The 255,014-nt window shown below is 41.8% G+C and overlaps 3 protein-coding genes and 2 long non-coding RNA genes across 6 annotated transcripts; 3 read left to right on the top strand and 2 right to left on the bottom strand.

Annotated features, from left to right (window-relative positions):
- Positions 1-59,272: 59,272 nt before the first annotated feature.
- On the bottom strand, positions 59,273-69,286 carry dctn6 (dynactin subunit 6). The gene is made up of 7 exons (XM_003224638.4): positions 69,143-69,286; positions 66,881-66,945; positions 65,361-65,466; positions 64,493-64,581; positions 62,254-62,301; positions 60,748-60,890; positions 59,273-59,538 (listed from the first exon to the last, which is right to left on the bottom strand). Exons 1-7 carry the CDS (start codon positions 69,181-69,183, stop codon positions 59,440-59,442), a joined length of 591 nt encoding a protein of 196 aa, XP_003224686.1. The 5' UTR covers positions 69,184-69,286; the 3' UTR covers positions 59,273-59,439.
- Positions 69,287-73,526: 4,240 nt separating this feature from the next.
- On the top strand, positions 73,527-82,151 carry mboat4 (membrane bound O-acyltransferase domain containing 4). Its single transcript, XM_003224654.2, has 3 exons — positions 73,527-73,645; positions 76,860-77,084; positions 80,663-82,151. The coding sequence occupies exons 1-3, from the start codon at positions 73,527-73,529 to the stop codon at positions 81,648-81,650; spliced, it is 1,332 nt and encodes a 443-aa protein (XP_003224702.2). The 3' UTR covers positions 81,651-82,151.
- A 16,882-nt stretch (positions 82,152-99,033) lies between these two features.
- prag1 (PEAK1 related, kinase-activating pseudokinase 1) lies at positions 99,034-174,633 on the bottom strand. The gene is made up of 6 exons (XM_008116634.3): positions 174,449-174,633; positions 152,985-153,420; positions 137,750-139,560; positions 117,409-117,566; positions 105,967-106,697; positions 99,034-100,311 (listed from the first exon to the last, which is right to left on the bottom strand). The coding sequence occupies exons 2-6, from the start codon at positions 153,330-153,332 to the stop codon at positions 99,289-99,291; spliced, it is 4,071 nt and encodes a 1,356-aa protein (XP_008114841.2). The 5' UTR covers positions 153,333-153,420; positions 174,449-174,633; the 3' UTR covers positions 99,034-99,288.
- On the top strand, positions 102,164-119,677 carry LOC103279821 (uncharacterized). Its single transcript, XR_001730667.2, has 3 exons — positions 102,164-102,383; positions 113,196-113,353; positions 113,463-119,677. It is a non-coding gene; the product is annotated as an uncharacterized LOC103279821 (long non-coding RNA).
- Positions 174,634-178,715: 4,082 nt separating the features above from the next.
- On the top strand, positions 178,716-229,873 carry LOC134296535 (uncharacterized). Of its 2 annotated transcripts, none has more exons than XR_010003314.1 (3): positions 178,716-179,436; positions 226,844-226,946; positions 229,304-229,873. It is a non-coding gene; the product is annotated as an uncharacterized LOC134296535 (long non-coding RNA). The 2 variants fall into 2 exon arrangements; XR_010003316.1 differs by lacking the exon at positions 178,716-179,436 and adding an exon at positions 211,017-211,862.
- The last annotated feature ends 25,141 nt before the right edge of the window (positions 229,874-255,014 follow it).

Raw genomic sequence — 255,014 nt, 5'->3', positions numbered from 1 at the left:
TCAGTTTAACATCTGAGTTATCTGTGTGCCATTACATGAATGCTTATGAATATCACTTGTTCAAAGGGTTGACTTCTAACAAGGTCATGCTTTTCTTGACTAGTGGTTTTCAAAAGGTGGTTTCCACATATTCATGGAGATTCACATTTACCAAATGGATATGTGTCAGAACCCTGCTACTAGAGCCTGTATGTGGCTCTGAGTTTCAGGGTCACTGACATTGATAAGACACCTGCGTCTCAGGACTCGGAGAAGAAACGGCTGCTGGACTTGGCGGGGAATTTGCGCGGGGTTTTACTGAGCGGGAAGAGACTTTTCAAATGAGGGGGAGGGTATATAAAGGATGGTTGGCCGGAGTCTCCCATTCTTGGCTTTTCGGATGTTTATGTTTCCTGCAGTAAAGTTTCTGGTGATATCACAGAGAGTCTCGTGTGTTCATTCAGGAGCGGCTGTGGTGAGCTGACACTAAGCCAAGAATATAGACACCATCCCGCCGTAGCGGTGAGGTGTAACCTGCAAGTGGAGGATGAAGAACTCTTGGGCGCAGGAGGAGGAAGGTCGGGAAGGGCCACTCCCGAGCCGGACGCTGAGTTCCACCAGCTGGCGGCCCTGGCGTCATCCACCGCTTATGCCCAGCCAAATGGGGTAACCCAGAGGCGTGGAGTGGTGCGGGGAGACAGCACCGGAGGAGAGGAAGGTTCACCTTCCCCAGGCCCACAAAGGATGGTGTTTCTGGAGGAGAGGATGTCGGCGATGGAGACCACCCTGGCAGTAATGTCGAGGGCGATGGAGCGCCTGGCGTTTTTGGCGGAGCCAGAGAGAGGAAGGGAACTTCGGGCTGGCTCAATGTGGGACGTGAGCGTGGGAAGCAGCCAGGGCTTTGCAGACCTCCCAGCACCGAAGGGAAGGGAAATGCGAAAGGAGCCCGGCGCCCGGCCCAAGACCCAACCAAGCCTGACGCGGGTGGAGGAGAGTGACGACGAAGGGGAAAAGCCTCCGAGAATCCCGGCTACGCTCCCAGCTGAGACCCTGGTGCCCCTGGCGAATGCCGGGCGTGGCACAGGGCCAAGAGAAACGGCAGCGGGGCCCACTGGTCCGCAAGGGGGCTTGCGACGGGCGGAGAATTGGGGATTGCCACCACAGGGACCCCTACCGAGACGAGAGGAACTAAGGATCGAGTTTGGGGGAGAGTCCTCTGAACTGGATTTTTTCCTTACCACGGTGAGGGGCTATATGGAGGACAATGCTCACACTTTTAGAACGGAATCCAGCCGGATACGGGCCATTGGCGCAGTGTTGAAGAGGGGAGCGGCTAGCTGGTACGTTCAGCTACACGCGCGGCGCGACCCATGTCTGGGGTCAGTCCGACGCTTTATGGGGGCTCTGGAGACCCGTTTCCGAGATCCATTGGAGCAGATCCGGGCGAGGGAGAAGTTGAAGACCGTCTCCCAGGGGCAGAGGTCGGTATCTGAGTATGCGGAGGAATTCCAATGCCTCGCCGAAAAGGTGCCGGAATGGTCTGCAGTGACAAAGATGGAACTCTTCAAAGAGGGGCTCAGGCGGGAGATCCTCTCCTGGGCGGTGCATCGTGATGAGCCTGACACACTGCGCGGATGGATTCAGCTGGCGGGGCGCGTCGAGACATCGCTGGCCCAGGCGAGGAGGCACCGAGGAGCGCTACAGCAACGGCCGCAGGTGAAAGAGGGGAGCCGGAAGGAGGGATCAGCCCCAGCCGGGAGGAGAGCGGAGCCGACAGGGAACGTGAGTGCCAGCAGGAGTGGCTGCTTTGTGTGCGGCCGGTTGGGCCACAGAGCTGCCGAGTGCTGGCAGAGAAAAGGGGAAAGCGGAAGCCAGCCCAAACCAAGAGCCGTGGCAGGAAAACGCGCCGAGGAAGAAACACCGATGAGGCACCATTCGGGGGGGTTGGTAAGTCAGGACAAAGCTATGATAGTGGTCCCCATTCAGCTTGAAAATGGCAGCAAACAAGCAACCTGCAAAGCATTTGTGGATTGTGGATGTTCCAGGAACATCATTTCCCCTGAATTAGCCGAGGGATTAGGATGCGAAAGGACGAACCTAGAATCCCCAATAGCATTTTCGCAGTTGGACGGATCCACAGCATCAGGATCGTTAGCTAGGTACAGTGCCGAAGATGTAAAGTGTAAGATAGGGAGTTGGGAAGGAAAGGTGTCATTTGTGATATCACAAATAGCCAGCTATAATGTTATACTAGGCATGCCGTGGCTGGGGCAGGCCAACCCGCAAATCAACTGGGAGGATAAGAGCATGATTTTCGGGATGAGTTTGGAAGAAGGGAGCCAGGAAGTTGAGAGGGAGCCAGGGAAAAGGGGGGAGGAAGACTCTATCAGAATAGCAGAACTGGCAGATAAATTACCCCCAGAGTATCGGGATTTTGTGGACGTGTTTGACGAGAAGGAAGCAGACAATTTCCCACCGAAGCGGAGAGTTGAAGTGAAAATAGAGCTAGTCCCAGGAGCAGAGCTTCCCAAGGCAAAGATATACCCGATGTCGGCTAGGGAAAAGGAGGAACTGAGAAAGTACATTGATAAAAACCTAGCGAGAGGTTTCATAGAACCTTCGAACTCCCCTTTAGGGGCACCTGTGTTGTTTAGGAGGAAAAAGGACCAAACGCTGAGGCTCTGCATTGACTACAGGGGCCTGAATGCAATCAGTACTGTAAATAAATACCCTCTACCCTTAGTGAAGGACTTGATCGCCCAGTTATCGGAGGGACAGATATTCACTAAATTGGATTTAATTGAGGCTTACCATAAATTGCAGATCAAACCAGAGGACAGGTGGAAGACGGCCTTCTCCTGCGCCTTCGGATTATTCAATTATTGTGTGCTCCCATTCGGTTTATGCGGGGGAGGGGCCGCGTTCATGCAATTAATCAATGAAGTGTTGCATCCATTATTGTACAAGGGAGTCTTTATTTTTTTAGATGACATATTGATAATGTCTCGGACCAAGGAGCAACACGTAGAACTAGTCAGGGAAGTCCTACAAAAGTTGAGGGAAGCGAAGCTGTATGCGAAGCTTGCCAAGTGCGAGTTCAATAAAGACCAGATAGACTTTCTGGGGTATAGGATTTCCTCCCAGGGAGTGGCGATGGACCCTGCGAAGGTGGAAGACGTAAGGGGGTGGGAAGCCCCCAGAACACGGAAGCAGCTGCAATCCTTCCTGGGGTTCGCAAACTTCTATAGAACATTTATCAAGGACTTTGCGCGCCTCACTTTGCCATTAACGGATTTGTTAAAGACTAAAGGCAGGGGAGAAACAGCCAAAGTGAAGGCCCCAGGGGCCAAACTGACCTGGACAATAGAATGCCAGGAAGCTTTCGAAGCCCTAAAAAAGCGTTTTACCGAGGAGCCTGTCCTACAGCACCCTGATATGTCTAAGGCCTTTGTACTACATTGCGATGCGTCAGACCGGGCATATGGGGCAGTTCTGCTGCAGAAAGACGAGGGGGGGAACCTGAAGCCATGTGGCTATCTGTCGAAAAAATTTAGCGATACAGAAAAAAACTGGCCGATTTGGGAGAGAGAAGCCTTAGCGATTCTGAAAGCACTAGAGTGCTGGAGACACTTCCTGGAAGGAAGTGGAACACCGTTTGAGGTGTGGACTGATCATAGAAATTTACAGTATCTGAGATCCCCTCGTAAACTATCAGCGAAGCAGATTAGATGGGCCCAATATTTCAGCCGTTTTGATTTCAGACTCAAGTTCTTCCAGGGGAAACACAACATACTCACTGACGCTCTCTCTCGGATGCCTCAGCACGGGGGAGGAATTCAGGAATCTGAGGGGAGCCTTTTCCTAGATAAGCAATGGGGCCTGGCAGTACTGACTCGAGCACAAGCAGCCAAAGAAAACAAACGCACTGCCATTTCCACGGGGGGAGGAGAAATATGGGAGGAAGAGTTGAAGCGGGCATATGGAATGGACAAATGGTTACAAACGAACAAAGAACAGGGAGAACTGTGTGGGGATTTGGTGTTTGTTAATAAGAAATTGTATATTCCTGAATGTTTAAGACAAGAAATGTTAAGGAAATGCCACGATAACAAGGGTGCAGGTCATCTAGGCCCCACCAGGACTATTAAACTGTTGGCCAAACAATGCTGGTGGCCCGGAATGAGGAAAGACGCCAGGGGGTACGTCACGCAGTGTGAATTATGTGCAGAGGGCAAGACACCACCTGGGAAGCCCCAGGGGCTATTGCAGAAGGTGGTGGAGCCCATGAGGCCATGGGAATGCGTGGCAATGGATTTTGTAGGCGAACTACCCCCCAGCAGAGGCCACAGATACATTTGGACAATATTGGACCTATTCTCAAAACAGGCACACTTTGTGGCCCTGCCAAAACTCCCCTCGGCTGAAAAGCTCGCTGATTTGTATGTGAAGCATGTATATCGCCTACATGGGTGCCCCGACAAAATAATTAGCGACCGGGGAGTCCAATTCACTGCAAAATTTTGGGGAAAATTCTTACAGCTGTTAGGAGCGGAAAGGAATCTGAGCTCGGCTTTTCATCCCGCGACCAACGGGGGGGTCGAACGTACCCAACAGACACTGTGCCAATTCTTGAGGATGTACACCAATTATAGACAGGACGATTGGGCGGACCTTCTTCCGTTTGCTGAGATGGCTTTTAACGGGGCCGTACATTCGGCCACAGGTCGTGCCCCATTCGAAATAGTATACGGACAGGAGGTGGCACCTTTCCCCAGGCTACCCGAGTGGAAGGAAGGAGAGGGCCAGACCGACAAGGAATGGCCGGCCAAAATTAAACAAGGGTGGCAGACCGTGGTGGAGGCATTGAGGGAAACACAAAAGAAGTACAAGCTCTTTGCAGATCGTAGGCGCCGAGAGGGGGACAAATTGGGCGAAGGAGATCTGGTTTGGCTGAGCACAAAAAACCTGAAATTGGGGTTCCCATCTAAGAAATTGGCTCCACGCTATATAGGGCCGTTCAGGGTAGCGAAAAGAATAAACGAAGTGACCTATGAGCTGAAGCTACCCAAGGACCTAGGGAAGGTACACCCGGTATTCCATTGCAGCCTGTTAAAAAAGTATAAAGGAACTCTGGACAGCGGAGAACAATAGTTGTGTTTAATCTTTTCCTTCCAGGACGAAGGGGAGGAGGACGCCATGTCAGAACCCTGCTACTAGAGCCTGTATGTGGCTCTGAGTTTCAGGGTCACTGACATTGATAAGACACCTGCGTCTCAGGACTCGGAGAAGAAACGGCTGCTGGACTTGGCGGGGAATTTGCGCGGGGTTTTACTGAGCGGGAAGAGACTTTTCAAATGAGGGGGAGGGTATATAAAGGATGGTTGGCCGGAGTCTCCCATTCTTGGCTTTTCGGATGTTTATGTTTCCTGCAGTAAAGTTTCTGGTGATATCACAGATAGTCTCGTGTGTTCATTCAGGAGCGGCTGTGGTGAGCTGACAGATATGCCTAGCTCTTTCAAACATTCCTCATGTGTTTTGTTTCCCATATCACTTATCATCCTTTCTGCCTTTTTAAAAATTCACTACAACTTGTCTATATTCCTCTTAAAATGAGATGCCCAGAACTGAACACAGAGCTCTAGATGAAGTCTGAGCATTGCATAATATAATGGGACTATGACTTCCTTTGACTTGGAATGTATGCTTCTATTAATGCAGACTAAGATAGATCTTACCTTCTTTGTCGCAGCATCGCACATGCTCACTCATGTACAACTTAAGATCAATAATTGCACTGCTGAGCCAAGTATCCCCCAAACTACATCTGTGCTTTTGATTTCTGTGACCCAAATGTAGAATTTTGCATTTATCTCTACTAAATTTAATTGTATTTATTCCAGCCCTGTTTTTTCATATTTCATCAAGTTCTGTTACTATCTTCCAATGCTTTAGCTGCCCCTCCCAGTTTTGTATCATCTGCAAATTTGTTAAGGATTATGTCAATTCCATAATCTAAACAATTGATAAAAATATTGAAGGGAATCAGTTACGGGACAAAAACTTGCAATGATCCACTTTTTTATTGTGTCAGATTTCATCTAGAGCTCTGTGTTCAGTTCTGGGCATCTCATTTTAAGAAGGATATAGAATTGAGAATATATTGCGAATGGCTTCTGGTGTGAGAGAATTGGCTGTCTACAAAGACGTTGCCCAGGGGCACTTGGATGTGTTACCATCCTGCTGGGAGGCTTCTCTCATGTCCCTGCATGAGAAACTAGGGCTGACAGACAGGAGCTCACTCTGTTTTGCGGATTCAAACTGGCAACCTTCAGGTCAGCAGTTCAGCTGGCACAAGGGTTTAACCCATTGCGCCACCGTAGCCCCTAACACTCCACTTGAACCCTCTTATCTGAAGGACAGACAGTGATGACAACTCTTTGAGCACAGTTTTCCAACCAGCTCTGATTACCTATGATGGTGCTCCATCTATTAAATATTTAGTTAGTTTGAACATCAAAATATAACGGAAGGCCTTATCAAATGCTTTGCTGAAATCCAGATAAATGACATCACACCATCTATTAGACTGTCCCAATTAGAACAAAAAACAGTCAATTTAGCAGGAATTGTTCTTGACAAACCCATGCTGGATCCAACTATTCACTGCCTTGTTCTAAAGATACTATTGGTTCTGTAGGATTAATTCTCACCCTGTTATGTCCAGGAAGGCCTCATGTTCTCTGATGTGTTGAAAAGTCTCAACACGTAGCCGTAGTGCATTGACCTTATCTTCCAAAAGAGCCACTAGTTTGTACTTGCTGCAAGTGTAGTCAGTGATGTTTTCTGGCAAGAAGAGAAACATTGAACACGCATTGCAGCAGACAGCTACAGATCTTTCTTCCTCCATCCCTGAAGTTAGTTCTTTTTCACCATTTTGAGACTGGCAGGCATCCTCAGAGGTTTTGATGTTGCTGTATTGGAAGCTAGGGAAGGGAAGTTTCTATATCTGTAGAAGGTCCAGGGTGGGAGAAAGAGCTTTTGTCTGTTGGATGCAAGTGTGAATGTTGCAATTTAATCACCTTTATTAGCATTGAAAAGCCTTGAAGCTTCAAAGCCTGGCAGAGTCCTGCCTGGTGGAATCCTTTGTTGGGAGGTGTTAGCTGGCCCTGATTGTTTCATGTCTGGAATTTTTCCTGCTTTCAGTGTTGTTCTTTATTTACTGTCCTGATTTTAGAGTTTTTTTAAAATACTGGTAGCCAGATTTTGTTCATTTTCATGATTTTCTCCTTTCTATTGAAACAAATGCTATGTTCAGCAAAGGACAAGAGGGATCCTCTCACCTCTGCAGGAGTCTATGGTATACTATGCACCTGTGAACAAGTCTATATAGGGACCACCAAATGCAGCATTGCCCAAACACGAATCAAGAAATATGAAAGGCACTGCAGAATAATCCAACCAGAGAAGTCAGCTAGAGCAGAGCACTTGATGAACCAACCTGAACACAGCATATTATTTGAGAATACAGAAATGCTGGACCACTTTAACAACCACCATGTCAGATTACACAGAGAAGCCATGGAAATCCACAAGCATGTGGACAATTTCAATAGAAAGGAGGAATCCATTAAAATGTACAAAATCTGGCTACCAGCATAGAAAACTCTAAAATCAGGACAGTAAATAAAGAACAACACTCAGAAGGCAGGGGAGACAAGAAACAATCAGGGCCAGCTAACACCTCCCCACAAAGGATTCCACCAGACAGGACTCTGCCAGGCCTTGAAGCTGCAAGGCTTTTCAGTGCTAATCAAGGTGATTAATGGCAACATTCACATTTGCATCCAACAGACTAGAGTCCTTTCTCCCACCCTGGACCTTCCACAGATATATAAACGTCCCTCGCCTAGTTGATATACAGTACCAACTTCACAACCTCTGAGGATGCCTATTATAGATGTGGGCAAAACATCAGGAGAGAATGATTCTGGAACATGGCCATACAGCCCGTAAAACTCACAGCAACCCAGTTTGTTTACTGTAGATTCATAGATGCGGAGTGTATTCTCCCAAGATAAAATGTTTCAGTCACCACATTATATTATATTAAGCTAAAAATTCCTGTACCATTACCTGCCCAGGGGTTGGGGCAGGGTGCGGTGGCTGCATGAAGGGGCTACTTCAGACAAACCGGTTTCACGTAAATGTACACAGCAAATATGCCATCCATCATGGCATTTGTCAGGCACTCAGTGTTGTGCTGTCTTGGCACAAGGCAAAGCAGCAGAGACCATTCAACACCAAGTGAGTAGACTGACTAGCTGGACCATTTCCTGGATGAAAAACAGTGACCTGGGAGAAGGGAACCTTTTCTGAATAATTATTTATACAGTCTTATCACATCTGTAGTAATTATAATCCTTGGTAATGTTGCCTCAAAGAATGGGTGCATTTTAGTAACTTTCATATAGGACAAATGACAAATGACATCAACTTGAAAGAAAGGGGCGAATTTTTAAAAAAATCAGTTATGGATATTTTTCATAGTATGTACTAAGACAGCCTGTATAACTTCAGAAATAAAAAATAAAATTGTTATTTTCTTTGCCTGGTTTACTGTAGACTCAACAAACACTGACATGCCAGGATTGACTTGCCCACTCCCCTTCAGTTTTGGGATCCTTTAGTCTGGCTCCAGGCCACAGAAACCATGAAACACATTTTAATGTAGTTTCCTATTGTCCAAAGTCTCAAAACCCTCCTAGTGTGTTACAACTCCCTACCGGTCCAATGAAACATGCAGGAGTTGAAAAAAGCGGGAACAGACATTGATTTACAGGCATTCCCCAAGTTACAAATAAAATAAAAACAAGATCAGTTCTGTAGGTTTCTTCTTAAGCTGAATTTCTTTGTAAGTTGGAACAGGTACTTTTGGAAGTGTAACTCCAGCCAAAATATATATCTTTTTTAGATTTGGATAGCATAGGGAAGGGTTAACACCCCTGTGGGGTTTGTTTTGCTGCCTGGCCCCTGTTCAGAAGATTCTAGAGCGTGTGGTGGCTTCCCAGCTCCAGGGCTTCTTGGAAGACACTAATTATCTTGATCCTTCGCAGTCTGGTTTTAGGCCTGGGCACGGAATGGAAACAGCTTTGGTCGCCTTGGTGGATGACCTCCACAGAGAGACAGGGGGAGTGTGTCCCTGCTAATTCTCTTGGATCTCTCGGCAGATTTTGATACCATCAACCACGGTATCCTTCTGGGTTGGCTCTCTGGAATGGGTCTTGGGGGCACTGCTCTGTAGTGGCTCCAGTCCTACCTGGTGGACCGTACCCAGTTGATGATGCTGGGCGACACCTGCTTGGACCCCTGACTATTGACCTGTGGGGTCCCGCAAGGTTCTATTCTTTCTCCCAGGCTTTTTAACACTCACATGAAACCGCTGGATGAGGTCATCCAGAGTTTTGGAGTTTGGTGCATCTCTACACAGATGACACTCAACTCTACTACTCTTTTCCACCACACTCCAAGGAAGTTCCCTGGATCCTGGACCAGTGTCTGACAGCTGTGATGGACTGGATGAAGGCCAACAAACTGAAGCTTAATCCAGACAAGACAGAGGCCCTCCTGGTCAGTCATGAGGCTGATCGGGGTATAGGGTGCTAACCTGTGCTTGACAAGGTCATACACCCCCTTAAGGCACAGGTCCGCAGTCTGGGGATCCTCCTGGACTCAGTGCTGACACTTGATGCTCAGGTATCGGCAGTGGCTGGGAGGGCCTTTGCACATGTAAAACTTGTGTGCCAGCTGCAAACATACCTCTAAAAGCCTGACATGACCACGATGGTCCATGCCTTAGTTACATCTAGAATAGACTACTGCAATGCACTCTGCATGGGGCTGCCTCTGAAGACAGCTTGGAAACCAGTTAGTACAAATGTAGGCGGCAGATTACTAACTGGAGCTGGCTATAGGGAGCATACTATGTCCTGCCTAAAGCAGCTCCATTGGCTGCCAATAATTTCCGGACTCAATTCAAAATGCAGGTTATTACCTATAAAGCCCTTTACGCTTTGGGTCCAACTATCTGCAAGACTGTATGAACTGGCACAGGCTTTAAGATCTACCAGGGAAGCCCTCCTCTTGGTCCCACCTCTGTCTCAAGTTCTGTTGGTGGGGACGAGAGAGAGGGCATTCTCAGTGGTGACCCCCCCCTCCCCCCGGTTTTGGAATGCCCTCCCGAGGGAGATCAGGCTAGCCCCTACCCTCCAAACCTTCAGCATATAATTAAAGACTTGGCTTTTTCGAAAAGCTTTTGATCATGTTTAGACTCTCCAATAATACATATGAGTACCTTTATTAGCACTTTACAATTCTGAGTTGAATACTGCTGTTATATCTACAGCAGTTGCTGCATTTTATTGTTTCTACCAGGGGGAACTGTGAATTTATGGTATTGTGTTGATTGTTTAGTGTCTATGTTTTGTTTTGCACTTGTTGCATTTTGTATGTCACACCTTGACATAACTGTGAGCCACCTCAAGTCCCTCTGGGAGATGGTGGCAGGCAGGATATAAATAAAGTAATATTATTATTATTATTTCACTTTCTGTCCCTATGATAATTAGATTCTGAAAAATTTGGTTTGTTTTGGAAACAAGGATTAGCAATAAGCTTCATCTGAGACACCTTTTCCCCATGACAATTCTTTCAAGAATGAATTTCCCTTCGGAGGGGTAGATTTCTCTCACTTCCTGTTGTCTGGCCTAGATTTGTAACTATGAGTCGTTTGTAAGTCAGATATTTGTACCTCAGGGACTGCCTGTATTCAGCAATGGTCAGAGCAGACACTGGGAGATAGCAACTCCCAAATCCAGCATGTCTTCCAAGTGCAAACATGGGTATTATATAGAGCAGTGGTTCCCAACCTTTGGCCCTCCAGGTGTTTTGGACTTTAGCTTCTACAGTTCCTAACAGCTGGTAAACTGGCTGGTATTTCTTGGAGTCGAAGTCCAAAGCATCTGGAGGCCCAAAGGTTGGGAACCACTGATATAGAGAATAAATACATATTTGAGAATATGAAAATGAAAGTGATTGGTGCAGTTTCAATATCCACAGTTTCATTGGGGCAAGGGGCTCACCTGTTCCTGGCCATTTATAGGATCTCGGCCGCTGATTGGTACAGTAGAGTCTCACTTACCCAACTCTCGCTTATCCAATGTTCTGGATTATCCAATGCATTTTTGTAGTCAATGTTTTCAATACTTATATATTTTGGTGCTAAATTCGTAAATACAGTAATTACTACATAGCATTACTGCATATTGAACTAATTTTTCTGTCAAACTTGTTGTATAACATGATGCTTTTGTGCTTAATTTGAAAAGTCATAACCTAATTTGATATTTAATAGGCTTTTCCTTAATTCATCCTTATTATCCAACATATTCGCTTATCCAACGTTCTGCTGGCCCATTTATGTTGGATAAGTGAGACTCTACTGTAATTACAATATGTAACAAAATTTGAAAGGTTTTCTGTTCCTGGTTTGAAAGTGTTATTTCCTATTTAATTGTGCAGCCGTACTTCTTTTAAAAGTAGTTGTTATATTCCAGAAACTTTGTTTTTGTGGCTGAATTGGTTGAGACTCTATCATTGAATAACTATAGCAAAATGTGCTGCAGAATGGCCCTCAAAAACAAAGTTTTTGCAGTTTAATAAACTTTCCCCATGTTTTTCTGACAGAATCAATCTGGGAATGACATTTATAACCCAGGAACAAAATTCATGTTACATTTTTTTCCGTGTCAGGAGCTACTTGAGAAACTGCAAGTCACTTCTGGTGTGAGAGAATTGGCTGTCTGCAAGGATGTTGCCCAGGGAATGGCCGGATGTTTTCATGTTTTTACCACCCTTCTGGGAGGCATCTCTCATGTCCCTGCATGGGGAGCTGGAGCTGACAGAGGGAGCTTATCCACATTCTCCCTGGATTTGAACCGGCAACCTTCAGGTCAGCAATACAACCTCCAAGTCAGCAGTCTCGCTGACACAAGGGTTTAACCCATTGCGCCACCGGGGGCTGGACTGCTGACCTGAAGATTGGGTTGCTGATCTGAAGGTTGCCAGTTCGAATCCACAAGATGGGGTGAGCTCCCATCTGTCAGCTCTAGCTTGAAGGGTGAAGTTGAAGGTGACCCCCCTCCCCCAACAAAAGATAGGACAAGGACATCAGGCTGGATAATAAAGGTTAAGTCTTGGTCAATTTGCAAAGGCACTAACAACAACAAGAACCCTTCCCATGTTAGATAGTGTGTACATTTAATCAAGGCTTTATGTCCTATATTTCATATATTTATAGCAGAAGGTAACAAATTTATTACTGGAAACCATGTCACAAAAATTATTTGACTTTTTCCATCTGAGCCACATCTGGGCTAAAGAATTAATGACTCTTTTAATTGTTTCCCATCTCAGTCAATGACTCACAAACAAAAGGGACTCCCTTTTGAGCTGAGAAACATTTACATATTTAGGCTAAAGGTTAGCCAAGCAAACATTATGCTTTATAATCTTTCCCTTGCTATTCATTTCCTCCTCCTGCATGAACCCCTTCATACCCCTTGTGCCATCTCCCAGTTCTAGGGGAACCCCAAAAGCCTTTTTGCCTGCTGGGCTGCTGGGGAACTTCTGGGATCCCTTTCTTTGTCCCCCATGGGAAACACAGGGGAGATTGGAGCCCCCTGAAAGCCCCATGGATATACCTGTGTTTGTCTTCCAACACATGGAGATGCTGGATCTCGTGTTTCTCCCCCATTGTGAGTCCCATGTGTGTCTATCAATTTATATATATATATATATATATATATATATATATATATATATATATTATTCTTTATGATATCTTGCCCCTTATAAAAAGAAGCACAGTGACCCTGATGTGAACTTTTGGCCAGCACACCATCCTGACCTAAGTCCCACTAGCCTGCCTCAGGCCATATTCTACCTCAATGGATTATCATGATCATGATCTGGAAATAACACAATGGACTCCTTTTCAAACTTTGGATGGCAAAGCCAGACCACTTAAGAATGGAGCAACCTTTGGACATTCCAATCATTACACATAAATGGCTTATCTCCTCTGCGAGGAGGCAAGGATACGCCACAGTTGTCAAGACAAAGCCATTTCCCTTCCTTGGACTCTGAATCATTTAATCCCGTCAAGACTGCCGATGCTGCTGTCCTTTTGACAATGGAACTGACATCCAGGTGTCAGACTCCTATTCAAGGGACTTGTTATTTCAATCAGTGTATTAATAGACAGGTCCAGCTAGCAGGGCCCTGTGGCTCTCGCTGGACTGCTTGACAATGGACCCAACATAGGGTCAGTCATTAATCCTTTTATCAACATATGATTGCCTTTGTTTCTCCCGCTGCCGCACCTCCATCTCCCCCATTGGTCAGCTAGGAAGAGAGTCACAGGTGGAACCCGCACACTCATTGGCCGAGGCATGTCAAGTTCCCACCTCTCCAGGGAGCCCCTGCCAACCACAGCAAGGCTGGGTAAAGCCAGGGGCGCTGGGGATTTTGAACCTGAAAACTGTATAAAAGTGCATGCTTTGCTATGTTATGTATCTCAGTCTATTTTTGGTGAACTATCGCAGGCTGGCATCACTTTCAGCTGAAATTAAACAAAATACCTCAGTGGCTTCTGCTTCAACTTGGTGAGTTATATTCTGGAAATTATTGGCTTCTGTTCTCACCAGGCTTAACCCACAGCTTGGATCTCACTATCCAATGCTGCTCTAAATTGCTCCTTAACAAGGGACATGAAAGAAGCCTCCCAGCAGAATGGTAACACAGCAGGATGGTAATATGTAATTATGTTACATAGTGTTATCATCATCATTAATATGTGCTGGAGTTTTCTATTTGTTGAGCTGATGTATGTGTCTTTGTATTTAATAATTTGTAGTATAACTTTTGTATCTTGAAAATGTTCAACAAAGTGTTTTTAATCTGCTGTAAGGCACTTTTAAGTTGGGTGATCTCTTCTGACCACCCAACTCTCTGGGCCAAATAGATTCCGTTTGAAGATTTTTTGCCTGTTGGCTTCCAGGGCCCATAGTCCTCATCATCTAATCTGTCATCCTGGGAGTACAAAACAGAAAGGACATGTGACTGACTGAGTTTGCAATGCCAGGCAGCCTGGTGGAAGGAAAGTCATCTAATTCTACCATTGGTGAGGGGAGATATCTGTCAACGCTCACATTATTTTTCTTTTCAGGGACAAGATGTGTCACGCTGGAGCGCATACAGAAATGTTGTGGAGTAGCCCATATAAGGCAGTCAAGAACAAGAAAGAGGCTGAAGATTTTCTGAGCAGCGATAATACGACTTTTCATTGTTCAGTCTTTTCGTTGTGCTTGGATATCCCCAATATTTATACAATTGCCAAACACTTGTCTAATAAGTTATAGTATTTAGTTTACCCTAAAAGAGCTGGGATGCTTCCCAGATTCTGTCAGAACAAATATCCACAAGGTTTACTTTCCGTATCCTTTCCTCATAGCTCCTTGAGTAGGTGCTAGGGCAAACCTGAGTTCTCCCACACTCCCATTGGCAACAGAAGACAAAAAAGAGCAAAGCTCAATGAAACACAAACCTTTATGAATATGAAATTGTGTCTATTGTGCAACCACAAGCACCAATTTTGTTTCTGAATGTGTACATTTTGTTGCCAAATTCTCCTTCCCACACTGCTTCTTCATTCCCAGAATGACACTCGTAATAAATGTGCACATTTATCAGAGTTAGAGGCACAGGACACCCACAAAAGGGGAAAACCACAAATAAAGAAAGTTACGTTTATCATACCAATGGCTTTACAATAATGTGTATTCATTGTATTTTTCACACTTCCAAAGGTAGCAACTTCTTATTTTATGGTGTCACTTTATCCAATTCTTACCCCATAACTATATTAAAAATACTCGTGGTCATTCATCTGAACAAAGCCTCTCTGACCCCTTCTACACTTTCATATAATCCAGCTCAAAGCAGATAATCTGGATTTAATATGGCAGTGTAGATGGGGCTTCGGTTGCTTTCTAAACACCAAGTGCAGCCCAAAAGGACTTGATAGAGCTGCTAGCGAGATTTCTCTTTAAATGTGCAAGGTATGTACATTCAGGTATACTGAATAACGATGAATAGTGGAGGAGGGGAACAGAAAGCTAAAAATACAGCAGCCCTTATTTCTGTTTCCATGCAGCTGATGCTATTCTAGAGATCGGGAGGAAGTACCATTTGTAGGGCAACGGGACTGGTTTTGAGACGTTCTCACTGTGTTCACCCCAAACATATCTTTCTTTTCCACAATCATATTTGACAAAACCAGTTCTGCAGCTTTGTAACCTGGGCTAACAGTGAGCAATGTAGATTGGCTAATACTTGTAAAGTTCCAAAGATAGGCACCAATCCTCAGTGACATTTTGGGGTCAAAAAACTTTGAAGTACAAAGGGAGGGAATATGTGCTGCTATCATTGTGCATTCCCTCATCGTTCCTAAACAAGGAGAATAAAATATATAACCAAATGACTCTACAACTAAAGAGAAAGGCAGTAAGATCCTTGCCACTGTCCTGAAGAAACAAGGGTCTCCTTGATAAGGGTAGCCTCCAGCACTGTAATCCAGTGCTCAAACCACTACATCACACTGGCTCAAAAGTAACTTTGCTACTTCATTTTAAGGCAGCTTAAAAAGAATTTTGGAAGGAAATGTTCATATGTTATGCCAGTCTCTACATGTACTCCTTTTTAAAAGAAATTAACAGAAAGCAAGAACCACAATAAATAATACAGTTAACTGATTTCAATATTGTATTGTCGAATCACTGGGTTGCTGTGGGTTTTCCATGCTGTATGGTCATGTTCAAGAAACATTTTCTCCTGGTGTTTTGCCCATATCTATGGCAGGCATCCTCAGAGGTTGTGAGGTTTGTTGGAAACTAGGCAAGTGGGGTTCAAATATCTGTGGAATGCCCAGCATAGGAGAAAAAACTCTTGTCTGTTTGAGACAAGGGTAAATGTTGCAGTTGATCACCTTGATTAGCATTTAAGGGCCTTGCAGCTTCAAACCCTGCTTGCCTAGTTTCCAACAGACCTCACAACCTCTGATGTGAGCGAAACGTCAGGAGAGAATGCTTCTGGAACATGGCCATACAGCCCAGAAAAATCTCTGCAACCCAGTGATTTCAATATTGTGAAAGTAACATTACAGGTTAGATGTGAAACACAGAGATAAATAATAAAAATACATTCCTTTTAAAAAGTGACTTCAAACTTTGACAACACATTATAATAGTCAGTGTAGACTTTGGTCTGTTTTTGTTATCCGATTTCAGCTTCCACAAGAACTATGGGTTTCGAGCCTGGCATGTCAAGCTTTCGGAAGGCCAGATTGTCACGGTGAAACTAATGGAGTTGTGTATGAAGCAACAGAAAACAACCCTCTTTGCAGCAGAAAGGAGAATACACACACAACTTGTCTTTGTAGTAGATAAGACTTTATACAAGGAATATTTACAGTAGAAGACTGGGACTCTTTTCAAGTTCTTCTTCTAAACACTCCCATGTAGTTGAAACCTTACTTGCAAAAGGCTCTCACTGGTCTTGTTCTCCAATTCTTCTGTATCTTTGCAACTTTCTCTCCAACAGCAACACTTCATCAACACCAACCCTCAACAATAGATACTTTTTTTTTTTTGGTACTTTAGTACCTTTTACAACTGCTCCACCCTGGCTATAAATTACACTGGTGACTTGATTTTTAATGCTTATAGTATGGTTGCGCCTGATCCTTACATTTACTTACACTTAAGAAATGGCATCCTGAATAATTCTGACACAGATGAGACATTAATGGGTAGAAGGCAAAATCAGAGACTTTGTTCTCAATGGCCAAAGAGAATGTCAGCAAAGACAATGCTTCAAAGAGTTGAGGCCCTTTCCTCGCAACTTTATAAAATCCCACAGTATCTGCTTTGAACTGGGTTATATGGCAGCGTGGACTCAGATAAAACAGTTCAAAGCAGATATTGTGAATTGTCTGCCTTGATATTCTGGGTTATGTGGCTGTGTGGAAGGGGCCTAACATCTCATAATTGCAAACATGCAGATTTATTTATAGCATATGACAGCTATTCAAGACTACTGCACTGACTTCTCATTGGTCTAAAATGTCCGGCTAGGATCCACACATTCGTTGGTCTGGGTCTCTGTCCAACATCATTGCTGATTGGTCCCAGCTGTGGTGGGAACCTTTAACAAATTATTATTGGATTAATTTGAAGATTTGTGCCCATTTATTGATCCGCCCAGGAGAGGAGCAAAATCTGAAAGAAATGCTGTGGGGAAAGATATAATGGGCTGAAATGGGTTTTCAACTACGATAACTTGGCTTTAAGGTTGCCATCAGTTGGAAATGACTTGAAAGCACACAACAACTACAGCAAAGATACTTTTATCCTACGACTGTATTTTTAAAATTCTAAGACACAATTTTCTCCCTATATTTGTTGTTTATTCGTTCAGTCACTTTCAACTCTTTGTGATCCCATGGACCAGCCCACGCCAGAGTTCCCTGTCAGCCATTGCCACCCATAGCTCCCTCAAGGTCGAGTCAGTTACTTCAAGGATACTATCCATTCATCTTGCCCTTGGTCGGCCCCTCTTCCTTTCCCCCCAGCATCATTCTCTTCTCCAAGCTTTACAGTCTTCTCATTATATGGCCAAAGCACTTCATCTTTGCCTCTAATATCCTTCCCTCCAGTGAGCAGTCAGGCATTATTTCCTGCAGTATGGACTGTTTGGATCTTCTCGCAGTCCAAGGAATTCTCAGAATTTTCCTCCAACACCACAGTTCAAAAGCGTCTATCTTCCTTTGCTCGGCTTTCCTTATGGTCCAGCTCTCACATCCATAGGTTACTATGGGGAATGCCATTGCTTTAACTATGTGGACCTTCATTGTCAGCGTGATGTCTCTACTCTTTACTATTTTATTGAGGTTGGTCACTACTCTCCTCCCAAGAAGTAAACATCTTCTGATTTTCTGCCTGCAGTCTGCATCTGCAGTAATCTTCGCACCTAGAAATATAAACCTCTCTAAACATGGGGTATATTTTAGAATCACAGGTGTATTTTATGTACTGTAATTTTGTTGGTGATGATGGTACTGCAGTTAGAGTGTGTCCTACTATCAATGGCATCGTACAATTGAAAAAATACATTCAGAATGAGTCTTAATAGCATTTTTGATTCCTCTCAAAGGAACAACTTGCTGATGACTATGGGCTCTTCAACACAGGCCAAATCCCAGGAGGAACTGGGATATTTAACCTCAATTTCTCCCAGGATTCAAGCCACACACTCACCCCAAGGGTTGATTTAGGAAGGCATCAAGCTAGCACCCAGCCCCCAATTTACGCCTAAAACTCACATGAGGGCCCTGGCTGCATGATCAGGCACCTCTGACAAAAGCTCCTGGTGTATCAAAATGACGTGTTGGGAGGTTGGGGGGGGGGGGAGAGAAATTAGTTACCCCCCCAATCTCCTGATGTGTCATTTTGACATGCCAGAAGCTTTTGCTGGGCCCCTCACTTAAGTTTAGGAGGTAAATTAGGGGGGGGGGGGCTTGGTCCATGAAAGGACTGCCTTGGTCCTTTCATTATTGGCTGCTACTTCTCAGCGGATATCAGGCGGCAGAGCCGTCCTGAGGTAATTTTCTTTAGTAGGCAAAGGTACTTCCCCCTCCCCACGGCACGGGGGCGGGGCCACATGGCGCAGGGGCAGGGCCATGCAGGGGGCCGCGCGGCACAGGAGGCAGGGCCAGGCCACGCGGCACGGGAGGCGGGGCCAGGACGCACGGGCCACGGCGGGAAGGCCCAGCCACCCTGGCTGAGCCTTCCCGCCATGGCCTGGCTGGGCCATCACGCCGCGTGGCCTGGTCCCACCCCCAGTGCGGCCCTGCCCCCCGTGCCGAGTGGCCCCGCCCCCATGCCAAGCGGCCCCGCCCCCACATGGCCCCGCCCCCGTGTTGCACGGCCTCGCCCCCCACAGGAAGACCTGGAAAGGAGGAGAAGGGGCGGGGGTGGTGCCATCCTCCTGGGGCCTCGACGGCGCCCTCCGGATGATGGCATCACAGGCAAATGTTTCCCTTGCCTGGCGGTTGGACCGCCTCTGTCAGGCGGTGCAATATCAGCTAAACAGTATAATTCCTCCAGTAGTGTAGGGCGTAGACATCCTATGATAATGCGGCATGTCTCATGAAGAGCCACATTCACTCTTTTAACATGGTCAGATGTGTTCCATACTGGGCATGCGTATTCAGCAGCAAGGGCAGATGTCTTCACTGTGTCTGGATGTGATCCCCAGGTTGTACCAGTCAGCTTTCGTATGATATTATTTCTAGCTTTTTGTTTGATATTCAAGAACAGTCAGATCACTGTTCAGGGTAATTCCCATGTATTTTGATGTGCTGCAATGCTCCATAGGGATTCCTTCCCAGGTAATCCTCAGAACTCAAGATGCTTGTCTGTTCTTAAGGCAAAAAGCACATGTCTGTGTTTTAGATGGATTAGGAAACAGCTGTTTTTCCCTGTAAAACCAGTGCCTTAAATCTAGGAATACTTTTCTCAGATCTACCAAGATACTCACAGAAACATCTCAGCAAGAGAGAGTCCAAAAGTGGCAGGCTAAAACCCAGAACCTCAAGCTATGGCTGCTACCAGATGATGATAACCGAAACCCCGGCTTTTAAATTAATTTAAAAAACGCAGCAGAGAGTTCCACAGGTCACTCACCAAAGGAACGGAGCGGGACCGCAGCAGACTATTCTTAAAAGATCTTTTTTTCTTCATTTTCCCCTTCCCTGAACTATGTAACAAATCCCCCCAATAAAAGTAGCATTTATTTTTAACAATAACACTCTCTATCTGGTTATTTTGTATCTTTCTCTGACTTCTTCCTTTGCATGCAATTTCTCTCTCTCTCCCGTCCCTTTAACTCCGGCTGAGGTTTCTCCGCCATAGATTAATATGGCGGACGATACAAATCGGCTCATATCTCTATCAAAATTTCCCCTAGAACGCTCCTCTTTTAGTCCTAACCCTTTCTAAGGCTCCTGACTCGAAGACAACCAGCGGAACCGGAATCGGTCCAGTTTTCGGCACCTCAACAGCTGATTGTCAAACGGGACCGACCGCTTCCTTCCAGCCTTATCCCGGACTTTCCTCCCCCCGCGACTCGCGGAATGGTTTTAAGAGATCCCTAGCCCCTTTCTGTGAACTGGGGATGGGGGGATCGCTCTCTCGCGGGGGAGACATGGATCTCCAAGTACCCTCACCCTCTCTGCAGCTGCCAGGGGGTGCCCGGACGGGTGCCCTCCACGTTTCATTCATACTTTCATGATTTTATGAAGGAGAAGAACACTCTTCCCCAGACCTACCCCTGGACTTATGAAATCCTATACTTCCAAAGACTGCAACCCACATGTGCCTCTTCCCCATGCCATCTCTAAGAATTCCTCCCATCACAGATGAACTCTTTTTCCTCATGTATCCATGAATTTGCATATTCTATGTACCTGGACACCCTCATGACCCACTGTTGTATGAATTTCTAATCGTTGGGCTAACTTCATGAATTGTGAAATCATGCTGCTTGAACTCCACTCCTATGACTTTCCATATTGGGTTCCCCAGATGTTGTAAACCTCATTCTTATCAAATGTTTTCAATTGTTTATATCATCCATGGTTCCCCTTTGTGCAATGTAACCCCCCCCCCCTCTATGGATTCTCCCTTTCCTCCTTGAAATCTGCCTATCTGCCTATATGTATTTATACTCTTTGGGATCCCCGGAAAATATGTGTTTTTCCCAGCTGGGTTTATGTTCCAACTTTATTTTAAATTTCGTTTTATCCCATATAATTGTCAAATCATGGAATCAAATGGGAAATATTATGACCCCAACGTGAACCCTAGCCCCCATGACCCAGACCTCCCTTCCCAAAAACAAAAGGATAATCTGCCACAGTTTAATCCAATCTCATTCCGATCGCATGGACAATATAGGGTTTGAGTCACCAAATTCCTAAAGGTGATTCGACCCCAAGGCAAACATTGTCATATCCCAGGCCAGGACGCCTCAGGAAGGCACCCTGGGGGGGCCCGTCAATGACGGCTCATCACCACCCTTCTTTACTTCCCGTCTGACACCCCAAGACATATCTAAAAACCTGTGAACGTGACAGGACCCCGGACATCCTTGATGGGTGCCATTAATTCCTTTAGAAATCGGCCGGGCCAGGATTAATCTGGTATTTCCTGTCCGGTCACTTCATTGTTTCAATAGCTCCCGCCTCCTCCTCTCTGATTGGCCCGAGTGGGGACAAAAAGCAGCTCCCCATTGGGCCAGCAGAGCAAAGCGGGAAACGAAAGCCCGCCTCGTTCAACCTCCCAGCCTATCCGCGATCAGATGGGCGGGGGAGCGGGGCGGGAAATTCAAAGGGCTGTCAGACCGAAACATTGTATAAATATGGCTTTATTTGAAACATATGTTACGCTAGTAGATTGAATGATCGCTACTAGTGTCCATTCAGCTGAATCGCTCAATAAAGACTCCTTGGCGGATTTTCCTTCACCCTTGGCGGACCTTCTTCATTTCAGGCTTCAGGTTGTATTGCGGCTTATATTCTCCTTTTGGCTTTGCCAAGGTCCGTTCCCTCAGGACCGGATCGGGTCTCTCCTTAAGGGCCCGATCCCCTAAAAACGCGGTCGACAACAATGAGACACTCCCGCCTGGGCACGCAGAAGACTGGGCGGTTTGGAAGATGCTGAACAGACTGCACTCTGGCACTACAAGATGCAGAGCCCACCTTAAGAAATGGGGCCACAAAGTAGAGTCCATGTCATGCGAGTGTGGGGAAGAGCAAACCATAGATTGCCTATTACAATGCAGTCTGTGCCCTGCCACATGCACAATGGGGGACCTTCTTATAGCAACACCACAGGCACTCCAAGTGGCTAGCTACTGGTCAAAAACATTTATTATAATGCCAAGCTTGTATTGATTTTATTGATTTCATTGAGATATGTTTTAAGTTATGTATGGTTTTAATTTTTGTTGGATCAGGCCTGTCCCCATGTAAGACGCCCCGAGTCTCTTCGGGGAGATGGAGGTGGGATATAAAAATAAAGTTATTATTACATTATTATTTTTAACTTTGTGTTTTTAAATACATTACAACTGTACCCTCGGTTTGCTTTTGACAGGATACATAAATTAATTAATCCTGAGTAAACTGGGAAATCCCAGTTTACTCAGGATTAATTCAGGATGCCTCAGGTAAACCCCTGGCAGGTCCCACATTTTGGGCTTGTTTAGAAGGGCCCTACATAGCTTGACTTCAAAATTCTGCATTTTGCTGCTTTCAGCGCATAATGGTAATGCCAGACCTTTGTGATGGCTCCTATTACTGATTTTATCATAAGTCCCATCTTCATTGCCCTATAATGCAGTTTCAGAATGCAGATTAACTGAATTGAATTGAATATGACAGTGCAGTGGACTCCAGTTCAATGCAGTTCATTCTGCATTATATGAGTCTACGCTGACTATTATAATGCAGTTCAAACTGCATTATATGGCATAGATGGAGCCTTAGATAATTTTTGTCTACATTCACCCAAAGAAAAAGAGCAGGAAGGTCAAGCTCCACAATTTTAAACAGAATATTGTTACCTACTTCAAAGAAAGTAGGTCCTATAGATCTGTAGGATAATAAAAGATTTTACTGAACGTAAATTCATGCAGTAAATTTCAGACCACTGCTAGTCTTGAGAAGTATCAATTACTGCCTAGTAGTAAGTAAGCGTCTAGAAACTGCATGAAACTTCTTTTAAAGAGCATGAACTGGACAGTAAAATACATTATGCTTTTCCCCATTACATAATATTTAAATTAAAGACTGGGAATTTAAAAAATACACTTATTGACAGGATGCCCTGTTCAAAATCCAGCTGGCCCAGCATTCTGTTTTGAGCAGCAACTGGACTTGTGACTTCTATAGCAGAGAAACTGGCCATAGCTGGCAACAAGAAAAAGCTGTTTTTCCCAGCTCAAGACATTTGGAGTTACATGAACCTTGGGCTAATGTGACTCTACAATGCATATTATGGCAGTGTAGAACCGCCCTTAGAAAACCTTGGCTAAAAGTATGCTTGCTTGTGAACAGAAGTTGTCCTACAACAAAAATTTCTCAATAGGTCAAAAATCTCTGTTTATGGGAGTTTTTTTAGAAGAGAAAATGCAAAACACATGGAAAAGGACTCCCCTGAGCTTCACGTTTCATTACTGATGGAACTTGATGTATGATTTTATTTTCAAAAACAAGTCAGTGAATGTTTTCCCTTTTAAACTACTTTTTGGTTCCACTTTTATTTGGCAAAAATATTGATCTACTCACAGTTGCATGTTTTCAAACTGCTAGTTGGCAGAAGCTGGGGCTAACGACGGGAGCTCACCCTGCTCCATGGATTTGAACTGCCGACCTTTTGGTCAGCAAGTTTCGCAGCTCAGCAATTTAACCCGCTGTGCATCGCGGCACCTTAACCCATTTTAAAGCAGAGAATCTGAATGCACAAACTGGATTATATACCAGTGTAGATGGGGCCTAAGAGAGGTTCTTATTTCTGTCGCACCAACTCTCGGGCCCCAACTACACTGCCATATAATCCAGTTTCTGAATCCAGATTATCTGCTTTGAATTAAATTATGTAAGTCTACATTGCCATTTAATCCAACTCAAAGCAGATAATCTGGATGCAGAAACTGAATTATATGACAGTTTAGATGGAGCCTTGGTGGCTACTTCCAGATTCTGGATCTCTGTCCCTAGAAAGACCAGGATCTCCTTGTCCTTGGTCTCATTCCATCAATAAATTAAAATGTTTTTCTGCTATCAGGCTTTGAAAACTAGGGAAGGGTTTAAATGCTGTTCGGTGTTGTTTTTAAAATGTGTGTATTGTCTCTTAATGAATTTTTAACAAATCATTACAACAGATGGATTTAGCATGAGAAGCAACAGTGGTTGAAATTCCCTTTTCTGCTTAACTCTTAAAGATAATAGAGCCTTTGTTCCCCCTTTTCATCTGGCAATCTACAGAGATTTATTTATTTCGTGTCAAAAACTTTGCATAACAAACAAGTCCAAAAGTGATAAAATAAAGGAATCACAAACAGCTAAATAATTTTAGACCAAAAGCAGGCAACAGCGACCGCATTGTCCGTAGCTTTGTTTTTTAAAACATTTTAATGTGTTTTATCTCTCCACAAATGGATGAACACTAAAGGTCTTTATCAAGACCATTGCTAACAATTATGTCTATTAATATAGAAGGTTTGTCACTTGCTAAGGAAGAGCCATTAGCCAAAATATCTACAGAGATACTCACAGGAACACCTCAGCAAGTGAGAGTCCAAAAGTGGCAGGTTAAAACCCAAAACCTCAATCAGTGGCTGAGACTGGATGAGAGACACCCTCCTGGGCACAAAGAAGCAACACCAGAGGCACTTCAGGCAGCCAACTTCTGGTCTAAGGAAATTTAGTATAATGCCAAGTTTTTAACTTTGTATGTGGTTTTTCTATACATTATAACTATTCTCAATTTGGGACTGACACGATAAATAAATAAATCTGGCAATCATAATCTAAAGAGATGAATTTCTCTTTATGGCATCATTTCGGGTTGACTTTTTCTTTATTACACCTTTTAACTAATAGGAAGAAAACATGTCTTTACTTTGTAAGGGAGAAAGTAGAACCCATGGGCTGCATGAAATTCCAAGAGCATGTTTGTACCCTTCATTGCTTTGGATGTCCTACTGATGCCCTTCAATGAATGATTTTTTTTTCTGTGCTGAGAGACCTCCGGGTCATTGATATAGAGAGGAAGCAGGGCTCCCCATGTCCCCCAAAAATAAATATTCAAAAATAATCTGAAAGCGGACATCTGGCTTCTCTTTCTCTCTCTTCCTTTTTTAAAAAATGCAGATTTCCAGGCATTTTCACACTAGACATAGCCTGCAGAGACAGAACATTTGCCAGGTATGCCAAAGCTGCTCATAGAATCATACATTGATAGAGTTGGAAGGAATCCAAAGAGTTATCTAATCCAACCCCATTTTGCCACACAATCAAAGCACTCCTGACAGATGGCCACCCAGTCTGTCTTTTAAAACTTCCTAAGACGAAGACTTCACCAATGTGGCAGAGTCCATTGTTGAACAACTCTTATCATAAATGTCTAGATAGGAAACCGATGTCCTCACCATGGAAGAACACGTGGGTCAAGAATAGGGCTCTATAATCACCTACGTATCTACTGTTAAGACACTACACTGGGAAGGCCATCATATTCTGACAACAAGGATCGCCTAAGTAAGTACCGTACTCAAGTATAAGCCGACCCGAATATAAGCCGAGGCACCTAATTTTACCACAAAAAAACTGGGAAAACATTGACTCCAGTATAAGACGAGGATGATAAATTTCAGAAATAGAAATAGATACAGTAGAGTCTCACTTATCCAACATAAACGGGCCGGCAGAACGTTGGATAAGCAAATATGTTGGATAAAAAGGAGGGATTAAGGAAAAGCCTATTATACACCAAATTAGGTTATGATTTTACAAATTAAGCACCAAAACATCATGTTTAACAACAAATTTGACAGAAAAAGTAGTTCAATATGCAGTAATGCTATGTAGTAATTACTGTATTTACGAATTTAGCTCGAAAATATCACGATGTATCGGAAACATTGACTACAAAAATGCGTTGGATAATCCAGAATGTTGGATAAGCGAGTGTTGGATAAATGAGACTCTACTGTACCAATAAAATTACATTAATTGAGGCATCAGTAGGTTAAATGTTTCTGAATATTTACATAAAGCTCAAATTTAAGATAAGACTGTCCAACTCTGATCAAATCATTATTCTCATCTTCTTCAATGTAAATGTGCTTATGTATCCTTTTAATAATAATAGAGTAAAATAATATGTGTAATAATAATAAAAATAATAATAAATACAGGAAAATAATACAAGTAATAATAAATAGAGTAAAATAATAAATGCAATAACAATAATAAGATCAGAGTGAAATTGTAATTATATTAATAATCATAATAAAAATAGAGTAAAATAAATGTAATAGTAGCAACAATAATAGAGTAAAATAATAAATGTAATAATACTAATAATAATAGAGAAAAATAATAAATGTACCATATATTCTCGAGTATAAGCTGACCCAAATATAAGCCAACTAGGACCCTCACCCGCGTATAAGCCGAGGGTTTTTTTTTCAGTCTTTAAAAAAGGGCTGAAAAACTAGGCTTATACTCTAGTATATACAGTAAGTAAGTAAGTAAGTAAGTAAGGCTCTCTTTGCCTGCAGTTTGAAATCATCTCCATTATAAATTAGTGTAAAACAGATGATGATTGCAGATTTACTTTTTATTCTGCATAGGATCAGCATAGAAGACTTTCAGCAAGGTTAACATGTGAATGCCGTGGAGCTGGGAGAAGTTCCCATTTGCCTGTACACTCAGTGAATGATTGTGTTTACCAATGATCATATTACAAGGCATGAATGGAGGGTAAAAGGGAGAAACGTGCCAAGAGGAAGGTGTGTCAAGCCTGACTGGAATCGCCTTCCAGCTGGAAACAGATGACCTCACTGAAGAAGAATATGCGGGTCAAGAATAGGACTCCACAGTCACCTATGTACCCACCGCCAAGACACTACACTTGGAGGGCCATCATACTCGGACAACAAGGGATCGCCTAAGTAAGTATGAATGAATTGTTTATTGTACTAGCCATAGGCCATGACATCAGTAATATACAACCTTTATAAACACTTTCCAATATAAACATTAAAACTTTTTCAAAAATTAAAACTAGCTCACAACCTCTGAGGATGCCTGCCATAGATGTGGGCGAAACGTCAGGAGAGAATACTTCTGGAACATGGCCATACAGCCTGGAAAGCATACAACAACCCTGTGATCCCGGCCATGAAAGCCTTCGACAACACATAAAACTAGCTCTTTAAAATTATGATAGCAGAAATTTAACAATGACAGTGTCTGATTTATATCATCCCAAACCATCTCCATTTCCATTTCTGACCTCAAGTATGGATTTTGCTACTTTAGCAAAAGTGCACAGTGGCCCCCATCAACACTGCCATATAAAATCCAGATGATCTGCTTTGAATTGGATTGGATGGCAGTGTAGACTCATATGATCCAGTTCAAAGCAGATAATGTGGGATCAGATCTTGGGATATATTGAGCAGTATAGATCCAGCTTCATCTAATCCAGTTCATAGCAGATAATCTGAATTATCCGTTTTGACAATCTGGATTATATGGCTGTGAAGCTCCAACCAGGGATGTCTGTGTATCAATTGGAGTGAGCAGTCTGGATCTACCTGGAGATCGTTGGGCAGTTTTCAGGAGATTGGGTTGCTGTGAGTTTTCTGGGCTGTATGGCCATATTCCAGAAGCATTCTCTCCTGATGTTTTACCCACATCTATGGCAGGTATTGTCAGAGGTTCTGTTTATTATGCCTGATGAAACAGGAGATTGTCAAGGACTCTTGACTTCTGATGGTTTCACAGTGATCTGCTTTCCATCTATACTGCAGAGTGATTGCAGTTTGACTCCAATTTAACTGTCAGTGAACTAGCCTATGTAATCCTGAAGTTTTTTTTAGTTTGTTGGGGCACCAGAGAAGGCTAAATATGTCACAAAACTAGAAACCTCAGCATTCCATAGCATTGAGCCATGGCAGTTTATGTGGGGTCAAACTGCTGCTGTTCTGCAGTGAGGATACAGCCAGACTCCCCAAATCCACTCTCTGTTATAAATCATGTGGCAAAAATTGAGAACATTTGGATTAACCAACAGCAGATTTTTGTGTAGAAAGACGATGACCTTTGTCCAGTTCTCCTAGTCAAAACAAATTATCGCGCCCATACTCTGTTAAGGAGATGGCTTTTGCCTTACTTTTCAGTTGGTAGTTTTGGGGAAATTTAATTTCATAAAACAAGTAAACTAGATTCCAAAAAGCTGCAATCAAACCATGCTTTTTTCCAACGATCACTTGGAAGGCTTGGAGTAAAAGTTGAAACAAGACATGTGTCTCCTGTCTTTCTGTGTCAAGATTTGCATTTTTAAGCCTTACATCACTCTGACATAAAATATTATGTGTGTACTTAAGGGTTTTAATTGTGACTCCCCACACTCTGTTATGTAGATATCAACAAGAACAAAACCCACCCCATTCATTTGCCAAAATAGCCCATTTGGCTGAGAGAACAGCCATTGCCCAACAACATTTCCCCCTTTTGTTATTCCAGCTACTGTAGCCCTGTTCTCTTTCCAGTGGGGAATGGGCCTCTCGCTGGTATGTATAGAAGATAAACAGTTGAGAAATTGAGCAGCTAATCCAAGCAGCTCTGAGGCAGAACAGAGACTTGGGCTGAGAGAGCTTGTGTGTTAGAAGTCCAAGAGCATTGCTGGAAAGAATTGAAAAATGGCATCATTAGCCATCTAAGATTTACTCAAATAGGAAACTGTAGACATGGAAGGGAAAGGGCGAGGCATTGGAGTATTTCACCGAAAACTTCAATAAGAATTTTACCCCCCCTTCGTTTTGCTTTATTCTCATATCCGTGCTCACTTTGCTTGGCTTGCCCCTTTTCTTTGGCTGTCTATATTTTCAATTGTTCGAAGGAAACTTCAATTTACTGCAAAGCTATACACACTTATAGCCTGCCACTTTCTCCAGTTTGGGACTTTATAAAGGTAAAGGTTTTCCCCTGACGTTAAGTCCAGTTGTGTCTAACTCTGGAGGTTGGTGCTCATCTCCATTTCTAAGCCGAAGAGCCGGTGTTGTCCGTAGACACCTCCAAGGTCATGTGGCCAGTATGACTGCATGGAGTGCCGTTACCTTCCCGCCGGAGCGGTACCTATTGATCTACTCACATTTGCATGTTTTCGAATTGCTAGGCTGGCAGAAGCTGGGGCTAATTGTGGGAGCTCACCCCACTCCCCAGACTTGAACCGCCAATCTTTCGATCAGCAAGTTCAGCAGCTCAGCGGTTTAATCTGCTGGGCCGCCGGGGGCTCAGAAGTGTCTTACAACAGATTAAAAACACTTTGCTGAACATTTTTAAGATACAAAAGTTACACTATGAACTATTAAAGACATAGAGACATACCCCAGCTCAACAAAGAGAAAAATCCAGTACATATTAATAATTATGATTACTTTTTTATTATATCAGAAGCGACTTGAGAACATATTGCAAGTTGCTTCTGGTGTGAGAGAATTGGCTGTCTACAGAGATGTTGTCCAGGGGATGCCCAGATATGTTACCATCCTGCTGGGGGGCTTCTCTCATGTCCCCACAAGCTAGAGCTGACAGACAGGAGCTCATCCCATCTTATGGATTTGAACTGGCAACCTTAAGGTCAGCAACCCAACCTTCAGGCCAGCAATTCACCCAGCACAAGGATTTAACCCATTGCACCACTATGGCTCAGATGATGATGATGATGATGATGATGATGATGATGATGATGACAATAATGATAATACTATGTAACATTTCTTCTTCCTGGGTTATAAATGTCATTTTCTAATTGATTCTATCAAAAAACATGGAAAAATGTATTAAACTGCAAAAACTTTGTTTTTGTGGGACATCCTGCAGCACATTTTGCTGTAGTTTTTCAGTTTTTCAGCCAATTCAACTTAGTTTGTGGCAGCCACAAAAACTAAGTTCATGGAGAATAACAACTACTTTCAAAGTAAGTACAGTAGTCTCACTTATCCAACACTCGCTTATCCAACGTTCTGGATTATCCAACGCATTTTTGTAGTCAATGTTTTCAATACATCATGATATTTTGGTGCTAAATTCGTAAATACAGTAATTACTACATAGCATTACTGCGTATTGAACTACTTTTTCTGTCAAATTTGTTATATAACATGATGTTTTGTTGCTTAATTTGTAAAATCATAACCTAATTTGATGTTTAATAGGCTTTTCCTTAATGCCTCCTTATTATCCAACATATTTGCTTATCCAACATTCTTCCAGCCTGTTTATGTTGGATAAGTGAGACTCTACTGTACCACACAGTTAAACAGGAAATAACACTTTCAAACTAGGAACAGGAAAAAAATTCACATTTTGTTACATAGTGTAATAATTGTTACACTATATTACAGCTTTCTGTTATTGGTTGTTGTTGAGTTATGTTTTTATGATATCTTATATGGTTTTATGTCTTAACTCATTGCAATTGAAATGTATTTTGTTGATATATTTTATATCAACCCCAAGCAGTTCCAGATTTAAAGAATAATACAAATAAAAACACAGAAAGGTCAATACTGAAATAGAATTGAACTAACTGCAGTATTAAAATAGTTCAGCTGTAATAAACTGATTGAATGCAATAAAGAGGACAAAAAGCTTTTTAAATAGTTCAGTTAAAACAGTATCTGGTAGCCTGTTCTTTAAAAACTCTCTGTTTTAAAAGTCTTTCCAAATAAAAAGGTTCCAGAGGGCCGCCAGAAAAACAATGAGGCGTAATCTTTTAACTTAATGTTGAACTTTTGTTTAATAAATTATGTTTATATTCCACACTGGTGCTCCTGACAAGACTATATAAGACTGATGGATATGCTTTAATTTAGACACACAGTCTCTATGGTGCCTCAAAAGTAGTGGTGGGCAGTGATGGGTGTAAGTAAATAAAATCTTGCGTAGAAATTCATAACCTATCAGAAATAGTACTTCAAAAAATATCCAGTGCTGACATCTAGAACAGAACTTTCCAAACTGTGTGTCACAAGACATTAGTGTGTTGGCTGTAGCGTGTTGGCAGGTTGGCAAAAATTGAAATAAGCAATAAATCATATATTTTAAAAAATATAAATGAAAGGCTTTCATGCGATATGTCCCCCCCCCCCCCAAAATAATATTTTGCTTTTGTAGGTAGGTAAAGGTATACCTGATGTTAAGTCCAGTCGTGACCGACTCTGGGGGTTGGTGCTCATCTCCATTTCTAAGCCGAAGAGCCGGCGTTGTCCGTAGACTCCTCCAAGGTCATGTGGCCGGCATGACTGCATGGAGTGCCGTTACCTTCCCGCTGGAGCGGTACCTATTAATCTACTCACATTTGCGTGTTTTCAAACTGATAGGTTGGCAGGAGTTGGGGCTAACAGCGGGCACTCATTCCACTCCTGGGATTTGAACCTGGCACCTTTTGGTTCGCAAGTTCAGCAGCTCAGCGCTTTAACGCACTGTGCCACCAGGGGCCCCATTTTGTAGTTTTGTTTTTGTAATGTATGTAAAAAAACTGCTGAGCTATTGAAATTGCTGACCTAAAGATCGGCGGTTCGAATCCAGGGAGTGGGGTGAGCTCCTGTTGTTAGCCCTAGCTTCTGCCAACCTAGCAGTTTGAAAACATGCAAATGTGAGTAGATCAATAGGTACTGCTTTGGCAGGAAGGTAATCTGAGCCATGGTGGTGCAATGGGTTAAATCCTTGTGCTGGGTGAATTGCTGGCCTGAAGGTTGGGTTGCCGACCTTAAGGTTGCCAGTTCAAATCCATAAGATGGGATGAACTCCTGTCTGTCAGCTCTAGCTTGTGGGGACATGAGAGGAGCCCCCCAGCAGGATGGTAACATATCTAGGCATCCCCTGGACAACATCTGTGTAGACGGCCAATTCTCTCACACCAGAAGCAACTTGTAATATGTTCTCAAGTTGCTTCTGATATAATAAAAAAAGTAATCATAATTATTAATACGTGCTGGAGTTTTCTATTTGTTGAGCTGGGGTATGTCTCTATGTGTTTAATAGTTCATAGTGTAACTTTTGTATCTTGAAAATGTTCAGCAAAGTGTTTTTAATCTGTTGTAAGACACTTTTGAGCCCCCAATGGCACAGTGGATTAAACTGCTAAGCTGCTGAACTTGCTGATCGAAAGATTGATGGTTCGAGTCTGGGGAGCGGGGTGAGCTCCTATGATTAGCCCCAGCTTCTGCCAGCGTAGCAGTTTGAAAAAATGCAAATGTGAGTAGATCAATAGGTACCGCTCTGGCGGGAAGCTAACGGCGCTCCATGCAGTCATGACCTTGGAGGTGTCTACGGACAACGCTGGCTCTTCGGTTTAGGAATGGAGATGAGCACCAACCCCCAGAGTCACTTAATGTCAGGGGAAAACCTTTACCTTTACCTATGTAGTAGTAATAATAATAATAATAATAATAATAATAATAATAATAATAATAAACTTTATATTCCACTCTATCTCCCTGAGGGGACTCAGAGCAGATTACAAAATACATACAAGTCAATCATTCAATGCCGTCACAATTAATACCACAGACAGACAATAGATAGACAGAGGCAAGGCCTCCTGCTTTTTCATCTCCGGCATCTGGAGGCTATGTTCGATTCAGCCATGGGGAGTTGCTGCAAAGCCTTCATAACCTCTTCCACAAGAGCTAATACATTCAAGGGAAATTCAAACCAAGAACGGAAATACTATCTGACCAACAGGGAATATATAATGTGATCAGAAAAGAATAAAAAGTCAATAGAAACAGTGTGCTCACGTTTAGAGGTTTGATTTTTGCCAGTTCAGTTATTCACAGATTTGATTAAGACATTCTCTGTAATAATCAATATGCTTCTGGAACATGGCCATACAGCCTGGAAAACTCACAGCAACTCAGTGATTCCGGCCATGAAAGCTTTTGACAACACAATTTCTATGGTCTTCATTAGAACTCACACCGGAAGACTTAGACATTCCTAAAGAAAACACTTCTTTAGGCATTTGTAGATCCTCCAAGGTGATGTTATGGTCAATTTCTAGTGGAGGTTGTGCATAGAATTGCATTGGAGAACTCTGGGATTCCTAGACAGGTATTCCCTCAGATAAATAAAAAGTGGCCTTTTCATTCGCAATGCTTCCACTTTCACAGGGATCCTGTACCCCTAATTCCAGCTAATATGGAGGGCCTACTGTATAGAAAAGAGATGAAATTAGGACAAATTCCTAATGTAGCATATACGAGTTGTCCTTGGGTGAGACAATAGGAAATGAGAGAAATCTCCCCTGGGAAGAGAAATTAAATCCTGGAAGAGTGATCATGGGAAAAGATGTCTCCACTGAAGCTTTCTCGCCAATCCTTGTGTCCACAACAAGCCACATTTTTCAAAATCCAATTATCAGATTGTTGTCGACCGCGTTTTAGGGGATCGGGCCCTTAAGGAGAGACCCGATCCGGTCCTGAGGGAACGGACCTTGGCGAAGCCAAAAGGAGAATATAAGCCGCAATACAACCTGAAGCCTGAAATGAAGAAGGTCCGCCAAGGGTGAAGGAAAATCCGCCAAGGAGTCTTTATTGAGCAATTCAGCTGAAAAGGACGCTAATAGCGATCATTCAATCTACTAGCGTAACATATGTTTCAAATAAAGCCATATTTATACAATGTTTCGGTCTGACAGCCCTTTGAATTTCCCGCCCCGCTCCCCCGCCCATCTGATCGCGGATAGGCTGGGAGGTTGAACGAGGCGGGCTTTCGTTTCCCGCCTTGCTCTGCTGGCCCAATGGGGAGCCACTTTTTGTCCCCACTCGGGCCAATCAGAGAGGAGGAGGCGGGAGCTATTAAAACAATGAAGTGACCGGACAGGAAATATCAGATTAATCCTGGCCCGGCCGATTTCTAAAGGAATTAATGGCACCCATCAAGGATGTCCGGGGTCCTGTCACGTTCACAGATTTTAGATATGTCTTTGGGGTGTCAGACGGGAAGTAAAGAAGGGTGGTGATGAGCCGTCATTGACGGGCTCCACAGGGGTGCCTTCCTGAGGCGTCCTGGCCTGGGATATGACAATGTTTGCCTTGGGGGCGAGTCACCTTTAGGAATTTGGTGACTCAAGCCCTATATTGTCCATGCGATCGGAATGAGATTGGATTAAACTGTGGCAGATTATCCTTTTGTTTTTGGGAAGGGAGGTCTGGATCATTAGGGTTCACGTTGGGGTCATAATATTTCCCATTTGATTTCATGATTTGACAATTATATGGGATAGAATGAAAATTAAAATAAAGTTGGAACATAAACCCAGCTGGGAAAAACACATATTTTCCGGGGATCCCAAAGAGTATAAATACATATAGGCAGATAGGTAGATTTCAAGGAGGAAAGGGAGAATCCATAGAGGGGGGGGTTACATTGCACAAAGGGGAACCATGGATGATATAAACAATTGAAAACATTTGATAAGAATGAGGTTTACAACATCTGGGGAACCCAATATGGAAAGTCATAGGAGTGGAGTTCAAGCAGCATGATTTCACAATTCATGAAGTTAGCCCAACGATTAGAAATTCATACAACAGTGGGTCATGAGGGTGTCCAGGTACATAGAATATGCAAATTCATGGATACATGAGGAAAAAAAGTTCATCTGTGATGGGAGGAATTCGTAGAGATGGCATGGGGAAGAGGCACATGTGGGTTGCAGTCTTTGGAAGTATAGGATTTCATAAGTCCAGGGGTAGGTCTGGGGAAGAGTGTTCTTCTCCTTCATAAAATCATGAAAGTATGAATGAAACGTGGAGGGCACCCGTCCGGGCACCCCCTGGCAGCTGTAGAGAGGGTAAGGGTTCTTGGAGAACTATGTTTCCCCAGCGAGAGAGCGATCCCCCCATCCCCAGTTCACAGAAAGGGGCTAGGGATCTCTTAAAACCATTCCGCGGGCCGCGGGGAGAGGAAAGTCCGGGATAAGGCAGCAGTTTAGCTTGAAAGGAGCCGTCGGTCCCGTTTGACAGTCAGCTGTTGAGGTGCCGAAAACTGGACCGATTCCGGTTCCGCTGGTTGTCTTCGAGTCAGGAGCCTTAGAAAGGGTTAGGACTAAAAGAGGAGCGTTCTAGGGGTAATTTTGATAGAGATATGAGCCGATTTGTATCGTCCGCCATATTAATCTATGGCGGAGAAACCTCAGCCGGAGTTAAAGGGACGGGAGAGAGAGAGAAATTGCATGCAAAGGAAGGAGTCAGAGAAAGATACAAAATAACCAGATAGAGAGTGTTATTGTTAAAAATAAATGCTACTTTTATTGGGGGATTTGTTACATAGTTCAGGGAAGGGGAAAGTGAAATGAGAAAGATCTTTTAATAATAGTCTGCTGCGGTCCCGCTCCGTTCCTTTGGTGAGCGATCTGCGGAACTCTCCGCTGCGTTTTTAAATTAATTTAAAAGCCGGGGTTTCGGTTATCAAGATGGACAGAAAGTGAGGTGAAAACTTCTGAAAGGGACACAGACAGCAAAAGAAACACTACAGGGGTGTTAATCCTTTCATGTGCTATCCAAACCATTTATATATATATATACACACACATGTACACACACATGTATGAAACACATCATATGTTATACCATACTTTATATCAAGACATATCACAGTAAAAATGATTGGAAATCACTTTCAAATCCATTGAGGAGTTCTCTTCCAACACATTCTGCTATAAGAATCAGAATCAGAACCTATAATGAAATGTCAGTACTCAAATAAATGCTTGCCTAGTTGATGCTATCTTGCTTTAGATGTTTGTCTTTGTATTTAACTTGCTTATATGTTCTAACAACAGGTCTGTCATTATATTTATTTACTAGCTCTGCCTGGCCACGCGTTGCTGTGGCGAAGTATGGTGGTATGGGAAATAAAAGTATTGAGGAATTGGTGGTAGTTAAGGTAAAGGGTAAATGTATTACCTTACATTAAGTCCATTATAAATGGGTTATATAGCTGTGTGGAAGGGCCTTAAGTCTACACTGCCATATAATCCAGTTAAAATCAGATAATCTGTACTTTATAGGCAGTGTGGAAGAGGCCTAAGTGAGGCCTAACTCTGCCTGTCCCCTGGGCTGAGTGGCTTGCTAGGAGACCAAGTGGGCAAAGCTTAGACTTTGAACTGGCAGCAATTGGATAAAAACAATTATTCCTCTCCCTCTAATTAGGACTTTATTTTTCTTTTCTTTTTGTTGTATGAACGTAGAGGCATGGATGAGGGGTTGTGCTGCCAAGTTTAGAGTTTCTGGGATGTGTAGTTTTGTTGTTTTGTTCTAGGCCGAAATTTCATTACCCTTTTATATATATATAGATTTACTTACTTACTTCACTTGTATACCGCTTTTCTCACCCTGGATGGGGGACTCAAAGTGGTTTCTAAACATATTATGGCAAAATCCAATGCCTACACAACAATAATAAAATACAACTATCGGTTGAATCATAAAAAAGCACTAACATTAACATTAAAACATAGAGTTAAAAACATATTAATTTAAACATTAAGATCACATAATCCAAAAATCAAAGTCCAGGGCCGTTTCAATATCAATCTCTACTTCACGTAATCTCTGATCATTCCTTTGATTGCTTATTACCCAAAGGCCTGGTCTCATAGCCAAGTTTTTACCTTTCTTCTGAAGTCCAGAAGGTAAGGCATTAATAACCGTTAATCTATATATATAAAAGAGTAATGAAATTTCGGCCTAGAACAAAACAACAAAACTACACATCCCAGAAACACTAAACTTGGCAGCACAACCCCTCATCCATGCCTCTACGTTCATACAACAAAAAGAAAAGAAAAATAAAGTCCTAATTAGAGGGAGAGGAATAATTGTTTTTATCCAATTGCTGCCAGTTCAAAGTCTAAGCTTTGCCCACTTGGTCTCCTAGCAACCCACTCAGCCCAGGGGACAGGCAGAGTTAGGCCTCACTTAGGCCTCTTCCCCACTGCCTATAAAATACAGATTATCAGATTTGAACTGGATTATATGGCAGTGTAGACTCAAGGCCCTTCCACACAGCTATATAACCCATTTATAATCTTATATTATCTGCTTTGAACTGAATTATCTTGACTCCACACTGCCATATAATCCACTTGTGCAGTCGGACACAACTGGACTTAATGTCAGGAGAAAACCTTTACCCTTTACCTTAACTACCACCAATTCCTCAATACTTTATTTCCCATACCACCATATTTCGCCACAGCAATGCGTGGCCGGGCACAGCCAGTACATTAAAAAAAGAGAGAACCAGAACTAAGAAATTGTTTTTTTGGGGGGTGATATGACCTATAATTATCACCAGCGGATCCTGGGGTTGCAAATACCAAATAACTTTTTCTAAGTCCAGGATATGTAGAAACTCCGTTTAGAGAGTGCCCCTAAATACCCCCACGGGAGGGTCAAAAATTCATCTTCATGCTCCGTGGGCTCCCTGAGCCATCAATATGGCTGTTGTGCCACTTGAAAGAGAATGCCAGACTAGACAGGCTTGAGCTTGATCCAGCAAGACTTTTCTCATGTTCTTATTAACCTGTATGAATAATCAGAAACAGTGCTTCAAAATTCTCCAGTGCTAACATAAACAGATAAACAGGTTCCACTGGGGATTGGAGAACAGTCCCTCCATTGTTCCAGGAGTTCTGTGGAGTTACGAAGCTTCTACTGAGCACATTCTTTTCTCTAAACTGCGGTGCCTAAGGATTTTTCAGTCTCAGGCAGAAGAGTCAAGAAAAGCTATATTAATAATCAAGGGCCACCGGTAGCTACATTCTTTTATGGCTCTCGAGGCATTTGTCTTTGAATGGTCCTGGTGTCTCGGCTGTTGTCCTCCCTCTACCTGGCTATAAGCCCAGGTGCCTTCATCCAACTTTCTCAGACTGTTGACTGAAGCATTGTCTGTTAATCGCTTGGTGCCTCCCCTTGGCAGAACATTACTTCCCAAGCTTCCCTAGAAATACATCATTTATATTAGACCAGGTAAAACTGCAGCAACCAGGGTGGAAAAAATTGTGCTGCCCACATGAGGTTATACTGCGATTCCCATCAGGTCTAAGCAGCAGAACAAGTGGCGAAGAAATCTGAGTGTTGCAATTCAAGAGCATATATAAGGATGTACAGTTGGCCTTCTGTGTTCACAGATTATACATGCACAGATCGAACCATCTGTGGCTTGATTTTCGCCATTGTATGTTATGATATAATGATATAATTTTGGCATTGTATATAATGTGGATAAAGGTAAAGGTTTCCCCTGACATTTAAGTCTAGTTGTGTCCGACTCTGGGGGTTGGTGCTTGTAAAGATGTCTTGATGATGATTTTAATTATATTATTATATATTTGATTATCTTCGCTGCCACCAAATGGAGGAGATGTCAGGCAGATGGCACTTATTCTTTTGAAGATTTCTTTATTTATTTTAGATGGTGATGTTGCTTAACTTAGAATAGGAGTGTGACAGAGACTTAGATGGATTAAAAATCAAAACAAGTTTATTTCGTGTAGAGAGCTTAGTGGTTTCTATAACTTCTTAAAGGCACTTAAAAATAACAGTTACAAATAGATGTGAGGTGTTCCAACTTTCAAAATACTTCTTTCTCTTAAAACTAAACTAGAACCTGGTCCTCTTGGATCCACTGGGATTAATTTCCCCTAATCCACAGCCTCTACAAATGACCCTAAACAAGTCACCTAACTTGCTTAGTCTGGCCTATTAGAGGTCTGCCTCCCTGGTTTCCTTAAACTTGGAACCAGTCTGTCCCCTGTGACTAAAAACCACAGACTAAGATCCAAACTTCCCTGGTTTCCTGAAACTTGGAACCAGTCCATTCCCTGTGACTAGAAATCACAGACTGAGATTTAAACTTCCCTCTTTTCCTTTTCAAACGGCGGTTGGCTCCGCCCCCGTTGTCATGACAACCTGTCTCATAATGCTGAGCTGGTTACCTCCTGGTATTATCAGCTCTAATACTCACCATTTTAAATTAACCAAACCTGACTGTTTAAACAAAATCAAATAAACATGTCATCTATAAATCAAAATAAAATCATACACTTTTTTACAGTGCTTGCGAAGAGCTAAGAACAACTAAGGTTCTTTCAGGCAGGGGGAATCTTTTCATCCCACCACTACCACCAATTTGTAAAGATGCAACCACCTCAGGGAGGAGACCTTTTCCTGTGTTTTTTCTTTCTTTCTTCTTATTCACTTTAGATGGTAGCGTAACTTGGTTTAGAATATAGGCGACAGAGGCTTGGATGTTGAAAGAACAATAAGTTTATTCAGGCACAGACTTGGTGGTTACAAAAGATGTTTCACTTAGAGGTATTCTTATTAACAGTTACAATACTAGAATGAGATGAATCAAACTCTCTAAAGCAGGGGTCCTCAAACTTTTAAAGCAGAGGGCCAGTCCACAATCCTTCAGACTGTGGAGGGGCCAAATTGTCATTTGGAAAAAAAAAATGAACAAATTCCTGTGCACACTGCACATGTCTTATTTGTAGTGCAAAACAACAACAACAATGAAAGAATAATACAATATTTAAAAATCAAAACAATTGTAACCAACATAAACCTATCAGGACTTCAATGGGAAGTGTGGGCCTGCTTCTGGCCAATGAGATAGTCAAGTTAATTAGGATTGTTGTTGTTGGTTGTTGTTGTTGTTGTTGTTGTTGTTGTTGTTGTTGTTGTGTGCCTTCAAGTCATTTCAGACTTTGGGCGAGCCTAAGTCTAAAATTATTTATTTATTTATTTACTACATTTATTTATTACATTTATATCCCGCCCTTCTCACCCCGAAGGGCACTCAGAGCAGCTGTATGTACATACAATATATTATATTATTAGCATAGCACAATATTAGCATTATATATTACTATATTGAACTATATCACTATACTGTAATATTATAGGTAATATATATCATATAATTAATATCATTATATGGTATTATTAGTATTACATTGTATAACATTATAATATTATTATCAATATTATATGTATATACAATATATTATATTATTTAAAATGATATAAAATATTATATTATAAAACTGAGGGCAGGGGCCAGGTAAATTACCTTGGAGGGCCGCATCCGGCCCCCGGGCCTTAGTTTGGGGACCCCTGCTCTAAAGTTTTACTTAAAGTAGTTAAAACCTATTCCTCTGCTCCTTTCTTACTGTTACTTCAATGGATCTCTGTGAGTCCAGCTGGGATTGGTTCCCAAAGTCTGAAACTTGGACTATCCAGTGACTTCAAACCACAGTCACCCCTGTGATATACTATCACAGATTCTCTGTGCCTTTCCAGGACACAGACTACATTAAATAAGTCACCAAACTTATTTAAAACCGACTCAAAATGAACAATTGAGTCTCCTTGATCCCATCAATTTAGAATCAATCTTCCCTGTGCCTCATCAGAGCACAGACTGACATTTGAACTTCCCTGGTTTCCCTAAACCTGGAACCAGTCTATTCCCTGTGACTCTCAGATCACAGACTGACTCTTTTTAAAACATTCCCTCCTTTTTCATCCAGCTAGCTCCGCCCCTTTCTTGCTAGCTTCGAAATAGTTACATTTCTACAGAAGTAGCTACGTTTCTATGGCAACCTGCCTCAGAATGCTGAGCTGGCTACCATCCCCCACGCACTGGTAACTCTAATATTTACCCTTTTAAAACATATACACACAATTAAACATAACATCTGTAAACCAAAATTCATACTTCATTACAGTGCTCATTTCCATTTCTAAGCTGAAGAGCTGGCGTTGTCTGTAGACACCTCCTAGGTCATGTGGCCGGCGTGACTGCATGGGTTACATGGGAAGAAATCCCACTGGATCATTGTGGCACAACAAAATACCTAGGAGTCACTTTGGACTGTGATCTGACATACAAGAAGCACTGCTTGACTATCAAGCAAAAAGTGGGTGCTAGAAATAATATCATATGAAAAGCCGACTGGCACAACCTGAGGATCACAACCAGATATAGTGAAGACATCTGCCCTTGCGCTTTGCTATTCTGCTGCTGAATACATATGCCCAGTGTGGAACACATCTCACCATGTTAAAACAGTGGTAGGTAGGTAAGGTTTTCCTCTGACATGAAGTCTAATTGCACCCAACTCTGGGGATTGGTGCTCATCTCCATTTCTAAGTTGAAGAGCTGCCATTGTCTGTAGACACCTCCAAAATCATGTGGCTGGCTTGACTGCATGGAGCGCTGTCATCTTCCCGGAGCGATACCTATTGATCTACCCACATTTGCATGATTTCGAACTGCTAGGTTGGCAGAAGCTGGGACTAACAGCGGGAGCTTACCCTGCTCCCCAGATTCAAACCACTGACCTTTCGGTCAGCAAGTTCAGCAGCTCAGTAGTTTAACCCACTGCACCACCGGTGTCTAAACCCTTTAATAAATGTATAAAATGATATTTCTTGTGTAACTTGCATTGATTGTTTACTATATCAATTCCTAAATGTATAAAACTGTATACAAATATATTATGAAGGCATCTGCTTCTCTCAATTTACATAAGCTTCTGAGAACGGAGATTACTAAACATTTAAGGAAGTCCCTCCAGCAGTCTCCCAGGTCAGATAAAATTAGTTCCTTTGTATACAGATGTGGTAGATAATCCCTTTATTGCCAAGTCTGTGTCCAAACTGTTTATCCATTTAAAAATGACTGGGGGCTCATAGTCACATGGAAGGAAAGGCTAAAGCAAATAGGAATACATTGACCTTTTAAAAGGGGAGCTTCTGGACACCCAGGATTATCACCTTTTGTTCTCCATGCCCTGCACCTTTGTCTTCACAAAACTAGACACTTAATCAAGGAATCAACTGCATATCCACATCATCATTTCCTTTAGTTTCATGCTTTCCACTGGGGTGTCTCTGCAATGAATTGGACCTTTAAACCTACCAAGAATAGATGATTCCTCTCTTTGTGAGCCGGTCAATTTCTCAGCCAATCAGGAGGATGCTCTGGAAGTCTGAATAGCTGTCAGAAGTGTATAAAATGTCATGTATTTTTCTATGGAGTCATGCTTGTACATTTTGAGCATTGGCTGGTACAGTATTTGTATCCTTTTTGGTCAAACTATAATAAACTTCTGTAGTTTGATTTCAGCACAAAGTGCTTGTTTTATGTTCTGGCTGATCTGGTTTAGCAGAAGCTCACCAGGCATGGACCTTCTTATCCGTGGTCCTAGCTGAAATGAAGAGTCAATGCAAGAGTTAATAAGCCTCATGATCGAACAAGAAGAAGCTGAAGTGGCAGAAACCAGGAAGGAAATATTTCCTTAAAAGAGAAGGACAAGGAAGAATGTTGAAAACAAAACAAACTATTATTATCTCTGGAAAGCCTCACAAGCTCTTTGATAGGCTTTCAACAATAGCATTTTTATATTGAAACATTTACCACTTTGATCAGTGGCTCTGAATAGTTTTTTAATCCATACATTTCTCTGAGAGTCTCATAGAGGCTATAAAAAAGGTAAAGGTTTCGCCTGACGTTAAGTCCAGTCATGTCTGACTCTGGGGGTTGGTGCTCATCTCCATTTCTAAGCCGAAGAGCCGGCGTTGTCCGTAGACACCTCCAAGGTCATGTGGCCGGCATGACTGCATGGAGCGCCGTTACCTTCCCGCTGGAGCGGTACCTATTGATCTACTCACATTAGCATTTTTTCGAACTGCTAGGTTGGCAGGAGCTGGGGCTAACAGCGGGCGCTCGAGCCGCTCCCGGGATTTGAACCTGGGACCTTTCGGTCTGCAAGTTCAGCAGCTCAGCGCTTTAACACACTGTGCCACCGGGGCTCCTCATAGAGGCTATGGACATGTACATATAAACACAATTTTCAAAGTAACATAGCGGATCTCTGCTCCTAGTCCACAAACTCCATCAAGCATATGTATGCATCCTAGAGGTTAAGAATAGGTTAAGAACGTTGATCTATATCTTAAGACTGAAAAAGAAGAACATGGATGACTATGGCACGAATGCAACAAGTTGTAACAATGTCCCCTGGATTCTCCATAAAGTTGAAGTTAATGGATTACTAAAATTCCAAACAGAATGGCTAAATATGCAGTTGCAAACAACCCATGTGTAAATGACTACAGTTCCCGGGTAAGGGGGATTTGGGTGAATGACTCAGTTGCTATGTAGAAAATCCAGTCCTGAGGACAGGATAATCATGTCACTACATGTCCGGTGGATCAATAAGGTTTCCAGGTCAGGACTATTCCAGGCACAAATATTTCAGCACCCAAACCTGGGGCTTAGGGATGCCTTCTTGTGATGTTACAGGGTCACGTTGACCTTACAGGGGAAAATCTCTGGTTAGGTTATTCAGCATCAACAATTGTTTCACAGAGAACATAAAAAACATTAAGTTGAATAAATTTATGTATTTACCCTATTTATATCCTGTCTTTCTCTACCCCGAAGGGGACTTAAGGTGGCTTACATATAGCAATTATTCAATGCCTTAAAACACATGCAAAACATTAAACTTAAAAAATAAATTAAATCAAAATTAATACATGTTAAACATTTGAAACACTACATTCAATATTAAAATCACGCCATTCAGAAATCGTAGTCCAAGGCCATTCCATAGTTAATTGCACATAGGTAAAGGTAAAGGTTTCCCCCTGACATTAAGTCCAGTTGTGTCCAACTCTGGGTGTTGGTGCTCATCTCCATTTCTAACCTGAAGAGCCATAGACACCACCAAGGTCATGTGGCTGGCATGACTGCATGGAGCACCGTTACCTCCCCACTGGAATAGTACGTATTGATCTACTCACATTTGCATGTTTTTGAACTGAAGGTGCCCCTGGTGGCACAATGTGTTAAAGCGCTGAGCTGCTGAACTTGTGGACCGAATGGTGCCAGGTTCAAATCCCGGGAGCGGAATGAGCGCCCGCTGTTAGCCCCAGCTCCTGCCAACCTAGCAGTTCAAAAACATGCCAATGTGAGTAGATCAATAGGTACTGATCCGGTGGGAAGATAACGGCACTCCATGCAGTCATGCCGGCCACATGACCTTGGCGGTGTCTATGGACAACGTCGGCCCTTCGGCTTAGAAATGGAGACGAGACCAACCCCCAGAGTCAGACATGACTGGACTTAACGTCAGGGGAAACCATTACCTTTTTAAATGATTGCTGATTGTGACCCCCATGGATGAGAAGGACAGGATATAAATAAATAATAAATATTCCGGTTTAAACTCCCTCTTCCTTCTTTTTCTGGCCAACAGCCTGTTGAAAGAATCACTGACAATGCTCCCGATGTGTGTAGCTTGCCAGCAAAATCCAAAGTGTTCTCCCATTTTGCTTTGTGAAGGAAATAAACCACGTAAACTGCTTGTCTAGATTTCCCAAGGCAAGTCAATTTCAGACTGCTAACCCACCATCCCCCCCCCCCCCCATCAGATGAAAAGCTGCCTTTGCTGGCCGACAAACTGTCAGTGTGATAGGTAACACACCAGAGTTCTGACAGTGGGCTGGCAAAAGTCAAGATTACTAATGGGAGAACTGTGAGTCCTATCAGTAAATAGGCCACTGGAAACAGAGGCGTTGCTTTGAAGGGGAACCAAAATATTTAGGCAGCCTCTTAATCTGAGTACAAGCAAACGCTTTTCAAAGATTTCATGATGGTATGACTGTTCCACCATTGTGGGCACTTATACTTTGTGCCAGAACTGGGTTTTTGGTAGGAAGTTGGTAGGAGTGGAGTTTTGTCTCTCCCTGAGTGATACCTTTTCTTTCAAAAGTAATGCTGAAAGCTATCTGTTGATTGTGGATTGGGGAGAAGACCCCCCGGATCAGATAAATACACAGTGTTAACTCATTTATCGCGGGGGTTGGGTGCCAGGACCACCCGCAATAAGTGAAAATCCGCAAAGTAGGGACGCTATATTTATTTTAATATTTATACATTATTTTAGTAGTTATACACTATTTAAAGTTTTTATCAACCAATCGTATGTTGATAAATTGCCTCCTTCACCTCCCGTTGCCGCTTGGGCTCCTATTCTCTCCCTTTGGCTTCTCCTTCCTCCCTTCCTTAGGATGTAAATTGTAATTTTTTATTTTTTATAATAGTCTTTTAGAGTTTATTGAAAAACTGTGAAACAGCGAATCCGCGAAAAGTGAATCGCGAAGTAGTGAGGGAACACTGTACTTTGCATTTTTCACCATCTCAAGGCAGATTCTGGATCCAAACCATTATATTCACTACCCACTATTTAGACTGTCTTTGAAGATTTCTGTAATCCGCCCCCCCCCCCTAATTCTGCCTTCATAAGGACCACACTGCAGGCCTAACTAAAAGGGAAATCTTCTTATCAGCCAAAGGATTTCAGTTTATGTTCTGTATAGGCTTAAGTTGTAGGTCATTAACTGCACTTCATAAATTTAAATCTAATCTGCAGCCCAAGGTAAAAAGTTCAAACTTTTGCTCATTAAGAGATACAGAAAAACAACAGAGTGTAAGTGCATCAGAGCACCAGAGTGGTGTAGTAGTTTAAGTGTTGGGTTACAACTCTGAATGCGAGTTTGCCGGGCCATGAAAACCCATTGGTGTCATTAGGCAAGTCCAATCTCTCAAATTTAGCAGGAGGCAAAGGCACCGCCCTCTCTGAACAAATCTTGCCAAGAAAAACCCACAATAGTTTTCTTAGGGAATCTTAGGGTTGCCATAAATCGGAAACTATTTGAAGACAAACACAGCAAGTGTACCTCCAAAACGATTTTGCAGTCCTGAACTCAATGTGTTGTTGAAGGCTTTCATGGCTGGAATCACTGGGTTGCTGTGAGTTTTGCGGGCTGTATGGCCAGGTTCCAGAAGCAGTGTCTCCTGACGTTTCGCCCACATCTAGGGCAGGCATCATCAGACATTGTGAGATCTGTTGGAAACTAGGCAAGTTGAGTTTAGATATCTGTGGAAGGTCCAGGGTGGGAGAAATAATTCTTGTCTATTTGCGGCAAGTGTGAATGTTAAAATTGGCCACCTTGATTAGCATTGAATGGCCTTGCAGCTTCAAAGCCTGGCTGCTTCCTACCTGGATGAATGCCTGCCTGCCATAGATTTGGGTGAAATGTCAGGAGAGAATGCTTCTGGAACATAGCCACACAGCCCGGAAAACTCACAGCAACCCAATCCTGAGCTCCATCACACTCCATCCCCCCTCACCAAAAGTGAACTCCTTTCTTCCAGAATTAATCCTAGGTTGCATAGCCCTATTGTGCCGTCCGCCGGACAATAAAAAACTATAAAACTGAAACGTGCTGTCCTTTATCCGGGCGAACTGCAAATCCCTATAAGCTGTCCTATAGATATTGAACGACCGAGTCTGGATAACTTCAAAAAGGATGTTTATTCATACAAGGTTGTAAACCTGGCACAGATCTTAAAGTTGCAGAAAATGAAACAAATTTCTATAGGTTTTAGGTACAGAATTATCCCTGGTTCCAGAAAGCAAAGGTGATTATAAAACCACTATACCCTAATCACGCTGCCTATATTAGAAGGAGAAACTCTTTCCTTCCCTATCTTTACAGCAAAGATTAGTTCTAGAAGCGACAGAATAACCCTGCTCCTCCAACTAGATTTCCTATTCCAGATCAATATAATTCAATACTTATCTAATTTGGATAGGCTTAGATTGGCCTGGTTTTGAGGATGATTTGTCCCAGTTAGCCTTGCACAGCTCCAGCACGTTGGAAGACTATAGCCAGAATGAAACTCCAAAATGGAGACTAGACCCTGGTAAAAAGGGCGGTCCTAAGATGTTGCACTCTTTGACCAATCATTGCAAAGAAAACTGCAGCCAGCTCTTGCAGACTTCAAGCCACCTTTCCTGGGCTTTGCAGCCAGAGGCTGAAACAAAATGCAAAGGAGGGAAAACAAACAAACGACCAATAAGTAAGGCAAACCATCGTCCTGGGGGACGGAACACTCCCCGCTTAAATTCCCAGGATGTGGGAATTTACCACTCAAAAACATACAAACACCTTTGCACATATGACAATACAAACACTAGAACTTTAAACATCTCCAATAAGCAACACGAGGTCACTAATTGGTCTGTCCAAAATGGACACTTTGTCTCTGTTGCAAGTCTTTAATTGAACTTTCCTGACCTTACCATCCGGGCAAGGAAAGGTCTTTAATACAATGCCCATGGGCCATGCATGGCGGGGCAAGTCTTTGTCCTTTAACAACACAACGTTGTTAACCTCAATGTTGTCCTGTGGGCTTTGCCAGATTCTTCTAGCTTGAAGCTGGCTTAAGTACTCAGCTTTCCACCTTTTCCAAAAGTGGTTGGCCAAGGACTGCACCTGTTTCCACAGGGCACGGTGAGTTCCGTCCGGAACTGGCAACATGATGTCCTTCCATCCTGGCACCTTTTGTGTCAAAATAAGTGCAGGAGTCAGTGGTTGTAAGTTCTCAGGGTCACTGGTAAGGGGAACCAGCGGCCGGTTGTTGATAATTGCGGTAACTTCCGCCATAAGTGTCACCAAAACATCATGCGTCAATGACCTATGACTCAAAAGCATGGCATTAAGGATTTTGCGACTAATACCAATCATCCTCTCCCAAACACCATCCATGTGGGAGGCGTGAGGAACATTGAAAGTCCACATAATTTGTTCAGTATTCGTAAAGTTCTGAACCTTTGGGTCTCTCCCAAACCTAGACACACAATTGAGTTCTTTGGTCGCACCTACAAAATTGGTGCCACAGTCCGACCGAATTGACTTAATTGGCCCTCTGAGGGCTATGAACCTTTTCAATGCGTTTATGAATGATGAAGTGTCCATTCCCTCTGCAACCTCTATATAGACAGTTCGTTTTGACAAACAAGTAAACAAAACCGCACATCTTTTGTTATTTACAACACCACCCCTGGTTTTCCTAGTGACAACCTCCCAAGGACCAAACACATCGATTCCCACATGGGAAAAGGGGGGGTCTGTCAAAGTCCTGTCCTGAAGTAACTCAGCCATCAGCTGACTCTGACAGTTACGTCTGAGTCGCCGACATTTGACACACTTAAAAATAACACTGCTGACCAAACTTTTAGCATTTACCACCCACAGGCCTTCATTTCTAAGGGTCGCCTCAGTCAGAGTTCTACCTTGATGATGGATTTTCTCATGGTAGTGACGAACCAACAACAAAGCAATATGGCTATTGGGGGGTACAATGATAGGGTTCTTTATACACACTTTGAGTTTAGCTTTGGCTAACCTTCCTCCAACTCTCAAAATACCCTCCTTGTCTAGAAATGGGTTTAACTCATTTAGAAGACTTTGATTAGGGATGTTGAGCCCTTGCTCTAGCCTAGCTATTTCCTGCTTGAAAGCAGATCTCTGTACTGACTTGAATATGACGCTCTTAGCCTTTATCATATCCTGGACCTGTAAAGGCTCACTATCTTTGCAAGCTAAACGATGTATAAGCCTAGCTACTGCTCTAAGAAGACTGTGCCACTCCGAAAAACGTTCAAAACGGTGTGGTTCCAGGCAAGATCTTTGGCCCATCTTGATTTCTGTGGTCATCTTGCAAACTTTCACCTCTGCACTTCGTGAGACTTGAGCATTCATAATGTCCGAAAACCTTTGCTCATCTTTCGAGAGCGCTGTGGCTTCGTCTCTCTCAGAGACTTTGAAGATGGAGGAATACTCTGGAGTTATTGCTTGGCAGTAGACTGAGATGTGACTTAGGCAACTGCGCACAAGTGTAGGACGTCCACCTTTAAGCACCTGTGCTTGATTGGAGTCCAACGACGATGGTGGGTGCATCTTGTTTATGCACACTGGGCCTGTAACTGTCCAGCCTAGTGGTAGCAGCTGAGCAATGGGCGCCCCTGGAGGTCCCTTAACTTGGTCGTTCACATAGAACAAGTTCGGACAGTCCGCACCAAGCAGAAGGGCAATGTCCACATCTGGACGGAAAGCAGGTATGGCATTCTTTAATCGTCGCAAATGTGGATGAGCCTCCACAACTTCTCTAGTTACAATTTGTTTTTTGTTCCGAGGGATGGAGGAACACTCAATCAGGTCTGGCAACTTGAACTGCCTCTTCTGGTCGCAAGAGGAGACAACAAAGCCAGATGCTATGCGACCCTGCAACTTCTTTTTTCCTGCACACGTAGTCATAGTGTAGTCAACCATCTTGGTTTTAAGGTCAAACATGCGGAAGAACTCTGGAGTAGCCAGGGAGGCGTCGCTCTGTGAATCCAGGGCCACATAGAGTCTCTTTCTAAGCCAAGGGCTCTTGGCTGGATATACATCCGCTAGGCAGATAGGATGACAAACTCTGTACTGGTGCGAGTCAGAACACAGCTCTGTACAGGCGACTGCTGAAACCTCCACCTGCATCTCTGGTACGACTGGCTTGTCGGTGTCTTCGACTGCTGACTTTTCTTTTGGTGAAACGTTCCCTTTGGGGTGGGAGATGACACTGGAGTTGTGCATTGCGGTGCAATGCTTGAGGCTGTTGCATTTCTCACACTTGACGTTTTCTTTGCAGTTGGACGCAAAGTGTGGAGTTGCTCCACAGCATCTAAAGCAGATTCCCTGCTTTTGAACTAGCTGTTGCCTTTCTTTGTATGACTTTCTACTAAACTCCCTGCAGTTGGCCAAGCTGTGAGGCTTTTGGTGGATAGGGCAAAGCAACTCTTTTACCTCCGACCTGGGTTCATCAGTCTTGTGTTGAGTTTCGACTGCCTTTACGCTGACAGGTTTATTGGCCTCTCTAGGTGGTTTCTTGTCCACTTCAGGTGCCTTCTCTGGCTGGGTCCCTTGGTATAAGGTGGGGAGGCCCGTCTGCGGATCATTCCTTTCTCTGGCCGCCCTGGTGATGAACTGGACCAAATGAGAAAATGGAGGGTATGCCTGGGAGTGGGCCTCCTTGTAGTTGAAGACCTCCTGTCCCCAGCGTTCTTGCAAAGTGAAGGGCAGCTTGGTCAAGATCTGCCTCTGGGACAGGTGCTGATCGAGGCACTTCAAACCGGGCAGTTCTGGATTCTCCTTGGCCGACTCTAATTCCGTAAGGAGATCGCTGAGGTCCCACAAGAGTTTGAAGTCTTTGAGTTTCAAAGCTGGGAACCTTTGGAGCTTGTCCATAAGAGATGCTTCAATCTCTGTGCTGGCCCCATACCTCTGCTGCAACCTGGCCCAGGCCTTTTCCAGGGCTTTGTCGGGATCGGCTACGTGGGCTGCGTAGATCTTCTTAACTTGTGAGGATGAGGCTGGGCCCAACCATGCAGCCAGAAGAGTCAGTTCTTCCTCAGGCAATAACTTTAAGTCTCTGATTGCTCTCTGGAAGGTGGCCTTCCAGAGAAGAAATTCCTCAGGCTTGTCCGAAAACTTTTCGACACCCTTGTCCTTAAGATCTCTTCTGGGGCTTCTGATGATGGAGACAAGCTGGGACTCTGGCGTCGAAGGGAACAATTGAGGAGTTTGCTGTTGTGGAGTGGACTCCCACCGTGCACCTTGCGTCAACCTTTGGCCTCTTGGAGGGATGACATCGACCACTGACGAATCGGTGGCTCCCTGTGCAGCTGTCTGTAAGGGCCAACTAGCACTTGGCCTTGAGGCCCTGATTGACTGACCTAGGGATTTAGCAGGAGGCACAGGTAGCTCGGGCAAGGGTGAGCTCCCCGCTATGATGCTCTGCTCTGCAGGAAACTCAAAAGTGACTTTGGGGCCCTGCTCTGGGTAAGGAGAGAAGTCTTCCTGTTCCTCATCCGAAAACTGGCTGTTTAAGCTATTAAGATGCACAAGCACCTTGGAAGAAGGGTCCTGCTTCGGCAACTGACTTACATTTTCTTCTGTGAGTGGCTCAATTAGGGCCTTGGCCAAAGTCTCAGCCCTTACCTTTTTGGCAGTAGCATCCATCCTTATTCTAAGCATTTCTATTTCACCTTGCCTTTGGGCCTGTTCCATTTGCATTTCGCTTTGTCTACGGGCCTGTTCTATTTGCATTTCGCTTTGTCTACGGGCCTGTTCTATTTGCATTTCGCTTTGTCTACGGGCCTGTTCTATTTGCAGTCGTTGCTCTTCTTCTTTAAAGGGAAGGGTGAGATCAGCTGCCTTAGCATCAGCCTCCGCCCCCGCTACCTTGCTCTTTAGCTCCAGACGTGCAGCCTCCTTAATGTGCAAGGCAGCTAGGGAAGAGATGGCACTCCCAGCAGCAGAAGACTTGCTAGAGTGGCTATGTTTAGATGATGCACACTCCCTTAGTTTAGATACCTGGCTAGAGCGGTTGGACTTAAGACTAAGTGCCACAGCAGGTGATTTTAAAAGATTGGTCTCATGGCTGCATAAGGAAGACTGATTTCCTTTTGGCTCAGACCTTAGATTAACAGGTGGAGAACTAAATTCCAAGGCATCTAGAATTGCCCTCACCTTATTTTCTTTCTCATTAGTGTCAGCTAAGACACTCACTATTTCTAACTCTGAATCCTTGGCGTTAATGCGCTCGAGGACCTGGACTGTCTTAGACACCAAACCCCTCCAGAGACCGAAGGTCTCTTCAAGGTCGGTCTGTAATATGGATGGCACCCTTGTAATACCCAAGCTCTCAATTCTGTCCATCAATGTTACAATTCGCTCCCATGCCGAACCTAACCTCACATGGAGGAGCTCCTTTTCACCTATTAGATGGGCTAGCATCTTGGCTGAAGGGTGCTTTATCCTTTGGGGCCTTTCATTCCTACTTTCAGCCTCAGAAGGAGGTATACCATCTGTATCATCTTGAAATTGCATAGACATTATGTATTCTTAATAGCAAGTAAATTTACAACAAAAGCAAATACAACATACCAGCAAGTAAATTTACAATAAAAGCAAATGCAATATATAATACAATGCACAACACTTAACCATAGCAATATATATCACTAAGTAACTATACTTTACAAAGATTGTGACCTTTGGCGCCAGATTTTAGTGGGCAAGCTGCAAAATGCCAACTGACAGCAACTTGCCACTTGATACCTCCCTTGCCCGAGTGACGTAAACTGCCAAAATGGCGACTTCGCCAAATTTTCAAGCACCTCGTGCTCTGCGGCTCGAGGCCTGCCGCCGAAGGAGCACCGAGGCTGGCTTTGGAAAGGAGGAGAGAAAAGACGCCTCCTCCCCGCTGTGAAGGGAGGTCACCACCGCAGGACGATGAAGCAGGTCACCACCGCAGGACGATGAGGCAGGTCACCACTGCAGGACGATGAGGCAGGTCACCACCGCAGGACGATGAGGCAGGTCACCACCGCAGGACGATGATGCAGGTCACCACCGCAGGACGATGAGGCAGGTCACCACCGCAGGACGATGAGGCAGGTCACCACCGCAGGACGATGAGGCAGGTCACCACCGCAGGACGATGAGGCAGGTCACCACCGCAGGACGATGAGGCAGGTCACCACCGCAGGACAATGAGGCAGGTCACCGCCGCAGGTCAATGAGGCAGGTCACCACCGCCGGACCATGAGGCAGGTCAAAGCCGGCCGAGTGCTCCGGCCGAACTCCTGATGAAGAGGCTGTCAAAGCCGGTTGAGTGCTCCGGCCGAACTCGCAGCAGCGTTGCCAGGCCTGTCCAGGTTCTAGCCTGGTTCTGGTGGGCTCCACGCCTCAGAGCCAGCCAAAGAACTGTCGCTGGTGCTCCGCGGCTCGAGGTCTACCGCCGAGGGAGCCCTGGACGTTGCTGGGAACTGCACAGCCTGTGCAAACCCAGAAAGCCACTGGGCCACGTGCGCACACGCGAGCCAAATAGCAAGGAAATAGAGCCCCACTATTTGACTCCTTCGGGTCTGAGAGCGGGCTCCACTGCCTCAGACGCTGGTAGAGTCTTTAGGTATGCAGACTGAGCTCAGGCGGAAAAGCCGCAGCCTATACTAAAACTTCCTAAACTATAAAAAACTATAAAGCCGTGCAAGCTAGCTCAAGCGGAAAAACCGCTGATCTACCTCAAAACTGTGCCGTCCGCCGGACAATAAAAAACTATAAAACTGAAACGTGCTGTCCTTTATCCGGGCGAACTGCAAATCCCTATAAGCTGTCCTATAGATATTGAACGACCGAGTCTGGATAACTTCAAAAAGGATGTTTATTCATACAAGGTTGTAAACCTGGCACAGATCTTAAAGTTGCAGAAAATGAAACAAATTTCTATAGGTTTTAGGTACAGAATTATCCCTGGTTCCAGAAAGCAAAGGTGATTATAAAACCACTATACCCTAATCACGCTGCCTATATTAGAAGGAGAAACTCTTTCCTTCCCTATCTTTACAGCAAAGATTAGTTCTAGAAGCGACAGAATAACCCTGCTCCTCCAACTAGATTTCCTATTCCAGATCAATATAATTCAATACTTATCTAATTTGGATAGGCTTAGATTGGCCTGGTTTTGAGGATGATTTGTCCCAGTTAGCCTTGCACAGCTCCAGCACGTTGGAAGACTATAGCCAGAATGAAACTCCAAAATGGAGACTAGACCCTGGTAAAAAGGGCGGTCCTAAGATGTTGCACTCTTTGACCAATCATTGCAAAGAAAACTGCAGCCAGCTCTTGCAGACTTCAAGCCACCTTTCCTGGGCTTTGCAGCCAGAGGCTGAAACAAAATGCAAAGGAGGGAAAACAAACAAACGACCAATAAGTAAGGCAAACCATCGTCCTGGGGGACGGAACACCTATGTACAGATACATGAGGCAGTAAAGTTTTCAAAACCAAAACTAAACATTCAGCTCCTTCAAATTTGTTGTTGTTTGTTTGTTTGCATTTTTGCCAGTCCATGGGATTTCCCAGAGTTTTTTTGAGTGATATTGACAAATCGGACCCCAATTATGAAATGTATAAAAATATAAAATAGAAGCTGTAGCTCCGCTAGGACCTACTAATTTATTTATTTTGCCCTTCTCACCCTGAAGGGGACTCAGGGCGGTTCACAGAACATGCGTATATGGCAAATATTCAGTGCCATTTTTATACACAGTCAAGGCAGACAATTGTACATAAAAGGTAATGGTTTTCCTCTAAGATTAAGTCTAGTCATGTCCGATTCTGAGGGTTTGTTTGTGATTTTTATGCATTATAACTGTATTCTCACTTTGCTTCTGACACAATAAATAAATAACATAATAATACCCTACAGAAAACTTTGGGACTAAAAAAAATGCCACAAAAGTGTGCAAGTTCTTCATCAGTTTAAACTGGGGGTCCTCAGACTGTTGGGGGGCCAGACTGTAGTTTGAAAAGAACATGAATAAATTCCTATGCACACTGCACAGATCTTATTTGTAGTGCAAAAAAATATATATGAAAGAACAATACAAAAGTTTCCCATAGGGTATTATTATGCTACTATTTGGAGATTTATTTATCTTGTCAGAACAATGCAAAATTTAAAACGAAAATGAATTTTAACCAATCAGTATTTAATGCAAAAGTGCGGGCCTGCTTTTGGATGATGTCAAGTGTAATGAAGTACGAATTATGGTATACAGATGTTATGTTTAATTGTGTGTTTATGTTTTAAAAGGGTAAGTATTACAGTTATTGCATCTCAGCACTCAGAGGCTGGTTGCCATGGATAAGTAGGCGGAGCCAACTGCTGTTTAGTTGAAGGAGTTTAAAAAAGTTTAAAAAGTTTAAAAAAGAAGGTCAGTCTGTGCTCTAATGAGGCACAGGAAAGATTGATTCCAGGTTGATGGGATCAAGGAGACTCAATTGTTCATTTTGAGTTGGTTTTAAATAAGTTGGTGACTTATTTAATGTAGTCTGTGTCCTGGTAAGGCACAGAGAATCTGTGATAGTACATCACAGGGGTGACTGTGGTTTGAAGTCACTGGATAGTCCAAGTTTCGGACTTTGGGAACCAATCCCAGCTGGACTCACAGAGATCCATTGAAGTAATGGTTTAAAAGTATCAGAGGAATAGGTTTTAACCACTTTAAGTAAAAGAAGTGACACTTTAGAGAGTTGATTCATCTCATTCTAGTATTGTAACTGTTAATAAGAATACCTCTAAGTGAGAAACAACATTGTAACCACTAAGCTGTGTGCCTGAATAAACTTGTTATTGTTCTTCCAACATCTAAGCCTCTGTCGCATATATTCTAAACCAAGTTACGCTACCATCTAAAGTGAAATACGAAGAAGAAAGAAAAAACACAGGAAAAGGTCTCCTCTCTGAGTCTTTGGTGGTTGCATCTTTCCAAATTGGTGGCAGTCGTTATTAGCTCTTTACAAATTTGGGGTTTAGTCAATGCAAACAGGTATATGAAAGGGAAAGAGCCATAACAGTAAAATTAAAATATGCCCCCCTCACATACACACTGATGCAGAAAGTCTTCCTCCCTTCCCAGTAAAAATACTACCTCCCAATGCAGCCACACAATAGTATTTGAGCTTCAGCATTCTCTGAGCGGATCAGCACAACACTTTTGTACCACTTTGCAGTGCAGATGCACGTCCTGAATCCAGTGGGCAGAGCCAGGTCAATAGGACAAAGTTCTACAGCCTGGCAGGACTACTCCCTAGCGCTTCAATTTCCTGTGCTTTCCTCAGCATTGTTTAAAATATTTACCCGTTTGTTCTAAGCGCTTGGGCTTTTCAGGAGTTTAGCTATACCGGCTCTCTTATCAGAGCAATTCCACCTCATTAGTGTTTCCTCTAATGACTTTTTGCCATTGGAATGTGGGGAGGGTAGATGTGAGTCAGCACTCGCCTGATATCTCTGAAGCACTCTTGCAAGCTTTAACATATCAGTTGAGAAAAACCCTCGACTAGCGGATGTATGCATTATTGGCAAGATAAGATGATGAGATTGAGGAGAGACTGGCTGCCTGTTGCTGATTTGGGAGGACATACGTGGCCATTATATCCTTAAAGGAAAGTGGCCAGAAGCCAAACATTACAATCGCATGATTTGTTCTGTACATTGGTGGGTCTTGTGGTCTGCATTGCTCCAGCTCCAAACCTCTTGGGGCATGCAATAAGATAATAGGATAATGTGGAATCACCTCAAAGCCTAGGGCTAGACTGAAATGACCTTTAACAACTTACATCAGGGGATATACAAATACCAGTCGAAAGCCATGCTGAATCAGTGCTTAACAGGATACCTCGGTGCCCCTTGCTCCAGAGTGTTATGGGTCCATTGTACCCGTAAGATCATTATAATGCTGGACATTATAATGCTTTTCAGGAGAGTTAGCTTAGCTGTTGACATAAGGTTCCCAAGAATGTGAAAATATTGTGTTTCCCCAAAATTAAGACTGGGTCTTATATTAATTTTTGCTCCAAAAGATGCATTAGGATTTATTTTCAGGACATGCTTTTTTCATGTACAACAATTTACATTTAAAAAGGTAAAGGTTTCCCCCTGACATTAAGTTTAGTCATGTCCAACTCAGGGGGTTGGTGCTCATCTCTATTTCTAAGCCGAAGAGCCGGCGTTGTCCATAGACACCTCCAAGGTCATGTGGCTGGCATGACTGCATGGAGCGCCATTACATTCCTGCTGGAGCATGTTTTCGAACTGCTAGGTTGGCAGAAGCTGGGGCTAACAGCGGGAGCTCACCCCTGCTTCCCAGATTCAAACCTTTCAATCAGCAAATTCAACAGCTCAGCAATAACCCACTATGCCACCGGGCACTCCTAATTTACATTTATTCATGTGCAAAAATCTACATTTATTCAAATGCTGCCATATCATCTTCTCGTGGAACATCATCATAATATTATGTCAATATTATTTACAGCAGAGTCATACTTGTCCAACATTCGCTTATCCAATGTTCTGGATTATCCAACGCAGACTGCCTCCCGCCCAGATCCACAGCTGTTTCTCTAGGCAGCAAGGACTGCACTTTTTACAGATTTAATTTCCAACAAAGTTGTTACTGCAAGTTCATTTTATGCAGTTCTATCTTTATTTGTAGCCAATTTTTTAGTAGCCAAAGTTCTTGTAGTTAATGTTTTCAATACATTGCAATGTTTTGGTGCTAAATTTGTAAATACAGTAAGTACTACATAACACTACCATGTATTGAGCTTTTTCTGTCGACTTGTTGTAAAACATGTTTTGGTGCTTAATTTGGAAAATCATAACATAATTTGATGTTTAATAGGCTTTTCTTTAATTCCTCCTTATCCTACATTTCTGCTTATCCAATGTTCTGCTGGCCCGTTTATGTTAAGTGAGACTCTACTGTATTTGTATTATATATTATTTTATAATTTGTCGGTCCTGTGTTGCAATTTACTACCGATAAGCGAGTCCACCTGGCTGACAATCTTAACTGGGGCTTATTTTTGGGGTAAGGCTTATATTACGAGCATCCTGAAAAATCATGCTTGGCCTTATTTTCTTACTGGTAAACAAGAGGACTTCACGCCCACTAGATGGCAGTCAATCTACATGAGAAACTGCTTCACCTGGAGGAAAGCTGTACATTTGAAGCATTGGCTGTTCAGTTGGTGGCCAGAATTGCTGAAAAAAAAGTATATCATGCAGCTCACAGAAAAGCCCAAATGTATCCTTGTTCAAATAAAGTCAAAGAAGGAGCAAAACAGAAGTAATCAGTTTGTAATTAATGACTCAACACTGTTAACCATGGCCACTTTTTGTGATGATATTGTGGTTAAATCATAAGCTGTTTCCTCCTTAATAGGATGGGAACTCCCATATCCCCATCATTTTACTGATGGCATAGAAGTGGAAGGGGCCCACTGCACTAAGAAATTGGGAGCTATGGGTGGATTTTACTCATCAATAGCTAGGGGTGGAAGAATCACACGGAGGAGGCAGGCTGGCAGCAGGATGCACACATTACAGCGTTTACAGTGTGTTCAGCATTTTGCAGAGCAGATTTCATCCTGGATCTGGAATACAGAGTTCAACTACCATGCATTTTTGCTACACTTGTACTTTTCTGGGATTTTAAAAAAGCTGTAGCACCCTTGATGCACATCATTGTATGCATTGGTGTATGTTTTGTGGCCACTGTGGTCTTCAATCAGCTCCGAACTGCATTATCAGTGTCCAAGGGTTCCAGATTCCTAAATCCCTTTCACATGTACTGTTTTCAAGCTAGGTATTACTCTTCCTGAATTATGAACCATTGAACTTTACAATAAATTATTTACCATGGGCTTTTTGCATTTCTGCAGCACAGTGCAAATGATGTGGAGTCATATTGTCAGTATTAACTGCTGAAAAATCAAGTCTGCCATTCTTGTCAACTATGATTCACAAACCACCTTTGTTCCAGAGATCTACAAGCAGATCTCAATCTTTCTTCTTCACACTTCTCATTTGGTTAAACCACAGGAATGTGAGCATTGTAGTCCAAATGAAGAACATCATCTGGATCCAGCTCCAACACAATTTTGTCGAGGTATTTGTGGTCTTATCATTTTTTCAGTAAAGTGTCTTTAATGATCACCTCCTTTTGATCCTGGATTATGATACAAAAAACATATTCCACCCTCCATGACACATCTTTCCGTAGTTTGCTCGTCATGTTCCTGCTCTGACATGATATTCCAAAACAGACAGTCTTACTGCTATACTTTGCATTATTACAGAATCTTGTGGGCCAGTTGGTTATGTTGCTGGCCTCTAAACCACCAGACTACAACACAACAGGCCTAGAAATTACAAGTGTCAATTCCCCCTGTACTGGACTCCTCTTATTGCAGACAGCAACCTAACAAAAATGTAAAATCCAGAAAAATTCAGAAATACTTAAGTACTACTAAAATCAATAGACCTTATTCAACAAACCAACTTAACCTTATGAACAAACCAATTTAGGGATGTTTTACTTTTCCTCATTTGCATGTCGTGTGCGGTAAGAATGAAAAGATAACAGGTTTATCATGACACTACTATTATGGAAGATGATTAGCACACCAGCTGAGGAAATTTAAGTCAGAAGAAAATCCGACTGTATTCAATGAGGCTTACTACCTAGTATTCTTACGGCTTCAGCCTTTACATAAAAGGTTGACATTAATAGGACATTAACTTGCCTTAATTTGTTTTTCTGACAGTTTAATCTCAATTCTACTGAAGGAGCTTTTTAACACTGAAAGCGCAGCTTGCCTCCAAAAATCTAAAGCAGCTAAAATCAGGGAAGACTAGCTTAACAATTAGTGATTTTATCAACTACAAAAAGCTATCCAGATAAACAATAAGAATACAGATCCAGCAAGGATAGTAGATAAGCCTTTATTTTTCATTGATTAAATAAATAAAATTATGTAGCAGAATGGAATGAGTGAGTTCGCAAAGGAAATGAAGCTAGTTCTTGCAGAAGTAAAGTTCTGAATGGTGACAGAAACATCCCAACAACAAATTCTGTAATCATGAGGGGAGGTCTTCAGCTTTTGACTGGAGTAGAAGTACCTTTCATGGCCTTCTTAAGATGGTGATAGTTTGGCAGGATTTTCATCAGGAAGTCCAGCTGCAGTGTTTGTGGCTAAAAGAAAAAACACAAGTGTCAGAAAAAGAAGACTTATGATAAGAGGAGTCACAGCCTGCACACAGCCTGCATTCTCTATTATAATAGGAACGGTATAAATTGATTTGGTACTTGGTTCAAACAATACAAGTACAATGGAAACCTCAAAGTAAGGAAGGTAAATGGTCTGGCTTTCAGACATTTCCTCTCCTTCCCAGATATCACAAAGTTCAGAGGTTTTTACCAAAAATTTGGAATGTGAATGGCAACAGAGGCGTTAGGAAAAAAAATTCCACGTTTTATTTTTTCATATCCATGCGAAATCCACCCCTAGGGATCTTAAAGAGTTCCTTAGCTTAGATAGCATTGATTGACAAAGCTTGGTCCTTGATTTGAAGTGGGTTTAGATTTGATCCAAATGTAGTTCTGCATTATGCCTGAACTGGCAAAACACAGTTATGGTGGTCAAATCTGAATTCTTTGGTAAATTATTCCACAAAAGACAAGGAATTGAAGAACAAATTGAGAAAAATAAGAGAATCACAAGATGATCCCTTCTTCTAACGCAGCTGGTATTTATGTCTCAACATGCTAGATCATAATCTGTTGTTTATATAGTGTTCCCTCACTACTTCACAGTTCGCTTTTCGTGGACTCGCTGTTTCGCAGTTTTTTAATAAACACTAAAGTAATATTATAAATAATAAAATATTATAAATCCCTCTTTCTACTTCCTTCCTAAGGAGAAGCCTAAGGAAAGAAGGAAGGAGAAGCTGAAGGGAGATAAAAGGAGGCTGAAGCGGCTTTGTTTTTGCCCCACAAGGTAGCAACGGGAGCACGGGGAGGGGACAGAGATGCTACTTGTAAACACAAATATAGCGATCCTACTTTGCGAATTTTCACTTTTTGCGGTTGGTCCTGGAACGTAACCCCCACAATAAGTGAGGGAACACTGTATTGCCAACATTCAAATATTCTTGGTCCTTCTCTTAAGTAGCTTCCGTTGCTAAACAAGTATGATATTACTCATCGGAGGCATACAACTCATATGTACATCCTCCACATTATACACTATTTTCACAGCTCTCTATTCCAACAGATCAGTTGAAGCAAGTTATCTTCAGACCAGATTTTGTTGACAAAAGTCCTACTGTGGTACAGGAAAGACATACCACAGTAGGAGCAACATGTACAATGCTATTGGTACATATCTGGCCATCCACCCACCTGTGGTCGTTCGGTCTGAACTCGACGAAGACAGTCAGCTCCATAGATCACCGTGTTCTCAGGAATAACTTCGTAGGTGTTAACATTACAGCAGGCACCAATGATACAGCCACTTGTCAAGATCACATTTCTACCCACATAAGCTACAGAGGTAAGGTGTTCAAGACTCATATTAATAAAAATAAGACAGCATCAATGAATCCACTTGCCCACCCCAATATTTCATCTCAAATGCCAACAATAACAATGCAATTCCATGACTGCCATCCATTTATTTTAGAGTCTTTGTGATCTTGTTTTATAATTTGTTTTTTTGGTGTCTTAGTTTTTAGGTTGGTTCTTGATGTTATTTGGGGTGCTGATTCAGAAAATTGAATTGGATAAACCACGTCCACTCTAGTTTCATAGATATAGTTATCATGGTATGGCAACTGATGGGTGGAATATGTTCAGTATCTCAAAAACTAGAGCTCATGCAGGAAAACTGAAATTACCAGGTCAAATATATCTAGAAACAAGGCTAACATTTGAAGTACTAAGTTTGTTAGTCAGCGTAATTTAGTTTCGTGATTCGCCTTTGCCAAAGAACAACAACCAGTTTATCTGCAGTCATGTGCACATCAAAAAATTGTGTCTCTCCAATGTCAAGACTGAATTCCAAGTTTAATGGTACTGTTCGTGCAGGTAGATATTCTCCAGGGAGAGACCTCTGGAGTTATTACAACTTGCAGTGTTGGAGAAGGACCCCCAACATTAAGCATTAGATCAGAGTCTTCCAAATTTGCCATTTTGGTGACACGCTTTTTAGACACGCATCTTTTTGCAATGCAGTAATTCAGTTTTATTAGTAACTGTATGTTAAACCAACCTGTTAAAGTGTTTCATTCATACACTCATACTCATACTCATACTCATACACACACACACACACTATAATATATGCAAGTTTCATATAATCTTTACTGTATAAACAAGGTTTTGAATTTTTTCCTTTAGCAATCAAAATAGATTTAAGATTCTGGACTTAATGGTGTTAGAGGGAATCCTATTTATTTGACTATGTCCATTGCCAAACTTTGAATCTCTCCTATACTTGGAGCCCTCCGGTTCAAAGTTTTTGCACCAAAATATTCCTCTGATGGCATTATTGTCTTTAGATACATTGTGCTTCGGAAAGTAACATTGGTATAAGAGAGATCTCCCTACCTCACAAAATATATATGTATATTTCACATTGGAGGTTTGATTGAGGAAAAGGTGAAAGCAGGAAGTGCAACAAAGATGTCACATACTTAGCCCCCACTTTCCCTGTTAAAATCTTAAACTAATAGGAATAGTCTAATTAGAAGGGTTATTGAAAGCTCTACAAGTTGCCTTTTTCTGCCCAAAGGAATTCTTGTGATCCAGCTTAAATACCAGATTGGATCCTGGTTACAAACAGAACAAATGCTGGGAGACTGGGAAAATAACTAATCACTGTATTTCCTACTTAATCAGGACATTTACCTTTGGATTCAATGACATTGTTGTCTCCTATTTTCATTGCCTGAGAATCTGCATGCCATGGTTAAGAAAAGTAATCAACATTTTGAATGTAATATTTCCCCTTATTCTAGAATTATCCAAATAAAACCCCTCATGCAACTTCAGGAAATGCAAGCTGTTATTTGCAAGCTATTGTTTTTTACAATACTAGTGACAGAACAAATTTAATTATTTTAAAAGTTCAAATGTAAATACTATTCCATAAACAGCAAATACAATAATTTCCTATGGGCAAAAGGCCATGGAGCAATTCAGCTGATATGTCACTTGAAATTCACTGGAATAAATACATTATACTGTAATGATATTTGCTTTAGGCAAAAACTGACTATGAACTTCAGAATACATCCTCAAAAGTCTCTCCATTGCCAAAAAGTGTCAGTTGCGCATCTAGAGATTTCTTACTGTCATGACACCCCAGGCTATGACAAACTGTTGAATTCCTTGCAGCATAATAGCATTAGTAAAAATGTCATTGTGAATAAACTACCAGCTGCTATAACTGTGAATGATTCCTTCTTTTGACACAATGGCTTCAAAATATAAAAGTCACTGAAATGGTTTCAATATGTACAGTAAAAATAGGCAGAAGAGACATATAGAACCCTGAAGGAAGTTTAGTAACTCACAACTCAGTACATCAGTACTGATCAGTTTTTTTTTTTTTTTTCGTGTCAGGAGCAACTTGAGTTGCTTCTGGAGTGAGAGAATTGGCTGTCTGCAAGGACGTTGCCCAGGGGACACCCGGATGTTTTGATGTTTTTACCATCCTTGTGGGAGGCTTCTCTCATGTCCCTGCATGGAGCTGGAGCTGATAGAGGGAGCTCATCCGCACTCTCCCCAGGTGGGATTCGAACCTGGCAGCTTTCAGGTCAGCAACCCAACCTTCAAGTCACTTAGTCCACTACGCCATCTGGGGGCTCCTTTGATCAGTGATAAGTCACAGTAACACCAGTGATAAAGGAAAGTCTATAGATACTATGGAAAGGGCATAGACTCATAGATTCCATCTAGTCCAACCTCTTGCCATGCACGAAAAACACAATCAAAGCACACCCCATAGATGGCCATCCAGCCTCTGTTTAAAGGCTTCCAAGAAAGGAGCTTCCACCATACTCTGAGGCAATGGGTTTCACTGTTGAACAACTCTTGCAGTTTATATGGCCATATAAATGAGTCTGAGAGCAAATGAAACCTGAATTCTCACAAGAATCCAAAATGACTAAACTGATGCTCTTCTACTGTGGGTATATTATGAGACTGATGTGATTCCCTGGGAGGAAAAAAAAGAATACTTATTGGTAAGAGGAAAACCACATCACAGACAGATTGATTCAGTCAAGAAAGCCACAGCCCTGAGTTGGCAAGACTTAGTTCAGAAAGGCCTTTCATTAATAGGGTAGTTATAAATAAAAATGGACTTGATGGCATATAACAGTGGTTCTCAACCTGTGGGTCCCCAAGTGTTTTGGTCTACAACTCCCAGAAATCCTAGCCAGTTTACCAGCTGTTAGGATTTCTGAGAGTTGAAGGCCAAACCATCTGGGGACTCACAGGTTGAGAACCACTGGAATATAAGAACCACCATCAATTTAGGAAAGCATGGGGAGCTTAATGCTACTTAATACATTTTTTCACTCAGTTCGACAGATGCTGGAGTGGATTATTAGTCATAATAAATATAAACTTATTCAGGACTGCTAATTGCAATTTGGAACTCGAACTGAATGGTCGATCCTCTGCAGTGAAAAATCTAAACTAACTGAACAAGAAAGGACCCACTATTCACATCTTGAGATTCTGTTCACATTGGAATATTCAGCAAGCTTATTATGTTTTAGTTGTAACACTTGAACTCAAATTACAATTATCTTCTGCAGTCTGGTATTGTAATAAACTGATGTATTTTGAAATGCAACAAATGAATGTTTAATATATTATTGGAAACCAACACACATCCCACAACCACAATTAGGATGATCTCATGTTGAATGTTAATTAATTTCATTTCTGAACAACATCTGCATTATCTTAAGATAGGACATAAAAAGGTGGAGGCATCCCAGATAATTCTTATGCAAAATTGGAATTTCATGAGCTGCTATATCACAATACAGATCTCAGTTCAAAGCAGCTATTGCGTAGCTTCCTTGTACCGCACAAACACAGACCTCTCCTTTTTAACACCTCAGAAGGATACAACAACCAACTTCAAATACGTTATTGGTGCCAATAACCATTGGTTTAGGTTCCATTCCTTCTGTATCAGGAGTAATATTTTCAGGATAGCTGTAAAGGAATTGAAAGTCTACATTAAACTTTCTATTTCTAAAACCTTGTAAAATCATTAAGAATTGTTTTTGTATTTGGTAGCTGAAGAGTCTGGATTTCCTGCTTCACTACGTTTATCTGTGTTGATCTTTTGGTTTGGACTGCTCATGGTGCAAAGTGTAAGTTCTACCAGCGGGTGAAGATAGGAAAGTTATGATATATATAAATGTATGAAAAATATTTCATAAAACCATAAAGTGTTCCATAAAGTGTGGAATAGGTAAGGTGAAAAAGTGGACCCCCCTGTCTAAGGGTGGCAGGAAATTGGTATATTATCACATTGCAATTGATCTTCTACGTCTACAGTATTTAAAAAATTCACCTGTACCAAGGTTTACTCAGACTGAAAGATCACATGTAGTTAAAAACAGCTAATAATTTAACTGTTCATTAAATGTATTAAAAATAGCTAGTATTTGTCATGGTAACCTTGATGTATTAGCCTTGCAGTTTGATCAAGGAATATGTTTTGTCACTCATCTTCTGTAAAGGCAGGCCAGAATGGTCAAGGATCACACTTTAAAAATGTGCAGTCCATAATAATAATAATAATAATAATAATAATAATAATAATAATAATAATAATAATAACAACAACAACAACAACAACGATAATAATTTATTTGTACCCCATCCTATCTCCCCGAAGACTCAAAACATCTGGGGAACACTAGGTTGGGGAAACCTGCCATAGCAACTGCAATCAACGTAAGAAAAATCAACTGAATCATACTAACCCATTAATGATAATGGCTTGTTCTTCTATGAGGTTACCTTCTCCAATCACTATTGGCCCAGCTTCTGCAATGATCCGTGCCTTGGGGTGAATTACTGTCCGAGGGCCTGTGGAAAACACTCAAGGTTTATTCTTGATGCAACACTGCTATGACACTAAAAATGCATCATAGTTTTTTGCACACATTCAGGAATAAGTGCTTTCAGGTTCAAAGCAAATTTCAATTGTGCATGGAACACAGTCCTGTCATTTTCTACTGTGCCCTGGCCTCAAATTGGCACTCTCCTAAATTTCTTGTGTAACAATGAGAGCAATTGGGAAGGGGTTTTCACTATTAGTAACACTAAATCTTACTACCCAAAAGAACAACCTAAAAACACTAATATGTTTCAGTCAATACATGGTTGCAACATGAAATCTACAGTGGTGGGAATTTTTTAATTGTGTACCAAAGAGGCATATACTATGTTCTTAAGCAATGGATAGGGACTGTTACGACACCACTAGCAATATATATTCTTAGTAGGAGGGCACAAGGCCTTCCATCTCAAGCTTGTATTTATGATTAGCCCTCTGGCTGAACCCACCAAATATTACTTCCAGTATATAATTACATAGTTAGCCCCTTTATCCATGGATTCTGCAACCCTGGCTTGAAAATATTTTTTAAAATTCCTAAAAGCAAACCTTGATTTTGCTATTTCATATAAGAGACATTATTTTATTTTACCAGTGCATATAATGGGACTTGAGCATGGAGTTTGGTATGTAGCTAGAAGAGGTCCTGGAATTAAATTTCACTGTAGGACCCAAAGTAGCTATAAACAATAAGTCTGTTTGCATTATTTTGTCCCCAATCTCTAAACTAATGGAACAAAGTAGTGTTCTCCCACATTGTCCACAAGAAGTGCTTTTCTTCTTGGACATCCATACATGAAAGTAATATAGACGCAAACATGAATGCATTTAGGGCTGAAATGTCTGATAAACTCACATTCTTTTATTGGTGGCTCACACACTGAAAAGTGCTTCATTAAATTATTATGCTCCTGATTCAATATCAAAGGAGTAAGTAGAACACAAAGACATAATCTCAGATGCCCACTGCAATTGGGGAGGGGGAATTATTTAGCTCCAATAAACTGCCATTATGTACTAGGTATAGATACTAATGGCAGAAGTTATTATTTCCAGAATGAGTACTATGGGCTGTATATGTGTGTGAATGCAAATCATATGGGATTTTTTTCCAAAATCTTATGAAGCCTTGTTGACAATCCTGCCTTTATTCTCTCCCAATGAAATTTCAAATAGTACTTCCCAGCTATTTTTATGCTGCTCACTGTTATTTGGAGGAGCCTAATCAAGGTACTTTTGAAGAGAGAGACAACTACCAAAGGTATGTTATCTAATGCTTACTGTAGCAGGAGAATTGAGAGGAATTTCTGCAGATTAACTTCCAAGTTCGGATGGTTATGGAAATTAACTCCAAAGACAGCACACAAACAATGTTTTTCTTACCTATTGTCACATCTCCCTTGATTTCACTCTCTACACAGACAACAGCACCAGGAGCAATCTTTACACTAGAAAAGAGAGCAAAAGAAATGGCAGTCACATTGTGCATCTCCATCCAAATTATGTAAACAAAGTTGATGGAGGATGCAGAGACTTACAGGCAATTCTAGGTGTCAGTAGAGCACTTCTATTCAGTGCCTCAGCAACCATCACTTCTATAGAGAATCATAGTTGGAAGAGGCCTCGTGGGCCATCCAGTCCAAACCCCTGCCAAGAAGCAGGAAAATAGCATTCAAAGCATTCCCGACAGATGGCAATCCAGCCTCTGTTTAAAAGCCTCCAAAAAAGGAGCCTCCACCACTCCGGGGGAGAGAGTTCCACTTCTGAACAGCTCTCACAGTGAGGAAGTTCTTCCTAATTTTCAGGTGGAATCTCTTTTCCTGTCGTTTGAAGCCGTTGTTCCTCATCCTAGTCTCCAGGGCAGCAGAAAACAAGCTTCCTCCCTCCTCCCTATGACTTCCCCTCACATATTTATACATGGCTATCGTCTTCTCTCGGCCTTCTCTTCTTCAGGCTAAACATGCCCAGCTCTTTAAGACGCTCCTCATAGGGCTTGTTCTTCAGATCCTTGACCATTTTAGTCACCCTTCTCTGGATACATTCTAGCCTGTCAACATATCCCTTAAATTGTGGTGCCCAGAATTGGACACAGTATTCCAGGTGTGGTCTGACCAAGGCAGAATAGAGGGGTAGCATAACTTTCCTGGATTCCATCTTGTTTCCCATGCGGTTTATTATCAATATCAAACTGCTAGAAAAGACTGCCTATGAATCAGGTTTTTAATGTTGTAAGTTCTAAAATAGCACCCACCTCTTTCTTTCCTTTCTTGTACACGCAAGGGTGGCACTGCAGGTCTTGAACTGGTGCACTGAGTCATTAATAAGATTAAATTAGGGCAATCTGGACAGCACATGGGTGACCATGTCATTAGACATGATCTAGGAATCAATCTGTGTTGGAAGGCAGAAAGCCCATGTTTGTACCATAGGTTCTTTTGGAACCAGCTTTTATCTCAGGTGCCCAGACATCAATGGTAGTTTGGTTCACATTCACACAGCTTTAGCTGTACCCACTCATGGACACCGTGTATTTAAGTGTAATACATGTTTTAGAATGTATATTAAGATTACTCTAATGTGCCCTATATTGGGCACATAAACATCATAATTAGTGCACAGTGACCTGGAAAGACTGGAAACAAGTGCTGGATATTGGAAGCTTGTGAATCCTTTATCCAAGCCAGTAGTTCTTAACCTGTGGGTCCCCAGATGTTTTGGTCATCAACTCCCAGAAATCCTAACAGCTGGTAAACTGGCTCGGATTTCTGAGAGTTGTAGGCCAAAACACCTGGGGACCCTAAGGTTGAGAACCACGAATCCAAGCTTTCAGTGTGTTTCTAAACTAAGGCTATCCTGATATTTACACAGTTGCATAATACAATTAATGCCAGAGATATAATTATTAGATTTATTTATTTATCCACTGCTTTATCTGTCCCAAAAGAGACTCTTATATGTTCTAGCATTACCTAAAACCAGGAACAAGTCTTTCTATTCAAGTTTAGAAACACCATCACAAGACAGGCTTCCTCAGCAAGAAGCAAGAGATTCACGCAGCAGTACTGTGTTAAAAGACACAAATTAATGCTTTACTTGAGAAGCAGGGCAGATTGTTATGAACTGTGGGAGCTGAAGTCCAAAACACCTGGAGGGCCAAAGTTTGCTCATGCCTCGCCTATAACTCAACATCTGCAGTGTAGAATTAATGAAGTTTGACCTACTTTAAATGCCTTGGCTGGAGTTGTGGTTTTACACCGTCTGTCTCTGATGAAGTAGCTGGAGCTTCACCAAACTACAAATCCCAGGATTGTTTAGCATTGAGCTGTGGCAGTTCAAGTGGTGTCAAACTGCATTCATTCTACAGTGTAGATGCACCCTATGCGACATACATGAATGTTATATCTTTTGGTCCTAGGTATTTCAATGTATACAAGCTATAACCTATTAACAACCATAACAGCTACTGAGAAAAGAGCCTCATGAGGAATGCTAGGCCAAGGTTTTCCCGTCACCACGAAAGAAAGGTGCTTTCGGCTTTTTGGTTTTTCACCGCCTCCTTCCAAACAAAAAGAAATTCAGTCCCGGAAGCGACTAATTAACTGACTCCCCTCGGCTGAGTCCCTATACCGAACCGACTTCGCTCACCTCTTCGGCGCTTTCTCCGCCATCTTTTCCGCTCCCGTCATCTATTGCTCGGCCTGCGACGAGGCAGCCTGGAGGAGGAGGGGCGGGACAGCTGACAATCAACTTGTCATCCTTGCGTTTGATTGGGCGGTGTTCAGCACCGCTTTTGTAGGCGTGGCAACGCGCGTTTCGCAACCAATTGGAAACAAAGGAAGGCGGGACGAAAGAGGTTGCTGACTCCGCCTCCCTCCACACTTGCCTTTGGATGTATGGATCAGGGGCTGGGGTGACGTCATGATGTCTGACAGCTGTATAAGTGTAGTAGCCACAGCTGCAAATGTATAAGAGCTAGTGTAGTGGCCTGAGTTCTAGACCTTGATGCTGGAGAACAGGGTTCGAATCCCCGCTTGGCCATCTCTGCATCTATCCTATTAATGAATGCAGTGTTACACCCCATGACTGAATGCTGGGAGTTGTAGTTTGCTGAGGCTTCCTTAGAGAAGGCTCAAGACCTTGTAATAACTACAATCCCCAGGATCCCATAGCATGAAGCCCATAGCATTCAAAGTGTTGTCAAACAGCATTCATTCTACAGTGTAGATGCATGAAACTCTCATTGGATGACCTTTGGCAAAGTCACACTCAGTGCCTCAGCAAACCACAAATCCAGAGACTTCTTACATGGTAGTCGAAGAGGCGTCATAGGAGTTTAGTTGTGTGAAAAGGGTCCAGAATGTCTCATAGGACTGTGATCACATGTGGTTATGAAGTGGGGCTTGTGAACCACTGATTACGCTTGTGTGTGCAGTTCTTTAGAACGTGGTTATTAAATATTTTATTATGAGTTTTCTGGGCTATATGGCCATGTTCCAGAAGCATTCTCTCCTGACGTTTCACCCACATCTATGGCAGGCATCCTCACAGTTTGTGAAGTTTGTTGGAAACTAGGCAAGTGGGGTTTATACGTATATCTGTGGAAGGTCCAGAGTGGGAGAAAGAACTCTTTGTCTGTTGAATGTGGCTATTGGTCACTTTGATTAGCATTGAATGGCCTTGCAGCTCCAAAGCCTGGCTGATTCCTGCCTGGGGGAATCCTTTGTTGAGAGTTGCTATCTGGCCCTGACTGTTTCTTGTCTGGAATTCCCCTGTCTTCTTAGTGCTGTTCTTTATTTAAAGGTAAAGGTAAAGGCAGGGGTCCTCAAACGTTTAAAGCAGAGGGCCGGTCCACAATCCTTGAGACTGTGGAGGGGCCAAATTATCATTTGAAAAAGAAAAAAAAACCCGAACAAATTCCTGTGCACACTGCACATGTCTTATTTGTAGTGCAAAACAACAACAACAGTGAAAGAACAATAAAAAAGGTAAAAGTAAAGGTTTCCCCTGACGTTAAGTCCAGTCATGTCTGACTCTGGGGGTTGGTGCTCATCTCCATTTCTAAGCCAAAGAGCCAGCGTTGTCCGTAGACACCTTCAAGGTCATGACTGCATGGAGCACCGTTATCTTCCCGCCGGAGCGGTACCTATTAATCTACTCACATTGGCATGTTTTCGAACTGCTAGGTTGGCAGGAGCTGGGGCTAACATCGGGCACTCATTCCGCTCCTGGGATTTGAACTTGGCACCTTTTGGTCTGCAAGTTCAGCAGCTCAGCGCTTTAATGCACTGTGCCACCAAGGGCCCCTGTTCTTTATTTACTGTCCTGATTTTAGAGTGTTTTTTTAAAAAATATTGGTAGCCAGATTGTGTTCATTTTCATGGTTTCCTCCTTTCTGATGAAATTGTCCACATGCTGGTGGATTTCAATTTATTTAATTATTTACTGTATTTATATCACACTCCTCTCACCCCGAAGGGGACTCAGAGTGGCATACAATATAGCAATATTCAATGCTGCATACACAACACATAAAAATACAATAAATCATTCATACACACACATACATACACAATATAAAACATGTAAAAACATATAACACCATAAAACTATACTTAGTCCAGGAGTCATTGTTTGTGTTGCTACAATTATGCCACTTCTCTATTACATTATCCAAATGCTTGATCCCACAGCCATCCCCAGAAAATAGGACCTAGTAGAGGTTTTGCTGAATTGCTAAATATAAGGCCTCCTCTGAAAGTAAGACCTAGCCAAGTTTTTGTTTGGAAGCATGCCCAACGAACAGAACACCAGAGCATGCAGGATTGGTAAATGTACGTACCATAGAGTGTTGTACATGGAAATAATGGTACTAACAAGAAATTCTTGACAGGATTCAGTTTGTCTGGTTATGCTGGTTTGTGATGACAACTACTGTACAGTATATAATAAATGTTCTTTTTTTGTTCAACAATAAATGTGAATTCTTCTTCATAGAAAAATAAGACATCCCCTGAAAATAAGACCTAGCGCATCTTTGGGAGCAAAAATTAATATAAGACACTGTCTTATTTTCGGGGAAACACGGTAGGTGACAGTGGAGTCCTATTCTTGACCCGCATGTTCTTCTACAGTGAGGGCATCTGTTTCCAGGTGGAAGGCGGTCCCAGTCAGGGTTGATTTGATGCGCCTTCCTCTTGGCACATTTCTCCCTTTTGCCCTCCATTTGTGCCTCCTTGAATTCCACAGCACTGCTAGTCACAGCTGACCTCCAGTTAGAGCACCCAAGGGCCAGGACTTCCCAGTTCTCAGTGTCGATACCACAGTTTTTTGAGGTTAGCTTTAAACTTCCGAACAGTCTTCAAGGGCAACTCCACGTAGAGCGTGTTGCAGTAGTCTATTCGAGATGTAAAAAGAGCGTGGACCACTATGGCCAAGTCTTACTTCTCAAGGTACGGGCGTAACTGACGTACAAGTTTTAATTGTGCAAAGGCTCCCCTGGCCACTGCCGAGACCTGGTGTTCCAAGCTCAGTGATGAATCCAGGAGAATTCCCAAGCTGTGAACCTGTGTCTTCAGGGGGAGTGTAACCCAATCCAGCACAGGCTGAAATCCTATACCCTGTTTGGCTTTCCGACTGACCAGGAGTACCTCTGTCTTGTCTGGATTCAATTTCAATTTGTTCGTCCTCATCCAGACCATCACAGTGCCAAGCACTGGTTCAGGACCTGAACAGCGTCCTTAGTAGCAGGTGGAAAGGAGTGATAGAGCAGAACGTCATCTGTGTTCAGATAACATTGAACTCCAAAACTCCAGATGATTTCTTCCAACAGCTTCATGTAGATGTTAAACAACATGGGGGACAATTCTGAGCTCTGCGGGACGCCACAAGACAAAAACGATGGGCCGAGCAGGTGTCCCCCAGCAACAAAAGCCACTGCGAAACAGTGCTTCCTGTCCACATTCCTGCGAGGCGTCCTAGAAGGATACCATGATCTACGGTATCGAAGGCTGATGAGAGGTCCAAGAGAACCAACATAAAGTCTTTCCTCCAGATATATATATTGACAAAAAGGTTTCCATTCTTCTGGGAATGTATCCAGTGACGTATCCTTCATCAACATTGTTAACTAACGGCGCTCCATGCAGTCATGCTGGCCACATGACTTTGGAGGTGTCTACGGACAACGCCGGCTCTTCAGCTTAGAAGATGAGCATCAACCCCTAGAGTCAGACACGACTAGACTTAACGTCAGGGTAAACTTTTACCTTTACCTAACTTGTCCATTTCTATTAGTTCCCACTTCTTCACTGTCCAATCTTCTATAGTTGGTGTTTCTGTCTTTTTCCGTTGTTGAGCATATAGGATTTTTGCTGGTCATAACATGTAGTGCAATACAATAACGTATTTTCCTGTTTCTAAATGCCGCTGCTTTTAGCTCTTTTAGGGTGCGCAAAGTAAATACAGAGTTTGGTATCTGATTGCCTTACAGACCAACCAGATTTATTGAAGTATTTGTCCATTCCTGCTACTATTGCCATTGTTTACACTTCATCTCAGAATAGAAATAGTGTGCATATGATAGCAAGCAGAGGGAATGGCTAAGACCCAGCTTTCCTTCTTTGTTCTGTGCCATGGAGACACTGACATTATTTGAATATTCAGGCTTTTATCTCCGCTCCCACCTGTTCTTGTCGTCAATGTTTAGAAGAAACCCAGCAGAACAAGCATGTCCCATATGTCAATCTGAGCAGCATGGCAGGGAAGCTCAGCAAAAGTAGTGTTTGGGCAAACAGAAGATATTTACTTTTTTTCTTTCTCTGACTGTATTATATCAGGAACCCAAAGCAAAAATCCACAACTCCTTGCCACAGTGGTTTTAAGTTCCGATGGACTCACCTTTGTTATCTGTTTGACCTCGGTTATGAGCTCATCCTGATATATGAAAAACGTAGTAACATACAGGATAGCCTTTATTTAGGCGATAGTAAAGACCACATATGAAAGAAGCATTTTGAGAAACACTGTCATAATGAACTGGGAAAGCCCATTTTTATTTCAAGCTACAGCTTTCTATCAGTTGGCTGCCTTGCCATTTGCTTTCTTGTTTCATTATCTATGCTGCTGTACGAATCTCTCTATAAATTCAAGGTATGTATACTTATTTTATGATCTGTACAATAGTTTTGATTTGTTACTTTTTTTGTTGTTACCAGCAAGAAATACACTATTTATTTATTATGTCAAAAGCGAATTGAGAATAGTTATAATGTATTTAAAAAAACCCCACGAAGTTTAAAACTTGGCATTGTACTAAATTTCCTTTGATCAGAAGTTGCCCACTTGGAGTGCCTCTGGTGTCTCTGTGAGAAGCTCTTCCACTGTGCGTGTGGCAGGGCTCGGGCTGTATTATTGTAAGTGGTCTGTGGTTTGCTCTTCTCTACACTCGCGTGTTGTGGACCTACTTTGTAGTCCCATTTCTTAAGGTTAACTCTGCATCTTGTGGTGCCAGAGCACATTCTGTTCAGTGCCTTCCAAGTCGTCCAGTCTTCTGTGTGCCCAGGAGGGAGTTTCTCATCCGGTATCAGCCACTGATTGAGGTTTCGGGTTCTAACCTGCCACTTTTGGACTCTTGCTTGCTGAGGTGTTCCTATAAGTATCTCTGTAGATCTTAGGAAGCTATTTCTTGATTTAAGGCATTGGCTTTCAGGCTGATACCTGAACAGAGGATGGGTTGGAGATGTCAATGCTTTGGCCCTTTCATTACAGGCTGCTACTTCCTTATGGTGGTGCAATATTGGCTAAACAGTATAATTTCTCCAGCAGTGTAGGGCGTAGACATCCTGTGATAATGCGGCATGTCTCATTAAGAGCCAAATTCTCTGTTTCAACGTGGTGAGATGTATTCCACACTGGGCATGCATATTCAGCAGCAGAGCAGCAAAGCACAAGGGCAGATCTCTTCACTGTGTCTGATTGTAAGAGAATGGTAACACAATCCGGGCATCCCCAGGCAATGTCTTTGTAGATGGCCAATTCTCTCACACCAGAAGCAACTTGCAGTATGCAACCAAACAAACAAGAAAGATACTAAGAAATGATTACAATACAGTAGAGTCTCACTTATCCAACATAAACGGGCCGGCAGAACGCTGGATAAGCGAATATGTTGGATAATAAGGAGGGATTAAGGAAACGCCTATTAAACATCAAATTAGGTTATGATTTTACAAATCAAACATCATGTTATACAACACATTTGACAGAAAAAGTAGTTCAATACGCAGTAATGCTACGTAGTAATTACTGTATTTACAAATTTAGCACCAAAATATCACGATATATTGAAAACATGGACTACAAAAATGCGTTGGATAATTCAGAACCTTGGATAAACGAGTGTTGGATAAGTGAGACTCTACTGTAATAGCAATTGTATATCTGTCAACTATCCTAGAAAGGACAGTCTCGACTAATCCTGTTATCCCAATGTTTCAGATATTTTTAAAACATCCCAATTTCTCTCTCCTCCTCCCACTTTCCCTGTTTATTCTCCACTTATTTCAGTTTCTGAATCCAGATTATCTGCTAGGAACTGGATTACATTAGTCCGTACTGCAATCTGGATTCAGAAACTGGATTATATGGTAGCATGGATGGCATCTGAGTTGGACATGCCACAATAGTTTGCACTCAGCAGGGAAGTGACAAGAGGAAGAAGTAGAATCTTGGCTTCCCCTTTAGACTCAAGCAAAAGCAAACTGCTGCAGCTTGTTCTGATTTATGTGTTCTTCCTCAAGGCCCATCTTCACTGCCATATAAAATCCATATTATTTGCTTTGAACTGGATTATATGGCAGTGTAGACTCATCCAGTCCTTGCCTAGCCCTCCTAGAGTGACTTACACTGCAGAATTAATGCAGTTGGATAGCATTTCAATTACCATGGATCTATGCTGCGCATTCCTGGGTTTTGCAGTTTGGTGAGGCAGCAGCATTTTTTGGTAGAGAAGACTAAAGACCTTGGAAAACTAAAGCACCCAGATTCCATCCCATAGCATTGAGCCAAAGCAGTTAAAGCGATGTAAAGCTGCATTTATTCTACAATATATAAAAAGGTAAAGGTTTCCCCTGATGTTAAGTCCAGTCGTGTCTGACACTGGGGGTTGGTGCTCATCTCCATTTCTAAGCCGAAGAGCCGGCATTGTCCGTAGACACCTCCAAAGTCATGTGGCCAGCATGACTGCATGGAGCGCTGTTACCTTCCCGCCGGAGTGGTACCTATTGATCTACTCACATTTGCATGTTTTCGAACTGCTAGGTTGGCAGAAGCTGGGGCTAACAGCGGGCACTCACTCCGCTCCCCGGATTCGAACCTGCAACCTTTTGGTCTGCAAGTTCAGCAGCTCAGCGCTTTAACACACTGCACCATCGGGGCCCCATTCTACAGTATATACACCGCAATTTATATACAAATGTACCTGTTCTGACTTATACACAAATTCATCTTAAGAACTGACCTCCAAAACCTATCTTGCTTGTAATCCAGGGACTGCCTGTAACAAAATACCCAGCTACTGGAAAATAGTTATGGAAAGTACAGAAAGGGGAAGTGTTAGGGCCCTTCTACACTGCCATATAATCCAGAATATCAAGGCAGATAATCCAGATTATCTGCTTTGAACTGGATTCTAAAAATACAACTTTATTTATAACCCACCCTCTCTCCCTGAAGGGAGTCAGAGCGGTTATATAGAATCCTGACCGTGTCACACAACTATATAATCCAGTTCAAAGCAGATAATCTGGATTACATACAGCCATGTAGAACGGGACATAGTTTCCCTGTCTGCTTCTATCCTCTATCCTCAAATTCACTTTAGGCTTCTGGCGGGATATAAATAAAGTATTATTATGATCATCATATTGTATGACACAGCAAACAAGATAGATATGCTGGATTTCGTATCACAAAATCACAAGTCGAACACTTCCCAAGTGTCTAGGACTGTGTGATGTATTTTCGGATGATGTGCGCAGATCCCAGTAGGGTGGCCTTTTGCAGTTGGCAGATCGTAATTTTGTCAATGTCTATTGTTTCCAAATGCCGGCTGAGATCTTTTGGCACGGCACCCAGTGTGCCCATCATCACCGGGACCACCTGCACTGGTTTCTGCCAGAGTCTTTGAAGTTTAATCTTGAGGTCCTGGTGATGATGATGATGATGATGATTAGCAGAGAGTTAATCTCATGCAATATCTGGTTCCCAATTTTCGAAATGGTCTGTTCTGCTGTGCAAAAAGCCTTAGGAAGAGCAGGTTAAATATTGCTTAATTGACTTGAGAAGCATTTTTGTTTCTTTTCAGGTATATTTTCCTCTTGGTTGGTGGCTTCATCCTTGCTTGTGCTGCCATGGGGTGCTACGCCCTGCTGGTATTTGTATCTGCCTTCTGCTCTCTCGCTATAATCCATTCAGCCGACCTGCAGCAAGTCCACCAATGGGCATTCTGCTTCCAGATGACCTGGCAAACACTCTGCCATTTTTGGCTGCAGTATAAAGAGTACTATCTCCAAGAAACTACATGCCCCAGGTAAAGTGGCAATTGCACCCATCTATTAATGCAACTAATTATGCAGCTCGCATTTTTACAAACTGTTTGTTTTGTTGAGGCTGCTTCCTTTGTATTGTGCTAAGGTAAAGGTTTTCCCCTGACATTAAGTGCAGTCATGCTGACTCTGGGGGTTGGTGCTCCTCTCAATTTCTAAGCCGAAGAGCCGGTGTTGTCCGTAGACACCTCCAAGGTCATGTGGCTGGCATGACTGCATGGAGCACCATTACATCTACTCACAATTGCATGTTTTCGAATTGCTAGGTTGGCAGAAGTGTATTATGTTAGCATATGGGAAATAAACAGGCAGAATCATTAGAGGTCCTTTTCCAGACATCATCATACAATAATGTTTATAATTGCTTACAAACTTATTTCCACACAGCTGGATAAAATCCCACATTATCTGCTTTGAACGGGAATTTATGGTAGTGCGGACTCGGATAACCCAGTTCAAAGCAGATATTTTGGGTTATATAGCTGTGTGGAAAGGCCCTGGGATATATAAGAATTTTATCTAATATAAATGACAACTGTAACAGAATACCCTGTATGGCAAACCACCATGGTCCCAGGGAGCTCCCTTTCCTTTCTGACCACTTTGTCCAGGGACCGCTCTCCAACAATAGTACCAAAAGGATTTTGAATCAGTTTTTGGTCAGCTTTAGATTTGGTTGGTTATTTGGGGTGCTGATTCAGAAAATTACATTGGATAGATCACATCAGCTCTAGTTTCTGATACAGAACGTATGCCATCCAGTAGTCGCCATCTGCTTGCCCACAGAAAACCATATTTAATAATCTAGAGCTGATGTGGTCTATCCAATGCAATGGTCAGTTCTGCTGAAAGCAACGGAAATAAAATAAAGAGGGAGGAGGTTTGCGGACCAGATTTTGTTCTTGCGAACCACTGGTGATCTGCGGCCCACAGGTTGAGAACCACTGGTGTATAATAACACCTTGCACTGAAAAGTTAAGCACACCACTAAGCAGGCAGTACTAACACTTCTTCTCTTCCACTAGTCTTCTCTCAGCTCTTACCTCAAGGTTGGGATCCACTGTTCTAGTTAGAACAACAAAATATTTCTTAATCTGAATTGTCGCAACATAGAACTCACAGCCTTATAAAGGCCTAAAAACGAAGACACCCCCGCTTCCAGGCACCACATGGAATGGTTCCACTCAGGGGGAGGGAGGAGGAGGAGAAACAGCAGTCAGAAGGCTTGTTGTTGCGCCTTTAGTGGGTATTCAGCTTCTCCCCTTCCGGTAAAGGCCAGGCTGTGGCACAGTTGATTAGTAGCCAGCAGCAATAAATCACCACTGACCGTGAGGTCATTAGTTCGAAACCCGTGTCAGGGTTAAAGCTCCTGACCGTTAATAGCCTAGTTTGCTATTGACCTAAGCAGCTCGAAAGCAGATGTGTCTGTAAGTAGAAAATTCTAGGTTCCACTTAATGCGGGGAGGTTCATTTAACTTAAATTATGACACCATAAAACTGCCGATGGTGTGCGAAGAACATGAGGAAATACTACCATCAAAAGGACTCGGCGTCACAGTGGATGATGAAGCGGCAGCTCTCCCTGTGGCCGGAATCGAGCATACCGTCATGAAGCCGGGAAACTGGAAAATGTTACATAGCCTCTATGTCTGTCTGTCTATATCTGTGGTATGTCTGATAATGGCATTGAATGTTTGTTGTGTATATGTGTATTGTAATCCAGCCTGAGTCACCTTCGGGGTGAGAAGGGTGGAGTATAAATACTGTAAATCAGGGGTCCCCAAACTTTTAAAACTGGGGGCCAGTTCACAATCCCTCAGACCGTTGGAGGGCCGGACTATAGTTGGCCAGGTGGTCCCCGAGCAATCTTCTTCTTCTTCTTCTTCTTCTTCTTCTTCATCATCATCATCATCATCATCATCGTCATATATTTAGCCCAACCCCTTTCTGCCTTTGTGGACCAAAAGCACAAGCAAAGCACCCCTGACAGATGGCCTCCCAGCCTCAATTTTAATAATAATAATAATAATAATAATTATTATTATTATTATTATTATTATTATTATTATTTGTATTTGTGGAGCATCAGAGGTGGAGGATATTGCAGATGTACTATTCAGCTGTGAATTGTATAAGAAAGAGAGAGACCAATGCCTCAGGCCATACATTATTCACAAAACACACTGGGACCCACATATTAAAACTTCATTTTTGTTGGCCAGCCAGAATCCTAAAATAACACACAAAACAGCCCTTTTTCTATTCAAAGCAACACAGCTGAGAATTGCATATTTGGAATCAATTGGGGTAAACTGTGGAGGTGATGTAGATATTTGACATGAACGGGATCTTGTTAACAGCTTGTTTATTTTAACTTCTTTTGTACTGCGGGTTGTATGTTGTATGTATGTCTATGTGTTAAATGTTTTGATACGGCCAATGGGCCAATAAATAAAACGTGTTTTATAATAATAATAATAATAATAATAATAACAACAACAACAACAACAAAACATTGCATGGAAAGTTCCTTGACAAAATTGAAGGAAAAGCTGATAAGGAGAAGACCTGGCTATGGCTCACGAATGGGACCCTGAAGAAGGAGACAGAAGGCCTGATCCTTGCAGCCCAGGAGCAAGCCATCAGAACAAATGCAATCAAGGCCAAGATCGAAAAATCAGCTAATGACCCAAAATGCAGACTGTGCAAGGAAACCGACAAAACCACTGATCATATCCTCAGCTGCTGTAAGAAAATTGCACAGATAGACTACAAACAGAGGCACAACTACGTGGCCCAAATGATTTATTGGAACTTATGCCTCAAGTACCACCTGCCAGCAGCAAAGAATTGGTAGGATCACAAACCTGCAAAAGTATTGGAAAATGAACATGCAAAGATACTGTGGGACTTCCGAATCCAGACTGACAAAGTTCTGGAACACAACACACCAGACATCACAGTTGTGGAAAAGAAAAAGGTTTAGATCATTGATGTCGCCATCCCAGGTGACAGTCGCATTGACGAAAAACAATAGGAAAAACTCAGCCGCTATCAGAACCTCAAGATTGAACTTCAAAGACTCTGGCAGAAACCAGTGCAGGTGGTCCCGGTGGTGATGGGCACACTGGGTGCCGTGCCAAAAGATCTCAGTCGGCATTTGGAAACAATAGACATTGACAAAATTACGATCTGCCAACTGCAAAAGGCCACCCTGCTGGGATCTGTGCACATCATCCGAAAATACATCACACAGTCCTAGACACTTGGGAAGTGTTCGACTTGTGATTTTGTGATACGAAATCCAGCATATCTATCTTGTTTGCTGTGTCATAATAAAATAATAATAATAATAATAATTAATAATAATAATAATAATAAAAAGCAGGTTGGAAGAGACCCCTTGGGCCATTTAGCCCAACCCCTTTCAGCCTTTGTGCCGTGGGGGCCGGATAAATGGCTTCAACGGGCCGCATGTGGCCCCCGGGCCGTAGTTTGGGGAGCCCTGCTGTAAATAAATAGGTAAATGAAGATATTCTGCTTCTGATCTTCTCTGTTTCAGATTTTCCATCACCCTTTCTGTCCTCATGCTGATGACCCAGAGGATCACCTCACTGACTCTGGACATCCACGAAGGCAAAGTGAGGCTGTGGCTGCCACATGCAGAGAAGGGACCTCTTGAGCGGCATCTACATCAGGCGCTGCCGGTTTGCACTTACCTGCTTTCTTTCCCTACCCTGCTGGGTGGCCCTTTGTGTTCTTTCAACAGATTTCAGACATGGATAAGGTGTTCCAGAAGAACCTCATTTTCTCAGTGCTCTCTTTGGGCTGCCATTCAAAAAGCTTTAGGTGCTCTGATGCTTGGCTTCCTGAAGAATATGCTGAGAGGATACATTTGCGCTCAGGCTGATCAGAACGACTGTTCTTGCTTTGGCTGTGTTTATGTCCTGTGGACTTCAGCCTTGTTCTTCAGGCTGACCTATTACTCCAACTGGATGCTTGATGAGTCCCTCTTCCTTGCAGCTGGTTTGGGATTGGAATTAGATTGTGCGGGAACTGCTGAAGGAATCCTTATGGATGCAGACATTTGGACCCTAGAAACAACTAACACGATTGCCGTCTTTACCCGAACATGGAACAAGAGTACAGCTCAATGGCTGAGGAGGCTCGTATTCCAGCGGAGCAAGTCACATCCTCTGTGGGCTACTTTTGCCTTCTCGGCCTGGTGGCACGGCCTCCATCCTGGGCAGGTCTTTGGGTTCTTGTGTTGGGCGGTTATGGTGAAAGCTGACTACGGTTTCCATCGCTTTTTCCGCTCAATTGCAAAATCCCAGCCACAGAGAGTAGTGTGTCAAAGCCTGACTTGGTGTCACACCCAGCTAGTTGTGGCGTATATTATAATAGCTGTTGAGAGGAGAACCCTCTCCGTACTTTGGTGGCTATTTTTTTCATACAATAGTTTCTTTCCATTAGTCTATGTAATTTCACTTCTCTTGTTAGCAAAGGAAAAAGCGATCAGTCCCACTGACCCTCATGTGCATACTTCCTGACCATAGAAATGTATTTTAAAAGATATCGGTGTTGGAATTTAACCCCACACTGCCCAAGTTTCAAGTCATCAATAAGGAACAGTTTAGTTAGAACTAGCTGTGCCCGGCCACGCGTTGCTGTGGCAAAGTGGTGGTGGTATTGGTTAAAAATTGTTGTGTAATTTTTATTTGACGTTATTTGTATTTTTTAATTAATTTTATTGCAAGTTATCTTTTTATTTTTTATATTTTATTATTTTCTTATATAATTTTTAGTTATTTTTTGTTATTATGGTATTTTATTGTATTAATTTTTTTAGTGTTTTTAATTATTTTTAGTGTTTTTAATTATTTTTTATTGGGTTGCTAGGAGACCAAGTTGGAGAGGCTTAGCCTTCTAACTGGCAGCAATTGGATAAAATGAATTATTCCTCTCTCTCTAATTAGGACTTTGTTTTTCTTTTCTTTTTGTTGTATCAACCTAGAGCTGTGGATGATGGGTTGTGTCGTCAAATTTCGAGGTTGGGGGGCCTGTAGTTTTGTTGTTTTGTGCGTCGCCGTGATGCCATCACTCTTTTATATATATAGATTGGCTAAGGGTTTCCTTTCCCTCATGTCTCCTGTGTGACAGTTGGGAATGTATCTACAGTAGAGTCTCACTTATCCAACATAAATGGGTCGGCAGAATGTTGGATAAGCGAAAATGCTGGATAATAAGGAGGGATTAAGGAAAAACTTATTAAACATCAAATTATGCTATGATTTTACAAATTAAGCACCAAACATCATGTTTTACAACAAATTGACAGAAAAAGCAATTCACTACATTGCAACGTTATGTAGTAACTTACTGTCTTTATGAATTTAGCACCAAAATATTGCAATGTATTGAAAACATTGACTACAAAAACATTCGCTACTAACAAATTGGCTACAAATAAAGATAGAATTGCATAAAATGAACTTACAGTAACAACATTGTCATAAATTAAATCCGTAAAAAGTTCAGCCCTTGCTGCCTAGAGAAACAGCTGTGGATCCGAGCAGGAGGCAGACTGTGTTGGATAATCCAGAACATTGGATAAGCGAATATCGGATAAGTGAGACTGTTGGAGACTAGCCCGGAGGGGAAGTAAAGGAGAGAATTCCAAGAGAGCAATAAAACAAGCCTTTTATTGTTATCACAGCTGATGATAAGGCAAAACAGCCGTAGGCACCCACTTTAGTGGGTCTGTACTGTGCAAATGGCCATCACAACATGTGCGTAGCAAACAAAGAATTTATATCTCGGCTTATCTAAACTTGACCAATGGCTGAGGGTCTTCCTCACCTTCCACACCTACTTGGCACAAGTGATACCAATAATCTAACTTGTTTACTCTGAGCTTTCTTCTCTCCTTGGAACTTCCTGGAGAAAGGCACCAGCTCACAGGAAGGGAGGGGCATATGCACAGGCAAAGCTACATAGGCAATAGTTTACTATTTTAATGGGTTATGGTCCCTACAAGACTACTGTATTTCTTCTCTCCTCTCTATTTCAACTCTCATTCTGATTGGTTGTGTAGCATGGATACTTTTCTACTGCAAGCCTTTTTAAAATCTGACTTCTGTTCTCTTACATCTTAGTATGGAGTGTATGTGCTGTGTAGAGATGTATATAAATAATAATAATAATAATAAATTTATTCTTATATCCCGCCCCATCTCCCCGAAGGGACTCAGGGCGGCTCACAGCAATAATAAAAACCGTGACAAATTACACATTGTAAAATCAAACAAGAAAAGCAGTCATACAATCAATACATACATCACATGTTAAAAACAAGGAGCTAAACAATTCTAGGCTGAAATAGAGGGCTACATGGAGAAGGTAGCTTCGTGGCAGAAGTCCTCAGCAAGGTATCAATAATCATGGGAGAACACTCTCTAATTAAATGGGCAGACAAATCAACCCCAAAAATTAATCGTTGAAGGCCCTCCGGAAAAGCCAGGTTTTAAGGCTTTTCTGGAAGGCAAGGAGGGTGGGGGCCTGTCTAATCTCCCTAGGGAGTGAGTTCCAGAGGTGGGGTGCCACAGCAGAGATGTAGTGCTTGGTGTTTTCCCCTCTCTTGAAACCTTAGAAGAGATGGGAGTTAGAGTAGCTCAGTCCCAGGTTTTGATTATTAAGAAATGTGGTTATTCTTTATTATTGTAAATAAATCTTTGTGATTTTTAAGATTGGACTCTGCATCTTTGCTTGCCTGACCTCTGAATTCTTTACAGCCACATCACATGGCACCTCACGCTCTGCTGGCTGATCAACTTTTAGTCTCCTGTTTACATTTTCGGATGCTCTGCTAATTTTAGGGTAGTTTTTTGGATGAATGCAATGTGCTCTACCTTTGAAGAGTGTTTGGAAACTTTGGCTGTCACCAGATTGTTAACTGGGACTGGCTACAGCACCCCAGTTGCAACAGCTCATATTGTTTCTTAAAATAGATGCACACCAAATGTAAGTGTTGGGAAGAGTGAAGGTGAGTTGTTCATGGTATAGCTATTAACTTGTGGAAGACTAAACATAACCAAAACACTACGGAACATAGAAACTGTTAATTTTCTGGAGTTTGCTTTGCAGGACAAAACATAATTTTGTTTCCCAAGCATCAAAACACCCAACATAGGGTTTTCAGTGTATCATTTGTCTTCCTCTTGAACATAACCATTTAAGGAGAAGAAAGTTGCTTGTTTCTATTGCCATTTGTACATATAAAGCAACTGAAAAGATTTTTCCTGAGACATGAGATTTGGCACTGATGCAAAGTTTTCCAGAAGACTCTCTGTTCTCATTTAAATTTCTGAACCAGGACTTATTCATTATTTTCTTATAGAAGGGATGGTGCCCCATCTCCTTTTGCAAACCTTTGCGGTCAGTTCCTATTGTGGTGCTAAAAACCACAAATTTAGGGGAAACCAAGGGCCCTTCCACACAACTGAATAAAATCCCACATTATCTGCTTTGAATGGGAGTATATGTCAGTGTGGACTCAGATAAACCAGTTCAAAGCAGATATTGTGGGATTTTCTCTGGGTTATATGGCTGTGTGAAAGGGCCCCAAGCAAGCCTTATGCTGCACAGCACGACAGTCCCAGTATTTGGAAACATTTGTTGATGTTGCCATATATAAACACTTCATTTTAAGTATTACATATAGCAAAGAAATCATTCTGTATGGTCTGGTTATCCTATTCTTGAATTGCCGCAACATTTTGGAAAATTTGTCACAAGAAAAAATATACAGTAGTTCCATCGCACAATTTCATTTTTGGTACTTTGTTACGGATTGATGATGATAAATGGAAGCTCTTACGTGTGCCCGCGATCCTGAGTTACCCATAGAACAATAACATGCTCTTCAGGTTTGCAGAACAAAAAATACAGGAACTTTACTGATTCTAAGAGATCAAAGCAGTAGTATTTACAATGGTCCCTCTGATCACTTACAGAAGTCCACAGTCATAAACAGTTATTTCTCAGTTCACAAATCTGCTTCATTCTTCAAATTTCGTGGTATCAATTACAAATAAATTTTAAGGAAGATGCCAAAAAGGGCTTCAATCAAGACCAGGGAACATGGGAAACTATAATGAAAAAAGATAAAAAGTTAATGAGAATATTATATCAACAACTGCTAAAATGGGCAACAGAAGAAGAATACATAAAAGAATGTATGATAAAATGGGCGAAAGACATAGGTCATAGTTTGAATCTGGAAAATTGGGGAAAAATTTGGAAAGAAAAATTAAAATATACAGCCGCAACTGATATCAGAGAGAACTGGTATAAGATGCAATATAGGTGGTACTACACACCAGAAAAACTATCAAAATTTAATAAAAAGAAATCTAATATGTGCTGGAAATGCGGGGAAAAAATTGGGACATTTTTTCATCAATGGTGGTCCTGTGAGAAAATTAAAGAATTTTGGAAGACTGTTCACGAAATGACACAAGAAATTGTAGGAATTAAATTTAAATCAGAACCGGAAATGTATTTATTAAGTTTCAGAAACGCAAAATTTAAGAAAAACGAAGATAAAATATTTTTCTATTTAAGCACAGTGGCAAGATTAACAATTGCAAAGATCTGGAAAGGAAAAAGACTCCCAACCCCCGAAGAATGGATAATAAGAATACTAGACATAGTCCAAATGGATAAGTTAACACAAAAAATAAGAGAAGGGAAAAACAAAACAGACTGGACAAACTTTATAAAATTCCTAACAAAAAGGATGGATTTTATGATAGACCTGTCTAATATATAAAGTAGATCAAACGGAATACATAAAGACACAATTAATGAAAGAGACAATTCCGAAGCCAAGATGGGAAGTACACCCCGTTTTTTTTCTTTTTTCTCTTCTTTTTTCCCCCCTTTATTTTTTTGTTTTTTTTACCTCTATTTCTATATATTTTTTTCCTCTTGATACTTTCCCACTTTTCTATTGATATATTGTTCCACCACTTTCAATGTATTATGTTTCACTATACAAATAAAAAATTATTCACAAATCTGCTTCATTCTTCTCCCTCTTTTCTCAGCAGCAAACAGGGCTCAAAATAGCAAGGCCTCTCTGAGTACACACTGCTCTCTAGCAGTACTCAGCCAGCACTGAAAAAACTTGTCCAAACTGGATCTACAGCAGCAGAACAGAAACAGTATCAAATCAATCCCCAGGTCTTTGCAAACTCAGCCAATCGGCTTCATGCACTTTATTTTCCAGTTAACACACACGGCACAGTGCCTTTGCAAACCATGACAAACATCAACTCTATCCTAGGCTTTTCTTTAAAAGATTTATGCAGAGAGGGGAGGGGGTTGCTGTGGCTTTTCTGTGAGGCTAAGAGAGTGTAACTTTCCCAAGGTCACCTTGTAGGCTTCCATGGCCAAGCTGGGATCTGCATCTTGCTATTCTGGAGTCTAGTCCAACACTCAAACCAGTATCCTATGCTAGATAGGAACTGTGGAAGCTGTAAGTCCAAAACACCTGGAAGCCCAAAGGTTGGGAACCACTGCTATAGTTCAACATATTAGCCCTGCAGTCCCTTTAATTGTATCTCAAATCATTCTCACTGCTTGGTGAGCAAGAACAGCTGTGCTCTAGCCCCCTTCCAAATAGCAAAACAGACTGGTAGTGCTTTATTAAAAGTTCCACCAGGTGGTAGCATTGCCCAATGTAATAGTCTTCCTTGTCTATTTGAATGACTATAGTTTCTCAGTGTCCTGCTTCTGTGTACAGTACAAGGTTGAAGATCACTGTACCTGCTGTAATGGGCTAAGTAAAGTAGAAGGCTGATCCCTGACCCGGTCCCTCCTGGGTTTGTATATAGCTATTGAATTAATAGAATCATAGAAACACAGAGTTGAAAGAGACCCCGTGGACCATCCAGTCCAGGAAAATTGCATTCAAAGCACCCCCAACAGATGGCCATCCAGCTTCTGTTTAAAAGCCTTCAAAAAAGAAGCCTCTGCCACACTTTGCAGCAAAGAGTTCCACTGCTGAACAGCTCCCACAGTTAGGAAGTTCATCCTTATATTCAGGTGGAATCTCCTTTCCTGTAGTTTGAAGCTGTTGTTTCACGTCCTAGTCTCCAGGACAGCAGAAAACAAGCTTGCTCCCTCCTCCTTATGACTTCCCCTCACATATTTATACATGGCCTCATAATGTCTCCTCTCAGCCTTCTCTACTGCGGGCGAAACATGCCCAGCTCTTTAATCTGCTCCTCATAGGGCTTGTTTTCCAGACTCTTGATCATTTTAGTTGCCCTCCTCCGGATACATTCCAGCTTGTCAACATCTCCCTTCAATTGCAGTGCCCAGAACTAGACACAATATTCCAAGTGTGGTCTGATCAAGGCAAAATAGCATGACTTCCCTGGATCTAGACACTATACCCTTATTTATGCAGGCCAAAATCCCACTGGCTTTTTTAGTTGCCGCATCACATTGTTGTCTCAAGTTTAATTTGTTGTTCACGAGGATTCCAAGATCTTTTCCACATTCTAATTCCTTGGAAAAGACTTTATAGTTAGCCCTCCATATTTATGGATTTGACTTCTGTGGACTTAAAATGTTCTCTCTAGAGATTTCTAGGTCCTCCAGGGTGACTCCGAGGTCAACCTCTGCTGGGAATCAATCACAGAGTGATCCTGGAGGACTGAGAGATTCTTAGAATCTCTGCCTTTTTGGCAGGGTGTTGGACTGGATGGTCCATGAGGTCTCTTCCAATTCTATGATTCTATTATTAGAAAGGCATTCGTTCGAGATAAAAATGAACAAAAATATTTTCTATTTTTTGAGGTCCTATGCCCCTAATCACAGTGAATGCCTCAGTCATCTAGAGATATAATTCCATTGGTAAAACAAACTTGCCCAAGTACTTTTATAGTGGTAGTTCCATTTTGAAGGTATGGTGCAGGGATAGTATCTTGTTTGTGTTTGTGCACATCAGGGCCCTAGCAACTTTCTCCTGAATTACTTAGGAAAAGGTTGGTGGTGGTAGTGTGGATGATCTCTAGAGGTCCAATTCTTTTGCTCAGAAGCCAAAGAAATCCTTCACATTGTGGCAGTTAGTGTCAAGTAGAATGCTATGTATGGTTTCTCTCGTCTGTCTGCTACTTGGGAGTAAAAATCAGTGGGTGGTGGCAGATGATCTCTAGGGATCCCATTCTCCTGCACTAAAATAGGACATATTCCTGAGTCTCCCCAGGGAGAGAGGACGGTCTATAAATAAAGTTATCGTCGTCATCATCATCATCATCATCATCATCATCATCATATTGTATGACACAGCAAACAAGATGGATATGCTGGATTTCATATCACAAAATCACAAGTCGAACACTTCCCAAGTGTCTAGGACTGTGTGATGTATTTTCAGATGATGCGTGCAGATCCCAGTAGGGTGGCCTTTTGCAGTTGATAGATCGTAATTTTGTCAATGTCTATTGTTTTCAAATGCTGGCTGAGATCTTTTGGCACGGCACCCAATGTGCCGATCACCACCGGGACCACCTGCACTGGTTTCTGCCAGAGTCTTTGAAGTTCAATCTTGAGGTCCTGAGTTTTTCCTGTTGTTTTTCGTCAATGCAGCTGTCACCTGGGATGGCGACATCAATGATCCAAACCTTTTTCTTTTCCACAACTGTGATTTCTGATGTGTTGTGTTCCAGAACTTTGTCAGTCTGGATTCGGAAGTCCCACAGTATCTTTGCGTGCTCATTTTCCAATACTTTTGCAGGTTTGTGATCCCACCAGTTCTTTGCTGCTGGCAGGTGGTACTTGAGGCATAAGTTCCAATAGTTCCAAACAGAGGCCACATAGTTGCGCCTCTGTTTGTAGTCTGTCTGTGCGATTTTCTTACAGCAGCTGAGGATACAATCAATGGTTTCGTCGGTTTCCTTGCAGTCTGCATTTTGGGTCATCAGCTGATTTTTTGATCTTGGCCTTAATTGCATTTGTTCTGATAGCTTGCTCCTGGGCTGAAAGCATCAGGCCTTCTGTCTCCTTCTTCAGTGTCCCATTTGTGAGCCATAGCCAGGTCTTCTCCTTATCAACTTTTCCTTCAATTTTGTCAATTGTCATGGAACTTTCCATGCAATGTTTTGTTGTGCCAGCTGTCAGCTCTAGTTTGTAGTGCGGTTTTCTTGTACTGGTTTTTTGTCTGCTGTGCTTTGAGGAGTTTCTGATTTTTGACTTCAATCAAAGCAGATTCTTCACTTTGCTTTACATATTCTGCCAGGGCATGAATAATAATAATAATAATAATAATAATAATAATAATAATAATAATAATAATAATAATAATAATCCCTAACAGTCTCCCAGTCATTGTCCAATGCTGGAACTACTGCACTATGCTGGCTCTGTTCTAAAGCTCTATCCCCGTGGCCATGTCCTATGGAATCTGTACAAAAACGTGCAAGGTAGTTTCCATATCTAGCCCAGTTTCAGGCAAGCAAGCACTAGAAGCATGGAAAACAATCCAGCAATCCAGTTTCTCTTTTTAACTTCAGGGCAAAGGTCTTCCTTCACTGAAGATGTTGTGCAACTCCTTGAACTTTGCCCACTTATTCTGAGTGAGCACAATTTTTATCTTTGTGTGTCTCAACCAAATATCCATCCAAACATGACTCTGTTGATCTCCTTCTGTTTTTTTTTTCGTGTCAGGAGTGACTAGAAAAACTGTCGCTTCTGGTATGAGAGAATTGGCCGTCTGCAAGGACGTTGCCCAGGGGATGCCCAGATGTTTTGATGTTTTACCATCTTTGTGGGAGGCTTCTTTCATGTCCCCGCATGAGGAGCTGGAGCTGACAGAGGGAGCTCATCCACGCTCTCCCTGATTCGAACCGCCAACCTTTCAGTCAGCAGTCCTGCCAGCACAAGGCTTTAACCCATTGCGCCACGGGGGATCCTTATCTCTTCCTGCTTAAATGATGATGCTAGTCATTTTTGCTCAGGCATAGCCTGGTTGCCAAGTTCCCAGCTGTCACCGGACTTGGTAAACTGTAACTACATTGATTTCCAAACAATGCTTTATTAAATATTGATGCATATCAACCCTCGTCATACAATGCTGTGGATCAGAACTGGGAGTCTTTTACCCTGTTGGGTATCTCCTGGCTTGCTAGCTCAGCTGGGGTAAAACAAGCAGGCTCTCTGGGATATGGTATCTTACCTGTTTTCCTCCACATGTCCATTGATGGGCCGTAGTTAGGTAAAATTGCTTCAGTTCTTCTATGCATCTTAACGTGAAGAGCAGGTGGTTTCCAAGTTCTCAATAAAATTCTCATCTGACCTTTTTGGATTTTTTTGTGTGTCAGGAGAGACTTGAGAAACTGCAAGTTACTTCTGGTGTGAGAGAATTGGTCATCTGCAAGGACGTTGCCCAGGGGATGCCCAGATTTTTGATATTTTTACCATCCTTATGGGAGGCGTCTCTCATGTCCCCACATGGAGCTGGAGCTGATAGAGGGAGCTCATCCGCACTCTCAGCAGGTTGGATTCGAACCAGCAGCCTTCAGGTCAGCAACCTAACCTTCAAGTCATCAGTCCTGCTGGCATAACGGTTTAACCCACTGCACCACTGGGGGCTCCTTTTGGACTGTAGCTCCCAGAGCCCCAATGCTCCCAAGCTGTTTTTATTGTGCATTTATGCCATTGCCCTCAACACAAAGACAGTTTGCATACATGGCAGCACCACTATTTTCCTATATACAGTAGAGTCTCGCTTATCCACCATAAACGGGCTGGCAGAATGTTGGATAAGCGAATATGTTGGATAATAAGGAGGGATTAAGGAAAAGCCTATTAAACATCAAATTAGGTTATGATTTTACAAATTAAGCACGAAAACATCATGTTATACAACAAATTTGACAGAAAAAGTAGTTTAACATGCAGTAATGCTATGTGGTAATTACTGTATTTACGAATTCAGCACCAAAATATCACGATGCATTGAAAACACTGACTACAAAAATGCATTGGATAATCCAGAACGTTGGATAAGTGAAAGTTGGATAAGTGAGTTCTTTCAAGGTGGAGAAAAAAGTTCAGCCAGATAAAATCTTAAGACTCTTGGTACCCTACTGCAAAATTTAAGAAGATATAGGTAAAAGGTAAAGGTTTTCCCCTGACGTTAAGTCCAGTCATGTCTGACTCTGGGGGTTGGTGCTCATCACCATTTCTAAGCCGAAGAGCCGGTGTTTTCCGTAGACACCTCCAAGGTCATGTGGCCGGCATGACTGCATGGAGTGCCGTTACCTTCCCGCTGGTGCGGTACCTATTGATCTACTCACATTGGCATGTTTTCGAACTGCTAGGCTGGCAGAAGCTGGAGCTAACAGCGGGCGCTGACTCCGCTCCTGGGATTTGAACCTGGGACCTTTCGGTCTGCAAGATCAGCAGCTCAGTGCTTTAACACACTTCGCCACCAGGGCTCCTTGTAAGAAGATATAGATATACATATATAGCATAATCCCTCCTTATCCACAGATTCAATATTCACAGATTCCTTTGCCCTTGCTCCAAATAATATCCTCCCTGAAGTGTTTGTGGGCCTCTCTTAAGTCTCCCAGGGTGATTCTATGGTATGTGTTTGGTCCAAGTATAGTCAAAGTAAAATGACTGCTATCCAGTTTCAGGTATCCATGGGATATGTGTGTGTATAGTCAAAATAAAGGGTTTGCTATTCACGGTTTCAGGTATCCATGGGATGTGTGTGGTGGAACGTACTGTCCGTAGATACAGGGGTTGTACTTTAATATTTTCTGAGCAACTGCTGCAACATCACAGGATCCCATCTTTCCCTTGCATCACACTGTCACAGACCACGTTGAGCTTTCATGAAATGTTATCAATCTTGTTCTGGTACTTTTAATGCAGAGGTTGCAAAACTGTGGCCCAGAATTTGCAGAGATCCTAAACCAGGCATGAGCAAACTTGGGCCCTCCAGTTGTTTTGGATTTCAATCCCACAATTCCTAACAGCCTACCGACTATTACGTATTCTGGGAGTTCAAGTCCAAAATACCCGGAGGGCCCAAGTTTGCCCAGGCCTGCCCTAAACTCTACTTTTGTCCTCCCAGAGCTCCCTACTCTTGCCCCAGAAGTAATCTATGTTCTTAAAACTTGGGATTTTTTTTGGCAAGCCTGTATCAAAATTAGTGAAAATGCCCTCTCGTAATTCTGACCCCCCCCCCCCCCCCCCGAATACATTTTATTGGCTGAATATTGGCTAATATGAGAGCAGGAAGTGATGTTGGGTTAAATCTGGTTGTAATATTCAGGCGCAGATAAGATATAGATGCTCACTCTAATCTGACATGTGGATTTAAATCAGCAAAGTTACAAAGATTACATTGATGACACAGCAATAGAGTCAGCAGTAGTATCCCTTGTAGCAAATTGAGCCAGTTTAGTGTTGCCTAGCCTGCAAAATTTCAGTTCAGTAGCTTTAGCATGGCAGGTTAAACCATCAGCTGCAGTAAATCTTGTCAATCAAGAGGTTGACGGGTTTTCATTGCTGGAATCACTGGGTTGCTGTGAGTTTTCCAGGCTGTATGGGCATGTTCCAGAAGTATCCTCTCCTGACGTTTCGCCCACATCTATGGCAGGCATCCTCAGAGGTTGTGAGGAATACCTGCCATAGATGTGGGTGAAATGTCAGAAGAGAATACTTCTGGAACATGGCCATACAGCCCGGAAAACATACAACAACCCTGTGATCCCAGCCATGAAAGCCTTCAACACAAGAGTTGACAGTTCGAAGTCCAAGTCAGGGTGAGAAAAAGTAGTTCAATACGCCGTAATGTTATGTTGTAATTACTGTATTTACAAATTTAGCACCAAAATATCACCATATATTGAAAACATTGACTACAAAATGCATTGGATAATCCAGAACCTTGGATAAGTGAGTCTTTGATAAGTGAGACTCTACTGTATGTACATTTATCTGTCTTGTTCTGTGTATAAACAGCATTGAATATATGCCACATATGTATGTTCTGTGATCCACCCTGAGTCCCCTTCGGGGTTAGAAGGACGGAATATAAATGCTGTAAATAAATTGAAGTAATCAAACAGTTTATGACGCGGTGAACTTCTGGGAGCAGGCTGCACACTACTTAGGAAAGAAGGGAGATAAGAGTGTTAATTCTAACCTTCCAACATAATTTATTATTGTCCAAAAATATTTTCCTGTCTAAACCTTGCCAGGCTGCTTATCCCTTCTGGGCCCTTCTGATGTGCAGTTCTTAAAAGTATGCAACCTCCCTTTGGCTGCCCTATGGGAAAGTGGGAAGATGTCCAAGCCAGCTACGCCGTGATGAACAAACCAGACGCTGCTTTTTCTTATGCATGGCACAAAGCCTGCAGCATGAAGGCTCCATTGTTCCTCTCCTTCCTCTGTAAATAATTTGACTGGTGGGGTTTTAGGGTTTCCTTGACTTCAAGTTTCTTGAAGGAAAGGATGTTTATCAGAGTCTGAGCCTTTACCCTAGAAAGTCAAGGCTTTCATTTCCATCTCCTGCAGCAGACAAATGCACATGTATACAAATAAACATGACAGGGAGGGAATTACAGAGGAAAATGCACCTCGTGAAATAGCACTTAGGAATTTCGTTTTTTATACAAGCGGTACAGTGTGGCCCCCAGGTTCGCTCAAGGGTACTTCCCCCTCAAGCCAATTCAGGTTCACCATGCGCTTCAAGCAGACATTCCCATTTTCTGTCTCCAAACAGCCAACTACAACTTCTGATGTTGTGAACCATTATAATTTATAGCACAAGGTTGACTTACTTTAAGCCAGACTTGCTTTTTCCAAAGCTAGAAATGACCATAAAACTACCTGGGGGGCATACAAATATTGTGTGAAGAATGTGGAAGATATCTGGGATTACATAAAAGGGGTACATAGAATCATAGTCTCAACTGAGACCATATGGGCCATCTAGTCCAACCCCTTGCCATGCAGGAAAAGCACCATTAAAGCAACATTGACAGATAGCTTCTCAGCCTCTGTTCAAGGTACTGAGGAGAGCTATTCCTGCATCTCAGGATTTCACCTTGCATTAGCCATTCCGAGAATGCATCACTTCATCTCTCCAGTTCAAATCCATGAGACAGGGTGAGCTCCCATCTGTCAGCTCTAGCTTGTGGAGACATGGGAGAAGCCTCCCAGTAGGATGGTAACACATCTGGGCATCCCCTGGGCAATGTCTCTGTAGATGGCCAATTTTCTCACACCAGAAGCAACTTGCAGCATGTTCTCTTCTGACACGATAAAAAATATCTTCCTACTGCTCCTTTTCATCCTTGTTGTCTCCATCAGTCTGACTTATGACATTTAGTATGTAAGGTGAGTTAGGCTAGTCTGCTCAATACCAATGTCTAAAACAGTGGTTCTCAACCTGTGGGTCCCCAGATGTTTTGGTCTTCAACTCCCAGAAATGCTAACAGCTGGTAAACTGGCTGGGATTTCTGAGAGTTCTAGGCAAAAACACCTGGGGACCCACAGATTGAGAACCACTGGTCTAAAGCATGAATGAAGCATCTCTGGCCTTTCAGATTTTGGCCTGCAGCATCCTTGCTAGTTGTTGCAGCAGCAAAGCTCAAAGCAATATTAGACACCATCAACAGAATTACAATGTCCAAGTTGAGGCAAGTTCCATTCTCCTTGGTCAGATCTCACTTGCAATACTACTATCTTCTGAACACCACAACATTCAAGATGGATATGGACAAGCTGGAACGTGCCCAGAGGAGTGACACAGAGGGCAAATTCAAGGGCAGGTCAAAACATTTTGCCTCTTCTGTCATAAAAACGTTATGAATTAACATATAATAGCAGAAGTTGCTATAGATCTTAGCCTCAATGCAAAACTACCATTCAACATAGTCACCATCAATTTGTATACAGGCATCAAAACCATTTTGGAAACATTCAGGGTTATGATTTTACCCATTAATTTAAAGCTGTTTTAAAGTCATTCAAGTCATTGAATCTAAAACCACATAGGTTGTCTTTCAGAGGTCCAAACAGGTCAGTCAGAAGGGGCGAAATCAGTGCTGTAGGGTGGGTAAGGCTCTACTGAATAAGCTCATTTGTGAAAAATGACGCATTTGGGCGTGTATTATCGTGGTGAAACTAGATGGAACAAACGTCTTTTAGCGGTCTCTTCTTTCTTACTGCCTCATAAGGTTTCTTAAGTGTGGTTATATAGGTGTCATTGTTGACTGTGGCACCATGTTGCAGAAAATCAAGAAGAATAACACCATGTGTGTCCCAAACCACTGCTTCATCACAATATTGCACGCCCAAACACAATTCATTTTCCACAACCCAGGCGATTGCAAAAATGGGCTGATCATTAGTGCCCCACCCATCCTACAGCCCTGGTGTGTTCCCTTCTGACTTTTACCTGTTTGGACCTCTGGAAGACAACCTACATGGTTTCAGATTCAATGACTTGAATGACGTTATAACAGCTTTAAAATCATGGGTCACGAAGCAAAAACCTGTATTTTTCCAAAATGCTTTTGATGCCTGGGTTAAACCATGCCGCAAATGTATACAAATTGATGGTGCCCATGTTGAATGGTAGTTTTGAGTAGAGCAGTGGTTCACAAGCTGTGGGTCCGAAAGTGTCTTGGCCTACAACTCCCAGAAATCCCATCCAGTTTACCAGCTGTTAGGATTTCTTGGAGTTGAAGGCCAAAACATCTGCGGACCCACAGGTTGAGAACCACTGGCATAGAGGATAGTTCAGGCTATGATCTGTAGCAACTTCTGCTGTTATATGTTCATTCATAACGTTTTTTATGACGCCGGAGGCAAAACATTTTAACCCACCCTCGTACTATTAAAACCAAATTCTATGAGGAACAATTGAGGGGTGCTATGTGGGTTGCCTGTATTTAGCCCAGGAAAGAGAAAATGGAGAGACAATATCAGAACCATCTTCAAACACCATGCAGAAGACCAATGAGATTCACAATGATTTAGACACAGGAAGGAACTATATCATTAAATAGTAATTATTATTGTCTATGCCATAGTACTTCTGATTCCTATGTATAGTTCTGATAGCTGGAGATTGATGAAGGCTGACAGGAAAAGAATCTAATTATTTAAACCGTGGAGGAGAGTTCTATGAATACCATTGACTGCCAAAATGAATAAACTGAGGTTGTGATACTTTGGACATATCATGAGATGAATTGACTCATCGGAAAATATTATAATGCTCAGTAAAGCCGAAGGCAGTAAGACAAAAGGAAGACCACATGACAGGCCGGGCTGCGGCGCAGCTGGTTAGTAGCCAGCTGCAATAAATCACTACTGATCGAGAGGTCATGAATTCAAAGTCAGCCCGGGTCGGAGTGAGCTCCTGACTATTAATAGTCTAGTTCGCTGTTGACCTATGCAGCTCAAAAGACAGTTGCATCTGTCAAGTAGGAAATTTAGGTACCGCTTTATGCGGGGAGGCTAATTTAACTAATTTACGACAACATAAAACCTTCCAGCAGCATGCAGAATAATGAGGAAGTATTTCATCAAGGACTCGGTGTCACAAATGGACGGTAAAGCGGCAGCTCCCCATGATCGAGCATACCCTCAAGAAGCCGGAAGCTGGAAATGTTAAATTGCCTCTGTGTCTGTCTATATATGTAGTATGTCTAATGGCATTGAATGTTTGCCATGTATATGTGCATTGTGATCCACCCTGAGTCCTCTTCAAGGTGAGAAGGGCAGAATATAAATACTTTAAATAAATAAATAAATAAATAAATAAATGACAGGTGGCTTAATTCCGTAGAGTTTGTCGAGATTCAGTCTTAGAGGTCTTTTCTGGAGTTGCCAAAAATCAAAGTCAATTTGAGGGCAAATAGCAACGTGCAGCTTTCGAGGAGCTACTCTTTTTGGGTACAATTTCCTTCCTACCCCATTTCCCCCTTCAAAGTGCCAGATGCATCTCTTAGAATTAGTCAGTTTGAGTACTATGCTAGCTTTTTTTAGCAGACTATAAGCTCATACAGAAAGAGGACAAAATGAACTTAAAATACTAGAAGCTGAGAGAAGCCCACTTGGCGGATTTCTCCCTCCCTCCCTGATATCTGGGAGGGGTGTCGGACCCACTGCAACACAGATGTTTTCTTGTGATCGACCAGGACAGCTATCCAAATGACAGGCCCAGGCAGATCTAGTGACCACAACAGAAGCTACCATAATTACAAGTTTAAGAAGGTGGCTTAAGAGGAAGGCTTTTTCTAATGGGGTGGGGGGATTCAGAGGAAAGGTTTGCTTTAATATGAGCTTGAGAAACACTTCTGAAACTAATTCCCAAGACTTCAAAGCCCCAAATCTTCTTGCCCTGCTTCACTTTCCAAGTTCTTATCCTTCCCTGAATCCATGCATTCTATGTAGGTAGTAATTGAAACAGGCACAGTAGAGTTGGAATAGGGCTGAAAAAGGAAGGACTCAAGCAAACAAAGCTTTGATAGTATCAGGGTTCCTATCTTCCTTTGCCAGGATGTGGTAGAGTTGGAGTACTGCTTCTTAGGAGACTGTATTGGGAGATAAATATACCGTATTTAAATATTTGACATTTTACAGAAAATAAGCTTCTGCTCCAACAGCGAACAAATGCAAAAGTAACACGAGAAAGCCTTAGCACAGTGTCTCTTAACTTGTGGGTCCCCAGATGTTTGGGCCTTCAACACGCCAAAACACCTGGGGACCCTCAGATTGAGAACCACTGCCTTGGCAGAATGAATTCTTCCATGTTCCAGAAGCATTCTCTCCTGACGTTTCACCCACATCTATGGCAGACATCCTCAGAGTTGTGAGGTCTGTTGGAAAGTCAGCGAGTAGGGTTTAAATATCTGTGGAAAGTCCAGGGTGGGAGAAAGAACTCTTGTCTGCCTGAGGCAAGTGTGAATTGTCCATCTTGATTAGTATTGAATAGCCTTGCAGCTTCAAAGCCCAGCTGCTTCCTGCCCCGGGGAATTCTTTGTTGGGAAGTGATAGCTGGCCCTGATTGTTTCCTGTCTGGAATGGGCACAAATATCTAGAAATGTCTGAAAAAAACTGGCTACCAGTATTTAAAAAACTCAAAAAACAGGACAGTAAATAAAGAACAACACTCTGAAAACAGGGGAATTCCAGACAGGAAACAATCAGGGCCAGCTGATTGAATAGCAAGGCTATTCAATACTAATCAAGGTGGCAAATTGCAACATTCACACTGGCCTCCAACAGACAAGAGTTCTTTCTCCCACCCTGGGCCTTCCACAGATATATAAACGCCACTTCCCTAGTTTCCAACAGACCTCACAACCTCTGAGGATGCCTGCTATAGATGTGGGTGAAACGTTAGGACAGAATGCTTCTGGAACATGGCCATACAGCCCGAAAAACTCATAGTAACCCAGTGATTCTGGCCATGAAAACCTTTGACAACACAAATTCTTCCATATTAGTATGTAAAGGTTTTTCCCTGTCATTGAGGCTAGTTGTGTCTGACTCTGGGGGCTGGTGTTCATCTCCATTTCTAAGCTGAAGAGCCGGCACTGTCCGTAGACACCTCCAAGATCATGTGGCCGGCATGACTGCATGGAGTGCCGTTACCTTCCTGCGGGAGCGGTACCCATTGATCTACTCACATTTGCATGTTTTCAAACTGCTAGGTTGACAGAAGCTGGGGCTAACAGCAGGAACCTAACCCACTTCCTGGATTTGAACTGCCCAGGTTCAGCACATTCAGTATCTCAGCGGTTTAACCTGCTGCGCCACCAAGGGCTCTATATTAGGAGAAGACAAAATGGATTGAAAGGCTTAGCCAGAAAAGAACACACATTTGGATGGAATGTTGCAGGTACATTATTTATCATTTCACAACACTCACAATAATTTCACAACATTCATGAAACATCTACCAGGTTTTTTTTTTTTTATCTTTTTGTGTTTTGTCTATGAAACATGGTATCCCTTACACAAATACAACTGCCCAAAGGGGATTTAAGATGTGTACCATTGTTATCACAGTTTCTCCAAGAAAGCTCTTCTTGATGCCATTTCCCTCAGAACTGGCCCCACACTTGAAAGACATTGTGGAAATCAAAGTAGCTGAAGAAGTTTCAGGGACTTCGAAAGAGACAACGGGTCTGCAGAGGCTAAATACTGACAGCAGAGCCAATCCTCCAGCTCAATTCTACGCTCGGTGTCCACAGCCCTCTCTGCAAATTTCATCATTAGCAGTGCCCGTTTCATGTCAATCCAGTTGTAAAGAGCACCACGGAGGGCCTCCTCGTGGTTCAGAAGCTGGTCGGTCAAGTCCTTTCGGGGACCCCAGAGCAGACACTGCAGTATCCGCTTGGCCTCCCCAATGCGGATGCGTTTGATCGGATCGGCTTCCAGCAGTAAGTGAGCAAGTTGCTGGAGCCCCCGGGAATAGATGGAAAAGTTGGGGAGTGGAGGGAGGTCATCTGGGCTGTATTCCTGTCCCCGGAGGTGGGCCTTCACTTCGAATGGGTTTGGCTGGTGGAGCAATTCATAGATGAGGATGCCGGTTTGGAATTCATCAAATTTTTTATACTGCGAGGCAGAAACTATCTCAGGAGCTAGCCGGGCCTGGTTCTTTTTTCCTTTCGATTCAGTTGCAGCCGGCTTCTGTTTGGCTTTCAAAAAGTTGCTGATGATGAGCCTTGGCAAGTGCTTGTCCTCTTTGGTTTTGTTGCAGCCGCCGGGGCGAGTCCCGCAATGCACCAGCAGCAGGTTCTCCAGGCAGAGATCTCGGTGGATGACGCTGTACTCTTTGAGGTGCTCCAGCCCATTGCAAAGCTGCAGGAGCAGGAAACACACCCGCCTCTCGTACAGCTCCGGCTTCGCTTGATGGAAGGCCCTGCTTTCCCTCACAAAGTCGGCGGCAGTTTGTTGGGGCACTTCTCGCGTGATGACGACCACGCAGTCCTGTTCAGAGGCCACGTGGGAGGATCCCTGGCTCTCCACGGGAGCACTTTTCAGCATGCTGGAGGGCACCGAGGCGACAAAATGGCCACAGTCCTGCTGGATGTTGAAGTGAACAGGAACAGAGGGGCTGCAGCAAGAAGTGGCAGCTTTCGTATCTTGAGATTTGCATATCTGTGAACAGAAAGGAGAAATGTGGCAGAATAAAAGGTTGAGAAGGTAGCTTCAAGGGAAGGGGCTAGGGAGTGAATGTAAGGGAGCAAAAGTCTCATTCTAGAAAAACATTGACCCACAAAGGCTTAATTTCAAGCAAAGAGGCATAACCAAGAAAGCAGCTTTGCTTTGTATTGTCAAAGGTTTTCATGGCCGGAATCACTAGGTTGTTCGGAGTCTTTTGGGTTCTATGGCCATGTTCCAGAAGCTTTCTCTCCTGACGTTTCACCTACATCTGTGGCAGGCATTCTCAGAGGTTGTGAGGTGAGGATGCCTGCCACAGATGTGGACAAAACGTCAGGAGAGAAAGCTTCTGGAACATACAGTCCGAAAGACTCACAGCAACCCAGTTTTGCTTTTTTTTTCTGTGTCAGGAGAGATGTGAAAAACTGCAAGTACAGTAGAGTCTCACTTATCCAAAACTCGCTTATCCAACGTTCTGGATTATCCAACACATTTTTGAAGTCAATGTTTTCAATACATTGTGATATTTTGGTGCTAAATTCGTAAATACAGTAATTACTACATAGCATTACTGTGTATTGAACTACTTTTTCTGTCAAATTTGTTGTATAACATGATGTTTTGATGTTTGATTTGTAAAATCATAACCTAATTTGATGTTTAATAGGCTTTTCCTTAAACCCTCCTTATTATCCAACATATTCACTTATCCAACGTTCTGCCGGCCCGTTTATGTTGGATAAGTGAGACTCTACTGTAGTTTCTGGTGTGGTTAAACCTTTGTGCTGGCAGGAATGCTGACTGACAGGTCGACTGTTCGAATCTGGGGGAGAGCGGGTAAGCTCCCTCTGTCAGCTCCAGTTCCCCATGTGGGGACATGAGAGAAGCCTCCCAAAGGAAAGTAAAACATCTGGGCATCCCCTGGGCAACGTACTTGCAGAAGGTCAATTCTCTCACACCAGAAGCGAAGCAGTTTTGTTGAATGACAAAATCTAGAGCTTGAGAAAGTCTATTTATTTATTTATTTACAGTATTTATATTCCGCCCTTCTCACCCCAAAGGGGACTCAGGGCGGATCACATTACATATATAAGGCAAACATTCAATGCCTTGACATAGAACAAAGACAGAGACAAATGCAGGCTCCAAATTGGCCTCGAACTCATGACCTCTTGGTCAGAGTGATTTGTTGCAGATGGCTGCAGCTGGCTGCGCCACAGCCCGGGCCTAAAAGTTGTACTTTTAGACTACAACTCTCAGAATTTCCCATGTCATTTAGGGATATATCAAAATGAGCCAAATTTTTCTGTTCAGATTGTCCAGATTAAGCCAGGACTGAAGTAGAAGAAATATCACTGGATCATGTTGCTAACTTTCATGCCATCTGACTTTCACTGAGCAAGCCTCTGCAATTGGACCATTTGGCAGAAATGATGGCAAGAAGAAGGCATTTATATTCAGCAGATGCTGAGTCCCCTTTGGAGATGCTCTAAAACAGTGGTTCCCAACCTGTGGTTCTTCAGGTGTTCTGGCTTACAACTCCCAGAAATCCCAGCCAGTTTACCAGCTGTTAGGATTTCTGGAAGTTGAAGGCCAAAACATCTGGGGATCCACAGGTTGAGAACCACTGTTCTAAAGCCAAGGCAGGCAACTCTGCCCTTTAAATGTTGGATGGCAACTGTCTTATCAGCCCTAGCCAGACTATGAAATTCCAGGGGCATGTGATAACACCATTATCCTGGAGCCAAAAGGGCATATTCTAGGTAACCGAAGGGTAACAATATGAGCCTTAGATTAGATTTAGGAAACATCATGACATAAGACCTGCTGAAGATCATGAGACACACTGTATCTCCAAAGGGAAAACCTGTCGGTGTGAAATTTTCCAGATTCTTTGGAGGCCAAAGGTTATAAAAACACAAGGCACTACACATGGTGAGAGAGGAATGACTTGGGACTGATGAAGGAGTTGCCTACCTAGCTGGGAAGTGTGACTGCAGGCTAGTCAAAGCTATCCTGACCTGCTGCTTCCCCGACATATATCTGAAGACCAAATTATTCGGGGCATTGTGAGTAGAGCAAGTAGTGTCAGTTAGATCTGTTATGGACATTGCATTTCATTTTATACATGGCTGAATGTGATTTCAGACTCTTTTGGGACATTGTAATTTTTATAGATGGGCTTGAAGGAATTGGATTCATATGATTCTCTATGATTCTATGATGCTTTTTGCTAATTTTGATATGTACGTCTTTACAATAAAATTTTCCTACGTGACACATCCTTCTCCTTATGTGTCTCTACTTTGTGTCTGTGTGTGCATTGCCTAGAGACATAGCCTCCGGTGGTGCAATGGGTTAAACCAGTGGTTCTTAACTTGTGAGTCCCCAGGTGTTTTGGCCTACAACTTCCAAAATCCCAGCCAATTTACCAGCTGTTAGGATTTCTGGGAGTTGAAGGCCAAAACATCTGGGGACCCACAGGTCGAGAACCACTGGGTTAAACCTTTGTGCCGGCAGGACTGCTGACTGAAAGGTCGATAGTTAAAATCTGGAGAGTAGGGTGAGCACCCATCTGTCAGCTCCAGCTTCCCATGTGGGGACATGAGAGAAGCCTCCCACAAGATGGTAAAACATCCAGGAGTCCCCTTGGCAACGTCCTTGCAGGTGGCAGTTTCTCAAGCCACTCCTGACACACAAAAAAGCCCTTTGCTAATTTTCTTATCAAAAGGAAGCAATGAGTGATATGGATGATTTTTTTTCTTCCTTCTGTGAAGAAATCTTTAAAAACTGCAATCTTTGGGGAGTGTTCACATATTTTCTGTGCAATGAATCCTGAACTCCAAAGATCTTTGGTTCATGATGTTTCTTTTCAAGGTTTCACAACTCTTGAGAAACACGGACATTACACAATTTTTTGTGTATTATTTCCACTTCCAGTGTGTTAATAGGGAGTCCACACTTTTCCATGGGAAGGGAAGGTCTTTATAAAATCAGAGGCTGATAAATGAGTCCTCACTATGCATTTGCCCCTTCTCTAGCCCCAACTACAGTTGTCCCTCCACATTTGCAGTTTTAACTTTTGCAGATTTGAATATTCACAGATTTGATTTAAAATGTTATCCCCAAGAATCACAGAATCATAAGGAGGAGGGGGCAAACTTGTTTTCTGCTGCCCTGGAGACTAGGACGCAGAACAATGGCTTCAAACTACAGGAAAGGAGATTCCACCTGAACATGATGAAGATCTTCCTCACTGTGAGAGCTGTTCAGCAGTGGAACTCTCTGCCCTGGAGTGTAGTGGAGGCTCCGCCTTTGGAAATTTTAAAGCTGCGGCTGGATGGCATCTGTCAGGGGTGCTTTGAATGCTATTTTCCTGCTTCTTGGCAGGGGGTTGGACTGGATGGCCCACAAGGTCTCTTCCAACTCTATGATTCTATGTGATGTTGTGAATCTCTAGGTCTTCCATTATGACTCTATGGACAGCTTCCTCCATTCATGCTAGAGATTTCTAGGGAGAAAATACCTCTAGGAACCTGTAGTTTCTCCAGTGCAATTCTATGTTCAGCTTCTAGCAGATGTTGACCATAGAGTCATGATAGAAGACCTAGAAATTCCTGGAGTGGTGTTCTCTCAAATAAAACAAGCAATTTCTGCATCTGTAGGTTTTTGCTTTCATGGGGGTTCTGTACTGCTAACCCATGTGAATGCAGAGGGCTGACCGTACTGCAAGGAAAAACGGGCTCAAGAAGGAAAATTGATAGGTGTGAAAGGGTTGTTACCACTTCTTTCTCCTAAATTGTGACCTCCTTTCGCCTATTCGGTTCTGCAGACCCACATTCGCAATCTTTGGTCTTCTGTCAAATGTGTAGTTCAGCCTTGAGATGAGGCTTTTGAAGTGAAATTGCTTGGGCTCGGTTTCCTGCCAATCCTGCTCATTATTTTATCTTTTGTGAGGAAAGGATGAACAGTGCCTTGGCTCCCAAAGATGACAGGGGCCTTGTCTTTGCTCACACTTTGAAAGAGAAAGGCCTGTTGAAGCATGACTTTCGCAGTGATCTGATCTATAGCTTCTTTCATGCCTGCAAGCCGTGCCACAACAACACACAGATCGGGTGCGCCGGGAAAGGGGCTTCCGAACCTTCAAACTATTGCCTATTAGACATATTCCAGCGATGGGAATGAAAGCATTCCTGAAAAATTGCCTAGCTACATTTCCCCATTTGGAATCCATGCACAGCAGCCAAGCATACATCTCCGTTCTTTTGTCTGAGCTTCAGTGTGCTACTGTCTGCCAATGTCAGACAATAAAGGCACATTTTGTAATGCAGGAACACATGCGTGTGGTCTGCAGGGAAGACAAAAAATGGTTTGTCTCATTCCTTTGCAAGCACACCCTTTCTGTAGTAAGCCTCCACTGGGAATCCAAACCAAGGGAAGTAACTTGAGCAACAGGAAGCCTGGCCTTTGTGAAACCAGCATCTGTGCAGACGGTGGTCCGTGCAGCGCATTGAAAATGAGTGCCACAATTAATACCGTGCAGAGAAAGAGGGGCACAACAATAAATTGTACAGGTTTTGGATTCAGCCAGTTATGGATTTGTTTCCAGGCCTCTGATGCTTGCTGTAGCCCCACACATTACAAAAAAATATTTCCAGGTCTGCATTGCCTGATTCACTCTTGCTAAGTAGGTAAAGGTTTTCCTCTGACATTAAGTCTACTTGTGCCCGACTTTGGGGGTTGGTGCTCATCTATATTTCTAAGCCAAAGAGCTTAGAAACTGCTAGGTTGGCAGAAGCTGGGGCTAACAGTGAAAGTACCCTCCGCTCCCCGGATTCGAACCACCAACCTTTCGGTCAGCAAGTTCAGCAGCTCAGCGATTTAACCCATTGAGCCACCAGGGCATCAAAAAAGTTTGGAAAAAAAACCATAATTTGAGATTTCTGAATCGTTAAGTAAAATATGCAACATATTTCCAACATCAGCCTTTGCAACGGGCCAAAAACAAAACAAAATTTTTCCACTTTTTCTTTCAAAGAGACAAGGGGATAGAGGAAATCACAGGCCTGTAAATGGAATGACTGTTCCAGATACACGGATATAAAATGTTATTACAGTAGAGTCTCACTTATCCAACATAAACGGGCCGGCAGAATGCATTTTTTTGGTCAATGTTTTCAATAGATCATGATATTTTGGTGCTAAATTTGTAAATACAGTAATTACTACATAGCATTACTGTGTATTGAACTACTTTTTCTGTCAAATTTGTTGTATAACATGATGTTTTGGTGCTTAATTTGTAAAATCATAACCTAATTTAATGTTTAATAGACTTTTCCTTAATCTCTCCTTATTATCCAACATATTCGCTTATCCAATGTTCTGCCGGCCCGTTTACGTTGGATAAGTGAGACTCTACTGTAGTGTTATTATTATATTATTATGCAGTGTCTATGTGAGAACGCAAGAAGGAATGGAGCTGTACAGAGTGGATTTGAATAAAGGCAGAACTATGCAACCCTCCTCAAATTTTAGGTCTGGTTTCATCTCATCATTAGCATTATCACCTTCACCTCAATGACATTTCTTGGCAGTAATCAGCAAAGAAAGGTGTTCCCTTTCTTCATTATGTAATGGCTGCTTACATACCTTCACAGCATAGGTGCTCAAGGGGTCTTTGGAGCAGGTGGCACAGTAATAGATGGCATCCCCCGAATCACAGCATGGCTTGTTACATATCAGTTTGAAGAGCGACCAGTTGTTCTCACTGAAATGCAGCTCACTCTTCTGGTCGCGCATGAAACAGTCTTCACATTTGGAAACAAGGCGGCGTAAGGATTCTGCGTAGAGCCCTCCCAGCTTGGCGTACACCCCTTCCTTGTTGTCAATGTTACTGAGCAGGTTGTGGAGTTGGAGGCTGGAGCCGGAAGAGGACACCTGGGTGGACATACTGTGCTGGGAAGAAGAACGAGTGGGCAAGTTTTTGTTCTGGCTACAGCAGGCATTGCTGTTCTGACCAGAACATGGAAATGGGAAATTGGATCCTTTGAAAGCTTTCTCGAAGGACTCAGAGGAGGAAAAGGTCCGGTGGTTGACTCCCAAGTTAGAGCCAAAGGAAGACTCTTCTCGGACACAGACATTGCTTTCTGACTGGCTGAAGTTCAGCTTGGGGCTGGTGGGGGGGATGGCTGCTCTAGCCGGAGAGGCCGGTCCCCAGTAAAAGCCATCGGGTGATGAGACAGCTCTGCTGACTGTTTTCTTCTGTGGCAGAGGGGGCGGCTGCAAATCTTTGCAAGGTGTCCTGTCTTTGTTGGAACATGAAGAGAAAGGAGCCGAAGGAAAGACCTGCTTCCCTGCACGGCTCATTTTGCACGGCTGTCCTGAAAGACATATAGGCAGTAAACCAATTATGAAGCAGAGATTTCTACCAGCATGGAAAAATAAAGATGCTTGACAATGCCAGATGGAAGTATCAGGTTCTGCATATATACAAGTCATCCCATGCAAGCACGGCATAAGAAAACAAACTAAAGGCTGAGAACGTACATAGGGGATGAACAAAATGTGGTGTGGTATTTTGCGTGGCATGGCATCAATCCGTGTCAAGGAAGATCACGTGGACCCCATTCCTGCACCTCCATTCCTTAGAATGGGGTAAAAGTGGTGTGGAAAGTAACCTACCCTTTGCTGAGACCTCCACCCATATACTCCCAGACAGAGCCAGGGCCATCTACAGAGGGAAGAAGTGATAGCAAAACCCAGGAGAAGTCGTCGTGATGGGCAGCTGAGTTATTTTAGAAGTATAACAAAAATGACGGAATCCCCGGTGGTGCAACGGGTTAACCAAAAGGTCGGCAGTTCGGATATGGGGAGTGGGGTGAGGTCCCACTGTTGGCCCCAGCTTCTGCCAACCTAGCAGTTCGAAAAAATGCAAATGTGAGTAGATCAATAGGTACTGCTCCGGTGGGAAAGTAATGGCTCTCCATGAAGTCATGCCGGCCACATGTCCTTGGAGGTGTCTACGGACAATGCTGGCTCTTCGGCTTAGAAATGGAGATGAGCACCAACCCCTAGAGTCGGACATGACTCTAACCTAACAAAAATACCTTTGTGTTGGCCAGGATCACAGGATTGTTGTATGTTTTCCAGGCTGTATGGACATGTTCCAGAAGTATTCTCTCCTGATGTTTCGCCCACATCTATGGCAGGCATTCTTAGAGGTTGTGACTTGTTGGAGTGGTCGAGTATTTCTGTGTTGTAGTTAATCACCTTAATTAGCATTGAATAGCTTCATCTCCTGGCTTCTTCCTGCCTGGGGGCATCCTCGACCACTCCAACAACTATCATGTCAGACTACACAGAAAAGCCATTGAAATCCACAAGCATGTGGACAACTTCAACAGAAAGGAGGAAACCATGAAAATGAACAAAATCTGGTTACCAGTATTAAAAAACTCAAAAATCAGAAAAGTAAATAAGAAGCAACACTGAAAACAGAGGAGTTCTAGACATGAATCAATCAGGGGCAGCTAACAACTCTTAACAAAGGATGCCCTCAGGCAGGAAGAAGCCAGGAGATGAAGCTATTCAATGCTAATTAAGGTGAATAACTACAACATTCACACTGGCCTCCAACTGACAAGAGTTCTTCTCTCACCCTGGACTTTTCACAGAGATATATAAACCTTCCTTGCTTAGTTTCTCCATATGTCACAACTTCTGAGGATGCCTGCCATAGATGTGGGCGAAACGTCAGGAGAGAATACTTCTGGAACATGGCCATACAGCCTGGAAAACATACAACAACCCCAAAAATACCTTTACCTAACAAAAATAACAGGGTGCTTGTGTGTGTGTGTGGGGGGGGGGGGGGATAAATATCCTAAAGCAGTGGTTCCCAACCTTTGGGCCTCTAGGTGTTTTGGACTTCAGCTCCCACAGTTCCTAACAGCTGGTAAACTGGCTGGGATTTCTGAGAGTTGAAGCCCAAAACAACTGGAGGGCCAAAGGTTGGGAACCACTGCCCTAAAGACACCAGATCCTCCCTAGCCTTGGAAACTAAGCAGAGTCAGTGTACTTTGGACTGGGAACCACCAACGAATACCAGGCGCTATAGGCTATATTTTAGAGAGAGGAACTGCCAATACTACCTCTGACTATTCCTTATCTTAAAAAAATTATATGGAATTCATGGGGTCACTGCAAGTCGACTTGAAGGCTCACGACACATGACAAAACGGAAGAAACTGTTTCATCCCACAACTCCCAAAATAAATGGATAACAGCAAAGAAAACCAGCATGGAATTATTCTGTGGAATGTTTCAACCTCTCTTTCCATCAATGAAGCAATGCTAATACTTTCCAAAATGAGCACCCGGGATCACAATTATGCATTTCCTTTATTTTAGACTGCTGGGAGGTGAAGAGAATAATGTGTAAGGTGACATTAAGGTATAAGTAGAGGAAATGTTTCAAACAATTTTGAAAGCGTGGGTAACTGCTTATGCAGTTCCTATAGAAGGATAACAAAGAGTACTCCGATAGTATACCATGAATTATGATGTTGTTCTATATAGAAGTCTTCTCTTCCTTCTATTTTCTGAAGATTTTTAAAAATAGTGTCAGAAGCAACTTGAGAACATGTGTTGGCGAAGGCTTCCATGGCCAGAATCACAATTTTGTTTTATGTTTTCTGGGCTGTATGGCCATGTTCCAGCGGTATTCTCTCCTGATGTTTTGCCTACATCCATGGCAGGCATCCTCAGAGGTATACCTCACAACCTCTAAGGATGCCTGCCATAGATGTGGGCGAAACATCAGGAGAAAATACTTCTGGAACATGGTCATACAGCCTGGAAAACACACAACAACCCCGACTTGAGAACATACTGCAAGTTGCTTCTGGTGTGAGAGAATTAGCCATTTACAGAGACGTTACCCAGGGGTGCCCAGATGTGTTGGTACCATCCTGCTGGGAGGCTTCTCTCATGTTCCAGAAAGCTAGAGCTGACAGACGGGAGCTCACCCTGTCTCGTGGCACAGCACCACACATACGATGTCATAGGCATCACTGAAACCTGGTGGGATGACTCCCATCACTGGAATGTAGCCATTGAGGGCTATAACCTCTTTCACAGAAATAGAACAAAGGGAAGAGGAGGGGGAGTAGCTTTATATGTCAAAAACAGTTACATTGCAGAAGAAATGCAAGACTGTAATCTGGGAAACCAGCTTGAAAGCATCTGGATAAGAATCAAGGGAACCGGGACTCAAAAAGATCTTGTCGTGGGTGTCTACTACAGACCTCCGAGTCAGGATGAAGGACTCGATGAAGCCTTCTGTCAACAGCTGACCAAACAGGCACAAAGAAGAGATATAGTAGTCATGGGCGATTTCAATTATCCTGATATCTGCTGGAAAACAAACTCAGCCAAGAGTACAAAGTCCAACAAATTCCTCACTTGCCTTGCAGACAATTTTATGGTCCAGAAAGTAGAAGAGGCAACAAGGGGATCAGCAACTCTTGATCTAATCTTAACAAATGTGGAAGACCTGATCAATACAGTTGAAGTCGTCGGATCCTTAGGGGCAAGTGACCATGTGCTCTTGCAGTTTGCAGTACAAAGGAATGCCGAAACTAAGACAAGTCAAACACGCATTCTGGACTTTAAGAGAGCTGACTTCCAAAAAATGAAGGAATTACTGAGCGGCATTCCATGGACGCCAGTATTAAAAAACAAGGGAGTTAAGGATGGATGGGAGTTTTTCAAAAGTGAAATACTCAAGGCGCAAATGCAAACAGTGCCAACAAAGAAGAAAAATAAGACAAGTGCAAAGAAGCCAGAATGGATGTCCAAAGAACTTCTAACTGAGCTAAAGCTCAAAAGTGACATGCACAAGAAGTGGAAAAGGGGAGAAATCACCAAAGAAGAATTCAAACGTATAGCCAACACCTGCAGGGAAAAGGTTTGCAAGGCTAAAGCGCAAAATGAGCTCAGGCTTGCCAGGGACATAAAAAACAACAAAAAAGGCTTTTTTGCTTACGTTGGTAGAAAAAGGAAGAAAAAGGAGGCGATAGGGCCATTGCAAGGAGAAGATGGGGTGATGGCGACAGGGGACAGGGAAAAGGCAGAACTACTTAATGCCTTCTTTGCCTCGGTCTTCTCACAAAAAGAAAGCCATCTTCAACATGGAATGGACGAAGGATTGGGGGAAATCCAACCCCAAATAGGGAAACAAGTTGTCCAGGAACACCTGGCCACTCTAAACGAATTCAAGTCGCCAGGGCCAGATCAGCTACATCCAAGAGTATTGAAGGAATTAGCGGAAGTTATTTCAGAACCACTAGCAATTATCTTCGAGAGTTCTTGGAGAACAGGAGAAGTCCCGGAAGATTGGAGGAGGGCGAATGTGGTCCCTATCTTCAAGAAGGGAAAAAAGAACGACCCAAACAATTACCGTCCGGTCAGCCTCACATCGATACCAGGCAAGATTCTGGAAAAGATCATTAAGGAAGTGGTCTGCAAACACTTAGAAACAAGTGCGGTCATTGCTAATAGTCAACACGGATTTACCAAAAACAAGTCATGCCAGACTAATCTGATCTCTTTTTTCAATAGAGTTACGAGTTGGATCGATACAGGGAATGCTGTGGATGTAGCCTACCTGGATTTCAGTAAGGCCTTCGACAAAGTCCCCCACGACCTTCTGGCAAACAAACTAGTAAAATGTGGGCTAGACAAAACTACGGTTAGGTGGATCTGTAATTGGCTAAGCGAACGAACCCAAAGGGTGCTCACCAATGCGTCATCTTCATCATGGAAAGAAGTGACAAGTGGAGTGCCGCAGGGCTCCGTCCTGGGCCCGGTTCTGTTCAACATCTTTATTAACGACTTAAACGAAGGGTTAGAAGGCACGATCATCAAGTTTGCAGACGACACCAAATTGGGAGGGATAGCTAACACTCCAGAAGACAGGAGCAGAATTCAAAACGATCTTGACAGACTAGAGAGATGGGCCGAAACTAACAAAATGAAGTTCAACAGGGACAAATGCAAGATACTTCACTTCGGCAGAAAAAATGGAATGCAAAGATACAGAATGGGGGATGCCTGGCTAGACAGCAGTACATGTGAAAAAGATCTTGGAGTCCTTGTGGACAACAAGTTAAACATGAGCCAACAATGTGATGCGGCTGCTAAGAAAGCCAACGGGATTCTGGCCTGCATCAATAGGGGAATAGCGTCTAGATCCAGGAAAGTCATGCTCCCCCTCTATTCTGCCTTGGTCAGACCACACCTGGAATACTGCGTCCAATTCTGGGCACCACAGTTGAAGGGAGATGTTGACAAGCTGGAAAGCGTCCAGAGGAGGGCAACTAAAATGATTAAGGGTCTGGAGAACAAGCCCTATGAGGAGCGGCTTAAAGAGCTGGGCATGTTTAGCCTGCAGAAGAGAAGGCTGAGAGGAGACATGATAGCCATGTACAAATACGTGAGGGGAAGTCATAGGGAGGAGGGAGCAAGCTTGTTTTCCGCTGCCCTGCAGACTAGGACACGGAACAATGGCTTCAAACTACAGGAAAGGAGATTCCACCTGAACATCAGGAAGAACTTCCTCACTGTGAGAGCTGTTCGACAGTGGAACTCTCTCCCCCGGGCCGTGGTAGAGGCTCCTTCTTTGCTTTTAAACAGAGGCTGAATGGCCATCTGTCGGGGGTGCTTTGAATGCGATTTCCTGCTTCTTAGCAGGGGTTTGGACTGGATGGCCCATGAGGTCTCTTCCAACTCTACTATTCTATGATTCTATGTGGTTTCGAATTGGCAATCTTCATCTCTAAAAAGTTCTCAGTGTGGCTCTGTGAAAGTATAAGATCCATGACAGTGAGTCGTGGAGGACAGAAATAAGAATTACTGGTATTCAATCTTCAGAAGCAACCCAACCTTCAGGTCAGCACTTCACCTTTGTGCTGGCTGAACTGCTGACCTCAAGGTTGGGTTGCTTCTGAAGATTAAAAACAAGTAATTCTTCTTTGTGTTATCCATGACTCATTGTCATGGATTTTATACTTTCACAGAGCCACACTGAAAACCTTTTAGAGCCGAATAGCTTTTTGGTGGGAACCGAACTCTGAACTTCCAGTGTACATACCTAGGTGTGGCTAGTGCTATATTGCCTCCAGTCTTTTCCGTCTGCCACAAAAGCAACATTGTGAAGAACATTCCCTGTTGTCATTAACCTTTGGTCTTCATTGCTAAATACCTTCTTTGAGGGGAGGGGACTGTTCTGCATTTTCAAACTTGAACTGATTTTTTAGATGGTTCTTCAGAACCCTCCTTAGTATCGAGCTGACTAATTTCTTCTGTGTCTGGCTTTGGTTTGACTTTCACTTTATTGTCTTGATGGCCTCAATAGCTGCACGACCTTGATGTGGAACTTACTTTTGGTAAGTTCATTTGCAACGCACTTAATTATGTGAGTTACAAACAAGATAAGGAAGGCCAGGTTGCTTACCTGTAACTATGATTCTTTGAACACTATCTGATTAGCTAGATCAGTGGTCTCAACCTGTGGGTCCCCAGATGTTTGGGTCTTCAACTCTCAGAAATCCTAACAGCTGGGATTTCTGGGAGTTGTAAGCCAAAACCCCTGGGGATCCACAGGTTGAAACCACTGGGCTAGAATATGGACATACATACCTGTAGCCAAGTTCCAACGCTGGTTGGCCCAAATTTAAATATATACTTGTCATGATGCCTATTTGTCTATTCTAAAATGAATCTAGACATTCAGAAGAACTTTTCTCTTTGCCTAGAAAGGGATTCCCCTTTGTATCTTGTAACCATGATACAAACTTAATGGCCTTTATTTCCCACAGGACAATATGGATAGGGTCTATTCTGAAACAGATTGAGTAAAAGGGATTTTGAAGCCAAGTCCTGAGAATTCTAGTGTAACAAGTCCACTGGAATCAACAGAGCTTTCTTCTGAGTAGAATAGCAACTGAGAAAAGATCAAATCAGCTGCATAACTGCTGTAAGTAACCATGAAGGGGTATACTTTGAATTGCAAGATAATAAAACATTAATTTTTTTATCCTCACTTTTGGATCTCAGCCAGTAAAACTGTTTTCTTTTCTCTACAGATATGAAGAAGTCACCTATATTTGTGAGTTCTTCACAAATATAGGCAGTAAGAGAGACACCTGGAAGGTCCCTTACATAAGCAACCAAGTAATAGGTCTCAATGCAACTGATACTTTGGATTGGATTGAATAAAGTTGGATTTCTTGATTTTTTACTAGAAGAAAAATCTGGAAGAATTTAGAAGAAAAATCAAGAAAAACCAGATGAAAAATAAGAGCTCAAAGCTTAATTAGCTTTCCTGATTATGCTCAAAAGCTCCCTATTTTCCCCCTGGACAGAATAGTCATGTGTTTTCTGTCTTGCATGGAGTAGTGCTCTGTCTGCAATGCAGGAGAACATAAGGAACTTTGTCCAGGATAGTATACTACTAGCAGGACCTTTTGCTAGGATGGCTGCTTTGTTTCCCCCTTATTCCAAGGAATTTCTGCATGAATGGCTGGAAACAGATGGCACATGTTGCATTTTCAGGCTAACCATGGGTAATGGCAAGCTTCCTACTCTGTGGCTCGCATACAAAATGCAGCAGGCTGCCAAAGGTAGGAAAAAGTACTCATGCTATTATTATTATTATTATTATTATTATTATTATTATTATTATTATTATTATTATTATTATTTTACCCCTCTATTCTGCCTTGGTCAGACCATACCCGGAATACTGTGACCAATTCTGGGCACCGCAACTGAAAGGAGATGTTGCCTCCAAGCTAGAATGTGTCCAGAGGAGGGTGACTAAAATGATCAAGGGTCTGGAGAACAAGCCCTATGAGGAGCGGTTTAAAGAGCTCGGCCTGTTTAGCTTGCAGAAGAGAAGGCCGAGAGGAGACATGATGAGGGCCATGTATAAATATGTGAGGGAAGTCACAGGGAGGAGGGGGCAAGCTTGTTTTCTGCTGCCCTGGAGACTAGGACGCGGAACAACGGCTTCAAACTACAGGAAAGGAGATTCCACCTGAACATTAGGAAGAACTTCCTCACAGTGAGAGCTGTTCGACAGTGGATCTCTCTGCTCCGGAGTGTGGAGGCTTCTTTGGAGGCTTTTAAACAGAGGCTGGATGGCCATCTGTCGGGGTGCTTTGAATGAGATTTTCCTGCTTCTTGGCAGGGGTTTGGACTGGATGGCCCACGAGGTCTCCTCCAACTCTATGATTTTATGATTCTGTTTGAAATCAGGCCCTCTCAAATAGTCTTATGAACAAGAAGGGAACAAAATGGCCCAGTTCATTTTTGGATAGAGCAATGGAATGCTACGTTAGTTCCTTATTTTGAAATGCACCAAGCTGTGATAGCAGCAACCATATTAAAAAAATAAAAAATAAAAATGAAAGCACTCGGTTTGAAACCTGCTTATGAGGACTTACTTGCTGCATGCAACCTGTATAGCATACGGCAAATGGAGACATTCCATCAAAGAAAGGAATGGGCTTGGAAGATAGAGCCAGTGTTTTGAAGACAGAGCCAGTGTTTTGAAGACAACCTGGCTCCCTGCCACAGAACCGGGCAATTGCTGCCAACAACGGGCAAAGCCAGAACCAGGTAAATATTTGAGAATGTGGTAAGCCACGTGAACACGCTGAAAGAAGCAAACTTGCTCAGCAACAGATGCTGGGGTCAGGATAGGAGTTCTTTAGCAGGGCAAGACAGATACTAATAAGTAAGGTAAAGTTAAAGGTTATCCCTTGACATTAAGTCTAGTCGTGTCCGACTCTGGGGGTTAGTGCTCATCTCCATTTCTAAGATGAAGAGCCGATGTTGTTCGTAGACACCTCCAAGGTTATGTGGCCAGCATGACTGCAAGGAGTGCTGTTCCCTTTCCACTGGAGCAGTACCTATTGATCTACTCACATCTTTGCATGTTTTCAAATTGCTAGGTTGGCAGAAGCTGGGGCTAAAAGTGGGAGGTCACCTGGCTCCCCACATCTGAACTGCCAACCTTTTGGTCAGCAAGTTCAGCAGCTCAGCCGTTTAACCCACTGCGCCACCGGGAGCTAATCAATGGCATTTCCCAAATCACTACTAGTGTGGGACGGATGGATGAACTGACATTTTTATGGTGACTTACAGAAATGGTTTGCTACTCAGCCATCCAAAACTGTTACTTTCTATGTGTAAAAGGAGTCAATTTCCTCTATTTGTGAATGAATCACTGATTTGGGGACATTACCTTGCTCCAAAGCCAAAGCAGTAAATAGTGTGGGAAAGACAGCAAATAGCTCAGACTAACAGGAACATTTATTTCATTTTAATAGTGCACAAGGAGTTTGCAGCACATGGATTTGCCCCAGAACAGAGTTTGGGAACTGGAGCAAAACATACACTCTGCTACTGGCGGAGGCTGTTTCAAACAGCATCCATAGTTCTTCAGAAACTTGTTAGAGGAGTGGGATTCAGTGAGAAAGAAAATCAGTATGGCAGACAATATCCTTGATTGACAGACTGCCAGGAAACAGAGGCAAAATCAGCAGTTAAGAATTTTATACTGTTTTATTTTACATTTTATTATATTTTTCACTACCACACTGTAAAAAGGCCATTTCAAGAGACAGACATTGACCTCCCTGTTTCTCATGATCCCTAACAGTCTAATGCGGTCATAACGATAGCTCTCATTGCGCAGCCCACTGCCTGTGTGCTTCTAATTCCTATGACACCACAGAAACCACTGGGTTCTGTGACTAAAGTGGAGCAGGTCCTTCCTTAGAAAACAATCAAATCCCTCTAGGTTTTCCCTAAATTCAGCCCATAGATCTTCCAAGCAATGTAGACAATTGGGTAACTGTGAGTTTTCCTCAGAGGTTGTGAGGTATGTTGGAAACTAGACAAGTGGGGTTTATATATCTATGGAATAACCAGGATGGGAGACAGAACTCTTGTCTGCTTGAGGCAGAAGTGCTGGACCATTCTAACTGCCACCACGTCAGACTTCACAGAGAAGCCATTGAAATCCACAAGCATGTGAACAATTTCAACAGAAAGGAGGAAATCACGAAAATGAACAAAATCTGGATACCAGTATTAAAAAACTCTAAAATCAGAACAGTAAATAAAGAACAACATTTAAAACAGGGGCATTCCAGACAAGAAACAATCAGGTCCAGCTAACATCTTCCAACAAAGGATTCCCCCAGGCAGTGAGTAGTCAGACCTTGAAGCTGCAAGGCTATTCAATGTTAATCAAGCTGGCCAACTGCAACATTCACACATGCCACAGGCAGACAAGAGTTCTTTCTCCCACCTTGTACATTCCACAGATATATAAACTCCACTTGCCTAGTTTCCAACAGACCTCACAATCTCTGAGGATGCCTGCCATAGATATAGGCGAAAAATCAGGAGAGAATGTTTCTGGAACATGGCCATACAGCCCGGAAAATTCACAGCAACCCAATGATTCCGGCCATGAAAGCCTTCGACAAGACAATGTAGACAGTTCTTTCAACAGACTATCGTCATGAGCTATTTTGTTCTGTTAATCAAAGTTCCCTTCTTATTTGGCAACCAAGAATGCAGGCTGGTTAATGGGCAATCAAGGCAGAAGGCCATGTCTCTTTTGGATTGACTACATCTACCTGCAGAGTGCATTGGCTTTGTCTAAACTGGTGCCAAGAAACATGGAATTGAGGTGTGGGGGTTGCAATTGAAATTTAGCTTATGTGAATAGCAGCTGCATGGTTCTAATGTAGGCTTTCAAAATGTAGAAATAGCATTATTGCTTTGGGACAAATTACTGTGTGCCTGTTTCAGGAATATATGCTCAGCCAGTAACAAATATAAAGTTACCAAACATATGAAAGATCCAATATTCTTTCCTCCAAAGGAAATTGACTTTGTACAGATTCCCTGGGGAGGGACACTTTCCTCTGAGATCATTAGGCCAATGCAAAACCATATTCCGAGATCCTTTTTCTTACCCGAGTCCCACATTAACACACACTATTTAATTACCTCCATTGGTGAATGCATTTGTTTCCAAATTCAAACTGTCCGTGGAGCCAGCTTGGAAAGTGACATGGATCCCTTGGCAAGGGGCAGTGAGGTTTTCCACAGAATCACTGCTGTGCCTCTCAAATTCCGATTTACTTTGGTTCATATTCAGAAAATGCCTGGAAATTGCAGGGAGAAATAAAATGCAATGAGAATACTATACGTTGAAACAAGATGTGGTCTATATAAAAATCCCTATGGTTCAGCTAGCTTTGTTGCAATTTGTTTTCCTCTTTTCTCTGGTCCTAATATTGTTGCTGTTGTTGTTTTGTGCACTTGTATTACCTGTGTGCCCCCGGTGGCGCAGTGGGTTAAACCCTTGTGCTGGCAGAACTGATTACTTGAAGGTTGGGATACTGACCCGAAGGTTGCAGGTTCGAATCCAACCTGGGAAGAGCGCGGATAAGCTCCCTCTATCAGCTCCAGCTCCATGCGGGGACATGAGAGAAGCCTACCATAAGGATGGTAAAAACATCAAAATACCTGGGCGTCCCCTGGGCCACATCCTTGCAGACAGCTAATTCTCTAACACTAGAAGCGACTTGCAGTTTCTCAAGTTGCTTCCGACATGTAAAAAAAAACTGTGTGTAAAGAGACCCCATCTGCACTGACATATAATGCAGTTTGAACTGCATTATAATGGTCAGTCAGCAGTTCAAAGTGTATTATTTGTCAGTGCAGATGGGGCCTCTTTGCACACAGGTAATACAAGTGCACAAAACAACAACAGCAACAATATTGGGACCAGAGATGATAATAATAAGACTGAATTGCATTGAACTGAATTTTATAAGTCTAAATAGCCAAATTTTTTCCATGCTCCTTTTTAATGAGTATAGGTTCCCTTTAAATATCTTCCAATACACACTAAGTAGGTAATCAGATGTAACATGCACCCACGATCACCCTTAGAAAATAGGATGTGTACATAATTTACAGTGGGAAGAATCCTAAAAGCCCTTACCTTGTGTCCACAGTTTTTTTTTACATCAGTGAATTTCAGAGGCAAGCTGATGCATATACCTGCAAATATCCTATTTAATGTTAGGCCCTCTGGGGTGCCTCGCTGCTACTATTCTCATATCTGCATCTGCAACAAAACTAAGTAGGGTTTTTCCATTTCTGAAATGCTATTCTCTGCATGCGGAAGGCAAAGTGGCAGATTCTCTTGTATTGTCTTCACAGAATACCTTTGCAATAAGCACTTAGGAGCACTGTGCTGATAAATCGCAAAAGGAATGCTCACTGACAAGGCAAAGCTCCTTTCTGATTAAACAGGACCTCCTACCTACCTCTTTATCTGTAGCTCAAAAGCAAAACAAAAGCTCACATAGTCATTTTCCCACCAAGCCATTATTCACAGAGAAAATTTGCAACTTTTTTCCTGTATAAAAATGTTCTGTTATACTCAAATAGCATTGCTTTGTTAAAAAAAAAGGCACAAACATATTTCTCAGTCCCATTTATACAGTTTCTCTTGATTTCAGTGGATATGATTATACCAGCATTGCCTCCGGAAAATCCTGCAAATCTTTTGGGAAGACAGGAGGACAAATGTCAGTGTGCTGGAAGAAGCAAAGACCACCAGCATTGAAGCGATGCTCCTTCGCCATCAACTCCCCTGGACTGGCCACGTTGTCCAAATGTCTGATCGCCGCCTCCCAAAGCAGTTACGATACTCCCAACTCAAGAATGAAAAACGGAATGTTGGTGGACAGGAAAAGAGATTTAAAGATGGGCTTAAAGCTAACCTCAAAAACGGTGGCAAAGACACTGAGAACTGGGAAGCCCTGGCCCTTGAACACTCTAACTAGAGGTCAGCTGTGACCAGCAGTGATGGGAATTCAAAGAGGCACGAATGGAGGGCGAAAGGGGAAGGCGCGTCAAGCCAAGCCTGACCAGGACCACCTTCCACCTGGAATCCGATGTCCTCACTGTAGAAAAACATGCGGGTCATGAATAGGGCTCCACAGTCATCTACATATCCACTGCCAAAATACTACACTTGGAGGACCATCATACTCAGATAACGAGGGATCGCCTAAGTAGTAGACCTATAATGATAATTCGCACAACTATTACAAGTTGAGAATGCCTTATCTGGTATTTTGGAATGCAAAATATTTCAAAATCCAAAATTTTCCACATGTGATGCATTTGTTTTCTGATGGTACAACGTTAACAGACTGTTTCATGTACAAAACTCTTTAAAATAGCATTTATAAAAATCCTTTGGATGTTGTGTGTAAAATGTGCACAAAATTTAAATGCATTTCATATTTAGAAGGGGCCCGTCTTCGAGCTATGTATGGATATGCAAATGCAGATACAGTAGAGTCTCACTTACACAACATAAACGGGCCGGCAGAACGTTGGATAAACAAATATGTTGGATAATAAGGAGGGATCATGGAAAAGTCTATTAAACATCAAATTAAGTTATGATTTTACAAATTAAGCATCAAAACATCATGTTATACAACAAATTTGACAGAAAAAGCAGTTCAATATGCAGTAATGCAATGTAGTAATTACTGTATTTATAAATGTAGCACCAAAATATCATGATGTATTGAAAACATTGATTACAAAAATGCATTGGATAATCCAGAACGTTGGATGAGCGAATGTTAGATAAGTGAGACTCTACTGTATTCTGAAATCAAAAATAAAAAAAAATAAAAATCTAAAACCCAAAACTCTTCTAAGGACCTCTTCCACACAGCTGAATAAAATCCACATTATCTGCTTTGAACTGGAATATACGGCAGTGTGGACTCGGATAACTTAGTTCAAAGCAGATATTGTGGGATTTTCTGCCTTGATGTTCTGCAATATAGAACTATGTGGAAGGGCCCTTAGTCCTAAGTATTGAGGATAAGGAATAATCAACCTGTACTATTAAACTATTGTTGTTTTAGGTCATTTCCCCCTTCACACTAATGTGCACATATACCTGCCAACCATGTGGTCTATTAAACAGAATTATCTCTCTATCACTGTCCACAAAAGCTTATTTTGTAATACATGTGATTTCTCATGAATATCACAAGATTATTTTGATTTTGATTGCAGCTAGATAAACAACATCAGGGCAGGAAATGAGAAACAAAAAGCCACAATCCCATCACAAAGAATGAAGTAATATATCTCACCATCTTAAAACCATTATTTACAGTAGCCTTAAAATCCAAAGAGGACGAAAAGTGGTTCCTGGAAGTGCCAATGATGCTCAGGGATTTGTGCCCTTTAACTCAGGGCTAAACTGGGATGAATCAGTTTAGTCCTATGTTAAGGGAAGTTGGAGAATGCTCCAGGGTTTCATCAAAACTCTGGAGCAGTCCTGCACTCTGGACAAAGCGTGGGCAGCCAAATGGCTCCAAAGCAAACTGGTTGGATGTCCATATGGGCTGGTGCCACCATCACTTGGCAGCGCAGGGAAAGGGAACAGACCAGCCTTTGCTGATGTTCCTGGCGACAGGTGGGAGCTCTGTGGCTGTCTGGCAGCAACAGCAACAGCAACAGGAAAGGGAAAGGAAAGGTCCAATGGGGTCAAACTGGTTTTATCCCAGCAGGATTGTAAAAACCTTTCTGCAAGCCAGAAATTGAGAAGGTGGTGATGATAATACTATGTAACACAATCTGGAAAAAAAATTCTATTCCTGATTTGGAAATGTTATTCCTGTTTAATTGTGCGGTACTTACTTTGAAAGCAGTTGCTATACTCCCGAAACTTGGCTTTTGTGGCTGCCACAAACTACTGTATATACTTGAGTATAAGCATAGTTTTTCAGCCCTTTTTTAAAGACTGAAAAAGCCCCCCTCGGCTTATACTCGGGTAAGGGTCCTGGTTGGCTTATATTTGGGTCAGCTTATACTCAAGAATATATGGTACATTTATTATTTTTCTCTATTATTATTGGCATTATTACATTTATTATTTTTCTCTATTATTGGTATTATTACATTTATTATTTTTCTCTATTATTGTTGCTACTACTGTATTACATTTATTTTACTCTATTTGTATTATTATTAATAATACATGTATTATTTTACTCTATTTATTATTACAAGTTGAAGAGGACTGAGGTGACAGGGATGGAATCCTTTTCTATCCTACCGCTGCCACCAATTGAAGAGAGCCCAATTCGTGGACTCAACTCAGGCAGGGGGAAATCTTTGTCTAAATCCCACTACTGCCTCCAATTGAGGAGATGTGCGCGCGTGTGAGAGGGAGGGAAGGAGGATGTGTGAATGTATGACAGGGATGATTTAGTGGATAAGGAAGGATAACGGAACTGATTGGGTTTAAATGAGTAAAGATGGTAACTTATATAGGAAAGTACGGTAACTTATATAGATAGGTACGGTAACTGCCACCAACGTGAGGTAACAGGCTTACAGAGAGGCAAGGAGACTTATCTTTATGAACAATAACAAAATTCAAGTTTATTTTTGGTACATAAGCGTATGGTTTCAATCAGTAAACGTTCCGGATCTTAAGTTACAATGTAGTCTTTCTTGAATGGATATTTCTTAAATAACTTCTCTTCAACACAGTATACTAAACTCCCCTGGTCAGCTTATATTCCCAGCCTTTCCCCTGAGTGACCATAAGCTGCCGTCCTTAGCTGATTTCCACAGCTCCTAATCTTTCCAAAACCTAACCACAACTGTCCTTTTTTAAACCCTCACAGCAACTGAACTTTTAAAAGGGAATATCCTCCAACTGTCATCTTAGCCACGCCCCTTTTCTCCCAAGGGAAGCTGTGTTACCATGGCAACCTACCAAATGCTGCTTCCAGCTAGTTTCCATGCTAGGCTTTTTCTTGCTAATATATAACTCTTTTTTTCTTTAACAAACAAATAAATAAAATCATATCAATAATCTCTGTTTTACACATAACTTCTCTACACAAGTATTATTTTCCTGTATTTATTATTATTATTATTATTATTATTATAACTTTATTTTTATACCCCGCCCCATCTCCCCGAAGGGACTCGGGGCGGCTTACATGGGGCCAGGCCCGATAAAACAAACAAATAACAGTAACAAAGCAATAAAACAATTATCCCAGTAAAAAACATCAACATCAATAAAAACAATCATTAAAATCAACAAGCAGGATACAGTGTTAAAAACAGGAGACTAATTCGTAGATCCCAGGCAAAATGCAGAGTGTTACGAAATGAGAAAAGGAAATCTCAAGTTGAATGGACAATAAAGTGCGGTATAAAATGGCAAGACAACAACAATGGGACTATTAAGGAATGAACAGATAGATCAATCCAGCAACAACTAAACATTGAAGGCCTTTTGGAACAGCCAGGTTTTTAAGCTCTTCCGGAAGGAGAGGAGGGTAGGGGCCTGCCTGATCTCTCTAGGGAGCGAGTTCCAAAGCCGGGGGGCCACGACGGAGAAGGCCCTCTCTCTCGTCCCCACCAACCGCGACTGTGAGGGTGGTGGGAGCGAGAGAAGGGCCTCCCCCGACGAGCGAAGAGAATGTGTGGGTTCATAGAGGGAGATGCGGTCTCTAAGGTAGGTGGGTCCCAAACCGTTTAGGGCTTTGTAGGTGATAACCTGCACCTTGAATTGGGCCCGGAAAATAAATGGCAGCCAGTGGAGCTCCTTAAACAGAGGCGTTGAACGCGCCCTGTAATTCGCTCCGGTTATTATTACATGTATTATTTTACTCCATTATTATTAAAAGGATACATAAGTACATTTACATTGAAGAAGATGAGAATAATGATTTGATCTGAGTTGGACAGTCTTATCTTAAATTTGAGCTTTATGTAAATATCCAAAAACGTTTAACCTACTGATGCTTCAATCAATATAATTTTATTGGTATCTGTTTTTATTTCTGAAATTTATCACCCTCGGCTTATACTCGAGTCATTGTTTTCCCAGTTTTTTTTGTGGTAAAATTAGGTGCCTCAGCTTATATTTGGGATGGCTTATACTCGAGTATATACGTTATGTTGAATTGGTTGAGACTCTGAGAAATTCATTGAAAAACTATAGCAAAATGTGCTGCAGGATGTCCCGCAAAAACAAAGTTTCTGCAGTTTGATAAACCTTTTCCATGTTTTTATGACAGACCCAATTAGGAAATGACATTTATAACCCAAGAACAAAAATCGTGTTACATAGTGTAATTATTAACTTGATTTATTTATTTATTCTCCCTGTGGGGATTCAAGGCGGCTAACAGCCACACATTCTAATCACAATTTAAAACAAAGCAAATACAAAATTAAAAAACCGTAATTCAATATTCGTGTATGGATATAAACTTAAAATCAAATTAAAATATACTAAATACAATTAGGGGCCTACGGTGGCACAATGAGTTAAAGCGCTGCGCTGCTGAACTTGTGGACCAAAAGATCGCAGGTTCGACTCTGAGAAGCCGAATGAGCACCCACTGTTAGCCCCAGCTCCTGCCAACCTAGGAGTTCGAAACCATGCAAATGTGAGTACATCAATAGATACCACTCCGGCAGGAAGGTAACGGTGCTCCATGCAGTCATGACCTTGGAAGTGTCTATGGACAACGCCGGCTCTTCGGCTTAGAAATGGAGATGAGCACCAACCCCCAGAGTCGGACACAACTGGACTTAACATCAGGGGGAACCTTTACCTTTACCTTTAAATACAATTAAAATTACATTTAAAAATTCCACCTACAACCTCCACAGCAGTGGGCCCCACATCTTCCCCCAAATACCTAGAGGCACAGGAATGCCTTTACCTGCCTACGGAAGGCAAGCAAGAGAGGTGGAATTCAACAATTTGTTCACACGCCAAAGACTCTGCAGAGACAGAGGGATCATAAAAGACTATTTATAAAGAAGGCCGTCTTTTTTTTTTTTTTTTACAGCTAGATAACATTGAAAGTTTAGGTTTTGACCTATGACAATTGCATGGGACATAGCCTCTGTGTTTTTCATTCATTGGTCTCTCTTGGAAGGGAGTTCCACAGTCTGAGAGCAGCCACAGAAAAGGCCATGTCTCTTGTTCCCATCAAAGGCGCTTGGCAAATTTTGGGACAGAAAGAAGTCCCTCCCCAGAGGATCGTAGGTATCTAACAGGTTTGTATGGGAGATGACCTTGACCTAACCTATAAATGAACACCTCCATGGCCTCCGGGGCCAGTCTGGAACATTTCTACTCTAGATCGGTCATGAAATATTTCTATCTAAGTATTTACATCTACAGATGAGCCCTTAGACTCTGTGCAGCACTTCATTTTGCAAATATAATAAGTTCCCCCAAAATGAGAGGTAGTCAGAAAACTGATGGATGAGAAAAGCAAGTTGCTAGGCAAGTTGAGTAAGGAGATTATTCTTTTTTGGGGGACAATGACAACAAAAAGATTGCAGAGAATTACTATATTTACTCGAATCTAAGGCTCATCTTTTTTGGATAAATGACCTTGCCAAAATTGGGGTACACACTAGATTTGTGTTATACAGTAAACTTAGTGCTGAGACTAAGCCAAAGGGGAGGCTGCTTCAGGAGCTCCTCTTTGAGGGGCCTTATTTCTAATTTAATGGTCATGGCTCAATGCTATGCAATCCTGGATTTGTAGTTTGGTGAGGCATCAGCTTTCTTTGGCAGAGAAAGCTCCAAACCTTGTAAAACTAAAGTCCCTCCGACTCATAGCACTGAACCAAGGCAGTTAAAGTAGATTGATTATACAGCATAGATATTCCCCAAGGTTTTCCCTTCCATTGCTAGAAGTTTTGCTGTCCTAACAATTTTGTTTTTAAAGAAGAAATTCTAAGCAGGCAGCAACTGTAATAACCATATTATGAAGAGGTTACCATTTGCCGCTGCACATTATATTCGGCAGCAAATAGGTTTTTTTTGGTTTCAGGGTTTTGAAAACTGAGATGTGCATTAGATTCGATGGCGTATTAGTAAATACGGGACAGCTAAATTATCTATTTATGTTAGCATTACATTTGTATTGCTTACCAAAGGACTAGGATGTGGCACCAAATCAAATCAGGAATAAACCAGGATGCATATGTCACACAAACCACAATCAGAATATGCCATGTATGAATGTGGCCACTGTCCAATACCATATTCTTCGAATCTATGTCTAAATAGTGGACTGCATGGCCACAATATCAAATTAGTAGAAGATTAATGTACTAAATATCAGCAGAGAAAAATATATCATATTCATATTGTCATTATATAATAAATTTCATCCCAGATAAGTACAAAGATTGCTTTTAGGGAGTCCCTCACACAAACGCACAGAAAATATGTTACCATCTGTAAACATTTTATCTATGTTGATTTTTCAAATGCTAATATACAACGAACCATTCCCACTTAGGTCAATAGGATCTAGGACAGCCTAAGATAATAGCTTTCAAACCCCATTCAGAAAGAAAACATGTACCTGTTCAAGGACAACATTTATATAAAGCTCTACAAGGCAACAAACTCTATCATCAAAATCCACAATAGGTATTTAAAAAATAAATTACTAAAATGCTAGAAACAACCAGAATTAGGATACTGCTATCCATAGGTAACTTACCATCCCAGCAAATGATGTAAAACCAGAACATCAAACTTTTTCTCAGGAATGTCTGACATCTTAGCCATGCAATCACACCAACAGCATCAGATCAATGCAAGAAATCAATGGCACGGCTTCAAGACTGGAAGTCCTTTTCAAAAGCTTTCCACGAAATATAGCAGAACTAACTGTGATGAAGTCATACGTGAGGAGAGCTCTCTTTATTTCCCCTGCCCTCATGCCTTGTGCAAATTGCACTTTCTGAATAGAGGTAAAACTGAAATAGAAATCATTGCTGCTTGGGAACAGCAGTTCCGGGTCTTTGCTGCCATACAAGAGAATAACCCTGAGGACTTTCAGCAAAGTAGTAGTCTTATTTTATATAACCATGCAAAAGTACATGCCATTTTTTCAGAGTAATTATACATACATATATGTGTGTGTATGAGAGAGAGAGTGTGTGTGTGTGTGTGTGTGTGTGTGTGTTTTTTATAGTAAACATTCTCCCCAAATCTAAGCAGATCACTGATTAGGGGTACCTATAATATATAATGTAAAATATACATATTACTTACTAATATAACTTATAAATACAATATTTACTAATACCACATATATATGTCTATTTTCAGAATAATGTAGTATACAAGTAAACGTTTCTCTTGACATTAAGTCTAGTTGTGTCTGACTTTGTGGGGTGGTGCTCATCTCCGTTTCTAAGCCGAAGAGCCAGCGTTGTTTGTAGACACCTCCTAGGTCATGTGGCTGGCATGCCTCCATGGAAGTGTGTGTTATTTTTAAATACACATCTTCCTCCAAATCTAGGCAGATCACTGCCCAGGGAAGTCTATAATGTAGAGGAGACAAAAAGGGGACTGGAGGATGGCCATGAAAGTGTGCAAGTGTCACAACATTACAACATGAAAATAAATCTAAGAATATGGGAATGACATTCTGAGCCATCATCAGCTCAGGCCCCAACAAATATAAGGGAACTGCTATCTTTGAAAAAAGATAGCTGATGAATAAGTCGATGGTTTCGTTTCATATCTTCTTTCAATTGCTGTGCAATTTCTAGACTGCTGAGTGAAACGATGAAAACTGTTCACAATTCAAACTCATATCTGTTATGATAGGGATTTGCTTGTCGCTCTGTATCCCCCATTCTTTGGATGCCTAAACTGTATTTCTAATGTGAAGTTTTAAATTTGCATCAAGTATGTAGACTCTCAACAGAACACTCTATAGCTCTAAAGCTGCCAGGTTCGAATCCCACCTGGGGAGAGTGCGGATGAGCTCCCTCTATCAGCTCCAGCTCCATGTGGGGACATGAGAGAAGCCTCCTACAAGGATGGTAAAAACATCAAAACATCCGGGCGTCGCTTGGGCAACGTCCTTGCAGACGGCCAATTCTCTCACTCCAGAAGCAACTCAAGTTGCTCCTGACACGAAAAAAAGAAAAGAAAAAATCAAGATACAGTATATCTGGGAAACAGTTGACTGTTGTCAAATCTGACCCACTCAGAATGGTGTACAAAACAGTGTTCTGCATACACTCCTTGTTACTATAGCAGGCATGGGCAAACTTCAGCCCTCCTGGTGTTTTGTGTGGGAATTTGTAAAGAGGCACCATGATGTAATGGGTTGACTGGAAAGGCAGGTGTCGACCGCCGATTGGCTGAGCCAGCTAGGAGCCAGAATTCTGACTGTCTCTAGCTTGGTACGAACGGTTTTAACTGCCACTTTTACCTTGGAGAGTGAAGAGAGGCTGACTGGAAACAGTCAGGAAGGAAATGGCTGCCAACTTTCCAAAGCCTGATTATTTATAAGACAAATGAGGCATATTTAAAGACTGTATAAAAGGACTGTTCATTCCCTCTGTTCTCTGTGTGAATTCAGAGACTGCTGTATATATTATTGCCCTGTTTGACTTTTTGAACTGAAGTAAACTTACTGTTTTTTGAACTGAAGTAAAGCACTGAGCTGGAGACCGAAAGGTCCCAGGTTCAAACCCCAGGAGCGGCGTGAGCGGCCGCTGTTAGCTCCAGCTCCTGCCAACCTAGCAGTTCGAAAACATGCAAATGTGAATAGATCAATAGGTACCGCTCTGGCGGGAAGGTAACGGCACTCCATGCAGTCATGCTGGCCACATGACCTTGGAGGTGTCTACAGACAACGCCAGCTCTTCGGCTTATAAATGGAGATGAGCACCAACCCCCAGAGTCAGACATGACTGGACTTAACATCAGGGGAAAACCTTTACCTTTTAAAAGTTACTGTTACTTGTTACACAAGCCTGAGTGACATTTTATCATACTGCAGGGTATATCTTGGTTCAGAAACTGTGGTACTGCTTCTATTTATTTATATCTACAACCTCTAACATTTTGGACTCCAACTTCCACAATTCCTAACAGCCGGTGGGCTATTAGGAATTGTGGGAGTAGGAGTCCAAAACACCTGGAGGGCCAAAGTTTGCCCATGCCTGTACTATAGCCATACGAGAAATACAAAAACTGTGTAGAAACAGCTAGAAATCTGATATTTCCAGACCAGGTTGAATCCCAGTTCTCTTGTGTTGAGCATTAATGGGCAGTACCTCTTCTACATTTGGAAACAGGTCAGTGACATTTAGAAGCATGGATATTTGTAACAAAAGGAAACCCATCCAATAAAAGATAATATTATATTATCAAAGAACACACACACACACACACAAAACAAAGTGGAACAACAACAACAAAACCCAAAAGATCGAAACTGATTTGTTTCCTTTTCCCCCCCTACATTTCACTATCGTAAAAAATGAGACAGAAATACATGTAGCTATGCTCATTAATTACACAAAAATCAGAATGACTTACATTCTGTTTGCACAGCTTGAGACAACGGCTTCAGTTCTTGAAAGAAGTGGAGCCCTTGGCAGCTTTTAAGTGAGGCAGGTGCACATTCTTAATTTCTGCAATTGTACGAACCTATAGTACGCATGTCTATTGCGAGGACCCATTAAGTTGAATGGAATTTATTCCCAAGTAGGAAGGACAGCAGTTCTAACTTTTCTTGATCATTCCCCCCAAAACCACCTTTGTCCAATATCTACGTATGTAACGGAAATTTCAACACTTGTCTGGAAAAAAATCTGGAAAGTATGCTACACTTTCCTGTTTCTTTTGCAGTTTACAGTCAAGAGGAATGCCAAAGACATAGTGCTTGAAGGCAGCATGAAAACTGGGAAGAGGCGCAGTGCCAGGTCTAACACTTGAACAGAACTTAGGCAACAGACAACATTAAGTATATAATTTCTATACTTTCAGAAGTATATTAAGCATAATCTGCTGATGAATTAACACAAAAATAGACTTTTATTTTCATATGTGAATAGAGCAAAGATCCTTTTTCAAAGGACAAAAAACACAAAAGCCTCCTTTCCTAAAGAAAGAGCTTTCCCGTCCTACCCAAGATTTCCTCTTCCCAAAGAAACTATCTAGAAAGCTTTATATTTATTATTTTCTAGGGATTATCAGAACAAGAATCGTACAGCGAGAAATGTGAAACACATACAGAAAAGGAGAGGACACTAATGAAAATAATGGATGCAATTTCAAAGTGGAAATAAACGGAACCCAACTCAGACAAAATGTTCGGAGACCTCAAAACCTCAAGGCATGTCCATCTGCACTGACTTCTTCGTCTTCTTGTTGTGGGCTTTGAAGTGCTATCAGATCTACTTTTACTAGAAAGTCCCATCTACACTACCAGATTAAATCCAAATTATCTGCTTTGAACTGGATTATATGTCGGTGTAGACATCATCTACATATCTCCATAAGGTTTTATTAGTTTCTAGATGTTTTTAACCAGTGATAAATTAATATTACTGTATATACTCGAGTATAAGCCTAGTTTTTCAGCCCTTTTTTAAGACTGAAAAAGCCCCCCTCGGCTTATACTCGGGTGAGGGTCCTGTTTGGCTTATATTTGGGTCAGCTTATACTCGAGAATATATGGTACGTTTATTATTTTTCTCTATTATTGTTGCTACTCTTACATTTATTTTACTCTATTATTATTATTATTATTATTATTATTATTATTATTATTAATACATTTATTATTTCACTTTGAACATTATTATTTTACTCTATATATTATTACATGTATTATTTTCCTGTATTTGTTATTATTATTACATGCATTATTTTACTCTATTATTATTAAAAGGATACATAAGCCCATTTACATTGAAGAAGATGAGAATAATTATTTCATTGGACAGACTTATCTTAAATTTGAGCTTTATGTAAATAATCAAAAACATTTAACCTACTAATGCCTCAATTGATGTAATTTTATTGGTATCTATTTTTATTTCTGAAATTTAACACCCTCGGCTTATACTGGAGTCAATGTTTTCCCAGTTTTTTTGTGGTAAAATTAGGTGCCTCGGCTTATATTCGGGTCGTCTTATACTTGAGTATATACAGTATGTGTTGATGTTTGTATGGACCATTTAAGTTTTATCTTTGGTTATTTTTGCTTGTTATTAAGTCTAAATTAGGCTGTCTTTATATTGCCTGATGTGATCTCTTTTGATGTAACTCGCTTGTATGTTTTTCCTTTTTGGCAATGAATACTTGCCATATATGCTGGAAACCGCCCTGAGTCCTTTCGGGGAAATAGGGCGGTCTACAAATAAAGTATTTTATTATTATTATTATTATTATTATTATTATTGACACAATGACATAGTCTGACACAGCAAACAAGATAGATATGCTGGATTTCGTGTACAAAACCACAAGTCGAACACTTCCCAAGTGTTTAGGGCTGTGTGATGTATTTTCGGATGATGTGCGCAGATCCCAGTAGGGTGGCCTTTTGCAGTTGGCAGATCGTAATTTTGTCCATGTTTATTGTTTCCGAAATAATAATAATAATAATAATAATAATTAAGACTAATAAAATCCAATGCAAAGCAGACAATCTGAATTTTATCTGGCAGTGTAGATGGGACGTTAGAGAATCTATCACAGAGGTTTCTTGGCAAGATTTCTTCAAAAGAGAAATCCTTCATCCAATATCTTTGTACAATATCCACTGCCTTCATCTGAGAGAGTATAAAACTCTATATGAAGGTCTCATGGAAGAATTTTGGTTAATGGCCAAATAAGCTCAGTCTCAGACAAGGAATCCATTACAAGCCAGATGAGTGTCACCCTATAGTTTTTGATGGCAGATCTTGGACAATCAATTGCGTTTGCACCAGGAACTGATATCCCAAAATTCAGAATTATCTCTGAAGTTCTGACCTTTGGAAACTCCCTGCATTAGCCTCAGGTCTACACATTTTCTTATTAAGAGTTGCAACAGATGAATACTTGTTAGGCAATACTAGATAAGATCAGTTTTATGCCAAGTTTTCAAATTTGACCTATGGAAATTCACTGGGCTCTCAGAAAGAAAGCATTTATTCCCATGCCAGCTGGGCTGGAGGTCCAAATGACTATTTCAAACACCTAAACTATATTTCTTGCAGTGATTAAAAATTGATTGTTGAGATTATTTAATTTAAAACATTTCAGAAACATTATCTATTGACCGTGGAACCCCGGTGGCAAAGTGTGTTAAAGCACTGAGCTGCTGAACTTGCAGACCGAAAGGTCCCAGGTTCAAATCCCGGGCTCATGGGCACACATAAGAGCTTCCATCATCCACAATCCCCAACACTCATCTAAGACAGTGATTCTTAACCTATGGGTCCACTGGTGTTTTGCTTACTTCTCCCAGACATCCCAGCCAGTTTACCAGCTGTTAGGATTTTTGGGAGTTGAAGGCCAAAACATCTGGGGACTCACAGGTTGAGAACCATTGTCCTAAGAGTACATGGGAGCCCATTAAGGAGACAGACAACTTGACATACATGCACTCAAAGGCATTAAGGGTGGCTGTAGCGCACATAAAAAAGCATGTGTAACCCAGTCCTGTGTACTCATAGAAATCCTCTGGATTGACTCCCAGTTTAAGTATGTGCATGATTGTAACCTTAATAATCTCTAATTATGCTATAAGCAAAATGTGAATTGCTCTAAATCAGAGGTTGATCTGGGGGAGGGAAAAGACAGGAAGTTTGCCAACCATCCTGATTTTATCCAACTGCTGTTCTTCTATAGTTGCTTTTTCAAAGGGGCCATGGCCTAAAGTACTAAAAATAACTAAATGAATGCCAATTACTTGCCATCTCTCTCAGCGGTCCTTCTTCCCCTTCTTTTAAGTGTTGCCTGCAGCGTAGTTCTCGATAATACATGAAGGCCAATTTTTCCCCGCTTGACATAAAATAGATGATTACGTTTTGTGGGATTACTTGCTCACTGACCATTAATCGAAACAAAAGCTCTTTCAAAACATTCTTTCTGCGCCTCCATCACAATTCAAGTTTAGAAATCCACAACTACAACATCTAGAAATACAGGTTATAAGTTCAGTTGAATTTATACAAGTGTTCACTGAATTCAGTTTGGAGACAAAGAGTGTAAATTCAGCAATTCAAGCGAACTGTGTCAGTTCTAGCCTTACAAAGAGAGCTCATGACTGTATACTGTGATACCTTCTCCTTTCGGTGGAAGTGGGGCTGCAAGCATGTAATGGGACTTCTTTGGAGTAGGGCATACAACTGTCCCCTCTCAAAGCACAAACCCTATTCATCCACAAATCAACACCCGGGCACCATCTAACACCTAAGGCAGTGGTTCTCAACCTGGGGTCCCCAGATATTTTTGGCCTACAACTCTCAGAAATCCCAGCCAGTTTACCAGCTGTTAGGATTTCTGAGGGTTGAAGGCCAGAAACATCAAGGGATCCCACATTGAGAACCTCTGGCCTAAGGAAATATGCAGAAACAAGTGTCCTTTCAGATGTCCTGGACCCACATTATGTAGAGCAGTGGTCCCCAACCTGTGGTCCATGGACCACCAGTGGTCCACAAGAACTGAAATATGGTCTGCGGCTTCACCGTTACTACTACGGATAATAACACAGCCTTTTTCTTGGTGTCTTCATTTTTAGGCCTGTTCCTGGGGCTATTTGAGGTGCTGATTCAGAAAATTGCATTGGATGGACCACATCAGCTCTAGATTATTAAATATGGTTTTCTGTGGGCGAGAAGATGGCGACTACTGGGTGGCATATATTCTGTAACAGAAACTAGAGCTGATGTGGTCTGTCCAATGCAGTTTTCTGAATCAGCACTCCAAATTACCAAACCAAATCTAAAGTCGACCAAAAATGGATTCATAACTCTTTTGGTACTCATGTTGGAGAGTGGTGCCTGGTCAGAGTGGTCCTTGTTCATTAAAAAAGGCTGGGAACCACTGATGTAGAGCGAGAGTGGGTTGACCTCTTGCTTTTGTGAAGCACCTATCTACATATAAATTTTAACTGGAACACAAGGCCCTCCAACTAGAGCCAAGGGAACAACTATTATTTGATAACTGGGAGCCCAATGCCCTTGAAATCCAACTCCAAATTATCCAAAAGGCTACTACTAGATCTAGACATGCATTCTGTAAGAAATTAAGGTTCAACTGCATCTGAAAACAAAATCGGAAGCTAATATACCTCTCTTCACAAGGATGTAATGTTATTCTAAGGAACAGTTACTATTGCCAGTTGCACTGTTTTTTTTTCATCGTGTCAGAAGTGACTTGAGAACATACTGCAAGTTGCTTCTGGGGTGAGATAATTGGCTATCTACAGAGACATTGCCCAGGGGACGTGATAGTCATAGAGTTGGAAGAGACCTCGTGGGCCATGCAGTCCAACCCCCTGCCAAGAAGCAGGAAATCGTATTCAACGCACCCCCGACAGATGGCCATCCAGCCTCTGTTTAAAAGCCTCCAAAGAAGGAGCCTCTACCACAATCTCGGGCAGAGAGTTTTACTGCTGAACAGCTCTCACAGTGAGGAAGTTCTTCTTAATGCTCAGGTGGAATCTCCTTACCTGTAGTTTACCATCCTGCTGGGAGGCTTCTCTCGTGTCCCCACAAGCTATAGCTGACAGATGGGAGCTCACCAGCAAGGTAACCCCAGTGCAATTCTTCCCATATTAAAGCTTCTGTGTGGACACAATTGCTTTTGGTTCGCCTTAAAAATGGACATGACTGAAGGAATCTAGAAAATTCCCCATGACTCAGACAAAGAGCATCACATAATCTGTGTGCAAGAGTGCAGTATCTTTCAGTCATTCTTCTTAGAAATTTGCTTGCCCAAGAACAATATTGTTTAACCACAGTCAGCCTTTGATTTGTCAAATAAGTAAATATAGGCCTTTTGTTATGACCTTCTCCTTGTCCCAAAAGATGAAGCATATCAGCAGGGTACTGCATGAAAAGGCTTTAGTCAGAGCAATGTAATAAAGTTCTTTTTGGAGCAGTGAGCACTTTCAAACAATCGTCTGTTTTTCCCAGATGACCAATGTGGTTTTCGCATTCAATGAAGAAAGTGTGTTGCTGAAAAGTTATTGTGAAATAATCTGAACACCCGTTTTCTCTATTTGCTACAACAAAGTTTAAAAAGAAAAAAAAAGAAAATATAAAAATTGGATCAGGCAAGACTGAGTCTGACTCAAAAAATATCTGCAACGTAGGAACCTTTTACAAGAGGATAGAACAACCAGTGATTTATCCACATATGATGAAATTGTTACTTGTGTCTTGCTAAAAATTGGTGTAAGAAACCAGAGAGGTTCTAGGACCATTAGATTTTAATAAAATATTGTAGCTTGGGTTTAAATCCTTCTTCACAGTAATAGCATCCATATAGTAGAACACTCATGCAGGTCCTCACTATTCTGTAAAAACTGAAATAGTCACCAACATTTGCCGGTTTGACTCTGTGGATTCAATTGCACTATGTAACAAAATTTGAAAAAAAATCTGTTCCTGAAGTGTTATTTCCTGTGTAATTGTGCAGTACTTACTTTGAAAGTAGTTGTTAATACTCCAGAAACTTTGTTTTTGTGGCTGCCACAAACTACGTTGAAATGATTGAGACTCTATCAGGTATTCATTGAAAAACTAGCAAAATGTGCTGCAGAATGTCCCACAAAAACAAAGTTTTTGCAGTTTAGTAAACTTTTCCCATGTTTTTATGATAGAACCAATTAGGAAATGATATTTATAACCCAGGAACAAAAATCGTGTTGCAAAGTGTTAGTCACAAATTTAATTCCGATCTCTCTTTCTTAGAATCTCTAGGTCCTCTTGTGAGATTCTATGGTCAGAGGAAATTGACCACAGTGCTGTGCTGCCCTAGAAATTCCTTGAGAGATGTTATCTTAGGTTAAAAGAAACAATATTTTTTTAATTCACGATTTTTCACTTTCATGGGGTCCGTCCCCTAACCCCCATGAATGTAGAGGGCAAATAGAAGTGTATCTATTCTGATTTTTATGTTTCTGAAGACTAGAGGCAGCACTAATGACTATTTTAGATCTTTCACGAAATTGGTCCATTCATGAATTAACTGAATGCTTAATTGTATCATGAGAAGTTACTACTACATAAGGTACATATTTGAAAATGTTCCTCTTAAGCAGATGGTAAACAAATATGCAGAGTTAATAGCTTCTAAAAAGAGGCATATGTTGTTTTGGCTGCTCTGGGGGACTTGACTGCTTTTAGAAGAGGAGCCAAGACAATTAAAGAAGCTTTACACTCATTGTTGAGATAGGTTCCAGATCAATCAGTGCCTGCGATCCTACATGGCTGATCTCAGAGAAAGTCTGCACATTGAACAATTCCCCTCAATCTACTCCTCCCAACTCACAATATTTAGCTACTTTAGTCTCCTTCCCAAGACCATCCCATTGTGGTACAGCAAGTGCGGAAGGTTAGGTTCCACATTATTTCCACCCTCTGGTTTCTGCAATAAACCACATGCAAATTATACACTACAAGCAAGCATACATCTATACACGTAATAAAAATGAAAATCTGTATGCGTGTATGTGGTGAAGGTGTCAATTACACAGACAACCTCCCGCCTCCACAAACTGCTTTAACCCACAGTGCTGAAAAGCCACCAAAGCCCTCCCTCCAAGGACACTGCAGGTTACAGCGAGCCACATCACAGGGTTTCTTTCTCTCTCCACTGGTGTGGAATTTGCATTGCCCCGCCCACTGCCTCTCCCTTAACCCTTTCCTATTCTTTTCTATTGCACACAGCAACTGAACATACCAAAGAGAGAGAGGGTTGGGGACAATTCAACATATTTATAGGACTTGTAGGGACTGGGATGTATAGTTCACCTGCAATCTAAAAACACTCTGAACCCCACCAACAATGGACCTGGAACTTGGCACACAGATCCAACACAGTCAACTTTGCATTCTGGCAGGGTTTGGGGATGATTGGCCTTGACATCCAGGAGTTATAGCTCACCCGTATTCAGAGAACACTGTACCCATCTGATGTTGGATGTGGACCACACTTGGCACACAGACCCAACATGGCAAACTGTGAATACAGACGGGTTTTGAGGGTGATTGTCCTTGGATTTGGGAGTTGTAGTTCACCCTTATCCAGATCACTGAACCCAGCCGACAACATATCTGGACCACACTTGGGATACAGACCCAACATGCCCAACTGTGAATACAGGCAGGGTTTGGGGGTAATTGTCCTGAGAATCTGGGAGTTGTAGTTCGCCTGCATCTAGAAAGCACTGAACCCAGCCGACGACAGATCTAGACCAAACTTGGCACACAGACCCAACACGGCCAGATGTGCATACAGGCGGGGTTTGGGAAGAATTGCCCTACAATTCTGCGAATTATAGTTCAACCACATCCTCATTCATTTTCTAATGGGACCATTCATAAAAAAACAACAGGAAAGACTGGCTTTTTTTCAAATCCTCATTCATTTTCTAATGGGACCATTCATAAAAAACAACAGGAAAGACTGGCTTTTTTTTCAAATAAATAGTGTTGCAAATGACCAAACTGGTATGACCTCACATCCAAAAACAAACCATGCTTTCTCAAATAACCCGGGCATTGCCGGGTCCCCAGGCTAGTAAATATATAAGCAGCAACATAAGTTTACACATATAAAATCCATCTGATAAAACTGTAAACTTCCTAAAATCCAGTAGAACCCGTGAACAAAGCTGGCTATCTGTAGTAACAAATCAAAGTGCGGAGTGAAGCAATCGGTGGATCCACAAGTCTGACCATAGATTACATAAGGTCAAAGGCCTGTCTAAAAAAACATCTTTTAAAACTAGGCTGAAAGGCTTGGTGAGTGGGGACTAACCTAATCTCTTTAGAGCCGGAGGACCATCATCGAGAAGGCCCCCTCTCTCTCGTCCCCACCAACCGTGCTTGTGACAGTGGTGGGACTGAGAGAAGAGCCTTTCTGGCAGATCTTAAAGCTCGCGTTAGTTCATAGAAAGAGATGAAGTCTTGAAGATAGGTTGGACCCGAAGCATATAGGTTCCAGATCAATCAGTGGCTGATCTTAGAAGAAGAAGTCTGCACATTGAACATTTCCCCTCAATCCACTCCTCCCGACTCAAAGTATTCAGCTACTGCTGCTCCTTCCCAAGGCCATCCCATTGTGGTAGAGCAAGTGAGGGAAAATGTAGAAGGCTAGGGTTCAACATTATTTCCACCCTCTGGTACCTGCAATAAACTACATGCAAATTACACACTACAAGAAAGCATACATATATAAAACATGTTTCTGTACCTGGATTGTTTCTTTGGAGGTGGAGGAGGTGGAGAGAATTCAATTCCGTTCTTCTCTTTAGGGAAGTCAAAAGCAAAGGATGCCGATTTGCTCATTCCTCTAGGTTTATTCTCTTGGAGAGAGCACTTCTCTCCTTGATGGCAATCCGAAGGACTTGAAGGACTAATTGCTCCATTCTCCATTTCTACTTTTTGAGCAATTTTCAGGAGACCTTGCTCTTCCTCCTCTTCCTCTTCTATCCTACACTGCTTGCTCCAGGCCAGATTGTAGTACTTCTGTCTTCTCTCAGCAGTGGAGGAAACTGGACCTTTGCCAGCCTCCTCTGGAAAAATTCTGTTCACATGGGAAGACTGTGAGGATGAAGGCCCAAAGACAGGGCTGTTTCCACCATGCCTTGGTGTGTCAAGATCCTCGTGGTCTTTACCATCAGAGATTTCTGCAGTGGGACTGACTGGAGGGAGGAGAGACCCTTCACCCCAAGGTAAGCTCCCTTTGGACAGCTTTGGGGGAATCGCAGGAGTATCGCCAACCACCTTTTTGCAAGTTATTTGGGAATGAAGATCCAAACTGTTTTCCTTGGAAGCCATCTCGCGATTTGCTTGAGGCAACTCTTTGGGCTCAAAGAAAGGAGATGCTTTTCCACTCTCTGGATTAGAAATGGGGCTAACACACGGCCATTGAACCCCAACTGCTGAGTCTGGGCTGCTAAGGAAGATTGTTCGATTGTCGTCTTCTCCGTGGGCAGCCATAATGGTAATAGTTGCTGCTACTTGTGTCGTAGATTCTTGAAATTCCCTTCCACAGCTCAAATGTGGGTTTTTTTCATGACTGGGACTATAGGGAGAAGGATCACTCCTTGCACATATGTTGGAATTGTTTAGCTGCACCTTTTTCCTTTTTGTACTCTCCGCATAGATAGGCTCATTCTGAGAGTCCACTTGAGAGGAAAGCTCTTGTTGTACAGAATTGCTTACATTTTCTATATGTTTGCCTTCAGCTTGTTCCTGTTCTCTGACCAGAGCAATGGAATGATTTCCCTGGGGTGAACTAAAGGGACTTCTGCTTTTTAATATAGTATTGGGAGGGAATGCTGATACGTTGGTTTCTGAGCACAGGTGGTTATATATATAGTCATGTGGATAACGCTTCTCCCCTTGAAAATCTGTCTCGGAATTCAAGGGCCTGTTTCCCCTTTCATTGAAACCCATCCCTGTTGACTCGGTTCTTCCATTCACTACAGCTTCCTGCCTCTGAAATGTGGAAGTGGGGTTTTCATTTCCAAGCCATGACACTTTATTTTTAGTATTGTCCAAGCTTTGATGATTGGGAGGTTCGGCACAATAGTTTGTAATGGAGCAGTACTCTCCACCTTCACTTTCTAAGTCAGAGGAATGGGATAAACTGGTCTTCTCCAAATGTGATCTCTCTGCCCTTTGGTGGAAGTGAGGGTATTTCTCAGAGTTCAAGGAGGAATTGATACACTGATCACTAAACATGGATGACTTGTGACAGAGACCCAAATACGGCAAGACCAACTTCTCATTGCTGGGCTTTTGAACACCATCCTCATGCGTACCTGCATCACTTGGAAACGTCATATTCCTGAAGGTAAGACTTTTATCTGCTCTGCCTTCAAGACCAGACAAACTAATTAGCGAAGGAACTTGAGGACTGTGTGAATTACAGTCATTTGGAGCATTCTGAATTACAGGCTTCCTTGAGATGATTTGGCTGTACTTCTCAAGGCACGCACTTTGTTCTTCTCCTGGTTTCATCAAGGCATGTTTTCTGAACGCTGTCCTCTTGGTAACCTGCATTGGGCAAAGATAAATGCAAGTACATTGATAGAGGGGAAAAATGTAACAGGCAAAAAGGCTTAAGCTACTGCTCTCCTTTGATATCTTTTGATATGCTACCGCAACATTTTTTAAAGTGTGAAAATACTCTTAACTAGAATGAACATTTTATGAGTCCACTATAATGAAGGGTATTAGATTGGATTATGACTGAATCAAAGACAAACACGCTTAAGTCCGACCAATACCAATTAAAATCTTGTGACTTAAAAATGCTTACATTTGACTTGATACAGCTCATTTAACAACACTGCCAACCAACGTATACGGCACAAACCAAATCCTACCTCACTCTGAGGTGCTATTAGGAATTTAATAATACAGTAAGAAAAATAATAACTTTTTTCTTATATCCTGCCACCCTCTCCCCAAAGGGACTCAGGGCAGCTCACATGGGGCCAAGCCCAACGATAACATAAGTTAAAACACAATCCATGAATTAAAACAATATGAACAATATAAATTGTTCATATTGTTTTAATAATATAAATTCAGCGCTTTAACGCACTTCGCCCCGGTGGTGAAGTGCGTTAAAGCGATGAGATGCTGAACTTGCAGACCGAAAGGTCCCAGGTTCAAATCCCGGGAGCAGCTTGAGTGCCCGCTGTTAGCTCCAGCTCCTGCCAACCTAGCAGTTCGAAAACATGCCAATGTGAGTAGATCAATAGGTACTGCTCCGGTGGGAAGGTAACGCCGCTCCATGCAGTCATGCCGGCCACATGACCTTGGAGGAGTCTACGGACAACACCGGCTCTTCAGCTTAGAAATGGAGATGAGCACCAACCCCCAGAGTCAGACATGACTGGACTTAACGTCAGGGGAAAACCTTTACCTTTACCTTAAAATGACATAAAACACAGCAATTACTTTAAAACCTGGCCATAAATACTACATATGCGGAGGGAGGCTAAATTCCTAAATACAGTAATTACAATATAACATTACTGCATATTGAACTAATTTTTCTGTCAAATTTATTTTATAACATGATGTTTTGGTGCCTAATTTGTAAAATCATAACCTAATTTGATGTTTAATAGGCTTTTCCTTAATCCCTCCTCATTATCCAAGATATTCGCATATCCAAGGTTCTGACGGCCCGTTTAGCTTGGATAAATTAGACTCTACTGTAATGGGAAATATTTTCAACAAATGTTGGCATGATTGTGGGGGGAGAGATTCATTCTCTCATATGTGGTGGGATTGCAGAAAAATTCAGAACGATTACTGTAAAATAAGAAATATAATGGAAAAATAATAGGGGGAAAAATTTAAGTGGTATAAGGCTAGATTTATGTTTCTCATTATAGAGGCAAAGGAAGGCAACAATAAATGGACAGAAATCCTAAAATATACGATAGCCTCAATACAGGCTACGATAGCCCGAGGATGGAGAGACAAAGAAATATGGGATGTGGAAATTTGGTGGTCTTATCTCTCAGAATACATAATCAATGATTTCATTAACCAAAGGGAAAAAAGTATATGAATAATTCAAAACAAGACTGGTATAGGAAATGGTCTATTCTAACTGACAAAAAACTGAGCCCCGGTGGCGAAGTATGTTAAAGCACTACGCTGGAGACCGAAAGGTCCCAGGTTCAAACCCCGGGAGCAGTGTGAGCAGCTGCTGTTAGCTCCAGCTCCTGCCAACCTAGCAGTTCGAAAACATGCCAATGTGAGTAGATCCATAGGTACTGCTCCGGCAGGAAGGTAATGGCGCTCCATGCAGTCATGCCGGCCACATGACATTGGAGGTGTCTACGGACAATGCCGGCTCTTCGGCTTAGAAATGGAGATGAGCACCAACCCCCAGAGTCAGGCATGACTGGACTTAACGTCAGGGGAAACCTTTACCTTTAAGTGACAAAACAGATGGAGATGATAGATAAAGTATTTTGAACCAGGCTTTCCACACGGGGAAATGAGGGGGAGGGCATGGGAAACAGGTGATACACATCTAAGGAATATATAGAGTGTCATTTAAGGTGAAGTGACTTTTGCAATAATGTATATAGAGTTAAGACTTGTATGGCAAAAGTTTGTTAACTGAATGGATGTATCATATATATATATATATATATATATATATATATATATATATATATATATATATATATGATACATCCATTCAGTTAACAAACTTTTGCCATACAAGTCTTAACTCGATATATATATATATATATATATATATATATATATATATATATATATATATATATATAAATATGATACATCCATTCAGTTAACAAACTTTTGCCATATATATATTAAAAACTTGAACCAAATTCCACTCTAATCCACCGAAAATCACAAGACTTTCCCTTTGACCTGCTCCAACCTGCCAAGCTTTACCCTTCTGTCCAGGTAAAATAAATCTTAAGTTGGCAAGCTTGCCTTATTGTCTTCTTTGGTTTGATACTGTCCTGAGAACAAGACAGATACAGCTTTCCCATGTTTCATAATCTATAATTTAGGTACAAACAGAGATATGTAGGAATGAATGAGCTAGCAGTTTTTGTGCATCAGACGGAATAAGAGGTAGGCCAAGGTTATAAAATTCAGTATTATTCCGCTTTTGTCCATATATGTGTGCAAAACCCTAATGTAAAACAAAAACAAAACCCTCTGAATGGTAGGGAGTCTTCTTTCTGAAGCTGTAGTTCATTACATGGAGTATTTTTTAAAAATTGCATAGGCTGAAATCCACTAAGGCAGCTAGAAACATGTTTTCTAGAGAGGTATGCACTCATATTCACAATCCCTACATAGGGAATGCTTCATATTCACAATTCTGAAAATGCAGTGATCCAGGACTGTTTACGGACAATGGCTATATCTTTGTGTGATAGATGATGCTACTTTATGTGATGTGTATAATAATGTTTAATGTTTTATTACGGGAGGGTCAACTTTGATGTTTTATACTTTTTTTATCGAGGGAATTGAATTGTTGCCACCACTGTCTCCTTTGGGGTTGAGAAGGGTGGTACAGTAGAGTCTCACTTATCCAACGTAAACAGGCCGGCAGAACGTTGGATAAGCGAATATGTTGGATAATAAGGAGAGATTAAGAAAAAGCCTATTAAACATCAAAATAGGTTATGATTTTACAAATTAAGCACCAAAACATCATGTTATACAACAAATTTGACAGAAAAAGTAGTTCAATACACAGTAATGCTATGTAGTAATTACTGTATTTACGAATTTAGCACCAAAATATCACAATGTATTGAAAACATTGACTACAAAAATGTGTTGGATAATCCAGAACGTTACTGTAAGTTCATTTAACGCAACTCTATCTTTATTTGTAGTCAATTCGTTAGTAGTCCATGTTTTCATAGTCAATGTTTTCAATACATTGAGATGTTTTGGTGCTAAATTTGTAAATACAGTAATTACTACATAACGTTACCGTGTATTGAACTGCTTTTTCTGTCAATCTGTTGTAAAACATGATGTTTTGGTGCTTACTTTGTAAAATCATAATGTAATTTGACGTTTAATAGGCTTTTCCTTAATCCCTCCTTATTATCCAACATTTTCACTTATCCAACATCCTGCTGGCCCGTTTATGTTGGATAAGTGAGACTCTACTGTAAATAAATAAATAAATAAATAAATAGTCCTTGCATAACCCCTTATTCAGGGGATATATATAGAGACAATGAAAATCTCCCAATCCCCATTTACCAGGCAGCAGCAGAAGCAGTTTCAATCTATGGGAATCTATTTCCTATTGATCAGAAAGCAGCTGACTGATGTTCCCACTCACTGCCTCGTGCAAGCGATCTCTGGAAAAAGGGAGGATAGTGAAGGGGACTCTGCTTCTTTCGATTATATTAAAGATTACTTTTAGGAGGGAAGGAGTGCACCAGTTAGCGGCTTCCCAAGTCACAGGAGAACAGACTCCTTTTGATCTGGACTACTTTTCCTGTCCAGTCAGCCTCACATTGATACCAGGCAAGATTCTGGAAAAGATTGTTAAGAAAATGGTCTGCAAACACTTAGAAACGAATGTGGTCACTGCTAATAGTCAACATGGATATATCAAAAACAAGTCACGCCAGATTAATCTGATCTCCTTTTTATATAGAGTTACAAACTGGGTAGATGCAGGGAACTCCATGGATGTAGCCTATCTCGATTTCAGTAAGGCCTTCGACGAGGTCCCCCATGTGGGCTAGGAAAAACTACGGTTAGGTGGATCTGTAATTGGCCAAGCGAACGAACCCAAAGGGTGCTCACCAATGAGTCGTCTTCATCCTGGAAAGAAGTGACAAGTGGAGTGCTGCAGGGTTCTGTCCTGGGTCTGGTTCTGTTCAACATCTTTATTCATGACTTAGATGAAGGGTTAGAAGGCACGATCATCAAGTTTGCAGACGACACCAAACTGGGAGGGATAGCCAAAACTCCAGAAGATAGGAGCAGAAATCAAAACAATCTTAACAGACTAGAGGGATAGGCTAACAAAATGAAGTTCAACAGGGACAAATGCAAGATACTGTACTCCACTTTTAGGCAGAAAAAATGAAATGCAAAGATACAGAATGGGGGACGCCTGGCTCGACATCAGTACGTGTGAAAAAGTCCTTGGAGTCCTCCTGGACAACAAGTTAAACATGAGCCAACAATGTGATGCGACAGCAAAAAAAGCCAATGGGATTTTGGCCTGTATCAATAAGAGTATAGTGTCTAGATCCAGAGAAGTCATACTCCCCCTCTATTCTGCCTTGGTCAGACCACACCTGGAATATTGTGTCCAATTCTGGGCACCACAATTGAAAGGAGATGTTGATAAGCTGGAATGTGTCCAGAGGAGGGCAACAAAAGTGATCAAGGGTCTGGAGAACAAGCCCTATGAGGAGCGGCTTAAAGAGCTGGTCATGTTTAGCCTTCAGAAGAGAAGGCTGAGAGGAGACATGATGAGGGCCATGTATAAATATGTGAGGGGAAGTCTTGGGAGGTGGGAACAAGCTTATTTTCTGTTGCCCTGGAGACTAGGATGTGGAACAACGGCTTCAAGCTACAGGAAAGAGAGGGGATTCCACCTGAATATTAAGAAGAGCTGCCTAAATGTGAGAGCTGTTCAGCACTGGAACTCTCTGTCCCGGACTGTGGTGTAGGCTCCTTCTTTGGAAACTTTTAAGCAGAGGTTGGATGGCCATCTGTTGGGAATGCTTTGAATGTGATTTTCCTGCTTCTTGGCAGGGGGTTGGACTGGATAGCCCACAAGGTATCTTCCAACTCTATGATTCTACTTAACAAGGCTTCAGATTCCCAATGGGAACACTCCTCCATTCAAAACCTGTCTTTAGAGATGCCCCTGTTTGCAGAGTATATGTATTTTTATAAGGAAGGACATTCAACCATGTGACTCCACCATTGCCATTTCCAGTCTGAAAAGTGCAGCCTACACATTGCTTTGTCACTTCAACAAGAATGTGGCCAAAGGCAGATTAAATTGAATGTAGGGAAATGCTAAGGAAGAATGGGGAACTCATTACTTTTACTGATCAGATGAAGGCTATTTTTATTTCATCACCCTGTTCAGAAAAGCTCTCCCCACAAATTCACAGTGACTGACAATTTCCTCTCTCCCCTCTGCACCATAAAAGGGTCCTGCCTTATCACTGCCCTCATCTGTTGTGAGCATTACAAAGGCGTAGGAGTCACTCTCTGACAAGCGGGATCTGGTTTATTAAGAAAGAAAAGCACCGCAGTTCAAAAGCTTTGCCTCTATATAAATCATCTATGTTTAAAAGTCTGAGCCTTAGGAAGAAATTCAAAGAGTTCTACAGCTAACATCCTCTTAGGAATGACAGTAACGTGGCTCATCTCTGGCAAATAATTTTTAATTGGTCACTTCTGATGTCTTTGCTCACAGCAAAAAGGCAAAATGGCACATATACAAGCTAATTAAGAAATACATTATGGTGACAATGATTGGGTTGCTGTGAGTTTTCCGGGCTATGCTGCCACGTTCCAGAAGCACTATTTCCTGACATTTCGCCCACATCTATGGCAGGCATCCTCAGAGGTTGAGGTCTGTTGGAAACTAGGCAAGGGATGTTTATATATCTGTGGGATGTCCAGGGTGGGAGAAATAACTGTTGTCTGCCCGAGGCAAGTGTGAATTTTGCAAATTGCCAGCTTGATTAACACTGAATAGCCTGGCAGCCTCAAAGTCTGGCTGCTTCCTGCCTGGGGGAATCCTTTGTTGGGAGGTGTTAGCTGGTCCTGATAGTTTCTTGTCTGGAATTCCCCTGTTTTCTGAGTGTTGTTCTTTATTTACTGTACTGATTTTTGAATTTTTTAAATACTGGTAGCAAGATTGTGTTCATTTTCATGGTTTCCTTCTTTTTGTTGAAATTGTTCACATGCTTTCAATGGCTTCTCTGTGTAGTCTGACGTGGTGGTTGTAAGAGTGGTCCAGCATTTCTGTGTTCTCAGATAATATGCTGTGTGCAGGTTGGTTCATCAAGTGCTCTGCTATGGCTGACTTCTCTGGTTGAATTAACACCTCCCAACAAAGGGTTCTCCCAGGCAGGGAGCAGCCAGGCTTTGAAGATGCAAGGCTATTCAATGCTAATAAAGGTGGCCAACTACAACATTCACACTTGCCTCCAACAGAAAAGAGTTCTCTCTCCCACCCTGGACATTCCAGATATGTCAACCCCATTTGCCTAGTTTCTAACACTCTCACAACTTTGGAGGATGCCTGCCACAGATGTGGGCAAAACGTCAGGAGAGAATGCTTCTGGAACATAGCCATACAGCCCGGAAAACTCACAGCAACCCAGTGGTTCCGGCCATGAAAGCCGACACATTGTTATGCTTATTTTGTTAACAGTCTCATTGACTTACGGTGCATCCATACTGTAAAACTACTGCAATTTGACATTACTTTAACTGCCATAGCTCTATGCTATGAAACCATGCCAGCTGTAGTTTTGCAAGCTCTTTAGCACGCCTAGAAAATAACTTACGAGTGTAATAAAACCTAACTATTATCACAAAAGAAAAAAAACTTAATGGCTGCAATTTGCTATCCTTTTGCTGTGGATGAAGCCCCACTGAACTCAATAAGACTTAGCTAAAAAGGTAAAGGATTTCCCCTGATGTTAAGTCCAGTTGTGACCGACTCTGGGGGTTGGTGCTCATCTCCATTTCTAAGCCGAAGAGCCGGCGTTGTCCGTAGACACCTCCAAGGTTATATGGCCGGAATGACTGCATGGAGTGCTGTTACCTTCCCGCCGGAGCAGTGCCTATTGATCTACTCACATTTGCATGTTTTCGAACTCCTAGGTTGGCAGAAGCTGGAGCTGACAGTGGGAGCTTACTCCACTCCCCAAATTCGAACTGCCGACCTTTCAGTCAGCAAGTTCAGAAGCTCAGTGGTTTAATACACTGCGCCATCGGGGGTTCCTCAATAAGACTTACCCCTGAGTAAAGATATTTAGGACCGTCCTGCAATTATTAAAATTTTTCTTTCACTAACAGCAGTGCATGAGAGACAAAGCAATCTTACCTCTCTATATCACCAATTAAAACAAAGTCATTTCAGTTAATCAACTAGAAAAAGTAATTAACTCCGTAAAGCTTGAGGTCTTCCTTTTAATAATGGGTCAATAGAAATGGATATGACTGCAAATTGCTTTAGGTTAAAAAAAACAAACAGTTGTAACACATTCTCATCTCTTAAGGTAATTATGCCTTAACTTCCCGCAAAGGTGAATTTCTCAGCTGACAAAGAATGGTGGGGCTACTCATTTCCCATATTCAAAATCACAAACATACTTTCAGAAACATCAAATAGATTCTGGAATCATGAGATCTGAAAGCATAATACATGGAGGCTCCTGAACATATATATTCCTTTTTCCTTTTCAATTTGTGGCTTCGAGGCATACCGCTGTCTCAGTTTCCCATTTTCTCTACAACAAAGAGGTCTGGAGAATTACTTCTAAAATGATTTTTTAAAAAGATATCTAGCATTCTCACGGCAGCCCTTAAGCATCACACAACCCTTTCTTCCCTCTATTCCACACATTCTGGTATGATTAATTCACCGAGTGTCCAAAAAAAGGCTTTCAGTTGCACACATAGGTAACCAGAATGAACTTTGCTTTAACAGATTGCAATGAATACTTGCTCATTAGGGATTCATCCCAAATAATAGAAGTGGTACTTTCAAGTTAATGCATGGAACTAGTGGCATGTCTTGTTCATCCTTCTGGTCTTTCCTCTATCTTGTCCAAAATGAGAGTCGACACAAAAGTGTTTCTGAAGGAAAATCTCAAGGTGAAGACAGACCTGAGCTCAGGATCTAAAGCACTGCATGGAAGCTTTGAAAAGACTGCTGACATTTCAGGATGTGTGCGTATATATGTTTCAGACATCTCTTATCTGATATTTTCTGATATACATTTTGATTTAAGCGATGACATCTAGCACTTTTGTATCTTAAATAATCTTTGCAACAGTGCTTTCCTTGAGCATAGGGACAGATGGATTCTCATGTCATGTGCCAGATGGAAACACAGGTAAGGGTTCTACTTTCATATCGGTTGCTGTGAGATCGCTCAATGAGAAGGTCATCAGGATCAGGGGGCTTACAATAGCTCCCTGCCAGCAGATCTCTTTCCAGTTCAAACAAGATGCTACTCAGAGCTTAAAACTAACAGACTACCAATCAACAATATTAGGTAAAGGTTTTCCCCTGACATTAAGTCTAGTCTGTTGGGGTTTGTAAAGGCACCATTATGGATGAGTTAACTGGAAAAGTACGTGTAACAAGCTGATTGGCTGAGCCTGTGAACAGCTAGGAATCTGATTGGTTAATTTCTCTACCATGCTACTGAGGAACCGTTTGAGCAGGTTTTACCCCAGAGAGAGAGTGTATGCTGACTGAGAAACAGCTGGGATAGAAGATGGCTGCCAGCTCTCAGAAGCCCTGTTATTTCTAAGGCACTGAGGCAATTTTATGGGCTTTAAAAGGACTATTTATTCCTACTGTTCTCTGTAATCAATCAGAGAGACTATTGTAAATATTATTGCTCTGTTTGACCATTTTGAAGTCAGTCAAGTTCCTGTTAATTGTTCTACAAAGCTGAGTGGCACATCATTACCCTGCAGGGTGACTTTGGTTGACAGGTGGATGTAAGAGCTTCTATTTAACATCATCTACAATTCTTAACATAGTCGTGTCCGACTGTGGGGTTGGTGTTCATCTCCATTTCTAAGCCGAAGAGCTGGCGTTGTCTGTAGACACCTCCAAGGTTATGTGGCCGGCATGACTGCATGAAGCGCCATTACCTTCCTGTCGTAGCGGTACCTATTGATCTACTCACATTTGTATGTTTTTGAACAGTTAGGTTGGTAGAAGCTGGGGCTAACCTGCTCCCCGGATTCGAACTGCCGACTTTTCGGTCAGCAAGTTCAGCAGCTCAGCGGTTTAACCCACTGTGCCACCGGGGGCTCCCAACAATGTTACCACTAACATTTTATTTTTTTAGTAACAGTGGCATTCCACTGTGATTAAGAGAGTACATAATAACTAGTAACATTTGTTACTTACAAGATAGAGTGTAGGGGTTGAATTGTGCTATAATTTGTGCTATAATTTATAGTGATCCCAAGGTGAAACTCTAGTAGGGTTTTCCTGAAGTTTGGGACTTGGCCAAGGTGGCTGAGAGGGGATCTGAACCTACCTCTCCCTCAATGAAATGCCACGCTAGTTGTTTTTTGTTCACATTTCTGTATTTCAACTGCATTTTCATACACAGCAACTGAAGTGTACTAGCAATACATTAACAATTCAATGCTAACTTGCTGCGCTCTAATGAACAGTATCACTGAGTAACTTTAAAATCATGGGGAAAATATTTAAAAATATAGTTTTAGAAGAATATTCACATTTTGGAACTTATTCTGTACAAAACATGCACTGGGCATTTTCTGCCCAAAAAACTAAATGCAGAAATGGGCACAAATATCCAGAAATGTTTTCTGCTGTTTAGAAGACTTATTTTCAGTAGAGGAGATGCGTTTCTGCAGAGAAACATTATTTTCTACACAAAATGCTGCTTTTGTGTAGAATTTATGTTTTAATGTGCGGTCAAAGGCTTTCGTGGCCGGAATCACTGGGTTGCTGTGAGTTTTCCGGGCTGTATGGCCATGTTCAAGAAGCATTCTCTCCTGACGTTTCGGCCACATCTATGCCAAACATCCTCAGAAGTTGTGAAGTCTATTGGAAACTAGGCAAGTGGGGTTTATATATCTCTGGAAGGTCCAGGGTGGGAGAAAGAACGCTTGCCTGTGTGAATGTTGCAAATGCAATTGGTGACATTGATTAGCACTGAATAACAGTGCTAATCAAAGCCTGGCTGCTTCCTGCCTGGGGGAATCCTTAGTTGTGAGATGTTAGCTGGCCCTTGGAGCCCCCGATGGCACAGCAGATTAAACTCTTGTGCCAGCAGGACTTGAAGGTTGGGTTGTTGACCTGAAGGTTGCCAGTTCGAATCCAACCTGGGCAGAGTGTGAATGAGTTCCCTCTATCAGCTTCAGCTCCATGCCGGGACATCTGGGCGTCCCTGGGCAATGTCCTTACAGACAGCCAATTCTCTCACACCAGAAACGACTTGCCGTTTCTGAAGTCACTCCTGACACAAAAAAAAAAGCTGTCCTGGATTGTTTCCTGTCTGGAATGGGCACAAATATCTAGAAATGTCTGCTGTTTAAGAGACTTGTTTTAAGTAGAGAATATGTATTTCTGTAGAGAAATATTATTTTCTACACAAATTCCGCTTTTTGGTGTAGAAATAGTTGTTTATCAACACAAAACATTGTACACATTTTTCATATTAAGCCTACATTGTGAATAAAATCTATACTTAATAATCTATATTTAATAATTCATACTGAAGAAAGTAAACATTAACTCTTTCTAATCTGTATTCTAGAACAGATTTGGTTGGATAGGATGGGTCTGCCTAAGAGGTCAGTCTAAGGAGCTCCTTCTCATGTCTCAACAGCATGTTGGTGTGTGCTTCCCAATCACTTCCCTTTGTACAGGCAAAGGCTAAACAAATAATCAAGCAATGTTTATTGTGCTACCCAGATGCAAGCAATTTTCTGATTCTAAATTGTCTCACAGCAAATCAGAGAAGCAAACAAAAATCAGATCCTGAATTTATTATCCAGTTTGTTGGGAGACAAAACAACAAGTAAGGCAACCATAGGGAAACAACACAGGAAAGCTATGAAGTTTAGTAGTTTCCACTGCAAGCAGACATGACAGGAGAACGTGTCCTGACACATTGCTCTAACCAAAAAGACAACTGCTTGCGATATGTGGCTTACCATGTCCGACCACAGCCTTTGTGTGAAAGGTTTCAGCTAACTGGGAAACATGAATAACTGATGCTCGATTCTTTATTTGATCCTGGGTTCATTTTTCAACAAAAGCAATTTGTATTTAACGTGTGTAATGTTTAACACTATTTTTATGTTTTACATCAGTTTGTTACCAACTGTGCGATTGGTGGATTCCTGTTTCTCTGTCTGTGCCTGACATTTTATCCTGCTTTCATCCAAGAGGCTCAGAGTACCACGGAGGACATTTTCCAAACCACTTTATCTTGCTTAGACATTTATGAAATCAGGTTGAGAGATGGTAAGTGGCCCAGAGCCACTGAGTTTCAATGTTGGCAGTATCTGACCAGTATTTTCCTCATTTTGACAAGCAGAACTAGTACACATCACTGTGTCTCACTAAAATTTTGGTTGGTTGTTTATTACTGCATTGCTGCATTTACATTAGCTCAGTGGTTCTCAACCAGATGTTTTGGCCTTGAACTTCCAGAAATCCTAATAGCTGGTAAACTGACTGGGATTTCTAGGAGTTGTAGGCCAAAACACCTGGGGACGCACAGGTCGAGAACCACTGCATTAGCTTGACTGGTTTAATATAGTCGTAAGCTACTTAGGACACTGCTTATTTAAAAGCTGGGAGATATATATTATGCACAAATGAAAAATTATTGAATATGAAAACCTTATACCCACTAAGCTACTTGTCATCAAAGATAGGATAGCATTTTTTAAAAAATGGAAGATAAAAATATTACGTCTTAAGTGGAATGAAACATTTTCTGGATACAGACAAAATTCTGGGACATGACTAATATGAATAAGGTGTCACATTGGCATTTAGAGCTAGGACAGAAGATGTAAATCTGTGGTTTGTAGACCTAATCTTGCCTATGGAGCAGTGGTTCTCAACCTGTTGAGTCCCCAGATGTAAACTGGCTGGGAGTTCTGGGAGTTGGAGGCCAAAACACCTGGGGACCCAAATGTTGAGAACCACTGGAAAGTTCCAGATATACCATATTGAAAGCTGGGGTGATTCCTTCCTTAAGTATGGTATTACACAAATGAGACATGGCCTCAGCTATTCTCCCCTTTGTTCTCTGACTCTGATGTGGCTGCAAGGAGATCAGAGTATATAATTTCCATTTTTAACCAAACGCATGTTAATATAGGTCATAGAGCATTGGATCCAAGCTACAGGAAAAGAGATTCCATCTACACATTGCAAAGAATTTCCTGATGATACAAACTATTGGAAAGTGGGAGACACTGTTGTCAGAGACTATAGAGGAGTCTCCTTCTCTGGAGTTTTATAAACAGTTGTTGGATGGTCATCTGTTGGGAGTGCTTTGACTGTGTATTCTTGCATGGCAGGGGGTTGAATAGCCCTGGGGGTCTCTTCCAACTCTATGGTTCTGGTTCTAATTATATTCAAGTTATACAAATGCAGAACAGAATTAACTTGAGATTGTGTCATACATTAAAACTTGATGGTCTCATCCATCCAAACAGAATGCTGTGAATGCTTATTTTTTTTACAAGTGTGTGTTTGAATTCATTCACTGAACTATGTTTGCACTGAATTAGGAATCAGCCAATACCAGAAGTTTCTGATGCTAAGAGGAAACTTGTTTGTTTGGTTTTAGTATCGGTTTAGTTCACCTGGTCTCATACACCCAAAGGACCACATGATACTAGGTAAAGACTTGGCATCAAATTAGGCATTTGATACTTTCTATTCCCCCAAAAACCTCATAAATTTTATGGGATTTTGCCAACAGAAACCTAGAAACTTATGACAGCATGAAAGTATTTCCTATGTGAATGATGAGCAAAGGAATTCCAGCCTGTTTTCTGCAGAACCTCCCTTGGCTTGTCCACAAAAATAAGCATATTTATGGGAGTCCTGCCATAAAAAATACCAGGACACCTCCAGGGCAAATAAACATTTTCACAGCGGAATCAACCTTGTAAGATACACACCCTTTATTAATCATTACCTGTGGGTTATCTGCATTCAGGTTCCCGTCTGCCCACACGTCAGCGACATCTGAGTTGATCATGGTTGGTTTAACGGCAATTGTTGGCTTTGAATAAGGCAAGGAAATTATGCCGTCACCCTCCAGAGGCGTACTCTCGCCTTTGGCTCTGGTTCCATTCAGATTCTGAATGAGACCGCCGCTACCTGCCAGGTCAAGAGGCGTCAGCGGCGTCGATGTTGGCAGTTGGTGGAAGTTTCTGGGGCAGAAGCAGTTCTTGCAGGAGCCAGGCTTCCAGATGTGTTCCACAAAATCACTGCACGCGGACATTTTCAAGCCCCCTCGCTTCACTTCGATGGCCCTCTGCATCTTGTATATTGAGCTTCGTTGTTCATTTTTCTCCACTTCACTCTTTTGGCTGGCCTTAAAATTTTGGCTCGTACTATAATCCGGTTATCTGGAAAGAAAGAACAAGGTACTGCCATAAATGACACTCCACTCTTCGGAACACTTATCAAACTTAATTGATTTCTTAGGCCCCTACCCCAGTTTTTACTAAATCCAAGACGAAGTCTCAATAGGGAGCACACAATGCCCCTATTAAAGCAGCTCCATTGGTTGCCGATAAGTTTCTGGCCCCAATTCAAAGTGCTAGCTATTACTTATAAAGCCCTAAACCACTTGGGTCCTGCCTATCTTTGTGACTGAATCCCCCCCCCCCCCATAAACCAGCAGTCTCTAAGATCTACTGAGTAGACCCTCCTCGTGGTCCTGTCATTGTCACAAGCTCGGTTGGTGGGAACAAGGGAGTGGTCTTTCTCGTGGTGGCCTCCCGGCTTAGGAACCCCCTCTCCAGGGAGATGAGAAAGGCCCCCACACTGTCCTCCTTTCTTGGGACTTGAAGACGTGGCTTTTCAGTCAAGCCCCGAGTTGTAGTAATACATAGTATCTAATCGCACATCCTACACTTTATCTTATGCCCTCTCTCCATTACTGCAGCTGGCACTTATTTTATTTCAATGTTTACAACCCGACCATGGTGCCAGTAATTTATCATCATGGTTAGAGGATTGCAGTGAGTCTGAATTGATGTTTTATAGGTTGCATGTGTTTTATTTTATTGTATTTTATACTATACTGTGTTCACTTTTATGTTGTGTTTAGGCATCTGGCTTTCCCAGGGTGACTATATGCCATCCTGATTACTTTTAGGCATAGTAACTGGGATGGCATATAGCCACCCAGGGAAAGCCTGAGTTTTTAGAGTGCTGTCAGGACTAAAACCCGTGCCGAAGCGGGTTTTCCTCCTGTTCAGAAGTGCTTAGAGCAGGCATGGGCAAACTAAGGCCCAGGGGCCGGATGCAGCCCCTGGGGCACTTACCTTAGGCCCTCCTTACTGTGAGAGCTGTTCGGCAGTGGAACTTTCTCCCCCAGACTGTGGTGGAGGCTACTTCTTTGGAGGCTTTTAAGCAGAGGATGGATGGTCATCTGTCGGGGGTGCTTTGAATGCGATTTCCTGCTTCTTGGCAGGGGGTTGGACTGGATGGCCCATGAGGTCTCTACTATTCTATGATTCTATGATTTCTCATTTATTCCCTCTTGGCATAGAATAGAATTTAATAGAATTTAAAAATGGAGTACATCACTGACTGAACCACAACATTTAAACACCTTCCTACCCATATCCTCAGAGCCTCCGGTGGCTCAGTGTGTTAAAGTGCTGAGCTGCTGAACTTGCAGACGAAAGGTCCCAGGTTCAAACCCGGGGAGTGGAGTGATCGCCCACTGTTAGCCCCAGCTTCTGCCAACCTAGCAGTTCGAAAACACGCAAATGTGAGCAGATCAATAGGTACCGCTCCGGCGGGAAGGTAATGGCGCTCCATGCAGTCATGCCGGCCACATGACCTTGGAGGTGTCTACGGACAACGGCGGCTCTTCATCTTAGAAATGGAGATGAGCACCAACCCCCAGAGTCGGACACGACTGGACTTAACGTCAGGGGAAACCTTTACCTTTTACCCATATCCTCAACAACCAACTGAACATATAACCCAAGGAATGAAACATTATGTCTTTAAGATTAAAGCTCTTTATATTTCTTTCCAAAAATACATAAAATATGAGGTAATCTTTCCACAGTAAATTTAATTCCCATTGCCTTAAGTGTGAGACAGTTAAGCACACACTCGTATTAAACTGCCCACCATTTGTTCATTTTGACCAAAAAAACAGAAGCAAAGAATGAGCTTTGCAGAGCCTGAGCTCAATTGTTAATGATGCGGTTCAAATGTAAAGGGAAATCATGGTTTTCTGCTACAATGGAGTAAGTTATAAGGCCCTAAGGCTGTTTTTATGACCTTCAATCCTTCCAGATGCTTCAGGCTACACATTTTTGGCCAAAAAGAAAGTTGAGCTGCTACACCTGAAAGCTTCACTTTTAAAATACCTTGCAGGTTTATCCTTGTAAACTCATCTGAACTTTATCCTGAATGTTTGAATAAGGTTATAAACATGTAGAACTGCGGCTTATTTTAAATTCAGCTATGGCTAGTAAGAAGAAGCCAGGATGAAACCAAGATGGTGTGTGGTACTATATGCCCAAATTTCCATGTGGGAAGGTAAGGGTGGAGAGTCTCACAACCTGATGAGCATTTGGGTTGGATATGTCTTGCCAGTGGGATTCTAGGAAACACGACAAGAAACTGACAGCTTTTCACACACCTACTCCATATCCATACCAATACAAGCATAAAATACATTTACACTTGAAAAAAACCTAATTTCTTAGGGAGAGGGGGGCAGCTGGAGAATCTCAGAGTCCTATTTTTGGATCTTTCAAGCCTTGCACTGGCTGCATCCTCCCTCGGATTTTGATGAAACCAAAGGTGACTTTATCAAAGTAGCATGATCACATATCTAAGAATCTCCTGGAGGCATGATTTCACTATTTTTTATGCTGATGTAGAATATTGGGGAAATCTAACATCTAGACAATCTGTAGGCAGCATGCAATCGGCAGGGTGAAGAACTCCCACCCTTGCTAGGAATTCAGCCTACTCCCAAGAAGTCAATGCTCTTTGTTAGCTTGCATGGCAATGGTTACTTAAATCAGGCATGAGACGTGTACAGCCCTCCAGATGTTGTTGAACTATGTTTGCATGTATTCCTCGCCACTTGCTAAGATTACAAGAGCTGATGTGAGTTGCAGCTGAACAACATCTTGAGGGTCCTATGATTCCCACTCCTGATTTAAAATAATGATGCTGCCTCGTCCAGCCCTATTTAATTAGTACCCATACAATTGTTTAACAATCATGCATTTGTCATTGTTGTTGTTTTTATCATGTCAGAAGCAACTTTAAAACATACTGCAAGCCACTTCTGGTGTAAGAGAATTGGCCATCTACAGAGATGTTGCCCAGGGGATGCTCGGATGTGTTAGCTGGGAGGTTTCTCTAATATCCTCGCAAGTTAAAGCTGACAGACAGAAACTCATCCCATCTCGCGGATTCGAATTGGCAACCTTCAGGTCAGCATCCCAACCTTCAGGTCAGCAGTTTTGCCAGTACAGGGGTTTAACCCATGACACCGGCGCGGCTCCTTGTTATTGTTGTTTACCTTCAAATCAACTCCAACTTATGATAACACCATCAGGGAGATTTCTTAGCAAGATCCACTGAGAGGATATATGCCCTATCCGTTTGAGGATGAGAGAGTGTGACTTGCCCAGTGGGTTTTTATGGCTGAGTGGAGATTCAGATCCTTAAAGCGCACTAGCTCTCATATAAAACTGAACATTTTAAAAAAATCCCTAAGTGACACTGGCTCTCATGTATAACTGAACATTAAAAAAATCCTAAACTATATTGGAACATTTGTTTTCAACAGATAATTTAGGGGGAAATTAGCAAAAAAACTGAATATGGCATATTAGCTCCACCAACCTATTAAACGCTCTTCTGATTCAGCAACGTCTCACAGAAAATATTCACACATTCAATTTTTTCACAAAGCCACTTCAATTTTTGAAGGAAGAACCTCTCAGTATAAAGAAAGAAGCAAAAACAATGACCTTGTGTTGAGCATAGAGATATGGAAACAGTGATTTGATATGCGTTTTTTATCTAAGATGAAATAGTTTTGCACCGTTGAACAAAGATGTGACCTAAATTCAGCTAACCTTTAGAATTCCTACACTTCTGAATACATTTCAGAAAAACTGCTTGCCAAAATTGCCTGTAGGTCAACATTATGTATAAAATTACATGTATCCAAACGATGCATAAAACGTATACAAATTTTCCTATATACTCGAGTCTCAATATTAGGGATGAAATGCTAACCTAGATGTAAATAAAACCGATAGATTTGTGCGTCACAAGATGGAATGATATCAGTATGAAATATAAATAATGACTGACACATTTTATGGAAGGGAAATCACATTTCACAGTGTTTCTGGCTCTTCTAATCTTTAGTCATTCTTCTTCCAGATTTAATTTTCAAAGAAAACAAAGCCAACATACAGGAGACTGGACTTGTCTGTCTTCATGTATTTTTCTATTCTCCCTTTTCATATTTCTGTGTGCCTATCACATCCCGGTGGTGCACCAGGTTAAACTATTGAGCTGCTGAACTTACTGACCGAAAGGTCGGTGGTTCAAATCCGGGTAGCGGAGTGAGCTCCTGCTGTCAGCCCCAGCTTCTGCCAAGCTAGCAGTTCAAAAGCATACAGAGGTGAGTAGATCAATAGGAACCGCTCTGGCGGGAAGGTAACAGGCACTCCATGCAGTCATGCCGGCCACATAACCTTGGAGGCGTGGACAACACCGGCTCTTCAGCTTAGAAATGGAGATAAGCACTAACCTCCAGAGTTGGACACAACTAGCCTTAATGTCAGGAGCCCTGGTGGCGAAGTGCGTTAAAGCGCTGAGCTGGGGAACTTGCAGACCAAAAGGTCCCAGGTTCAAACCCCTGGAGCGGCATGAGCGGCCGCTGTTAGCTCCAGCTCCTGCCAACCTAGCAGTTCGAAAACATGCCAATGTGAGTAGATCAATAGGTACTGCTCCAGCGGGAAGGTAACGGTGCTTCATGCAGTCATGCCAGCCACATGACTTTGGAGATGTCTACGGACAACGCCGGCCCTTCGGCTTAGAAATGGAGCTGAGCACCAACCCCCAGAGTCAGACATGACTGGATTTAACGTCAGGGGAAACCTTTACCTTTACCTTAGACTTAATGTCAAGAGAAAACCTTTATCTTTTCCATCATACTCCTGTTATTTCACTCTGTTTCCTCCACTGTCTAAACTCAGTGTCCTTCCACACAGCCATATAATTCAGAATATCCAGGCAGATTATCCATAATATCTTCTTTGAACTGAATTTTCTGAATCCACACTGCCAAATAATCCGGTTCAATGTGTATTTATACACTTGTGTGGAAAGGGCCACAGACTGTGAGATTCCTGGACCAGAGGACTGTCACTGAAAAATTGGGAAGATTTAAGCTGGTTCTTAGTGTTTCTATTGAGATCAACAGGATTTCAGAAGAAATGCTTAACATTATCAAGATTGTGCTGGAAGCATTCAGATTATTTTTAAATTCCACAATTTTGACCTTTAACAACAAACATCTGGAACATGCAAGATCTATTGTCAATCTGGAGATAAGCTTCATATAATTCTTCCACAGAAAATATTTCATTCTATTATCTGCCTTTGTAAATATAGAGGAAAAGCAAAGCGCATACAGGAATGGGTTGGGCTTCTGAAGAAATATTTTTTGCATGATTCAAACAAGTACTTGATATATTTCTTCTGCAAAAGAAGCCATTTTTTTGTTAAAAGTTAAAGCATCCAGCAATAACCAGACAAATGACTGATGTACAACAGGTGTCCACTTACACATAAGCCACCATGTATATTACAGACAACGCTTGAGCTCGTATGTGTGCTTTCTAGTTGACCTATGGCAACCCCATAATGGATTTTCTTAGGCATGGAATATTCTAGGGTGATTTGCCATTTCCTTCCTTCTGAAATAATACTTAGAGTACCTGTTATTCATTGGTGGTCTTCCCTACAAATAGTAACCATGGCTGACCCCTCTTAGCTTCCAAGATCAGGTTGGTTTTTGTTCCTTTGGGGCAATGTTCCTCAACCTGTGGGTCTCCAGTTGTTTTGGCCTACAATTCTCAGAAAATCCAGCCAGTTTACCAGCTGTTAGGATTTCCTGGGAGTTGAAGGCCAAAATATCTGGGGACCCACAGGTTGAGAAACACTGCTTTAGAGTATTTCAGTCCTAACACTTGAGCTTAACGGATGTATAAAACTGATCTATAAAATTGTTCCTCTTAACTTAAAACAAGACTTCAGTTTTGAAAATCTGATATCTCCCTTCTAAAAAAAGTTTGTAGTTAATATAAATACTGGACGGACCTCTAATCCATGGATTTGATATATACAGTTTCATTTACTCACGTACCAAATAAATCTCCTTCCACCCCCCAATGCGTTCTCCAGTGCAATTCTATGGTATGCCCAACAGCCCAAGTATAGCAGGGATGTCAAACTCATTTTCAATTAAAGCCACATCAACTTTATGGTTGCCTTGAAAGGGCCGTTTGTAATGGTAAAACTGTATACATTATTGCCCCGCCGTTGAAAGCCTTGCGGGTCACATAAAATGATGTGGCGGGCTGGATTTGGTCTGCGGGCCTTGCGTTTGACACATGAGAGATATAGGGTTCACTATTATCCACAGCTTAAAACCAATGTGTAACAATGCAACATGTTTTGTAACTACGGTATACATGCAGTCCCGAAGTTACAAACAAGATAGGTTCTGTAGTTTTTTTCTTAAGTTGAATTTGTATTTAAGTCGGAACAGGTACATTTTGAAGTGTAACTCCAGCCAAATATATTTTTATATATTATTTTGGATAGCCCCCACTGGCAAAGTGGGTTAAACCTCTGAGCTGCTGAACTTGCTGACCGAAAGGTTGGCGGTTCGAATTGGGGGAGTGGAGTGAGCTCCTGCTGTTAGAACCAGTTTCTGCCAACCTAGCAGTTCGAAAACATGCAAATGTAAGTAGATCAATAGGTACCACTCTGGCGGGATACTACACTTGATCTTAGCCAAAAGACCAAGAAGCTATTGCTCCGGTGGGAAGGTAACGGCACTCCATACAGTCATGCCAGCCACATAACCTTGGAGGTGTCTACGGATAACGCTGGTTCTTCAGCTTAGAAATTGCGATGGGCACCAACCCGCAGAGTCGGACACGACTAGACTTAATGTCAGGGGAAAACCTTTACCTAGGGAAGGGTTAACACCCTTGTGGTGTTTGCTTTGCTGTCTGCTCCTGTTCAGAAGATTTCACCCCACTTTCTGTCCCTATGATAACTGGTTTTGATAAATTTGGCTTGTTGTGGAAAGAAGGATTGGTGCTACAGCTTCAATGGAGTCACCTTTTCCTCATGATAACTTTCAGGCATGAATTTCCTTTCCTAGGGGTAGATCTCTCTTACTTCCTGTTGTCCCACCTCTGTTTGTAACTATGAGTCATTTGTATGTTGGATGTTTGTAAGTCAGGGATTGCCTGTATACTTGCATATACCTGCAAATACAACATTAACTGTTTTCAGAAAAAAAGAACAATTTCCTTCTCTTAGTAAGACAGATCTGGGAATAGGGAGTCAGCCTGTGTTAGATGGGGTTCGCGTTTTGGGGATACTCCAGGATTCAGCTCTGAATCTGGAAGCCCAGGTATCAGCAGTGACCAGGAGTGCTTTTGCAGAGGTAACACTAGTGTGCCAACTGTGCTTGTTTCCTGGAGAAGTTGGATCTGGCGATGTTGGTATATGCCTTGGTTATATTCTGGTTAGACTACTATAGTGAGCTTTACGAGGGGTTGCCTTTGAAAACTACTCAGAAACTACTCTATGAGAGAGGTCAGGCTGAAAGATAGTAACTGACTGGCTCATACTATAGAATGCAGGAATCCGCATTTTTATTATTCGCTGCATATTGGGTCATGTACATCTAACAGAACAATTTTAATCCCCAGCTCCACTAACTAGGCTAGACTGAATGTGGGATAGATTCGTTCCTAATGGGAGAAAGGAGCCCTGATACTGGAGGGATTCTGCCCACTCCCATGTCCTAATTCCATCCATGGAGATTTCCACAAGTAGAAGGTTATTTGTTAGTCTGTTTTACAACAATCCAGTCCAGTTTGTGGAGCCGCAATTTAAGACTGATATTGACAAGCTGGAACACGTTTTGAAGAGAGCAACCAAAATATTATAAGGTCTGGATGCCAAGCCCTATGACAGTGGCTTAGGGAGCTGGGTATGTTTCACCAGGAAAGAGGAGGTTTGACCAGTTTAAACATATGAAAGGATAGCATGTGGAAGAGGGAGACAGCTCGTTGTCCACTGCTCCAGAGACTAGGACAAAGAGCTGTGAATTCAAACTACAGGAAAAGAGAATTCACCTAAACATTAGGAAAAACTTCCCGACACTAAGAAGCATTTGACAGTGGAATATACAGTGGGCCATCTATAAATGTCACTCCCGACCAGCATTGCCTCTTAAGAATCCTGCAAATCTCTTGAGAAGACAGGTGGACAAACATCAGTGTTCTTGAAGAAGCAAAGACCAACAGCATTGAAGCAATGATACTTTGCTATCAACTTTGCTGGACTGGCGATGTTGTCTGAATGTACGATCACTGTCTACCAAAGCAGTTACTTTATTCTCAGCTCAAGAACAGAAAATGGTATGTTGGTGGACAGGAAAAGAGATTTGAAGATAGGCTTAAGGCAAACATAAAAAATGTGGCATAAACACAGAGAACTGGGAAGTCCTGGCCCTGGAGCATCTAACTGGAGATCAGTTGTTACCAACAGGGCTGTGGATTTTGAAGAGACACGGATAGAGGACAAAAGGGAGTAACATGCCAAGAGGATGGCCCATCAAGTCAACCCTTGCTGGAACCACCTTCTATCTGGAAAACAATGTCCTTATTGTAAAAGATCATGTGGATCCAGAATAGATATCTACAGTCACTTACGGACTCATCGCCAAGACTCTACTTCTGGAAGACAATCATACTTGGCCATGAGCGATTGTCTATGATAATACAGGTTAATATAGGTTTCTAAAAAGAGGCTGGATGGGGATCTGTTAGAAGAGTTTTGATCGTGTATTTCTGCTTGGCAGTTGGGGCTCAAGTGGATGACCCTTGTGGTTTCTTCCTGCTCTATGATCTTATGATTCTATAACCATAAATAGGTTATTTCAGTGGTGTGGCAGTTCTGGGCTCAAGAGCAACCTGGATTAGATCCTAGAGGTACACCAGTCTGAAACATCTAATGGGCGATGATAGATGTTTTTAAAGATCCACAGACAACCTCCATATCTTCTGCATTTCTATGACAGGCTAGTAGGGCTTCTCTAACTAGAAGAGTTTCTTTGTATGCCTACAAATACAGTAGAGTCTCACTAATCCAAGCCTCGCTTATCCAAGCCTCTGGATAATCCAAGCCATTTTTGTAGTCAATGTTTTCAATATATCGTGATATTTTGGTGCTAAATTTGTAAATACAGTAATTACAACATAACATTACTGGGTATTGAACTACATTTTCTGTCAAATTTGTTGTATAACATGAAGTTTTGGTGCTTAATTTGTAAAATCATAACCTAATTTGATGTTTAATAGACTTTTCCTTAATCCCTCCTTATCATCCAAGTTATTCGCTTATCCAAGCTTCTGCCGGCCTGTTTAGCTTGGATAAGTGAGACTCTACTGTACAACTAAATTACATCACAATACTTGAGAAAAAGCCAGAAAACATTACTGAAAGCTGTACATTAGTGTTCTAGAGAGTATAAAAGCTCTCTGTGTGAATAACATTCCTTACCTGGATCATTACCGTCAACTATTACTAAACAGTCTAGAGCAGCCATGGGCAAACCTCGGCCCTCCAGGTGTTTTGGACTTCAACTCCCACAATTCCTAACAGCCTACCAGCTGTTAGGAATTGTGGGAGTTCAAGTCCAAAACACCTGGAGGGCCAAGGTTTGCCCGTGGCTGGTTTAGGGGGGGGGGGAATGAATCACAAAAATCAATACATCAAATCTGCTTTGGGCTTTCCTAAAGGCAAGAAAGAGTGGAGAAAAGTATAGGAATAATATACAATGTGATGCAGTATAAAAAGGACATTATGCTATTTCATTTAAATATACAAATTTGGTCCGAAGATAAAGTTAGAGCAAGCCAATCTTTCTCCCTCATCATTCTGGCCTCAAGAAATCTATTTCATCGACTGCATATTGCATGGAAAATATTTGCTTTACTGAAGCAGATTTTCCAATCTAACATATGCTCAGTGCATTCTATAAACAATAAAGAAAGGAAAAATGATGAGCATAATTAAGAATTGTGTGGCGACGTGCCATTGTTGTTCTATTATTATATTTTATGATCTCTAAAACTGCTCTTTGTTCACTTCCCCCCTCCTGATTCCCCCCCACCTCCAACTAGTCTTGATTCATAGTCCAACAGTTAATTGTTTTCGATCCCTGAATGCCTCTTCCCCAGCAGAGTCAAAACTCTCTTTTCACACTAGTAATTGGATCACAAAGAAGGAGACAAAAGAATTATAATGGAAAATGTTAATTGCCCTCATTTTAAAAACTAGCCACACTGCTAATCATAAAGCTAAATGATGATTAGCTGAGAAATGTATTGTTATTACTCATAAGGAAAGCGGAAAAAAGTAATTAACATTTGAAATTTTCAACTGAACTATCAAAAGGCATCAAATAAAAATGCATGATAGAGTCATTCAGATGACTATCTGCTTGGCATCCGTCCCAGTTGTTAGCATAATTATTCTAGAATAAATAGACTATAACCTGTGTTCTCAGATTGCTACTTGCAAATAGTTTAAGAACTTGGTCACTTTTGCCAAGGATAATACACAATCAGCTGCCAACTCTGGACCTAAAGCCCTTCAAAAGGGGACGCTAGCAGGATACAACATTTCCCCCCTTCCACATTATTCACAGTGCATACAAAAACGTGCTTGTTTTGAGCAGCACAAACACTGGGGGATGTCCCGCAAACTCACTGATGAACCAAGCAGACGAGAAGCTGGTTCCAGGTGCATGCAATTCAACACTGGTTGATCACGAAGCTAAGTGATCAGAATGTGAAATATCTTGTAATTGTTTGATTTAAAAATTGATTACAAAGGATTACAATATAATTTAAAGTGTCATTCATTGTATCTCTTTGAACACACTGTCTGATCTTGAAAGCTAACCAGCGTTTTGGTGCTGTCTGGAAGTGCCCTGAGTTTGTGAATGGAAAGGAAAAATCACCATCATTTACAGTACAGTTCCTATATCTGCAGAGGTTACATTCCTGGACTTCGTACAGATATGCAACACCATGAATAATAGCAAATTGTGATGACCCATGGGCAATGTAGTCCCATTCCTGGCACTGTGGTGCCAGATGAAGAGGAAAACTTGGGTTTTTCGCCGTTTCAGTCAGAATTGGAACTTTCCCAGCCAGATTTGGAAACCTTGCACCTGCAAGAGATTTGTCTTCCAGAAGTCTGTCAAACAAGCCCTGAGCCTAAATCTCCTACGTTTTCTCGCCATGATTTTTGTAAACAACAGAGAGGAGTCGATCAGGCGTCTCGCAGGAGTGCTAGGATAGCTGCTAAGCATTCAGCTGATTAAGCCTGCTTCCCATGGGAAACTTTAGGGAGTCATGCATCTGGACTCAGAAAATAGCTTTCGTTTCTGGTTCTCCAGAGAACTGCTCTTGGGCGGGAAAACGGGACCCTATTTAGGTGTTTTACCCACAAAGGGATCTTGCGGAGTCAATTCGTCAGCAACCGGAGTAGCGTGTGTGGACAGCTACTCCGCTTCCAAGCCTCCGTTCCTGTCGCCAAGCCTTCGTTCCCAGCTTTGTTTACTCCACGAATCCTGCCTTGCTTTCTAAGACTCAGCCTCGTCTTGTTTCCCGGATTTTGCCAAGAAATTACCACGGATCTTGTTCTTGTTCCTTGTTTCCTTGTTGCCTTGAATCAAGCCTCGTTTTCCCAAGAATCAAGTTACTTCCTAGCCTCGCTCAAGTTTCACGGACTAAAAGACCTTGTCATCTCCCCTCACTTTGCCTGGCAAAGTGAGTGTTTCGGTTATTGGATTACAACTTTGGACCTTAATATTTCATATTGGACATTGTTTCTTTGGACTAATTTTGACCTTTCCTGAAAGGTCTATTTCTGGACTATTTCATACACTTGCTTTTATTAACTTTATATATTCCTTCAATAAAGATATTAGTTAGATTCTGGCCTCTGTGTATGGTTATTGGTGCTCTGCAGCCTGGGTCGTGACACAAATCCTATGGATTTTGGGCCCAAAAATACCAGAATCAGGCTGGAAAACATAGAAAATGCCTGGAGAGAACATGGATAAATGAAACGGTGGGTATTAATCCAACAGGCATGTGGGGTGGTACTCTATTGTATTAAAGGGCCTTTCCACACAGCCATATAACCCAGATTATCAAGTCAGATAATCCCACAGTACGTGCTTTGAACTGAGTTATCCACGCTGCCATATATCCCAGTTCAAAGCAGATAATGTGAGATTTTATTCAGCGGTGTGGAAGGACTCAAAAAGTAGCAGGAACTGTACCAAAATGTGGACAGCACAGTGCTCTCAAGCTACCGCACCAGAAACCAGCAATTTGAAGAAAAGCCATTACTTTCTCCTCCTTTCATCAAAGTGAAGAAAGTTCTTGGATGATGTTTAGGGTCAGCCGCTTTGAGTTTCCTTCATGAGAGGAAGTGGGATATAACAACAACAACAACTTTATTTATATCCCGCCCTATCTCCCCAAGGGAACTCAGGGCGGTTTACAACAGATATCGGCAAACATTAAATGCTGTAAGAAGTTGAACAAAGGCAAAACTAACCAACCCCCCCCCCCCTTCGCATTCCCAAAACAAATCAACACCTACATCAAAAATAACACACTATCAGAAATTTAATGGTAAACATAATAAATGTATGATTTCACAACTATGACTTAAAGAGACAAAACAGGAATCTAAACAAAATAAGGTAAAGTAAAGGTTTCCCCGATGTTAAATCTAGTCGTGTCAGACTCTGGGGATTGGTGCTCATCTCCATTTCTCAGCCGAAGAGCTGGCATTATCCGTAGACATCTCCCAAGTTTATGTGACTTCATGGAACGCTGTTATCTTCCCGCCAGAGTGGTACCTATTGATCTCACATTTGCATGTTTTTTAACTGCTAGGTTGGCAGAAGCTGAGGCTGACAGCGGTTTAACTTGCTGCGCCACCAGAAGCTCCAAACAAAACAAGACAAAATTTAAATTTTAAAAAAAATTACAACCAGCAGCTAGCGTGACCCATCATTTCCGTTCCATAGTGACTATGCATGATATCCTATGCCTCCTCCTCTCTGTTTGAGACGTAGGTGAGACCGAGAGCAGGGCCTCCTCCGCTGATCGTAGTGCCCGAGCATGTTGGTATGTGGAGATGCGGTTTACCAAATAGTCTGGGCCCAAACCATTTAGGGCTTTAAAGGTAATAACCTGCACTTTGTATTAAACCAGGGCAACAATACGTTTCCTGCTTTTCATTTTCAGAACAGTACCTGGTTGGAGCTATTCTTGGGAGGGTGAGGATGAGCCTTCTGCAGCCCTTTTGGCTGATGGTTGGACTCAGTTTTTTTCATCCCTGTTTTGATGATCTTCCTGGGATGTATCCCCCCTTCTCTTCTTGACCAATTCAGTGAAACCCCTTATCAGCACTCCCCCTCTCCTCAAATACTGAACTAAGAATTGAGGCCAGGATTTATGAAGTTTAATTACAGGGATAATTTTGCCTTCCATCATTAAATTCTAATCGACCTTTCAAGATATATTAAAATTAATGTCATAAAGCCAGAGAGGATTCTAACCTCCTCTCTTACCTACTGCTGCTCTGTATCCGTACGTGTGTGTGTGTCTACTCTGAAACTAAGGTTTTGCTAACTACTTAACCATCCTCTGGTACATGCAAGTGCCCAAAGGCAAGATATCATTGTTGTTTGCCTTGAAGTCATTTCTGACTTACAGGCGACCCGTAGGCAGAACTGTCACGGGATTTTCTTGGCAAGATTTGTTCAGAGAGGGTTTGCCTTTGCCATCCTTTGATGCAGAGAGAGTGTGACTTGCCCAAGATCACCTAGTGGGCTTCCAAGTCCGCAGAGTCATAGTCCAATGCTCAAACCACAACACCTACTGATTATTTAAGCCCTTGATGCCTAGCAGGTGCAGTTCAGTATCTCTCCTTTTACAATGTTCATCTATACAGGCCTCCAAAACCAGCAGCTAAATCGATCATGCTTAAAATCATAGACCTCCATGCATTCTGATCAAAACCAGGTCAACTCAGGACTCGCATATCAAGAATTGTATTTCTTCGATTGAGTCTATCTACCTGTAATGCACTCTTCCTCTCTTCCTATTAGCTTCAATCATTATAATTTTTCCCAATGATTTTTTTTTCGTGATATATCCAGAATATGATAGCCTCTTTAAGTAATTCTTGGGAGCTTTCAGGCTGAATTTGGTCTCATTTGTTTGGTTTTTTTTGGCAGGTCATGGTATCCATGGTACTCTTTTCCATCACATTTCAAAGGAGATGATTCTCTTCTTTTGAAGGTACTGAACTATAAACTGCTTGGGGATAATACCATAGAAATCATAGCCCAACACATTTGGGGACATCTGGCTGGTGAAGGATATACTAAGCAATCCTGAACAAAACCTTTGTGGTCTTCTATTCTTTATCAACTAGTTCTCAAGACCTCAAGTGTTGTTGCAGATGGGTCATCCCATTCATTTATGAGAGCTAATAATAAATAACGACTAAATACTTGTGTCGTCTGTGCACTTTTAAGGTCCATCATCTTTACTATTAACAAAAAATCTGTTCAAAACGCCTTTTGTTGCATTATAAGTTTAGGTTTTGAACATTAATTCTGTATTATACTTGGAGTGGAGAGGGAATACTGGTGTTGTATACAGTTTAAGTCCTGTATCCATACATTTCAAGAAATCCAATGGATACCTGAAACCATGAATAATAGTGAATGCTATATTTTGACTATACTTTGACAAGAAACATATCACAGAATTACATTGGACAATCTAGAGAGCCTCACAAACATTTCTGGTGGGTGGGATATTTTTGGATGGTAAGTGGAACCATGGATAGCAAAACATGGACAAGAGGCTCATACTGTACTAACAGTTTCTAATTGCTCACTACCTCCATTTGGGTAGATGTTAATTTGCCTGGACAACTTGCATTTTAACTGGCATCATCTTTATGCCAAATCTGCATAAAGAGGCTATTCTGGAGCCAAAAATGTGATTACATCCATACTTAACATGTAAATTTATGCTGCCTATTGAATTATGGATTATACAATTGATTAAATGCAATAGAGATAAGCTATGTTTGCTTCTGCAGTTTCATTTAAATTAACATCCTGTGCAATAGGCTGGGAATTATGCTGCCCTTCAGATGTTGCTTGGCTGCTATGCCCAGAATTCTTCATCACTGGTTATGATGGGGCTGCTGGGATTTGAAGCCAGTCCAACATCAAAGAGGGGAAGGCACTCAACAGATTTGCACAAATACACATATGTACTTTAGTATGGATCCCATAGTAAAAGGTCAGCAGAGGAGACGTTCCTAGAAGACTAAGGATGCATCTACACTTTAGAATACAATTTGACCCCACTTTAACCACCATGGCTCAGTGCAATGGAATAAGAAGAGTTATAGTTTTACGAGTGTCTAGATTCATTATTCTGTTTATGGATTAGATTCATTCTTTCATTTATGGATCAGTGCCATCACTTATGAAGCTTTAATCCAGAATCAAAATGCAGCCAATACTTGAAACGCTAAGCATGGGGTCTCAATCCAGCCAAAGCAAACATGTCCAATTCATTTCAGTAGAAGAAATTGAACACCATGGCTTCTTTCTCTCATTGGAAATGAAACCTAAGTGTGCTTAGCTTTGACTGGATCATGTCCAGGGTTAATGATACAAATGGTATGAGTGCATAAATCTAACTGCATCACAAAAGTGTGTTTCAAATAAAACTGCAGCCCAACACTATGCAAGGTGAGGTTCTGGGTTGCTGTGAGTTTTCCAGGCCGTATGGCCATGTTCCAAAAGCATTCTCTCCTGACATTACGCCCACATCTATGGCAGGCATCCTCAGAGTTGCGAGGTCTGTTGAAAACTAAACAAGTGGGGTTTATATACCTGTGGAATAATGTCCAGGGTGGGAGAAAGAACTCTTGCCTGTTGGAGGCAGGTGTGAATATTGCAATTGGCCACCTTGATTAGCATTGAATGGCCTTGCAGCTTCAAAGTCTGGCTGCTTCCTGTCTGGGAGGATCCTTTGTTGGGAGGTGTTAGCTGGTCCTGATTGTTTCTTGTCTGGCATTTCCCTGTTTTCTGAGCATTGTTCTTTATTTACTGTCCTGATTTTAGAGTTTTTTAATACTGGTAGCCAGATTATCCATCATAAACAGGCCAGCAGAACATTGGATAAGCTAAAATGTTGATAATAAGGAGGGATTAAGGAAAAGCATATTAAACATCAAATTACATTATGATTTTATGAATTAAGCACCAAAACATCATGGTTTACAACAAATTGACAGAAAAAGCACTTCAATACACGGTCACGTTAGGTAGAAATTACTATATTTACGAATTTAGCACCAAAACATCACAATGTATTGAAAACATTGTCTATAAAAATATTGAATATAAATAAAGATAGAACTGCATGAAATAAACTTACAGTAACAACATTGTTGGAAGTTAAATCCGTAAAAAGTTCAGTCTTTGCTACCTAGAGAAACAGCTGTGGATCTGGGCGGGAAGCAGACTGCATTGGATAATCCAGAATGTTGGATAAGGGAAGGCTGGATAAGCGAGATTCTACTGTACTTGATTTGTGCTTGGGTGCTATGTTTGGTGAGGTTTCTTAGACTAAATGCAGCCCTCTAGACATGCTCAGTGGCCTGCAAGCTGTCTCCTCTTTTTGCATTACCAGATAGGGGATTAAACAAAATTTATGAATCCCCTAGTGTACCGCCATAAACAAAAGTATACAAAGTAGGTTGACAGGGTGTACTGGCTCAGTGAAACCAATAAAGCACTAATAATCTAATTGACAATAATGACTTTATTGTCATTAATTGCAAGTTAACAATTTGCAATTGAACCAGTTTCTAGCCCTGGGGCACGTTTTCCTAGGCTTCCTGCATTAGCCATTTCTTAAGAGCACAAATGGAAGAAAGAAAAAACTTTTTTTTTTTGTAAAACTCCCACTTCTATATGGGTTGAGGTGTTGAAATAATGTGGAGAGCAGAAATGGGAAACATGCTGGAAAAATTTGTTGTCGAAGGCTTTCATGGCTGGAATCACAGGGTTGTTGTGTGTTTTCTGGGCTATATGGCCATGTTCTAGAAGCATTCTCTCCTGATGTTTCGCCCACATCTATACCTCACAACCTCTGAGGATGCCTGCCATAGATGTGGGCCTGCAATATATGTGGGCCATGTTACAGAAGCATTATCAGGCGAAACGTCAAGAGAGAATGCTTCTAGAACATGGCCATACAGCCCGGAAAATACACAGCAACCATGGTGGAAAAAACTGCCACTCCTATACAGGCAGTCACTGAGTTACAAACATTCGACTTACAAACAACTCAGAGTTACAACCAAGAGTGAGACAACAGGAAGTGAGACAAATCTACTCCTTGGATGGGAAATTTGCTCCTGGAAGAGTTACCATGGGATAAAGGTGCTTTCTCACCAACCCTTGTTTCTATAACAAGCCACCTTTTTCAAAATCCAGTTACCCCAGGGGCTGAAAGTGAGGTGAAATCTTCTGAACAGGAACACAGATGGCAAAACAAACACCACAGGGGTATTAACCTTTCCCTATGCTTTCCAAAGTGTGTGTGTGTGTGTGTACACACACACACATATTCGGCTGGAGTTACACTTTAAAATGGACCTGTTCTTCCATACAAATTCAATTGAACAAACCTACAGAACCTCTCTTTTTCTTAACCCAGGGACTGCCTGTACCTGCTTACCAGGAAGTAAGGCCAGTCAACAAAGCAGGGCTTACTTCTACAGAGGGTCTAGGAAAACAAATGTAAGCCTAACTATACCTGTCATGGGCAAACTTTGGTCCTCCGGGTGTTTTAGACTTCAAATCCCAGAAATCCCAGCCAGCTTACCGGCTGTTAGGAATTGTGGGAGTTGATGTCCAAAACACCCGGAGGGCCGAAGTTTGTCTATGCCTGAACTAGGCATAAACATTCAGAAGAACTTAGAATCACAGAGTTGGAAGAGACCTAGTGGGCCATCTAGTCCAACCCCCTGCCAAGAAGCAGGAAAATCTCATTCAAAGCACCCCCAACAGATGGCCATCTAGCCTCTGTTTAAAAGCCTCCAAAGAAGGAGCCCCCACCACACTCTGGGCAGAGAGTTCCACTGCTGAACAGTTCTCACAGTTGGAAGTTCTTCCTGATGTTCAGGTGGAATCTCCTTTCCTGTAGTTTGAAGCTGCTGTTCCGCATCCTAGTCTCCAGGGCAGCAGAAAACAAGCTTGCTCCCTCCTCCCTATGACTTCCCTTCACATATTTATACATGGCCCTCATCATGCCTCCTCTCAGCCTTCTCTTCTGCAGGCTAAACATGCCCAGCTCTTTAAGCCGCTCCACATAGGGCTTGTTCTCCAGACCCTTGATCATTTCAGTCGCCCTCTTCTGGACACATTCCAGCTTGTCAACATCTCCCTTCAATTGCAGTGCCCAGAATTGGACACAGTGTGATTCCAGGTGTGATCTGACCAAGGCAAAATATAGTAACATGGCTTTCTTGGATCTAGATCAGGCATGGGCAAACTTCAGCCCTCCGGGTGTTTTGGATTTCGGCTCCCACAATTCCTACCGGCTGTTAGGAATTGTGGGAGTTGAAGTCCAAAACACTTGGAGGGCCAAGGTTTGCCCATGCCTTATCTAGACCCTGTACTCCTATTTATGCAGGCCAAAATCCTGTTGGCTTTTTTAGCTGCCGCATCACACTGTTGACTCATGTTCAACTTGTTGTCCATGAGGACTCCAAGATCTTTTTCTTGGAGTCCTCTGGATTCCATGATCAAACAGATCTTCTTAAAGGCAAGAGCTGTTTGATGTTGGGATATGCTGCTGCGGGGGGGGGGGGGGGGGGGAACCTCCTTCTCTGGAGGTTTTTAAGCAGAGGCTGGATGGCCATCTGTCAGGAGTGCCTTGATTGTGCTTTTCTTGCATGGTGGAATGGGGTTGGACCCGATGGCCCTGGGAGATCTGTTCCAACTCTACGTTAAATTATTCCAGGCAAACATAAAGTAAACGCAACAATTGCAAAGTAGAATTCAGCAACTGGCAAAGGCAGATAGAGAAAAAGCTTGCAGCAAAATACGGGATAAGGGTTTTTTCCCCCCACACAATATCCAATTACAGTCTGGAGTCTTAAGTAGAAAAATATCCTTTGGCTGTTCAGAGAAGTCTGGTTCGAAACAGGCAGGATATTGGGAAGCTCCAGGTCTAGGAAAGCCGCCTGGGCAAAGCTTTGGAAGCAGCCATGTGCTACTTCAGTTGCACAGACAAGCAAGCGGCGCTTTCACACTCAGACTTGCAGGGAATGGCCAGCAACAACCTGGGCTCCCTGACCGTCTGCTGGGGGAGGTTTCAGCGCCAGCCCCTGGACAATAAACAAAGAAGGAGGTGCTCTTACAACAGCGAGGAAGGCAATCAAAAGGAAGAGTGCGTGGCTCCACACCGATATCCACGCACAACCCAAATCAAAAGGCGAGAGAGTAAAGGCCTGGAACAGGGAATCCAAGGCTCGCTTGACTCCCTATACTACCATATCACCCAGTTTCTGAATCCAGATGATCGCCTTTGAACTGTGTAGACTCACAGAATCCAAGCATATCATTTGGGGTTGCTGGGAGTTTTCCAGGGTGTATGGCCGTGTTCCAGAAGCATTCTCTCCTGACGTTTCGCCCACATCTATGGCAGGCATCCTCAGAGGTTGTGAGGTCTGTTGGAAAGCTAGGCAAGTGGGGTTTATATAGGGTTGTTGTTGTGTGTGTTTTTGGGTTGTATGGCTATGTTCCAGAAGCATTCTCTCCTGACGTTTCGCCCACATCTATGGCAGGCATGGGGTTTATATATCTGTAGAAGGTCCAGAGTGGGAGAAAGAACTCTTGTCTGTTGGAGACAAGTGTGAATGTTGCAATTAATCACCTTGGTTAGCACTGAAAAGCCTTGCAGCTTCAAGGCCTGGCTGATTCCTGCCTGGGGGAATCCTTTGTTGGGGGAGATGTTAGCTGGCCCTGATTGTTTCCGTCTGAAAATCCCCTGTTTTAAGAGTGTTGTTCTTTATTTACTGTCCTGATTTTAGAGTTTTTTTTTAAAAAAATACAGTAGACTCTCACTTATCCAAGCTAAACAGGCTGGCAGAACCTTGGATAAGCGAATATCTTGGATAATAAGGAGAGATTAAGGAAAAGCCTATTAAACATCAAGTTAGGTTATGATTTTACAAATTAAGCACCAAAACATCATGTTATACAACAAATTTGACAGAAAAAGTAGTTCAATATGCAGTAATGTTATGTTGTAATTACTGTATTTACAAATTTAGCACCAAAATATCACGATATATTGAAAACATTGACTACAAAAATGGCTTGGATAATCCAGAAGCTTGGATAAGTGAGACTCTACTGTACTGTTAGCCAGATTGCGTTCATTTTCATGGTTTCCTCCTTTTCTGTTTAAATTGTCCCCACGCTTGTGGATTTCAAGTGTGAAATGTTGCAATTGGCCAGCTTGATTAGCACTGAATAGCCTTTCAGCTTCACGGTCTGGCTGCTTCCTGCCTGGGGGAATCCTTTGGCGGAAGAGGTGCTGATGGGTCCCTTGGATTCAGAAACTGGATGGGTACGATATGATGGTGCTTCTAGGGCCCCACCTCTACTCCCCTGTGATACAGTTTGACACTGCATTCAAGGGTCAGCGTCGGAGTACCCATACATTGCAAGCCAGGGCCATCTAAAGGCACCTTTTGAGTCTACACTAACCGTATCGCGCGGTTTCAATGCCCGAGCGCCAAGGCGAAGAACCCAAGTCTTTTTCTCAGAGGTTTGGAGGAGGCGATCTCTTTCTCCCCGCAGGGAAACTTTCTCTCCCTCGGACTCTAAGGCAAGGTCTGGGAGTATTCCCGCGGAGCTGCGTGCCCAGAATGGGAATGAATGGAAGGGTGGAGGGAGAGGAGACCTACCTTCGCGACGTGCACCCGGAGCGCCATGGGCTCTTCCTTCGCCGCCGGGAAGGAAGGCTGGAGGGCTCGAGAGAAGCGCTGCCTCCTGCCTCGCTCTCCTGCTCCGCCGCGCGCTCAGGGTCAGCCCCGCCGCTGAATGGGAAGCCTGGAGCGCGCGACCGCCCGACCGCCTGCACGCGCGCTTGTTTGCTGCGCCTGGTGCGCGCGCAGCTCTTCCCCCTCCCCTCTCTTTCTTTCTCCAAACAGAGCCGCCTCCTCCTCCTGCTCCTCTTCTTCCTCCTCTTGGCCCCAGGCGCCTCCTTTTCGCCAGCCTGAGGGCACAACTGGCGTCCCACTCAGGGCCACTTGTACACAAGCCCGTATCCAGGGGAATGGTTTAGGGCAGGGGTCCTCAAACTTCTAAAGTGGAGGGCCGGTTCATGGTCCCTCAGATTGTTGAGGGGCCAAATTATCATTTGAAAAAAATATATGAACAAATTCCTGTGAACACTGCACATGTCTTATCTGTAGTACAAAAAAACCCCCAACAACAATCATTTATTTATTTATTTATTTGCTACATTTATACTCCACTATCTCTCACCCCGAAGGGGACTCAGAGCAGCTTACAAGTTGTATGTACATAAATATATTATATTATTAGCATAGCACAATATTAGCATTATATATTACTATATTGTACTATACCAATATACCATATTATTAATAGTAATATTACATTTAATATATAATATATAATTAATATTGTTATATTATACAATATTATTACATTGTATTATTATTATTAGCCGCCCTGAGTCCCCTACTGGGTGAGAAGGGCAGGGTAGAAATACTGTAATAAATAAATAAATACGTATTATATTGTATTACATTATAATATTATTATCAATATTATATATATACACAATATAGTATCTTATTACCATAGCACAATATTAGTAAATGAATGAACAATACAATATTTAAAAATAAAAACCATTTTAACCAACATAAACCTATCAGGATTTCAATGGGAAGTGTGGGCCTGCTTCTGCCCAATGAGATAGTCAAGTTAAGTAGGATTGTTGTTGTGTGCCTTCAAGTCATTTCAGACTTTGGGTATGCCTAAGTCTAAAATTGAGGGCAGGGGCCAGGTAAATGACCTTGGAGGGCCACATCCGGCCCCCGGGCCTTAGTTTGGGGACCCCTGGTTTAGGGGTTCAACCCCCCCCCCCCCAAATGTTCAGATAAAAAAATATATCCTGGGACCTCATCACACTAGAGCAGGGTTTCCCAAACTTTTCAAACAGGGGGCCTCAACGGTCCCTCAGACCGTTGGAGGGCCGGACTATAGGTTTTTTTTAAAAAAACTATGAACAATTCCTATGCACACTGCACATATCTTATTTTGAAGTAAAAAAAACCCCAAATATAGCCTCAATGTTAATAATACAGTGTTCCCTCACTTATCACGGGGGTTAGGTTCCAGGACCACCTGCAATAAGTGAAAATCCGTGAAGTAGGGACACTACATCTATGTCTACTTCTTGGGAGGAGAGCAATGGCCAACCTCGATAAAATACTGAAAAGCAGAGACATCACACTGGCAACGAAGGGCCGCATAGTCAAAGCAAGGATATTCCTCATTCTCTATGGATGCGAGAGCTGGACCATAAGGAAGGCTGAGCGAAGGAAGATAGACGCTTTTGAACTTTGGTGCTGGAGGAAAATCCTGAGAGTGCCTTGGACCGCAAGAAGATCCAACCAGTCCAAACTCCAGGAAATAATGCCCGGCTGCTCACTACAGGGAAGGATATTAGAGGCAAAGCTGAATTATTTTGGCCACATCATGAGAAGACAGGAAAGCTTGGAGAATCATAGAATCATAGAATAGTAGAGTTGGAAGAGACCTCATGGGCCATCCGGTCCAACCCCCTGCTAAGAAGCAGGAAATCGCATTCAAAGCACCCCCGACAGATGGCCATCCAGCCTCTGCTTAAAAGCCTCCAAAGAAGGAGCCTCCACCACGGCCCGGGGGAGAGAGTTCCACTGCCAAACAGCCCTCACTGTGAGGAAGTTCTTCCTGATGTTCAGGTGGAATCTCCTTTCCTGTAGTTTGAAGCCATTGTTCCGTGTCCTAGTCTGTAGGGCAGCAGAAAACAAGCTTGCTCCCTCCTCCCTATGACTTCCCTTCACGTATTTGTACATGGCTATCATGTCTCCTCTCAGCCTTCTCTTCTGCAGACTAAACATGTCCAGTTCTTTAAGCCTCTCCTCATAGGGCTTGTTCTCCAGACCCTTAATCATTTTAGTCGCCCTCCTCTGGATGCTTTCCAGCTTGTCAACATCTCCCTTCAACTGTGGTGCCCAAAATTGGACGCAGTATTCCAGGTGTGGTCTGACCAAGGCAGAATAGAGGGGGAGCATGACTTCCCTGGATCTAGACGCTATACCCCTATTGATGCAGGCCAGAATCCCGTTGGCCTTTTTAGCTGCCGCATCACATTGTTGGCTCATGTTTAACTTGTCCACGACGACTCCAAGGTCTTTTTTGCACACACTGCTGTCAAGCCAGGCGTCCCCCATTCTGTATCTTTGATTTCCATTTTTTCTGCCGAAGTGAAGTATCTTGCATTTGTCCCTGTTGAACTTCATTTTGTTAGTTTCGACCCATCTCTCTAGTCTGTCAAGATCGTTTTGAATTCTGCTCCTGTCTTCTGGAGTGTTAGCTATCCCTCCCAGTTTTGTGTCGTCTGCAAACTTGATGATCGTGCCTTCTAACCCTTCGTCTAAGTAGTTAATAAAGATGTTGAACAGAACCGGGCCCAGGACGGAGCCCTGCGGCAATCCACTTGTCACATCACGATGCTGGGGGAAATGGAAGGAAAAAGGAAGAGAGGCCGACCAAAGGCGAGATGGATGGACGGTATCCTTGAAGTGACTGGTTCGACCTTGAAGGAACTGGGAAAACGACTGAACGAGTGAGACGACAACGATATGTGTGTGTGTGTGTGTGTGTGTGTGTGTATATATATATATATATATAGAGAGAGAGAGAGAGAGAGAGAGAGAGAGTATGGAACTCTTATAAGGGGTTGGCCCTGAAAGATGCTGACCATAACAGACCATGTCAATCCATCTGGTTATTTATTGTTCTTTTGGTCGAATGTTTTGATTGTTATTTATGGTTTTTTACTGTTTTATGAGTTGTACTAGCTTTGCCCGGCCACGCGTTGCTGTGGCTTATGGGAATCCTTTGTTGGCCAGTTGGAATAGCAGTGAATAGCCTTGCAGTATCAAAGCCTGGCCGTTTTCTGGAGTAGCTGGAGCTTTTTGTTGTATGAATGTAGAGGGATGGATGAGGGGTTGTGCTGCCAAGTTTAGTGTTTCTGGGATGTATAGTTTTGTTGTTTTGTCCTAGGCCGAAATTTCATTACCCTTTTATATATATAGAAGATATGTGTGTATATACAGTAGAGTCTCACTTATCCAACATAAACAGGCCAGCAGAATGATGGATAAGCGAATATGTTGGATAATAAGGAAAGATTAAGGAAAAGCCTATTAAACATCAAAATAGGTTATGATTTTACAAATTAAGCATCAAAACATCATGTTATACAACAAATTGACAGAAAAAGAAGTTCAATACGCAGTAATGCTATATAGTAATTACTGTATTTATGAATTTAGCACCAAAATATCACGATATATTGAAAACATTGACTACAAAAATGCGTTGGATAATCCAGAACGTTGGAGAGGCGAGTGTTGGATAAGTGAGACTTTACTGTAATTACTACATAGCATTACTGCGCATGGAAGTACTTTTTCTGTCAAATTTGTTGTATAATATGATGTTTTGGTGCTTAATTTGCAAAATCATAACCTAATTTGATGTTTAATAGGCTTTTCCTGAATCCCTTATTATCCAACATATTCACTTATCCTGCCGGCCTGTTTATGTTGGATAAGTGAGACTCTACTGTATCTTGATAATCTTATACAGTAGAGTCTCACTTATCCAACACTCGCTTATCCAACGTTCTGGATTATCCAACGCATTTTTGTAGTCAATGTTTTTAATATATCGTGATATTTTGGTGCTAAATTCATAAATACAGTAATTACTACATAGCATTACTGCGTATTGAACTACTTTTTCTGCCAAATTTGTTGTCTAACATGATGTTTTGGTGCTTCATTTGCACTCTGAAGCCAGTCCACAATGGATCTGCACCAAACTTTGCACATTATCTACATGGCCAACATTGAATATTGGTGGGGTTGGAGGGGGCTGTTTTTGCATTCTGGGAGTTGTAGTTGACCAACATTCAGAAAGCACTCTACCAAAGTGGTGATGGAACTAGTAAACTTGCCACACATACTCAGCATGGCAAACTTTGAATACTGGAGGGGTTTCGAGGTGACTGACCACAGAGGCTGGGAGTTATAGTTCACCCGTATCGACATAGCAATCAATGTGCACCCAACTGATGGATCTGGACCAAACTTGGCACAAATACCCACTATGACCAACTTGGAATACTGGTGGAGTTTGGGTGGGGGAACGACAATTCTTTAAGGGAAAATTATGTACCAGATTTTAAAATGTGAAAAAAAAGAGTTAACCTCCCTCCCGCCTTCACACACATTCAACCTAGTGGCAGCGTTCCCAGAAAAAACGACAAAAAGGACAAAAGAGGGTATATATTTGCATAAAATGTGTATGTGCTCCTTTTATATCTATAGCTGGAAATTTGGAAATAATTACTGTAATTTCAGGACAAATGCAACACACCTGAGCACAGTGGAGGAAACTGTTGCTAAGTAATTTGCGAGCCTGCTCAGTCAATATGGACAAACAACAGGAGTTTCAAAGTAGGCTTAATTAAGAAGTTCATTCTACAGAAGAGTACATAAGATTTCTTCCTCAAGATGTAGTTAATGGACATTGATTGGTGGCAAGGGATGCAGAGTTATAATAGTGCCTAATGGACATTTTTCAGGTTTGAAAAGTATTTCTTTCTTTAAAAAGATTTTCCTGGTTCAAACAAAAGAAGCTATTTAAAGGTTATTTAAATTGGCTTATGATGTTTTAGTTGAATATGAGTCCCCTTCATGGTGAGAAGGGCGGGATATAAATGCCGCCAAATAAATAAATAAATAAATATGTATTTTATGTACAGTAGAGTGTCACTTATCCAAGCTAAACAGGCCAGCAGAAGCTTGGATAAGCGAATATCTTGGATAATAAGGAGGAATTAAGGAAAAGCCTATTAAACATCAAATTAGGTTATGATTTTGCAAATTAAGCACCAAAACATCACGTTATACAACAAATTTGACAGAAAAAGTAGTTCAATATGCAGTAATGTTATGTTGTAATTACTGTATTTATGAATTTAGAGCCAAAATATCATGATATATTGAAAACATTGAGTACAAAAATGGCTTGGATAATCCAGAAGCTTGGATAAGCGAGGCTTGGATAAGTGAGACTCTACTGTATTTATGAATGTGTATTGGGTTTTTAAAAAAGCCTTTGTACACTAGTTTGAATTTCACCCATGGGAGAAATTGAATTAATAATAATAATAATAATAATAATAATAATAATAATATAATAAAAATAAAAAAGTAAATTGAAGCATGGCGGAGGCTTAAAGAGCTGCAGAAGTGGAGCTTGAAAAAGTTGCTTTTTCAGTGAGCTATATTGATAACCTTGGTAGCACAACGGGTTAAGCCACTGAGCTGCTGTACTTGCTGACAGAAAGGTTGGCAGTTCGAATACGGGGAGCAGGGTGAGCTCCCGCTGTTAGCCCCAGCTTCTGCTAACCTAGCAGTTCAAAAACATGCAAATGTGAGTAGATCAATAGGTACTGCTCCGGCGAGAAGGTAACAGCGCTCCATGTAGTCATGCCGGCCATCATGGAGGAGCCGCAAGGTGCTCACAAATTTGTCAGGGATTCCAATTTTTTGGAGGATGATACAAAGACCACTGCGATTTACTGTGTCAAATGCCTTTGCAAGGTCAATGAATGCCATGTACAGTGATTGATTTTGTTTCCTGCATTTTTCTTGGAGCTGCCATGTAGTGAAGAGCATGTCCTCTGTTCCTCTGGAGGGGCGGAAGCACTATAACATTTTGAAACAATGGTAGAGAATAACAAGTCTCCCCCTTGGAAGACTACCACCGATGTCTTCATCTAGCCTGTAGCATGTGACTGTAGAAAGTGGTGAGCCTCAAAGTAGATTTTTTTAAACTAAAAATTGTAGAATTACAATGCCTTCTCATAGCACCAAATGCTACTCACGGGATTCCATAGCATTGAGCCCTGGCAGTGAAAGTGGGGTTAAACTGCATTAAGTATATGGTGTAGATGCACCCCTAGTCTGCGGTGGCACAATGGGTTAAACCTTTGTGCTGGCTTGACTACTTTTTTTCTGTGTCAGGAGCAACTTGAGTCGCTTCTGGAGTGAGAGAATTGGCAGTCTGCAAGGACGTTGCCCAGGGGACGCCCGGATGTTTTGATGTTTTTACCATCCTTGTGGGAGGCTTCTCTCGTGTCCCCGCATGACTGCTGACATGAAAGTTACCGGTTTGAATCCACAAGATGGGTTGAGCTCCCATTTGTCAGCTCTAGCTTCCTATGCGGGGACATGAGAGAAGCCTCCCAGCAGGATGGTAACACATCCGGATACCCCCTGGGCAATGTCTCAGTAGACGGCCAATTTTTTCACACCAGAAGCAACTTGCAGTATGTTCTTAAGTCACTTCTGACACGATTTAAAAAAAAACCCTAGTCCAAACCCTAGTCTACCCCATGCTGCTGAGTTAAGCTTGTTACTTACTTCTCCCTCTGAGAGGCTCATCTTTCACAACAGTACAGCAGGTAAATACAGTCAGCTGGTCTGCAGGTGAAGGAATTTCAAAGCCATTGTCTGTGTCTTTCAGTGTTGCGTTTTAAATTGAGTTTCTGACTCAGTTACTTCTATGTTTTGAATTACATTTTAGTTTTCAATGTGTATTTTATTTTTACTCCTCTAAGATCATTTCTGGCAGAAAGAAGGGTACGAATTAATTAAACAGGAGAATACCAAATCCAATTTGACTGAGAGCTTTGTTCATGTAGCATTCTGTTTCAAGAAAAATCTTGCAGAAGATGGAGTTTTTGGGGCTATATGGCCAAGTTCCAGAAGTATTCTCTCCTGACGTTTCACCCACATCTATGGCAGGCATCCTCAGAGGTTGTGAGGTCTGTTGGAAACTAGGCAAGTGGGGTTTATATATCTGTGGAAGGTCCAGAGTGGGAGAAAGAACTCTTGTCTGTTGAAGGCAATTATTTGAAGACAAACACAGCAAATGTACCCCCAAACTGATTTTGCAGTCTTGAGCTCAGTGTATTGTTGAAGGCTTTCATGGCTGGAATCACTGGGTTGCTGTGAATTTTCTGGGCTGTATGGCCAGGTTCCAGCAGCATTCTCTCCTGACGTTTCACCCACTTGTATGGCAGGCATCCTCAGAGGTTGTGAGGTCTGTTGGAAACTAAGCAAATGGAGTTAATATATCTGTGGAATAATGTCCAGGGTGGGAGAAAGAACTCTTGTATTTTGGAGGAAAGTGTGAAAGTTGCAATTAATCACCTTGATTAGCATTTGAATGGCCATGCAGCTTCAAGGGCTGGCTGATTCTTGCCTGGGGTAATCATTTGTTGAAAGGTGTTTGCTGGCCCTGATTGTTTCCTGACTGGATTTCCCCTGTTTTCAGACTGTTGCTATTTATTTACTGTCCTGATTTTAGAGTTTTGTTTAACACTGGTAGCCAGATTGTGTTCATTTTCATAGTTTCCTCCTTTCTGTTGAAATTGTCCACATGCTTGTGGATTTCAATGGCTTCTCTATATAGTCTGACGTAGTGGTTGTTAGAGTGGTCCAGCATTCCTGTGTTCTCAAATAGTATGCTGTGTCCCGGTTGGCTTATCAAATGCTCTGCTATGGCTGACTTCTCTGGCTGAGTTAGTCAAAGATGTGGGTGAAATGTCAGGAGACAATGCTTCTGGAACATGGCCATACAGCCTGGAAAACTCACAGCAACCCAATGATTCCAGCCATGAAAGCCTTCGACAACACAAGATGGAAAGCATTTGTGATGGAGAGGGGAGTAGAGGAAAGAAATAAAAGGAAAGGAGGAAGAATGAGAGCTCCATCCTTCTGTGCCCTACACATGAGTCATGCCTTTGAGCTTGCCTCCTGCCTGTTAGGACTTGGATGCCTGGAGCAAACTGTGATTCATGCAGAAGCACAAGAAGAGTGTTCCTTCGATGACAGACAGTTCTTGTTTTGCATATTTTCCCAAAGAACCGTTTTTGAGGAATCAGAATAGAACACGCACCTAGTTCCCCTTCAGGGAGGGGAGGACACATGTTAATGTGACTCAGCTCTCAAAAGTATGGGAAACCCTGGATTAGAAATCTGTATCATTTTTCAAAGACAGAGGTCATCATATACTGTAATTACAATTCCCGGAAATGCTGGGGAAGGATCCAACAAGCTGAAAGCGCATACCCATTTCCTTGTAGTGCAGGAGTTCATTTCCTTAGCAGAATTCTTCACCTCTAGACAAAACCGCAGTTCCTATGCCACCTTCATGGAGAGCTAAGTTAAATCAACTCCCGTTTCATCCATTATCCTCATGAATTTTTAAGGCAACCCTGATCTATATGTGAAGAAGGTTCCTCTTTTCAACATTGTCCTTTATTATTTAAGTATCTGGCAGTTCCGATCATAACTACTTAATAATTTCACATCTTCCTTTTTTTATCGTGTTAGAAGCGACTTGAGAACATACTGCAAGTCGCTTGTGTTGCGAGAGAATTGGCCACCTACAGAGACATTGCCCAGGGGATGCCCAGATGTGTTACCATCATGCTGGGAGGCTTCTCTCAAGCCCCGCAAGCTAGAGCCGTCAGACGGGAGCTCACCCCGCCTCGCAGATTCGAACCAGCAACCTTCAGGTCAGCAATGCAACCTTCAGGTCAGCAGTCCATCCAGCACAAGGATTTAACCCATTGCGCCACCATGGCTTATTGCATCTTCCTTAAACCGCTGGAATATATGCATTGCAACTTATTCATGTGGTTGTCTGTGGAGAAGTTGCCAAACAACAGGGCAAGACAATGTGGCTGTGTTGTTAAGGCAGGGATCTTTTATCTCCCAAATACTGCCGGCTTCTGAATCTTCTCCAACAAAGGTAATTCTCTCCTTACATGCTCATTCGACAGCTGAGGCTGATCAATTAATCACTGTAGTCTTTCTTTTAACATCTGTGTGTAGAAAGCTTTATGAATATTAAATAGCTCATCTCCATGGAACCCTGGGCTGCAATGGTCACAATACAGAGATGGGCAAAAGAAACCAGATGATAAAATCCCTGGGCTGTTGTATTTCGAAGGCATTTGTTTTTGAATACATACTGGCACATCCATGACTTGCATTCATATAAGTTTTTAATAACAAATGCAATGATTATATATTCTTAAAAAAGCAAGAGCCAAACAATGGGAATCTTGTTCACCCTTGCATTTCACTGAATTTTGTACAAATCAAAGTCCTCCATTTGAAAGTCTGTCCTCAGTTTTAAGATAAAGAATTATAAGAAGGGAGGGCACCTGGACAGCAGACTTGGGGAGCAGGGGTATTATCTGGTCACATAGCCTTCCCACTGTAATGAGATCATAGAATCATATAGTTGGAAGAAACCTCATGGGCCGTCCAGTCCAACCCACCTGCCAAGAAACAGGAAAAACACATTCAAAGCATCCCAGACAGATGGCTGCCCAGCCTCTGCTTAAAAGCCTCCAAAGAAGGAGCCTCCACCACACTCTGGGGGAGAGAGTTCCACTGCTAAACAGCTCTCACAGTGAGGAAGTTCTTCCTGATGTTCAGGTCTTTCCTGAAGTTTGAAGTCATTGTTCTGCGTTCTAGTCTCCAGGGCAGCAGAAAACAAGCCTGCTCCCTCCTCCCTATGACATCGCTATCATGTCTCCTCTCAGCCTTCTCTTCTGTAGGCTAAACATGCCCAGATCTTTAAACCGCTCCTCATAGGGCATGCTCTCCAGACTGTTGATCATTTTAGTCACCCTCCTCTGGACACTTTCCAGCTTGTCAACATCTCCCTTCAATTGCGGTGCCCAGAATTGGACACAGTATTCCAGGTGTGGTCTGACCAAGGCAGAATAGAGGGGTAGCATGACTTGCCTGGATCTAGACACTAGACTCCTATTGACGCAGGCCAATATCCCGTTGGCTTTTTTTAGCTGCCGCATCACATTGCTGGCTCATGTTTAACTTGTTGTCCACAAGGACTCCAAGGTCTTTTTCGCATGTACTGCTGTCGAGCCAGGTATCCCCCATTCTGTATCTTTGCATTCCACTTTTTTCTACCTAAGTGGAGCATCTTGCATTTGTCCCTGTTGAACTTCATTTTGTTAGTTTTGGTACATCTTTCTAATTTGTTAAGATCATTTTGAATTCTGCTCCTGTCTTCTGGAGTATTGGCTATCCCTCCCAATTTGGTGTCCTCTACAAACTTGATGATCATGCCTTCTAACCCTTCATAAGCCATTAATAAAGATGTTGAACAGAATCAGGCCTAGGACAGAACCCTGTGGCACTTCAATTGCACTTCTACATGAATTGCAGTATGACTCCTGTATTTGTGGCAGAATATTTCATGGATATGTTCCAGTATGTTGTACGGATACAAAAAACCAGAGTTAATAGTGAAACACATTGAAGGAACACTTTCTAGCAGAAGCATACCATACTGGATGACCTAGGAAATGCCTAGATAGGAAACTTTCCTTGGCATTGCTAGGTCTCACAGTGCAACTCCAGTGAAAGCATAGCATAGAATTGACTGGATGGCCTAGATGCCTACACAAAACATATTTTGTCAGATGTGGATAAATGAAACTGCAGGTACTGGCTTCATGGATATGGACGTTGTACTGTATATCATTTATTTCTACATTTATGTCTACATATTGGCACGTCAAAATATCTTGCAAATCTGTGTCTTCTTGTATCCCCTTTAGAGATGTGTCTCTTTTCTCTGTGTTGGGCAATGCATAAGCAACCATCCGAAATTCACTGTATAGTCTTGAGCACATCCCTCTGACCTACCTTCCAGGATTGTTGAGAAGACAGAGTTGAACCACCTTGTCACATTTGTTGATCTGAGCATCTTAGAAGAATAAAGGTACCATTTAACAGTGGCAGCTGCATTCTTCTGTTTCAGCGAGATGACAAATTATGCAATTTGGTCCAAACTGGAAAAGAACTTTCCAAGGTATTGAACCTATTGGGGAAGGAGAAAGTTCAGATTAAACACTTTGGGTAGCTCCTTTAAACTTAGCCTGAAACCTGGAACATATTCGCTGTCCCAATGAAATGGAAATCACTAGTTACTGTTACCTATCAAAAGACTTCAAAGTTATATAACTGAAAATGCATATTGGAGCCCATTATTCTGGGGACTGAATGCAGAACCCAGAAAAACTGTGCTGCATGCCAGCACAGAGGCAGATTGGACTCATCGCATGAGGCAAGTGACAAGACCGTAACACAATCTGGGCTGTTGATGGTCTTTGCATGTCAGTTATCATGGGGAGGTGACAGACCAGCAAAAGGTTGCACACAATTTGCACACAACGTTGTGTATCTTTTCCGCTAGTCTTATGCATTTGTATAGAATCACTATTGGTTTCTGTTTGTTTCATTCGTAAGGCCCCGTTTTCAGTTTTCAGCACCTCTCCCGAAAATGGACACCTTTCTGAATGAGCTTTTTCATCTCAGGTCTGCAAAAAACTAATATTTTCATCCAATTGGCGGCAACGCTCCCCTTCCCCTCAGTTTTAGGTTTAGAGGGGTGAAACTAGCCAGCTTCGCCGCCATTTCTCGCTGTTGTTTCCCCCTTCAATTGGGAAATCTACCTTGCACCACTGCTGAGGTCTTTTCATCGGAGCTAGGGTCGGACCCACAGTGGGATCCTTGGCGTGGGGCTGGAATGTGCCTTGTTTACTGGCGGCTTGGCGGGGCTTGCTCTTCATCGCATTTGTTGGCAGCCTTGCACCGCAACTGTGCAGGCCCAGAAAGGCACTGACAGGTGTGGGTACTTTTTGGGCCTGCACACCACATATGCACTCTTTCCATATGTGAAGCGTGCAGGACCAAAGTGCCCACGCCTGCCAGCGCCTGCAGCTGAGCACCAAGGAAGAGGTGCTTGGCTGCAGGCCCTGGCAAGAGCTGGTGCTTTGGGCCTGTAATGCCACTCATACACTCTCTTTCCAGGAAGAGTACATGTGTGGCGTGCAGGCCCAAAGCACTCACACCTGCCAGTGCCAGCAGTAAGAGGTGCTCAGCTACAGGCCCTGGCTGGCACGGGTGCTTTGGGCCTGCAACGCCACACACACACACTCTCCTTGGAAAGAGAGTGTGTGTGTGGCATGCAGGGCCAAAGCGCCCACCTCTCCCAGGATCTGCAGCCGAGCACTGAAAATCACTGTTATTTTCGTACCGGAGGGGGTGTACCATTTTGTGCCATCTGAATGAAACAAATAGTATGAAAACATGAATTAAATGGCTGAAACGGTTACCAGGCCCATGACTAATTTTCACCTTGCCACTTTGTGCGATAAATTCCAAGGCCTTGACAAATGCCTGGGCAGCTGTTGTAAAAATTCTTGCCTCCTTCATTAGTGGAGTGATCCCCACAACTTTATGATTCATTTGGTAAGTGGCTATTTGTAGTGGAGATTTTTTTTTAAATAATGTTATCTAGTCTTTGGGCCACTCTTCCCACCATCTAAGAGTCAGAGGAAAGCATGCCTACTTTATTGATCCCAGGCACTGCATACCTTAAAATGTCTCAGCCTGAGCCACCCTTCTTCTATTAATGTTGAATATTGCACAGGCCTCACTCAATGTAGTAAAAGTGGATTTCCACTTGTACAACTGGATTTCCCCTTCTTAGTCTTCTAGCTGTATTCCTTGGATCTCCCTTTCCAAATCTGCTACAAAGTGTTCCAGAAGCCTTCAAATCTCTGGAGCAGATTATCTGGAGATGGGGGAACACAGGAATGTTGTGAGAGATCCAATTTGCAAAGGATGTCCGTTTTACTAGATTTCAAAGACATCGCTGTGTTAGTCTGGAATATCATCACAATATGACACCCCCACCCCAGTATCTACATGGAATTTCAAATCGATACATACACAAAACTGTAGATAGTAGCAACCCCCATTGAAATGAATCCCACAAACACCACAGAGCACATAGAGAGGACTTACTGTATTTTTTTTAACGTAAATAGATGAAACAGCTGGTACCATGGATATGGAGGTTCAGTGGTGTGCAAAGGGTCTTGAACTACCTTGGAGACTAGCTGAGAAAATGAAGCATAAACTTTTGTAGATTAAATCTACTCGCTCAAATGCATCACTTCATAAATTGCAGTGATTTATTTATTTGCCAGTTTCTTAATCAGACTCAAGGCAGCAAGCAAGAAAATGAATAAAGTTAAAAATTTAAAACAGATTGATTAAAACAGCTTCAAAGGCTAATTTGAAAAATATGTCAACACTCAACCAGATTCAAAAATCCTTCTTGTTGCACTCTAGCCTTGATATACATTTCACCCAGCACCACACCAGAGTCCAATAGTACTAACTACAGCAGTTTATTAAGAAGAGCATGTATGAAGGGGAAAGGGGCATTTCCCAAAAGAGCAGCAGAAAAGGAGCTATAAAATAGCAGTAGTCCATATACAAAAGAGCAGTAGTCCAAAAATGGCAAGGTATATGAAGTCAAGGAAGTCAAGATCACAGGCACAAATCCATAAGCATGAAAACAGGAACTTCTTCCAAGGCAAAACTCTTTCAGGAACATAGGCAAACACAGGAAACTTGAATCATGAACTTGAGAGCTGAGAAAGAACCTGAAACTTTTGGCAATGTTGTCTCCTCTCAGAGACACCAAGTAAACATCACTTAATTTAAGCCCAGGCCCAAACAAGAAGCCATGAAAACATGCCTCACACACCTGGGTTTCAAGGATTTCTCATGGAGTCTCCCCGAGTGCCTAATTTATCTATCCTTCACTCCCTATGTCCAGAGACCTAATCTGATATCATGGGAAAACTCATCATTAGCTGAAGGCCGATTCACTTTCCCCTGTTGCCTTTTTTTAATCATGTCAGAGGCGAATTGAGAATATACTGCAAGTCACATCTTGTGTGAGAGAATTGGCCATCTACAGAGACGTTGCCCAGGGGACGCCTGGATTTGTTACCATCTTGTGGAAGGCTTCTCTCATGTCCCCTCATGAAAGCTGAGGCTGACATGCTAAGGAACGAACATTGGAATCCAAAACATCCTCTGTCTCATCTTCAGCTGCCTGCACTTCTCTCTGAACTCAGGTCTGCAATTCACCCTGATCACACACAGACTCCTCAGCTGGAAACCCATCACCCTTCTTGTCCTCTGAGAAATCCCCAGCCTCTTACTGAGCCACAACACTTCCATCGGCCTGCTCCATTTCTTAAAACATTCTTTGCAAAACATGTAATGTTTGCATTGTAATGATTTCATGTTTAATTCGATTTTTAGTGCAAATTATTATACAATCTTTCTTAGTACTTTGTTTTTAAAAAGGTGAGTGAAACATTTCAGTACTGTATATATAATAGTGCAGTATGTGCTGAAGACCCAATGATGGATTAGGGGAAACTGTTTTCAAATAACCCTAGTATTGCTGCCTCATATATGCTGCCATGACTTTATCATAAATAAATATTCATTATATTGCTCAAATGAATGAATGCTGCAGTATTAGTGCAAATATTATCAACCCTTAAGCCAAATACTAAACATTTCAGTGGTTGTTGTGCCTTCAAGTAATTTCTGACAGATGGTGTCACTAAATTGAACCTATTACAGGTTTATCTTGGCAAGATTTGTTCAGAGGGGATTTGCCTTTACTTTCCTCTGAGGCTGTGAGAGAGCTTTTCTCCAAGGTTACCCAGTGGGTTTCCATAGTCTTCAGAATAATCCCAGATTTACAAACATCTGATTTATAAACAACTCATAGTTGAGTACGGGGTTGAGACAACAGAAAGTGAGAGAAATCTACCCCTCAGAAGGGAAATTCACTCCTAAAAGAGTTATTATCATGGCAAAAAGGTGTCTCAGCTAAAGCTTTCTTAACAATCCTTTTTTCCACAACAAGCCAAATTTTTCAAAATCTAATTATCACAGGGACAGAAAGTTAGATGCACAGACAGCAAAACAAACATCACAGGCATGTTAACCTTTCCCTATGCTAGCCAAAGATAGATAGATAGATATACACACAAACACACACATATACATATACATGCACACTTAAAAATGTGGCTGTTCCAACTTACATACAAATTCAACTTGAGAAAAAAACCTACAGTGCTGTGGGGATTTGTAAAAGGCATAATGATGTAATGGGTTGACTGGAAAGACATGTGGCAGCAGCCGATTGGCTAAGTGTGCCAGGAGCCAACATTCTGATTGGCTACTGTCTCTGGCTTGCTGCTGAGATAAACGGTTTGAGCAGGCACTTATACATCAGAAGAACGAAAATGAAACAGCTATGGAATTAATGGCTGCTGACTCTCTGAAGCCTGATCATTTTTAAGGCAATGAGGCATATTTAAAGGCTGTTTTAAAAGGACTGTTTGTTCCCTCTGTTCTCTGTAAAAAGTCAGAGACTACTGTATATATTGTTGCTCTGCTTGACCTATTGAACTGAAGTAAAGTTACTGTTACTTATTTCACAGACCTGAGTGGCACGTTATTACACTGCAGGGTAAACTTTGGTTCAGAAGCCGTGGTAAAGCTTCTATTTATTTACATCTACAACATCCAACAAGAACCTATCTTGTTTGTAACTTGGGGACTCCCTGTACTCCAATGCTCAAACCACTACAAATAAATGATATTAAATGCTATTAGTCATACTACAGTAGAGTCTCATTTATCCAAGCTAAACGGGCCGACAGAACCTTGGATAACCGAATATCTTGGATAATAAGAAGGGATTAAGGAAAAGCCTATTAAACATCAAATTAGGTTATGATTTTACAAATTAAGCACCAAAGCATCATGTTATACAACAAATTTGACAGAAAAAGTAGTTCAATACGCAGTAATGTTATGTTGTAATTACTGTATTTACGAATTTAGCACCAAAATATCACGATATATTGAAAACATTGACTATAAAAATGCATTGGATAATCCAGAAGCTTGAATAAGCGAGTTTTGGATAAGTGAGACTCTACTGTAGTTGAAAAAGTTGCATTTGCAGATGTCAATGCAAAGACTCTCAAAGTCAGTGTTTTCTGGGGCTGCGTTGACTGTATGGCCATGCTGGTTAGGAAATTCCAATAGCTGCTGATCAAAAATGCAATTTTTCAAGCTGCCATCTTTTTTTCAAACCAGGGCTGTTAGTGTGTTTTAAAAACAGAGAGATACTTTTGCATTTTTTTCTTGGTCTGTCTGAAACTGTTAAAAGAAAGATAGTCTTTGAAATCTGAATGCTTCAGCAGTCTACAATCCCTAAATCAGCCCTTTTATCTGTGGAATGGCTGGCATGTATTAATTTTTGTCTTCACGCATAGTTCTTTGAAATAATGACTACACTGACCAGGAGCCAGAGAGAGTTTTGGGCAGTGGGACAAAGAAAGACCCCGGCCTCATTCACACACACGCACAGACACACTCCAGGAACAGAAGTTGCAAAGAAATTCTGGGAGAATGGGTCTTTTGACTGAATGTGCAGATTCTGCTTTTGAAGGACGTGGCGATGGCTGGAGAAGGGGACCGCTGGCCATGTGACGGGGCCGATTAACAAATGGGCTTTGTCATGTGTCACTTCGAGGACACCTGCAGCTGCTCCGGCCTGCCTTTCACAATGGGGGTGCTTTGTTAGCAGACTGGACTCCAAAGGATGGAGCAAATGAGCACAAAGAGGGGACGTTTTTTGCCGATTAAGTCACTGACTCTCCCGCAAATAAAGCTGTGTCATATAAGGAGCTCTCTCCTTGAGTCATGGGCTAACTTCGAAGGGCCGAAGTGAGCAGGATCATAAAGGGATGAGTCCTTTTGCAACATATTTCCTTTTGGAAAGGAAATGGCTAGTTGGTAAATCTCCAGCAAACAGCCATAAAATAGAATGGCATTGGGCTAGCATCTGTAATAAAATAGTACCAACACTGACTGCGTTTAGTGTTTGTTGATAAAAATTATATTTTTTAAGGAAACAAAACACCATTTCCTTTACTTAAAAAGATTAAAACCGTGATCCTTTGCACACTTCAGAGAGCGTGAGACACACTGAACTCAGTAGGACTTATTTCCAAGTCAATATCAAGTTGCGTGTCTGGCCTGCCGATGAGAGGCACCCCATGTCTTGAGAATCTACAACCCCCACTTAACTGTTGAAAACATTTTCTGTTATTTGGCTTGGCAATGAAAGGATTTCTGCCTTCTCTTCTTAATAGCTGTTTAAGGAAGACTGATGAATAATTGCTTCCATTTTTTCGGTAAACTTCAGATGGCTTTTTTCTTGGTAAATGAAGAGAACTGAATTAAAAAATTCAATTCTGATGCACTTTGTAATCAAACTGTAGTAAGGCTTACATGTAAATACAATGGGGTTCTTGGTGTCTTCTGTGTGTGTATGTGTGTGTGTTCCAGGACCCACCCCTCACTTTCGTGGATACCAATATTCCATGGATGCTCAAGTAGCCATTATAATAGCATAGTAAAATGCTGTCCCTTATAAAAATGGCAAAATCAAGATATGCTTTTTGGATTTTTTGTGGGAATATTTTCAAGCAGAGGATACTTGAATCCATGGATTCAGAATCTGTGGATGTGAAGGGCCTACTGTAGTACATACACAACCTTTATTGGCATACAACAACAAAATCACAACACAGGTACAGTAGAGTCTTGCTTATCCAACATAATAATAATAATAATAATAATAATAATAATAATAATAATAATAATAATAATAATAAAAACTTTATTTATACCCCGCCACCATCTCCCCGTGGGGACTCGGGACAGCTTACATGGGGCAGAGGCCCAAACAACATAGGACAAAACATAGGCAACATAATACAAATCACACTATAAACGGGCCAGCAGAACATTGGATAAGCGAAAATGTTGGATAATAAGGAGGGATTAAGGATAAGCCTATTAAACATCAAATTTTGTTAGGATTTTGCAAAGTAAGCACCAAAACATCATGTTTAACAACAAATCAACAGAAAAAGCAGTTCAATACACGGTAACATTATATAGTAATTACTGTATTTACGAATTTAGCACCAAAACATCACAATGCATTGAAAACATTGACTACAAAAACATGGACTACTAAAAATGGACTACAAATAAAGATAGAATTGCATAAAATGAACTTAAAATAACCACATTGTCAGAAGTTAAATCTGTAAAAAGTTCAGTCCTGTGAATTTTTAAAAAAAATCTGTGATCCTTGCCTGCCTAAAGAAACAGCTGTGGATCCGGGCGGGAGGCAGACTGCATTGGATAATACAGAACATTGGATGAGTGAGGGTTGGATAAGCAAGTCTCTACTGTATATACAACAAGAGGAAGTCACAGATGAAAAGAAAACATACTTAAAAGTTACTAATCTCAAGGATAAGACTTGCAACAGTCTCACAAAAGAATGCATCAGAGTTGCTCAGAAGATACGGAATTTTATAACACCCTTGACATTGAGAACACTGTAAAAAAAGTGGAATTCTTGTATTTCATCCGTATATTATCACATTTGGGGTAAACAGAGACCAAGGCCCAAGAACAAACCCTTTTGGAACATTCCACTTTTTATATCTCCCATCCAAAAGAGCTGATGGCAACACATCACCAAAAGCCAAGCCGTCAAAGCTGTCCTCTGCGTGAGGTTAATCAAAATGCGAAGCTATGCTGCCATAAGTCCAGGCTCGTATGGAATTAATGAAATGGTAGGGGAACAAGTTGTCAGATTATGAAAATCAAGGGTCAGATTATGAAAATCAAGATCCAAAAGTCTGCTCTTGACTGACTTGCGGCTTCCACGTTTGTGAGCATGAAGAGTGCTTCCAAAGACAAGCCAATTGCTTCAATCTTTCTGAGAATCAAAGAAAGCAATTCTGAAATAAAATGGTCTGATAACAGAGAGGGAATCTAGCTATCAAGATCTTCTTGAAAATGTGAAGAGTCTCTTAGCAGAGGAATCCCTGTAACACTAGTTTAAGAATGGCAGATTTATTAATAATAAAGCCTCCTCGTCATGCAGGAGTTTGTGTCTCTCTAATAAAAAGAAACAGTGGATTTTGCAGAAATGCTCCCCATACTCTGCATCATAAGTCTGAGGGATGGGCATGCATAGCTACCTGGGTGGCCAGACAACTGTTTTTTGTTCAATTGCTGACTAATGCTTTTCACTGAACTTTTAAAAAACAACGACTTTAGTTGCATATACAATTAAACATCATCCCGCATGAAGATTTTATGGATCTTAAAAGCCCACTTCTCATCTTATTCAATGAGCTTTGCAGTTCTCAGGTAGCAGCAATGGCAAGGTTGTTGATTCTATCTGAATGCTGACTGTGGGAAACTCTGAAAAAGGGTATGTGGGCAGGATGGTAGATCTCCCTTGGCCCTCATAAGCTTGTGTGATATATCTCGTTCCCACAGACAGAGCAGAATGGAATGTTTTTATTTAGAATGTATGGGGAATGCAAAATGATGTGATAATATTCATTACTGCAGTACACTAAGGAAGTATCAGTCTGAGTCTGTGTAAGCATTCTCTCTCTCTCTCTCTCTCTCTCTCTCTCTCTCTCTCTCTCTTTGTGGTAAATAACAGGAATAAATTAGGAGTTATATAAAATGGCAAATGGTGGATAAGGACATAGGAAGCACCTTGCTGGATCTCATGACATACTGTCTTTCCATGGTTTCTAAACACTTAAAAAACATTTTAAAGATTGAGTCCCACAGAGGCCATCAAACGATGCAAGAGTACTGTGACGCCTCTAAGCTGCGTGAGCACTGGAACCAACACGGAGGCCAATAAACAATCTAATATCTTTATTAAAGCAATAAAAGAATCAAACAAAAATAAGCAGAGTATATAGTCCAGCAATAGACCTTTTAGGAAAGGCCAAATATAGTCCAGTAATATAAAGTTAAATGTCCAGTATTAGAGTTCAAAGTTTTAAATCCAATAACCGAAACACACTCAAACTTCCAAGCAGTTTGAGTGGGGAATAAAGCAAGGTCTTTCACAAGAGTTCCAGGTTCAATGTCCAAGGCAGGGATAACAAGGCAAGGCAAGGAAGCAAGGCAAAGTTGGTCGTGGTGGAACTGAATTGCAGTCCAGACTTGACAGGGAGACGAGACGCAATGCCCGGTCTACTCAAGAGTAGCGCGCCGCAGGAACTAGAGTCGATGTTAACTTCCCAACTGACACGTTGACACCGCAATGGCTAGGCTGTGCCTAGAACTTTTATGGAACTTCAAATCTTCCCCAAACCAGGTGCCTGAGTTCACATTTTCCCAAGGGAAACGGACTGAAGACAACAACTTTGCCAGATGCAACCCTCCCTGAAAACTCCCAAGGGAAACGGTTTAATTAGCATCCTCTCTCTCCGCTAATCTCGCGCTTCATCTCCGAATCTCCTTCTCAGAGCGGAATGTTTTGAGAAACAATTTCCTATTGAAAGGAGCACTTTCCGGGGAACCAGGCTCTGTTTCAAGGGCTTTTGTAATTAGCTTTGGACCCAAGCTGTCAACAGGGAACATCTGGAAGGGAGCAGATTCTTGCTGAGTTGGAGAAAACCCCATATCCTCTTCAGTCTGATCTATAATGGCTGCGGGGTCATGACTCGAGGGTCTCTGAGACATCACAAGTACCTCTGTTAGTTGCCTATAGGATTTTGTTTCTAAAGGGTGTAGAAACTGAGGTTTTTTGAGTCAGGGATCAAGCGACTCCAGAGCTCCCAATTTGCGTAGAAACAACAAAAGGTGCTTATTATAAGTTGGGATGGGAACTGTCAGATTTCTCCCTTTTGGATCGTTTCAGTGATGTGAAAGTGTGGGTGCTCTTGTTGGCAGTCTTTAGATGTGTCTTGGTGCGCCTTTTGTTGCCACACATCATCTTTCATGCAACTGTAACAGCCATTTTTCAAAAATACATATTCTTCAGAAAATGCGCAATTTTGATAAACCTCTAATTCACTGTAGCAATATTTTCCATTTTTGTAGACTTGGGATTTCCAAATTCTGACAGTGTGTTACTGTTGCTTTCCCCGTTTTTTTTTTTGTTTGTTTGTTAAAATTTGGAAATACAGTAGAGTCTCACTTATCCAACATAAATGGGCTGGCAGAACATTGGATAAGCGAATATGTTGGATAATAAGGAGGGATCAAGGAAAAGTCTATTAAACATCAAATTAGGTTATGATTTTACAAATTAAGCACCAAAACATCATGTTATACAACAAATTTGACAGAAAAGGTAGTTCAATACGCAGTAATGCTATGTAGTAATGACTGTATTTACTAATTTAGCATCAAAATATCGCAATGTATAGACTACATTGACTACAAAAATGCGTTGAATAATCCAGAACGTTGGATAAGCGAGTGTTGGATAAGTGAGACTCTACTGTACCAGGTTGTGTTGGTCAAGTTGACTAATAAACAAAAGACCCTCCCCATAAACGTATAGCAGAGTAACTTATTAGCAGCAGCGTGACCCAGCACCAGTAGCAAAAGCGATAAAAAGAACAAAAACAACACAGACCAATGTTATCTATTTCTTAGAAGGCTTTTCTTTGTAACAAAATAATATGGTTGCACTATTTACAAAAACAAGGTTTCCATAACAAATAAAGTTCTTTATACTTCCTTCTTTGCTTCCATGCTGGGCTTCTTTCTCATGCAGATAAAACTGCTTCACTCTCACAGAGCCTCCTCTCACACCAAACTTACTCAGGAGCTTCACATAGTAGCTTTACACACAGAAGCCTTCACACTGGAGCTTCACATATGAGGCCTTCAACCTGGGGTTTCTCTCACTGAAGCTTCTCACACTGAGGCCTACTCACACTGAGGCCTACTCACACTGAGGCCTACTAAGCTACAGGCGAACCTGCTTATACTGAACGGCAGCTTTTGCTGAATCATTGCATCCATTTAATCCTTTCAGTGCTCGACTCACATTTTTGTAATTAAAATACTTAGGTAATTTTTAACCCTTCTGATAGGTTGGTCTTCTTCAAAGTCCTTGAAGCAGTAACTGTGATGTCTCAGGGACCCTCGAGTCATGACCCCGCAGCCATTATGGATCAGACTGAAGAGGACATGGGGTTTGTGCCAACTCAGCAAGATTCTGCTCCCTTCCAGATGTTCCCTGTTGACAGTTTTAGCCCAAAGCCCTTGAAACAGAGCCTGGTTCCCCGGAGAGTGCTCCTTTTGATAGAAGATTGTTTCTGAAAACATTCCGCTCTGAGAAGGAGAATAGGAAGAAAAGCACGAGATTAGCGGAGAGAGAGGACGCTAATTAATCCGATTCCCTTGAGAGTTTCCAGGGAAGTTTGCATCTGGCAAGTTGTTGTCTTCAGTCCATTTCCCTTGGGAAAAAGTGTTCAGGCACCTGGTTTGAGGGAAGATTCGAAGTCCCATTAAAGTTCTACACGCAGGCTGGCCATCGCAGTGTCAACGTGTCAGTTGGGAAACCAACATCACCTCCAGTTCCTGCGACCCGCTACTCTCGAGTAGACTGGGCGTTGCGTCTCGTCTCCCTGCCAAGTCTGGACTGCGATTCAGTTCCACCACGACCAACTTTGCCTTGCCTTGTTATCCTAGCCTTGGACATTGAACCTGGGACTCTTTGAAAGACCTTGCTTATTTCCCCACTCAAACTGCTTGGAAGTTTGAGTGTGTTTCGGTTATTGGATTTAAAACTTTGAACTCTAATACTGGACATCTAACTTCACATTACTGGACTATATTTGACCTTTCCTAAAAGGTCTATTGCTGAACTAAATACTCTGCTTATTTTTGTTTGACTCCTTTATTTCTTTAATAAAGATATTAGATTGTTTATTGGCCTCCGTGTCTGGTTCCCAGTGCTCTCGCAGCTTAGAGGTGTCACAGTAACATCTTTCCATGACCTCAAGATTTAGGACTTTTGCAATAGTGAAGTTTTCTGTTTTTTTATAAAAGGAAGGAAGGAAGGAAGGAAAGAGATATGGGTGGAAACTACACTTCTCTGCGTGATTGTTCAATAAGTGGATAATTTCTCTAGAAATTGTCAGAGTCCATCATGTGTGATGGCAGTGAATAAATTATCAATTTTTCTTTAAACCAGAAAGGCATGAAATGCTATTGTAAGAATATGATTCACTCTACTTTCTGTCCCAAATAGGATGAGGTCCATAGGGTCTCACTACCAATCTGTTGTTTTGAATTACTGCAGTTTTACACCACTTTAACTACCATGACTCAATGTTATAGAATCATGGAGTTATAGTTGGGTGAGGTGCCGGAACTATCAGAGAAGTTTAAAGATCTCGCAAAACTATGACTCTCATGAGTCCATAGCATTAAACCATGGAAATTAAAGTGGTTTCAAACTGAAGTAATTCTACAGTGTAGGTGCATCCATGGTTGTGAATTTAAATGCCAGCTGAAGTCATGGTTGTGGGGTTAGACTTTTAATGGGGTTGTCTCCCTTCATTTTGGCTGCTATTTTAAACTTAACTTTGCCTCAAGTTCATCTTAGTTTTACCATACAATTTTTTTTATTATTGTTGTTGCTTTAATCTAACTACTTTTGAGAGGCAGGGTATAAATATTTTAAGTGAGTAAATATTTGGATTTTATATTTAGCACATGTTTCCTGACAGCTTGGTCTTCAGACATTTGCTCCAGGGAGTTCAAAGCAAAATATTTACTCCTGTCAAAAGAACTCCTGATGTCCCGACAAATGATATAACACCCAGTTTTGCATGGCTCATGCCTTCACCATTCTTCCTTTGAATCATCAGTAAAAGTAACTTTTAAAAATAGAATAAAGTCAATGCGAGAAAAGCATAGATAGCTCAATGTGAACAAAGAACAGAGTCAAACTTGCATGCCTCAGGAGGAAAAAGAGGAAGCGATTCGGGAGGAAGTTGCTGGAAGGCAAAAGTGTTGTTCTGCCTAAGTCAGCAGTTCTCAACCTGGGGGTCGTAACCCCCAAGGGGTAGATTAGCCATTTCAGAGCGGTTGCCAGTTTCTCATCTTCTGCTAGGTTTGGCAAAGATGGGAGTCAGGCAAGAAGCTTCCTGCCAGGCCTGGACCCTCCCACGGGGCCTTCCTTGCCTATCTCCCATCTCCTGCCGGGCCCAGCGAAGACGGGAGTCGGGTGAGAGGCTTCCCGCCAGGCCTGGGCTCTGCCGCAGGGCCTCCATTGCCCGTCTCCCATCTCCTGCCAGACTGACTTGTCTCGCTGCGCCGGATCCGGGACTGGGCCTTGCTGTGGGGTCCCAGGTGCCTGGCTCTCGCCACCTGCCAGATAGATGCCAAATTTGGTTGAATTCCATCCTTGGTTCAGTTCAGAATGCTCTTTGGTGGAAGTTAACAGAACAGCTGCCCTCCCTTAAAAAGCTTAGCAGAAAAATGCCTATTGAAGTAGAGAATTAGCAAGCAAGAAATTGCTTTTGTTTCAGTATTGTGTCTACCTCATGCCTTTAAATGAAGTTGTCAGATAGTTTAGTGCATATATTTATTTATATATGTTGTTTAACATCTACATGAAGCCTCCTGGTGAGATCATCCGGAATTTTGGAGTGGGGTGCCATCTGTACACCGATGATGTCCAACTCTACTACTCCTTTCCACCAGATGCTAAGGAAGCTGTTCAGGTGTTGAAAGAAGAGAATGCACAAAAAAGGATAGACTTGCTACAAAAGAGACAGAACTTCAATTCCTGATTATACTAATGAAATGGCAGACAAAGGTTTGAGGTAATGAGACAAAGAGAGTTCCAGTGGCTGTAGAAAAAGAGATGTTTATTCTCAGTGGCCAGAGAAAATAAGCAATAAGTAAAGGACCTTCCCCTGTAATCAGGAAAGCGAAGGTACAGAACAAAGAAACACAGGTCCTTATATACTATTTTGCCTTCCTCTATCTACGTTATATAGGCATTATCCATCACCAATTAGTGTCAAAAAAAGTCTTACTTTGCACTTTACTAAAAGCTACTTTTGCATTTTCCTAAAATATAGGCTACTTTCAAGACCTCTGACCCTCCATTAGGCCATATCTAAGGAATTCCTATCTAGGCTCTCAGGGAACCATTAATTAAGGAATTCCCCCCTATCTTAGCTTGTCAGAGAGTCATTAGCACTCCTACATGGCGCCAGGTCTTATCTTGACATCCCAAAAGCCTTAATTTGTCTTTTGTCCATTAGCTTATCTATTCTTGTTGACACTTGACATATGTCTCTGGCACTTAGGGTGAAAGTGTATTTTGGGGCTATATGCACACATTCTGCTTGTGATTACATATTCTCGTATTCCTATTTCTAATATGATTACATTCAATATATAGTTTCCAATACAAGTATTATATTTTCCCAATACACCTTCATCACTAAAGCTATCAAATATTAGAAGAATCAGGGAAGACAAATTCTTGCAGTACAGGATTTATGAACATTCATTTGCACACATTGGTGCCTGGCTGTTGTGACAGTCTGGATGAGGAAGAAGTTGAATCCAGACAACACAGAGGTCCTCCTGGTCAGTCATAAGGCTGAACAGGGTATAGGATTACAGCCTGTGCTAGATGGGGTTACACTCCCCATGGTTCGTAGCTTGGAGTCCTCCTGAACTTATTGCTGAACCTCAAATCTCAGGTATCAACGGTGGCTAGGGGGGGCCTTCACACAATTAAAACTTGTACACCAATTGTGCCCATACCTTGGGAAATCAGACTTGACCATGGTGTTTCACGCTCTTGTTACATCTAGGATACACTATTACAATGTGCTCTATGTGGGGTTGCCTTTGAAGACTGTTCAGAAGCTTCAAATAGTCCAACGAGGGGCAGCCAGATTAATAACTGGGACGGCATACAGGGAGCATACAACTCCCATGTTGTGTCAGCTCCACTGGCTGCCTGTTTGCTACTGAGCACAATTCAAAGTGCTGGCATTGTACTATAAAGCTCTAAATGGCCCAGGCCAATCTACCTGTCCAAACACATCCCTATCTATGAACCACCACGGATATTAAGATCTTCTGGGGAGGCCCTGCTTTTGGTCTTGCCCCCGTCACAAGCACGATTGGCGGGGATGAGAGACAGGCCTTCTCAGTGATGGAACTCCCTCCCTGGTGAGATTAGATCACCCCCTCCTTCCTGTCCTTTAGAAAGATAGAAAAAATTTAGCTGTGGGACCAAGCCTTTGGGACAGTGTAATAAGGCAATAATTAGGAAACCTTAACCTGCTGACCAGTTCCGGTATGATTGACATGACGGTTTTAAATAACTGTTTTTAATGGGAAGATAACTGATTTTAGTGCTTATATTTATTTATAGTTTTTTATGCCCTGGCATTGAATGGTTGGAGTATATATTGTGTTCCGCCCTGTGTCCCCTCCTGGGTGAGAAGGACGAAATATAAATGTTTTACATAAATAAATAAATATAGTAGCAAATACTTAGATATAAGCTGGTCATATCATTAACTAACAATGTTTACCTTCTAGACAAAATTTCTTTTCCCCAAGTATTTTCTTGCCTGGGCAGCTCAGCAGAAGCTTCATAGCCAAGTGCACATGACATGTGACAGCATTGTAGCTAGAATTCCTGGTCTGTGGCATACCGTGTGCTCTTCTAGGCATTTCTGGACTTGTTGCTGTCTAAAACTATAATATACAGCACACCTGTAATACATTGCTTAGAGATGAATGTCAGAGTAAGTGGGAATTGTGTGAAATTCAGGGTTTTTTAAATCGTTACTCTGAAAATTCAGCAGACATCTTTATTTAAAGTAATAAATACATTGGCATAAGTTAACTTGCCTTGCCATAGAACATTGTTGGATTGGTGCTTACACAATGCTAGGCAAGGAGACAGAAGTTCAGCCACACTGTATAATATGACTGCCCTTATCCATGGAGTTAGTATCCAGATTCACTTCCCAAACTCCAGAAAATCCCTTCTTCCTCCATGAAGTGTTTGTGGGCCTCTCAAGGTCCCTCAGAGCTATTTCATGGAATAGTCAAATGTATAGTCAAAATATAGCTTTCTATTATCTGTGTTTTCATGTATTCATGGGGATATGGTTTGGTGGTTGGAACATATTCCCCCCACAAATACGGAGCTTGTACTGTACTAGGTTGCGTTATTAAAGAATGATCTTATTTATAAGTATTCCAACATGCACAAAATTCAGCCTGGGTTGGCATTTGGGACCCATTCTGTGTCATTCATTCAATCCCTCCACTTTCAATATCAAGATTTGCAGAGACTTTCATGCAATAAATCCAACTGAACAAAAATTCAACATGATTATGACCAATATGTTGACAAATGCTATTACCGTTATTAACATTTTAAAATCACAGATCAAAAACAGATTTGGGCAGATTTTTATTCAGTACTTGAAAATATGACAGCGTTGCAACAAATGAACATCTCTAGGGAGAGAATGTACAAAGCCACAGTGCCCTCATCAAGGATCCTGTCTTCCCTATCTTTTGTTTGATGGCCATGGGACCTAGGGAGTGGCCTTAGTTTTGCAGGAGAAGCAATTCCCCCTGCCAGGACCTTGGTGGAGGATGAAGATGATGGGTTAGAAGGTTCTCTCCAAGTAGCCGAATCAGGGGCAAATGTCAAACAGGCACCTGAGCAGCCTGACACTTTGGAGCTTACTAACTACCTTGTCGCATGGCCGCTGAAAACTTTGGGCATCGTCAGGGGGCATTGGGAACCCGGTGCTCCATTCCCCTCCAACTGAGGGTGATACCATGGGGGAAGAGTGGAGCACGCATGGAGTGCATGGCTTCCCCCCATTGATTCTGTGGCAACATGGGAAGCCGGATCCACCTTACTTCACCCATGGAGGCCCAGCGATGTCATTTGATGGGAACCGGCAGGCTCTGTGGGTAAAGTTGGGCGGAGCCAGCACATGCCACCGAAAAGTGCCCTTTGTGATGAGGTCGTAATGCTGATCGGGAGCTGGCCCCTCTATGCTTGGAAGAAACAGTGAAAGATTTTTTATTTATTTTTTTTTCGTGTCAGAAGCAACTTGAGTCGCTTCTGGAGTGAGAGAATCGGCCGTCTGCAAGGACGTTGCCCAGGGGACGCCAGGATGTTTTTGATGTTTTTACCATCCTTGTGGGAGGCTTCTCTCATGTCCCCGCATGGAGCTGGAGCTGATAGAGGGAGCTCAACCGCACTCTCCCCAGGTGGGATTCGAACCTGGCAGCTTTCAGGTCAGCAACCCAACCTTCAAGTCACTTAGTCCACTACGCCATCTGGAGGCTCCAGTGCAAGATCAGGCTCAGGGAGAAGAGCAGGAGTTGACTTGCCCCAGATGGGATGACTGAAGGGGAGACTGATGGGGTGCCTGATGGGGCACCTGTGGATGCCCTGTGGGCATTATGACTTCTCTGTATATATTTCTTTGTAGCCCCTTTCCCTAAGACTAACGGGGCAACTAATGGGGTAACTAACGGGGTGACTAATGGGGCAACTAATGGGGCGACTAACGAGGCACCCTATGGGCATTATGACTTCTCTGTATATATTACTTTGTAGCTCATTTTCTTAAGACTAACGGGCTGACTAACGGGACGACTAACGGGGCGCTCTTCCATTATTGGCTGCTAGTTCCCAGCAGATGTTAGGTGGTGCAATACCGGCTAAACAGTATAATTTTTCCAGCTGTGTAGGGTGTAGATATCCTGTGATAATGTGACATGTCTCATTTACACAAATGACAAGCCACTGCCAGAAGGGACAGAGAGTTTTTATCTCTACTGAAGATTGTGCCATCACTGCTCAAGCAGGGAGCTTTGAAATGGCTGAACAGAAGCTTTCTGAAGCTTTAGGTGGTCTTACTGCCTATTACAGGGAAAACCAACTTATTCCTAATCCATCTAAAATGTAGACGTGTGCTTTTAATCTTAAGAATAGACAAGCATCTCGAGCCCTGAGGATTACCTGGGAAGGAATCCCACTGGAGCATTGCAGCACACCAAAATACCTGGGAGTTACTTTGGACAGTGGTCTGACTTATAAGAAGCACTGTTTGAATATTAAGCAAAAAGTGGGTGCTAGAAATAATATCATACGAAAGTTGACTGGCGCAACCTGGGGATCACAACCAGATACAGTGAAGACATCTGCCCTTGAGCTTTGCTACTCTGCTGCTGAGTACGCATGCCCAGTGTGGAATACATTTCACCACGTTCTGGTGCCTTTGGGGTATTTAGGCCTATTCTTCCACTATGCAAATTCCAAATGTATCAGATTCTAAATTCACACACCTAAAATGAATTAAGGTGATAGAGATCTTGAACTTTCCCAGAACTCTGGGGAGCATCTTTACTGGAAGTTTTGCAAACATCATGAGAAGATTCACACACTATCTTGTTGTACACCTGTGAGCCGCCCCGAATCCCTCTGGGGAGATGGTGGCGGGGTATAAAAATACAATTATTATTATTATTATTATTATTATTATTATTATCACACCTGCACCCGATGCTGTAGGAAATATTTCAGATGAGGGAACTGGTCAAACCATCCATGAAAATTATCTGTCAACCCGCTACAAAAAACAACTTATCCATCTTCTTGTCAATGGATAGAGGAAATGTAATGAGTAGGTGAGAAGCAAACTGTCTTCCTTCTGCCTTCCTTGCAGAATGCGTTTGGATAAACATGTCAGTCAATAGACTCCTCTTGGTGAGAAAAATATTTTTGGAAATTCCATTGGTTGGGACTAATTAGGAATGGCACCTAATTCTGTTTGAACCGCTTCTGGAAGATATGCTAACACTTCTTCTGAAACTCCAGCACAGCAAGGCTGCCAATTAGCTCCTTGAGCAAATGGAGAGATTTGTGAATTGATAAAAGAAAGTGTGGAATCTGAAATAAGTTTGCATGTAATGAGAGATTTAGGTGTAAGAAGAAGCTGGCAGTAAATCCTTTTAAGTGTAAATAAACAACACTGGAGTTCCAGTCCCCTGCAGTGAGACAAGGGGTTTAACAGAGCCCTAAGTTATATTCTTCCCAGTAAGGTGGCCAGTGAAAACAGGAACTATTCTGGAATTGGTTTGAAGTGTTGTTGGCATCCTTGCAGCTGTTTTAAACATAACAGTGAATCACTTCAAACAGGGGGAGAAGTACAGTCGCTTGCATTTTAACCCTCTTCCTGAACCAACACACATGTTTAAACATATCCCCAGTTTTTCCAAATGTCATCCAAGAAAACCCTGTGATAGTTTCACCTAAGGTAGTGGTTCTCAACCTTCCTAATGCCGCGACCCCTTAATACAATTCCTCATGTTGTGGTGAACCCCAACCATAAAATTATTTCCGTTGCTCCTTCATAACTGTAATTTTGCTACTGTTACAAATCCTTATGTAAATATCTGATATGCAGGATGTATTTTCATTCACTGGACCAAATCTGGCACAAATACTCAACACGCCCAAATTTGAATACTGGTGGCATTGAGAAGGAATTGGTTTAGCCATTTGTGAGTTGTACTTGTGTGATAAGAGGTGACCCCCCCCCCCCAGAACTATGTAAAAGATAGTTCAAAAACATGGAATTCATAGTTTTGCCAAGGACACCAGGCTGGAATGATGCCATAATCCCCTATCTCTCCCCATATGGAAACCTAAGGCTTTTCCATGGCCCCATGGCCTGGCATGGCAATGCCCCTGTAACCCAAACTAGCATCTGACCAATTTGGCTATTATTTATTAATTAGATTCCTTTTTAAGAATGAAAATTCTGTTTTATGAATGGACTCTGGCTACTCAGTGATCCTAGGGCCTTCTATACACCCCCATGAACTCTTATGAACTCTTAAGGACTTTCCATGACCATGCTTGATTCCCCCTTTTCCTATGAACTCTGTGTATGCTCCCCCGCCCCATTCCTTGTTCTCTATATGTATGTATGCCTATATGAAAAATATGAAGGAAAGCAGCCTGTTTCATAAAAGCCACCAACTCATGGCTCTTGGAGTTTCCAAACTTCCTGAGACAATAATCCCCTAACAAAGGATTTCATCAAGCCCATTTGCATGGACAATAAGTAAATGGCTCTGATCAGACCAGACCTCGGAGGGCTGAAAACTAGGCCATCTGGAATGATAGGGTCTATGGACATCTTGGATCACCCAACATGAAGGGCAATTCTCTATCTGCGAAGAACCAGGGAATTTGCCACCGCCTCCCCGCTGTGTCACATCCTGATCCGAAAACCAAGCTTCATCTGCCATGACTGTACTCTCACAATAAGGCTGGCCAGTGTGTGTCAGACTACTTGCTAAATCAATCAATGAATCCATAGCCAGGTCGGGCTTGCAGGGCCCTGGGGCTCTCGCTAGACCATCTGACAATGGGCCCAGGAAGGGTCAGTCATAACTCAGCCATTAGACAAATATTTTCTGTTGGACTTATATGGGAGTTTTTGGTGTTTGGGGACACTAGGCTTCATCAGAGACTGTACATGCAGAGACTTTCAACAGGGTTGTTGATCCCACACAAAGTAAAGGTAAAGGTTTCCCCTGATGTTAAGTCCAGTCATTTTATTTATTTATTTATTTACAGTATTTATATTCCGCCCTTCTCACCCCGAAGGGGACTCAGGGCGGATTACAATGAACACATATATGGCAAACATTCAATGCCAACAGACAAACAACATTCAGTTTTTTTAGACAGACACAGAGGCATTTTAACATCTTTCCAGCTTCACGATTCCGGCCACAGGGGGAGCTGTTGCTTCACCGTCCATTGGTGGCTGTTCTTCCTCATTCTTTTCCTCGTGAGCAGTTTTATGGTTTTGTAGATTAGTTAAATTAGCTTCCCGCATAAAGCGTACCTAAATTTTCCCTACTTGACAGATGCAACTGTCTTTCGGGGCTGCATAGGTCAACAGCAAGCCGGGGCTATTTTTTTTAATGGTCGGAGGCTTAACCTGACCCGGGCTTCGAACTCATGACCTCTCGGTCAGTAGTGATTTGTAGCAGCTGGTTACTAGCCAGCTGCGCCACAGCCCGGCCCCTGACTCTGACTCTGGGAGTCTGACTCTGGGAGTTTGTGCTCATCTCCATTTCTAAGCCGAAGAGCCGGCATTGTCCATAGACACCTCCAAGGTCATGTGGCTGGCATGACTGCATGGAGCGCTGTTACCTTCCCCCCGGAGCAGTACCTATTGATCTACTCACATTGGCATGTTTTCGAACTGCTAGGTTGGCAGAAGCAGGAGCTAACAGCGGCCGCTCACGCCGCTCTTGGGGTTTGAGCCTGGGACCTTTCAGTCTGCAAGTCCAGCAGCTCATACTTAATCCCATTATCAGCCATCACCTCCTCCATTGTATTGTACAGAGACTTGCCAGCTCCTCTTTCGAAGGCAGGCAGCGCTCTCTCATTGGCCGAGGCGTGTCAAGCTCCCACCTCTCCAGGGAGCCCCTGCCAATCACAGCAAAGCTGGGTCCAGCCAGGAGCAGTGGGAATTTTGAAAACTGTATAAAAGTGCATGCTTTGCTATGTTATGTATCCCAGTCTATTTTTGGTGAACTATTGCAGGCTGGCATCACTTTCAGCTGAAATTAAATAAAATTCTTTGGTGGCTTCTGCTTCAACTTGGTGAGTTATATTCTGGAAATTATTGGCTTCTATTCTCACCAGGTTTAACCCACAGCTTGGAACTCACTATCCAATGATGCTCTAAATTGCTCATTAACACTTGTGGGATTTATAGTTCACCTACAATCAAAGAGCATTCTGAAATCCACCAACGATGGACTTGAACCAAACTTGGCACACAGAACTCCCAAGACCAAAAGAAAATATTGGAAGGGTTTGGTGGGCATTGACCTTGAGTTGAGGAGTTGTAGTTCACCTACATCCAGAGAGCACTGTGGACTCAAACAATGACGGATCTGGACCAAGCTTTGCCAGATACTTACTATGCTCAAATGCAAACATTGGTGGAGTTTGGGGAAAATAGACCTTGACATTTAAGAGTTGTAGTTGTTGGGATTTACAGTTTATCTACAATCAAAGAGCCCCTTGAATCCCACCAATGATAGAACTGGGCCAAAGGACAGGTGGAGAGATCTTCAGCCTGCTCTGCCAAAGGGGTTGCTTAAAACTATCAGAAATATGTGTTTTTCTTTGGTCTTTGGTGACCCCTCTGAAGCCCCCTTGCTACCCCATCAGGGGTCCCGACCCCCAGGTTGAGAAACACTGGTGTAAGGGTTGCCATAAGTCAGCAAAGACGTGAAAGTCCCCAGCTTCTTCTAAGACCAGGATTTCAAAAGGAAGTCAACAATGTGTATTAAGGGAAAGTGCACACAAAACCACATACTCTAAGAAAATGACTTCTGGAAATATACCAGGGAAAATGTGAGCGCAAGTTGCTTGTATTAGGAAACAAGTACTGCAAGTACCCCAAAAAAAGAGAGGTTAATTACGCAAACATTTCGTGTACGTGTGGTTTTTTTTTTTTTACGAGTTAGAAACCAAAATTGTGTGTGTGTTTTTTTTAAAATGAGTTAGAAACCAAAATGGAAATGCAATTAAACAAATTGAAGTCTGGACAAATTTGAAACAGAATAAAATTGACATTTACCAATTTGTTCATCTCTATTTGTGAAACTTCATATTAATACCACCCACCCCTCTGACATTTCCATGTTATTCTTATTCTGGATCGCTCAGGAAAATATGAAAATATGAAATCCCCCCCTTGCGTATTCCGCCTGTTCTTTGAGCAAATGTATGTTGGAAGGAAGGGACTGTTACCATATGTAAGAAATCAGCTAATGTCTATGTGTCAGCTGCAAAATAAGATGCATGAAGGTTATTGGTTGAGCCATGTCTAGAGAGCTGGTTAAGCCTGGGAGTTTTTGATACTATTGCATTTTTGTTCAGGCTTGAGCTAAGCAGGTGCAGAGAGAGTTGGAAGAGAGAAGCAGAGAGAGAGAAAGAGAGACATAGTTTGAAGTGTGCTCTCGCTTCATGAGCTACTGGAAGGAATTTATCGGCATGGACAAATGAAAGACTATTTTTAATCTCTCATGAAACGACATTATGTGAGTTGGTGCAACTGATCACATTGTACATATGTTGTTCTGGATTTAGGAAGAATAAACCACTTATTCTTTATTATTCACCTGCGTGGCACATCTCTTCTTTCTCTGGCAAGGCAGTGTGTGGACTACACATTTTGTCCACCTTGAAGTCATGTTTACTGGTACAGTAGAGTCTCACTTATCCAACATAAATGGGCCGGCAGAACGTTCGATAAGCAAATATGTTGGATAATAAGGAGAGATTAAGAAAAAGCCTATTAAACATCAAAATAGGTTATGATTTTACAAACTAAAACATCATGTCATACAACAAATTTGACAGAAAAAGTAGTTAATTACACATTAATGCTATGTAGTAATTACTGTATTTACAAATTTAGCACCAAAATATCACAATGCATTGAAAACATTGACTACAAAAATGCGTTGGATAATCCAGAACGTTGGATAAGTGAGACTCTACTGTATTTGAATCCTTGAAGAAGTATATTGATTTGGATTTGTAATTTTATGTCTACTTTTAATAGAATTGTTTTGCTTCTGTCTTATGATGTTGTTTATTATGTTTACTGTGTTTAACTTTGTTGTATGGGGTATTTAATGTTTTTTATGTTCATGCTGGAAACTGCCCCGAGTCCTCTCGAGGAGATGGAGCAGTATATAAAGTTTTTATTATTATTATTATTACATTACTAATAATATTACAGTCTAGTGGTATACAGTGTTCCCTCACTTATTGCTGGGGTTAGGTTCCAGGACCACCCGCAATAAGTGAAAATCCACGAAGTAGGGACACTATATTTATTTTAATATTTATACATTATTTTAGTAGTTATACACTATTTTATGTCTTTATCAACCAATTGCGTGTTGATAAATCATCTCCTTCTCCCGTTGCCACTTGGGCTCCTTTTCTCTCCCTTCAGCTTCTCCTTCCTCCCTTCCTTAGGCTGTAAATTGTAATTTTTTATGATTTATAATAGTCTTTTAGAGTTTATTGAAAAACCGCGAAACAGCGAATCCGTGAAAAGTGAACCACAAAGTAGTGAGGGAACGCTATAGTACAATGTAGTAATATATAATGCTAATATTGTGCTATGCTAATAATATATATTGTATGTACATATAATATTGATAATAATATTGTAATGCAATATAATTACTAATAATACAATACTAGAATTGTATTTTATATATTACATGTAATATTACTAATAATATTGCATATAGTGGTATAGTACAATGTAGTAATATATGATGCTAATATTGTGCTATGCTAATAATATAATATATTGTATGTACGAATAATATTGATCATAATATTGTAATGCAATATAATTACTAATTTTTTTCGTGTCAGGAGCAACCAGAGTCTACCAGATAATTGGCCGTCTGCAAGGACGTTGCCCAGGGGATGCCCGGATGTTTTGATGTTTTGACCATCCTTGTGGGAGGCTTCTCTTATGTCCCCGCATGGAGCTGGAGCTGATAGAGGGAGCTCATCCGCACTCTCCCCGGGTGGGATTCGAACCTGGCAGCCTTCAGGTCAGCAACTCAACCTTCAAGTCACGAGGCTTTTATCCCCTAGGCCACAGGAGGCTCATAATTACTAATAATAACACAATATAATAATATCATAATTATATATTACAGTAGAGTCTCACTTATTCAACACTCGATTATCCAATGTTCTGGATTATCCAACGCATTTTTGTAGTCAATGTTTTCAATATATCGTGATATTTTGGTGCTAAATTCATAAATACAGTAATTACTACATAGCATTTCTGCGTATTGAACTACTTTTTCTGCCAAATTTGTTGTCTAACATGATGTTTTGGTGCTTCATTTGTAAAATCATAACCTAATTTGATATTTAATAGGCTTTTCCTTAATGCCTCCTTATTATCCAACATATTCGCTTATCCAACATTCTGCCGGCCCGTTTATGTTGGATAAGTGAGACTCTACTGTATATATTACATGCAGTGTTATTAATAATATTGCTGTATAGTGGTATAGTACAATGTAGTAATATATGATGCTAATATTGTGCTATGCTAATAATATAATATATTGTATGTACATATGACTTGTAAGTCCTCTTCGGGGGTGAGAAGGGCAGGATATAAATGTAAATAAATAAGTAACATGACGGATGTAACACAATATAAGCTGCATATATCTGCTAATAAAGTAAATCAAAACCAACTTTTCATTGCTTAGAAAACCTGCCAGAAGGCAATTTGGAAAGAGGTGACTTCACAATCTTCACTAAATGAATTATTTTCTTCTAGAGTGATTTTTCTAATGTAAATAAAGAAAAGAAGGAGCTGAGGAAGAGTAAGAAGAAAGGTGGTGGACCTTTCAGGATTTGGTCATTGATGGTCTCATGTACCTGTAAGTTGTTGTTAGGTTTAGCTGTATATCACTACATTGTGTAATGATGGGGTTTACCTAAAACTGCACCTATCTGGCTTGATTCTCCTCTGAGCCTATTTTCTCCAGCCTCTAAAATCTGCCGAGGGTGAGCTTGTGACGAGACTGTCCATGCATCAAATCCAGAGAACAAAGTCATGTGGAAATTCATTCTTATTAATCGAGGCATTCCAGCTGAGGTTCACAGACAGAGCAGTTTCCTGAATTAAAGCACTATTTGTGTGCTTGGGCAAGCATTGGAAAGCTGCAGTTTAGGGAGGTCCGAAGGCTGGCTTAATTTCGTGTTCACCATGTTTTATATTTTCTGTATTTTCCTCCTTGTATACTTTTCCACAGGGGATAAAAATGAAATTCGTAAAGGATAATTAAATTGTTCAAAAAGGGATTGAAGCCTTTTCTTAGCATGCCTTCAAGTATCAAGAATTCTAATTGGAGAAGACTAGCTGAGCTCCACTTATGTCTGTGAAGAATGGGGGCAAGCAGAATAATTTCCACGAGGATTGTCAGCTCTTCCAAACATCTTCATAACCGAGTGAGTCCCAAATTGGGTCAGAGCACATTCTGGTGGAGCTATAGAAAATACTAGAAGTCAGAGGTTGGAATTATGTGACTCCAGGCCACACGTGTAACCACAAGGCTTTCTGAATGGTTCAAGAACCGATCCCAAGAACCTTTTAGAAATGGAGCAAAAATGGAGCATCACATCTTCAGCGGGTACGATCCTCCATTTAATCTTTGGGAGGAACAAGACGGCTCATAGATTTACTATTGTTCGAAGTATTTTTTAAAAGACATTGCTACTGGGTATCAGTCCTCGCATTCAAAAAGTTCATGAGTAGAAGATTCTGTTGGGAATAGCAGTGGGTTAAACTGCTGAGCTGCTGAACTTGCTGACCGAAAGGTTGGTGGTTCTAATCTGGGGAGTGGGGTGAGCTCCCGCTGTTAGCCCCAGCTTTTGCCAACCTAGCAGTTTGAAAACATGCAAATGAGAGTAGATCAATAGGTACCGCTCTGGCGGGAATGTAATGGCACTCCATGCAGTCATGCCGGCCACATGACCTTGGAGGAGTCTACGGACAACATCGGCTCTTGGCTTAGAAATGGAGATAAGCACCAACCCCAGAATCGGGCACAACTAGATTTAATATCAGGGGGAAACGTTTACCTTTACCTTTCCAAGCCTCCTATAGTAGTTATTTGTTACAGTATGTATATACAGTAGAGCAGGGGTCCCCAAACCTTTTAAACAGGGGGCCAGTTCACGATCCTTCAGACCGTTGGAGGGTCAGACTATAGTTGGCCACCGAGCAATAACAACAACAACAACAACAACAACAACAAAGAGTGTTGGAAGAGGGGAAAACCTTTACCTTTACCTTCCTAATAACAATAATAATAATAATAATAATAATAATAATAATAATAAAGAGGGTTGGAAGAAACCCCTTGGGCCATTTAGTCCAACCACCCCCTTCTGCCTTTGTGCACCAAAAGCACAAGCAAAGCACCCCTGACAGATAGCCACCCAACCTCAATGTTAATAATAATAATAATAATAATAATAATAATAATAATAATAATAATAATAATAATGGTTGGAAGAGACCCCTAGGGCCATTGAGTCCAATCCCCTTCTGCCGTTGTGCACCGAAAGCACAAGCAAAGCACCCCTGACAGATGGCCACGCAGCCTCAATGTTAATAATAATAATAAGGGTTGGAAGAGAAGAAGAGACCCCTTGGGTCATTTAGCCCAACCCCCTTCTGCCCTTGTGCCACGGGGGCCGGATAAATGGCTTCGATGGGCCGCATCCGGCCCCCGGGCCTTAGTTTGGGGACCCCTGCAGTAGAGTCTCACTTATCCAACATAAATGGGCTGGCAGAATGTTGGATAAGCGAATATGTTGGATAATAAGGAGAGATTAAGGAGAAGCCTATTAAACATCAAATTAGGTTTTGATTTTACAAATTAAGCACCAAAACATCATGTTATACAACAAATTTGACAGAAAAAGTAGTTCAATACGAAATAATGCTATGTAGTAATTACTGTATTTACAAATTTAGCACCAAAATATCACGATGTATTGAAAACATTGACTACAAAAATGTGTTGGATAATCCAGACCGTTGGATAAGCGAATGTTGGATAAGTGAGACTCTACTGTAATTGTGATTGTATGTAATATATATTGGTATGCAGTTTTCCCTTAACTCTGTGTTGTTTGAGGTTGTGGGAGGGACTACCGACCATGTGACCAGATCTGGGATTTTTCAGACTGAGACTCCATTTTTAGAAGTCAGTTTTGCATCAGAAACAGTACATTCGTGTGCTGCAGTGTATAGTCAGTCTTTATTGAGTTCACTCACTGTAGAGCAGGGGTCCCCAAACTAAGACCCGGGGGCCGGATACGGCCCATCGAAGCCATTTATCCGGCCCCCACAGCACAAGGGCAGAAGGGGGTTTGGCTAAATGACCCAAGAGGTCTCTTCTTCTCTTACAACCCATTATTATTATTATTGTTATTATTATTATTAGAAACACAACAAGATGAGTCCACAGCAGACACTCTGCTGGCTGTTGAATTGGATCACACGTCGGACACTTCCCAAGTGTCTGGGACTGTGTGATGTATCGGCGAATAATGTGCGCAGATCCCAGTAAGGTAGCTTTCTGAAGCTGGCAGATGGTAATTCTGTCAGCGCCAATTGTGTTTAAGTGCAGGCCAAGGCCTTTAGGCACTGCACCCAGTGTGCCGATCACCACTGGGACCACCTGGCTTGTGCCAGAGTCTTTGTAGTTCGATCTTTAAATCCTCATATCGTGTCAGCTTTTCCAGTTGTTTCTCCTCAATCCTGCTGTCACCTGGGATTGCAACATCGACAATCTATACTTTGTTTTTTAACAGGATTGTGAAGTCAGGAGTATTGTGTTCCAAAACCCTGTATTATTATTATTATTATTATTATTATTATTATTATTATTATTATTATTATTATTAATATTGAGGCTGGGTGGCCATCTGTCAGGGATGCTTTGTTTGTGCTTTTGGTGCACAGAGGCAGAAGGGGGTTGGACTAAATGGCCCAAGGGGTCTCTTCCAACCCTCATTATTATTATTATTATTATTATTATTATTAACATTGAAGCTGGGTGGCCATCTGTCGGGGTGCTGTGCTTGTGCTTTTGGTGCACAAAGGCAGAAGGGGATTGGACTCAATGGCCCAAAGGGTCTCTGCCAACCCTCTTTTTATTATTGTTGTTGTTGTTGTTATTATTATTATTATTATTATTATTATTATTATTATTATTATTATTGCTCGGTGGCCAACCATAGTCTGGCCCTCCAATGGTCCGAAGGATTGTGAACTGGCCCCCTGTTTAAAAAGTTTGGGGAACCCTGCTGTAGAGAGTGTTAGTCTGTATACTTAGCCATGTCCAACAAATTATGACTGCTCTAGGCATTTTCTAGGACCCCATTCATTTTAATCAGATTCATCATTGCTTGTGGTTTCACATAACTATAAAAAGTCCATGAATGTGTCTCCTGCAGATATTGAAGTTGTATTGTATACAGTACTTACACATCTTGGCTAATACAGTAGAGTCTCACTTATCCAACACTCGCTTATCCAACATTCTGGATTATCCAACGCATTTTTGTAGTCAATGTTTCCAATATATCATGATATTTTGGTGCAAAATTCGTAAATACAGTAATTCCTACGTAGCATTACTGCATATTGAACTACTTTTTCTGCCAGATTTGTTGTATAACATTATGTTTTGGTGCTTAATTTGTAAAATCATAACTTAATTTGATGTTTAATAGACTTCTCCTTATTCTCTCCTTATTATCCAACATATCCGCTTATCCAACGTTCTGCCGGCCCGTTTATGTTGGATAAGTGAGACTCTACTGTACCTTATTACTGATAGGGATGGGAGGAAGAAGAGGTCTGAATGTGAGGAAGTGATCCATCAACCTAGGTGGGAAGGTAGCTAGAAAGGAGAATTGCATAAAGCTCCATGTGGCAAAAGCCAGTGTATTTTCACGTTTTTATTTCATCTAAGCAGCCAGATTTGAGGCTACCAGTCTGGAGTTTGTCTCTTTGAATCACTGACGTGTTTTTAAGATTCTGGATTATCCAGCCTGCATTGCTTGCATTTTTGTTCAAAAGGTATTTACATATGCCTCTATGTACACACACACACATACACACTGCGTGCTTGAGATGTTCTCTATTTGTTAGGCAGCATTGCTTGAAAAATATATGGTGCCCTGCAGAGCTGGGTATGAGAGAACATGAATGCTTTTTACATCTGTTCGGCGAGTCTGCTTTGAAAACTCATGGCTTCTGCCTTATGATTTTTTAAACACTGCTCGGATGCTTCAAAGAGAATATTTCCTCTTCTTTTAACTGCAAGATATCGAGACTTTGAACAGTCAAGGGGAAAGGACACAAACAGTTGTGCTCCTTGGAAATTCAGTCTCCCTTGATGCACACCCTCAATCTGGACGGGTTTGGAGAGGAAAGGCTAACGGCTTTCTAAATATTAGCATCTAAAATAACATCATTTCCAACCAAGTAATAATTTAAAGGGGGACCATTCCCAAGAAATCTGCATGCACCTCATTTGTCTTCATAAATAGCTTCTGCTTTGAAAATTCATTCTATAACAAATTCTCATTGCAGGTTTGTTTTACTAAATTTAAATATATTGTCTTGTTGAAGGCTTTTGTGGCCAGAATCACTGGGTTGCTGTGAGTTTTCCGGGCTGTGTGGCTATGTTCCGGAAGCATTCTCTCCTGATGTTTTGCCCACATCTATGGCAGGCATCCTCAGAGGTTGTGTGGTCAAGTGGGGTTTATATATCTGTGGACTGGCCAGGGAGGGAGAAAGAACTCTTGTCTGTTTGAAGCAAGTGTAAATGTTCAATTGGCCACCTTGATTAGCACTGAATAGTCTGGCTGTTTCCTGCCTGGGGGAATCCTTTGTTGAGAGGTGTTACCTGGCCCTGATTGTCTCCCATTTGGAAGTCCCTTTTCTGAATGTTGCTCTTTATTTACTGTCCTGATTTTAGAGTTTTTTAAATACTGGTAGCCAGATTTTGCCCATCTTCATGCCCTCCTTCCTTCTGCTGAAACTTTCCATATGTTTGTGGATTTCAATGGCTTCTCTGTGTAGTCTGACATGGTAGTTCTTAGATCGATCCAGCATTTCTGTGTTCTCAAATAATATGCTGTGTCAGGTTGGTTCATCAAGTGCTCTGTTATGGCTGACTTCTCTGGTTGAATTAGTTTGCAGTTCCCATTTAAGTAGGTAAAGGTAAAGGTTTTCCCTGACATTAAGTCCAGTCATGTCTGACTCCGGGGGCTGGTGCTCATCTCCACTTCCAAGCCGAAGAGCCGGCATTGTCCACAGACACCTCCAAGGTCATGTGGCCGGCATGACTGCATGGAGCGCTGTTACCTTCCCGCCGGAGCGGTACCTATTGATCTACTCACATTAGCATGTTTTCGATCTGCTAGGTTGGCAGGAGCTGGAGCTAACCACCGCTCCCAGGGTTTGAACCTGGGACCTTTCGGTCTGCAAGTTCAGCAGCTCAGCGCTTTAACGCACTTCGCCACCGGGGCTCCTGCCCATTTAAGTAGTCATGCCCATATATCAAGCCCTGTTCAGGCAACAGTAAAAAGTAGTAAATACAGCAGACTCTTGCTTATCCAACATAAACAGGCTGGCAGAATGTTGGATAAGTCAAAATGTTGGATAATAAGGAGGGATTAAGTAAAAGCCTATTAAACATCAAATTACGTTATGATTTTACAAATTAAGCACCAAAATATCATGTTTTACAACAAATCAACAGAAAAAGCAGTTCAATACACAGTAATGTTATGTAGTAATTACTGTATTTACAAATTTATCACCAAAACATTGCAATGTATTGAAAACATTTACAAAAACATGGACTACTAAAAGGCAGACTGTATTGGGTAATACAGAATGTTGGATAAGCGAAGGTTGGATAAGCGAGACTCTACTGTACAACATTTCACGGGTATGGAGCTGCATGGGTATGGCACTATCTGGGTTATACATCAAATCATCTTGGAAGGGCCTTATCCTTTCCTTGATGTACCCCTCTTCCACCTTCTGGAACAATGATCAGAGCAGCCCACATGAAAAGCTCCCTCACCCGTTTTGTAAACCAGCCCTGGAAATTAGATAACTGCTCATAGCGTTTCTAGCAAAACCACTTTCTGTTTGCACAGTGAACAAAGATTGTGAGGCAGCTGATTGCCAAAACAGATAAAAGATAAGTGCCACAAACTTTACAAATGCTTAGTCTCAAGATTGTAGGTAACTTCTGGAGAAATAGTTGGACAATTTTACCTGAAATGTGTCCACACCCAAAACCGACATGGGAACACACAGTTACATTTCAACAGAACACCCAGGATCATAAAGTATGGCATGGTGTGTGTCCTGCCCTTCCTTTACTCTTCCCCAGGGCATGCATGACATGGAGCCTGACTCTTTGCGTTCCAGACAAATTATAACTCTGGTTTCATTCACAGGTTTTATAAACTTGATGCTGAACAGAAACTTGTATATGTCCCTGGAATTCAATGGGAGCAATTAAAGAGTAGAATATATATGATCTAAATCTTATTTTTGTATCTGTAAAAGTAAAATATTAGAATTCCCACCCCAAAGGGCTGCTTAAAGGATTTATCCCACTTTCGCAGAGCCATAGGAATTATGCCAAATGCACCAGATTGTGGTGGTTGGTTTCTCTCTTAACACTAATTCAAACACGCAGGCAAAGTGTGGATATTTATCCTTCCTCTATACCCGTCTCCAACAGAAAATACCCAGAAAGAAGTTTCCTCTTAATATTGTTTGTTTTGTTTTTTTCCCGATTAGGAGACATATTGGCCAGGAGTGTTTGCTTTTTCCTCTGCTCTTATCGTGTTTAATTAAAACTAGTTTCTGATAAAGCAGTGAGTACTCAATTACGTGCCTTCTGCAAACAACAATTCTCCCACAATCCATGCTTTATAATTCTGTCAGCAAGGGGCAAAGGCTGCATTTGAAATGGATTAAGGGCAGAATCTGATGTGTCACTTTGCAGCTCTTGTTATTACCTGTCAAGTCAGGGCTTAAATTATCAAGTTCCCTTTCGTATCCTTTTAATCAGCTCTCATGATTTTTCAACAGTTTTGGCCTGTTTTATGCATGTTTTTTTAATTTTCTGGAGTGAGTCTCAATGTATACTATGGGACTTTCTGTCCCATAGTAACCTAGTGGGTTACAGAAACCTGGTGGGTTTCTGTAGTCAAGAAAAGATTCAACCAGTTCAAATTCAATGGAAATGCAAGTCACACTCTTTTTCAGTGTCAAAGGAAAGCATTAGCAAAACACCTCTGAATAAAGCATGTGGACTATTTCAACAGAAAGGAGGAAACCATGAAAATGAACAAAATCTGGCTACCAGTATTAGAAACCTCTAAAATCAGAACATTAAATAAGGAACAACACTCTGAAACAGAGGAATTCCAGACATGAATCAATCAGGGGTAGCTAACACCTCTGAACAAAAGATTCCTGCAGGCAGGAAGAAGCCAGGACATGAATCAGGCAAGGCCATTCAATACTAATTAAGGTGATTAACTAAAACATTCACACTGGCCTCCAACAGATAAGAGTTCCTTCTCCCACCCTGGACCTTCCACAAATATATAAAACTCCTTACTTAGTTTTTCCAATATACCTCACAACCTCTGAGGATGCCTGCCATAGATGTGGGTGGAACGTCAGGAGAGAATGCTTCTGGAACATGGCCATACAGCCAGGAAAACACACAACAACCCTGTGATTGTTGAAACTCATGGCTTTCTTTTTTTGTTGACAACTTTTAAATTCTGATTATAACATACATTTTATGTTTATCTTCTTTAGTGTTATTTCCTGGCAAAATGATGGATACCCAACCATTCATCTCTCCACTTCTGTCTATTGCGTAACCAGAACAGAATTTACATTGTAGTTCACCAGCCTTTGGCTTGTCTGACTTAGTTCTTGCACTGTATCCCTCTCTCCAACAAGAGATAATGAATTATTTTGTCTCTTCCTGTTATTCTTCCTGTTTTTCTCTCTCCGACTTTTGACCGTTTCCTTTTTCATGTCACTTGGTCTACCTGACATTGTCAAATGACACATTCCATGGCGGATAACTTTCTAGATTAGTCTTTCATTTCAATTGATTCTCTATACAAAGGTGGGAAAGTATTGACAGTAGCAGGAGCTCACCCCACGAATTGGGGTGAGCTCCTGCTGTTAGTCTAGCTTCTGCCTATTTAGCAGTTTGAAAGCATGTAATGCGAGTAGATCAATAGGTACTGCCTTGGCAGGAAGGTAAAAGGCCGCCCCATGTAGACGTACAAACATGCTAGCAACACGATTGGAGATGTCTACAGACAACAGGCTCCTTGGCATGGAAAAATTGAACAAGAGCACCTCCACATGGCCGGAGTTGAGCATCACCTCCAGAACCAGAGATGAAAAAACGGGAGGCCTTTATCTTTGTCTGTGTATTATATGTCATTGCTGTTCACTGTGTAAAAGTAATTGAATGTTTGCCTTATATGTGTATACAGTATTCCACTCTGAATCTCTTTGGGGAGATAAAGAGGAATATAAATAAAGATTATTATTATTATTTTATTATGACACAGCAAACAAGATAGACATGCTGGATTTCGTATCACAAAATCACAAGTCGAACACTTCCCAAGCGTTTAGGACTGTGTGATGTATTTCCAGATGATGCGTGCAGATCCCAGTAGGGTGGCCTTTTGCAGTTGGCAGATCGTGATTTTGTCAATGTCTATTGTTTCTAAATGCCGGCTGAGATCTTTTGGCACGGCACCCAATGTGCCCATCACCACCGGGACCACCTGCACTGGTTTCTGCCAGAGTCTTTGAAGTTCAGTCTTGAGGTCCTGATAGCGGCTAAGTTTTTCCAGTTGTTTTTCGTTACTGCGACTGTCACCTGGGATGGCGACATCAATGATCCAAACCTTTTTCTTTTCCACAACTGTGATGTCTGGTGTGTTGTGTTCCAGAACTTTGCCAGTTCCTGTACACCCCCCCCCCCCCCCGCAGGTGCCACCTTGACGTGGTGGGGGGGCTTAACCACTCCAATGATGACTGAGGGCTGTGCTGGCGGTAGTGTAACTACCGGCAGGTCCAACCAAGCCAGAGAGGCCTCAGCTGAGGAGTGGAACCAAGAGCACCTAACCCATTAGCATTATGGAGAATCAAACCAAAACGAAGTCTATACTGGCTCGGTTGTCACCCAGGATAAAAAGGATCGCGGTGGATGCTGCTGATTCTGGACATCCATCAACAAGTGAGCTGCGGAATCAAAATACAAATGAACAGTCACAGAAGTGGCAAAAATATACAATGCCAGAAAAATGCAAAATTATTATTATTATTATTATTATTATTATTATTATTATTATTATTATTGGGTTATTTTGGGAATATGGTTCAGCACCTTGGACAGTCAAAGTCTGGATGAAAACCAGAAGCAATTCACTTTCCTAATAGCCACTGAATCTTGCAAGCACAGAAGGATCCTAGCATCTATATTTACTATGTCCTCACTGATGGCAAGCCTAAGGTGATCCCATTGTGGTTTTTCCCTTTTGTGCATGCAAGATTTCTTCAGAATGGGCTTGCCTTTGCCTTCGTCTGAGGCTAAATGTGCGTGACTTGCCCAAGGTCATAGCTGATCAGGGATTCGAACCCTACTCTTCTGCATCAACTTTCAACTCACTATACCACTATACAGCCCTGGTGGCGAAGTGTGTTAAAGCACTGAGCTACTGAACTTGCAGACTGAAAGGTCCCAGGTTCAAATCCCGGGAGCAGAGTGAGTACCTGCTGTTAGCTCCAGCTTCTGCCAACCTAGCAGTTCGAAAACATGCCAATGTGGGTAGATCAATAGGTACTGCTCCGGTGGGAAGGTAACAGCGCTCCATGCAGTCATGCTGGCCACATGACCTTGAAGGTGTCTACGGACAACGCCGGCTCTTCGGCTTAGAACTGGAAATGAGCACGAACTCCCAGAGTCAGACATGACTGGATTTAACGTCAGGGAAAACCTTTACCTTATACCACACTAGTTTGCTATAAGTCCTAATTATTCACACTTTAACTACTGTTCACACTCTAAGAGTCCTGTACAATGGCTCAATTCTATTGCTAATCCCAATCTGTTGAATCAGTTGGGTTTACCTATGTGTTGACTCATTATTCTGCACAATGAGTCTACTCTGTCAACAGGATTCCAGCCAATATGGATTCTAACCCTAACCCAGTAAACTGCATATTGTACAAGATAGTGCCATATGTGTGGAAAACCTCAGCAGTTTTCAAAAGATAAATGGAGGGATCTTAAAAGTTGACTTGGAGAAGGAGGTATCAGAAACCAGAAAAATGTTGGCAAAATATATTGCTGAAAGGTTGATAAAGGACCGCTGGCTGCCTGTCATCCCACACACCCAGTTTTCAGACTAAAATAAATACTCTGCTGTGAAACATTAACCTAAATTACCTTAATAAATCACAAAACAATGTCTGAACCTTGACTCAACAAGGCTACCAGAAGCCCTGAAGCTTGATTCAAACTTTACAGGCAAGCTTCTTGTCTTCTCATTTCTGGTTGTTGAATGTGACTGGCAAAGGCAGAGCTTAATTCATTCTGAGACTACCTAAAAGAATCACTGCTCTCTCTGCCAAGGTGCTGCTTTTGGGTTTTTTGATTGACTGAAGGGGAAAATGGTAGTGGCGGTGACTGGCCCCCTGAGGTATTGCTTGGGCTGTGGCGCAGGCTGGAGAGCAGCTGCAATGAATCACTCTGACCAGGAGGTCATGAGTTCGAGGCCGGCTCGGAGCCTATGCTTGTTTGTCTTTGTTCTATGTTAAAAGGCATTGAATGTTTGCCTATATGTGTAATGTGTGATGTCTCATGGGCCTTGTAGTCCCGTTCCTAGTACTATGGTGGCAGACGAAGAGGAAAACATGGGATTTACACCGTTTCAGCCAGAAACGGAGCCCCTGCACCTGCAGGATGTTTGCCCTCAAGAAGTTAGCCAAACAAGTCTTGGGCAGAATTCTCCCCCGTTTTCATGTAAGGACAATTATAATAAAGATAGAGGCGCTAGGGAGGCGAATCGCCGGAGCGCCAGAATCGCAGCCAAACAATTAGCTGATTAGGTCTGCTTCCCTTGGGAAATTCTAAGGAGTCATGCATCTGGACAGAGTTGAGTTTCACTTCTAGTTCTCCAGGGAAAATGTTATTCTGGCGGGAAGCGAGACCCTATTTAGGTGTTTTCCCGCGAAGGAAACCTTGCGGAGTCAATTCGTCAGCTTGTGGAGTAAGATCGTGTGTGGACTTCGTAATCCCAGCTCCTCGTTCCCGGACCAAGTTTCAAGCCGCCTTGTTTCACGGACCTTGCCACGGACCCTGTTCTTGTTCCTTGTTGCCTCGTACCAAGTCTTGCTTAGTCAAGTATCTAGTTGTTTTCCAGCCTTGTTGTCAAGCCTCCATGGACTAAAGGACCTTGTCATCTCCCCACACTTTGCTTGGCAAAGTGTGTGTTTCGGTTATTGGATTATAACTTTGGACTCTAATATCACATATTGGACATTGTTTTCCTGGACTATATTTGACCTTTCCTGAAAGGTCTACTTCTGAACTATATTCTTCACTTGTTTTTATTGACTTTATATATTTCCTTAATAAAGATATTAGATAGATTCTGGTCTCTGTGCATGGTTATTGGTGCTCCGCAGCCTGGGTCCTGACATAATGTGATCCGCCCTGAGTCCCCTTCGGGGTGAGAAGGGCAGAATATAAATGCTGTAAATAAAATAATAAATAAATTGCTGGTGCTTTCCACAGAATGGATCTCAAGTTATCCATGAATCATATCACAATTTATAATTTCACCCCCAAAACCTGCCCTTGACTTATACGTGAGGTCAACTTACACATGAATATATATAGGCAATTATTGTCTTTTACACTAAACATTTTTACTTGAGGCTAAAGTAAGAATGCCATGTTGTAGTCTGGCAAGCATCAGAGCATTTTTTTTCTGAATATTCAGAGGATGAGGGGGATGATGGGTTCCAAAATGAGGCGTCTGTGAGTGTTCAGGAGGAATTGCAGGCAGATGGGGCTGGTGTTTGGAATTCTTCAGAGCGTTCCCAGACAACAGGGGAAACCGAAAGTACCAGTTCCCTTGAGAAACAGCCTTTGGGAAGACAAGGAGGTTTCAGAGGAGTGTAGATTAAACTTAAGGGTGTGAAAAACAGGCAAACTAGACATTCCCAGCAGGTTTGCGATAAGACCTTGAAATCCAGGTGTGTTAGGCAAGATGTCATGGGTACCTGGGCGGGCTTAATTAAGTGGTTTGGCTTCAAGCCTCTCAGAGGAGACAACATTACTATTGGGGATTCATTCTCCTGTTCATGTTACCAAGTTACTGCTTCATGTATTGTCAAGTTTCTTGATTAATGTTCCTGTCTATGCTAATGTAGCTTTAGAGGATTTACCTTGGAGAGGTTCCTGGTTATGTTCATGGAAATACCTTGGATTATTTCTGTATTCTTGCACTCCCGGATTTTGTGGTTTATCCTGACATTTTTGGATTCCGGCTACTGTATTTTATTTTATGTACTGATTTTTATATTTCGACTGTCTCTTTTGGATCTGACCTTTCCCCTTTTTTATATACAGTAGAGTCTCACTTATCCAACATAAACGGGCTGGCAGAATGTTGGATAAGCGAATATGTTGGATAATAAGGAGAGATTAAGGAGAAGCCTATTAAAAACCAAATTAGGTTATGATTTTACAAATTAAGCACCAAAACATCATGTTATACAACCAATTTGACATAAAAAGTAGTTCAATATGCAGTCATGCTACGTAGTAATTACTTTATTTACGAATTTAGCACCAAAATATCATGATGTATTGAAAACATTGACTACAAAAATGCATTGGATAATCCAGAACGTTGGATAAGCAAATGTTGGATAAGTGAGACTCTACTGTACTTGCTTCAATAAATATTTTATTACTAGATCACTGGACTCTGTTGTGGTTCTGGATGAAAGAGTCTCAATGCTAGGGTGCAACTTGCCTATCCTCTCTGCTCACAGGAGCCCTCTTAACATATTTTTCCATGAATTCCTACTGGACATGGATCTCAAATGGAAGGAGAAAAAACATGAGAAACAATCTCTTGGGGAAGGCACAATGGGCCACTACCTTAGAGGATGAGTAATTATTCTTCAGGCTTGTGGCTCGAAATGTGGAATGGGTGCTTCTGATCTCATGCAAAATTATTTAAGCCATCTTAGGGACCAATGAGAATAAAGGATCCCAGCATTAGAATCTAATTGAATCAATGTTATAGAGTGCTATAGATTCCTGACGGCATAGCAGGAAGGAGGAATTCCATGGTCCTCTAGATGTGGTAGGAGTTACAGTGTTCTTCACCATTGGATAGGCTGACTGGGGCTGTTGGGCATTGTGGCTGTTGAAGAGCCATACAATGCCCAGTAATAAATATTGTCGTGGAATGCCACAGAAAGCCCTGTCTGTCATGGTACATTTGGTCCTTGCTACTTTTCCACTGCAGTTGACCTCCACAAAGGGGCCGGGCTGTGGCGCAGGCTGGTGAGCAAGCTGCTGCAATAAATCACTCTGACCATGAGGCATGAGATCGAGGCCAGCCCATGGCGGGGTGAGCACCCGTCAATTAAAAAAAAAAAAAAAAGCCCCTGCTTGTTGCTGACCTAGCAACCCAAAAGATAGTTGCATCTATCAAGTAGGAAATAAGGTACCACTTATAAAGTGGGGAGGCAAATTTAACTAATTTATGACGTTGGAATGAGGAAGTGCCGTCACCGTGGATGATGAAGCAGCTGCTCCCCCTGTGGCCAGAAACGAAAATCCCTTCAGGAGAAGGTTAAATTGCCTCTGCGTCTGTCTCTGTCTTGGTTCTATGTGTATATGGGCATTGAATGTTTGCCCTATATGTATATAATGTGATTCGCCCTGAGTCCCCTTTGGGGTGTGAGAAGGGCGGAATATAAATTCTGTAAATAAATAAATAAATAAATAAATAAATACTTTTGTCTCTGCAATATTCCAGGTGTGTCTTGGTGAGGATAAATGTAACATACTTCAGATGCAACTTGGGATTGGTCATGAACATGATTAAAAAGTGTGATGGTGAAAGCATGATGTTATTATGCCTAGATTTTGCTCAAAATCAACCAGCAAGATATGTCTCAGTGTAGATGAGAGAAACAGCCCTTTCCATTAATGAAGGTTGTCTCCTGTTCCCTAAAACTGTGGGTCCGCCTCCCTATCTCCTTCTCTAGTTACATCCACAGTGCACAAACTGGAAGAAGTCAGCAAGCAGCAAATGTAATTGAATGATCCTGTTCCTCTCTCTGACCCCGGGAAAAACCATGTGAACCAGACAATTTGATCTTGCTAATTCCTGCCTGAAGTGAAGCGTACCTTCAAGACTCTTAGATGGTGACAGCCATGCTTGCAAAACCCAATACTATCCAGTCAGTCAACTAATCACTCTGTAAATTGTGGAGGATCATGATAACATGTTTTTCAAAGGTGGATTCATCCAGTACAGGTCTTGTTCTGCTTCAGTCTTATCTCATTCTCTAGGGAAATTGGCCAGAAGTATGTGTTTTGATGTTCTACTCCTCATTTCATAAACGGACCCAAGAATAACCTTAGCTGCTGTTTTGTTGTCTGCATGTCACAACTTGGCAGGGCTTCCTAATAATGAGAACACCAGCAGTAAAAATGGCAAGTTCTGACCAGCTTAGTGTGTAGCAATCCTGCATACAGCCACTGTGTTTCAAAACCACTTCTTTACAATGAGCAAAACCTAGCTAGAATAGGCTTCAATCATTGGACCACACAGTTCAGAATAAGGTAAAAGGTAAAGGTTTTCCCCTGACGTTAAGTCCAGTCATGTCTGACTCTGGGGGTTGGTGCTCATCTCCATTTCTAAGCCGAAGAGCTGGCGTTGTCCATAGACACCTCCAAGGTCATGTGGCCAGCTTGACTGCATGGAGCACCGTTACCTTCCCGCTGGAGCGGTACCTATTGATCTACTCACATTGGCATGTTTTCGAACTGCTAGGTTGGCAGGAGCTGGAGCTAACAGCGGCTGCTCACGCTGCTCCCAGGCATTGAACCTGGGACCTTTCGGTCTCCAGCTCAGTGCTTTAACGCACTTCGCCACCGGGGCTCAGAATAATCCCCACTGAAATATTAAAATTTTATATGGATTGAACAGAAACCTGATTAATAAAATACACAAAATAAGTATACTGTATATGCATAATTCATACAAGTTGCAAAATTCAACTTTTCTTCTTGCAGAGAGTCTAAGCGGGGATACCAGTGTACACACCTGATTGTCCCACCAACCTTGTATCCTTACTCAGAAGTAATGCCAATTGAATTTAATGTCACTTCCTCTTAGGTAAGTATGTATACTATATAGCAGGCATGGGCAATCTTCAGCTGTCCAGATGTTTTGGACTTCAACTCGCACAATTCCTAAGAGCCAATAAACTGACTGAGATTTTTGGGAGTTGAGGTCCAAAACACCTGGAGAGCTGAAGTTTGCCCATGCCTGTTGTACAGGCTTGTAACTTAAAATGCGAAGCTCAGCAGTCAGGTTGCCTGTCCCTAGGAAATATTTAAACACACTCTTTTTGTTTTTAGAATGGTCTCTAATACCCCTGTTAAGCTTATCTATTTCCTTGTAATCTCTATGGTATGTCACACAGGCACTCAATTCTAGTGAAATACAAATAGCCTGTCTTCCAGTGTAATGTTGCCTGCCCCTCAAAACCACATGGACAATTCAGCTAGGTTTGCTTGTTTATACTGTCTGTAGCTAGTCCTCCTCCCCCACTCCCCGAAATATCAAAAGTAGGTGGATCAGAAAATGGGTGTGTATTTATCTACAGTAGAGTCTCGCTTATCCAACATAAATGGGCCAGCAGAATGCTGGATAAGTGAAAATGTTGGATAATAAGGAGGGATGAAAGAAAAGCCGTGTGTTGCTGAGAAATAGCTGTTTTTCTAGGCAGCAACACACAGCATCCGGTGCTTGGAGAGGCCCGCTGCGTGTTGCTGCCTAGAAACGCGCAGCAAGCCTCTCCAAACACCGGGTGCTTGCCGGGAGGGATGAAACTTTTCCCAGTAACGTGCAGTAGGCCTCTCCAAGTGCCGGGCACCCACCAGGAGGGGCGAGACGCGGCTGGCGCATCAGATAATACGGAGTGTCGGATAAGCGGAGGTCAGATAACCGAAACTCTACTGTATTTATGGTGTCATGGGTGTGTAAAAGAGACTACATATATCAGACAAGAATCTAGAATACATTCACAGAAAAGTGCTGCACTCTAGCACTGGATCACCTTTTCACGCAACACCACGCCAGGGTCCAGTAATCCAATACAATAATGTTTATTAAAGAAAGTATATAAAAAGAAAAAAGTGCAAATCCAAAAGAAAAGTAAAGTATAAAATGCAGTTCTCAAAAGAAGCCAAGAGTTCAATAGCAGTAAGCCAAAAATGCCAGGGTAAAACAAAAAGCCAAGAAATACAAAAACACAATTAATCCATAAAACATAAAAACAGGAACTTCCCCAAGGTAAAATCTCCAAAGAAACACAGGTAAAACAGGAACATGAAACAGGATTCTTGACAATACATGAACCAAGAACTTGAGATCATAAACAGGAGACAGATCCCCTTTAGCAACATTGTCTCCTCTGAAAGGCTTGAAAGCAAGCCACTTAATTTAAGTACAATAGAGTCTCACTTATCCAACACTCGCTTATCCAACGTTCTGGATTATCCAACGCATTTTTGTAGTCGATGTTTTCAATAAATCATGATATTTTGGTGCTAAATTCGTAAATACAGTAATTACTACATAGCATGATTTCGTATTGAACTATTTTTTCTGTCAAATTTGTTGTATAACATGATGTTTGGGTGCTTAATTTGTAAAATCAAAACCTAATTTGATGTTTAATAGGCTTTTCCTTAATCTCTCCTTATTATCCAACATATTTGCTTATCCAACGTTCTGCCGGCCCATTTATGTTGGATAAGTGAGACTCTACTGTACTCTAAGCAACCCATGACATCGTGCCTCACACATCTGGATCTCTGAGCCTTATCTCGAACCCTCTGAGAAAATCTCATTTGTTGGCTTTTCACACTCTGCGTTCTCAGGTTTAATCTATTTTCCCTTGAAAACTCCTCATCTTCTCAAGGCCTTTGCTCGAGGGATTTGGTACTTTCATTTTCCCTTGTTACCTGCAATTCCCTCTGATCACTCACAGATGCTTCACTTTGAAACTCATCATCCCCGGCCGACTCACCCTCTAACATTCAGAAAAATCCTCTGATGTTTGCCAGACTACAACAAAATGAACATTATTAAAAACTTGAACACAGAAAAGCCTGGCCTAAGTAAGTCTGACAAAGGAGACTTCAGTGATGACTCTGACTACCAAATTTGGCAGCAGATTATGCTTTGCTTTAACTGGAAGTTATTAAGAAAACACTTGCTGATCGGCAGTCACAAGCAAAAAAATATGACGAGTAGGGCATTTTTATATCCTCCAACATTTCACAGGTGGGCCAAGACACTTATGGTCAAGCATTTTCAGATGGCAAAAGTTATGAATGAGGAAAAACAAAGATGATAGGAAGATGTGTTTTTGCTGGATTCTATAGGAAAGTACAAGATCTTCCTCTCCCCTTCCTCTTGCTGAACTAATTGAGTGTAAACTACTTTTTATGCTTTGAACTCAGTTTGCAGCCAGTGAAGGAAGCTGGGGACAAAGGAGAAAAGTGGAGAAGAAACTCAGCCATTTAAAAACTGCTGAAAAAATGAGCCAACATCAAGACCATCCCTGCCAAGTATGAACATAAGACACTTTTCAAGACTTCATATATGGAATGGACTCCCCTTTTCCAAGTCAGGACATTGAAAGCAATGTATTAGAAGAAATAAACTTGACACACATTAAAATTCAAAACCACGTGCATCTTCCTTTATTTGCGTTCATCTTTCTCTGAATCTGTATGTTGTGTATTAAAAAGGGCACTTGAATGGAATGAGGGGAGGGAAACAACAAAAACCAAGAATTTCCTCTCTTTTCCTCTGCCCCACGCCTTGCTGCTGATGCAGTTTCTTGTAGGCCTTCACTTGTTTTCTTTGATTTGATTTATCAACTCGCTTAATGTAACCTAGTTAATTTTTCTCTTTACCTTTTTTGTTTTCTCGCAGGCCATTAACCCTGGTAACATGAATTCCAGATGCACTTGTTTGGGAGGCATGTAAATAAAATACAGATTATTTGGGTTTATAGCTAACAGGTTGGAGGCATTACTATTGGAAGGCTTATTTAGACTCTCCTGGAAAGGAAGTTGAAAAAAAAAACCCATCATCTTCAAAATGGTTCCCACAGGCACAAAATGAGGACAATTGTGTAAAGAAGTCTTCCTATGCATAAATAGTCAAATGGGAGAGCATCCTAATTTTCTGCATTTGGGGTCAGGGCCAGAATATCAATGGTTCAACACATACAATTGCTACAGATCCTTTTAGGGCAAGGAGATCGGTGCTGAAGGAGTCCTTTGCTTCTACATCTTCCTCAGTTGTTGCTTGATTCACCTGTCTTTGTTATCATAAATATGTTATGTGTTGCTCGAGTAATGAAATGCAAAGAACCAAGCCATTAATTTTGTTGAAATTACACATTATAGAACTTCAGTTTGGATTTTAAATTCAATTTGGATTCCACCACTCCTAGAAAAGTTCACACATGTGTAGAAAATCGGTTCTTTTTTCTGTCTTTCATTGCTTCACGATTTTAACCACCTTACTTTGGCCTTGCTGGGGATAATAATAATAATAATAATAATAATAATAATAATAATAATAATAATAATAATAATAATAATAGACATTGACAAAATTACGATCTGTCAAGTGCAAAAGGCCACCCTGCTGGGATTTGCACGCATCATCAGTCCTAGACACTTGGGAAGTGTTCGACTTGTGATTTTGTGATACGAAATCCAGCATGTCTATCTTGTTTGCTGTGTCATAATAAAATAATAATAATAATAATAATAATAATAATAATAATTATTATTATTATTATTTTATTTTTGTATCCCACCTCCATCTCTGCGAGGGGACTTGGGGCGGCTCACATGCGGACAAGTCTGATCAACATAGGTTAAAACACAATCAGCAAAATTAAAAACATTATATCCACATAAAACAACATAAAGCAATATCAACAGCAGTTTAGAACCTGAGTAATAAAAATTACTTCCTTTTCTGGTGTAAATCTCTTGCTCATGATTGCAACATGCAATTTATTTGCTGACTGGAGACATATAGCCTTTGCCTTTTTGACATTGGAGCCAGGAGATTATCAGAAAAGACTCCGTTTCACAATAATTGTCAGACTAGTTCTTAAAATATCCGCTTTCCCTGTGAGGATTAACAATGACTCTTACAGGACCCTTTTAAAATTCTTCTTGGGAAAAATGAGAAGGCACGTTTAGATCACTGGCTTGCTAATCTATAAATCAAGGTGTGCACTTTGCAGTTGAACTGTGTGAACAGTTTGATTTGATTTATGCTTCAGGTCATAGAAGTCACAATACAATAGGACTGAAAATCAAGGCCCAAGTGAAAACTGTGTGAAGGCATACTGGAGAATATCAATGGAGTATCAGATCACTTCCTCCTAGCATGTCCATCCAAATTATGGGACATATTATCATATGAGTTCAAATTACTGGAAAAAAATTCCACCTGAACATTAGGAAGAACTTCCTGACCATACGAGCTATCAACAGTGGAACTCCCTGCCTCGGAGTGTGTTGGAAGCTCCTTCCTTGGAAGCTTTTAAACAGAGGCTAGATGGCCATCTGTCATGGGTACTTTGATTGTGCTTTTCCTGCATGGCAGGGGGTTGGACTAGATAGCCTATGTGGTCTTTTCCAACTCTATTATTCTATCATTCTATTAAGGAAAGAGATAATTGATACCTGGCATGCTTTTTGGATGCATTCCCCACTATTTGGTTTATTGGAGCATGGATACTCAGGACCTATCAGCAATTTGGGCAAGATTTTTTCTCATCAGAATTAAATTGGGACCATCTTCATGCATGAGGCATTCTGTCATTGAGGCACAGGAGTACCCAAATCCTATCTATCATCAATATAAAATTTGTGATATAACAATGCACTTTATTCTGGCCCAGCTCAGAGGTTGCAAAATATTGCACATAAATAAATCCTATTGTCTTACCTCCAATCCTGATTATGCTCACTGCGCCTAGAAGGCTATTGGTAATTGTATGTTTTATTGTATTTTATATACCTTTGATTTGATATGTTTATATGTTTTAAATGTACTTATTGTTGTATTTTGTGGTGTATTTTGGGCTTGATGGCCATCTGTCGGGGGTGCTTTGAATGCGATTTCCTGCTTCTTAGCGGGGGGTTGGACTGGATGGCCCATGAGGTCTCTTCCAACTCTACTGTTCTATGATTCTATGATCCCCATGTGAGCTGGCCTGAGTCCCTTCGGGGAGATGGGGAGGGATACAATAATAAAATTAATATTGTATTATTACTAGCTGTGCCTGGCCACGCGTTGCTGTGGTGTAGTCCTAAGTGGGGTTTTCTTTGTGGCATTCAGGGTGGCCTAGAAAGGATTCCCCAAGGTATGAAGCAGCCAGGCTTTGAAGCTGCAAGGCTATTCAATGATATTCAAGTTGGCCACAATGGAGTCCCCTAGGTATGAATCAGCCAGGCTTTGAAGTTGCAAGGCTATTCAATGGTATTCAAGTTGGGTAATAATAATAATAATAAAAAACTTTATTTATACCCCGCCACCATCTCCCCAACGGGGACTCGGGGCGGCTTACATGGGGCCATGCCCAGGACAATACAATATAACAAAATATAAAGCAACATATCATAATACAATTAAACAATACAATAAATAATAATGTACAGTACAACACAAAATCAAAAAAGCAATATGAACACTCAGTTAAAACTTGGGGTGAGAAAGAGATAAGAATAAAACCACGGGGAACAAGGACATAAGATAGAGAAACAGTCTAGAGCAGGGGTCCCCAAAGTAAGGCCCGGGGGCCGGATGCGGCCCATCGAAGCCATTTATCCGGCCCCCACGGCACAAGGGCAGAAGGGGGTGGGACTAAGTGACCCAAGGGGTCTCTTCTTCTCTTTCAACCCTTATTATTATTATTATTATTATTATTATTATTATTATTATTATTATTATTATTATTATTAACATTGAGGCTGAGTAGCCATCTGTCAGGGGTGCTTGGCTTGTGCTTTTGGTGCGCAAAGGCAGAAGGGGACTGGACTTAATGGCCCAAGGGGTCTTTTCCAACCCTCTTTATTATTATTATTATTATTATTATTATTATTATTATTATTATTATTATTATTATTATTAAACATTGAGGCTGGGAGGCCATCTGTCAGGGGTGATTTGCTTGTGCTTTCGGTGCACAAAGGCAGAAGAGGATTGGACTCAATGGCCCAAGGGGTCTCTTCCAACCCTCTTTATTATTATTATTATTATTATTATTTTATTATTATTAATTATTATTGCTCGGTGGCCAACTATAGTCCGGCCCTCCAATGGTCCACAGGATCGTGAACTGACCCCCTGTTTAAAAAGTTTGGGGACCCCTGGTCTAGAGGATAGATGTTGGGGTTAGGGTAACAATGGGATTTTTCTGGCCTTGTCACTGTTTTCTTTCTTTCTTTTTTGATGGTCAATCCTTGAAAAGTGATGAGTATTGTGGCCAAATTTGGTGTGATTTTGCCCAGTGGTTTTGTTGTTAACTCAGTGCTAATTATACATGTTACATTTATAGATTATGAATATCCTAGTTGTCAGTCTTTGAATTTGACATAATCTCTCGCATAGTTCAAATGTAAATACTGCATCTCAATAAAGACCTCTGAGGTGCCGTGTTTGATCTGTGTTTGCAATGTTGAGCTGCAAAGTTGCATGAAAAATGTCTTATAAAGGGATTTTGGTTTAAATAAAATGAATGAAAGATCATTCACTCCTTCCTCTGCCCACCATATGCCTCCCTTTTTTCTCCATACATTCTCAAGCAGCTATTTTTTTTTAAAAAAAGTATTTGTCAGAGGAGTCTCAGGAATGATCAGATGTCGGAATGTGATTGAATTACCAGTTCACGCTCTCGCCACTGAGATGACTGACCCTGTTACATTCCTCCTCCTGCCATGGCTACGCCTCCAGCCACTGTAGTATTTCCTCCTTTGTTTTTGTTTTTCATCAGACAGGAGTCAGTTTCTTCAGATGCCAACCCCTTCGGCCCATGGATCAAAGTGAGAGCCGGGACATTCCTTAGATGTTCAGAGGCACTTGCTTATGGGAACCTCCGTCTAGCAGGCTGGTTTTATTTCCACTTAAAAGGGTGTGCTCATGTTACCCTTTGCATGTTCAGATATTTGGGAGAATCTCTGTACTTGTGTTCATTCTTGATCTGTACCAAAGGCACAAGAATTCTTTCACACCAAATCAAGTGTAGCGCTGCATCTAAGCACTTGTGTGTTTGTGAGAATGTATGAATTGGATATACATTCATTCTATGTAAGCCTGTATATATATATACCGTGTTTCCCCGAAAATAAGACAGTGTCTTATATTAATTTTTGCTCCCAAAGATGCGCTAGGTATTATTTTCAGGTGATGTCTTATTTTTCTATGAAGAAGAATTCACATTAATTGTTGAACAAAAAATGAACATTTATTATATACTATACAGTAGTTGTCATCACAAACCAACATAACCAAACAGATTGTGAATCCTATCAAGAATTTCTTGTTACTACCATTATTTCCATGTACAACAATCTATGGTATGTACATTTACCAATCCTGCAAGTTCTGGCATTCTGTTTGGTGGGCATGCTTCCAAATAAAAACTTTGCTAGGTCTTACTTTCGGGGGAGGCCTTATATTTAGCAATTCAGCCAAACATCTACTAGGTCTTATTTTCTGTGGATGTCTTATTTTCGGGGAAACAGGCTAGTGGTGCAGCAAGTTAAACCGCTGAGCTGCTGAATTTGCTGACCGAAAGGTCGGCGGTTTGAATCCGGGGAGCGGGGTGAGCTCCCGCTGTTAGCCCCAGCTTCTGCCAACCTTCCAATGGGAAGGTAGTTGCGCTCCATGCAGTAATGCTGGCCACATGGCCTTGGATGCGTCTACGGACAATGCTGGCTTTTCGACTTAGAAATGGAGATGAGCAGCAACCCCCAGAGCCATAAAGCCTGAAAACACCACAGCTCTTTTTGTCCCCAAATAAATTCCAAGAATGTCTCTGGGCCCTTCCAGATAGGCCCTATATTCCAGGATTTGATCCCAGGTTTTCTGTTTATCCCAGATTAACTGGTAGTGTGGACCAAGGCCATAGACAGAAAAAAAAATTGGAGGCTGGAGTGGAAACTTTTTTAAAGCAAATCATGAAGTGTAGTTCCACAATGCAAAATAATTTAGAAATCGGTCCATTGATAAATTTCAGTGGACACTCATGGGGATTTGGTTAATCGGTTAAAATTCATGAGTAAATCAGGTTATTTTTTTAAACCTGAAAATTTTCGGGCGGGGGGGGGGGGATTGATCTCCTAACCCCCTCCCCCTTGGTGCGGACCCATATAATCCAGTTGAAAGCAGAAAACCTGGGATCAGATCCTGGGATATATAAGATCCTATCTGGAAGGGCCCTCTGTTTGAAAGGACAACTCAGAAGGGGAGTTGAAGATTATAGAGAGGAAAGATATGAAGAAGAGCACCCTTTGAGTATGTGTGTCTGTGAAAGCAGCAAATAAAGAAGACAGTGGAGGAAATATATTCTCCAACTGTCTGAGTTTGGCAAGGAAAGTTCCAATGAATCTCCTTTCCTTTCCTGTCACGTTTCCAGTTGCTTTAAAAATTATCCAGTTTCTTTTTCTTCCTCCCACTTTCCCCTTTCCCCATGGCTGCAAATGGAATAAAAATGCAGAAACAACTCAGCAGTGAGGAGCCCCCAGTGACGCAGCGGGTTAAACTGCTGAGTTACTGAACTTGCTATCCAAAAGGTCGGCAGTTTGAATCCAGGAAGTGGGGTGAGCTCCTGCTGTTAGCCCCAGCTTCCGCCAACCTAGCAGTTTGAAAACATGCTAATGTGAGTAGATCAATAGATATTGCTCCGACGGGAAGATAACGGTGCTCCATGCAGTCATGCCGGCCACAATACCTTGGAGGTGTCTACAGACAACGCCGGCTCTTTGGCTTAGAAATTGAGATGAGCACCAACCCTCAGAGTTGGACACGGCTGGACTTGATGTCAGGGGGAAACCTTTACCTTTATTAACTCAGCTGTGGGGAGAAAAGAAGATGAGGTATGAAAGCAATGCACTTAAACATCTCCTAATTTGTGGTTCTTAATCTTTAGTAATGTTTGCTCTCTTCCCCACACTTCAATGTTGCTTGGCCATGTGTCCTTGTTTTCATTTGTGAAATTTGGGGGTGGGGTATGAGGGCAATGTCTCAACCGACATTCTTCATCCACAGCAGATTTGAAGCCGGATGAGGCCAACAGCTGCATTCTGACCTAGGACTGTGGAAAATCCAAATTAATTTTCTAGTGTTGTGATCGAGGTGACCACCCTCCCCCCTAGGACTTTGTAAAAGATAATTCAAAAATCAAGACTTTATGTTCTATATTCCATATATTTATAGTAGAAGGTGATTGAGACTTTTTACTGGAGTTTACTGTGGATTATCCCTGCACTCTGAGGCAAGAGATAACAACTTCATGAATTATAAAATCATGCTGCTAAAACTCCACTTTTATGAATTTCCATGCTGGGTTCTCCAGATGTCATGAACTTCGTTCTTATCAAATATTTTCAATTGTTTATACCATTCATGATTCCCCTTTATGCAATGTAACTCACTTTTATGAATTCTCTTATTTCCATGAAATCTATCTATCTGCCTATATGTATTTGTACTCTTTGGGATCCCCGGAAAATATGTATTTTTCCCAGCATGGTTTATATTCCAACTTTATTTTATTTTTCATTTTATTTCATATAATTGTCAAGTCATGAAATCAAATAGGAAATATTTTGAACTCAACCTGAACCCCAGAACTTATCCCATTTCCTATGACCCAGGCTTCCCTTCCCAAAAACAAAAGGATAATCTGCCACCGCTAAACCCAATCAAATTCAAATTGCATGGACAATATAGGGCTTGAGTCGCCGAATTCGGAGTGTTGACCTAAAGGTGATTCGCCCCAAGGCAAACATTGTCATATCTCACCCAAAGGAAAATCCAGGACACCTCAGGAAGGCGCCCTGCAGAGCCTGTCAATATGGCTCATCACCACCCATCTTTGCTTCCACCTCTGACACCCCAAGGCATATCTAAAATCTGTATACGTGACAGAAACCCGGACACCCTTGATTGCTGCCATTAATAAATTAAGCACCCTTTAGAAATTGGTCTAGCAGGACTTAATCCGACAGTTCCTGCCTTGTCACCTCATTGTTTCAATAACTCCCGCCTTCTCTTTCGTGATTGGCCCGAGTAGAGACAAAAAGCAGCTTCCTATTGGGCCAACGGAGCAAGGCGGGAAACGAACGCCCGCCTCGTTCAACCTTCTAGCCTATCAACGATCAGATGGGCGGGGGAGCAGGGCGGGAAATTCAAAGGGCTGTCAGACTGAAATTTTGTATAAATATGGCTTTATTTTGATTATATGGTACCCTAGTAGACCGAATGATCGCTACTAGAGTCCTCTTCAGCTGAATTGCTCAATAAAGACTCCTTGGCGGATTTTCCTTCAACTTTGGCGGACCTTCTTCATTTCGGCTTCAGGTTGTATTGCGGCTCATATTTTCTTATTGGCTCCGCCAAGGTCCGTTCTCTCAGGACCGGATCGGGTCTCTCCTTAAGGGCCCCGATCCCCTAAAACGCGGTCGACAACAGTGTCTCGGACTATTTTTAGGAATTTTTTAAAAAGGAAAGGAGGAGAACCATAGGTCTACCTAAGCAAATCCTACCCTTGATGAGAGCTAGAGCTGGCACAAGAAAATACAGCAAGCAATCCTCCGAAAGAATGGAGCATGTGGGTGCAGCAGCAAGAATTAGCAAAACACAAAAACTATTTTACAAGACTTCATATTGTTTAGGTAATTGGGAAGATCTTTGAGTAACTAGATCTGCTTTCAGAATTTTTTATATGGATTTTTTTTAAAAAAAGAACAACAACATCAGTACTGTGTTAGAAAGAAGAATGGAAAAATATTTCACTAGGAAGGAAGGACATAACTGTATATACAGTAGAGTCTCACTTATCCAACATAAACAGAACGTTGGATAAGTGAATATGTTGGATAATAAGGAGGGATTAAGCCTATTAAACATCAAGTTAGGTTATGATTTTACAAATTAAGCACCAAAACATCATGTTATACAACAAATTTGACAGAAAAAGTAGTTCAATACGCAGTAATGCTATGTAGTAATTACTGTATTTACGAATTTAGCCCCAAAATATCACGATGTATTGAAAACATTGAGTACAAAAATTGTTGGATAATCCAGAATATTGGATAAGTGAGTGTTGGATAAGTGAGATTGTACTGTAACTGTTTTCAGGCCAAAGCATGGGAAGTCACTACAATGGGATGGGTGGGCAGAGGGAATGGCATAGTTAGGAACTATTACATGTTAGGAAATTTTGCTCAAAAACATTAATTTATGTATATGTATGTATACACACGTTTATAGATTTCTTTATTGTTCATTTTGATAAATGTGAAAATTTAAAATAAAAACAATTAAAGAAACTGTTTTCAGAAAAAAATACAGTCTACATTCTTGAATAATTTCTTTGGTGCAACTAGTAACCTTTCAAATTCAATCACATTAATGTCACTGAACATTCTCAGAGTTGGTTGCTGTGAGTTTTCTGGGCAGTATGTATTTTAAAAACTCTAAAATCAGGACAGTAAATAAAAGGCAACATTCAGAAAACAGGAAAATTCCAGACAAGAAACAATCAGAGCTCACTAACACCTCCCAACAAAGGATTCCCCCAGGAAGGAAGCAGGCAGGCTTTGAAGCTGCAAGGCTTTTCAGTGCTAATCAAGCTTGCCAAGTGCAACATCCGTACTTGCCTCAAACAGACAAGAATTCTTTCTCCCACCCTGGACCTTCCACAGATATCTAAACCTCCCTTGCCTAGTTTCCAATATACCTCACAACCTCTGAGGATGCCTGCCATAGATGTTGGCGAAATGTCAGGAGGGAATGCTTCTAGAACATGGCCATACAGCCCGGAAATCTTACAGCAACCCAGTGATTCTGGCCATGAAAGCATTCGACAACACATTCTCAGCCTTATTTCTGAGTAGCAGTACTTTCACAGATCATTGTTTAATTTTTAAAAAAATATACACGTCTCCAATATTGCTTATTTGAACTATTGGTAAGTCAAGAAATTAGAATACTTGAACAGCAATGTTAGCCCAAAACATTCAGTATGAAGACAGATTGTCTATGTGTGAAGAACTGTATGAGTGCTTGGAATGCAAGGAACACTCGATGAAATTCACCTTTCTACCAAACGATTAAATAGAGAGGAGCCCTTTAGACTGTGCATATCAGTTATCTGTGTACAATGTACATATACTGCAAGTTATATGTGAATAACTGTACCAGTGTTCAGATTGATAAATTATGTTAGATGCATATACACAGTACTTTAATAGTGGGGAGAGTTGACTCAAATGCAGTCACAAGATATAATTCCAATTTATGCTCCCGTTTCAGAAAAAGAAAAAAATTGAAAAATTCTATGCAGGAATCCAAGAGGAAACTGATAACATACCAAAACAGGATGTTGTTAATCATAAATTATTTGAATGCAAAAGTAGGAAACAGAACATAATCAAAGATTATAGTAAAAATTGGCATAGAATCAAGAAATGAAGCAAGAGAGGAACTGGGTTGCTATGAGTTTTCTGGGCTATATGGCCATGTTCCCAAAGCATTCTCTCCTGATGTTTCAACCACATTTATAGCAGGCATCCTCAGAGGTTGTGAGGTGTTGGAAACTAGGCAAGTGAGGTTTATATATCTGTGGAAGGTCCAGGGTGGGAGAAAGAACTCTTGTCTGTTTGAGGCAAGTGTGAATGTTGCAACTGGCCACCTTGATTAGCACTGATGTGGGTGAAACATCAGGAGAGAATGCTTCTAGAACATGGCCATACAGCCTGGGAAACTCACAGCAACCCAGGGATTATGGCCATGAAAGCCTTCGACAACACAAGAGAGGAACTGATGAATTTTGCAAGTCCAATGGGCTGTTAATTGTAAATGATAATTCTGTGCAGCCTTAGGAATGAAGGATGTTCTCCATATCTTCCACGTGATGAGCAACAAATTATCTTGCATTGGTTAGCAATACTCCAAAGTATGCTTTAAACTTTAGGGTTATATCAAGAGCTGCCCACCACTGAGCAATTGCCCAATTTTCCTTTCAAAGCCAAAGCAATGTGTGGCTCCGTTTTCATACTTGTCTTTTAGATATGCCTCCGAAGTTGTCTACTAAAGACACAAACAACTGAACCTTCGGGCTTTAGGGCTGAAATCCAATAACAACTTTGAAGGAGAGTAAATCCATTGAACCAATGAAATTATGGAGCCGCAGTGGCGCGATGGGTTTGAATCCGTAAGACAGGATGAGCTCCCTTCTGTCAGCTCTAGCTTACGGGGACATGAGAGAAGCCTCCCAGCTAACACATCCGGGCAACCCCTGGGCAATGTCCCTGTAGACGGCTAATTCTCCCACATACCAGAAGTGACTTGCAGTATGATCTCAAGTCACTTCTGACACGATAAAAAAAACCCAATTAAATTTATGTCAGGATTGTCTGAATTTTCAACAACAGATTCAATACATCTAAGGTTATTTTTACAGTACACAAATATTGTATTTTGGTGCACTTTAACTGGAATAGTCTAAGTAGCCTAAAGCACCAGATCCTGTCCAATCTTGAAAGCTAAGCAAATCGGACTTGGTAAGTACAGTAGAGTCTCACTTATCCAACACTCGCTTATCCAACATTCTGGATTATCCAACACATTTTTGTAGTCAATGTTTTCAATATATCATGATATTTTGGTGCAAAATTCATAAATACAGTAATTACTACGTAGCATTACTGCATATTGACCTACTTTTTCTGCCAGATTTGTTGTATAACATCATGTTTTGGTGCTTAATTTGTAAAATCATAACTTAATTTGATGTTTAATAGGCTTCTCCTTAATCTCTCCTTATTATACAACATATTCGCTTATCCAACATTCTGCCGGCCCGTTTATGTTGGATAAGTGAGACTCTACTGTAATTGATTGGGAATCAGTCAAGGAATTCCAAGTGCTACAGGCTATATTTCAAAAGAAGTAACTGGTCAAGCTACTGGAGCCCTGGTGGCGAAGTATGTTAAAACATTGAGCTGCTGAACTTGTAGACCGAAAGGTCCCAGGTTCAAATCCCGGGAGCAGAGTGAGTGCCCGCTGTTAGCTCTAGCTTCTGCCACCCTAGCAGTTCAAAAACATGCCAATGTGAGTAGATCAATAGGTACTGCTCCGGCGGGAAGGTAATGGCGCTCCATGCAGTCATGCCGGCCATATGACCCTGGAGGTGACTACGGACAATGCCGGCTCTTCAGCTTAGAAATGGAGATGAGCACCAGTCAGACATGACTGGACTTAACGTCAGGGGAAACCTTTAACTTTTTTAACCGGTCAAGCTATCTCTGAGTAATTCTATGCCTAAGAAAACCCTATGAAATTTATGAAGTTGCCATAAATTGACAGGTTCACACACACACGCATGTACACAGAGTTTAAGTTATAGCGTTATGCTACAGAATTATGGGATACATAGTTTGATCATGAACTAAAGTCTCTAGCAGATAATCCTACACACTACATCAGCGGTTACCAACCCATGGGCCATGGCCCACTGGTGAGCCGCGAGACCTAAAATAAGGTCCGCAGCTGGGGGGTGCGTGTTGGTGTTGGAGGAGAGGGAGAGAAGGAGAGGAAGAGAAAGAAGGAAAGAAGGAGGCCAGTGCCATTGCCCTCGCCCTCTTGCGGCTTCGCTGGCAACATTGGAGTTGAGAGAGAGAGAGGAGAGTCCCCCAAAGTAAGTATTACTATATTATTATTATTATTATTATTATTATTATTATTATTATTATTATTATTATTAGCTCCCATTGCCACACATCAGTTGTAATGGGAAAACAGCCCTTCGTAAAACCCTGTTTAGTCCCCCAAAATAATAATAATAATAATAATAATAATAATAATAATAATAATAATAATAATAAACATTGGGTGCCGTGCCAAAAGATCTCAGCCGGCATTTGGAAACAATAGGCATTGACAAAATTACGTCCTGCCAACTGCAAAAGGCCACCCTACTGGGATCTGCGTGCATCATCCAAAAATGCATCACACAGTCCTAGACACTTCGGAAGTGTTCGACTTGTGATTTTGTGAAACAAAATCCAGCATATCTATCTTGTTTGCTGTGTCATACAATATAATAATAATAATAATAATAATAATAATAATAATAATAATAAGCTCCCATTGCCAAACACAAAAGTTGTAATGGGAAAGCAGCTCTTTGTAAGACCGGGTTTAGTACCCTAAAGTTGTTGTTGTTGTTGTTGTTGTTGTTGTTTTTAACATAAGCGTTAACAAAGTCTACGGATAATAATACAGCCCAATCAAAAAAAAAATTCTTGGTGTCTTCATTTTTAGGCCTGTTCATGGGGTTATTTGGGGTGCTGATTCTGAAAATTACATTGGATAGTCCACATCATATCTAGATTATTAAATATAGTTTTCTGTGGGCGAGCAAATGTGATTACTGGATGGCATATATTCTGTATCAGAAACTAGAGCTGATGTAGTCTATCCAATGCAGTTTTCTGAATCAGCACCCCAAATAACCAAACCGAATTTGAAGTTGACCAAATGGTACTAATGTTGTCCTTGGTCAAAGTGGTCTCTGGTCAATAAAAGCTTGGGAACCACTGCACTACATGAAACCGGAAATCCCAGGTACTCATATAATGGAATGATGGAATTAATGTGGTATCAACGTCTGTGGTGTGAAAGAAACCCAAATCTAGTTAGGACTAGGCAATTAGATTTAGGACCAGATATTTAACAACAGTGGTTCCTTTTTCTGGAAAAGAGGTAAACAAGGGAGGAATGGGTGCATGGTCCCAAGATCCACAAATGAACCCTGCACATTTGGAAACTAATTCTGGGCATTAAATTACATCAATTGGCCCTAAAGGAGAATTGTTCTCAGAGTGGCTGTTTATTCAAAGCCAAATCCTGTTGAGCAGAGCTGCCATTGTTCCCAAGGAAGGGTGCATAGCCTTCTAGCATTGTACCAGAGAGGTCCTGAGGGCACAGGCAGTTTGGATAATGTCAAAAGGCAAACAACGCAGACAGTTGATTGATTTCTACCGCTGGATAGGTTCTCTGAGGACAGATACTGGTATGTGTTTGCACAACACCTTTGGAACTTGGCTCCCTCGATTGCTTTTCACTGGGCGAACTCCAGCCTCGGACAATTGTTTTACAAACCTGATAATCAGGAATTGGCGAAACTACAGCTAAAAGTTGGATTATCTATATAGGAGTGGCTATTTGCTTCTCCCATTCCTCTCTCCTCTGTTTCAAACGGAATGCATTGCTTTGTTCTTTGATTTCCACTTACTGACTTTAAGGCTTGTTAGTTTAAGGGGACGGGGATGAAGGATATGTAAAGGGTTGTTGCAAAATTATGAACTGTGTTATGAGATGGTTGTTGTGTGTTTACCAAGCTGTATGGCCACGTTCCAGAAGTATTCTCTCCTGACGTTTCGCCCACATCTATGTGGCATCACAACCTCAGAGGATGCCTGCCATAGATGTGGGTGAAACGTCAGGAGAGAATACTTCTGGAACATGGCCATACAGTCCAGAAAACACACAACCACCCTGTGATTCTGGCCAAGAAAGCCTTCAACAACACATTATGTTAAGAGAGTGAGAATAATTTCTCTCTCGCTGTTATAATATTAGAACTCAGTGTCACTCAATGAGACTCACTGGTAATATATCTGGAAGACAGAGAGGAAGTAATTCTTTCCACCGTACGTAATTAACTTACAGATTTCATGATGGCTATCTCTTTTTTTAAAAGGATGAGATTCCTTTATGAAGGAGGAGTGTATGAATGATTAGCAGCCATGATACTTAAATGGAATCTCCATGCACCATTAGCCATCTTCATACAATAAAAGAATGCAAATTGTAGGGAGTAGGTTGGTGTGGTGGATTATATTTCCCTGCCCTGCTTTTTAATTATTACTTCTCAAAGCCTGAACAGTTGGAAGTCTGCTTCTATGAATGCATCTACAATGTCGAATTAATGTGGTTTGACACCACTTTAACTGCCATGGATTAATGCTATAGAATCTTGAGAGTTGTAGTTTTCCACTACAACTCGGGCCGGCTGTGGCGCAGGCTGGTGAGCAGCCTGCTGCAATAAATCACTCTGACCATGAGGTCATGAGTTCATGGCCAGCCCTGGTGGGGTGAGCACCCGTCAAAAAATAAAAAATAGCCCCTGCTCGTTGCTGACCTAGCAACCCAAAAGATAGTTGCATCTATCAAGTAGGAAATAAGGTACCACTTAGAAAGTGGGGAGGCAAATTTAACTAATTTACGACATTGAAATGAGGAAGTGCAATGAGGATTATGAAGCAGCTGCTCCCCCCTGTGGCCAGAATCGAACATCCCCTCAGGAGAAGGTTAAATTGCCTCTATGTCTGTCTCTGTCTCAGTTCTATGTGTATATGGGCATTGAATGTTTGCCCTATATGTATATAATATGATTTGCCCTGAGTCTCCTTCAGGGTGAGAAGGGCGGAATATAAATACTGTAAATAAATAAATAATAAATTTCTAAAGTCTTTGGCTTTTTCTGCCAAAGGGTGCTCGTGTCTTACCTAACTACAAGCTCAGGATTTCATCGAATCATAGCCTCATAGAGTTGGAAGAGACCTCATGGGCCATCCAGTCCAATCCCCTGCCAAGAAGCAGGAAATCACATTCAAAGCATTGAGCCATAGCAGTTAACGTGATGTCAAACTATATGAATTCTACAGTGCAGATGTACTTTACGTGTGTTGGGAGTAACTATCTTTTTCCAGAATGGGGATATAAAAGGACATTATGAGCAATTGTAGATGCAACTTACATGGTTCAAGGCTCTATTCAGACTCCTCCTTGCCCCAACATGTGGCATCTGGGCATTTTTTTCACAGGAGTGGAGAATTAGTAAATTTGATGGCAATGTGTGTTAGGGATTTTCTGTGGGTGTTAGGGAAAAACTACCCAAAAATACAGCAGAGCATTCAAAATATTCAAAAACACAAGATACTTATAGTTGAGCATTCAGCTCACAGCAAGCAGAGCGTGAAGTGCCATGTGGCTGTAAAGATTTGAGAGCTTAGGAGGCAAACATGCAGAGTTCTGTCTTTAAAATCACAAAAGGTTTATTTACAAAAAATAATAACTACATTTCTTAATAGTAAATAACTGGATTTGGGCTACACTAACTGTCCCCATTTTTCTTAGGATTCAAAAGAGAGGGGAAAACCTCTTTGCAATCTCTCCTGACAAACAAGCAGAGAGAGATCTCAATACATACAGCACAACACCAAGATGCAAAAATACAAGAAAAAAAGGCATGCACCTGGAAACTATCCATTCTATACAACCAAACAGAATGAGAGCAGAAACAGAGAGGAGAGAAGAAATAGATACAATCCAAATTGTCATTCAGGAGTCAGGAGGAAGGGATTTCCCTCAGCCTATTCTAAACTAACAAATTGTGTGTCTGTTTTAATAGGATTGTTTTGGTTTTGTCTTATGATCTTGTTTATTATGTTGATTATGTTTAACTTTGTTGTATGGTGTTTTTTTGACAATTGAATGTTTTTTATGTTCATGTTGGAAACCGCAGAGTCCTCTCGAGGAGATGGAGTGATATACATAAAGTTATTATTATTATTATTATTATTATTATTATTATTATTATTATTATTATTGTTGTTGTTGTTACAGTACCAATCAACATGAAGGACTCCAATATAGTAATCAGGGCTGCGAGGTAGACATAATCAATTAAAAGATAGGTAAATACTAAGGTGATGCATGCCATATGCCAGCAAATATGGAAAACACAAGATTGGCCATCAGATTGGAAAAAATCAATTTATATCCCCATACCAAAAAAGGGAAACACTAAAGAATGCTCAAACTTCCGTACAGTGGCACTTATTTCTCATGCCAGTAAGGTAATGCTCAAGATCCTGCAAGGCAGACTCCAGTAATACATGGAGTGAGAGTTGCCAGATGTCCAAGCTGGGTTCAGAAAAGGCAGAGGAACGAGAGACCAAATTGCCAATATCCGCTGGATAATGGAGGAAACCAGGGAGTTTCAGAAAAACATCTACTTCTGCTTTAATGACTATTCTAAAGCCTTTGACTGTGTGGATCATAATAAACTATGGCATGTTCTTGGTGGTATGGGGATACCAAGTCACCTTGTCTGTTTCCTGAGAAATCTGTATAAAGACCAAGTAGCCACAGTCAGAACAGATCACAGAACAACAGACTGGTTCAAGATTGGGAAAGGAGTACGGTAGGGCTGCATACTTTCACCCTCCCTATTCAACTTGTACGCAGAACACATCATGCGACATGCGGGGCTTGAGGAATCCAAGGCCGGATTTAAAATTGCTGGAAGAAACATTAACAACCTTAGGTATGCAGATGATACCACTCTGATGGCCAAAAGTGAGGAGGAGCTGAGGAGTCTTATTACCAAGGTGAAAGAAGAAAGTGCAAAAGCTGGGTTGTAGTTAAACGTCAAGAAAACCAAGATCATGGCAACTACACCTATTGATAACTGGCAAATAGAGGGAGAAAACGTGGAGGCAGTTTATATTAGACTTTATATTTCTAGGCGCGAAGATCACTGCAGATGCAGACTGCGGCCAGGAAATCAGAAGATGTTTACTTCTTGGGAGGAGAGCAATGGCCAACCTTGACAAAATAGTGAAGACAAAACACTGGCAACGAAGGTCCGCATAGTCAAAGCAATGGTATTCCCCACAGTAACCTATGGATGCGAGAGCTGGACCATAAGGAAGGCTGAGCGAAGGAAGATAGACGCTTTTGAACTCTGGTGCTGGAGGAAAATCCAGAGAGTGCTTTGGACTGCAAGAAGATCCAACCAGTCCATCCTCCAGGAAATAATGCCCAATGGCTGCTCACTAGAGGGAAGGATATTAGAGGCAAAGCTGAAGTATTTTGGCCACATCATGAGGAGACAGGAAAGCTTGGAAAAGATCACGATGCTGGGGAAAATGGAAGGAAAAAGGAAGAGAGGCTGACCAAGGGCAAGATGGATGGACGGTATCCTTGAAGTGACTGGCCTGACCTTGAAGGAACTGGGGGAGGTGACGGCTGACAGGGAACTCTGGCGTGGACTGGTTCATGAGGTCACGAAGAGTCGGAAACGACTAAACGACTGAGCAGCAGCAAATACTAAGCTTTTAAAAAGATTTCATTCTGAAGTTTTTTGATGTCTTAAACCTTTACTAAGGTTTGGATTGCAGGTTCCATTTGGGCAGTGACTTGCCTTTGTTGTTTATCGCGGTCATGTAAAACACCATGTATGCAGATCATGTGCCATCAATTTATTAGAGATCTATTTTATTAGAGATGGTATCTCAAGGTTCAGATGGGATTCACTGAACCACAGGGAATGCCTGCCAATTACATTATCATTCTAAATAACCACATTCCTGGAGACATGCTGGGAACTGTGTGATATTTGATTAAACTCGAGGTCAGGTGTGGTCTTGGAATTTGCCCCGTGATTCACACCAGCAGATTTCTGAGCTTAAAGTCCACCTCTTCCCCTTCAAAACCAAGATGCCAGAGCTAAGATAACACCACCACAACAGAAACTAACTGAAGAATTGGCACAGCATCCGGAAATCTACTATCGTTGCAGCACCATTTCAACTATGTGCCACTTTGCTTTTTCCAGCCTCCAAGCACTTACTCTTGCCTATAACTCACAAACACACAGGCATACACATTGGTCTATGATCAGCAAGAACAAGTCCGCTCTCACTCCAGGGTTGAAGAAGGATGACGATGTATTTCAGGACTTTATCGCATGAGGCAGACAAATGGGCATTGCAGATAGACTGTCATGGTCCCTATCCCATAACACAAAGTGCATTCTTCTGCTGACTTGCCTCCTCCCTGTGATTTTCTTCTTTCTAACAAGACAGAAAAGCCCCATAGAATACAACATTACCTATCTTGGTTTTTATGGGTACTTTCTGCTTCCCTGCTAGCAGGCCGAAAATAAAATGATGGCAAGGGATGGGAGTTTCCTCCGCTGCTCCCTCCCTCTTATTATTCAAAATCTGTCCAATTTCCATTTATTTTATATTTTATAGTCATATTTGCCTTTTTTGTTTTGTTCTTCAAATTTGGAATACAGTAGAGTCTCACTTATCCAAGCTAAATGGGCCAGCAGAACCTTGGATAAGCGAATATCTTGGATAATAAGGAAATGCCTATTAAACATCAAATTAGGTTATGATTTTACAAATTAAGCACCAAAACATTATGTTTTACAACAAATTTGACAGAAAAGGTAGTTCAATACGCAGTAATGTTATGTTGTAATTACTGTATTTACGAATTTAGCACCAAAATATCACGATATGTTGAAAACATTGACTACAAAAATGCATTGAATAATCCAGAACCTTGGATAAGCGAGTCTTGGATAAGTGAGACTCTACTGTAAATAAATTGCTCTAAAATAAAAATTAAAAAAAATATGCGGATATGCGGATGTACAATTGCAGAACCACAAACTGTCAAATCAGTGCAGCTACATGAGTGACGAAAGGTGTGATATACATTCTCAACCTGTTATGTTTCTACTATCAATGATAGCATGACTAGTGGAATAGCAGGGTTATACGATAAAGTCCTCAGTGACAGTTCAAATGCATTATACAAATAAGGTCTCCAGATACAGAGCCTGCCATCTGTAGTATGGCACAGCGGGTTAAACCGTTGAGCTGCTGAACTTGCTGACTGAAAGGTTGGCAGTTCGAATCTGGGGAGTGGAGTGAGCTTCTGCTATTAGCCCCAGCTTCTGTCAACCTAGCAGTTTGAAAACATGCAAATGTGAGTAGATCACTAGGTACTGCTTCTGCGGGAAGGTAATGGCGCTCAATGCAGTCATGCTGGCCACATGACCTTGGAGGTGCCTACTGACAATACCAGCTCTTCGGCTTAAAAATGGAGATAAGCACCAACCCTCAGAGCCGGACGCCAAAACAATCAAGGGTCTTGCGAACAATCTCTATGAGGAGCAGCTTAAAGAGCTGGGCATGTTTAGTCTCCAGAAGAGGGGAGACATGATGGCCATGTATAGATATATGAGAGGAAGTCATAGGGAGGAGGGAGCAAACTTGTTTTCTGCTGCCCTGGAAACTAGGGGCCCTTCCAGACAGGCCCTATATCCCAGGATCGAATCACAGGTTTTCTATTTATCCCAGATTATCTGGCAGTGCAGACTCATATATTCCAGTTTAAAGCAGAAAACCTGGGATCAGATCCCTATATCCCAATATAGAGCCTGTCTGGAAGGGCTCCTAGACTCCAGGGCAGCAGAAAACAAGGTTGCTCCCTGTTCCCTATGAATTCCCCTCACATATTTATACATGGCCCTCATCATGTCTCCTCTCAGCCTTCTCTTCTGCAGGCTAAATGTGCCCAGCTCTTTAAGCCGCTTGTGATGTCTCAGAGACCCTCAAGTCTTGACCCCGCAGCCATTATAGATCAGACTGAAGAGGATATAGGGTTTTTCCCAACTCAGCAAGATTCCGTTCCCTTCCAGATGTCCCCTGTTGACAGTTTGAGTCCAAAGCTAATTACAAAGCCCTTGAAACAGAGCCTGGTTCTCCGGAAAGTGTTGTTTTTGATAGGAAGTCATTTCTCAAAACACACCGCTCTGAGAAGGAGATTCGGAGACAAAGTGCGAGAATAGCGGAGAGAGAGGATTCTAATTAAACTGATTCCCTTGGGAGTTTTCAGGGAGGTTTACATCTGGCAAGTTGTTGTCTTCAGTCCGTTTCCCTTGGGAAAATGTGAACTCAGGCACCTGGTTCGGAGAAGTTTTTGCAGTCCCATAAAAGTTCTGGGCACAGGCTAGCCATCGAGGTGTCAACATGTCAGTTGGAAAGTTAACATCGACTCTTGTTCTCGTGTACCTCAGCGGCCTGATGGCGCGCTACTCTTGAGTAGACCGGGCGTTGCGTTTCGTCTCCCTGTCAAGACTGGGCTGCATTTCAGTTCCATCACGACCAACTTTGCCTTGCCTTGCTTCCTTGCCTTGCCTTGTTTTTTCCTGCCTTGGACATTGAACCTGGAATTCTCTTGAGAGACCTTGCTTTATTCCCCACTCAAACTGCTTGGAAGTTTGAGTGTGTTTCGGTTATTGGATTTGAAAACTTGAACTCTAATACTGGACATTAAACTTTATATTACTGGACTAGATTTGACCTTTCCTAAAATGACTATTGCTGGACTATATACTCTGCTTATTTTTGTTTGATTCCTTTATTGCTTTAATAAAGATATTAGATTGTTTATTGGCCTCCGTGTTGGTTTCCAGTGCTCACGCAGCTTAGAGGCATCACACCGCTCCTCATAGGGCTTGTTCTCCAGACTCTTGATCATTTTAGTCACTCTCCTCTGGACACATGTTTTAGTCTCCAGAGCAGCAGAAAATAAGAAGGTGACCTTATCATTTTGGTCACCCTCCATTGACACATTCCAGCTTGTCAGTTTCCTTCTTAAATTGTAGAGCACAATATGCTGAACATAATATTCCAGGTCTGATCAAAGCATATACTTCCCTCAATTGGGACAGTATACTCTTATCAATACAGCCTAGAATAGCCTTTTAAGTTTCCACATCACATTGTTGACTCGTGTTCAGCTCAGAGAGTGCTAAGACCCCTTTTTGTATGTACTGTTGAGAAATCAGGTTTAGCTATCTCTTTATGTAATTCTTTGCCCCCCCCTCCCCCCACCTAAGTAGAGTTTGTTACACGCATTCCTCCTGGAACACTGTCAGCTGTTCTCCTCAGCATATCTTAAAAAAAGATATATTTAGAGCTGGAAAAGGTGAAGGGAAAAAGACAACCAAAATGAGCAAAGGATTGGAGCAACTCATCTGTGGCAAAATATTACAACAGGGACAGCCGCTTATATTAGAAAAAAAAAGCAAGGAAGTGATATAAGGGAATATAATTATATGTGATGTGGAAAACCAGATGGAGATTTTTCTCTCCCTCTTCTATAATACTACTACCTTACTTTATTCACCCCAGCTAAATCACGGGACAGTCAGGATAAATGAAAGGAAATACTTATTCTTACAACAGATAGTTCAAATGCGGATTTCACCATCGTGGAATGTAGCTGTGGCTTGCCAACTTGGATGAATTGTTAAAGGAACTGGATACATTCCTGGAGATTAGAACCACTGATGGATTTTAGCCAGGATGGCTATATAATATATCATCTTCAATATGAGAGGCCAGATATCTCTGTATATCGTTTGCTGGGGAGGGTGAGATGAAAGGCTTCCCATAGACAAATGACTGGCGTCTATATGAGAAGAAAATTGTATTAGATACAGGGGTTTGGCCTAAACCCCAACATAGTTCTTCTTAAATTAATTTCAATGATAATGGATGAGGCAAATGAAGATAATCTTTTTCATGGATATTTATTTATCTTTGTTGCAACAAAACAGACACAACCCCAATATACCATCAACATTTCATATTACTTATATGAAACCCCCCTAAAATGAAGCTTCTAATTTAAATTGCTTCCCGCCCACACACACATTAAAATTGGAATTGATTTCCCAACTTTCATCTTTAAAAGATCTCTATGTGGTGCAGCTGGCTAGTAACCAGCTGCAATAAATCACTACTGACCGAGAGGTCATGAGTTCGAAGCCCGGGCTGGGTTAAGCCCCCGACCATTAAATAGCCTGGCTTGCTGTTTACCTACACAGCCCGAAAGACAGTTGCATCTGTCAACTAGGAAATTTAGGTACGCTTTATGCGGGAGGCTAATTTAACTAATATACAACACCATAAAACTGCCAGCAGCACGTAGAAAGGAATGAGGAAGTACAGCACTCAGTGTCACTTGTGGATGATGAAGCACAGTTCCCCCTGTGGCCGGAATCGAGCATACCCTCATGAATCTGGAAATTTTAAAATTGCCTCTGTGTGTCTATACTGTATGTTGTTTGTCTGATGGCATTGAATGTTTGCCATATACAGTAGAGTCTCACTTATCCAAGCTAAACGGGCCGGCAGAAGCTTGGATAAGCGAATATCTTGGATAATAAGGAGGGATTAAGGAAAAGCCTATTAAACATCAAATTAGGTTATGATTTTACAAATTAAACACAAACCTTCATGTTATACAACAAATTTGACAGAAAAAGTAGTTCAATATGCAGAAATGTTATGTTGTAATTACTGTATTTACAAATTTAGCACCAAAATATCACGATATATTGAAAACATTGACTACAAAAATGGCTTGGATTATCCAGAGGCTTTGATAAGCGAGGCTTGGATAAGTGAGACTCTACTGTATATATGTTTATTGTAATCTGCCCTGAGTCCCCTTCGGGGTGAGAAGGGCAGAATATAAATACTGTAAATAAATAAATAAATATGAAAAAACATTCATCGCAGAACAATGTCTTCAAACTACAGGCAAGGAGATTCTACCTGAACATTAGGAAGAACTTCCTGACTGTGAGAGCTGTTCAGCAGTGGAACTCTCTGCCCCAGAGTGTGGTGGAGGCTTCTTCTTTGCAGGCTTTTAAACAGAGGCTGGATGGCTATCTGTTGGGGGTGCTTTGAATATGTTTTTCCTGCTTCTCAGCAGGGGGTTGGATTGGACGGCCCACGAGGTCTCTTCCAACTCTGATTCTATGTTTCTATGAAAACATGAACCAGTGGATTCAAATTACATGGAAAGCAATTCCACCTGAACACGGTAAAGAACATTTCTACAGAAAACAACTGCTTAAAAGTGGAATAAACTGCCCCGGAAGGAAATGGACTAATCTTCTTTGAAAGTCTTTAAACATAGTCTGGATAGTGGTCTTTTGCTAGTTTGCCTCATTGTGGTAGATGGTTGCTCTTTCTATTGGTAGAAGCCAGCCTTCTCTCCTCTCCAAGTGTAGCGTAGCAGTATGATATAGAACCTTCAGAAACTGTTGGGAAACATTTTGCATGCTATAGGAGAATATATATACACACACACACACACACACACACACACATAAACATACACACACACACACACTATATATATAAATAAAATTGGCACCTGGCTCTTGCATTCCCAGACTGAGTTTGAATTCAACAGCCGAGGGCAATCAGCTACATACCAGAACATGACCTTATCTGCAAAAAACCAATTTTGAAGGCATATTATCTGTCCCCTTTATGTGAAGAAATGCCAAGTGACTGATAAATGACCCTTGTTTGGGATCTTAATGTGTCCCATTGAAAACCTTTCACAAAAGGAACACTATGTAGCGGAAGGAAGTTGGAGCATGGAGGCAACAGGCAGTGTGGGAGGACGATATAGTCCAGCAATGCAGTTCAAATCCTGTTTGTAGTTCATATCCTGTTTGCCTCTGCCTGGTGAAAGAAAAGCAATACATCCACAAGGTGACAGGATGAAAATGGCCATAAAATTTTACTTTTAAAATTGCCTATGCAGACAAAATAAGGAGGAAGAGAAGGAATGTCCTTAGGTAGGACAGTAATAGTCTCAACTGAAGAAAATGCAACCAATTTCCTAATACACTTGGACAGGTTTGCATTGAGAAAGAATGGCCTGGATATATAAACACCCCAGCTCTGCAAGGTTCTTATCACCCCACGCCGTTATACCATCATAGCAATGGTTTTGTCCTGCTTTTGTCTGAATCCTCAACATTGTGCTTTTCCGGCACAGTTGTTATGTAATACTTGGGGACGTGATTTTGTTCATGTTGGAAATCCTTTATCGCTATGATTCAATAAGCCAGTGGTTCCCAACCTGTGGGTCCCCAAGTGTTTTGGCCTACAACTCCCAGAAATCCCAGCCAGTTTACCAGCTGTTAGGATTTCTGGGAGTTGAAGGCCAAAACATCTGGGGACCCACAGGTTGAAAACCACTGCAATATGCCATTTTAGGATGAGTGTCTCATTCCACTTCATTGTGAGAATGTGCTGGGCATGCCATAATAATGTTATTCCAGCTATTTAAAAAACTCAAGCAAACCAATCATGATGGGGATAACGGATGCCGATCAGCTGCCAGGCCCAATTCAAGGTGCAGGTCATGACCTATAAAGCCCTAAACGTTTCGGACCCTGTCTATCTTCGTGATCGCATCTTCTTTTGATGAAGGTGTATTGGGAAAATACTTGTATTGGAAACTATATATTGAATGTAATCATATTAGAAATAGGAATAGGAAAAATGTAATCACAAGTAGAATGTATGCATATAGCCCCAAAATACACTTTGCCTAGCAAGACCCAGCAGAGACCAAAGTTCACCCTAAGTGCCAGAGACATATGTTAAGCGTCAACAAGAATAGATAAGCTAATGGACAAAAGACAAATTAAGGCTTTTTGCGATGTCAAGATAAGACCTGGCACCATGTAGAAGTGCTAATGGCTCTCTGACAAGCTAAGGTAGGGGGGAATTCCTTAATTAATGGATCCTGAGAGCCTAGATGGGAATTCCTTAGATAAGGCCTAATGGAGGGTCAGAGGTCTTGAAAGTAACCTATATTTTAGGAAAATGCAAAAGTAGCTTTTAGTAAAGTGCAAAGTAAGACTTTTTTGACACTAATTGGTGATGGATAATGCCTATATGACGTAACTAGATGAAGGAAAAAAAGTATATAAGAACCTGTGTTTCTTTGTTCAGTACCCTTTTTTCCTGGAGACAGGAGGGTCTATATTCTCTCTGGTCACTGAGAATAAACGTCTTTTTTTCTACAGCCACCAGAACTCTCTTTGACTCATTATCTCAAACTTTTGTCTGCCATTTCACTTTTATATCCCGGTGCGGACCCTTTGATCTTCCAGGAAGGCCCTCCTCTCGCTCCCACCACCGTCCCAGG

Source organism: Anolis carolinensis, chromosome 2, assembly GCF_035594765.1.
Source record: "Anolis carolinensis isolate JA03-04 chromosome 2, rAnoCar3.1.pri, whole genome shotgun sequence".
NCBI lineage: Eukaryota > Metazoa > Chordata > Lepidosauria > Squamata > Dactyloidae > Anolis > Anolis carolinensis.
Note: the sequence above shows the minus strand (reverse complement) of the source record. Positions and strands in the feature narration are given on the sequence as shown.

What these genes read in the sequence shown, in the direction of transcription:
- dctn6 (XM_003224638.4), bottom strand. Translation starts at nt 69,183, where the DNA reads ATGACGGGAGCGGAAAAGATGGCGGAGAAAGCGCCGAAGAG. An exon ending in CGTATTTGAAGTTGGTTGTT is followed by an intron (nt 62,302 to 64,492) that starts GTATCCTTCTGA and finishes CATGGCATGCAG; the next exon opens with ATTCTCAGGCAATGAAAATA. An exon ending in TTCAGACCGAACGACCACAG is followed by an intron (nt 59,539 to 60,747) that starts GTGGGTGGATGG and finishes TTTTTCTTTTAG; the next exon opens with CCACAAACACTGCAGCTGGA.
- mboat4 (XM_003224654.2), top strand. Translation starts at nt 73,527, where the DNA reads ATGAACTGGGAAAGCCCATTTTTATTTCAAGCTACAGCTTTCTATCAG. An exon ending in AATCTCTCTATAAATTCAAG is followed by an intron (nt 73,646 to 76,859) that starts GTATGTATACTT and finishes GTTTCTTTTCAG; the next exon opens with GTATATTTTCCTCTTGGTTG. An exon ending in CAAGAAACTACATGCCCCAG is followed by an intron (nt 77,085 to 80,662) that starts GTAAAGTGGCAA and finishes TCTCTGTTTCAG; the next exon opens with ATTTTCCATCACCCTTTCTG.
- prag1 (XM_008116634.3), bottom strand. Translation starts at nt 153,332, where the DNA reads ATGCAGAGGGCCATCGAAGTGAAGCGAGGGGGCTTGAAAATGTCCGCG. An exon ending in TGAATGCAGATAACCCACAG is followed by an intron (nt 139,561 to 152,984) that starts GTAATGATTAAT and finishes TGCCCAATGCAG; the next exon opens with GTTACCAAGAGGACAGCGTT. An exon ending in CCTCCAAAGAAACAATCCAG is followed by an intron (nt 117,567 to 137,749) that starts GTACAGAAACAT and finishes TGCAATTTCCAG; the next exon opens with GCATTTTCTGAATATGAACC.